The sequence below is a fragment of the Nomascus leucogenys genome, chromosome 12 (genome assembly GCF_006542625.1).
Source record: "Nomascus leucogenys isolate Asia chromosome 12, Asia_NLE_v1, whole genome shotgun sequence".
Lineage (NCBI taxonomy): Eukaryota > Metazoa > Chordata > Mammalia > Primates > Hylobatidae > Nomascus > Nomascus leucogenys.
The window spans coordinates 98,037,794-98,326,151 of record NC_044392.1 but is presented as its reverse complement, the minus strand read 5'-3'; the positions used below and the strand labels follow the sequence as shown (position 1 = coordinate 98,326,151).

The 288,358-nt window shown below is 38.5% G+C and overlaps 3 protein-coding genes, 3 non-coding genes and 2 pseudogenes across 10 annotated transcripts; 7 read left to right on the top strand and 1 right to left on the bottom strand.

The window, feature by feature from the left end:
* Positions 1-8,074: 8,074 nt before the first annotated feature.
* On the top strand, positions 8,075-10,456 carry LOC115837582 (annotated as a pseudogene).
* A 76,277-nt stretch (positions 10,457-86,733) lies between these two features.
* Positions 86,734-126,287, top strand: ACADM (acyl-CoA dehydrogenase medium chain). 2 transcript variants are annotated; one of them, XM_003260214.3, is made up of 12 exons: positions 86,740-87,203; positions 91,041-91,128; positions 95,297-95,394; positions 95,511-95,580; positions 96,184-96,284; positions 97,425-97,505; positions 102,500-102,630; positions 108,345-108,453; positions 111,941-112,081; positions 112,967-113,062; positions 123,900-124,148; positions 125,475-126,287. In XM_003260214.3, the coding sequence occupies exons 1-12, from the start codon at positions 87,174-87,176 to the stop codon at positions 125,544-125,546; spliced, it is 1,266 nt and encodes a 421-aa protein (XP_003260262.1). In that variant the 5' UTR covers positions 86,740-87,173; the 3' UTR covers positions 125,547-126,287. The 2 variants fall into 2 exon arrangements, with proteins under 2 accessions (XP_012355947.1, XP_003260262.1); XM_012500493.1 differs by lacking the exon at positions 91,041-91,128 and having other exon boundaries at positions 86,734-87,203.
* LOC101178517 lies at positions 104,541-107,615 on the bottom strand (annotated as a pseudogene). The gene has a single exon (XR_001114221.2). The product of XR_001114221.2 is annotated as a dihydrolipoyllysine-residue succinyltransferase component of 2-oxoglutarate dehydrogenase complex, mitochondrial pseudogene (transcript).
* A 13,916-nt stretch (positions 126,288-140,203) lies between the features above and the next one.
* Positions 140,204-149,556, top strand: RABGGTB (Rab geranylgeranyltransferase subunit beta). 3 transcript variants are annotated; one of them, XM_030825175.1, is made up of 9 exons: positions 140,204-140,281; positions 141,511-141,618; positions 143,174-143,371; positions 144,278-144,382; positions 145,751-145,771; positions 145,899-146,009; positions 146,614-146,739; positions 148,557-148,706; positions 148,982-149,556. In XM_030825175.1, the coding sequence occupies exons 1-9, from the start codon at positions 140,279-140,281 to the stop codon at positions 149,120-149,122; spliced, it is 963 nt and encodes a 320-aa protein (XP_030681035.1). In that variant the 5' UTR covers positions 140,204-140,278; the 3' UTR covers positions 149,123-149,556. The 3 variants fall into 3 exon arrangements, with proteins under 3 accessions (XP_030681035.1, XP_012355951.1, XP_030681036.1); XM_012500497.2 differs by having other exon boundaries at positions 144,278-144,383; positions 145,719-145,771; XM_030825176.1 differs by lacking the exon at positions 143,174-143,371 and having other exon boundaries at positions 144,278-144,383; positions 145,719-145,771.
* LOC115837775 lies at positions 141,080-141,158 on the top strand. The gene has a single exon (XR_004032827.1). It is a non-coding gene; the product is annotated as a small nucleolar RNA SNORD45 (small nucleolar RNA).
* On the top strand, positions 141,907-141,990 carry LOC115837774. The gene has a single exon (XR_004032826.1). It is a non-coding gene; the product is annotated as a small nucleolar RNA SNORD45 (small nucleolar RNA).
* Positions 143,492-143,563, top strand: LOC115837776. The gene has a single exon (XR_004032828.1). It is a non-coding gene; the product is annotated as a small nucleolar RNA SNORD45 (small nucleolar RNA).
* A 1,916-nt stretch (positions 149,557-151,472) lies between the features above and the next one.
* Positions 151,473-284,529, top strand: MSH4 (mutS homolog 4). Its single transcript, XM_030823466.1, has 20 exons — positions 151,473-151,820; positions 158,308-158,490; positions 165,300-165,460; positions 168,969-169,079; positions 173,203-173,318; positions 174,539-174,712; positions 180,492-180,664; positions 206,030-206,097; positions 231,780-231,854; positions 241,417-241,481; positions 242,629-242,798; positions 243,476-243,612; positions 244,535-244,638; positions 245,725-245,849; positions 248,107-248,307; positions 254,548-254,666; positions 255,993-256,121; positions 269,387-269,561; positions 271,106-271,194; positions 283,987-284,529. Exons 1-20 carry the CDS (start codon positions 151,577-151,579, stop codon positions 284,176-284,178), a joined length of 2,811 nt encoding a protein of 936 aa, XP_030679326.1. The 5' UTR covers positions 151,473-151,576; the 3' UTR covers positions 284,179-284,529.
* The last annotated feature ends 3,829 nt before the right edge of the window (positions 284,530-288,358 follow it).

The following is a 288,358-nucleotide window of genomic DNA, read 5'->3' as shown; positions in this document are numbered from 1 at the left end:
CTCAATGCATCAGCAAATATGGCAAATCTGAAGACTGTCAGCAAAAGTCTCAACTTCTTGTAGTCTCAGCTGAATAACCTTCATGAGGTAGCATTTGGAAAAATATTCTTTTAAAAAGTGAAGAAAGCAAAATGCATCAAAGTCAACACCTTGAATTGCACCTGGAAGCAAATTGTGGAACTAGAGGACAAAAATATAATGTTCCCCCTGTGGCTTATCCTATTGAGAAAGAAGCCTTCACTCGTTCTCTGAGTTGCATTTTCAAAAGCTGTTCCAAGTAGACTGCATTGCAGGAATATAGTTTTAAGAAAGCAATGTGGACAGAAAGTCCACACTGATATTATTTAGTAAATGATCTAAACCGTGCCATTTGGCTTTGGGGTACCTGACTTAAGCAAGAATGACCTAATAGCAAATCATTATCTGTCACTAAATTTGGGATGTTATCTTCTGTGTCACCTAAAATTCATGTAGTTTTAAACAGATACATCTTGATAAAATATTGATAATAATAAATATTTCTGACACTTAACTATAAGCCAGCAGTGCTGATAAAGCAAACTGCCTAATGATATAAAAGCAGAAGCAGGTCTGGCTCTTAGGCCAAACTGTGGAGCAAGTAGCCCTCAGCGACCCACCTCATTTGGAGCTCCACTCCTACCAGCACCCTATGGACCAAGCCCTGCCCTCTACAATATCACCCAGGTACTATTTCTACTTTACCAAATACATCTCTCCTGTATGTGATTCTGTCCTCTCCTTGGTCCAGTCATTAGAAGTATTAAGACCATATTGTAGGAATCTAAGTAATATAAGAAAATTATTTCAACAATAAAAGCCACATAAGGGAGAGGACTGAGTATCCATTTATGGACATTTGTATGCAACATGCTTAAGAACTAACAGGAGTAAAACACAAAAGAGCTGGCCAGGTCAGCTGGGTATGTAAGGGAATAACAGCAGTACACATTCCACTGGGAAAATAAACAAGGACAATGAAGGATGAGAGAAGCCTTAGGGCGACTCTGGAAATTAAGGTCCAGTGAAGAGGGGTACTATCACTCCTATTTTCTAGAGGAAACGTATAGGATATCAAAATGCTTACTAAAGTTGAGTCAAGCAGAAAACCCAAAAATCATTTTCTTTCCCTAAAATGACTTAATTTCTACATGCTCCACATTTTTAATAGATAATCAAGCTTCTTAACTCTGTCACACATACTTTCAATGCAGCCTAATATTAAATTCCCTCAACTGATTATATTGTTTCACCAAATGCTTCCCCCACATGTATCATTATTTGTAAGTATGAAATAAAATGATTTCAGACTTTAACACTTTAGTTTAATCATGGGGTAATACAGTGTACAATGTAGAAAGGAAAAAATTTAGCATTTTATAATGTACTTATTCTGATGGGACCAACCACCAAGTGACAAATGAATCATATTATTGACTATACACTACATTTGTATTGATTTGGTGAATGTATTGCTGAATAGTTAATGGTATGTCAGCCATTCATTTACAAATACATATTTCTAAGGCTGTCATGCCAAGATATAAAATATTTCCTAGGAGCTGGTAGGAAATTTAGCGCAGATCACGAGTAATTCTTTAAAAACTGTTATTTTTTTAACTCCACAATTGTTTGGACAAGTTATTTAGACTAGTCCACACTTACACGATCCTACTTAATACAGAGGGTATATATTTCTATTGTAATAGCTTGTTTTGCTAAGTTATATAGTGCACAATGCAACCCAAAAAATCTGAGCTGACCTTGTGTGGCTAGATTAATTGACAAAAGAATACCTAAACAGTTGCTGTGTGGCGAGTTAACCATAAGCACATTGGACAAAATGGAAATGTAGGATACACTAAGCCTGAACAATATCATTAACTATGGACTTCTAGGAAAGTAGAATGTTGGGTCAACCAACATTCAGAAACTAACCAGGAATGACAAGAACTTTTTGAAAGCTAAAATGTTGGAGAGCTTGTGACTAAGAGGCATAAATACAAACAGCACCAGGAATGCAGTAGCCAAAATGAGAACGGTTGTCAGAAGCTATTAAGAGCTATGTAGTATAGAAAACTGCCACCCTAGCAAGACAGATGTGAAAAACAGCTCTCTAGAGTAAAGGTGGGGGTGGGGAGTGGGGGAGAGAGAGAGAAATAGAGATGAATGGGATGTCTATTATAGTAAAATAAAAATATTTTTATAAAAGAAATAGAGATGAGATAGACAGAGATAGAGATAGAGACAGAGATAGAGATAGATGGAGAAATGAGGATGGAGACGGAGTTGGAGATGGAGATAGAGATAGAGAGAAACCAAAATACTTAAGGTTTTATAAATGTTCACTTTTTTTTTTTCTTTGCTTTTTGAGAGGGAGTCTTGCTCTGTCGCCCAGGCTGGAGTGCAGTGGCGCGATCTCCACTTACTGCAATATCCACCTCCCAGGTTCGCGCCATTCTCCTGCCTCAGCCTCTGAGTAGCTGGGACTACAGGCGCCCGCCACCATGCCCTGCTAATTCTTTTGTATTTTTTTAGTAGAGATGGGGTTTCACCGTGTTAGCCAGGATGGTCTTGATCTCCTGACCTCGTGATCCACCCGCTGTGGCCTCCCAAAGTGCTGGGATTACAGGCGTTGAGCCACCGCACCCAGCCCAAAGGTTCCTTTAAAAAGAGCCATTTTAATCTAAGCTATCACAAGTCCTAGATCTGATAGGTGGTAGAGTTTTCCATATTATAAGTCTATATGAATCAACACGACTATACTCATTTCTGAAATCCTTCGACGCAGATCTCATGGTGCTTAGAAGCAGGGGCTGTGATGTCAGACTGCCTAGGCTTGAATGCTGCCTCTGTTACTTGCTGATGAATAAAGAGAAGTTAACCTTTCTAAACTGTTACTTTGTTTGCACAATCAGGACAATACTGGGAACTACCTCACAGAGGTGTAGTGAAGATTTACCTCTTCTTGGATGTCTAATGGGCATCTCAAATCCAAAATGTCCAAAACTGAATTCTTGATCTTCCTTTCCTGAACCTGTTTCTTCCACTGTCTTCCCAATGCTTTTCCCGTGATTCAGAGCAAAGCCTTGCATCTCATTGACTCTTCTCTTTCAGACGCCATATCTGTTGGCTCTATCTTCAAAATATATCCAGAATTCAAAACTGCTCGCCACACTCCACCCCTACCCTGATCCAAGTACCACAATCCTTGCTTGGGCCATTTCAACAGCACCCTACTTGACCTCCTCTTCTAACTCTTGCCCCCACAGTCTATTCTCAACATAGTAGTTAGAGGAATCCTGTTAAAATGTCTTTTCTCAAACTATTCATTAACTTTGCATATTTCTCAGAATAAAAGCCCAAGTCTACAAAATCAGGCCCTTTATCAACTTTCTGACCTCGTCTCCGGTTGCTCTCCTCCTGGCCATGAGCATCTCTGCTTCTGAAACAAACATGCAAAGCATGCTCCCGCCTCAGAGCCTTCGCACTATTCCCTCTTTCTGCGCCTTTCTTCTTCCAGACATCCAGATGTCTTTACCAGCGATGTGAGGTCTTTGCTCAAATGTCACAGTCTCAGTGAGCCCTTCCCTAAATACCTTCTTAAAATGAAAGACCACCACATTCATACATCATACTCCCCTTCTTCTGTTTATGCCTTTATTTCCCCCCATAAAACTCACCACCATATAACACACTATATGTTTTATTTATTAATTTTAATTATTTTGTGTTTTCTCCCCCTAAAATATAAATTCTCTGAGAGCAGAGCTACTTCTCTGTTTGATTCTTCATTGTATATCCCCAGATCCTATTGTGTACCTACTCTGGGACATTACTGAGTTCAATAAGTTAATAAGTACAAAACACCTAAAAATGTGTGACACATCCCAAGTGTACAATAAATGTTAGCTGTTGTTTACTCAGGATATTCATTTATGTAATTTCTCCTAGTTTTTAAGTCTTTCCAATATATACTGTGATTATAAATTACATTAGCTTCAAAACAGTTTGTTTCTTAATGTTTCACTTTTGTCTTTAATATGAAATTAATCTAACATTAAAAACTCATGACTATAAAGCTCCAAAGACATTCGCTAAAGATGATCTGCTAAAAACTAGTTTTTAATAGCTTTTAAATAAATATTTTACACTCCTTAAACAATCCATAAATACAGTTTCTATATTTTTCCCAAGTAAATTTTGAGTAAGAAGAATTATAAAAATTAGTGATATATAATTTATATATGGTTCTGTATTCATTTTTTATGATCCCTTAAAAGTTTCAAGCTGAGTTTAAATAAATAGTTAGAATAATTTCACTCAAGCTCTGTGATTAATAACTGAAATAGCACAGAAAAACATCTAACACACCAATATTTTTCTCTTGTCATTCTCTTTACCTTCTTAAATTCCAAAGATAGACAAACGGATGATTGATAGAGATAGAGAGATGATTGATAGATAGATAGACACAAAATAGAATACTATTCAGTCTTATAAAAAGAAGGAAATCCTAATAAAACTGAAGTACAGTGTGCTAAGTGAAATAAGCCCAGCATAGAAAAACAAATATTGTGACCTCATTTATATGTGGAATCTAAAACAGTCAAGCTTGCAGAAACGGAGCATAGAATGGTGGTTGCCAGGGGCTGTGGGGGCAGGTGCAGGGATGGGGAGATGTTGGTCAAAGGGTGCAAAGTTTCAGTTAGACAGGATAAACAAGTTCCAGAGCTTTACTGTACAACATAGTAAAACATAGTTAATAATACTGTATTGATACTAGAAAATTGCTGATATAGTAGATCTTAAATACTTTCACCACAAACAATGTGTGAGGTGACAGATATGTTATCAGGCTTGATTTAATCATTTTCAATGGATATATATATAAAATATGCTGTACACTGAAAATACATACAATTTTTATTTGTCACTTACAAAATCATCTGTACTGCTACATTCAGCATTTAAAATATGAAAATATTAGCATACATAATCTACCAAATCTACTAAAATGGAACATATATTATAAACATTCAAATCAATAATAGTAATATGGATTAAAAGCTGGTATCTTTGAGTTCTAAATGCTCATTATTAACCTAATAATTAAAATCCACAGTTTAAATTGCTGAAAGTAGAGGTTTCAGTCAGGAAATGAACTCTGAACTATGACCATTAATTAAACAGGAAAAAGAGTTAGTTATAGTCTAGGAAAATGTGCCATTTGGATGACTACTGAAGGCACTGCAGAATTAAAGGAAATGCCTGTGACTAATCAGCTGAACTTGACCAGAATACATAAATTTCAGTCAGTTACCTGGACATAGAGGCAAACATCTATAGTCCTAGCTACTTGGGAGACTGATGCGGGAGCATCGCTTGAGCTGAGGAATTCAAGGCTGCAGTGAGCTGTGATCACACGACTGCACTCCAGCCTGTGTGACAGAGCAAGACTGTCTCAATAAACAAACAAGTAAATAAATAAATAAAATGTAAGTCAGGAGCTTAGAATAAGTTCTAGGTCCCTAAGCAAAATATTTCAAGAGGACTCTTATTCACTTCCCTACACTAATATATTCCTTTTCAGTATGAATTCTAAATGGATAGCCTTTTTACTTGAGCCCAATGCATTTAAAAGACAACTTTCCTACTGATTACACCTCTTGTAGGAGTCATATAAAATCTATTAAGATCTAGGAATGTTTTTGAATTGATAATAAAAAAGTTTTCTCAATAGATAAGGTTTAGAGAAGACAGAATATATAGAAGAACAAATCTGAAATGATTCTGTAGATTTTCCTTTAACAAAGAGAGAGGATTTGGAGAAACAAAATTCAAGTATCCACACACACAGACACACACACACACACGCACACACACACACACACAAAGTAGTCAGCCTATCTGAACCTGCCAACCAGGAGATTTTTTTAAAAAGTAATTCAGGAAGATAATACAAATGGTCAGCATTTAAGATCTCAGATCAAATTTTTGGATGTTTTTAATAATTCAGCATGTAAGGAGCAAGCATAGTATTTTGCATGCATATTTTTACTAGTTGAAAATTGTTAACTATCCAGTGAGCATGTCTCTGTGGAAGGACTCACACTGCATAAGCATCTATTGATAAAATATTAACAGCAGAGTCTTTTATTTAAGCACTTCTCAAAATAAAAAAAGACTACCTGCAGCATAGAATAAAAATATTATATTTTAGCATCAAAAGATACAAATCTAGTTCCCAGATATAATATTAGTTACAAATAAACAAAAAATAAAAATAAAAAAGCAAGACTTTAAGTTGTAGGATTTATGAACTTAGCCAAGCAGTAAAACACGCAGCATTCTGAAAAATGAATTACCATTGAGTGGGTGTCTCATATGACTAGCTCTAAAATGTGTGGTTTGAGAGTCAGGTGCAAATATTTGTGTTGTCTTATGTTGTCTCAACCACAAGGTCCACAGCTGCTTGTTCATGGTAGGAAGATAAACTAAGTACCATATATAAACAAGTTTGTTAACAGAAAGGACCATAACACTCCAAAGTTGGTTCTTCTGAAGAATTCATAGGAACAAAACAGAATAATAAGTTAGGGCCCAGCGCAGTGGCTCACACCTGTAATCCCAGCACTTTAGGGGCTGAAGAGGGTGGATCACTTGACACCAGGAGTTTGAGACCAGCCTGGCCAACATGGCAAAACCCTGTCTCTGCTAAAAATACAAAAATCAGCTGGACACGGTGGCCACACCTGTAGTCCCAGCTACTCAGAAGACTGACGCAGGAGAATCAGTAGAACCTGGGAGGCAGAGGTTGCAGTGAGCTGAGATCGAGCCACGGCACTCCAGCCTGAGCAACAGAGCAAGACTCTGTCTCAAAAAAAAAAAAAAAAAAAAAAAAAAGAAAGAAAGAAAGAAAAGGAAAGAGGGCCCATATGTTTAGCATAATGCACAGAGAAGATTTTTTTAAAAAATCAAAACCTACAAGATGGAATTAGTGCCTGTGGGGAGGAAAGATACTTTCTTTCTCAGATACCTACTGTCCATAAAGCCTAGCTATAAACACATGTCGGAAAGTTAGAAATATCTTAAGGCAATCAAATTTTTAAAAACAAATTATGTTACTCCATTTTGTCCATTTAAAAGGCAGACAATCCAGACCCCGAAGGCTGATGAAAATAGCCAAATTCAACATATAAAGACATCAATGATTTAATCCTTTCATTACCAAGAGTATCAAAGACCATTCACATTAGTAGACAAAATCTTAAAAAAGAAACTGGAGGTGGACCTAGCATTTATATTATACTACATGATCAAGCTGTTTCCAAAAACCAAAGCTCATTGTCTAAAAATTGAACATGGAGTCTGTTAAAATTGTTCCTTGTGAGTCTTGGTTGAAAGAAATGGTGGAGGTAACTAAATGAACTGGCTTCTACTCAAAAGGCTTAAGCCATTATGGCCCACTGGGTAAAATATATAAAAATGCCAAATAGTTAATGTCACTATCAGGACCAACAATTGTTGGTTAAAGCTGCATTGCCAGCAATGGAGAATGTAATTTTAGAAATATAATGAAAACTCTTCTATGATAATTCGTAAAAGTAATGCATACGGAATGAGATGATGTGGGAAAGGAGTACAGTATTCCAAAATAACACTTGATCCCTGGTAGTACTGTTTGATATTTGTTCCCACAAATCCTCAGTGGTGGAGGTGGGGTCTAATGGGAGGTGTCTGGGTCATGGCTGTAGATCCTTCATGAATGACTTGGTGCTGTCATCACAGAAATGAGTGAATCCTCACTCTTAGTTCCTCTGAGAACTGTTTTTTAAAAGAGCCTAGCACCTGCCACTCCCCTCTCTCCTGCTTCCTAGTGCACCCTGTGATTTCTGAAGGCAGCAGCTCCTCTTTGCTTTCCACTGTGACCGGAGGCAGTCCAAGTCCTCGCCAGAAACAGAGGCTGATGCCATGCTTCTCGTACAGCCTGCTGTGAGCCAGGTAAACCTCCTTCTTTAAAAATTACCCAGCCTCGGGTGTTCCTTTACAGTAATGCAAACAGACCAAGATATCCAGTTATACACAAAAGGATACTGAGCTTTCACTTCCAGGAGCTTCAGGAGCCACGGGTTACAGTGCAGACGTGGCCAAGTCCAAGAACCACACCACACACAACTGGTCCCGAATATGGCACAGAAATTGCCTCAAGAAACCCCAATCACAAAGATACGAATCTCTTAAGGGGTGGACCCCAAGTTCCTGAGGAACATGCGCTTTGCCAAGAAGCACAAGAAGAAGGGCCGAAAGAAGATGCAGGCCAACAGTGCCAAGGCCATGAGTGCACGTGCCGAGGCTATCAAGGCCCTGGTAAAGCCCAAGGAGGTGAAGCCCAAGATCCCAAAGGGAGTCAGCCACAAGCTCCATCGACTTGCCTACATTGCCCACTCCAAGCTTGGGAAGCATGCTCATGCCCACATTGCCAAAGGGCTCGGGCTGTGCGGGCCAAAGGCCAAGACCAAGGATCAAACCAAGGCCCAGGCTGCAGCTCCAGCTTCAGTTCCAGCTCAGGCTCCCAAAGGCGCCCAGGCCACTACAAAGGGTTCAAAGTAGAGATTTCCATCTGCCAACATGAGGACAGAAGGACTGGTGTGACCCACCCTGCACTGCCGTCTGCATAGGGCTGGTGTCCTCCTGTGCTATTTGCACAAATAAACCTGAGGGTAACACTCCTCCCCTACCCCCCCAAAAAAGTATAGATTTTTAAAGTCTGAAGGTATCAAGGAAACGTTCTAATTTAGCCTCTTATTTAAATGAAGCCTTTCACTACAGTGATTTTCTAAGTTTATAATTCAGAAAACAGAATCCTCTCCCATCATTTCCTTTTCTCGACAATTTATCTGCTAAGGAATCTGGGTCCTTCATTATTAATTATTGCATGAGCTGGACTCCGTAGCAATCAGGAAACAGCTTCATTTTTCTCCCATCACTGCATTCAAACATTCTGTCAGGACTCCCCTCCTCTAGCCTCGACAGTGTCTCCTTCAGATTTCTTTTCATGATAACAATTGTGTCATCCAGTATTAAAAAGTTCAGTCTTGTCTAACTCAAAGCATTAATCTAATACTTGATTTGGAGCGTCCCCTCCTGTCAGCTCGGGAATGACTCAGTGTGAGGGGAAGAGAAGCTGTGAGAAGACAAAGGGGAGGACTCTGTTCTGGTTTTTTATACTCCTTTCTTCTCTCCCTATCCCACCCCCAACCTTGCCCTTTCCATTTCTGAATCCTGGGAGATGGCAGGGATCAAAAAAGGAGCTAATTTATACTTCTCATTTGACTATCAGATGCCCTGTGTCATAGCAGCCTTCCAAATATTGGATCTCATTAAGTACATCTGCAGATTCTTGGGAGACTCTCAACAAGTTCTTATGCCCTACATGTTTCCTGCAATAGACAATGAGCTCTTTAGCTGACCGCTCAGAATCACCTGCGTCCCTCAGCTTTGCCCCAGTAGGCAGCCCTCTTAGGGTCCACTTGACTCACAATGAACGTGCAGCTTGACAAACTGCTGACTCCTTCCTCCTTGCCCCGCAGTCAAAGGCAGCTCTACTGTGTTTTCTATCCTTTGTCTTTTCCAGAAGAGAAGCAGAGACCTATTATTATCACACTTTGCTTCAAATTATGGACGGTCACATGTCAGTTTCTCTCAAGAAAAAACTCACTTTCTGCTCAGCTAGATGCAAAGGGAAACCCCACTAGTTTTTGCAATTTGACAAACATCCAGCCAGGGACTGAGATGACATTCTACCATTTTGTAGATGACCATAACCTCTACACGCAGTACTCTTGGGGCTTCCCAACATGTGATTTGGTGGTGAGGGAAGCATCTGCCTCCCTTCCCTGTAAAAGAGGTCTGAATAGGCCAGAGGCAGATAACAGACCAGTTGGTGGTCCAGCCAATTTTCAGTAATTCCTATGGAGCTGGGTCCAGCACCAATGCCTGAAGTATGGAGGAGGTTGTCACTCAATGCCCAAGCTTTGAGGTCTCAAATTCTAAGACAAGAGGACATCTTCCATTCTACATGTTCTTATAGATTCAAAGTGGCTTTTTAATAAAATGTCTTAAATGAAAATTTATCTTTCTGAATTGCCACCCAACTAACTGGGGAGGAGAGATCCAAAATAAAGGGCTTAAGGGCCTCTCCTCAAATGGCTCTGTCCCTTTACAATGAAACTGTCCTTTTGAGCTTCTGTGGTCTAGTCTATGTGGAAAGGGCATAAGGCAAAGGTAATTAAAAGGTTCATGGGAGTAAGAGCAGTGCAGCACTATCCTAACTGCATTCTTCCTGGTGTGAATAAATTAATCTGTTTCAGTCACTGCACTAGCAAACTAGTCCAGGTACCGTATCACACTAGAATATAAAAACCCTTACATAGTAAAAGTGGTAAATGTATTCTGAATTAACAATGAATTAGGACACTGTCAGTATTTCTTTTTTTTTTTTTTTTTTTTTTTTTTTGAGACAGAGTCTCGTTCTGTCACCCAGGCTACAGGCGCCCGCCACCATGCCCAGCTAATTTTTTTGTATTTTTAGTAGAGACGGGGTTTCACCGTGGTCTCGATCTCCTGACCTCGTGATCCGCCCGCCTCGGCCTCCCAAAGTGCTGGGATTACAAGCGTGAGCCACCGCGCCCAGCCCACTGTCAGTATTTCTACTAGCTAATTAGAAAAGCTAGAGTCCTCATATTTGGAAGATGGCTTCACTGACACTTTCTTTAGGATTTAGGAACATAAAATCAAACCATAAATACTGTGTTTGCTTTTGGGGGTTTTGTGGGGGGTTGTTTTGGGATTTTTGTTTGTTTGTTTAGTATTTTTGAGACTGAGTTTCACTCTGTCGCCCAGGCTGGAGTGCAGTGGTGAGATCTCGGCTCACTGCAAATTCAAGCAATTCTCATGCCTCAGCCTCCCAAGTAGCATGCGCCACAATGCCTGGCTAATTTTTGTGTTTTTAGTAGAAAAGGGGTTTCACCACGTTGTCCAAGCTGGTCTTGGATTCCTGGGCTCAAGCGATCCACCTCCCTCAGCCTCCCAAAGTGCTGGGATTACAGGTGTGAGCCACCATGCCCAGCGGGGTTTTTACAATTCCTAAGTAAATTTAATGATCAGGAAGATAATGAATCCTGCAAATAACACATAACTTATCTTTTTTATTCTAATTTTATACATAAATATGTGATTAAGTAGTGGTTCAAAAAAGCTAAACTCCATAGCCAGAAAGTCAGAAAGCCTGATTCCACACTCAACCCTGGGACTTCCTGGTTGTATAATTTTGGACAAATCACTTCATCTCACTCAGCCTTGGTTTCCTAATTTGTAAAACAGCAATGATTTTTAAAAATTTGAAAGGTTGTTATGTTTTGTAAAGGGATGGCAAATCACTTTGTAACTATTAGTTTTCTCTCTCCTTAAAAACACACTTTTTTCTGGTAAATCACGTAAACCGAATTTATCTGAATAATTAGGAGCATAGTCTTTAAAGTCAGACAGACTCATTAATCATCCAATGCCAGTAAGTATTTGCTGAATAAAGAAATTAATGAAATACTTTTTCAGTTTTATACTATATCAAAAACCATAGTCAAATTATGCATCCTCTCGAAGCCTCAATATTCATGTATGTAAAATATACAAAAAGAATACCCACTTCAGTGATTCTCAATCACAGCACATATTAAAAACCAAACAGTTTCTGATTCAGTAGGTCTGAGGCAAGACCTGGACAATTGCATTTAAACTTCATGTGTATTTGGAAACTGACCCACAGCTGAGAACCACTGTGCTCCCTCTGAGGGCTGTTGTGAGGATTAAATGAGATAATGTCTGAAGGCATTTCATGTATTAGCACATGTTTAATACATATAAATAGATAGATTATACCCTTCTTTTATAACCCCATTTTATATATATTTATTCAGTAAATTATACAATACATTTAAGAATTAATAAGTGAATTATTAAAGCAGTGGTTCTCAAACTTCAGCATGATTCTAATGGGGGATTCATAGAATACAAATTGACAGACCTCACCCTCAGAGCTTCTTCTGACTCAGTAGCTCTGAGGGGAAGTTCAAGAATTGCCTTTCCAACAGGTTCCCAAGTGATGCTGCTCCAGGGATGACACTTTGAGAACCACTACCTAACAAAAACTTTAATCATATTTGTGATGGCTCATTTTATGGGTCAACTTGACTGGTCCACAGAGCACCCAGATACTTGGTTAAACATTATTCTGGATGTATCTATGAGGGTGTTTCTGGATGAGATTAACATTCAAATCTGTAGGCAAAGTTAAGTAGATTGTCCTGCCTAATATGATGGGCATCATCCAATCCTTTAGAGGCCTGAACAGAACAAAAAGGAGAAGTAAGGGAGAATCTGCTTTCTCTGCTTGTTTTTGAGCTGGGTTGTCAGTCTTCTGCATTCAGACTGGAATATACCACCAGCCGCTTTTCTGGGTCTCCAGTTTGCACACAGTAGATAGGGGATTTCTCAGTCTCCAAAATCAGAAGAGCCAATGCCTTATAAATCTCTTTCTGTATGTATATATATGTGTGTGTGTGTGTTTGTGTGTATCTGCCTGTGTGTGTCCTACTGATTCTGTTTCTCTGGCGAACCCTAATACAATATCTAAGAAATTATGTACATATTAAATTTAAAATGACAGGCAGAAAATATCAAAATGCTATATTTCAGATGTCTGGAGTTTGATTTTTTTTGTTTGATGACTTGAAATATAGTCTCATATGATTACTCCCTTCTCAACAAGGCCTTAACTGACATCTTTCCTCTAGGGTGAATGGGAAGACTACACCTTTGCAGTTCCACAATACCATATATTGGCTTAAGATATATGATTGCACTAAACAGCCTTGAATTGAAATGGACTAATAAGGCATTACTTCCTATCTTTAATAGAAAGCAAAGTCCTTGAAGGCAGAAATCAGATCATAGTTATCTATGTACCCCAAAGGCCTAGCACAGTGCCTGCAGACAGCCAATAAAATGCTTAGTGAATGCACGAAATAGAGTAAATTACTCTACTCAATTTGGAATAGAGTAAGTTTTGTGATTTTTTTTAAGTCTTATGGTAACTCCATGGGAAACTCTAGACGTAGATAGAGTTATCTCTCAGCTCTTTTATTAAAGCAGCAGTTCTCAAAATGCAGAGCTGGGGCAGGCTGGTGCCCCCCAGAAGACATTTGGCTATGTCAGGAGGCATTTTTGTATGTCACAGCTGAAGAGGGTCCTAAAAACATCTAGTGAATGAAAGTCAGGGATGCTGCTAAACATCCTACAATGCCCAGGACAGCCACCGACAACAAAATGTTCAGCCTAAAATGTCAAAGGTGTCTAGGTTGGGAAACTCAGCATTAGAGGAATGCAGCTGAGCTAATTCAGCAAGGTTCCTAACCCTTCTCCCATCACCCTCCTAAACGAAAGTTTGGCCTTAAGTAAAAGAATATCAATAGCAGCAACTTACATGTGTATAACAATTTGTTTTACAGATAACATTTTGCAACCTGAGGCTCAAGGTCACAAGGGCTCAAGTTAGTGGTAGATTAGGAGTAAAACGTATTCTTACCCTGAGCCAAACGCTCTTAAACACTTTCTCCTTAACTCCTGGCCAGTTCATTCATCATTTAATCTGAACCTCATCAGTAGCTACTTAATCACTGCTTTCTCAAGTTACCTCAATTTCTGAGCCTAGACAAGATCACCTGTGTCAAGAGATCCCTTTCCTCCAGTTGTTGTTTTGGTAATAAATTTTTATGATTTTCTTTAATTCAGTTATGTGGCTTAGCTCTTTTGCACATTAGGCCTCTTTTAAAATATATATTAAGTCTAATACTGGTTTAAAACATTTTTCAATAAAGCCTGATGGCAAGATAATGAAATGGCAACTTTCACAGTCAAGAGCAGGACAAACAACCAGTTGTGACCTTCCCTTTTTCCTTTTCAGTTGAGGAAACAGCTCCTGGAACAGCCTTCTGCAATCAACACAACCTCTTGGAGGTTTTACTGTCTCTGGCACTCGCAGGTTCCCCTGTTCTCACTCTCTCTCTCTGTTTCCTTGCTGTGAAAAACGTGTTGACCATCAGGCATATGGCAGAATAATTGGATTTCAGGCAAGCCAGTGTGGGGAACCAGAAGGCAAATCTGGTCATCTGTGGGTATACACAGGACAAAGAAAAAGGAGTATAGAAAAACAGAGGCTGTCCCGGAGGTAAGCTGAGGCTGAAGGTAGTTTACTCGATAGAGCACCGTTGCTGTAAGACAAAGCAAACTTTGACTATGTTGCAGCATTCTCATATCCAAAAAAGTGGAGTTAGGAGAAGGAAAGAAACAAGGGATGAAGGAAGGAAGGAGGGAGGAAGGGAGGGAAGGAAGGAGGGAAGGAGGGGAGGGAGGGATGGAGGGAAGGGGGAGGAAGAGAGGTGGGGAGGAAGGCGACAGGGAGAAAGAAAGGGATGGAGTAAAGGGGAAGGGGAAATGGAATGAGCATTTATTGAATACCCACTATATATAACTTTGCTATTTGTCATGTCATTTAATCCTCACCATAGTCCTGTAAGGTAGGTAATATTGTCTCCATTTTTTTCAGATAAGGAGAGTGAAGTTGAAAGAGGTTAAGTAATGTGCCCAAAATCACAGAGCTGGGATTGGAACACATATCTGCCCGATCCAAAAGTCCGAAAAAAAAAAAAGAAAATGGTTAGGTTCTGGAAAGATGTGGGGTTTTTTCTCCCCACCCCCAGAGATAGATTTTTTTTTAATTTTTTAAAACATATTAAGAAAAATCATTTGGGGAACATTGTACCCGGCATGATAGAAAACTGAATTGAGATATGGGATTGTTCTTCCTGAAATAAGATACCTGGTTCCTATACTTACTTCATACTGTTTTTTTAAAAAAAAACAGATAATACTTTTTACATTTTTTTCTTCCACAAATAATTGGAAACACCAAGTGAAAGGCAGTGTGCTAGTCACCATTGAAGGTATAACTGTGAACAAGGCATGACATTTACAGTCTAGTAGAGAAGAAAAGTAAACATGCAATTATGATAGAGTTTGATAAATATTGTAACAAGTGAAACCTCAAGGAGGTATGGGAACAAGTTAATATCGAGAAAGAGAAATGCTAGAGTTTCAGGTTGAGGCTTAAGGCATGAGTATGCAAAGTGAAAACCCCTTTCTTCCACAGAAGAAGTTAGAAGTCAACGTTAAGTTTGGAGAAACTCCATTCACGCTCACACTCTCTCTCTCTTTCTCTCTCTCTCTCAAACAATACTCTAATTCCAGACAATAAAAGAGAGACCTCTGCCACTTAATCTGCCATGTCATTCATTAAAACAGAGCTAATTCCATAACATGTGGCAAAAAGCAGCATTGGACTAAAAGCCAGATCTGAATTTTCATCTAGGCTTGCCAGCGTGCTGGCTATGTGACTGTAGGAAAGTAAGTTTAACTTCCCTGAGCCTAAGTTTCCTTATCTGCTAAGGGAGTTAAGTTAAACCATTTTTAAGTCTCTCCCACTTTTAATACTCTCTGTAGTTCTAACTCTAATGACTACTCAACAACATAGCGTAGCTTGCTAATCAGAAATTTGTTTGATAAACTGTCTTAGAACTTTAGACTTTTGAATATTTATGGAGAGAGAGAGCAAGCTGGTATAATGGAAAGCTCTACCCATCATCCTGCCAGCAAGAATATCCAATTAACAACTATCTATGCAGAAAAAAACACCCTCATAAGAACCAAGAACCAAAGTCAGGCGAGCACACATAGTATCTGGTTTTACCTTCATTATCACTGAAAGCAGCACTAAAGAGATAGAAAAAACAGTCCTGAATCACCAATGCCACCCTGCCCCCACCTCTGGCAGCAGCTGTGTGGTGCTGAGAGCATCTCTGTGTGCTAGGGGAGAGAGAACACAGCAACTGGGGGGCATTGAACTCAGTGATGTCCTGGGAGAGCAGAAAGAAAAACCCAGATCAAACTCAGCTGATGCCCCTTGCAGAGAGAGCATTTAAACTAGCCCTAGCCAGAGGGGAATTGTCCATCTCAGCAGTCTGAACTTGAGTGCCTGGAAACCTCACCACCTAGCACCAAATTGCTCTTGGTCTCTAAGTAAATGTGAAAGGCAGTCTAGGCCATAAGGACTGCAACTCCACAACTTGTAGGCAAGACCTAGGGATGAAATAGGCCCAGAGACAGTGGATTAGGGGGGCACACGACGTACTGAGACACCAGCTGGGGTAGCCAAGGGAGTGCTGGCATCACCCTTCCCCTAACCCCTGACTGCTCAGCTCTGGGCTCAAAAAGAGACCCCTTTCTTCTGCTTGAGGACAGAAGAGAGAAGAGTGAGGAGGATTTTGTCTTGCATCTTGGATACCAGCTTAGCCACAGCAGGATAGGTCAGCATCATGAAGCTCTGTTCTAGGCCCTAGCTGACAGATGACAATTCTAGACATACCCTGGGCCAGAAGGGAATCTGCTGCCTTAATGGAAAAAAATCCAGTCTTGCCAGCATTCATCACCTGCTAACTACCTAAATAACCAGCAGCGATATCCAGGTACTACATCAAGGGCCTTGGTAAGCCTCTGAGACTTGCTGGTTTCAAGCACCAACACTGCCACAGAGGCATACAGCACCAGTGGGCTCTTGGGGTCCCCAATTCCAGGACTTGACTCTTGGACAGCATTTCTGAACCTGCCCTGGGGCAGAGAGGAGCCCACTGCCCTGAGGGGAGTCCAGTCTCAGGCTAAGCAGCGTTCACAGAGTCCTTGGGCCTTAAGGGAACATGGCTGATAGTCTGGCAGTACTCCTCATGGCCAGGGGTGGTGGTGGCTATGGGGTGAGGTTCCTCTGCCTTTGGAAAAGGGGAAGGAAGAGTGGGAAGGACTACATCTTGCAGTTTGAGTGCCAGCTCAGCAACGATAAATAGAAAATCAGATAGACTCCTGAGGTTTTTGATTCTAGTGCCTGACTCCCAGATAGCACTTCTGAACCCACCTGGAGCTTAGGGGACGCCACTACCCTGAAGGGAAGGAGACAGGCTTTGCGACCTGCTGGTTTTAGAGCCCCAGGGCCTTGAGTGAAGATAGGCAGTAGCCAGGGAGTAGTTCCAGGAGGACTTTGGAGAGACCCAGCGCTGGGCTTGCATCAGGACTGACTCAAAGCAGTCATACTGGTGGTGGCCACAGGAGCTTTAGATGGCTCAGAACAGAGAGAGACTGTATGTTTGGGAGAAAGTAAGGGAAATAAACAAGAGTCTCTGCCTGGTAATCCAGAGAATTCTCCTGAATCTTATCCAAGACTAACAATGTTGTACCTCTATGAGTCTGCAAGAACCACAGCATTACTGGGCTTCGGGTGCCCCCTAAGGTGGGAGAAAGTGAGAGAAATCACCTTCACTAAAAGGAAGACAAGAAGGAAGAAAAGACCACAAAACAATTGGAAAACAAATAATAAATGGCACGAGTAAGTTCTTGCTTAACAATAACATTAAATGTAAATAGACTAAACTCTCCAATCAAAAAACATAGAGTGGTTAAACCCACTTGATCACGGTGGAGTAACTTTTTGATATGCTGTTGGATTTGATTACCTAGTATTTTATTAATAATTTTTGCATCTATGTTCATCAGGGACATTGTTCTGTAGTTTTCTTTTTATGTTATGTCCTTTTTTGGTTTTGGTATCATGGTGATAACAAAGACAAGTCAAAAATAGAAAACTACAGGCCAATATCTCTGATGAATATTGATGCAAAATACTAGCAAACCAAACTCAACAATACACTAGAAAGATCATTTATAATGACTAACTGGGATTTACCCCTGGGATGCCAGAATGGTTCAACATATGCAAATCGAGCAACATGATACATCATATCAACAGAAGGAAGGATAAAAATCATATGATAATTTCAATTGATGCTGAAAAAAGCATTTTATAAAAGTCAACATCCTTTCATTATAAAAAAACCTCCAAAAACTGGGGATAGAAGGAACACAACTCAACAGAATAAAAGCCACATATGACAGATCCACAGCTAGTGTCTACTGAATGGGGAAAAATCAAAAGCCTTTCCTCTAAGATATGGGACATGACAAGGATGCCCACTGTCAACACTGTTATTCAACATAGTACTGGAAGTCCTAGCTAGAACAATCAGACAAGAGAAAAATATAAAGGGCATCCAAATTGGAAAGGAAGAAGTCAAATTATCCTTGTTTGCAGATGATATGATCTTATATTTGGATAAACCTAAAGACTCTATTAGAAAACTATTAGAGCTGATAAATTCAGTAAAGTTGCAGGATACAAAATTAACATAAAAAATCAGTAACATTTCTATATGCTAACAGTGAACAATGCAAAAAGGAAATTTAAAAAGTAATCCAATTATAATAGCCACACATAAAATTAAATACTTAGGATTTAACCAAGGAAATGTAAGATCTCTAAAATGAAAACTATAAAATACTGATGAAGGAAATTGAAGAGGACACCAAAAAACTGAAAAATATGAATATTGTTAAAATGTCCATACTATGCAAAGCAATCTACAGATTCAATGCAATCCCTATCAAAATAACAATGACATTCTTCACAGAAATAGAAAAAACAATCCTAAAATTTATATGAAACCACAGAAGACCCAGAATAGCCAAAGCTATCCCAAGCAAAAAGAACAAAACTGGAGGAATCACATTACCTGATTTCAAATTATACTACAGAGCTACAGTAAGTAAAACAGCATGGTACTGGCATAAAAGCAGACACATAGAGTAATGGAACAGAATAGAGAACCCAGAAAGAAATCTACACACACACAGTGAACTCATTTTCAACAAAGGTGCCAAGAATATATACTGGGGAAAGAGATTCTCCTCAACAAATGGTGCTGGGAAAACTGGACATCTATATACAGAAGAATGAAATTAGACCCCTATCTCTCATCATATACACAAATCAAATCAAAATGGATTAAAGAAATCTAAGACCTCAAACTATGAAACTACTACAAGAAAACATTGGGAAAACTCTCCAGGACATTGGTCTGGGCAAAAATTTCTTGAGCAATATCCCACAAGCACAAGCAACCAAAGTAAACATGTACAAATGGGATCATATTAAGTTTAAAAGTTTCTACATAGCAAAGGATACAATCAACAAAGTAAAGAGACATCCCACAGAATGGGAGAAAATATTTGCAAGCTACCCCTCTGACAAGGGGTTAATAACCAGAATACACAAGGAACTCAACACTAAAGGAAAATGCCTATTAATCCAATCAAAACATGGTCAAAAGATTTGAACTGACTTTTCTCAAAAGACACATAAATGGCAAACAGGCATATGAAAAGTTACTCAAAACCATTGCTTATCAGAGAAATACAAATCAAAACTAAAATGAGATATCATCTCACCCCAGTTAAAATGACTTATATCCAAAAGACAGGCAATAACAAATGTTGGCATGGATGTGGAGAAAAGGGAACCCTTGTACACTTTTGGTGGGAATGTAAATTAGTACAACCACAAAGAAGAACAGTTTGGAGGTTCCTCAAAAAACTAAAAGTTGAGCTACTATATGATCCAGCAATCCCACTGCTAGATATATACCCAAAAGAAAGGAAATCAGTATATCAAAGAGATATATGCACTCTTATGTTTGTTGCAGCATTGTTTACAATAGCTAAGGTTTGGAAGCAACCTAAGTATCCATCAACACATGAATGGATAAAGAAAATGTGGGACATATACACAATGGAGTACTATTCAGCCATAAAAAAGATGAGATCCTGTCATTTGCAACAACACAGATGGAACTGGGGATTATTATGTTAAGTGAAATAGGCAGGCACAGAAAGACGAGTGTCACATGTTCTCACTTATTCATGGGATCTAAAAATCAAAATAATTGAACTCATGGAGATAGAGTAGAAGGAGTTACCAGAGGCTGAGAAGGGTAGTCGGGGGATGGAGGGAAGTAGTGATAGTTAATGGGTACAAAAAATAGAAAGAATTAATAAGACATACTATTTGACAGCACAACAGGGTGACTATACATTTTAAAATAAGAAAAAATGTAATTGGATTGTTTGCAGCTCAATGGATAAATGCTTGAGAAGATGAATACCCTATTCTTCATGATGTGCTTATTTCACATTGCATGCCTATAATAAGACATCTCACATACCCCATAAATATATACACCTACCGTGTATCCATAGGAATTAAAAATAAATAAAACACTTTAGATCTTTACATTGAGACTATTTCAAGTTGCATCATTTAAAAATTATACTGAGCCCAAGTCACATGAATTTTACAACCAATATTAAACAAGGTAAGAAAAACTGACATCATAAATGGAGATATATCAGCTTTTGAAAAATCCCAAAATGAAGTTCTGAGGGGAAAAAAAAAGAACATGTTTAAATATAGCATGAGAGTGTTCTAAGCCGGATCCAAATGTCATTTGTGTCTCCAAATGAAATTTTAAAAGATAGAATTACCCCATTTTGTATTATATTATCTGACTGCTTATACAGTAGAAAAATAGTAAGACTTAAAAAATTAGAAAAGCTGAATTTTGGTCTTAATATTATTTTATTCATAGGTCAGCATTTTTTAAATTATCAGTATGTCAACTGTAAAATGGCATTCAAAATTATAATGAAATCATCAAGTGATATGTAAATTGATAGTAAGCAACAGAAATTCTATGCTTTCTTATCTTTAGAAATAAGAAAATTAACATTTTCAAATTTACTCTGTCTTTTGAAAATTAATTAGCTAACATTTATGAAGTTTTTATACCTTGGAAGAAAACTAATGATGTAACAGAAAAAGGCAGAGGGAAGATGGTACCTTTTTTTTTATCATGTTAGTAAAAAAGAAAGATTATTAAACTAACAATGTTAACCAGTAACAACCTGAAAATAAAGTCAATACTTATTTTTTCATAAACGATTAGTGAGGGTAGATAAAATCAATATTTCAGTGTATATTTTGCCCCTGATTTCAGTAAAACATATAAGGCTGAAAACAAATTATAAATTCATTTTAAACCCCTTAAAATTATATTTGGTGTTACAACTCTGAAGTTTTTAGTGTGACCATTTTCAATAAATTACTTTTTGTTAACCAAGACTAACCCAAAATAAGAAAATAATTATATTAAAAGAAGAAAGAAAGGGAGGTAGGGAGGGAGAAAGGGAAGAAAATACACCTCTTCAAGTGCTTCAGAAATAATTCTAAAGTAATAAGTTTTAAAGATTCCAAATGTGGAAAAGTCATCTATTAAGTATTAACTAAAGACTAACTCCAGGTTGACAGTGATGTATTCTCTGGAAAAGACTTTGCCTAAGGGCAGCTTTTCACACTTTATTCACACACACATCCCATCCCATTGTCTATATTTTGAAATCAGAAATTTTCCTGCCCAAAGCATACCAGATTTCAATATTTCAAAAACATCTCAAAGGCCCTGACCCATAAATTATTTATTCCCTGTGGATCATGGAAACTTTTTCACTACAATTAAAAAAAAAACTTTTGATGAGTTAGATAGTTCCCTATTTGAAACCTGAAAGAAATGAAAACCATAATAGTTAATTGATTATCCAGAAATAGATTCATGGTATTGATTATTCAGGCATGATCTGAAAATTCTTACTACTACAGAAACAAGCAATATCTACTCTGAACTATGTCTGTAAATTTCAGCTCACTGGCTGGCACCAGTACTCTTCCATTCGCTTGCATAACTTTTAAAAAACTGCATCTTAAAACTTATTCATATGTTCATTTAACAAATAATTATTAAACACTTTCTAAGTGCTAGGCACCAGTAGAAAGATTTAATAGTCTCTACTTTCAAGAAGTTTATGGCTTAATTTTATATTCATGTATAAATGTACCATCAATAAAGGAAGAATAGGACAGAAAGAAAAATGAATGATATTTGAAATATAAGCCTTAAAAGTTCCTGTTAAAAAGAGACAATTTAGCATCACATTCATTTGTACCTTTTCCCTTAGAACTCAAGCTAGTATTACATATCTGACCTATTGACTAGCTTTCTGAGAATTTCTAACATCATTCAAAAAGAACACTATTAAGATTTACAGCTAATATCAAATCTTCTAATAACCAATTGGTACAAGTCCCTGAATATATTAATAGCAAATTCACTTTTTCTTTTTCTTTCATGGGCCCACACTTAAACTTTAGGCTCAGATGATACTGAGTTTCTTCAAACTAAAGTGATAGTTCAACACAGTAGACACACACGCACGCGCGCGCGCACACACACACACACACAATGTAATGTTCACAAGAGAAAATTGAATCCCTGAGCAGACCAATAATGAGCTCTGAAATAGAGGCAGTAATAAATAGCCTACCAAACAAAAAAAAGTTGAAGTTGCACCAGACAGATTCACAGTTGAATTCTACCAGATGTACAAAGAAGAGCTGATACCATTCCCACTGAAACTATTCCACAAAATTGAGGGAGGGAGAGTGACTCCTCTCTAACTCATTTTATGAGGCTAACATCATCCTAATACCAAAACCCGGCAGAAATAAACCAGAAAAAGAAAACTTCAGGCCAATATCCTTGATGAACATCCATGCAAAAATCCTCAGCAAAATACGGTCAAACTAGATCCAGCAGCACATCAAAAAGCTTATCCACCATGATCAAGTAGGTTTTATCCCTGGGATGCAAGGTTGCTTCAACATATGCAAATCAATAGTGATTCATCACATAAACAGAACTAAAAACAAAAACCACATGATTATCTCAATAGATGCAGAAAGGGCTTTTGCTAAAATTCAACATCCATTCATGTTAAAAATTCTCAATAAACTAGGTAGTGACGGACCCTACCTCAAAATAATAAGAGCCATATACAACAAACCCACAGTCAGCATTATACTGAATGGACAAAAGCTGGAAGCATTCTCTTTGAAAACCAGCACAGGACAAGGATGCCCTCTCTCACCACTCCTATTTAACATAGTATTAGAAGTCCTGGCCAGGGAAATCAGGCAAGAGAAAGAAACAAAGGCATTCAAGACCAGCCTGGACAACATGGCAAAACCCTGTCTCTACAAAAAAAAATACAAAAATTAGCTGGACATGGTGGTGCTTGCCTGTAGTCCCAGCTACTTGGGAGGCTGAAGTGGGAGGATGGCTTGAGCCTGGGAGGTGGAAGTTGCACTGAGCCAAGATCATGCCACTGCACTCCAGCCTGGGCAATAGAGCCAGACTTTGTCTCAAAAAAAAAAAAAAAAGCCACAAAAAGAACAAAATACCAAGGAATAAATCTAACGGGGGGTGAAAGAGCTCTACAAGTAGAACTACAAAACACTGCTCAAAGAAATCACAGATAACACAAAAAAATGGAAAAATATTCCATGCCCATGGACAGAAAGAATCAATATTGTTAAAATGGCCATGCTGCCCAAAGCAACTTATAAATTCAATGCTAATCCTATTAAACTAGCATTGATATTCTTCACTGAACTAGAAAAAATATATTTCAAAATTCATACAGAACCAAAAAAGAGCCCAAATAGCCAAGGCAATCCTCCACAAAAAGAGTAAAGCTGGAGGCATCATGCTACCCAACTTCAAACTATACTATAGGGCTACAGTAACTAAAACACCATGGTACTGTTACAAAAACAGACACATAGACCAATGGAACAGAATAGAGAACCTAGAAATAAGACTTCACATCTACAACTATCTGATCTTCAGCAAACCTGACAAAAAGAAGCAATGGGGAAAGTATTCCCTAAATGGTGCTGGGATAACTGGCTAGCCATATGCAGAAGACGGAAACTGGACCTCTTTCTTACACCATATACAAAAACTAACTCAAGATGGATAAAAGACTTAAATATAAAACCTAAAAGTATAAAGTCCAGAAAAACAATGTAGGCATTACCATTCATAACATAGGCATGGGCAAAGATTTCATGATGAAGTTGCCAAATGCAATTATAACAAAAGAAAAACTTGAAAAATGGGATCTAATTAAACTAAAGAGCTTCTGCACAGCAAAAGAAACTATCAACAGAGTAAAAAGAAAACCTAGAGAATGGGAGAATATTTTTGCAACTATGCATCCAACAAAGGTCTAATATCCAGCATCTATAAGGAACTTAAATTTACAAGGAAAAAAACCATAAAAAAGTAGGCAAATGATATAAACAGACACTTTTCAAAAGAAGACCTACATGCACCCAACAATCATATGAAAAAAAGCTCAATATCACTGATCATTAGAGAAATGCAAATCAAAACTACAATCTCACACCAGTCAGAATGGCTATTATTAAGAAGCCAAAAAATAACAGATGCTGGCAAGGTTGTGAAGAAAAAGGAACACTTGTACACCATTGGAGGGAGTGTCAATTAGTTCAACCATTGTGGAAGACAGTGTGGCAATGCCTCAAAGAGCTAAACAGAGAAATAACATTTGACCCAGCAATCCCATTACTGGGTATATACCCAAAGGAATATAAATTGTTCTATTATAAAGACACATGTACACGTATGTTCACTGCAGCACTATTCACAATAGCATAGACATAGAATCGACCTAAATTCCCATCAATGATAAACTGAATAAAGAAAATGTGGTACATAGACACCATGGACTACTATGCAGCTATGAAAATGAAAAAGATCATGTCCTTTGCAGGGACATGAATAGAGCTGGAGGCCATCATCCTTAGCAAACTAACACAGGAAAAGAAAACCAAATACTGAGTGTTCTCACTTACAAGTGGGAGCTAAATGATGAAAACACATGGACACATAGAGGGAAACAACACATACTGGGGCCTATTGAAGAGTGGAAGGTGGGAGGACGGAGAGGATCAGGAAAAGTAACTAATGGGTACTAGACTTAACACCTGGGTGATGAAATAACCTGTACAACAAACCCCCATGACACAAGTTCACCCATGTAACAAATCTGCACATGTACCCCAAGCTTAAAATAAAAGTTAAAAAAGACTATTCACAAACAAATATATATATAATGTTCTTTAGACTATTATATTTCCATAGAAAACTCAGTTAATTATGCCAGTTATGCTAAATCAATGCAATTGAATATTACCAAACCATTTAAAATAAAATTATGAAAATATATTAAAATATAGAGAAATATATGTTTGATTCATTCAGTAAATGTTCATTTAGTATCTGTGATATGTCCAAAATTACACTGGACATTTTGGATTAAAGGATAAATTATGCACAATCAAAATGCTCGCATTGCTCGCAGCCTAGTAATGGGTACCTAGGAAGGGACAGAAAGACTGGGAGCAACCCTAGGGAAGAGATGACAGTTTCTAGACAACTGGCTTGGAAATAGAGCACTGTTTTTTCAAGCATCAATGTACAGGCTGGCTGGCCTAAAACTAACTGATAGCGCATCAACAGAACAACTGGGGACAGAAGTGGACCAGAGCGACACTCTAACCTGGGATGTTAAGCCACTGACTGATTTGCGGTCAGGTTTTTGGTTGCTTTTGCTTCAGTGCAGAAGTAGGGCTGAAGACCCACATGAAGACTGAGAAAGGAGATGGATGTGTGAACTCTACATTGAAATTGATATAAGAGCACTAACAGAGGTATATGAAAGACGTTATGGGAGCAATGAGAAGGAAATGCTTAATTTGAAGGTGGTAGTCAGAGAAGATGTGAAATTTTACAGAGAAGTTGACATTTGTGCTTAATCTTGGAAAAAAATAGAAATTTTCAGAATTATACATATGCACACACACACACATACAAACCATCCAAAACAATAGCATCATCAAGGCAGAGAAGCATAAAGAATGTGTGTGGCCCCCAGTATTTAGTGTAGTCGGATCATTAAGATTAGGGTGAATGTGGGAAGTGGTCGAAATGAACCTGGAAGGGTAATCATAGGTCAGATTCTAGACTTGGATGCTTTGCTACAGAATTTTGATTTTGTCTTGTGTAGCCAATGAAAAGCCATTATTGGATTTTTAGGGATATGAAATGACCAGATTTGTCTTTCAGGATTGTCATAAGTGCAGGAGTTTCTTAATTGCAGTAGAGTAAAAAATAAATTGGAGGAAATCTAGGTCGAAAGCAAGGAGACCCCTTAGTGCATAGGTGGTCTAATCCATACTAGAAATGATGAACACTGACTCAGATCTGTGGCAGCAGAGATAGAGAAAAGTAGATACTTAGGATCAGGAGTAGTGACTGACTTTATCAGTTTGAGCAGAGCCTGAAAAGAGGATGTGAGAGGGAATATGGAGTCAAGGATTCTTAGCTTGTGCAAGCAGACAGATAAAGATGTCATTATATAAAAGTACAACCATGAAAATTATACATGAACCAAGACTAGATGGTAAACTACAAAAATAAAGGAAAAAAAAGTTGAGTTAGAACAGTAGGACCACTTGTTTTCCAAAATTTTTTCAATGTCATATTGTATGTCTGAAATTGTTTGGGGTTACATCTAGTTTTAAATATTAACTCTGTAAATTATTAGTTTTATAATTTTGAGCAGGTTGTTTAACCTCTGTGAATTGTCTCACCCAAATATTTATTTATTTATTTATTAATCTTGTTTCAAAAAATATTTTAAGTAGTTTATAAAAATAAATAAAATTCAGCAAAACAAAGTACAGTCATGTGCCACATAATGACATTTTAGTCAATGACAGACCACATATAGAATAGTGGTCCCATAAGATGATGATATTGTATTTTTACGATACTATTTTTATGTTAAGATATACAAATATTTACCATTGTGTTACGATTGTCAAGAGTATTTAATAAAATAGTGTTCTGTGCAGATATATAGCCTAGGAGTGGAGCAATAGGCTATACCACATAGCCTATTTATGTATATAACTAGATATGGCTATGCCATCTAGGTTTCTATAAGTACATTCTATGATGTTTGCATGACAAAATTACCTAATGACACATTTATTAGAATGTAGCCCCATACTTAAGCAATGCATTACTGTGTCTAAAGAGAGACAATGAGAAGAAAGAGTAAAAATATGAGAAACAAAATGAATCAAGTGCATGACTTATGATGACATAACCTTGAGCAAGAAGTGAGCTCAACATTAGTTCTGAGACTTCCTGTCTACCCATAGTGGAAAACACGATGAGTTCCATGAGTCACATTGTTCATTTTGGCTAGCGACATTTCAGAGAAATTTATCCATGAGATCCTCATAATACAGATTCTAAAAACAGTGATCAGCACAAGAAATAACATCCCTTGAATTCATGTCATTTGCAGGGACATGGATGACTCTGGAAACCATCATTCTCAGCAAACTAACACAAGAACAAACAAAAAAAAAAACACCGCATGTTCTCACTCATAAGTGGGAGTTGATCAATGAGAACACATGGACACAGGGAGGGGAACATCACACACTGGGGCTTGTTGGGGGCTGGGGGGCTAGGGGAGGGATAGCATTAGGAGAAATACCTAATGTAGATGATGGGTTGATGGGTGCAGTAAACCACCATGGCATGTGTATACCTATGCAACAAGCCTGCACATTCTGCACACGTACCCCAGAACTTAAAGTATAATAAAAAAGAGAGAGAAATAACATCCTTGAACTTAATACAATGTCAAGTTTCTCAATGCCAGCCAATATTATAACAGGTAAGCACAAATCAGCAAAAGCACTTCTACAGGGACCAAAATAACACAAGCTGGGTAAAGAGCTATCTCAAGGTCTGACTGATTCCAGGAAAAAGTTTTAGCATTTCTAAAGCAATGAAAAGCTTGCATCTTTATTTAGAAAATCTCTCACAAATTTCCCTTCCATAAAGATCACTCGACTCATTAAATAGGGCCAACTGAAGGAATTCTGAACTTGTGAAAATTCTGAATATTCAGAAGTTATTCCAGTCCTTTAATACAAGCAATTGGCTAAAGAAACTACTCATTAGACTTCCTCAAAGATTTGCTTTAGTAAATGATTTTCTAATTAGTATACTTTTCTACCATTTACTGCTGTTAAAAATTTGAAAATGGGTTGTTTTCCCAAATTGGTTAAATAGGTTAAATGCCTCTCTTGACCTCTGTCAACTTATTTATAATCTATTATTTGCCTACGCTTCATTATACCTAAGGTATTTATTCAGGCAGTGAGAGTTTACAGAAGTTAAAACATAGGGAGCCTTGGTCTTAGAATTAGTCAAGTGAAGGCTATGTCCTTCTTTTGTCTTAGTAATGTTTCCATAGATTATGAAATACAAGTTGGTGTGTGGGAAGTGTGATAATTATTCAATGCAGTTTTCATAAAGTTCAAAAAATAATACGTATTAACGTAAGACTTTCCGAATGGTTAAGGATTGTGGAGGGGTGTATTCCAAAGCTGTTCTTTATAATTTCAAGCCTATCATACCTCATACAGTTAAGATATCCCTGGACACATCTATTTATGATTAAACATTTTTTAAAGAGCACAATGGTCCTCCTTTAGTCACCAATACTCTTTCACTAAAGCAAAGGTGTTAAATCAGCAGAATCAATTTCATTGCCATGGGTAAAGAATGTGATGACATTCTTTTGCAGCCAAACAAAAGTGTGAATAAGAGGCTGAGATAAATAAGAAAAATGTGTTTCTCACTTTGAAAAGAAGTATTTCAAAGTGAAAGGTGCTGTTAATACTAGTTTGTGAAGCATAAATGCCCAGTAAGTAGCATTTACCTTTTTTGTTAAATTTTATGACTTTTGATATTTTTAAACTTGTATGTACAAATGTATATAATCATAGGCTAAACTTAAAATAAGTTTTGACTTTCCTGTAAGGCAAATCTAGAGTAGTAATACATTTTTAATAAAATGTAAATTTATTTATGTATATTTAATTTGGGTTTGAGAGTTTTTCAACATTTATTTTAGATTCAGGGGGTACATATACATATATTGTGTAATGATAAGGTTTGGAGTACAGTTGATCCTGTCACCTAGGTACTGAGCATAGTACCCCATAGTTCATTTTCCAATCCTTCCCCCCCACTTCCCTCCCCACTCTAGCAGTCCCAGTATCAATTGTTGCCATCTTTATGTCTATAAGTACCTATTGTTTAGCTGCCACTTATTAGTGGGAGCATGTGGTATCTGATTTTCTGATACTGCATTAATTCCTTTAGGATAATGGCTTCTAACTGCATCCATGTTGCTGCAAAGGAAATGATTTTATTCTTTTTTTGGCTATATAGTATTTCATAGTGTATTTGTACCTTTTTTTTTTATCCAGTTCACTGTTGATGGGCACCTAGGTTGATTCCATGTCTTTGCTATTGTGAATAGTGCTGCAATTAACGTGCGGGTGCATGTGTCTTTCTGGTAGAATTATTTGTTTTTTGGGGATATATGCCCAGTAGTGGGATTGCTGGGTCAAGTGGTAGTTCTGGTTTTAAGCTCTCTGAGAGACCTCCAAACTGCTTTCCATGGTGGCTGAACTAATTTACATTCCCAACAGTGTATAAGCATTCCCATTTCTCTGCAGCCTCACCCAAATATTTTTAAATTTTAATAATAGCTATTCTGACTTATATGAGATGGTATCTCATTGTGATTTTTGATTTGCCTTTCTCTGGTAATTAGTGATGTGGAGCAATTTTTCATGTTTTTTTTGCTGCTTGTATGTCTTCTTTGTTTTTAATCATGTGTCTTCTTTTGAGAAATGTCCATTCATGTCTTTCTTTTGCCTATTTTTAATGGGGTTATTGGTGTTTTACTTGTTCAATTGTTTAAGTTCCTTATAGATTCTAGATATTAGACCTCTGTCAGATGCATAGTTTGTGAATATTTTCTCCCACTCTGTAGGTTGTCTGTTTACTCTGTTGATAGTTTCTTTTGTTGTGCAAAAGCTACTCAGTTTAATTAGTTCTCACTTGCAATTTTTGTTTTTGTTGCCATTGCTTTTGAGGACTTAGCCATAAATTTTTCCCAAAGTCAATGTCCAGAATGGTGTTTCCTATGTTTTCTTCTAAGATTCTTATAGTTTGAAGTCTTACATTTAATTCTTTAATCCATCTTGAGTTAATTTTTCCATCTCATACAAGGTAGGGGTCCAGTTGCATTCTTCTTCATATGGATAGCCAGTTATCCCAGCACCATTTACTGGGTAGAGAGTCCTTTCCCCATTGCTGATTTTGGTTTACTCTGTGGAAGGTCAGCTGGCTATAGGAGTGCAGCTTTATTTCTGGGTTCTTTCTTCTGTTCCATTGGTCTATGTGTCTGTTTTTGTACAAGTACCATGCTGTTTTGCTTATTGTAGCCTTACAATATAGTTTGAAGTCAGGTAATGTGATGCCTCTGGCTTTGTTCTTTTTTCTTGGGATTACTTTGCCTATTTGGGCTCTTTATTACTTTATTACTTCCATATGAATTTTAGAATAGTTTTTTCCAATTCTGTGAAAAATGCCATTGGTAGCTTCATAGAAATAGCATTGAATCTGTAGATTGCTTTGGGGAGTTTGGCCATTTTACTATTCTTCCAATCCATGATCATGGAATGTTTTTCCATTTGTTTCTGTCATCTATGATTTATTTCAGCAGCGTTTTGTAGTTTTCTTTGTAGAGACCTTTCACTTCCTTGGTTAGAGGTGAAACCAAGAGGTGTGGGTGCGTGTGTGTGTGTACTGTAAATTAGGCTGTGTTCTTCATTTGGCTCTTAGCTTGAAAATTATTGGTGTAAAGAAATGGTACTGATTTTTGTACATTGATTTTGTATCCTGACACTTTACTGAAGTCATTTTTCAGTTCCAAAAGTCTTTGGCAGTCTTTAGGGATTTCTAGGAGTGATAGTTTGACTTCTTCTTTTCCTATTTGGATGCCTTTTCTTTCTTTCTCTGGCCTGATTGCTCTGGCTTGCACTTCCAGTACTGTGTTCAACAGGAGTGGGAATAGTGGGCATCCTTGTCTTGTTCCAGTTCTCAAGGGGAATGCTTCCTAAAATGTCAATTTGAAAGCCTGATTTTTGTCTTTGACTTTGAACACTGAAAGACAATCCAAAGAACTAGAAAATTTACATTAAAAAACCTGCCTTTTAAGTTTTTAAAAAGCATGAATTTAAAATTGCTTCTTTTAAAACTGGATTTTAAATTTTTGATTCTACAAGAAAATTTTCACTCAAGAAGCACTTAGGACGAGTTCTGAGTTTCTTCAGAGCCTTTCTTAAAAGATAAAGCACATCTTGAAGGTAGAGTTATTAAGAATGAGAAGGTGGAGAAAAAATAAAATAAAATAAATACAAAGAATGCAGCTCTCATCCAAAATTCTAATGGCCCAAAAAAGCTACAAAAAAAAGATGCCTGAGAGGCCACCCCTCCTTTCACATTAAAAAGCTATAGTGATTTGTAGAGTCAGAGCTTAACAAATCACCCTATTCTTCATCCTTTCCTTCACTAAGTTGTCAGACAGATGCGGAATAGAAATCAGCAATGTGAAATTGTGGTTCCTCAACTGAATGAGGAATTTTTCACCATGACTTTAATGTTCCTCTGTCATGGGCCCTAATGGGAAACTACCAAAAGTTATAAAATTCAATTATACTATGGGAATCCACAGAAGGAGGTAAAGAGAAAGCAAAGGCAAAATAGAAATGTCTTTATTTTGAACCCTAATCATTTATTTAAAAGCTGTGTCTCATCTAAACACAGAACAATGGGATAGGGAAAGCTGCTGCTTCTGGATCCCTTTTTCAGAAGCAGCTTCCTAGCTTCTCTCTGGAAGAAAGGAAAGATGATAGGGCTAGCCCATAGCTTCCCAGCCTTGGCAACACTGACAATTTGCACTAGGCAATCTTTTGTTGTGAGGGGGTACATTATAGAATGTTAGTAGCATCCCTGGTCTCTGCCCACTGGATGCCACTAGCACCACTCCAGTCATGACAATCAAAATTTCTCCAGACATTGTAAAATTGCCCCTGATTGAGAAGCATTAGGCTAGTCCCTGCACAAAATTTTTTTTTAATTTTTCTTTAGTTCTTTAAGATCCTTTCAGGTGAGGGAATGGGCTGCCACAGTCAGCAACAAGATGACTGGCAAACTCTTGTCTCCTGGAAACTTTTTCCTACTATGACATATTTCATTATTTTGTCAGAAAATCCATTTCTATACCTCTCTTAATACTCCATTTAATATTTCTTAAAGATAATACATTTAAAGACATAAAAGAAGATAAAAGAGAAACATCCTTAGAACTAGGCAACATAAGACCATTCTACATTAATTCATCTTACCTCCATAGGAAACTGTCATAAAAAGCACCCAAAATTTAAAATAGTAAGAGAGGTTAAAACCCACCTCAATACACAGATAGTAACAAACAACAAGGAATAAAACCCACTATTATTCTTCCATCTTAAAAAAGCAAATCTTTTTTCAACTCCACAACTCCCATCCCCAGCCATATCATCATTTCTTTGCTCCCTTTAAAGCAAAACACTTCCAAACAGTTGACTGTGCTGTCTTTAATTTTCCTCCTCTTCATTCTCTCTTAACCCACTTCATTCAAAGCATCATTGCCACCACTTCACCTGGACTGTCTTTGTCAAGGTCCTCAATGACTTTCATATTAATAGATACAATGGCCATTTCTCAACCCTGATCTTACCTGACCTATGGGCAGCGTTTGACACTGTTGATTATTATTCTCCTCCTTGATACACTTTCTTCCTTGGTTCCAGGATCCCACACCCACTTCTTAGTCACCAGCTGCTCTTTCTCAATCTCCTTTACTGACTCCTCCCCTTCTCACTTATCTCTTAATAATGGAGCAGCCCTGGGCTCAGATCATTTCTCTCAATCTACACTCAATTCCCAGTGAGTCACCCAGTCTATGATCTTAAATACCACCGATGTTCTGATTACTTCCAAATTCATATGATCAGCCCAAGCCTCTCTCCAAGACTCCAGACTCATATATCCAGCTTCCTACTTGTCATCTTCACTTGTATATCAAATAAATATTTCAAACCCAAATGTGTGCAAAACTAAACTTCTGATCCTTCCCCATAAACTTGCCCCTTCTACGATCTTCCAATATTAGTTGATGCCAATTCCACCTTCTCTTAGCTGTTTAGGTCAAAAACTGTGCATTAATCCATCACTCCTTTCTTTCTCTCACATGAAACATCCTGTTCGTTTGTAAAATTATATAAGTTCTACCTTAAAAATATATTCAGTATCCTTCCATTTCTCATGTTCACCACTGCTTCTACCCTGATAGATGCCACTATCATCCCTCAACTGAATTATTTTTTATAAGCAACTTTTTATTTTAAAATATTAATTAACAAATAAAGACTATATGTATTCAAAGTGTACAACATGATGATTTGGTATAGTACACGTTGTATAATAAATAATTATTACAACCAAATTAAATAACACATCTGACATAGTTTGGGCTGTGTCCCCACCCAAATCTCATCTTGGATTGTAACTCCCATAATTCCCACATGTCATGGGAGGGACCCAGTGAGAGATAATTGAATCGTGGGGGTGGGTCTTTCCCATGCTGTTCTCATGATAGTGAGTAAGTCTCATGAGATCTGATGGGTTTATAAAGGGGAGTTCCCCTGTACATGCTATCTTGCATGCTGCCATGTAAGATGTGACTTTGTTCCTCATTCACCTTCTGCCATGATGGTGAGGCCTCACCAGCCATGTGGAACTATGAGTCAATTAAACCTCTTTCCTTTCTAAGTTACCCAATCTTGGGTATGTCTTCATTAGCAGCATGAAAACAAACTAATACAATATCCATCACTATCTATGCTGTATATTAAGTCCCCAGAACTTGTCTTATAACTGTAAGTTTGTACCGTTTGACTAGTATCTCCTCACTTCTCCCACTCCCCCAGTCTTTGGCAACCACCATTCTACTCACTGCTTCTATGAGTTCAATATTTTTAGATTCCACATATAAGTGAGATCATACAGTATTTTTCTTTTTGTGCTTGGTTGATTTCACTTAGTATAAAGTCCTCCAGGTTTATCCATGTTGTTGTTAAGTCAATAGCAAAAATAAAAATAAAAAAATAATAACCCAACTTAAAAATAGGCAAACGAACTGAAAAGATATTTTTCCAGAGAAAAAGATATGGAATCAACCTAAGTGTCTGTCCACAGATGAATGGATAAACAAAATGTGAGGGGTATGTGTGTGTGTGTGTGTGTGTGTGTGTGTGTTGTGTTGTGTGTGTACACAATGGAATATTATTCAGCCACCAAAAGAAGAAAATTTTTACTGAGTTATTGCAAAAGATTCCTTACTAGTCTTCTAGCTTCTCATTACCCCTACATATTGGCTCGATATTCTCAACACAGTCACCATAGCAATTCTTTTAAAATGTAAGTCAGATCATATTTTTCCTCTGTTCAAAATCTGAACTGGTGCCACATTTCCCCAGAGTAAAATCCAAAGTCCTTAAAATTTTCTAAAAAGTTTAATATAATTTAGTCTTCTCTCATCTTTCTGACTTCCTTTTCTATTTCTATCCTCCTTACTAATTCCACTTGGTTTTCTTTCTGTTAGTCAAACATACCAGGTATATTTTCACTGTAGGGTCTTTGCCCTGGCTTTTCCTTCCTTCTGGAAGTCTCCTCCCCTTCCACTGCTTCACCTCCTTCAATATTACCTCCTCAATTTGTCCTACCCTAACCGCCCTATTAATACTTGCAGCTGGCCCACCATCATCCCATGATTAGCAATCCAAATCCCCCTTACTATGCTCATTTTTTTTTCTTTCTGTCATGGCACTTTTCAATTTTTAATATCAACAATGTATTTATGCTTATTATTCATTGTTTGTCTTCCCTATGTATAGTGTAAACCTCATGAAGAATTCATTTTGTTCCCTGATTTATCCCAAGCATGCTTAGAATAGTGCCCAGTACATAGTAAGCGACTGATTAACACTTATTGAATGAATAGAGAACTACATGAATGAATAAAATAGATTAATATCCTACTCTCAAGTAGAAGAGAGAGCAACCTTCCTTTTTTAAATCCTCTTTCTCAGTCTCCTATTTATACATCAAAGGACTAACTGGGCTGGGAGGAGGAAGAGATTCTTTGGTAAGAAGGAATAGATAAATACAGCTGGAAAGGTTTTTATTTGAATATTTTAGGGTTTCATTTCTTTGGGTTTTTTCTTTTTTAATTGACAAGTAAAAATTTATATATTTATGGTGTGAAACCTGATGTTTTGATATATATACACACTGTGGAATGGCTAAATCAAGCTATTTAACATATTCATTACCTCACAGTCTTATTTTTGATGGTGAGAATAAAAGATTGCAGATTTTAAGAAACTTTCTGTCTTCTTAGTTTGGAGGACTGTGAAATCTTGTGCTGCTGGGAGATTTCAGGGCTTTTGTATTCTCTTTATCACTCTGATTTTTGGTTCGGTAGTGCTTCAATTTGGAAAGTATCTTCTAAACTAAATGAACTAGAGGAGCCAGGAATGAGTACTCAAAAAAGCAGAGGAGAAAGCAAGCTGCTACAAGAAACTCAAGGGAAACAAGAAAAGAGAACTTCAGGGTTTCAGCCCAATTCACTAAATTAGGAAAGAGGGCTAAGATTCAAGATCAGTGTTGGAACTAGTAACAAATATTACATTTCATGATAGAGATGCAAAAATAATGAACCACAGGTATATTCATTATCTAATGTTATGTAACCTATTACCCCCAAATTTTAGTGGTTTAAGACAAGAGTAAGCATTTATTATCTCTTATGGTTTCTGTGATTCAGGAATCCAGAAGCAGGTTGATTGGATACTTCTGGGTCAGGGCTAATCACGAAATTCAGTCAGATGTTGGCTGAAGCTACAGTCATCTGAAGGCTTAACTTGGTTGCAGGGTCTGTTCCCAAGATAGATCACTCACATAACTAGCAAGTTGTTGCTGTTAGCAGGAGGCCTCAGTTCTTCCCACACAGAGCTAAGATTCAAGACTTCTATGCAAGTCAAGAAATACACACACACACACACATACATACACACATAGTGAAGTCTGAATATAAATTAGGAACTGAGCTCTTCTTCTGTCTCCATATGTATATACATATATGTACATATATGTACATATACCTATATACACATAGACATCCTGGAGAATTATTTAGAGAGAGTAATATTTCTACATCGGCTCCCTAGGCCAAGTAAGTTGACCCAATGGACTTCACTTTTCTAAAAAGTCCAGTTATACTTATGTATCTTTTCTTACTATTCATCAAAATACCAACAATATTTTGGGCTGAAATGTTAATAATATCTGTATGAATCTCTCTGCTTCAAAAAACAATCCAAGGGATTCTTGAGTATTTTTACAACACAGCATCTGGTTTCCCCAAAATGAGCAACATAAGAAAGGAAAGAATATAAAAGAACAAGGCAGAAGCCATAGTGTATGTCTTTATGATACAGTTTTCTGCTGTACAGTACTGATCACACGGTCAGCTGTGATTCATTTTGGAAGCGGATTATGAATAGGTGTGAATACCAGTAGGTAAGGATTCCTAGAGATGTTGTCAACATCTCAGCCCAAAATATTGTTGATATTTTGGTGAATAGTAAGAGAAGATACATAAGTGTAACTGGTCTTTTTAGAAAAGTGAAGTCCATTGGGTCACCTTACTTGGCCTAGGGAGCTGATGTAGAAATACTACTCTCTTCAAATAATTCCCCAGGATATCTATGAGTATATGTGTGTGTGTGTGTGTGTGTGTGTGTGTGTGTGTGTATACACACACACGGAGAGAGAGGAAGAGCTCAGTTCCTAATTTATATTCAGACTTCACTATATATATGTGTGTGTGTGTGTGTGTATTTCTTGAGTTGTATAGAATATGTACTTACAAATAATAAACTTGACAAATTTTCCTATAGACATAGACTTCTTGCATTTGGCAGTATCACTCACCTCTTACTCTAGCATTTCTTCAATAACTCCACCAACACTGAACCTTCTAACTGCAACATGCTGTGATTCACTACTGTGAAAGAAAAGCTGATGTCATAAACACATTGTGTTCCAGTATCACTAAGGGCCATACCCCATTCTTAGGTAATCCCTGAGGTCCTACCAGCCTTGCTAGCCTCAAAGGAGTCACTTGGAGTATAAAGAGGGGAAGGAGACTGAACAAAGTCCTGGAGCTATAGTATATATATATATTTTTTATTTTTTTATTTTTATTTTTTTTTGAGGTGGAGTCTCGCTCTGTCGCCCAGGCTGGAGTGCAGTGGCGCAATCTCGGCTCACTGCAAGCTCCACCTCCTGGGTTCACGCCATTCTCCTGCCTCAGCCCCTCCGAGTAGCTGGGACTACAGGCGCCCGCCACCACGCCCAGCTAATTTTGTTGTATTTTTAGTAGAGACGGGGTTTCACCGCGGTCTCGATCTCCTGACCTCGTGATCCGCCCGCCTCGGCCTCCCAAAGTGCTGGGATTACAAGCGTGAGTCACGGCGCCCGGCCTATTTTTTCATTGTTAATCCTTGGCAAAGAAGTAGAAAGTTTGGAGGTGGAAGTAGGCCATGGTTACCTTTAAAATAATCTATTATTATTTGTGTCTTTCCTGAATATCATAGCACCTTCTTGTCACAAATGCTTAGGGGAAAGAAAATCATCCAATATACCCCATATCCCTCTTACCAACATCTCTACAGTAAAATGAGACCCAAGAGCATAATTTCCTTAACTAGCTATCAAGCAACTACCTCCAGCAAACAGCAGTTATCATTAATATGTTCACGCTATTTTGATTTCTGAGGTCTGTAATCCATCAGAACAACCTGATAATGATTAAGTAAAATCAAAGAGACTTTGTAAACATCTGTATGCTTTTATTGTTACAAATGCTTCATTATAAAAAGATCAGTCAAAAGCATAAAGGTACCCTGGTTTAAACTTTTTCTGTGTTTGAATGAGAATGTTTCTCTTGGAACATGCTCATATCAGGCTTCCACTCGGCAAAATCATGAATTGGCTGATGTTGTTTTAGAGGCTTTCTCAAGTCCCCTTCCAAATATCACTCTTCTCCTTCTGTGGACCCCTTTCTGTTACCTAGGAGCCCCTCATGCTGCCTTCCACATTCTGCCTACTGCACAGTCATGTTCTGGACCCCTCAGAATCCCCCTCTATCATTACAATATGTTTTTCCTAAGACTTACTTGCATTGAAAGGCTTGCCAGGGAAGTGACTAATCTTATCATCTTGTACTAAATGTTAAATTAATCCTCATTCTCTCTACAATTGTTTTCTAAGCAGGGATTCCCAGAGATGCTATCAATATCTCAGCCTGAAATTGCATAGGTATTCCAGTGAATAGCAAGAGAAAATAACGTGAGTATAACTGGACCTTTTAGAAAAGTGAAGTCTATTAGGTCACCTTAGTTGGCCTAGGGAGTTGATGTAGGAACGCTCCTCTCCCTGAAATAATCTTCCAGGAGAGGAATGTATCCCCAAATAGCAAGTGAATATCCAATGGCTTCTTATTGCACTTAAAATCTATACTCCCTTTTACGACCAAAAAGGCCTGGCTTCTCCCTACCTGTCTCTTCCTTACACATTACACCTCTTCCTTTTGTATGTGAATGTGCCAAGCTACCACCTCATTTCTACCTTAAGGCCTGAAGTGTTATGTTCCAGTTCTTGGCATGCAAATTACTCTTCATCACTTGTTTCCCGACACAAATGCCACCTTTCCAGACAATCTAAAGTAACCTCAAAATCATTTGCTCGCACATCACTTTTTATTTCTCCTGGTATTAATCACTGCGTGAAATTTTCTGGTTCATGTATTTGTCACCTGCCTCTTCCAGGCCTCCTCTTACTTCATTGTCTGTCATGTTCATTACTGCATCCCTAGTGTTTTGCACAGAATCTGGTACATATTCAGTGCTCAATAAATATGTGCTAAATGAATAAATGAATAGATTAACCTAAACATAAGCTTTACACTTAAGTAATTGAGTAAGAAGTCTTTGTTGTACTAATATTGGAAAAGGCAGAGGCGAGGGTGGTAATATGATTATAACCAATGTAACCAGCTTGCATTTATAAGACTTTTATTGATTATGAACTACAGCACTTTTTCATTAAAAACATTATCAATATTGGATTGTAAAAGATTCCATTTGCCTTTCTGAAAGACTGTCCTTTTGATGAGATGTCACAAATGAATGCTAATGTCCCTTGAGAAATCCTGCCAACAGATCTTATTCTTCTATCAATGTTAAGAAACTGCATTTCTCTTTGGCCAATTTCTAGGCTTATGGATAGTCTCTCTTGCTAGGACTTCAGAAGCCAACGAGCAACTTGCCTGTCACAAGATCCGAAGAATGATCTCTCCCTGCATGCAGTGTAGCTAAGCAGAGAAGCAGCTCTTATAAGAGAATAACCAACACAGCATGGAATATTGCTAAACCTACAGTGTTTTATCCAGCAAAGTTCACCCCAGTAGCCTGCCCCTGCCAATAAAGCCTAGAAATTTTTCCTACCAGGCAGTCCCAGTTTAGTTGGTTGTAGCTTAGAAGCAGACATCTGAGAGCAGTTCAGCAAGCCTGCAGTTAGATGCTTTTGTAGAGCTCTCCTCTTAAAAGGCAAAATTGAGGCAAGTCAATAGATTACAACTTTCTGGGTTTGCTTCTGTCATCTATCAAATATCACAATTCATCCTGCTTTGCTAAAGTCAAACTCCAAGGATTTGTTTTTAAAGGTGTCCTTCTTTCTGTGAAATACTAAATGAACTTGTTTTAAAAAACAAGAACAACTCAACACAAGTCAATAGGAGCTAAATAACATAACTTTTCCTTTAAGAAAAACATGTAGCATGAGAAAACCTTATTTTTAAAGTACTACATAAAATTTATTGAGACCACATGTCCTAGGAAAGCTTGATTATTAATCCTTCCAGAGAAACAGTTAACACTTAACATTAACTGCTATTCTTCAATTATTTCACTATCAAATTAAACTTATTCAAGAAAATACAAACAATTCCATACTGACCTACAAAACAAAAACTTTTTGGTGTTTTGAGGGGAAGGAAGAATAAAGGGGAGGTGTCTTTTTCATCAAATCTCTTATATGAGCTCATTTCATCAATCTAATCTCCTCCGTATCTTTTTGTGCTTCTGACAAGATTATTAATTTCGAGGGTAAGATTTTCTCTGGCTACCATGTACTGTAAAACTGTAAAATTTTTTCCACTTTTCATGGACCATTTACAATCTGCAAGGTTTGGGGTGGGAATGAAATGTATTTCTGCCAATGGACAGCCACATCAGCAGTGCTGAAAACCAATCCTTCTGTTTCACTCATCGTGCCATATGGCTCCATAAAAAAGGAGCGAACCAAAGGTGTAGCTCATACGCCTTGTCAATAGGGGCTTAGACTAATTCTTTGATATTACGAGAAAGACAGGAAACTGTTTGTAGGTGAATATATTCTCTCTTCTTTCTTTACTCGTGTATCTCTAAACCCATGCGCTAATTTATTGCGGGGGGGAGGGGATCAGAGGTTTAAAGCCCCTCTAATTTTACAGGAGCTATAATATTTTAAGAAAAGGCATTGCCATAAAATTGTCATACATAGGTTATAATTTTTAACAACAAAAAATCCCAGCTGTTTTCATAGTAATGTCTTAAGAATTAAAGATCATCATTTTAAATGCTTTCCAATAAGTGCTTTGAGTACTCCCGAGCAATTAAAAAGCAAGCTGACGCGCCAAGATAAAGTTGTGTCCCCCTAGTGACCTCTAGAGCGGAGCTCAGCTCCCACAAGACAGACTTGGGAAGAAAAGCAAAAAGCACGCCAAAGCCTAGAGCGCTGCTGTAGTCCAAGCCAATGTATTCAGTAATACCCTTCACCCCTCAGTTCTCATCTGAGTTCCTGTCCTTTTTTATATAACCCCAAAGGCTCGGTAAGTGGCTGCCTCCCAGGTCATTGGGCCCATTGTGTTGAAATCCAACTTCGAACGACGCCCCCTCCTCGCCACCATCCTCAGGTCCAGTTCCCCCACGCACAGCCTTCCTCACCATGCATGGTGTCGAGCCCACTTCCACCTCTCTGCAGTGCTGCAGACAACCTCTCGGGCTCTGCGAGTCCCCCAGCGAGAGCTAGGGAGCCGGCAAGCTGCGACCTCTGCGAGTCCGCGCTGCGGGTGCGGGCGGCTTGCACCTGCTCCCCGCGCGCCGGCTCTGCGACCCCTGGGCAAAACGCAGCCCAGGAGGCTCCCTCCCGAGTCGCGCCCCGGACCATGCCGCAATGCCTCAAGTCACCCCAGCAACAAGCTCTTCCTTGTCCTCCCCGCCATCGCTTCTCCCCGCGAACTTTCCAACTTTGGAAGCCCGGGTTCCAAAGGAGTAACAGGGAGACTGCTTAGCCGGAGCCACTGCCCGCCTCGACAGGTTGGGGAGCAGGAAATAGCCTGCAGGGACTCGGCCGGTAGCAAGTCCCCTTGACCGCGGGGAAAAGGAGAGGCAGCCAGCTCCCATCTCCTCCTGAGGATGGAGGTTGGGGAAATGGATGTAGAACTTGTCACCCTAGGGACGAAGGGGCGGAGGGAGGGGGGATTGGAAGAAGAGAATAGAAGAGACCATGAAAAACTCTCTCTCTCACACACACACACACACATACACACACACACACACACACACACACACACACACACACGAGAGAGAGAGAGAGAGAGAGAGAGAGAGAGAGAGAGAAAGAGAGAGAGAGATATTCCGGAAAGGACAAGACGCTAGGAGCCCAGTCGCTTCTCTCCCCACTGCCCAGAGGCGAGTAGGTGCAACAGATAGATACCCAAGCTCGCAGAGTAGCAAAGGGGTGGGGTGAGAGAGGAGTCTCCAGGTTTCCCCAGGTTGCAAAAGGGGCACAAACTCCTGTCAGAGTGTCCCCGGAGGCCAGGGGAGGTGCAGCGGCGCCGCGGTTCCCCCCACCCCCTCCCCCGGACACGGCAAACTCTTCCCCGGCAGGAGCCTTCCACTTGGCCGCGCCTGGATGTAAACAGGCCGGCCCGAGGGGCAGCGGGCGGGTGAGAGAGGGGAGGCGGCGAGGGGAGGAGGGAGGGGGACTCACCCTTGATGCTGGGGGGCTTTCTCTTCTTGGCCATCTTCTGCCACCTTCCCTCCCCCGGACCCCCCACGCGCTTCCTCCGGCTGCCGCGCAGCTCCCAGGCGAGCCCTGGCCGAGGCTCTCAGCTCAGCGAGCTCTTTGTTGCTGTGATGGCATCTGCGAGGCAGCGGCGGCGGCCGGGCTGCGCGCTCGGCTCGGCTCGGCTCGGCTGGGGCGGGCGCCGCCGCCCCTCTGCTCTCGGTCGCGCCGCTGGCCCCCCGCTCGCGCTGCTGTGGACGCGGTGGCTGCTGCGGCGGCGGCGGCCGCTGTGCTGCTCCTGGTGCTGGAGGGTGCAGCGCTGGGTCCCCTGAGCGCCCGCCCAGCGCTGACCTCCCCCTTCCCCGCACCCTCCCTCCCCCACGCCCCCACCCCCGGTGTCCCGTCTGAGCCGCCAGCCCCCATCCAACCGGCTACGGCGCCGTCATCCAGCAGCCTCTATTGGAAAGACGACGGTGGCGGCGGCGGGGAGCTGCTGGGGGGCGCGGAGAGACCGCGGCCATCTGGGGCCAGGAAGGAGAAAGCCAGGCAGAGTCTGATGGAGTCTGCGTCCGGCCTGCCTTCCTCTGGGCCTTCGAAGCCCCCTCTCCAAAGGCCAGGACGCGCTGGGCCCGCGAAAGACACCCGTCTTCACAGGCCAACCAGAACTCCGGCCACCTGCGGGAGGACGGCACTGTCCCTCGCGACCCGGCCGCGGAGCCGTCCTCCTCCACAGCCTCCTCGAGGATAGTGAGCCCGAATTCCACGCGGGCGATGAGCCCCGAAGCGCGCGGTTGCCTCTGCCCCTCCCGAACCGAGAAGGAAAGAGGGAGAGGGAAACAGGAGGCTGATGGAGGGGAGAGAGATGGAATTCCAGAGGCAGCCCACGGGCAGACACCTGCAAGAATGGCTTTGTTCGGGCCCTGAAGCTCTTAATAGTGAGGGCCCAGGATAGTTCCCTTGGGGCTGTGGGAAAAGAGGAAAGAAAGTTCACGCTCTCAGGTGTTGGAGGAATTGGAAGCCGGAGGTGTGATTTCTTGGCCTCCAGCAGAAACTTGTTTCCAGTAGCCACGTTCTTTCTCGCTCTGATTGGGGGTTTGCTTTGGAAAGTTCTCATTTTCCTGGAGGAGCTGTCCTCCCCTCGCATGCTGATACGGGATGAAAAGAAGTCCTGCCGGCGTCCCAGAACTGCAAGGGCAGGCGAAAGGTTAAGAATGAAAAGGAGTAGCGGTCCTTAAAAAGAAAGGCTTAAAGGGTAGGGCAGGGAGAGGTTACCAGGGTGTGCCACTGTGGGAAGAGGCTACAATATCGAACTTTCTTTATATGCTGCAGCTGAGATTGCCACCAAAACGCACTTCCTAATTCGCAGTGACCTTCTTAACACTTCTCCTTTCCTCCTCCTAGGTTAGTACAGTTCCCAGCCCAATCTGATTGTCTAAACATTCAGTGAGTTAATTCATTATCTCCATCCAGAAGTTGCCCCAGTACGAGTGTGGCGCGGCAGAAAGAACAGTGAAGTCAAAAACCCCAACTGTGAATTCTGGCCCTGTAACTTCGTAGCTCTGAGAATTTGGACAAGTCACTCAATCTCTCTGCTCTTCTGTTTTCTGATTTGTACAGTCAAAAATTTCTTCCAGCTCCTGAGATATTAGTGACAAAATCATCACAAGTTATTTTTTCAGCCTTTCTAAATATAGCTTCATATAATGTAATATATTGAAGTAAATAATCTAGAAACATGTGAAATGACCAATTCCTCTCGCAATGAAGATGTGCATCAGAAAAAAAAAAACAAAGAACATGTTTATTTTAATAAGCAAAATAGACCCATTCTCAGACTTATGATCAGAAATAAGACTGACTCAAAGTTTTTCTCTTCCAAACAGCTGCCTCTTATTTAACTGAAAACTACACTTCTAGGTCTTCAAATGTTTACTGTGTATAAATATTAGACTTTGTAAATATTTCAGTCCATTTTATGTGCTCATATTTTATCACCAACTACTAATTATTGCCTATATTAGAATAATGTTTTTCTGTTTATTCATTACTTTCACATACTTTATTTCATTTAATCATGACCGCACCCATGAGTTGAAAAGCAGGTCCTGTCTTCTAGGTTTTACAGATGGTGAAATGGGATTCGTGGAGGTATGATAACTTGCCCACAGCTTCGGTGTAACTCTTTTAACTCAATACCCAGCTGTCTCCACGACACTAGCTGCCTATGTGAAATGGAATATTTCTGCTTCAGACCAGGAATGGCTTCCTTTTTCCAATTTATTCCTTCCACTATATCAGTACTATTCTCAACAGAGGAGACTCAAATTTCGTTGACTAGTTAGGACTATTTTTGGTATACGGATATGATTAATATGCTTTTACACTGTTAGCACTTCAAAGTATCCTTACATGCATTATCTCAATTAAGGTCATGACAATCACATAAGATCATCAAAAGAGGTTTATTCAGCCCTGCTGAACAGATGAGGAAACTGAGACCAAAAGACATTAAGGCCACAACTACCCAGGCCCTGGATTTCCCCTATAGCCCACACTGTGTGTTTTTGTTCAAGGTTTGCAATTAGAATGACTGCAGGGAACAGTAAGACAGAATACATGACACCATGAGTATAAATATACAGTCATGCATTGCATAACAACAGACATACGTTCTGAGAAATGTGTCTTTAGGTGATTTCATCCTTGTGCAAACACCATAAACTATACTTAAACATACATGGTATAGCCTACTACACACTTAGGCTATGTGGTATAATCCATTGCTCCTCGGCTACAAACCTGTACAAGATGTTACTATACTGAATATTATAGGCAATTGTAAAACAATGCTAAGTATTTGTGTATCCAAACACATCCAAACATAGAAAAGGTGCCATAAAAGGCCTGGCATGGTGGCTCAGCCTGTAATCCCAGCACTTTGGGAGGCTGAGATGGGTGGATCACCTGTGGTCAGGAGTTCACGACCAGCCTGGCCAACATGGTGAAACCCCGTCTCTACAAAAAATACAAAAATTAGCTGGGTGTGGTGGCAGGTACCTGTAATCCCAGTTACTTGGGAGGCTGAGACAGGAGAATCGCTTGAACCCGGGATGTGGAGGTTGCAGTGAGCCGAGACTGCACCATTGCACTCCAGTCTGGACAACAAGAGCAAAACTCTGTCTCAAAAAAAAAAAAAGAAAGGAAAGAAGGAAGGGATGAAGGGAGGAAGGGAGAGAGGAAGGAAGGAAGGAAGGAAGGGAGGGAGGGAGGGAGGGAGGAAGGGAGAGAAGGGAAGGAAGGGAAGGAAAGGAGGGGAGGGAGGAAGGGAGAGAGGGAGGGAGGGAGAGAGGAAGGAAGGAAGGAAGGAAGGGAGGAAGGAGGGGAGGGAGGAAGAAAGGAAGGAAAGAGGGGAGGGAGGAAGGGAGAGCATAAGGGAGGGAGGGAGGCAGGGAGGAAGGAAAGAAAGAAGGAAGGAAGGAAGGAAGGAAGGAAGGAAGGAAGGAAGGAAGGGAGAGCGGGAGGGAGGGAGGGAGCCAGGAAGGAAGGAAGGAAGGAGGGAAGGAAGGAAGGAAGAAAGAAAAGGTGCTGTAAAAATGCAGTATTATGAATTTATGAGACCACTGTCATATATTCAGTCCATCATTGACTGAAATATCATTATGCAGTGCATTGCTGTATCGTTGTACTTGAGCAAGGGAAGGGCACTGTAGAGAACTGAGAGGGCGTGTACCACTAGTCAGCTGCAGGATGCCTTGTGGGAATGAAAACCTCGGGGCTGTAAGAATTCTGATTTTTCAGGAGTCAGAAATCCAAATTTTCTGGTGAAATATTCTTTGTGATGTTGATTAATACATTAAAAAAACAAAAACACAAACACAAAAAAGGGTAGGCCTAACAGAACACATCTGCCAATAATATGTAGACTATGAGCTATGTGTCCGTGTGTCTGTTTTTAAATTTCATCAATTGCTTTTTACCCCCAAACAGCAAGGGCTGAACCAAATCCTTGAGTATGGTTCTAATTCTGATGGCATCTAATGTCCCTAGAATTAGAGATTACCAAGGCCTTGGGTGCAATTAATTATGATTTATAAAAATGATTTGTGGGATAGGTGTTTCTAAATTTCTGGCTATTCTTTTTTATTATTATTATACTTTAAGTTCTGGGATACATGTGCAGAATGTGCAGGTTACATATGTATTCACGTGCCATGGTTTGCTGCGTCCATCAACCCATCATCTACATTAGGTATTTATCGTAATCCTATCCCTCCCCTAGTCCCCCACCCATTGACAGGCCTCAGTGTGTGATGTTCCCCTCCCTGTGTCCATGTGTTCTTATTGTTCAACTCCCACTTATGATTGATGACATGTGTTGTTTGATTTTCTGTTCCTGTGTTAGTTTGCTGTGAATGATGGTTTCCAGCTTCATCCATGTCCCTCCAAAGGACATGAACTCACCCTTTTTTATGGCTGCACAGTATTTCATGGTGTATATGTGCCACATTTTCCTTATCCAGTCTACCATTGTTGGGCCTTTGGGTTGGTTCCAAGTCTTTGCTGTCGTGAACAGTGCTGCAATAAACATACGTGTGCATGTGTCTTTATAGTAGAATGATTTGTAATCCTTTGGGTATATACCCAGTAATAGGATTGCTGGGTCAAATTGGTATTTCTAGTTCTAGATCCTTGAGGAATCACCATACTGTCTTCCACAATGGTTGAACTAATTTACACTCCCACCAACAGTGTAAAAGTGTTCCTATTTCTCCACATCCTCTCCAGCATCTGTTGTTTCCTTTTTAATCATCGCCATTCTAACTGGCATGAGATCGTATCTAGTTGTGGTTTTGATCTGCATTGCTCTAATGACCAGTGATGATGAGCATTTTTTCATATGTTTGCTGGCCACACAAATGTCTTCTTTTGAGAAGTGTCTGTTCACATCCTTTGCCCACTTTTTGATAGGGTTGTTTGTTTTTTTCTTGTAGATTTGTTTAAATTCTTTGTAGATTCTGGATATTAGCCCTTTGTCAGATGAGTAGGTTGCAAAAATTTTCTCCCATTCTGTAGGTTGCCTTTTCACTCTGATGATAGTTTCTTTTGCTGCACAGAAGCTCTTAAGTTTACTTAGATCCCATTTGTCAATTTTGGCTTTTGTTGCCACCATTGCTTTTGATGTTTTAGTCATGAAGTCTTTGCCCATGCCTATGTCCTGAATGGTATTGCCTACGTTTTCTTCTAGGGTTTTTATGGTTTTGGGTCTTACATTTAAGTCTGTAATCCATCTTGAGTTAATTTTTGTATAAGGTGTAAGGAAGGGGTCCAGTTTCAGTTTTCTGTATATGGATAGAATTTCTGGCTATTCTTGAAGCCATCAATGAGGATGATCACAGTAAATGAAATAATTTTTAAGTCACATGTGGTTCTTCTGGGCACAGAGACACACATTTTTCCTGATAGCGATGACAAGATTCTGACAATGAAGATGATGACAAGGACAAAAATGGCCTCCTCTCTATTTCCCTTAAAGGATAGTTCTGAATGAACCCTTTTGAAAAATAGACACAGAGCTGAAATGGTAACATTAGTTACATGTAGTATAATCATTATTCTTAGATTTTTCTAGCCATGCCAAGACTACACATAAAGTAAGAAATAGTCAGAATGAGGAAAGGAATACATGTTCCTATGTGGAAGTATTAAGTAAGCTCAACAGGAATAATGAACTTATACAAATTATACTAAAGACCAAAATGAAAATATAATTCATAGTACACAAAGCATGATTGCCATGAATGTATGTTAGTGCAATCGCAGTGAAAAGGTTGAAAAATATGACCCACAGAAGAGTATTTTTGACTGAAATATTTTACATTGAATACCTGTGCATAAATTAACTACTGTAGTTTAGAGAAAAATAAAAAGAAATAACAAATGTCCCACTGATTTTAATAATGTTGTAACATCAAAGGATGTCAAATGATCCAAACTTGCTCCACTGTTGAAAAACCACATTGTATTTTAAATTTTTACACACAAAAAAATCATAATATTCACCTCAGCTGAGGTTTTTAGGGACTGTACAATTCTGTGACTAGAAAGGTTAAAATAGAAATAATAGTTGAAAGAGAATGAGATCAGCCAGTTAGTCCATTTTTTAAAAAATTTGTTCCTGGCACTTACAGACTCAATCAACATATGAAGGGTCGGAGAAACTGACGTTGGCTTCCTACCCCATGCCACACACCACTATGTACACATGAGACTTAAATAACACTTCTTCCCTTTCTTGTGACTGACACAGATACTCACTATAATAAAATTTCATCTGAATTAAACAGAAGGTCTTAGGGTGAGACCTTGTAGAATTTTTAATCTCTTTACTCCATTCTGATTATCACATTGATGATCCTTAACTCAGAAAACATGCAATTTCATTTATGTGTGTTTGAATTGGGCAGAAAGATATGAAATTCAGAAACATCATTGAAGGGCTTAAATGCAAATTCTGGGTTTCTTAGATGAAACCTTCACAAAGAGAGTCCTCCTCACCCCGCCCCAACACTTTACTGTTTTCAAAGTACCTTTAACACTACTATTACTACTAGCAATTGAAAATATTGTGCTGAATCTGTGCAGAGGAAAATTTTGTTTAATTTTGCCAAGTTCAATTTGCCAACTGTCATCCAACCTCTAGAACTGCATTCCTCTAGAAGGAGTTAATTAATAGGGCACTTTTTTGTACTCACAATGAAGTGTCTGCTTATTGCAGTTCAACTCCACAGAAACCCCCCCAAAAAAAATAAAGAAAAAAAGAAAGCATTTGGGATGGCCAAGAAATCTTAAAGCTAGTTATCTAATCATATAACCCAGAAACTTCACTGAGAGAAATGGCACAGATCTGGCTTGAGTGAGACAGAGTATGAATGGAAGGACACTGTCAGACATTACATAGAGATAGTTGTGTATAATCCACCGTTAAAACTCTCAAGGTTTTCTGAAAAATACATAAACAACTAGAATTGGTTTTTTTAATACTCAAGTTGGCCTGCTCAAGGACAGAATTTTCTATATTACTCCTGCCAGCTTCCAATTAATCAATTTACCTCCGCAGTGTTCTCAAGTTGTCCCATTATAATTTGTTTATAACTTTGGTCCTTGGCTCAGTTTACCAACTCATTCCCTCATATATGAGTGAATCATTTGCATAAAAAATGAATGGCATACCAATTAACTAAATGCTTCTGAGATATTTTTGACAATGAACCAAATTGTATTTTTCCTTGTCTTCTCTTTTCTACTTCTCTTTATGCAGTAACTATCCAACATTTATTCAACAAATATGCCAGTCGTCCTTTTAAGTGATTGGTTATATAATGGAGAAATAAAACAGCATAGTTCATACATTCATAGTATTTACAGTTTTACAAGGGAGATAGAATTAACCAAATAAATAGATAGTTACAAATTGTTACAAGTTCTATGAGAGGAAAAACAAAAAACATAGTGCTATAGGAGAGGGCAACATATAGCATAATTTAGATTGAGAATGTCAAGGAAGATTCCTCTAAGAATGTGATGTTTAAAAAGAGAAATCAATGACAGAAATGAGCTAGGCAAAAAGTAGGGAAAAGACTGCTCCAGGCAGGGAAAACAGCATGCTGAAAGGCCCAGGTAGGAAATTCAAGATCAGAGCAGTAGTTTCTAAATTCCAAACTGTCCAAGCATCCCACCAATTTTTTAAAAATTTCTCACACTTCTTCAACTACATTTATTTGGTTACTTTTATATTGTGTATACTATTGTACTAATATATTATATATATTATAAAACATACACAAAACTTTGAAAGCCTCAAAGGATAAGGTTTTTTTTAAAATGGACCATCTCGGACACTTTCAACTTCAGAACCTCCTGAATGAGAGGAACTGAAGGATCAATGTGGCTGAAGCTTAGGACATAATAATATTAAGCAGAGAAATGATATGATATAATTTACATTTAAAAGTACCAGCCTGGTTCTTGTATAGGTAATTGGAATAAAGGCTATAAACTAATGATATAGTTATAGAATTGGTTGAGAGTTAAATTTGCACACCACACCTCAGTTGTGCTCTGGAGCCCCTCATTGAGTTGGGGACTGATACTGAAACATTCCATTTAAAAGTAATTCAAGAACCTACAAGCAATGTACTCCATAGCCATGAGCACAGATGACACCCACATCTTGGTTTCTAAATACCATCATTCACTAAAAGAAACAGGGATCCTTGGAAAAATGACTCCAGGTCTGCAGCAGGGAAAGTACCAGGTAAACCTGGAACATACTGATGTGTCAGAAAACACAAAAGAGCTCAGACTAATTAGACCATGTTAAAAGGACAAAGGAGCCAGCTTGAAGTGGTTGTCCACTGATCAAACATACGAAGAGCTGAGCCCCAAAAAGATTAACTATGATAATGTATTCTAATACATTGAATAAAATAAAATGTATGAGTCCATAGTGATAGTCAAGAGAAAATATTAACTAAATATTAACTATTTTTAGAAGAATATGAGCTAATAAATGTAGAAGAAATGATAGAATTACAAAGTCATCATTTTGCAATGCCCGATGTAATAACTATGAAATCAATGGATGCCAAAATCACTGGATAAAAGGTTGTTGGGAACATGATATGCATATGGTCTCAAAATATTACCTCATATGTTAGTCATTAATTTTTTTTCCAGAGTGCTAAGGCTTTATTACAAATGGAGTTTACACTAGAGGGGCCCTTCTCCAATGTTTCTTCTGTACCCTCTTCTCTCCCAGAGATATCTCTCTAGGGGAGGTCAGTTGGCCATTAGAGAAGAGGAAATCTGGAGAATGAAAAGGAGCACTGCTTTTGCCAAAGTCCTCTGAAACAACCACTGAGTCCTTCTGGCTCCAGTTGAGAATCTGGACCTTGAAAATGAGAGCTAAACTTCTTCCACTAGAAGAGGATGATCACTGATGCTGCGGATCCTCTGAGACTTAGCAGTATCTTCTCTCTGAACCTCAACTTTGAGTTGCCCACTCACAGCCATCACTGTGATGTTCCTTTGAACACAGACCTCTACTGAAACCAGCTCTGCTATGACTTACGGCAAGTATATGAATGCTTATTTCTACATTTCCCTTTATATCTCCTCAGTGTCACTAAGGAACCCTAGATCTCTTCCATAACATGCACCAGTCACTGTTCGGCCACCATTTTTATTCTACTGTGGTTGCCTCACATTGACACAGGGCTTCTCTCAGAGACTTCCAACCTCTCAGCTACTGATGTTCCAAAGTTCCTGCAAAAACTATGAACCCACTGAGTTGCACTGTGAGTAAAGGGCACTGCATCAGCTCTCACTTACTTGTCTCCCACACACACCCCTTAACTCCTCCCCTAGCACTTTCTACTTTTCATATGGTGGGACTTCCCTTGTATCATCTCCTCCATGCCTTCTACATTATGGCTTGTTGTAATATTCTATTTCCAAAGAGCTAAATTTTCCTTTTGGTTTATAAAGGGCTATTTTTGGAACTTAGAAACCAGAAACTTTTTCCCCCTTTCAAAAATCCTGGATTTCATGACAATTGTCTCACAAAGGGCTCAAGAAAATTGGCCTTGCGATTCAAAAACTGAAGAAAGATCCCTTTTCTCTAGGTGGATTATGCCTTTCCAGAAGTAACAAATGCCACTAATTCAAGGTGTAATTAGCCACAGGGCAAAGGGTTTATTAGGAATTAAATATTCACTGGTTTCACAGGCCAAAAATACGATCTTCACTAGGGTTACCAAAGCATATTGAATCAGAAAATCTGAATTCTCATTGCAACTTGTCAAATGATACACTTTGTGACTTTTGACAACTCCCATAATAAAAAATAATAGGATCAGCAATTTTTGAGCCCCTATTTGGGCCAGTGAAGCTGGACTATCAGTGATGCTGGATCTCTTATTTATTTATTTTCTGGTACTCCTATCTATTTATTTCTGGTACTCTAGTCCCCCAGTTACCATCCTAAATCTTCACCATTCCCCTGTAGTTTCTGACTCCAACCTTCCAATATGAGAAAACGTAAGCTTCTGTAGTTTAAATTGCTGTTGTGTTTACTGATATTTGCAGTCACTTTCCTAACCGGTGCACCAGGTGGGTCTGGGTGCAGTTTGTAGATATGGTAGCAAGAAGTTAAGAAAGTTTCTGTGGGCTTCTAGTTTCTCTTTGAAGTAGGGCATATAGTTATCTGCTGAGTTTGAGGAAGAAGGTTGTGGGGAAGAACATCTGAGAAAACCAGAAATTATTTTAGATGCCTACTGTGGAGAACAGGGGAAAGGAATAATTAAGAAAACATTGAAAGAATCCTAGTCACTGTTAGGGTCAAGATGCTGTTAAAGGCAATGGATTTATTTAGAGTAGAATCAAGCCTGAAATCATTTTATTTTGCTCCATCAATGTAAAGGACCAGAGAAGGTCGATGATCAGATTCATCTAGATGTGTGTCTTGTAACAAGGATTTGAGAGAAGGAGAACAGGGCACAGAGTTTAAGAGATTGACAAGAAACAAGAAGTAGTGTGTTATGGAATCCAGCCAGAATTAACAAAGATGTGAGGAAGGGAAGAAGCTGACCATCTCTCTCTCTCTCTCCTGCTAATATACCTGCAATGGTGTTCCATTGCTCATAGAAAAACAGTTCAAACACTCAAGATGCCTACACAGGAATGATCTGACTCATGACTCTTTCCAGCCTACTCTTGTGTTGCTCTTCCCATTGTTCTCTATACTCAAGCTGTGCACACAGGGGGCTGCAAGAAAATAAGCCAAATATATAATTTTTGATGAATTCTATTTGCTTTCTTTTCCATGTACATCCTCTCAGCCTGCCTTTTCTAGCCAAATCTTTTTTGCTTCCCTGGGCTTATTTTTCATTAGCCCAGTCCCTTCTCTCTGTTCTAGCAACGCCACTTTTAACTTTAATTGTTTTAATTTCTTCTCCTTGAAACTTAATTGATCTCCCTGACTCCATTCGTTCACCTCTCTAATCCATCTTCACATTGATGCCTTGGTTATATCTTCATATTACTCTGAGCAAAGCATATTATGCTTCTGTTCTCAAAGCTTTTATAGTACAGCACGAGCTTCCTATGTCATGTAAAGTTCTCTACTACCTGGCACCAGTTCACCTTCCCAGCCTCCTCTCTTCTGCTCTCTGCCCTCAACATTCTATGTTCTAGGCACACTGGATTCTTTATAATTCCTTAAATATGCCAGATATGTTCATATGGGCTTGCTTTCATTCGCATTGTTTTTTCACTTCCCATCTCCATCTTTTAAAGTCCTAGTCATCCCTTGAGTCATAAATGGTACTCATTTTCTGAGAAGTAATGTTTCCTTTTGTGTATTACCGTAACATGTTGGTTATACCTTTATCATTATGATTTATTTCATTTACATTATATCTCGATTATCTGTGTGGATGTCTGTCTCTGTATCAAACTAGAAGGTCTGTTTGGGTTGAGGTTTTGTCTTAGTCATTATAATAGGAACTTAGTTCCTAGTTCAGTGGTAAGTAATCCTTGACAAGAGCAGTAGGGGATAGGGTTGCAATAGTATTTTGGGATCAGATTAGGGAGCCCCTGAATGTCAAGTTATAATGAAGAAAGGGACTAAGAGTGGTGGCTCACGCCTGTAATTCCAGCACTTTAGGAGGCCAAGGTGGGAGGATCATTTAAGGCCAGGAGTTCGAGACCCAGCCTAGGCAACATAGCGAGACCTTGTCTGTACAAAAAAAAAAAAAAATGTTTTTTAAATACCCAGGCATGGTGGCACACACCTGTAGTCCCAGCTACTTAGAAGGCTGTGGCAGGAGGATTGCTTGAAACCAGGAGTACGAGGCTAGAGTGAATTATGATCACGCCACCCACTCCAGCCTGGCCAACAGAGGAAGACCACATCTCTACTAAAAAAAATTAAAGAAGGGAAATTCGTGTATAATAGATATTTAATAAATACTTTTTAATTGAAGAGCTGTTAATAACTCAAATCTCTTTTTTTCTTCATTTGACAGATTCTAAGTTTTCCCATTTGCACAGGAAAGGAAATTCTTCCTTTATTCTTTGGAATATTATTCATTGATTCATTCATTCCGCTTTTCTTGAGCATCTAGTATGAGTTGAAAGAGAACTTACAGTCCATCTAATTCAGTTTTCTCAGTTTAAACCTAAGGAAACTGAGGCCCAGCAAGTTGAAATGATTTAACATAGGTCTTACAGCTAGTACGTGGCTAAAGAAAATGACTAGAAGCTAATCTGTGCCTTGCCTTCTAACCCACAGCTTCCTAATTTTACAAAATTCTTACAAGTTTGAGTAGGAGATAGGCAGATTGATGGCACCCTAGACACCTATCCAGAAAAAGATTCTAATTACCAAATTCAAAACTTTAGGATATGAAAGAAGTCTCCCTCTGCCTCAGGCTCTCATTGCTTTATATCTGATTTTATAAAACTTTCCAAATTTGTTTCACTGCTTTCATAGTTCCCTCTCTGCAAATTCATTTCACTTATCTGTATCAGACCACATGCTAGTTCCCAAACCTAAAATGAATGTTTCATTTCATCAGTCACCTATTTAAAAATCCTGGCTACTCTTCATTGATTACAAAATAGAATATTGATTACAGGATAAAAAGACAGGTCTAGATTCAAACCATGCCTCTACCTTGCCTCTTTCTTCCATAAGCTGTGTTTCAAGCAAATCACTTAAACATTATGACCTTTAATTTCTACAACTGACAAATGTCAATAAGAGAGTTTAAGGTTTCGATATTGGATTTCAGCCAAATATTTAAAAATATCCTTCCCACATAACTTAATTATATGAATAGCAAATGGGAAAAACTAAAGCAGCGAGAAAAAGTAAATAGCATTCAAACAAGAGAGGGTCATGTCATAACATTCAAAAATTGCAGCCATCAAAGAAAGACACAAAGAAGTTTTCAAGAATTTACAGAATAAAGCTTAGAACAGTTTGGCAAACCTCTTAATGTCATCCTCCAAACAAGCACTTTGTAGGGAAGGTGAGCAAACAAAACTCTGAAAAGTATAACCACCCACTCCTACACTATAACATGGGAAAGGTAGCTTTAGATGAAATATGAGTAACCCTTAGAGGAGACAAAGAATCTTGCAAGGGAGGAAAAGTCCCATCTCAACTAGTTGCAAGTTCTACCAGAAAAGGGAACTATTGGAAATCTCCCTTTTGGCATCTTCCAGCTGGGCGAAGAAGGAGAGGATAGCAGAACAATCATAAACACCCATAGTTAATTATCTCCAACAATAAATAGTGATATAGCAGAAAGGAAGAAAAAAATAGAAAATAATTAGGACAAGAGTCTCTGAGGGAGGGAAAGTGGAGAAGAAGCATGTGTAGTGCCTGAAGGGAATTAACCTACATGTACTTCCTATGTTGTTTATTTTTTTTCCCAGAAGATGAGAGAGAGGAGCTTGGGAGGAAGAGAAATTGCTACTGGGGAGAAATGGGCAAATATGGAAAGGGAAACATAAAACAAGCTAATGACATTGAAATAGAGAACTCAACAAACAAAACCAAATCCCAGATTACTTTCTTTAAAGCAAACAAAGAATCCAGGCTCCATGTTGATTAGAAGAAATAATCCAAAGCCCAAGAATACTTCTCAGTGTAATGAATATAAACTCCAATAGATTAAGATTTTAGCACATAAAACATTTACTAAAATTCCAGAAGAGAGTAGAATGTGGATCCTCCTCCAACTGTACACAGCCACAGTTGAGCTCTTTCTTCCTTCTTGAATCTCAGGTAATAGAAAAGCAAGTGGAATTCACTCACATTATAGCACAGCAAAGAGAAGGCCTAAACAAAACTGCTGTATTTTAAAAGATAAAAAGAAGGGACACAATAACTTTGCAGACACATTATCAGGAAAAATTAATACATATGAGAAAGAAGAATACAAATACAGATGAAAAACCATGCTGGAAGTAAGCAGAACTTCACAAAGAAATGATTTCCAGCAAGTGCTTCACGATATAAAAGTTAATGAGAACATAAAATCAATTTTTAAAGAAATAAGGTGTAAAGCAGTATTGAAGATGAAAGGGAAGAATTCAAAGCTGAGAAAACAAACTGAGAAACACACAACACCATTAAAAGCAAGTTAGAAAGCACAAGATACATCTCTATTGAATACAATTTCAAACTCCAAACTCAAATTTAAATTTCTTCTATCCCCAGCCTATGTAAGTAGGATGTAAAATTAGCTTTTCTTTTTCTAGCTCCATCCCCCCAATTTGCTAGACATTGTTTCTGATATCTGTGGGTAGGAGGGTAAGAGTTGGGGAAATGCAGCACAGCTTTTGTGACAGCTACAGCTGTAATCTACCTGCAGGGCCCTCTGGGTGGCAGAAATACAATTGCTGACTCTGTGGGGTGCCTTTGTGGGTTGCTCATCAATCCCAGGCAATGGGCTTGTCTGCCTGCTGGATTTCTGGGGTCCACCCCTGTGTTCCTGTCCTTCAGGCAAGTACTCTTGGTTAGAATCATTTCCATAGGGTCCTTATCAAGTCTCAGAAACATTCACCATTAGCCTGCCACATGAGGAAGTACAGCCCAGTCACAAAGCAGCCACCAGTGTGTTTAGCCACCAGACCGGGCAGTTCCAGCCACAGCATCTCGGCTTTAGAATATTCACTGGTAAGACGTTCAAGTTCCTGGAGACATGCAAAAGTTCTCCAAGTGGTCCTCTAGAAAAGCTTCTCCTTAACTTGAGGAGAGAGGATTGCATCTACCATATTCTGCCTTTTTTCACTATTATTATTATTATTATTACTATTACTGTTACTATTACCTGTTTACTTCCAAAGAGTAAATGAACCGTCATTGATAAAAATAAAATAAGAAGAGATCAGTGGATGCAACTCCCCATGCTTTACGTGTATTTCACAGAAGCTCACCTGAGGTTCACAGGAATTGGCAACTGCCCAATTTTCCAGGTCAGAGAAAGACATGGACTCACTGTCTTTCAGGTCCCCAACTATGTCAATACTCAGAAACAACTTAGAACACCAACAGAAGGCATTAAGTCGCCTATGCAGGGAGCCATATTCTTCAGGGTCTGAAATTCTTGAGGTGCCAGCACTGAGGCAATTTCCACTTCTCCGAGCATGCTCTGCAGTGTCTATTTAGGGGATTTGTACCATCAAAAAATACATCCTCTTCTCCATCAGAGGCTGGTACTTAAGGTGGGTGAAATGTAAAACACTGTCAATTTCTCACCAAATAAATCTCTTTCTCTTCAACCTCAACTTCTTATGTAGACTAGAGAGGAGTGAATCACTGCAGCTGGCAGAACTAGTTTAGAACCTTGACCTTTGAAAGTTAAACATGAATGGTCTGGTTCCTCTCTTTAGAATGGGAAACATATTGTTTTGTTGTTAACTTTTCCAACAGTGCATCTTGTTGTCTACCATATCCTTTCCTGTATTATTACTGCTAGGGTGTCTGTGACTTCCTTAAGGCAGAGACAATATCACTCTTTTTTTTTTTTTTTTTTTTTTTTTTGAGACAGGGTCTGGCTCTGTCACTTAGACCAGAGTGCAGCAGCCTAATCTCATCTCACTGCAACCTCCACCTCCTGGGCTCAAGCCATCCTCTCACTTCTGTCTCCCAAGTAGCTGGGACTATAGGCATGCACCACCATGCCTGGCTAATTTTTTTTTTTTTTTTTTTTTTTTTTTTGAGACAGAGTTTTGCTCTGTCACCCAGGCTGGAGTGCAATGGCGCAATCTCAGCTCACTGCAAACTCTGCCTCCTAATTCTCCTGCCTCAGCCTCCCGAGTAGCTGGGATTACAGGCACACTCCACCGCGCCCAGCTAATTTTTGTATTTTTAGTAGAGACGGGGTTTCACCATGTTGGCCAGGCTGTTCTTGAACTCCTGACCTCAGGTGATCCACCCGCCTCGGCCTCCCAAAGCGCCAGGATTACAGACAAGAGCCACTATGCCCAGCCAATTTTTGTATTTTTTGTAGAGATAAGTTTTTGCCATGTTGCCCAGGCTGGCCTCAAGCTCCTGAGCTCAAACAATCTGCCCACCTTGGCCTCCCAAAGTGCTGGATTACACGGATGAGCCACCCTGCCTGGACAGTATCACTTATCCTTATTTTCTCTACAGTGCCTGGACTCACTGAGGACAAATCATAAGCACTTGGGAAATTTAATTTTAAGGAGAAGCCAACTTTTCCCTTCCTGTGCACATATTACCCACCCTTCAGTCCTGGATAAAGCTACCTTTTCCATGAAGAATTCCCTTCTATTTCAGCCCCATTATTTTCTCCGTGTCTCTGAACTCTGAAACTTTGTTCATATCATGTTTATGTCATCACGTAAATTTTTCTTTACCTCGCCTCTTCAGTATAGACTTGAGCTCTTTACGGATCATCTTATACTTACTTCTTTAGAGACATTCTTATAAAATATTCAATAAATATTGAAATAAATGTGCTAACTCAGATTAAAAAATCATCTCAGCTATATGTATTTCAGAAGCAGCTACTTCTTTTTTTTTTTTTTTTTTTGCTTGTGTTGTGTAACACTGAACTAAAAATAATTCAAACAAGGATCATCCTGAAATGTTAGAGCAAGAGAGGACTTTAGAGATGATCAGTTCCACACAGTTTACTCCATTAGAATGAAGCGGCATCTTACAAATGCTGCCTCCCTTCACCCTCTGCTGACCATTCTAGAAACTGCGCCTTTTAAAATCTCATTGCAGAATGACTATCATTCCTGTTTTCTCCATGCTCCTGAAATTGTTTTTTAAGAGTCAGTTTTAAATGTGTTCTATATAATGGCACTTGTTCACACTCCAGAAAAACTAAGACTCTATTACCCATAGGGAATATTTGAGCACTTGAATTCTAGAGCCAAATTGCTTATGTTCATAAGTTAGTTCTTCCACTTCTGGCTTGGACAAGTTACCTAACATCTCTGCTGATCAGTTTCTGAACTAAAAAATAAAAACAACAATAATAATGGTGATCTTTAAAAGTTGCTGTGAGGCTAAATGAATTAGTGTCTACAAACACTTAAAACAGTTCCCGAAAACAGCAAGCCCTGATTATTCTTATTTGGTGGTGGTGGTGGTAGTAGTTGTGATTAATAACTTTTTACCAATGACAAATATTTCTTGTTTGTTCATTTTAGTAGGCTAAACTAGAAAAGCTATACACACACTCTGGTCTATTCATCTTTAAATCCCTAGTATTCGGCATGGTGTCTGGGACATAGTAATTACTCAACAAATGTTTGCTGAATAAAGTTTATAAATAATACGATTACTTAAAATGCAAACTCTGATTTACACTCGGTCCAAATCTTGACTCTGCCATTTAATAGGTATGAAACTTAACTTTGGGGAGGCATTATTTATGTATTTATTTTTAACTTGTTTAAATTTATGGAGTACAAGTGCAAATTTGTTACATTCATAGACGGTGTAATTAATTGTAAAGTCAAGGCTTTAGGGTATCCATCACCAGAATAACATACGTTTTACCCATTAAGTAATTCCTCATCATCCACCCCCTGCCACACCCACCCCTTCACCCTTCTGAGTCTCCTTTGCCTATCATTTCGCTCTCTACATCCATGCGCACACATTTTAGCTTCCACTTATGAGTGAGAACATGCGATGTTAGGCTTTCTGTGTCTGGCTTGTGAAACAACTTTTCTGAACTGTTATCACATACATAAAATGATGGTGATTACAGCTCACACTTCCTAAGACTGTTATAAGAATTAAGTTATTATATACATGAAAAGCACTTACAATAAGATCTGGCACAGAGTAAACATAAATAAATGTTAGATAATATTATTTATAAAGATTTCTGAAAGTAATATTTATAAAGTATAAGCAGACTTGTAAGAGCATCTGACATACCTGAGTTTGAATTCCGACTCTACCATTTACTAGATATAGGGATTTAAACATGATACTTAGCCTGTAAACCCCAAATCCTGATTTAGAATTCAGATACTACTACTTCCTTTCTAAGTCTGTTTTAAGGATTAAATAAAATGGAGTGTATAAAACAACACTGTGCCTGAGGAACTGCGATCATTTAATAAATGACTAGTTTTGTTTTGCTGATGTAGTTCTTGTTTTTATTATTAGCTTTGCCAATAAGGAATTTTAATCCAAATAAGAAACAAAGAAATAAATAACTACAGTATAATGCAAGTAAATGTCAAGGAAATAATAAAGTTAACAAACGCTTTGACAGTTTATGAGTAGGAATGATCAGTGTGAGCTGCAGTAATAAAGAATACTTTCTGAAACAGATAACATTTCTATAAAAGAAAATAGAGAATAGGTAGATATCCCAGGAAAAAGGAAGTATGACCTCAGGAAAGGTAAACCAAAGCACAAAAGCAGGAAGAACAAGGTTTATTTGAGCAGTAGAGAAAATGGGCGCAATTAGTAGATTTATTATAAAGTCATTCATCAAATTATTAATCCAGACCTGCACTGACCAATATGGTAGTCATTAGCTGTATGTGACTAAAGAGTTCTCGAAATATGGCTAGTATAACTAAGGGATTTAATTTTTAATTTAACATAATTTTAACTAATTTAGATTTAGAAACTGAAATAGTTCGTATGAGCCAGCAACTCCACTCTTAGGTATATATTCAAAATAATTAAAAACAAAAACTCACACCAATACTTGCACAAAAATGTTCATTGCAGCATTATTCACAGTAGCCAAAAGGTGGAAACAACCCAAGCATCCATCAATATATGAGTGAATAAACAAAATGTGGTCTATACATGCTGTGGGATATAATTCAGCCATAAAAAGAGATGATTCTGATACATGCCATAACATTGATGAATCTCAAAACATTATACTAAGTGAAATAAGCCAAACCCAAAAGGACAAAAATTGCACTTATATTAAGTATCTAGAATAGTCAAAGTCATAGGGACAAGAAGTAGAGTAGAGGTTACCAGGGGCTGGTGGAAATGAGGAATGGAGAGTTATTGCTTAATGGGTACAGAGTTTCTGTCTGGGGGATGAAGAGTTTTTGGAAATAATGGTATGATTGTACAACACTGTGAATTTAGTTAATGACACTGAATTGCAACTGAAAAATGTTTAAAATGACAATATTTTTGGTTATATATATTTTATTACATTAAGAAATTAAGCAGAGTAAAATATTTTTCTGATAAACATATCTTCATCATATTTAAAGTTTATCAATACCGGGTCAAACTGGGGGAGTGGAGAAGACAGATTAAAAAATATTTTATTGGGAAAATTTATAAGAATTGAAACATGGGAATACACACTACACATAGACATGCCTTTAAAAGGACTAGCCATGAGATCCTCCTGAATTAGACTTTCCCCAAAAGATATTAAAATAGTGCTCAGAATTTTTATTCAAAAGGATAGTGAATTTCTTTCCCCCTATTACCTAGTACCTCACTGATATCAATCCGCCTATGCAGTTGACACAGTTTTGCCAAATTATTGTATATTCTCTTGACCTTCCTTCTTAAAATATTTATTATAATCGTGTAATAATAGCTAACACTTATATAGCAATTATTGTATTAACTCTTTTAATCCTCACAACATCCCTATGCAGTAAATATGATACAAAATAAAAAACTTAAATAATACGACATCTTTTATTGCCTTATTATAATATTAGAAGCTAATAGTATGATTAAAGCAAGCTTCATGTTTCAAGTATAGTGACTCTGATGGCCATCACTGCTCCAAAATCACACAAGTGAAACATAGAAGCATTTCTATGATTTAACGTAGTAAGTAGAATCTAGTTTTAATAGCTATTTTATAACCTGAAATGTATTTATTCTTATAATGACAAACACAGTTGTTAATATGTATTAAAGTTGTAGGATCTTAATATCAAAACAAAATGAAATAAAACCTGCAAGGAATCAGGAAAACTTCAACACTGTCCCATGAGGATTTATAGTGAGGAAAGTGGTGCAGTCTAGGTTTAACTAAGGTAGGAAGGCCAAGGAAAGAGCCCAGGCTCTGTTACACAGAGACAGCAATCGAATATACTCCACAGCTGAAATCATAAAGTTTCTCAAGCAATCCATTAATAATTAAATTTGCTTTCTCTGATAAATCTTGTCAGCCTCCTCCAAGGAAAACTGTCCTTCTTTCTTGGTAGTTTTCAGCTAATCAACTTGCCCATGGACAAAAAACAAAATTCATTACTTTTGTGACTATACATAGCTTTCCACTATGTATATCTACCACATTTTCTTTATCCATTCATTCGTTTTCGACACTTAGATTCATTCCAATATCTTGGCTGTTGTGAATAGTGCTGCAAAAAACATCAGACTGTAGATATCTTCTGCCAATTGCAACAATATGAATGAACCTGGAGGACACTGTGTTAAGTGAAATAAGCCAGGCACAGGAGCACAATTATCACATAATCTCACACGTATGTGGAATCTAAACAAGTCGATTCATATAACTGGAGAGTAGATAAGTGATTTCCACAGGCTGAGGTGGATGGAGGGAAGAGAGTTGGAAAGATGTTGGTCAAAGGATACGCAATTTCAGTTAGATGAGAGGAATAACTTCAAGAGATCTATCATACAACATGGTTATAGTTAATAACAATATACTGTATTCTTGAAAAATGCTAAGATAGTGGATGTTACGTGTTCTCACCACAAAATGATAACTATGTGAGGTAATGCATACGTTAATCAGCTAGATTAGGTGAATCCACAATGTATGTATACATCAAAACATCATACTGTATGTGATAAACACATATAATTTTATCTGTCAATTTAAAACAAAGCAAAACAAAACAAAATTATTGTTCTACCAGTCTATAGTTCTTGTTTTAATAAAGCCTTCTTTACTTTTGTTCCATGATAATCAACCTATGCTTGATACAGGGAAAATACTACCTCTCTCAAATCTAAGTAAACTCAGCTCAGTTTCTAGTCAAACTAAATACCTCTAAATTATTCTTTGACTGTTATTCCAATAAGCCTCTGAGCCCTTAGAAGCATGCAGCCTAAGAAAGCTTTTCATCCAGACCCACCATGTTCTGTCTTGCCTTTGCTCACTTCCCCAGTGCATGCCATTATACAGGGATCAAACTCATGGGCTCTTACCTGCTGAACCTGGCTCTTAGCCATGTGTGTTTTTGTTCACAGTTGCAGTTGAAGTAATGTTGGGAAATTGTTTTCTATGGTCTCTGACAAGTTACAGGTAGCTGGGAATCTTCTTGGCCCTTTATCTTTGTTTAGTTGTTTGTCTGACTGTCATAGAAATTCTGATATCTCCTGATATCTCTTAACCAGATGATGAGATAAGGGTGTAGTCAGATTTGGCTGGCCTCAGCCTTGGGGTTGAGGAATTGCCCTTGTCACATCTGCTTGATTTGTTAACTTTTCCAACCATTGAAAGAAACTTCATGTTGTTTGTCTTATGATCTATAATTGCTTTGGTCAGTTATTTTTAGGTCGTTGTACTGAAAGGGGGAAAAGGCCTTTTACTTTCCTTAGAAAATAAAGATATGTAAGTTATTTGTTACTGTGTGGCAAACCACTCCAAAACACAGTGCCTTGAAACAACAGTTTTGCCAAATTTTTGTTGTTTCTTCTGCTGATCTTGCCAAGCCTAACTCATGTGTTTGTAGTTATCCGTGTATTCAGCTGGGGCTGGATGATATCATATAACTTCTCTTACATGTCTACAGTCTCAGCTTGGATGGTTGGACCAGCTAAGCCAGCTGGGTCTCTCTCTATGAGGTCTTTCATCCTGGCTGCTTCACATGGTGGCAGAAGTGCTCCAAGAAGGCAAGCCCCAATGCACACATGCTTATCAAGCCTTTGCTTGCTGTATATCTGCTGATATCTTCCTGGCTGGAGCAAGTCAATGGTCAAGCCCAGAGTAAATGTGACAGGGACTACACAAGCATACGGAGACAGAAAAGTGTGATTCATTGGGAAACCATCACAGAAGGAAGCTTGTCTTTATAATAGTCTGTTTATAATGGTAGCTCTTTCTGTACCTGTGAGTGATTCTACCTCTCATTCTCTCTCTCTCTGGGGGAACTTTTGAATATTAATTGATCATAACAATCTATCATTTGTGCATGCTATAGAAATATCCAGTTCAAACAGACCTTCATAGGAAGAAAATACATGCAGATATTGAAACCAGTTTTTCATGGATCATGAAGTAGAGTTGTGTCTTCTGAAAGAGCTTTGCTTGGTTTCTATTACAATTGTATGCAGGCTCGAATGTCCTTAAAATGGGAATAACTGCTTCTGGCTTGTCTAGGACTTCATGGCCTTCTGAGGAAACTAAAGGATTCAGAGTACATGAGTTTTTTATTCTTTCCTCTTGGAAAATATTAATAAATAAAAAAGTCCCACGGAAATCGTCACAAATGAGCCAAGTGAAGACGTGAGGAAGAACTTCATGTGAACTACGACAAAATATTATAAAATCCTACAGTAGAACCCGTAAGTTGATCATGTCTGAACAAGTCTTCCCCAAAAAGGACATAATAAAATACAAAGAAAGGCAACTTTAGACTCTCCCAGAGTTCTTTCCTTGCCCAGAGATATGACAAGATACTTCTGCTGAGTATGAAACATTTTCTAAACAAATGGCATATTTGTGTCTATTTCTTTTTTATTTTTAAATATTTTATTATATTTGAATAAAATTTGTCTCCATCATAATCTTACATGTTTTAAGCATTTAAGAACACTACTCTTAAAAAAGAGTCCATAGGCTTCAGACTGCCAAAGATGTTGATGGTACAAAACATGAGGAATCTCTTAACATTAGTACCGTCTCCGGGCATAAACTCTTCATGTGTATATGAGCCTGTTTTTTGTACATTGCTTTGTGGAGAATAAACACTACTTCTACTGCCAACCTTTCTAAAGAGTCTTTGACTTCCGCTGCCAGCAGAAGTCGGGTAATAAATGTAAACATTGTGATCTTCTGCACTGACTGGCTTTTCTACAAATGGCTTTTGAAAAATTTCCCCATTTACTTCTACATGATCTTCCCCTTCAATCAGATTACATTCTTTGGGATTATTTGGGTCACGGTTCAAAATTGCATAATGAGGAAGTAAAATAGCTTCAGCTTGAAGAATACTATATACCTCTCTCCAATCTTGTATGAAATACTGCATATTCAAGTCATTGATTACAAATGGATTCCTGAGTTTTGCATAGGCAACCACTTTGTCCAGTGGAAATCCTTTAGAATGGAAAGAAAAAAGATAGTCACATAAAGGCCAGTTTTCCACTGGTTCCCTCAAAATAACCTCCTCTTCAAATACCACTACTGTGATATATTTAAATAAGGAGATCCATTCAAGAATTTCCTTCATTGGTTTGGATTTGGATTTCTTTGCCATGGAACATATTCCAACCACAATCTGCCTTTCTGGTGGAGAATCATCTTCCTCCTCATCGTCTTCATCTGCATGGTGGAAGAAATGTCGATAATTTCCAGGATTTATTTCTGTGTCTTCTGGTCCAATGAAGAATCTGGGGGCTTCACTCATTTTTATTTTATTTGACGTAGATATAATTGAAATGATTTATATCAAAACTGCCTCTAAATAAGTAGCATCAGAAGAAAGCATTCTCCATATGTCAGCTGACACACAGGTCTGTGACAGCATGTTTCTGCTTATACAATCACTTGATTTGATGATGACTTTTGGCAAATGCTCTTTTGTTCTTAGATATCATTGCTTCATTGTTGATATCAAAGTTGTTGTTGCAATTCAAAATACAAAGACAGTGAGGCTATTGCTTTCTTGAGTTGATACAGCAATCTTTTACCTGCCACGAATGCGGTCATCACGTGAGCAGTTGTGAGATGGTCAAGCCCATTCAGGTCTAGGTTCCCCCTTTCACTCTGGAGGCAGGGGTGAAGTGTTCATCAAGATTTGTGTCTATGTCTGAAAAAAAAAGTTTAATTTAATTATAAAGTCTCTTATGGTTAAAGGAACTCCTATTCTGATTGACTTATAGAGACGAATAAGAAACTCAATAATCTTCAGGAAGAAGAGAGAAAAATTTATATCCTAATGTTTTAAGTGTGCTGACCATTTATGAAAGCTTGAGAGGATTGCTGAAGCCATAACTCAATAAAAGAAGAAGGAGAAGTATGAAGAAAAGGAGGAGCTTACTATAAATTAAATTAATGGCCTTGGTTGCAAAGTCTCAAGATAAGAGGCAGAATAATATAAGTAGTTACCAGTTTGGAAAACAGTGGGGGTAGGGGAGAATTCTAAGAGAACAGCACTTTTAAACAAAAATTGGAAAGTTTTAATATTTGGTAAATACAGAAAAAATTGTAAACAAATAAGTTTAGGTTATATTTCTATCAAGGTGAATCACTGGACAAATTAAATTGGTTTGGTAATTTGGCTTTAAAAATAGCTATATGTCTTCCCCTGATTTTATCACAGTGTGAAAAATGTTAGCATATTATTTTCTCATGAGAAACCTAATTAATTCTGACTTGCTAGATTTCCTATACTGATTTTTACTTCCATTAACTGTTAAAAATTAAAAAATTATCGTTCAATCATCTTTTGAAAGATGTGCTCTTGTGAGCTTCAGATAATACCATAAATCATCTAGACCTAGTAACTTTACTTATACTACCTATATCAAATTTTAAATATCATATTTGTCTGATGAACTGTTTTAAGATCAATAAGGATTGTGTTTCTCTTTAATGTCAACCTCAAACAATTTCCAAAATCTCTGGCTGACTTCAAGACCCTAGACTATTGTTAAACTAATTAATTTCATTAAAATAGTCTTTGGTTATCTGGATATTTTCTAAATAGAACTAAATTCATAAATATAGGATATAAAAACAAGCAAATATCATTTAATTATGTATATATATGTATATATCTTATTCATTTACATTCTAGATTGTCTATTAGTTAACATGATAGAAAAAAGATGTGTAAATACCTTTAGGTCATTGGTTTGGCTGTGTCCCCACTGAAATCTCATCTTGAATTATAGCTCCCATAATCACCATGTGTCATAGGAAGGGCCCAGTGAGAGGTAATTGAATCATGGGGACAGGTTTTTCCCATGCTGTTCTCAGGATAGTAAATAAGTCTCACAAGATCCGATAGTTTTACAAAAAGGCAGTTCCCCTGCACGTGCTCCCTGGCCTGTGGCCATGTAAGACATGGTTTTGCTTTTCCTTTGCCTTCCACCATGATTGTGAGGCCTCCCCAGCCATGTGGAACTGTGAGTCCATTAAACCTCTTTTCTTTATAAATCACCCAGTCTTAGATATGTCCTTATTAGCAGCATAAGAACAGACTAAAACAGTCATGTTAGTATACATGGTCATTTTTTCTACTTTATAAAATATAGAAAAGATATAGAAGCATGTTCACAGAACATTAGCAACCTTCACTGGAGTTCATTTGGGGCTAAAACACTTGTCTATGATAGACAGTTCTCAGTTATCTACATCCTAATTGTTCTGTGACTGTGCGAATTCACTAGTTAGTTGCTTTTGTTAAGAGATGTAAATAAAATAATGATATATTCATTACAAAGCAAGAAATATGCAAGATAATGGGCATGTTTTATCCATTTGTCTATCAAGGGAACTGGTAAAATTTTACTAAGATAGTAAAATAAATTTAGTATATGCATTGTTTTATGTACTAATAAGGCAAGTGTATTTTGAAGCTACAGTCAAGAGTTTTAAATTTGTCATTTAACCATATATGCATTTATATATATTTAAAAATATACATACAGAGGTGTAATAAATTAGTAAACAAAAGATATAAATCATAAACAAGGGATCATTCAGAGAAACAATTGGCCTATAAATATAGTTTCAGTGCCTTTGTCATACTATTGAATGACTTGTTTAACAAAAGTTCACCTCTGAAAAAGCTAATGTTTCTAACAATTATTCTAATTTGCTTTTAATATTTTTAGTATTATAGTGGAGAAAAGATTTATTTCTTCACCCATCACAGGGTTCATGGCTGATACACCTGGAACAAAATACAAATTAACAACAAACAAAAGCCTAACAGATTTATTCAATGTAAGTCTTTGTATATATATACATATATGTATATTTTTATTATACTTTAAGTTCTAGAGTACACGTTCACAACATGCAGGTTTGTTACATATGCATACATGTGCCATGTTGGTGTGCTACACCCATTAACTTGTCATTTACATTAGGTATATCTCCTAATGCTATCCCTTCCCCCCTCCCCCCACCCCACAACAGGCCCCGGTGTGTGATGTTCCCCTTCCTGTGTCCAAGTGTTATTGTTCAATTCCTACCTATGAGTGAGAACATGTGGTGTTTGGTTTTTTGTCCTTGCGATAGTTTGCTGAGAATGATGATTTCCAGCTTCATCCATGTCCCTACAAAGGACATGAACTCATCCTTTTTTATGGCTGCATAGTATTCCATGGTGTATATATGCCACATTTTCTTAATCCAGTCTATCAGTCTTGGACATTGGGGTTGGTTCCAAGTCTTTGCTATTGTGAATATTGCTGCAATAAACATATGTGCACATGTCTCTTTATAGCAGCATGATTTATAATCCTTTGGGTATATACCCAGTAATAGGGTGGCTGGGTCAAATGGTATTTCTAGTTCTAGATCCCTGAGGAATCGCCACACTGACTTCCACAATGGTTGAACTAGTTTACAGTCCCACCAACAGTGTAAAAGTGTTCCTGTTTCTCCACATCCTCTCCAGCACCTATTGTTTCCTGACTTTTTAATGATGGCCATTCTAACTGGCATGAGATGGTATCTCATTGTGGTTTTGATTTGCATTTCTCTGATGGCCAGTGATGATGAGCATTTTTTCATGTGTCTGTTGGCTGCAGAAATGTCTTCTTCTGAGAAGTGTCTATACATACACTTTGCCCAATTTTTGATGGGATTTTTTTTTCTTGTAAATTTGTTGGAGCTCATTGTAGATTCTGGATATTAGCCCTTTGTCAGATGGGTAGATTGCAAAAATTGTCTCCCATTCTGTAGGTTGCCTGTTCACTCTGATGGTAGTTTCTTTTGCTGTGCAGAAGCTCTTTAGTTTAATTAGATCCCATTTGTCAATTTTGGCTTTTGTTGCCATTGCTTTTGGTGTTTTCGACATGAAGTCCTTGCCCATGCCTATGTCCTGAATGGCATTGCCTAGGTTTTCTTCTAGGGTTTTTATGGTTTCAGGTCTAACATGTAAGTCTTTCATCCATCTTGAATTAATTTTTGTATAAGGTGTAAGGAAGGGATCCACTTTCAGCTTTTTACATATGGCTAGCCAGTTTTCCAGGCACCATTTATTAAATAGGGAATCCTTTCCCCATTGCTTGTTTTTGTCAGGTTTGTCAAAGATCAGATAGTTGTAGATATGTGGCATTATTTCTGAGGGCTCTGTTCTGTTCCATTGGTCTATATCTCTGTTTTGGTACCAGTACCATGCTGTTTTGGTTACTGTAGCCTTGTAGTATAGTTTGAAGTCAGGTAGCATGATGCCTCCAGCTTTGTTCTTTTGGCTTAGGATTGACTTGGCAATGTGGGCTCTTTTTTGGCTCTATATGAACTTTAAAGTAGTTTTTTCCAATTCTGTGAAGAAAGTCATTGGTAGCTTGATGGAGATGGCATTGAATCTATAAATTACCTTGCGCAGTATGACCATTTTCACGATAATGATTCTTCCTACCCACGAGCATGGAATGTTCTTCCATTTGTTTGTATCCTCTTTTATTTCATTGAGCAGTGGTTTGTAGTTCTCCTTGAAGAGGTCCTTCACATCCCTTGTAAGTTGGATTCCTAGGTATTTTATTCTCTTTGAAGCAATTGTGAATGGGAGTTCACTCATGTTTTGGCTCTCCATTTATCTGTTATTGGTGTATAAGAATGCTTGTGATTTTTGCACATTGATTTTGTATCCTGAGACTTTGCTGAAGTTGCTTATCAGCTTAAGGAGATTTGGGGCTGAGACAATGGGGTTTTCTAGATATACAATCATGTCATCTGCAAACAGGGACAATTTGACTTCCTCTTTTCCTAGCGAATGCCCTTTATTTCCTTCTCCTGCCTGATTGCCCTGGCCAGAACTTCCAACACTATGTTGACTAGGAGTGGTGAGAGAGGGCATCCCTGTCTTGTGCCAGTTTTCAAAGGGAATGCTTCCAGTCTTTGCCCGTTCAGTATGATATTGGCTGTGGGTTTGTCATAGATAGCTCTTATTATTTTGAGATATGTCCCATCAATACCTAATTTATTGAGAGTTTTTAGCATGAAGCATTGTTGAATTTTGTCAAAGGCCTTTTCTGCATCTATTGAGATAATCATATAGTTTTTGTCTTTGGTTCTGTTTATATGCTGGATTACGTTTATTGATTTTCGTATGTTGAACCAGCCTTGCATCCCAGGGATGAAGCCCGCTTGATCATGGTGGATAAGCTTTTTGATGTGTTGCTGGATTCAGTTTGCCAGTATTTTATTGAGGACTTTTGCATCAATGTTCATCAAGGATATTGGTCTAAAACTCTCTTTTTTTGTTGTGTCTCTGCCAGGCTTTGGTATCAGGATGATGCTGGCCTCATACAATGAGTTAGGGAGGATTCCCTCTTTTTCTATTGATTGGAATAGTTTCAGAAGGAATGGTACCAGCTCCTCCTTATACCTCTGGTAGAATTTGGCTGTGAATCCATCTGTTCCTGGACTGTTTTTGGTTGGTAAGCTATTAGTTATTGCCTCAATTTCAGAGCCTGTTATTGGTCTATTCAGAGATTCAACTTCTTCCTGGTTTAGTCTTGGGAGAGTGTATGTGTCGAGGAATTTACCCATTTCTTCTAGATTTTCTAGTTTATTTGCGTAGAGGTGTTTATAGTATTCTCTGATGGTAGTTTGTATTTCTGTGGGATGGGTAGTGATAACCCCTTTATCATTTTTTATTGCGCCTATTTGATTCTTCTCTCTTTTCTTCTTTGTCTTGCTAGCGGTCTATCAATTTTATTGATCTTTTCAAAAAACCAGCTCCTGGATTCATTGATTTTTTGAAGGGTTTTTTGTGTCTCTATTTCCTTCAGTTCTGCTCTGATCTTAGTTATTTCTAGCCTTCTGCTAGCCTTTGAATGTGTTTGCTCTTGCTTCTCTAGTTCTTTTAATTGTGATGTTAGGGTGTCAATTTTAGATATTTACTGCTTTCTCCTGTGGGCATTTAGTGCTATAAATTTCCCACTACACACTGCTTTGAATGTGTCCCAGAGATTCTGGTACGTTGTGTCTTTGTTCTTGTTGGTTTCAAAGAACATCTTTATTTCTGCCTAGAAGACAATTTTGTGATGAGTGATATTTATCTGATTTCTGTCATATTATCCCGTGTGTCCTGTTTACCAATTCATTTTTCTTTTTTCCTTTTGGATTGATACATTTTCCTGTTTCTTTTGCTTCCCAACTGCTACTGTAGTGTCCACAGCAGCTAACACATGTGAAATATTTCTCATGATTGGTAATTGCATAAGCCTGTCACTCTCTCTCAATTGCAGCTTTACTGAAGGATGACTGATTGTATCTTTAAGATACCTTCTAAGACCCGTTAAAGAAACTTCATGCTTGCCACCTAGTTTGTATGTTGAGGAAGACCATTCCAGATATACTTTCAAATTTTGATGAGAATCTGTTTAGTCTTTTACACACGATATGGTACCAGGAAATTGACCATATTTTAATATGTATATGTAAAGAATAATATGTATATAATAATGGAACTATTTAAAATCTAGTTAACAACAAATTAATAAATGACAGGTCTGTCCCACAGACCCTGGCTGACAGATGAAATAAGTACTCAGACACAGGTATGCGATTTAAGAGCAGCTAGGTGACCTCCTGGCTCTAGTGGCCACAGAGCAGCCTCAAGAAGCTGGAGCTGCTTGCTTTTATTCAGTGCAGGCACAATGACAAAAACCTGGAGTCAACCTGTAGTTAATTAACATTTATTTTTCCCCTTTCTGAGAACTTCATGTGCAGATGATCAAAGGTCAGTTCCTGGTCAACATAAGTACACAAGCCTGTTTAAGATAAATTCCCCCACACTCCCTTGTACCTACTCCTTGCCCTCTGCCTCAGGGTTATAGAACAGCTGCCTTCAGCTATTCTCCCTCAGAGCTCTGCAGAACCTTCTGACCTTTCAGAAGGTTTGTGTCCTTTCCCTATAGTTTTTCCCACTACTCCGACGGATCCCCCACAAAAAAAAGGTATTCTGCTTTACTCGATAATCTTATTTTCTATAATTTCTATGAAAACCCTATCCTCTTGACATTGTTTTGAAACCTCAAAAGTATTCCTTGTAAAGGGTTTCCAAATATATGACCTGGAGAACAAAACAGAAAAATCAAAAGAAAGATAGTACTCCAGGGGAAAAATATCAAATTTGGATAAATTGATTAATACAGTAAAAGTCCAACATGACTATTAATTAAAACATGCAAATTAAAATAAGTTACAAATTTTCATCTATTAATTTGTCAAAGATGAAAAAAATTAGGAAAGTTGGGAAGAAATTGCTACTGATTAAATTAGGTAACTTGTATGGTATTTGACGTGTAGTTGGCACATAGTAATTATTTAACAAATATTACTAAATGTATTATTGCTCTCAATATTATAATTTTATTTGACAAGGCTAGTGGGAATGTTAACTGGTAAAATATTTCTAGAGATTATATCAAAATCCTTAAAACTGTTTATTCTCGGCTGGGTGCGGTGGCTCACACCTGTAATCCCAGCACTTTGGGAGGCCGAGGTGGTCAGATACCTGAGGCCAGGAGTTTGAGACCAGCCTGGCCAACATGGGGAAACCCCATCTCTACTGAAAATACAAAAAAAGAAAATAGCCGGGCATGGTGGCATGCACCTGTTATCCCAGCTAATCAGGAGGCTGAGACAGGAGAATCGCTTGAACCCATGAGGCGGAGGTTGCAGTGAGCCGAGATGGCGTGACTGCACTCCAGCCTGTGTGACAGAGCATGACTCAGTCTCAAAAAAAAAAAAAAAAAAACAGTTTATTCTCTTTGACCCAGGAAGTATGTGAATTTCAGGATTATGTGCCAAAGAAATAACTGGATAAGTACACAGTGATACAAGTTGAATGACGGTTATTTCACCACTGCTTAAAAAAGTAAAAATATTAGTCTATATATTAAACAATAGGAAACTGGAAAACTAAATTCTGATATTTAGTATGTAGTTTGTGAAAACATTAAAAACGATGGCAATTATATCTTTATGGGGGAAATGTTCATGATTACTATATTTTCAAAAGGCAAATATAAAATTTTACATACAATAAAACTCAACATTTCCTCCAGAAAAAAACCTCGACTTTGTAAAAATAAGATTATAAATATATGCCTTTATTCTATGCAATAAATTATACAAGCTATATACCAAATATTAACATCATTTATTTTTGTATTTATCTTAATTTGTGGTGTTTTAAAATAATTAGCCCATACTTATAATCTTACGAATCAATCCTATTTTAAAAATAAGTCAGTTTAAACCTGTGGGGGCAATTTTGCCATTGTTCCTGTCCCACTCTCCTCCTTGTTCTTAGCTATTTTGGCTGTGTTAAACTTGCCTTTGTTAATCCAGATACTGATGAGTTGTTGCTGTGCTATGATTTTGACCTCCCAATAACTCAACCACTTATGATCTTAATCTCAGAGTTTTAACGTGATTCTCCTGGTTGAAACTTTCCTGGTTCCAGTCCATGACTCTTTAACCTATAACCAAATATACACGGCTCCGTTTAGCCTATAACCAAATGTATGCAAGTCCCTCAGTATAAACTGATTCTTCTAGTTCAACATCAGATTAAGAATAAATGCTGAGATTTCAAATATTTAGAAATCTATTTTAATTTTATATATGTAGAAAAACACAACAACTAAACCTATAGGAAGGAGGTATTATTACGTACTGATACTTATTATTACGAAATATTAAATCATTATTATGAAATCTTATTACAGACTGATCCTGGTTCAAAATACTCACATCACCAAGAATTTTTAATTATCTGAAGCTCAAGTCTTTGAAGTATGATATTGGGGAGAATGAGTAATGGCTTATTCGGGTTTTTTCTTTCTTCTTGTTGTAATTATGGTAATTTCTACAGTTATGGAAAAGTATGTTTTGTTTGTTTCTAAATTTATTAACAAAACTTTTCATAGCACTCTTGTGATTTTTAAAAATCTCTCCTAAATCTGTAGCTATTCCTCCTATAAATTCTAAAACTGTTTAAACATTATATCTTTTCTTTATCAGTCTTGCTAGAGGCACACCTATTTTTAGTTTTTTTTTCCAAAAATCAGTTTTTAATTTTGTTGATTCCATTGTTTGTTTTCTACTACACTAATTCCTGTTCTTGTACACAAATGTTTATAGCAGCTTTATTTGTAATACTCATAAACTAGAAACAGCCTAAATATCCATCAATAAATTCTGGTATATCCAACAAAATGCTACTCAGCAGAAAAGGAACAATTAGTGATACTCTAAACATGAATGAATCTTAAAATTATGGTAAATAAGTAAGCCAAAAACAATTAGTGATACTCTAAACATGAATGAATCTTAAAATTATGGTAAATAAGTAAGCCAAAAATCATACATCATACTGTATGATTCCATTTATATAAAATTCTAGAAAATGCAAATTCATCTACAGTGACAGAAGCAGATCAGTGGATGCTTGGGAACAGGAATGAAGGAAGGATAACAAAGGGGCATGAGGAAATTCTGGGGTGATGGAAATACTTGTCATCTTGATTGTGGTGATGGTTTCACAGGTGTATACATATATCAAAACTCATTCAAGTTGTACAATTTAAATATGTAGAGTTAATTGTACATCAATTATACCTTAAGAGAGCTTTTGGCCAGGTATGGTAGCTCATGCCTGTAATCCCAGCACTTTGAGAGTCTGAGGCAGGAGGACTGCTTGAACCCAGGAGTTTGAGATGAGCCTGGGCAACATGGTGAGACTTCATCTCTACAAAAACTTTAAAAATTAAAAAATTAGCCAGAAGTGGTGGCATGCGCCCATAGTCCCAGCTACTTGGGAGGCTGAGGTGAGAGAATCACTTGAGCCCAGGAGGTCAAGGTTGCAGTGAGCTGTGATCCCACCTCTGCACTCCAACCTGGGTAACAAGAGAGAAACCCTACCTAAAAAAAAAAAAAAAAGGAAAAAATAAGCAGTTAAATAAAAGCTAAAAAGCATAGAGACAGATGAGTACACAAAGCACAGAATCTTTGTAACTAGGCACGATTTAGCTTGATTAGCATAGCTCCCTAGAAAAAGGGAAATGGTTCCTTGGTTCTTAGGGTTGCAAGGAACAAAGATCTGCTCAGGCTATTTTAAGAGGTTTTACTATGAAGATACAGCTAGACTCATGCTGCTCCAAGAACAAAGTGCCAAAGTATAATACAGTCTAGTGACAACTGAAACCAGAAGACAGGTCTTAGAAACAACTAATATAATCATCTCTATTTGAAGATGTGAAGTTTTTATTTTCCTGTCTCTCCTGGTAATTTTATTTTTCTTTACTCATTTTCTCTCTACCCATTGGCTTCCAGTGCTCATAGTTTCTGTTTCTCTATAACTTTATGACAATCATGAGCTCTCTACTGGTGAATTTTCAGTTGCCCACAACCAACACCTCTGCTTCTATGACTTAAATTCCCAAGACAGCCAATCTGATTGGCTAAATTCATCATTTGTGCCAGGCTATTGGTAAAATCCTAACTGGGTCATGAATTGACTTCTGTTAGGTCAGACTGCCTATCCCTTGGCCCAGACAGCCATAAGCCAGAGGCAGCAAGGTCACTCATAGTTCAGAACACAGCTGCTTGGGGAGCACAAGAGCTACGCAGGGCAAATTCCCATAGAAGCAGATATAAAGACAACAGCCACTGCTTGACATCTCTGGTAGATTCACTTTATGCTAAAATTATGTCATCAACCAAGTGACCTACACATAGCCTGTGGGCCTCTTGTTGGTCATATCAACTGAAGAAAAAAATAAATCAAACTTTTAAAAAATAGTTTTATTTAGAAGTCTTACTGAGGACTGTAGACCATAGACCACAGCATGGGAGCTGTTCTGTCAGACTGCTTCAGCACAATATTTCAGCTCACGGCTAATAAACAGGTAGCAGAAGTTTACTACGGGAAAAATCATACCAGAGTTTGGGAACAGTAGTACATCTGATTTTAGATTACAGAAGCATAATCATTCATTCCATCAGATGTTATCTTATGTGCAGGAAAAGTCAAGGACAAGGGTCATTTATCTTTCAAGGAATAGAGTGACTCTGGCAAGAGATGTGAGGGTACGGTGATGTGCTCTATCTTGTTTGTTCTCAAAGCATCCCTCTGTCTCAGAATCAGAGACTTTGTGAAATCATGTTCGCAAGCAGAAATGAGCAAGTATGACTTCTTATCTTTGCTACTTTGTCTCTCAAGCATCTCCTTATATGACCATGTTACTCTGACTCTGGCCAACACAAGAGTTCTATTAAAATTGCTGTTTGGTCTCAGATATTTCCAGTTTCTTTTTAAATCCCTCCAGGTATAGTCCCCTCACTCTAGTTCTGGATTATGCTCTATTCTTTGGCTCTCAAAGGATTTTGTCATGTGAAGGTGGCATTTACTTAGCACAGTGTGTCTGATCTGACCATATAAGCATTCTCTTTGTCCTTCTATTGGTTCCCAAGACCCAGGAAATCCTACTCTTGCCCCTAACTTGTTTCTCTCTGTTTTCTGGCTGGAAGAATGTCTACATGCCGGGCGCGGTGGCTCATGCTTGTAATCCCAGCACTTTGGGAGGCCGAGGCGGGCAGATCACGAGGTTAGGAGATCGAGACCACGGTGAAACCCCGTCTCTACTAAAAATACAAAAAATTAGCCAGGCGTGGTGGCGGGCGCCTGTAGTCCCAGCTACTCGGAGAGGCTGAGCCAGGAGAATGGCGTGAACCCGGGAGGCGGAGATTGCAGTGAGCCGAGATTGCGCCACTGCACTCCAGCCCGGGCGACAGAGCGAGACTCCGTCTCAAAAAAAAAAAAAAAAAAAGAATGTATACTACATGGTAAAGACCGGTTTTACCCTTTGGTAAATCTCAGCTTCTTCACCTATTATGGTCCAAATTAGAATCTCAGTTTACTATCTGATCTTATTTTGGGGAAACTGATAATTTCATATTTCTGAGTCTGCAAAGTTAAAACGGTCTATCTGTGGTTCCAAGGTGACATACCTCCTAAGGGCCACCTAAAAATGAATATACAGATTAATCTTTCAAATGTAAAAGAAAGAAGTCTTTAAGAGAGAAAACCTCACTAAGGATTAGTTCCTGGGATCTAAGCCAAATAGTTACATCTAGTGCCTGAAGTAGAAGCAACAATTTTTAAGCATGACTTTTGCTCTATAAACAGAAGTGTCAATGAATGTGCAACTGGCTTTTCACTGGCAAGGCTGACAAAGCCTTAAGTAACACCAGAGGCTTGGCAGTGGTATAATCATAAATTACTTTCCTATGAAATAACTTTTTATAAAACCATAATGTAATGTGCCCAGTTCTATTACTATTGCTACAGAAGACAGAACAAGCATTTGAGAAAAAAAAAAAAAAAAAAAAACATGGAAAAGAAAAAAAAAATCAGGTACCAAAAAATGCTGTTCTTTAAAAAAAAATTAGCTTTATAATTACAATTCAATAATCTTTTTTTTTTCTATTTATCTGAGGGAGAAAAAATATGAATGCTACCAAGAGTTTTGCACTTGGCTCAAAGTCACCTTCTCTCAAACTACTGTCATAATTCTTAATAATTTCAATATTCAGCCGGGCGCGGTGGCTCACGCTTGTAAACCCAGCACTTTGGGAGGCCGAGGCGGGCGGATCACGAGGTCAAGAGATCGAGACCACGGTGAAACCCCGTCTCTACTAAAAATACAAAAAAATTAGCCGGGCGTGGTGGCGGGCGCCTGTAGTCCCAGCTTCTCGGAGAGGCTGAGGCAGGAGAATGGCGTGAACCTGGGAGGCGGAGCTTGCAATGAGCCAAGATTGTGCCACTGCACTCCAGCCTGGGCGACAGAGCGAGACTCCGTCTCAAAAAAAAAAAAAAAAAAAAAAAAAAAAAAAAGCTCATGCTCATGCTCATCATCAGTAATCAATAGAGAAATGCAAATCAAAACCACAATGAGATACCATCTCACACCAGTCAGAATCTCTACCATTAAAAAGCCGAAAAATAACAGATGCTGGCGAGGTTGTGGAGAAAAGGGAACACTGGCCTGGCACATTGGTTCACGCTTGTAGTCCCACTGCTTTGAGAGGCCAAGGTGGAGGATTGCTTGAGCCCCGGAGTTAGAGACCAGCCTGGGCAACATAAAGAGATCCCACTTCTACAAAAAATTAGCCAGGCACGGTGGCCTGTGCCTGTGGTCCCAGCCACTTGGGAGGCTGAGGAAGGAAGATGGTTTGGGCTGGGGAGGTCGAGGCTGAAGTGAGCCATGATCAAGCCGCTGCACTCCAGCCTGAGTGACAGAGTGACACTCTATCTCAAAAAAAGGAAAAACAAAAAGAAAAGGGAATGCTTATACACTGCTGATGGCAACGTAAATTAGTTCAGCCACTGTGGAAAGCAACGTGGTGATTTCTCAAAGAACTCAATACAGAATTACCAGAAATCCCATTACTGGGTATGTACCCAAAGGAATATACATCATTCTACCATAAAGACACATGCACATGTATGTTCATCACAGCATTATTCACAACAGAAAAGACATGGAATCAACCTAAATGCCCATCAATGGTAGACTGGATAAAGAAAATATGGTGGCCGGGCATGCTGGCTCATGCCTGTAATCCCAGCACTTTGGGAGGCCGAGGTGGGCAGATTGCCTGAGCTCAAGAGTTCAAGACCAGCCTGGGCAATGTGGTGAAACCCCATCTCTACTAAAACACACAAAAAATTAGCTGGGTGTAGCGGCATGTGCCTGTAGTCCCAGCTACTTGGTAGGCTGAGGCAGGAGAATCGCTTGAACCCGGGAGGCAGAAGTTGCAGCGAGCCAAGATCGTGCCATTGCACTCCAGCCTGGGCAACAGAGTGGGACTCCATCTCGAAAGAAAAATAAAATATGGTACATATATACCATGGAATACTCTACAGCCATGAAAAGAAATAAGATCATATCATTTGCAGCAACACAGATGGCACTCGAGGTCATTATTCTAAGCACATTTACACAGGAACAGAAAACGAAATATTGGCCCAGTGCTGTGGCTCATGCCTATAATCCCAGCTACTCTGTAGGCTGAGGCACGAGAATCACTTGAATTTGGGAGACGGAGGTTGCAGTGAGCCAAGATCGGGCCACTGCACTCCAGTCTGGGAGAGACAGTGAGACCCTGTCTACCTATTGGGTACTACGCTTATTATCTGGGCGACAAAATAATCTGTGCACCAAACCCGTGACATGCAGTTTACCTAGATAATAAACCTGCACACGTACCTCTGAACCTAAAATAATTTTTTTAAAAAAATAAGGTGAATTTAAAAATATATATATTGATGGGGGTGAAACTTAGAGAAAAATTAAAGTCATGGGACTCATCCCAGCAAGGTGGGAATCTTCAAATGGTTATTAAGAAATGGAATGAATAAAATGGAAATTGATGGGGTTAAAACAAAGGTCTTAATACAACACTACCAAAAGTTGGGTGGACCAAAGGGAGCCCCTGCTGGTCCCTCAACATTAAAGGGCCAATTTTCTGTATTTGCCCGATTGGAGAAATAGTAAAAGAGAAAGCTGACCAACAATTGCCTGAGGTAATGTTGAGGTGGTTAATGAAGATATACAAAGTTCCTTGGCTCAGTTCCCTACTGGGAACCCAACGTGTTTTTCACCAGAGGCTTTTTCACAAAATGATCTTGGGTGGAGAAGAAAAGTTTCTGGGGCTAGAACACAAAAATGTAAAGATTGATAGGATTATGAAAGTTGACAAGTTTATAAATAAACTTTACATACAGTTGTGACACCTTTACTTAAATGTTTCATGAAAACGGACATTGTATCTGACCGGAGCATGTTTCTCCTACTTACTACTGCAAACTAGAAGGCACGTAAATCTGCCCTTTAAGCAATATTAACTGGACATGCTAAATGGGAGCCAGTAAATTGCTCAAGCCTTCAGAGGCTAGAGTAGAAATGGACTGCTGGTAGGGATGAACCCTCCACTTTGTGGAGTGTTTACTAGGGGTCATGGCAAAGGCCTGTGAGCACCTCCCAACAACCACTACTGGGACTGTAGACTACAGAATTTCTACTTGAAGGGCGTTTACTGCCTTGGAATGGGACATTAACAGAAGCTGCCCCTATGACTGGAGGACGTAAAATGATCTTGACACCTAAAATACACATGCTGTCTGGAGTGATGTCAGAGAAACACTCTAATGGGGATAGCAGTGCCCAGAAGAGCTACGCAATACAATGGGAACGGATCTTGCTACCTGAGGAGTGCAAAGAGGATACACTCATGAGCAGCGAGCTCTTTCTCCCCTAGGACTGATCCTGGAGTGGCTGGATACCATAGTACCTGACAAACAGCTCTAACCTAAGAGTTGCTTGGCTTGTGGACGGCAGTTCCAAGGTCACCAGGCAACATCCTGTTTGGAAGGCACTACTCTGAAGAAGAGTCCAGAAAACTTTTTTCTTTTGAGCTCTTTATAACTTATAATGATTATGTGTATTTTTGTAAGCAAAATTTGTCCTTCTCTCTCTATGAGTTCTCCCAAATTTGAAAACTATTTGTGTTATTTTATGGCAGTATAGTTATGTACATATGTTCAATATGAATGTTTTCTTTTGTAATAGGACACAATTGGAGACAAATTATTTTACCAAGGCTTTGACTGGAATGGCCTATTTTCAGACATCATCAATCTGCTTGGGGAATTGAAGTTGACTGTAGAGAGCCAATCAAAAGCCCATGGAAAGACTGGTTCCCCAGAAAGTTTCCTGACCTGTGGTAAGTAATGAATGTCACTTTCTAACAGGATTAGAAATCTCAAGATATTTTGAGACCTCAAGAAGAGAGAAATTTCTACAGGTATTATAAATGCAGTCTAATGGTGAATCCTTGGCTTGGCTTCTGGTGTTGAGGCTTTAAAACACTGGAATAAAAAATTCTGATAGTTCTAGCAAAGCCAACTTAAAAGAAGCCTGTATGGCTGATCACTATTCCTGCTACGATTTATTCAAATAACCAGGCCAATATAATGAGACAAATTTATTTTGCAAATAAATTGGTCCTAGTATAATTTATCCTTGGTAGAAATAAGAAAACTGGAGAAAAAAGATCTTAAGATTCTAGCCCTGACGATTGTTTTTGAGTTTTTATAATTTGCCTACAATTTGGACTAAATCCTGAATTATTTCCTGGCTACAAGAAGTCTCTAAAAAGGAACTCGGTTTTAATTTTCTTCATGATGCTTTTAGTTGGCTCCTTACTCAAATGGGCTCCTTTCATTTTTGTTCTGGCATACAAATTCTCTTCTGATTGTAATCCTTGTGTGGATTGTATTTCTACTATTCAAATTATTGATGCTATGTATCTTTCGTTGTTTTACTTCTTCCGAGAAAACCAAAGTCATAGTATTCTGAAGACTAGAGAAATTCAACGAAGCCTGTGAATCTCCCTTGTTTGAAATCCCAAGGAGCATGTTGGCAGTGAGAAACCAATAAGGCACAGTGGGATTTCAAAGGCTCTGGGACCACTGCAAAAGGGAAGGGGGTGTGAGATTCTACACATGAATTAGTGGAATGTGGAGGACAAAGCAACTCCATCTAGGATGCTAATCCACCACCACGTGGACTTCCCCTGTCCTGCGAAGGCTTCTAAGATTTCCCCTCTCTCTATTGTTTCTTGTGTAAGAGCATGTACTTACTGTAAATCCTGCCCATAGGTCAAGACAACTTTGATGTTATTGTATTTCAATTGTCCTACATGTCCCTTCTGAGTCACTCTTTCCCTATGGTATATAAGCCCTGGGTCTGAGGGGTAATGGCACCGGGATCCACCATCTTGTCTCATTGCCACCTGAGATGCAGACAGGGCTTCTGTTTTTAAGTCTCCATTACATGTTTCTTTTTGAGAAACATTAATGTGTCAGCCTCTTTCTTCAGCCTCTCAGCTTCCTTAGACTTTAGAGCGTAGGTCTGTATGGTCCTGCTTACCTTGAAATAGATGGGTTAGGGAGAAGGAACATCAGGAAGATGTTTGAATTATTTCACCTAAAAATGTAGAAAAGTTTTGTGAAAGAGTGCCTAATTAATAAAAAGGTATTTATTGAGAGGTGGCTCCATTCCTACTACTGGCAAAAATGTAGATGAAAGATTGTTTGGCATGATGCCAAATATTACCCTATAAATTACTTCCTAATTGCAAAGGGAAAACTAACTTTACCATAGAAAGAACTGCCTGTCAATAATCGAATGATCAAATAGCATTGTCAATGAAGAGTCAAACTTTGTAAAATATTTGAAGAGATTTATTCCGAGCCAAATATGAGTGATCATGGCCCACGCCGCAGTCCTTGGGAGATCCTGAGGACATGTGCTCAGGGTGGTCGGGTGCAGGTTGGTTTTATATATTTTAGGGAAATATGAGACTTCAATCAAATACATTTAAGAAATACATTGGTTCAGTTCAGAAAGACAGGACAACTTGAAGCAGGGGCGGAGCCGGGGGGGGGGGGCGGTAGGCGGGGGGAGGTTCCAGGTTATAGGCAGATTTAAAAATTTTCTGGTTGACACTTGGTTGAGCTTTAATCTAAAGACCTGGAACCAATAGAAAGGAAATGTCTGGGTTAAGATAAAGGACTGTGGAGACTAAAGTTCTTATTGTGCAGAGGAAGCCTTCAGGGGAGAACAGAAAAGCATTCTGTTCTGTCTCCTTCAGAGAGAACAAAATGTAAATGTTTCTTATCAGACTTAAGGTCTGTGTTAATGTTAACATTACAGAGGTATAAAGAGGCATGTCCAACCCCCACTTCCCATCATGGCCTGAAGTAGTCTTTCAGGTTAAATTTAAATTTTAGAGTGCCCTAGCCTACGAGAAAGTCCATTCAGATAGTTGGGGGGAATTTAGAATTTTATTTTTGGTTTACAGCAAGCTTGTCCAACCTGCTGCCCGCAGCCCACAGGCCACATGCAGCTCAGGACAGCTTTGCATGCAGCCCAACACAAATTTCTAAGCTTTCTTAAAACATTATGAAATTGTCTTGCGTTTTTGTTTTGTTTTGTAGCTTATCAGTTACCAATAGTGTTAGTGTATTTTATGTATAGCCAAAGACAATTCTTTGTCTTCCAGTGTGGCCCAGGGAAGCCAAAAGATTGGACACTGCTGGCTTACAGCATCACCAATAGTGGGACAAATCTGATATTAAATGCCTCCTAATGTGATACAATATTAACTACACAGTATGACCTTTGAAGTATCCTTACCCAATGTTTAATCTGAACTCAAGCCTCTGGTAACTTGCATCTGATAGGAAATACAAAATCTAGAGGTACAAAATAAAATCAGACAATCCAGCATTAGGGCATTCTTCATGACAACTGCTTGGTATCTTAAATTTGTTTAAAAAGACAGTTATTATTGGGAAAAATGAATTAGATTAAAAGCTTTAGATTAAAAAGAAGCCAAAGAAAGTTAAAGCCTAACTGCAATGGGCAATCATTCATAGGATACTGGTTCAAAAACAAACTATTTACAAAAGGTATTTTGGAGACAACTGGACAACTGGAGAATTGTAAATATTGTCTGGACATTAAATAATAGTAGCGAATAATTGTTAATTTTCATTCATGTGATAAAGGTTTTATAGGAAATGGTTATATAGGAAAATGTCCTTGTAGGAGACATATAGCTAAAGTATTCAGAACTGAAGTGTCTCGTCTACAACCTACAGATCTGAGAAAAATAAAACCAACAACCAAAACACACACACACACATAGGTACACATATAAATATATAAATAAATATGAAAAAATATTTGAATCTAGGTGATAATGATATTAAGAAGAAATTACTTAGGCAGATAGTACGAGTATGGGAGTCCTCAGTGTAAAAAGTGAAGTAGACGTTCCTCTTCAAAGGGACTTTCCTCTCCGTCTAATTAGGAATAAACAGTAACTTCTCTTAGAAGCAAAATTGATTCAAAGACCTGTGCTAACATGTTGGAGGCCGAAAGAATGAGGGTCGTGATCAACTCAGTATATCACTGGAGGCTATATGAGTAAGCAGCAAACTATTTCCTCAAATGCAGAATGTTGGCGAACTGACGAACTGCGTATGCCACCCAAAAGGACCGCTGAGGGCAGTTACGATCCAGGCACAAATGTTTCTTACGATTTGGCATAATTGAAGCCTGTCAGTAACAATATGAACCTGTGATCAATTAAGCAGCTGACCAATCGTTACCACCTCCTCGCTGCTCCTGTTACCCAAAAAACAGGAAGGGCTGTGGAAGCTCAGGGGCTGCCTTTGCTCACTAGAAGCAGGGAGCTCTCTTCTTCTTCCCCTGGCCCTTTCCTTAAAACAGTTCCTTTTGTCTTAAATTATCATTTCTACATTCGTCCCTTCATTCGGTCTCATAATGATGGTCTCAAGCAGTAACAGTAGTAACTGCTGTAATGATGGTCTCAAGTAGTAACCGTGACAGTAGGCCACACTAACATTCTTTGATATCTGTTAGCCGTAATAAAGAAATCAACGTACTTTGTGTTCTTACCTGCCACATTTTAGCCTAGATATTTGCCCTGGCATGCTTATACTGGTCCAAGCAAGCATTAGGCCATAGCCTGTTCTCTTCTTTATTTGGAGGTGTTTTTACCTTTCTCAGCATTCCACAAGTTGCTTCCTCCTTCCTTTGTTCTCCTCTGTCTTTGCCTCTTCCGGAAAGTTCTAAGTTGCTAGCCAATTGGGACAAGTACAGAACATGAGGTCCCGTTCCAGCCAATGGAAACCGGACACGGTAGTAGGGTGCACATGTCAGGTTATAAATGACCCCGTCTCCTTTATGCGTGTGTGCTCTCCTGGCAAGACTACTAGTGAGCAGCAACCTTTCGGCAGAAAGTAAACTAGCCTTCCTAAGAAATCCTTTGTCTCAGTGTTGATTTTTGCAACACTGAGCACCTGTTCCCAACATCAATAAAGCTTTTCTTTTTAATGAAAAGCAGCCCCAAATAATTTTCTAACTAAGAGCAGCCTGTAAAGTCGAGCTGCAGGCATAGACAAGCAAGCTGGGAGCTTGCACGAGTGAATGGTGGCAGGAACTACGGACTAGACATGTTCAAGATGAGGGCTCCATCTTCCCTTCTCTGCCAGCCACGTGTAGAGTAAGAAGCAGGTGAACCTATTGGGCGGTTACAATAGACATACGGGTGATTTTGTGCTTTTCGTTCATCTTTTCTGCGTTTAAAATGTTCAGAATAAGAAATTGGAACAAAGACGACATGAGTAGACAATTCCTAATCATCTTTAAGAGTCCACTTTGTCTTTTACTTACCACTTTGAAGGCTTTCTTGCCTATACCAGGACAAACTCAGCTCTTTATCCCTTTTCCGAATTTTCCTGGTACTTTTACTTTAAATATAGCGCTTAGTTAACATTCTGCCTTGTACCTAGGACTAATACACTAAAATTCCCAGAAGACAGAGGAATACAGTAACAGGATACAGAATTTTAACAGCCAAATTAGAATAAATTTATGGGTGACCTTTATTTGGCAAAAGAAAATGTTAATATTAGATTTAGTATAAGCTACCATCTCAAAACTCAGGGTCTCACTGGAAGAGAAAGTGACTCCAGGTAGAATTCCTCAGGGAGACATTCACTTCCATCATTCGCTGAACCAGGAGCTTTGGACAGCCTCGGATTGCACCCGCATATCCAAGGACACCACATCCGCATCAGCGGACAAGTCATACATAGCCTTGGGAATACGTGGAAAGGTCAAATTTACCTAAACAATTAATTTCTCTTTTAAATTTTAAGGAAACACAAATATGCTTTCGCTTTAGGTAGGGCATTTGAGAGCAAAATGTATTAACACTTTGAATTCGCCAAGCAGACACGACCTGGGTTTGACCGTTCTCTCCGGGTAAAGGCGAAGGCTGACCACCGGGGCCGCTCTCCCCCCAGACCCCAGCCACGCCCTCTCACCCAGTTTCCCGTCCTGCACCGCGCCGCAAGTGCCCCACCGTTCAGCGCCAGCCGGCCCTCCCAACCCCGCCGCCGTCCCCCTGCCCCGCCCTGGCTCTCTTTCCGCGCCGCTGCCAGCCTCGGCGTCCCACAGAGAAGGCCAGAGGTGGGAACGCGGAAAACCAGACCAGGCTTGTTAGAGATTGCCAGGAGAGGGGATGCGACCCCTCCCCAGGTCGCAGCGACTGCGCACGCAAGGGTCACGGAGCATGCGTTGGATACCCGGCGCCGGCGACCGCTCCCACCCCGCCTAGCGCAGCGCCCCCTCCTTCCGCAGCCCAACCGCCTCTTCCCGCCCCGCCCCATCCCGCCCACGGGCCCCAGTGGGCGGGACCAGAGGAGTCCCGCGTTCAGGGAGTATGTCAAGGCCGTGACCCGTGTGTTATTGTCCGAGTGGCCGGAACGGGAGCCAACATGGCAGCGGGGTTCGGGCGATGCTGCCGGGTGAGAGGGAGCCCAGCGGTGCGGTGGGGCTGGGACATGGGTATTGTGGTGTCGGAGCAGGGGGCCGTGGGCCAAAAATAGGTGCGGCCGGGAGGGGTGGGAAGTCGGGCTGAGGAAGGAGCCAGCCTGGGGGCCCCCACCCTGCTTTCACGCCTCCTACCACTGGACGGAACGTAGCCTAGCGTTTCATTTTTCGTATCCTCCCGTCAGCCGACCTCGTTATAGCCGGCATCCTCTCTTTAGAATATCGTTTTTCTTTTTCTGGTAAACCCTCCAAATATTTACTCCGGGAATCCCACCTTTTTCCGAAGTGACCCCGTCTCTGTGTCAGAACCACGGGAAAAAGGAAAATGGAGCAGCTACTCCTTGAAATACTTAATGTTTAATAAGCTTTTCGTTGTAACGTTTCCACGTTGCTTACGGGAAAAAAAAAAAAAAAACCTACTGCAGAATGTTATGTGAACTTGTTTGTATATTCTAGTATTGGGTCTTAATAGATTCTAAACAAGTTTGTCACTAGATGAATTTTGGTATCTTAAATATTCTTGATATGTTCACACGACTGCCATTTAGATGTCACTTAAAATTAAGTTAAAGTTATGTCTTGGACCAAAAAAGCTGCTGTTTTAGAATAATCCTAAAGAATTGCTGCCCATGTTTTGCTGGTGTTATACAAGTTAATGTGCAGTGAAGGCAGAAATTGGGAGATTTCAGCTATTTTTAACTCCAACACCAGAAAAGCAGATTTCTCAGCCTCCAAGGGAGGATCTAAAAAACTTACACCCTTTTTCTCTTCTTTAACCCATAAAATGAACACTCTTATATTCCCAAGAAATGCACAAAAGTGTTCAATTCTAGTAGTGCTGTTTCGATATTTGGAATTTCATTGTTCTAGACAGAGAGCCCGAAGTAATAAAACCAATATTTATATAGCATTAGGCTTTCAAAACATTATCTTACTTTAATTGTCCGAAAATACGCAGTGAGATTAGTCTCATTTTTTGGTTTTGAACGGAAGCTATAAGCAGTTTGTAACCTGTCTACGGCCACAAATATAGTTGTGGAACCTAGATTCAAATTCAGCAATTGTAACTCCAGATCCCGTGCTATTTCTGTTTTCTGTTTGCAAACCACCTCTCTAACTGGCTAACTTTGTTATGTAATTAACAGGTTGATGGGCATTGTATTCTGGTAATAGCAACCTTTGCACTTTGTTCTGTGTAACATATTTTCCTGAACAGTCACATGTGAAGTGACTTTTTCCCTATTCAAAGTCCCTTGGCCAGGCGCGGCGGCTCACGCCTGTAATCCTAGCACCTTGGGAGGCCTAGGTGGGTTGATCACTTAAGGCCAGGAGTTCGAAACCAGCCTGGCCAAAGCAGGGAAACCCTGTCTTTACTAAAAGTAGAAAAAATTAGCTGGGCATGGTAGCATGTGCCTGTAATCCCAGGAGGCTGAGTTTGCAGTGAGCGGAGATCTCCCCTCTGTACTCCAGCCTGGGTGACAGAGGGAGACTCTGTCAAAAAAAAAAAAAGAAGTCAGTAGACCATTTAATCTGGTTTGAGTTCTGACTTTTGTGCATGGTATTTAAAAACGCATTTATAATAGAGTCAGGTTTTTTTTTTTTTATTTTTGTGGAATGTTTTCCTTTGTTATGGAACCTAGTGACCAATTAGGATACTAACAGAAAGATCAGTATAGCAAGGTGGTTAATAGCATCCGCTCTTGATAGTAAATGTTAGAATCCTGGTTGCACTAATAGTAGAGTGACTTTGCCTAATTTAGTTGACTTTCTGAACCTTCGTTTCCTCACATGCGAACGTGGAATACAAGTAATGGCTTAATCCTAGATTTGACCTGGGATCCAGTGAATTAACCTGTGTAACGTGACTGTAAATCAGAGTAGATTTGGTCTGTGACTGCTGGACAATAAGCACCAGAGAAACTGTTTCACTTTTTTGGGGGGGATGGAGTCTTGCTCTGTCACCCAGGCTGGAATGCAGTGGTGCAGTCTAGGCTCACTGCAACCTCCGCCTCCCGGGTTCAAGCGATTTGCCTGCCTCAGCGTCCCGAGTAGCTGGGACTACAGGTGCGTGCCACCTCACCTGGCTAATTTTTGTATTTTTATTAGAAATGGGGTTTCACCATGTTGGTCAGGCTGGTCTTAAACCCCTGACCTCGTGATCCGCCCACCTCAGCCTCCCAAAGTGCTGGGATTACACGCGTGAGCCACCCCACCTGGCACTGTTTCACTTTCAAAATAAAATTAATGAAGTTGCAAAGAAAATGCGAGTGTTCATACTCTATATGTTTTTATTATTGTAGTATGAGGTATGTTATTTGGAAAGCACTGTTTCAATTACAAATATTTGACACTCTTAATTATATTGTCAACTTACATGTAGGAATTCCTCTTTTATAAGTTGAAATTGTCATCTACAAAGACAGTTTCTTTTTACAGATTTTGAAAAACATAAGAATTTAAATGCAGAAACTTTAGTATATTCTTCAGCTTCTCTTTTCTCTTATCTAAGCTTGTTAAAATTGCCGGATAGTTCAATTAAAATCTTTTACAGTGAAAATTGTGTAATTTTGACTGTCCTGAAACCTTTACTCAAGAACACCATTGTGGTTCCCAGTTTGGCAGCTTTAATAAATGCAAATTTTGCTGGGCGTGGTGGCTCACGCCTGTAATCCCAGCACTTTGGGAGGCCGAGGCGGGTGGATCACGAGGTCAGGAGATCGAGACTATCCTGGCTAACACAGTGAAACCCCGTCTCTACAAAAAATACAAAAAATTGGCCAGGCGAGGTGGCGGGTGCCTGTAGTCCCAGCTACTCAGGAGGCTGAGGCAGGAGAATGGCGTGAACCCTGGGGGCGGAGCCTGCAGTGAGCCGAGATCGCGCCACTGCACTCCAGCCTGGGCGACAATGAGACTTCGTCTCAAAAAAAAAAAAAAAATGCAAATTTTTACTTTTGTATCCATTAAGCTGTCATGAATATAAAAATGGGTTGCAAAGCAATAATATATATATATTTGATTGTTTCTTTATATGTTCCTTTGAAGAAATATGAGTATATTTCAGATCCTAAGACAAATAGTGTATTAGTAGTTTAGAAGAGGGATGGCAAACGTGTTTGTAAAGGAACGGATAGTACGTATTTTTGGGTTTGTGAACCAGATGGTCTCTGTGGTAACTACTTAGATCTGCTGTGAAAGCAGCAATAGACAGCATGATGTGGCTGCCCTAGTTTGGTGACTCCTTGCTCAGAACATCGTAAGAATCCCTGTAGACAGCAGAAAATACAGAACATGGTTTATGCTAATTTGTTTTGTTGGAGTGGGGTATCCTAAAAAATGAGATCCTCTGAGGGGAAGGTTCCCAGAGGCATGCATGGGAGGCTCACAGGGACAGGGTATCAAAGCTGATGGACTAGGCAACTCTTGAACACAGTATGTTCACTTCCAGCCTATCGTTCTCCCCACCCCAACTCTCCAACCATCAATGTCCTAGGAGCTTGTAAGATATCCAGAATAGTGGTCCTACGTTTACTACTACCCTTGACTGTTGTTTGTCCTAAACCCTCCACTTCAGTAGTATAAATACCACTGACTTTATTTTCATTACTTTTTAAAAACATCTCCTGTGTAATAGGAATTTATATAACTGATAATTGGCTTATTTAAATTATGATTGAAGGCATTTAAATAGTGATGACTTTAAAAACTATGAGTATGGTCAAACCAGTTGCTGTACTCACTTATAATTATCAGTAGTCTCTTATCTGATTTATTTTAACTTATCAAATTTATTTTAATAAAAGTGTTCTTTACAGGTCCTGAGAAGTATTTCTCGTTTTCATTGGAGATCACAGCATACAAAAGCCAATCGACAACGTGAACCAGGATTAGGATTTAGTTTTGGTATATATTCTGTTCTATCTTTTGACTTTAAACTTAAACATATGAAGCTCTTTGTGTTTGTTTGGAATATGTTTGTAAATAAACTTAATAATGTCTTTCAATGAGTAGAACCAGTCCACCATCCACAGATGGTTCACAATAACTCACACCCCATTCTTCCTGATCTCATTTTCTTCCTCAGTATACTACACTATACATTAGATCTGTGTTAGCAGCATACATACACTTATATTCCTTCTTTTCTGAGTGTTTACCCTAAAATAAATGAGATTTACTGATATATATGAATAGTCTTCAACTTACATATCTGAATGCCACAAATAACATTTTAAAAACACTTGTTAGATTACAATTCTAGGTGCCTGGTAATAAGCTAAAGCTTGTTTTTGCTATAATATATCCAGATTGCACTTTTGGTACTATTAGATGAAGTTCTCACTCCTGGGACCAGGGAGCCATGTGGTTGTTGTAGGGAAAAGGAATATGATTTTTTTTCCTCTGCCCTCTATAAAATGAAAACTACACGCAAAAAATTTGAAATAATATCTGTCTTTGGCATTCTTGACCTTCTAAAGTGCTTCTTCAAAATTTTTATTTTTTCTCTAGTTAAAAACCATTTACTCAATTTATTTGGTCTCAGAAAATAGTTAAAGGCAGCTGCAGTAACTCACAGCTAGGTACAAATGACAATCTCAAAGCTCTCCAGTTATTTTTTTTTTTATTTGTTGTGTTGTTTAAAGATTTTTCCCTTTTCTTTATAAAGGTTTTTTTTTTTTTTTTACCAGAATTTAATGAAATTTTTCTCTTCTTTTTCTTTCTTTCTTTTTTTTTTTTTTAAAGATGAAGTTTCATTGTCTCATTATGTTGCCCAGGCCGATCTTGAACTCCTGGGATCAAGCAGTCCTCTTATTTCAGCCTCTCAAAGTGCTGGGATTATAGGCATGAGCCACTGCACCCAGACCAAATGAAAATTTTCTGTGTTTTTTTTTTTTTTTTTCTGTGACCTCTAGCCAAAGACTGAATGAAAATTTTCTTTTCTTTTTTTTTTCTTTTTTTTGAGACAGAGTCAAAAGAGTCACCCAGGCTGGTGTGCAGTGGCTCACTGCAACCTCTACCTCCCAGGTTCAAGCGATTCTCCTGCCTCAGCCTCCTGAGTAGCTGGGACTACAGCTGTGGTCATCATGCCTGGCTAATTTCTATATTTTTAGTAGGTATGGGGTTTTGCCATGTTGGCCAGGCTGGTCTCGAACTCCTGATGACAAGTGATCCATCCGCCTCTGCCTCCCAAAGTGCTGGGATTACAGGCATGAACCACTGTGCCCAGCCTAAATGAAAATTTTCTTTTTTTCTTTTCTCTTTCTTTTTTGTCTTTCTGTAGCCAAAGACTAAATGAAAGTTTTCAAGCAGTGTGAGGATAGCCATTTGGGATGGTGGATTTTTTTTTTTTTTTTTTTTTTGAGACTGAGTCTTGCTCTCTCTCTGAGGCTGGATTGCAGTGGCTCCATCTGGGCTCATTGCAACCTCTGCCTCCTGGGTTCAAGCGATTCTCCTGCCTCAGCCACCTAAGTAGCTGAGATTACAGGTGTGGGCCACCATGCCTGGCTAATTTTTATATTATTAGTAAAGATGAGGTTTCGCCATGTTGGCAACACTGGTCTCGAACTCCTGGCCTCAAGTGATCCACCCGTCTTGGCCTCCCAAAGTGGGATTATGGGCATTAGCCACCATGTCCAGTCAGGGCAGTGGATCATACTGAGATAATTAGCATTAATTTGGTATGATTGCTTGTCACTTAAAATTTCACTCTCAGTGGTAAGAGACTTGCAGGAGAAATCGATGGTGGTTCACTGAGTGACAGAGGATGAGATAGATATAATTGTTTGGGAGGGAGATTGTGAAGTTCAATACAGGTCTATTCCTTGAACCAGTTGCATCTGGTTCTTTATCTGTAAAATGGAAATATCTATAACACAGAATTTCTATGAAGATTAAATTATATGCTGTATTTAAAGCCCCTAGCACATAGTGACTGGATCAAAGTAGTTTCTCAATAATACATATTACATCTTTGTCATTTCTTTTTTTTTTTTTTTAGACAGGGTTTCACTCTGTCACCCAAGCTGGATGCAACCTTGACCTCTGGGGCTCCATGGATTCTCTGGCCTCAACTTCCTGAGCAGTTAGGACAATAGGTCCATGTCAACCACACACAGCTGATTTTCGAAATTTTTAAATGTTTTGTTGAGACCGGATCTTGCTATATTGCCCAGGCTGGCCCCAAACTCCTGGCCTCAAATGGTTTTCCTGCCTCAGCCTCTCAAAACTCTAGTATTATAGGTATGAGCTACCGTGCCCAGACTTTCTCTACCCTCTATCTACCTGGAAGATTGAGATCAACTGGCACCAATCTTAGAAGTAAAGCTGTGATAGAACACTGGACTGAAACTCTTAAGTATACTTCTGCGAATTCATTGTGAGACCGTGCTACTAGAATTTCCTTACTCCGAGTTAGTTTATCTATAAAAAGAGATTTGGCTGGGCGCAGTGGCTTACGCCTGTAATCCCAGCACTTTGGGAGGCCGAGGCGGGCGGATCATGAGGTCAGAAGATCGAGATCCCGGTGAAACCCCGTCTCTACTAGAAATACAAAAAAAAAAAAAATTAGTCAGGCGTGGTGGGGGACACCTGTAGTCCGTCCCAGCTGCTTGGGAGGCTGAGGCAGGAGAATGGCGTGAACCCGGGAGGCGAAGCTTGCAGTGAGCCTAGATCGCGCCAGTGCACTCCAGCCTGGGTGACAGAGTGAGAGTCCGTCTCAAAAAAAAAAAAAAAGAGAGATTTGATGTTATGCTCTTCAGTTCAGCCCCAGAATTCTACTTTTATGTATTGTTTCTCACATCCCCATACAAATGATTACTATAGTCTTAAACATTCCTCTGTGCATTTGCTCTCATTTTTCTTGCTTGAAATACCATATTATCTCTTTTAAATTTTACCTAATCTTTGACGTTAGATGCAACCACATTAAAACACAAGGATACCATGGATTTGAAAAGATGCAGTTAGCAATTGACTCCTCTCCTCAATCAAGCCACCATACTAATTTCATTAATTTTAAAACAACAATCCCTTATTTTATGTAAACAAATTGCTGGACACCATTTATTAGCATTGCAGCAGGATTTTATGTTACTATCTTTTGAAAAACCTTTCTGCTGCTTTTACCAGTTGCTTTGTGCTAATTTGTAAGCTTGTCTGAGTTTAAAGGAGCAGTAAGCCTAGGCTTGGTGTCTCATGCTTGTAATCCCATCATTTTAGGAGACCATGGCAGGAGGATTGCTTGAGGCCGGGAGTTTAAGACCAGCCTGGCATCATAGTGAGACCCTGTCTCTATGAAAACAGAAAAAAAAAATGAAATAGGGTGAGGTGGCTCCCAGCACTTTGGGAGGCCGAGATGGGAGAATCACTTGAGCCCAGGAGTTCCAGACCTGTTTGGGCAACATGGCAAAAACCTGTCTCTACAAAAATTACAAAAATTAGCCAGATATGGTGGCATGTGCCTGTGGTCCCAGCTAGTTGAGAAGCTGTGGTGGGAAGATCATTTGAGGCCAGGAGGTCGAGGCTACAGTGAGTCGTAATTGCTCCACTGCACTCCAGCCTGAGTGACAAAATGAGACTGTCTCAAAAAAGGCAAAATTATGATATTGATATTCTTATATGACACTTTGAAATAACTTTTATTGCTTTATGTCACTGAGTGTGTTTCATCTATTTCGTTAGATTGATTCTTGTCATCAGGGAGATGTCTTGTATATTAGTTTTACTTCAGTGTTAGCAAACATTTGATAAATTGGCTTAGGAACTAATAAGTTAAACGTTTTTTATATCACCAATTGGAAAAGAAAAACTCACTTGAGCTCTACAGGTTAATATCTATTACTCATTCGTAAAAGATAGAAATCTTACCTATTTTCTTTAGCATTTGTATTGACATAGGTTTATTTATATTGTGTAGTGAACTCTTGATTAGTCAAAAAATGCACTGTAGTCTGACTTTTTGATAATCAAGGATTTAAGTCCCCACAATAAATACACATTTCTACATACTGACTTCATAGGACATTTTTCCTTGTTGTCCAGTTTTAACTTTTTCTAAATAATTTTCCCTTAGAGTTCACCGAACAGCAGAAAGAATTTCAAGCTACTGCTCGTAAATTTGCCAGAGAGGAAATCATCCCAGTGGCTGCAGAATATGATAAAACTGGTGAAGTAGGTATATACATTTTAAAGAGGGAAAAATCTTTTACATTTTTTACAAGATTATGTAATCAAACTATCTGGATTTCAAAATATATTTTAACTCAGTTCTTTTCTTTTTCTTCTAGTATCCGGTCCCCCTAATTAGAAGAGCCTGGGAACTTGGTTTAATGAATGCACACATTCCAGAGAACTGTGGTAAGCTTTCTTTATATTTTTAATACTGGAATGCATATGAGTAAGAAAAATTGTGGAACTCAGTCATTTTTTTCAAATATTTCTTGCCATTAAATGACTTTCTGCCTTTGTCTTCCTGCTCAGACTACAGTGTTTGCCCACTTTTGGAAGCTTGTACTCTATACTTAGATGCATTTTTCCTTCTTCTAACTGGTTCCAACCTTAACTTGCACCTAAACCTTGGTAACTTCTGTTTCTAGAGTTGGTCAATTTGTTGCGTTTTATTCCTATCTTCTATATTACGTTTTATTGAGTCTTTTTTGTGAACCATCATTCTTTTCCTCAGAACTAGTTTTAGAGTTGAATTGAGTTTTAACAAAATCAAGTTAGAACAGGAATATAAGTTCAAATACAAATAGTAAAATAATCTTTTGAAAATTTTAGAGCTTACTTTAAGAAAGTATAATTTCTTATTGTGCCAGCCAGAACACATGTAGATATTAAATTGCAAATTTCCTTTTAAAACAAATTTTGGGCATATTGAAAGCAATTAAAATGGTTTACCTTTACTTCTATTGTGATGTACTACATATTATAATGTGTTGAAACATTTTGATACTGTAGGAGGTCTTGGACTTGGAACTTTTGATGCTTGTTTAATTACTGAAGAATTGGCTTATGGATGTACAGGGGTTCAGACTGCTATTGAAGGAAATTCTTTGGGGGTAAGTGACTTAGAAAATTAACTACCTAACTGAGCTCTTGTTAATGAGATAGTTACTCCTGAAGAAGTTGGATTTTTAGAAGAAAAAAAAAGGAGAGTCAGTTACTACTAGGTAAAGTTAGTGGGTACACAGTTTTCTTTAAAGAAGAACACAAGATTCAGCAGTGAAGCCTGGAGTTCTGATTTCAAGGCTTGATCACTCTGACCTTGTTGTCTCTAGTACTCGGAGTTCTGACTGTCCTTTTGAGAAACTGTATACTTTGGCTGCAGCTTCAGTGGCAATTCTTGGGTAAAGCCAAGGGCTAAATCCAGCATTCAGGAGCAGGATTGGGATGGCTTGCTGCCACTATAGCAGTACTGAAATTTAGCAAGCAATTCTTTTTTTCTCGCTCTGTCGCCCAGGCTGGAGTGCAGTGGTGCGATCTCGGCTCACTGCAACCTGCACCTCCTGGGTTCAAGCAATTCTCCTGCCTCAGCCTCCCGAGAAGCTGGGATTACAAGTGCACGCAACCACGCCCAGCTACGTTTTGTTTTTTTGAGACGGAGTCTCACTCTGTTGTCCAGGCTGGAGTACAGTGGCGCAATCTCAGCTCACTGCAAGCTCTGCCTCCCAGGTTCACGCCATTCTCCTGTCTCAGCCTCCCAAGTAACTGGGACTACAGGCGCCTGCCACCATGCCCGGCTAATTTTTTTTTTTTTGTATTTTTAGTAGAGACGGGGTGTCACCATGTTGGCCAGGATGGTCTCCATCTCTTGACCTCGTAATCCGCCCACCTCGGCCTCCCAAAGTGCTGGGATTACAGGCGTGAGCCACTGCGCCCGGCCTAACAAGTAATTCTTAGGCCTGATCATACACACTGTGTCACATATTCTAAACATAATTTTTTATTAGTGCATTTTACTATAGTAGATTTTCACAGATTATAATGCCACAGGTCCTACATATAACCTAATTTTATGAAAATACTTAGATTAGCAGATTTATTTCCTCATTCTAACTTAGAGGCAAGGTATAGGCCAGTTCTTTGGACTTACCTCTTAGGTGAAAAATAGTTATTTTTTCATTTTGAATTACAGCATCTCTGAATTTACATATCCAATAAAAATGACTTGATTTTTTAATGTCAATTTTCTTCGGTAGCAAATGCCTATTATTATTGCTGGAAATGATCAACAAAAGAAGAAGTATTTGGGGAGAATGACTGAGGAGCCATTGATGTGTGTGAGTATGTGTAGCTGCCGCTTTATTTCACACTTAAGAAGGGAACAAAGGTGCTATTTCTCCTTTTCAGTCTGTATGTATATATTGGGATATTTAGCATCGAAACAAAAGTTAGCAACATATTATTACAATGATGTGTCAAGGATGCCAAGAAAGTATCACAATAGGCTGAGGGCGATGGCTCACACCTGTAATCCCAGCACTTTGGGAGGCCGAGGCAGGCAGATTACTTGAGGCTAGGAGTTCACAGCCTGGCTAACATGGTGAAACCCCATCTCTACTGAAAAATACAAAAATTAACCAGGCGTGATGGTGCCTGCCTATAATCCCAGCTGCTCAGGAGGCTGAGGCATAAGAATCGCTTGAACCCGAAAAGTGGAGGTTGCAGTCAGCAGAGATCACACCACTGCACTGCTACCTGGGCAACAGAGGGAGTGAGACCCTGTCTCAAAAAAAAAAAAAAAAAAGATGTCATCGTAATTTCCTTGCTTATTTCCAGGAGAAGAGAGATCTACTTGTGATGTTTTTGGGATGTCAAAAAGTGTCACAATAATCCTCTTACTTCAGGAGAGAGAGATCTATTTAATGGAGCATTCTACACTTTAAGAACTGAGTCGTTGTGTCAGGAAGTTCAGATTGAATGTAGGGCAATGTGTGTTTGAACTAGTAGTGTTTTGAATTAGTAAAAAATTAATGTTGGCTGGTTGTGGTGGCTTACGCCTGTAATCCCAGCACTTTGAGAGTCTGAGGCAGGTGGATCACCTGAGGTCAGGAGTTCGAGACCAGCCTAGCCAAAATGGAGAAACCCCATCTCTACTAAAAATACAAAAATTAGCTGGATGTGGTGGCGCTTGCCAGCTACTTGGGAGGCTGAGGCATGAGAATCTCTTGAACCTGGGAGGCAGAGGTTGCTGAGTAAAGATGGCGGCACTGCACTCCAGCCTGGGCAACAGAGTGAGACTCTGTCTTAGAAAAAAAAAAGCAATTAATGTGGGCTGGGCATAGTGGCTCACACCTGTAATGTCAGCACTTTGAGAGGCTAAGGCAGGAGAACCGCTTGAGCCCGGGAGTTCAAGACCAGCCTGGGCAACACAGTGAGACCCTGTCTCTAAATAAATAAATATTAATGTGAACCTGTAACTGAAGAAATAGCAACTTATTTGTTGAATGACTGAATGACTTGGGAAGAATAGTTGTAGAGTTTATTTAAACCTCTGAAAGCAACTCAACAAATTTTTAAATTAGATTTTTTTAAAAAGATAAATACACACATAGACATACACACACACACAGACACACAGGCTCTATTTGAAACTGTTGTTTACCTAAGGATTTTTACTTCTTTACTCAAACATATTTCAATCTAAGGTGTGGTTGTTATACTGAAATACAGTAGATTTATTAGTTTTGAGCTAATGATGAGAATTCATCTTAAAGAACAGAAAATAATATTTGAAAATAAATGTTTTTTATTTCAGATACCTAAATTTCAAGCCAACTGTTTAATAAAGGAATTTATACATATTTGCTAGGAAATTTGCAATTTTTTTAACAATTGAGAGGTTAGCTAAACATTGTCACTGTTGTCTTTAAGAACTGTGTGAAACATCTAGATTGTTCTCCTGTAGCATATACAGTCAGCTCTCCATATCCATGAGGAAATAGTTTAGGACCCGTTGCCCTCCATATCAAAATTTTTGGTTGCCAAGTCCGTTATACAAAATGTACAGTTAGCCCTTCATATCTGTGGGTTTTGATCCACAGTTGGTTAAATTCCAAAACTCGTGGATGCCAAAGGCAAACTTTTAAAAAATTAAAATTTCATAACTTTTCTCATTATAAAATACTGAGTATAGAAAATTTAGAAATGTTTAAAGTAGAACAAAAATATCTGTAATCCCTCAGATACGGAGTTAATTAGTATTACTTCCTATTGTAGTGCCTACCAGATTTTTAAATATGTAATTGTGTTTTTAACAGTTAGTTTTATGTACATGTAGTTTTAACATGTAGTTTTATGTACTTCTTTATTTAACAACATGAACATTTCCTTATGCCTTCCTTCTTTTTACATGCTGTAACAGTACTGCATAATTTCCCATCTAATGGATATGCTATAAATTGTTTCACTTTTCTGTACTGTTGAATGTTTAAACTCCTTGGGTTTTTACTTTAGAAAATAATGTTATGGTAAAAAATAATACAGAAAAAAATAAATAAAAATGATCAAATAAGAAGCCAAGGACAGACCAGGCCAGGCATGGTGGCTCGTGCCTGTAATCCTAACACTTTGGGAAGCCAAGGCAGGAGGATCACTTGAGGCCAGGAGTTCAAGACCTGCCTGGACAACGTTGAGAGACTGCCACCACACACACACACAAATATATATATATATATAAAACCAAAAAGAAAAAAGAAGACAAAAACAACTCTGAAGAACCAGTAGTGACAAGCCATTTTTTATAGAAAAAAACAGGCCCATTTACTTCACAAGCTCTAAAAACTTCACTATATTATGAAACAGACAGATGTCTAATAGCATATTTCAGGGAAAAAAATACCTTAAAGGTGGTTAAAACAAAATTTTGGTACTTAAAAGGGGCATCTTTTATGGACAACTCCTTAATTTGTCATGATGCTGAATACATCAAATCTCCAGGTAGCAGAGTAATCTAGTTCAGTTAACTTGAGTGACACCTGAATCCCCTCTACAAAATCCCTGTCAAAAGACCGTCTGGCTGACATGTTTTTATACCGCAGGTGCCTGGGAATCAACACCTTCTGAAGCAGCATCATTTGCGAGCATCTGTTATCATTAGAAAAATATTTTAGATTACATAATGCTTAAGCACAGAACCTTTTTTTATATATAATTTTACTGTATAAAATACTGTAATAGGTGTTCAATAAATGTTAGAGTGATTTCACTGTAGTTTTCTTTGGCTATATTGCCCTTCAGATGTTTGAATATAGTTATTTTTATTTATTTGTTTATTTTTTGAGACGGAGTCTCGCTGTGTTGCCCAGGTCGGAGTGCAGTGGTGTGATCTTGGCTCACTGCAACCTCTGCTTCCCAGGCGATTCTCCTGCCTCAGCCTCCCAAGTAGCTGGGACTACAGGTGCGTGCCACCACACCTGGCTAATTTTTTGTATTTTTAGTAGAGACAAGATTTCACTGTGTTAGCCAGGATGGTCTCTATCTCCTGACCTCATGATCTGCCCACCTTGGCCTCCCAAAGTGCTGGGATTACAGGTGTGAGCCACCATGCCCAGCCAAGTATAGTTATTATTATTATTATTTTTTTGCTGAAGTGGAGTCTCACTCTGTTGCCTAGGCTGGAGTGCAGTGGCGCCATCTCAGCTCACTGCAACCTCCACCTCCCAGGTTCAAGCAATTCTCCTTCCTCAGCCTCCCAAGTAGCTGGGATTACAGGTGCCCACCACCAAGCCTGGCTAAGTTTTTGTATTTTTAGTAGAGCCAGGCTGGTCTTGAACTCCTGCCTCAGCCTCCCAAAGTGCTGGGATTACAAGCCTGAAGCCTGAGCCACCACGCCTGGCCCTAAATAATCATTTCTAGTGCCCCTATATACCCTTACTACTTTGAATTAAAATGTATATAGTTTCTTTCTTTTTTGTTGTATATTTTAAAAAAATAAATTGACATGGGTTCTCGCCATGTTGACCAGGCTGGTCTTGAAGTCCTGGTCTCAAGCGATCCTCCCATCTCAGCCTTACAAAATGCTAGGATTGCAGGCGGGGGCCACCATGCTCGGCCCATTTTCTTTCTTCTTTGGACTGTAAGTACCTTAAGGGCAAGTAACTTGTTTCTTTAGTATCCACAGTACCTGCCACTCTTGAATTAACTTGCACTAACACTTGCCTTCTACCACCCCCTTTTATCCATTACTGCTTGTGTCTTGTCACTCCTCTGTTTAAGAGCTCTAAGAGGCTCCCCTGTTTCTACCAGATAAAATTTTGAATTTGTAATGTGATATAAAAGATTCTCGTCAACCATTTCCTTCCTTTCTTTCCAGACTCATGTCTTACCATTCCCTTACATGCACAGAATTTACATACTCTGGTACTTTCAGCATTAGAAACACTGGGTAACTGTGTTTTTTATCTTAGTATCATAGCATATGCCATTACTTGTACCTGGAATGCATATTCTTCCTCTTTTTCCCTCCTCCGAAAGAAGCCATTTTCCTTTTTGAGACTTAATTTAAACATCCTCTCCCCTAGGAAACTAGTTTCTCAAGCCCCTTGTCTGTGACTTTCACACATAGAGTTGCAGTATAGTTATTTATCTTCACTGTTACATTGTGAAAATCTCTAGGACTGAAAATCTCTTTTACCTCTGGTTTCCCCATATCCTAGTTTATATCGTGGTACATAGTAGATAGTCAATAAATGTTTGCATGAATGAATACATGTGAAATTGAATTTAATGAACTTGTTTGAAGCTATCTAAATTTTCACTTTTTTAAAAAATATATGATTTGTTGATATACCTATGCCTAATTTGAATTATATATTAAATGTTTTTAGGCCAGGCACTGTGGCTTATACCTGTAGTCACAGCACTTTGGGAGGCTGAGGCAGAGGATTGCCTGAGCCCAGGAGGTTGAGACCAGCCTAGGCAACACAGTGAGACTCCATGTCTACAAAAAATTTAAAATTAGCTGGGCATGGTGATGTGTGCTTGCAGTCCCAGCTGTTACACACAGGAGGCTGAGGCGGAGGATTTCCTGAGTCCAGGAAGCCGAGACTGCATTGAGCCTCTGCACTCCAGCCTGGGCAAGAGAGTGAGACCCTGTCTCTTACAAACAAAACAGAAAAGTTTTTACATTTGAGTGGTTTCTTTGATTTTGTGAGAACATTTTAATTTTAGATATTTAAAATACAGCTTAAAAAATAAAACAATCCTGTTTCCAGACAGTCAAAATTTAATCACTAACATTTAATTTCATTTCTCTTGTTTTTATATATTCAAGGCTTATTGTGTAACAGAACCTGGAGCAGGCTCTGATGTAGCTGGTATAAAGACCAAAGCAGAAAAGAAAGGAGATGAGTATATTATTAATGGTCAGAAGATGTGGATAACCAACGGAGGAAAAGCTAATTGGTATGTTGTTCAAAACATCTTTGTATATTTTTTCTTAATTGTTTTATCTTCAAATCTCTCTTTCTTCTTTCTGTATATTTTTAAACCACTACAGTTAAGGTATGTTTGTGGAACTGTAAGGCTTATAGGAGATTATAAACAGTTCAGTGATTTTCAAAAATTATTTTTAAGCCCCTGCACTATTTTTTCAAATCAACTCTCAGAAGTTTAATGTGTAAAATAAAATACAAATGCGTGCTCTGTTTGAATCTGATTAGGAAGGCTAGCACTCTATCTACTTGGCTTATTATCTCCACTCCTCATCTCCTATACCAGCCGCTCCTTGGAATCCCTAAAACTCTAAGGAAAAAGGAAAACCTTTGGTATAGTGCCTGTCTCCAATTGTCAGAAATAAACAGAGTCAGTCTTAAAACAGGTTATCTATTAGAGAAGACAGAATTTGACTTTAATAAAATCTGAAAATTTCCAATATATGGTCAAAAAATATGAAGTTCAACAAAGGATCAAAAATAATTTGTATAAATATAAAATACTAAAGAAAAACACTTGATTATTTGTTGATAAAAGATGAGGAAAGTTCAATAAGTAACCCTTAAGTTCAATAAGAATCAGTAGTATGAGCCTTTAAAAAGCCAATGTAATTTTAAGCCAAAGTAATAGAAGTACAGCATCAAATAGAGAAAAAATGGTGACAGTTCTGGGCAACACATTTTAAAACATGTATTGAAAAACTTGACTAAATGTAGAAGCAGGTAAGTGTCTTACATTAGGAGGAGCGTACAAAACATGTTCTGAAAAGCAAAGGCTTGGTTATTTTGGAAGAATCAAAGAAGAAAAACTTTGGAAGTTTTTCAAATATTATCACACTGAACGATGATCAGGCATATATGTTTACTTCAGGATGCCAGCTTAGAATTAATGAGTGAAAGTTAGAAAAATGTAGAATTTAGCTTAACATAAGGACAAGCTTTCCATCAGCAGTGCTGTTGTCATGGGAAATACTGTATTTACCCATCACTACAAGTATATAGAGAGTTTCTAGAATAACTTTTTATTGATTGGAATAATGTACTAAATGACCTGTCTCTCTTTGTAAAAAATTCAGATTCAATATATTTGTGTGCCATATACTACAGTTTTCTAGCAAATAAAACATCATTTTTTTTCGGAGTGAGCCTACTAAAAAGTTATTTAGATTAAACATATCAGTCAATTCCTTATGAGCATCCTAAATATATTCAGTATTATGGAGTGCTATATCTTTACCTTTAAGCAATTCCTGGTAATATCAGCAATTAATAAACAGTGAAGAAACTATTAAAATTTAACAAGTTGAGAGAAATCTAACAATGCAGTTTGAAGTTTTTGTAATTTTAAAAACGAATTAGCCAGGTGCAGTCACTCACGTCTGCAATCCCAGCACTTTTGGAGGCTGACGCAGGAGGATTGCTTGAGCCCAGGGGTTCAAGACCAGCTTGGGCAACATAACGAGACCCCATCTTTACAAAATTAAAACAAAAAGAAAGAACTGATTACAACTGTTCACTGTTCATATAGTAAGGCAAATTAGGTAATATATGAAACCAGATAACAATTTTTATGATTTTGTTACTATTATTAAATAAAACTATAGAATGAGTGGTAATGTATTGGTTTTAACCAAAGAAAATAAGTTTGTGTTGTTTAGGGAAGAATATACCTTTTTAAAAGAATTTTTCGTGTACCAGGATATATAGAACATGAATTAGACAGATGCTTGGATATTTGCATTTTTTTCTTATGTTGCACTTCAAAATCTTTCTGAGAAATTCTTCTGTAGGAAAAAAATCAGCAAATATTCATGATAACTCAGCTGTAACAAAAACACTGACTTGCTGCATAAAGAAACAGTAGCTGGAACATATGGGTCACCGTTTTACTTATTTATTTTTTTTGAGAACATCTGCCCTTTAATTTGCATTTAAAATCAGTTTCTTTAAATACTTTAGTTACAAGTTCTGAATAGTGAAGACAGAGTAGTAGATGCTGCAGGCACTCAGTATTAGCTCCCACCCCTTCTCCCCTCCCCCACCCCCAGGCCTCACTTCTTGGCTCAAGATACTAAAGGGCACTCTCTACTGGCCCTGGTGTCAAATGTCAGCAGCCTCAGGCCAGGATGCAGTTGGATACAAAGCCATGAATCACAGTAGCTCCAAGGAATTCCAATGATTGTGCCCAGATCTATGGGCAACACACCTTAGAAATGACCTCATCCATTACACTACTATCTACTAACACCCTCAGTGTGGTTTCCTACCCCAGTCCACGTCCTCCAGATCTGTGTCCTGCAGAGGAAGAGACAAGGCAGGAAGGAACAAGAACTGCCTCCTCAGCCCACGTGCTTACAGCAACTTAATTGAAAAGCTCAAGGCAATCTGAGTCAGTCTAGAAGAGACCTCCCTTCCCTAGTCTCTACCAGGCCCTGGCCCTTCTTCGGGACCACGCTCGATCCCACTGCCATGATGTGCTAGAATCTGCTCTAAGTAAGAACAAGGTGCTAGAATGAGGCCCAGTAACCAGGAAAGGGTTGCTACAGCCCCAGCTGTGTGAGATTGTGCCAAGACGAGTCTTCTTGGTGTGAGCCTGTGATGGAGAGCGTGAGGGCAGGCCTGGGCTCTCCTTCTATGATGATTACAACACGTGACCTCAGGGGACCTCTGCTGTCTCCTCCCACTCACACACCCAGATCCCCTGGCCTGTGCTTCCTGGAAGAGGTAGAAGAGGCATCTTGAAGTCAGTGACAATGGAGAATGAAGGTGCCATTGAAGAAGCAAAGCAGCACCTCTTTGCCTGTGTTCAATCCCTCCACACAAGTGGAATCAAGGGAGAATGTGCACAGCCAGGACAGGCTGCTCTGAGCTTGGGAGGCACAGCATCCTCCTAGATGTCTGCAGAACAAACTTTCAAAAGATAGGAACTTAATCACATGGTCCCCGGGGGTTTCTCTATAGTATACCAGCACTAGGGAGAAGCAAAATCATCTTTGCAGACAGCTGATGGAAGAAAGGCAGGAATATGAATGAGCATCCATTAAGGCTGTCTCTCAAGCCTAAGGAATTAAGATATTCGTGGGTATGAGACAGGTGCAGAGAGGGAGAGAGCCTGGCAGGAACACCAAGAAAAGACCTGTGACTGCTGGTTACATAGTGCTCTTCTTCCTTGCTTGAGGCCAACAGCATGTGCCTGCTTGTTGGCAGGCTAACCTGGGACCCATGAGGGGGCAGGGAGAAGACTGGTTTTCAGTTCCTGCATGATCAATTTGTAGGGTGTATAGGTCCTCCTAAAGATCCAGGAGGACGACTCTGGGATCCTCTACCGCTGCCTTGATTTTGCCAAGGAAAGTCACAGCCTCTCTGCCATCAGTCAGCCGGTGATCATAGGTCAGTGCCACATACATCATGGGCCGCACCTCTACCTTGCCTCCTATAGCCACTGGCCTGTCAAAGATGCCATGCATCCCCAGGATGGCAGACTGAGGGGGGTTGATAATGGGTGTTCCAAAGAGCAAGCCAAAAACGCCTCCATTGCTAATGGTGAAGGTACCGCCATCCATATCTTCGATGGCAAGTTCATTCTTTCAGGCCTTTTCCCCCAGTTCAGTGATTGTCTGTTCAATATCTGCATAATTCATAGCTTCCAAATTCCTGATGACTGGAACCACCAGACCCTGTGGGGTGGCCACTGCAACACTGATGTCAATATAATCCCTATATATCACCTCTTTGGTTATATTGTCAATCACTGCATTTACAACAGGCTGTTCCTGCAAGGCAAAGGCTAAGGCCTTCACAAATGCCGACATGAAGCCTAGTTTGAGGTTATGTTTCTTCAAAAAAGCCTCTTTGTGCCGAGCCCTCATCTCCTGGATGTTACTCATGTCAATCTCATTAAAAGTTGTCAGCAATGCACATGTATTCTGGGCCTTCTTCAGACGCTGAGCAATGCACTGCCACATCCTGTTCTTTTTCTCCCGATGTTCTGAATGCAGACCTTTGCCAGCTCCTGGCTCAGCTAGTGGTGGAACAACAGTAGGTTTTACTGCAGACACAGATTTGCTAGAAGGAGGTTGTGAGGGTGAGGGCACTGGTGGCATCTGAGTGGGTATGGGTGCTGCAGGGGGAGGAACTACCGCTGCTATAGGTTCTGCTTTTGGGGCTGCAGCAGCAGGAGTTTCAGCTGGCTTCGCCTTAGCAGGAGCAGCACCAGTTTTCCTGAGTGTGAAAAGCAGAGTGCCTCCTTTGACTTTTCCCCCATCAGGTACCAAAAGAGCTTCAATCACACCATTTGCTGATGATGGAACCTGCACCAATGTCTTGGCAGTTTCAATCTCACAAACCACTTCATCTTCTGCAACTGTGTCTCCAACAGCTTTCTCCCACCCGACATCTTCCTCTGTGACAGATTCTGCAAACGCTGGGGTTTTGACTGTAACCAAGTCATCCTTGCATACAGCTGTAGTTCTGAAGAAGCGAACACTGAAGACACTGTTAATGACAACCTTCCTGCTGTTAGGGTAACCTGGTCCCTGGCATAAAGAGACCCCAGGCAGGGAACATCTTCCTAGAGGGCAGTTCCCCTTCTGGAAGGTGGAGAGTGAGCGTCTGAACGCCCGGGACACACAGCGGGACCGGGACAGCATCACGGCGGCCGGGTCTCCCGTTTTATATTATTCCTTTTCACAGGCAGCTCTATTTGCCCTTGTTTTCAAGATAGTATGCCCCTTAAAGAATAAAATTAGTTTTGGGAAAGAAAAAGTGCCAGTTTCAACAGGCACAGACTGTCTTGTTGTAATAATAATACTATACCAGGAATTTTTACTTACAACTCATATTACTAAAAGAAAGTTAAATGGCATACTATAGTCCCTCCTTATCCTTGCAGGATACATCCCAGGACCCCTAGTGGATGCCTGAAACCTCAGAAGTACCAAACCCTGTATATACTATGTTTTTTTCCTATACATATATACTTATTGTAAAGTTTAATTTATAAAGGAGGCCCAGCAAGAGATTAACAACAACTACTAATAAAATAGAACTATAACAATGTATTGTAATAAGTTATGTAAATGTAGGCCAGGCATGGTGGCTTATACCTGTAATCCCAGCACTTGAGAAGGCCCACGTGGGAAGATCCCTTGAGTCCAGGAGTTTGAGACCAGCCTGGGAAAGGTAGTGAGACTTCATCCCTACAAAAAATAAACAAAAAATTAGCTAGGGATGGTGGCACATGCCCATAGTACCAGTGACTCAGAAGAGGTGGAAGGATCGCTTGAGCTGGGGAAGTCGAGACTGCAGTGAGCCAAGATCATGCCACTGTACTCCAGCCTGGGCAACAGAGTGAGATCTTGTCTAAAAAAAAAAAAAAGTTATGTAAATGTCCTCTTTGTCTTTCAAAATATCTTATATATACTGTACTCCGGGTAACTGAAACCACAGAAAGTGAAACCCCATGGAATGGGGGAGGGCCTACTGTGTTATTAAGACATAGACCTCAAATACTAGCTCTTCCATATGCTAGGTACGTGACTAGGCAAGTTTTTAAACCTGATTATTTCCTCATTTGTAAAATGTAGGTAATAATAATTGGGATTGTTAAGGGAATTAACTGAGAGAGCAATCACCATGTGTTATTTGCTGATGTTATCACCATTATCGGGTATGTGTATCTCTTAGGTATTTTTTATTGGCACGTTCTGATCCAGATCCTAAAGCTCCTGTTAATAAAGCCTTTACTGGATTCATTGTGGAAGCAGATACCCCAGGAGTTCAGATTGGGAGAAAGGTAAAGTATTTATCAATGATTAGGGCCCCAAATATTATTTTAATCATAAATTGCAAAATGACTTAACTTTCCTTTAATGAAAACATTTGTTTGTATTAAGTGGGAGTAAAAATAAAGCTGTGTTTTGATGATATTAGATCAAATAGTCTATATACTACTGAAGATTTTGTGAACAGTCATTTCAAGTCATTTTGAAAGAGTAGTACCAACCTGTGGAGAAGGCTAATAACAGCTGTGAGGAATAACGAAGTAAAATCAAGCTATCATTTATATTACCTGACCAATAATAAGAATTTTGGTTATTTCAAAGGACTTTCCCACTATTTTCCCCATTGGATCCTCACAGCAACCTTTTGGTAGGTAAGTGGCATTATGCCCATTTTACAGATAAAAACAATGTGGCATAATTGAGATTTTACTAGGTCATACAACACTAAGAAAAAAGTCTATGCCTGAAAAGAGTGTAGAAAATAGCAGATAGCCTTGAATGTGGAAAGGCAAGAAAATCTTACTTAAATAAGAAAAGGTAATTTAACATATTTGAAAAGGTTTGTATTCTGAATATGTGGAGATAAATTTGGCATTTAAAGTAGACTAAAGAGTTTAAAATTTTATAAATCAGAATTTAAAATTATAAATTTTATAAAGAAGGAAAGAAATGAAGTCAATAAAGTAATTTTTTTTTTTTTTTTTGAGACAGTGTCTCGCTCTGTTGCCCAGGGTGGAGTGCAGTGGCAGGATCTCAGCTCACTGCAACCTCTGCCTCCTGGGCTCAAACAATCATCCCACCTCAGCCTCCTGAGTGGCTAGGATTATTGGCATGCACCACCACACCTGGCTAATTTTTGTATTTTTTGTAGAGACAGGGTTGTGCTGTGTTGCCCAGGCTGGTCTCAGACTCCTGGGCTCAAGCGATCCTCCCACCTTGGCCCCCTAAAGTGCTGGGATTATAGGCATGAGCCACTACGCCCAACCAAGGTCCCAAAGTTAGAGGCAGAGTTGAAATCAATATGAAGGTATCCTAGGACCTTACCCAGTGTAGTTTCTGATACTGTAGTATTGTGCTATATTTTCAATCAGATATTAAAGGTAGACTGCACTTGACAAAACAGATGATACTGTTGTATATAACAAAATATAAGAACTAAAAATTGTGCTTTTCCCAAGAAATTGTTTTTTATTTGTGTAACAGATCATGTTTCTGTCAGGAATAGTTGCTAGCAAACTTGGCCAAATGTATGGCCCATCTTTAGAAAGTATAAAGGACCTAACAGCTTATACTTTTTTTAGTAGTAAACTCACTCCTGATTTTATCTTGCTATTTCTAGTTTTTTTTCCTTTGCCTAATTTCCTCACTTAAAAAAAATCTCTACTTCAATAAATATTTATGTAGTGCACACTATATACAGTATTCTAGCTATTAGGGATACAGTATGTATCAAAATAGACAAAAATCCCTGGCCTTAGGTAAATTACTTTCTGATGAGGGATATAGATAATTGTGTATATTTAAGCCTCCTTAAATCTTTACTGAAACAAATAGATATTTACAAATTTGTGAAATTTGATGTTTTCAGGCCGGGTTTGGTGGTTCATGACTGTAATCGTAGCACTTTGGGAGGTTGAGGTGGGAGAACTACTTGAACCCAGGAGTTCAGGACCAGCCTGGGCAACATATTGAGACTTTACCTCTACAAAAAAATTTTAAAATTAGCTAGTTGCAGTGACACACACCTGTAGTCCCAGCTACTTGGAAGGCTGAAGTGGGAGGATCACCTAAGCCCAGGAAGTCAAGGCTGCAGTGACCCATGCTTGTGTTGCTGTACTGCGGCCTGGATGACAGAGTGAGACCTAATGTTTTCAAATGTTTTGTGTTTTAGAAACTATATGGTTTGAGGTGAGCCCAGGAAGCGTTTTGGTTTTAAATGTTGTGGGGTTTGGGATGAATCTGGTAAGATGTTTTCTCATTATATCTGCATGGTGGTCCAAGATTCTAGTTTATTAACTTTTAAAGACAAAATAAGGGGATGTTGGCTTCTTTCTAGGTCAAACTATTGTTATCATTTCTTCAAACTCAGAAGCAGACTATTAAAACCAGCAAATTAAAGGATTAGTTTATAGCTCTTTGTTTCCATTGCTCCTGTTTCTCTTTCTGCTTATTAAAAATGAGATCAAGTTTTTTTCCTTATTAAGAGTTGTCTGCAACTTCCTCTCATGATTCAGCGTAACACTAATAGTTATATACAAAGAGAAAGAGAAATAAAAAATAAAGCAAATGTATCAAAATGTTAACAATTGGTGAATCTATTATAGATGAAGGGCATATAAGTACTTATATGCCTATTACAACTCCTCCATTGGTTTGAAAATTTTTAAAACAAAAAGTTGAGGGAATGTAGCTAGTTTAGTAGTTTCTTATAAAGTCAAACATACACTTATCACATAACCAGTGCTCTTAGATAAATACCCAAGAGAAATGAAAATAAAGACCTATATACAAATGTTTATTGCAATTTTATTAATGATTCCTAAAAAGGAGGGGAGTATCTGTCAACTAGTGAAAAGATAATGGATATATGGTACATCCATAGAGTGGGATACTACTTAGCAGTAAAATAAATGAATTATTGATCATGCAGCAACATGGATGAATCTCAGAAGCACTATACTAAGTGAAAAGTCAGACACAGAAAGCGGACTTTATTATTTCACTTAAATGACGTTCTGGAAAAGGAAAAACTACGCAGAGAGAAATCGCACAGTGGTTGCCAGGGGATAGGTGTAGAATAAGGAAATTGACTATAAAGGGAGAACAAAGTAACTTTTTGGGGTTCTAAAATACTCTGTATCTTGAGCATGGTGGTGGTTACACACATATACATTTGTCAGAGCTATTAGAAATGTATACATAAAAATGGTGACTTTTCTACATGTAAATTATACCTCAGTAAACCTAATTTTAACAAAGAGTCAAAGGAAAACAAAATCAATTTTTATTCAGTAGATTATTTTACTAGCTCTATTAAGATTAAAGGTCTCAAATCAGATTGTGTTTACTAACTGTTTTTTCTGACATGGTAAAATAGATAGCTTTCAAACATATAATGAGATTTGTCTGTTGATAAGATGTACTTGTAGACCTTCAGACTAGTGTTGGTTTCAAAATTCGTGAAACATTGTTTTAGATTATGGTTGGCAAATTTTTTTGTCAAGATCCAAATTATAAATATTTCAGGCTTTGCAGGCCATATCTCTGTCACAACTACTCAGTTCTGCCATTGTAGCAAGAAAGTAACTGTAGATGATATATGAACAAATAGGCGTGACTGTATTCCAGTCAGGCTTTCTTTGCAAAACAGGCATTGCAGACTACAGTTTGTTGACCCCTGTTTTAGGTAATTGCAGAAAGTCATGAAACAGTGATTAAAGCAAAAATTGATGCTGGCTCAAAAAATAATTCCTTAAAATATATCAATTTTATTATTAGGAATTAAACATGGGCCAGCGATGTTCAGATACTAGAGGAATTGTCTTCGAAGATGTGAAAGTGCCTAAAGAAAATGTTTTAATTGGTGACGGAGCTGGTTTCAAAATTGCAATGGGAGCTTTTGATAAAACCAGACCTGTAGTAAGTAATATGGGTTGATAATCTTTATAGGATCTTTTATTTATTACATTAAATAAGTAGTTTTACTTTAAAATTGTATGTTTAGTGTGTTTCTCTTTTTAATATCTGCTTATTTTATTAAGGATATAGGAGAAATACTGTTACTTTTCTTTTTTTTTTTTTTTTTGAGACAGAATCTCGCTCTGTCACCAGGCTGGAGTGCAGTGGTGCAATCTCAGCTCATTGCAACCTTCACGTCCTGGGTTCAAGAGATTCTCCTGCCTTAGCCTCATGAGTAGCTGGGACTACAGGCGCACACCACTCTGCCCAGCTAATTTTTGTATTTTTAGTAGAGATGGGGTTTCATCATGTTGGCCAGGATGGTCTCGATCTCTTGACCTCGTGATCTGCCTACGTCGGCCTCCCAAAGTGCTGGGATTACAGGCGTGAGCCACCACGCCTGACCATATTGTTACTTTTCTTAATTTTTTAAATAATTCTTCAACTTTTCTTACTATCCATTATAGAAATTATTTTAGCAACTGCAAAATTACTGTAGTTGGTGCTAGATTTAGAGAGGCAGTCCACCCTCAATATGATCATCCTGTTAATATGTACTCATTTTCTGTCTTTACTCATTAAGGATATTTCCCCTAGTAAGGTTTCTCTGGTTAAACAAAAGCAATGACTTCTTTCTAGAGTATGATATTATGCCTAACAAATGCGTCTTACTACCTTTAATTAACAAATAATATAAACTTACGTGCCTATTCCCCTCTCCCCACCAGTTTCTTGTTGCCGTACATCACCTTCTCTTTGTACACTCCCTAACATAGACACTTAGGCAGATATTGTGTGTTTTAAAGATAACATGAACTTTTGCTTTATAATATGTTAAAATACTAGGTAGCTGCTGGTGCTGTTGGATTAGCACAAAGAGCTTTGGATGAAGCTACCAAGTATGCCCTGGAAAGGAAAACTTTTGGAAAGCTACTTGTAGAGGTAATTTTAATACTGCTTGCTTTGTTCAAATGTAAAGACACTCATTTTCATTTAATGTTTAGAAATGATTTTTAAACCACAAACTAATCAATTTCTACTTTGATAGCAAGAAGATAATGTGGTTTTATCAAGATGAGTTTCAAAGACATTTCTTTTTAGAGTGTGCCACTAACTACTGGTTACTTCTGAACCTGACACCGTGCTATGCGTTTTTTTTTGTTTTGTTTTGTTTTGTTTTTGAGATGGAGTCTCACTCTGTTGCTCAGGCTGGAGTGCAGTGGCACAATCTCAGTTCACCACAGCCTCCGCCTCCCGAGTTCAAGCAAGTCTCCTACCTCAGCCTCCCAAGTAGTGGGAACTATAGGTGCGCACCACTATGCCTGGCTAATTTTTGTATTTTTAGAAGAGATGGGGTTTCACTATGTTGGCCAGGCTGGTCTCGATCCGCCCGCCTCAGCCTCCCAAAGTGCTGGCATTAGAGGCATGAGCCACCGGGCCCGGCCTTGTGCTATGCATTTTAAATACATTTTCTAGCCGGGCGCAGTGGCTCACGCCTGTAGTCCCAGCACTTTGGGAGGCTGAGGCAGGCGGATCACGAGGTCAGGAGATCGAGACCATCCTGGCTAACACGGTGAAACCCCATCTCTACTAAAAATACAAAAATTAGCCGGGCATGGTGGTGGGCGCCTGTAGTCCCAGCTACTTGGGAGGCTGAGACAGGAGAATGGCGTGAACCCAGGAGGCAGAGCTTGCAGTGAGCCGAGATCACGCCACTGCACTCCAGCCTGGGCGACAGAGTGAGACTCCGTCTCAAAACAGAAATATATATATATATATATATTTTTTTTCCTAATTCTCTCAGTAAAACCTTTTTTGGGTAGTGTTACCTCTTTTAAGGATCAAGAAACTGAAGCTCAGAGGTATTAAATGATTTGTCCAAGGCCACACAATTTATAAGCCACAGATCCAGGATCCTATTTTATGCTTTTTTTTTTTTTTTGGGTGGGAGACAAAGTCTTGCTCTGTCGTCCAGGTTGAAGTACAGTGGCATGATCTGGGCTCACTGAAACCCCCACCTCCTGTGTTCAAGTGATTCTCCTGCCTCAGCCTCCCGAGTTACTGGGACTACAGGCACACACCACCACACCCAGCAAATTTTGGTATTTTTAGTAGAGATGGGATTCCTTTATGTTGGCTGGGCTGGTGTTGAACTCCTGGCCTCAAGTGATCTGCCTGCCTTGTCCTCCCAAAGTGCTAGGATTACAGGCCTGAACCACTGCGCCTGGCCTATGTTATACTCTGAATTCTTGTTACTTCCCATGTCCTCTCAAGATATTTTAGTACTATAAAGAGTCGTGTCTTACATGAATTTCCAGGGTAATTCTTAACTCTTACCCCTTCAAATATTGATACTCCCCCATTATCTGTATTCTCTCCTGCAACTCACTATGAGTTGTATAGTGAACCTCCTATTTCTTTCTCTTTTTTTTTTTTGAGACAGGGTCTTGGTTGCCCAAATGTGAGTGCAGTGGTACAGTCAGGGCTCATTGCAGCCTCTCGGGATCAAGCAATCCTCCCACCCCAGCCTCCTAAATAACTGGAACTATAGGGGCACACCATACCTGCCTAATTTTTTTATTTTTGTAGCGATAGGGTCTCACTATGTTGCCCAGGCTGGTCTCAAACACCTGAGCTCAAGCAATCTTTCCACCTCAGCCCCCCAGGAGCCTCCTATTCCTATCTCCATTTGTCAGTGGTTCTCAAACTATCTGTGGTGAAAGACCAGTTTGTTTTAATTTCCAGTTAATGTGGACCATTATTTTTCTAAAATATAAGAATGTCACAACAATGTTAAATTGCTGTAAAAGTCTCTAAATGCTTATTCTCATCTTCTGTACTATCAACCAGTAACAGTTTGTGAATCGGCACTGTGGACAAACTTGGATTAGCACTGCCCTGTGTCCCTTAACCTTAGTTTCATAATTTATCTTTCTGCACTGTATTCTAGATAATTTTTTCAGATCTGCTTTCTAGTTCTCTTATCTTGTGCCTAATCTTTTTTTTTTTGAGACGGAGTCTCGCTCTGTCGCCCAGGCTGGAGTGCAGTGGTGCGGATCTCGGCTCACTGCAAGCTCCGCCTCCTGGGTTCACGCCATTCTCCTGCCTCAGCCTCTCCGAGTAGCTGGGACTACCACACCCGGCTAATTTTTTTGTATTTTTAGTAGAGACGGGGTTTCACCGTGGTCTCGATCTCCTGACCTCGTGATCCGCCCGCCTTGGCCTCCCAAAGTGCTGGGATTACAAGCGTGAGCCACCGCGCCTGGCTGTGCCTAATCTATTTTATCTATCTGTTGATTTATTAATGACTACTTTTCATTTCCAGAAGTTATATTTGGTTTTTTCCATTGTACCTTCTCTTCAACATCATACCGCCTTTTCCTTTTTCGTCATTAATCGTGTAAACATTCTTCATTTATAATCAATTTCAGATTTTTTTGTTATCTTCAATTCTTAGGGTGCTAATCTTTCAAGGTGTATTGTGTCTCCTAACTCTTTTATGGTCAATTATTTTGCTTTTATTTTTTATTTGTAAACAACTTACCTGCAGGAGGTACTATATTTTTCAGAGCATTATGGAAGCATTTTAGAAATTGGCTTTTGTACTTTTTTGGCACTTTTATTAGGTACTCCAGAGATTTCGCCATTCTAAGAGCTGTTATTTTACATTAATTTCTTGACTTGGGGAATCCTGTATCACAGGGCTCGTACATTGATCTCACACATTAAGAAACTCCCTACATTCCAGTCTGGGCAACAGTGTGAGACCCTGTCTCAAAACAACAACAATAACAAAAGTCCTTTTTTTTCTTGTTCTTTTTTTAACCCTCCTGGGCAAGAGATCAGCTTCCTTGTGGCCCTCCTATCCTGATGAGCCCAGACTTTTAATTGCCCCTTTGGAAAGCAAAGCTTTTACATGCTGGGAGTCTCAGTTTTAGCCCCTTAGATTGTTCATGCTCACATAGAAATCTCCTGTTCTTATGTGTTTCTTAAAACTCTGGTTCCTATCCTGCTGAGCCCAAATCTGAGTCCGATTTTTTTTTTTCCTCCATGTTATCTCTTCTCCTCAGGATTTAAATTCCTTTTTTGAGGCACTTAGAGATTTCTGTTTCTTTCCTATGAGCTTTTTTTTTTCTTAGCCAAGTATTTCTTTGTTAACTCCTTCATGTTGCCAGAGCTACATATGTACATTTTACTAAATGTTAGTTTATCTTATTCATAAATAAATTTCAACCTAATGCTTTTCAATGAAGATCTGTCATCGTCTTCCAGGTCCTCCTTACCCAAGTATCTGATGGTAACTGTATTTTTGGCTTTCAACTCAATATAGAAACTTCTCCTTTTATGTTCTCTTTCTTATAAATTCTAAAGATTTTTTTTCTTATTAAATATTGAAAAATCTTAGTTTTTCCTTACTGCTTAACTCAAAATACAGTCTTTTATCATTTGATTTCTACTGAAGATTTGCTTCTCTTTTAAGCACTCTGCAAAATGCTGATAGCTTCTTTTTTTTTGAGACAGGGTCTCACTCTACTGCCCAGGCTGGAGTGCAGTGGTGTGATCTCAGCTCGCTGCAACCTCTGCCTCCTGGCTTAAGTGATCCTCCTACCTTAGCCTCCTGAGTAGCTGGGACTATAGGCGTGAGCCACCATGCTCAGCTGTTTTTTTTTTGTTCGTTTTTGTTTTTTTTTTTGTAGAAATGGGGTTTTGCCATGTTACCTAGGCTGGTCTTGAACTCCTGAGCTTGAGTAATCCACCCATCTTGGTCTCCCAAAGTGCTGGGATTACAGGCATGAGTGACTGCGCCTGGCCTAGTTTTGCATTTTTAATTAATAGGTACAGTGATATGATACCATAATTCCTTGTCACTCCTTTGTTTTTTTGTTTTTTTTTTTTTTGAGACAGAGTCTTACTCTGTTGCCCAGGCTGGAGTGCAGTGGTGCAATCTCTGCTCCCTGCAACCTCTGCCCCCGGGGTTCAAGTGATTCTCCTGCCTCAGCCTCCCGAGTAGTGGGGGTTACAGGCGCCCGCCACCATACCTGGCTAATTTTCTTTTGTACTTTTAGTAGAGATGGGGTTTCACCATCTTGGCCAGGCTGGTCTTAAACTCCTGACCTTGTGATCCACCCACCTCGGCCTCCCAGTATTGGGATTACAGGCGTGAGCCACCATGTCCAGCCACTTCAGTCTTTCAGTCTGTGTACTCTATGTATAGCATTATGAATAAAAAGGGTCAGGTTATTCTTGGAATCCACAATTAAATAATTGTTTAGCCATTTCATGTGTGGTATTAGAAAATATACAGTGATCTGCCTGAGGGTTCCAAAATGGCTGAATAGAAACAACTCCAGTCTACAGGTCCCAGCGTGAGTGACGCAGAAGACAGGTGATTTCTGCATTTCCAGCTGAGGTACCGGGTTCATCTCACTGGGGTTTGTCATATAGTGGGTGCAGCCCACAGAGCATGAGCCAAAGCAGGGCGGGTCATCACCTCATCCAGGAAGCGCAAGGGGTTGGGGAATTCCCTTTCCTAGCTAAGGGAAACTGTGACAGATGGTACCTGGAAAACTGGGACACTCCCACCCTAATACTGCGCTTTTCCAACAGTCCTAGCAAACAACACACCAGGAGATTATATCCCGCACCTGGCTTGGAGGGTCCCACACCCACGGAACCTTGCTGACTGCTAGCACAGCAGTCTGAGATCAAACTACAAGGTCGCAGCAAGGCTGAGGGAGGGGTATCCGCCATTGCCGATGCTTGAGTAGGTAAACAAAGTGGCCGGGAAGCTCGAACTGGGTGGAGCCCACTGCAGCTCAAGGAGGCCTGCCTGTTGCTGTAGACTCCCCTCTGGGGGCAGGGCATAGCTGAACAAAAGGCAGCAGAAACTTCTGCAGACTTAAACCTCCCTGTCTGACAGCTTTGAAGAGAGTAGTGGTCCTCCGAGCATGGAGATTGAGATCTGAGAACAGACAGACTGCCTCCTCAAGTGGGTCCCTGACCCCCAAGTAGCCTAACTGGGAGAGACCTCCCAGTAGGGGCCGATTGACACCTCATATGGCTGGGTGCCCCTCTGAGACGAAGCTTCCAGAGGAATGATCAGGCAGCAACGTTTGCCGTTCTGCAATATTTGCAGTTCTGCAGCCTCCGCTGGTGATACCCAGGCAAACAGGGTCTGGAGTGGACCTCCAGCAAACTCCAGCAGACCTGCAGCTGAGAGTCCTGATAGAAGGAAAACTAACAAACAGAAAGGACATCCACACCAAAACCCCAACAACGTCACCATCATCAAAGACCAAAGGTAGATAAAACCCACAAAGATGGGGAGAAACCAGAGCAGAAAAGCTGAAAATTCTAAAAATCAGAGCACCTCTTCTCCTCCAAAGGAATGCAGCTCCTCACCAGCAATGGAAGAAAGCTGGATGGAGAATGACTTTGATGACTTGAGAGAAGAAGGCTTCAGACGATCGGTAATGACAAACTTCTCCGAGCTAAAGGAGGATACTGGCAAACTGAATGCAGCAGCACATCAGAAAGCTTATCCACCACGATCAAGTCGGCTTTCTCCCTGGGATGTAAGGCTGGTTCAACATACCTTGAATCAATAAATGTAATCCATCACATACAGAACCAACGACAAAAACTCATAATTATCTCAATAGATGCAGAAAAGGCCTTCAGCAAAATTCAACAGCTCTTCATGCTAAAAACTCAATAAACCAGGTATTGATGGAATGTATCTCAAAATAATAGCTATTTATGACAAACCCACAGCCAATATCATACAGAATGGGCAAAAACTGGAAGCATTCCCTTTGAAACCTGCCACAAGACAGGGATACCTTCTCTCACCACTCCTATTCAACATAGTGTTGGCAGTTCTGGCCAGGGCAATCAGGCAAAAGAAAGAAAGAAAGGGTATTCAGTTAGGAAAAGAGGAAGTCAAATTGTCCCTGTTTGCAGATGTCATGATTGTTTACTTAGAAAACCCCATCATCTCAGCCCAAAATCTCCTTAAGCTGATAAGCAACTTCAGCAAAGTCTCTGGATACAAAATCAATGTGCAAAAATCACAAGCATTCCTATACACCAACAACAGACATACAGAGAGCCAAATCATGAGTGAACTCCCATTCACAATTGCTTCAAAGAGAATAAAATACCTAGGAATCCAACTTACAAGGGATGTGAAGGACTTCTTCAAGGAGTACCACAAACCACTGCTCAACGAAATAAAAGAGGAAGAACATTCCATGCTCATGGGTAGGAAGAATCGATATTGTGAAAACTGCCATACTGCCCAGGGTAATTTATAGATTCAATGACTTTCTTCACAGAATTGGAAAAAACTACTTTAAAGTTCATATGGAACCAAAAAAGAGCCCGCATTGCCCAGACAATCCTAAGCCAAAAGAACAAAGCTGGAGGCATCATTCTACCTGACTTCAAACTATACTACGAGGCTACAGTAACCAAAACAGCATGGTACTGGTACCAAAACAGATATATAGACCAATGGAACAGAATAGAGCCCTCGGAAATAATACCACACGTCTACAACCATCTGATCTTTGACAAACCTGACAAACACAAGAAATGGGGAAAGGATTCCCTATTTAATGGTGCTGGGAAAACTGGCTAGCCATATGTAGAAAGCTGAAACTGGAACCCTTTCTTACGTTATACAAAAATTAATTCAAGATGGATTAAAGACTTAAATGTTAGACCTAAAACCCTAAGAACCCTAGAAGAAAACCTAGGCAGTACCATTCAGGCCATAGGCATGGGCAAGGACTTCATGATTAAAACACCAAAAGCAATGGCAACAAAAGCCAAAATAGACAATTGGGATCTAGTTAAACTAAAGAGCTTCTGCACAGCAAAAGAAACTACCATCAGAGTGAACAGGCAACCTACAGAATGGGAGAAACTTTTTACAATCTACCCATCTGACAAAGGGCTAATATCCAGAATCTACAAAGAACTCAAAGAAATGTACAAGAAAAAATCAACCCTATCAAAAAGTGGGCAAAGGATATGAACAGACACTTCTCAAAAGAAGATATTTATGCATCCAACAGACACATGAAAAAATGCTCATCATCACTGGCCATCAGAGAAATGCAAATCAAAACCACAATGAGATACCATCTCATATCATTTAGAATGAAATTCATTAAAAAGTCAGGAAACAACAGGTGCTGGAGAGGATGTGGAGAAATAGGAATACTTTTACACTGTTGATGGGACTGTAAACTAGTTCAACCATTGTGGAAGACAGTGTGGCGATTCCTCAGGGATCTAGAACTAGAAATACCATTTGACCCAGCCATCCCATTACTGGGTATATACCCAAAGGATTATAAATCATGCTGCTATAAAGACTTCTAAGACCAAAGATGTAGGAGGATTTCCCACACACACCAAGCAACAGACACTAACTGGGTATCCTCCAACTTAGTTCTGACACTACCTACCCAGAGATAGCATCAGTTACCACAGGCTTAGTCTCACAAGACTGCCCCTTCTTTTCCCCTAGTTGCAAGTCCTGGCCTCCAGAACTTCTGGCTGACTGGCTTCAAGTTGGGGTTCCCATGACCTCATCTGTGAATTCCAGTAATTTGCTAAAGCAGCTCACAGAACTCAGGGAAACACATTTACCAGTTTATTAGGAAGGATATCTAATTTTTTTACTTTTTTTTAATTATTATTTTTTTCATACAGAATCTCACTCTTGTTGCCCAGGCTGGAGTGCAATGGCATAATCTCGGCTCACTGCAACCTCTGCCTCCTGGGTTCAATTGATTCTCCTGCCTCAGCCCCCCAAGTAGCTGGGATTATAGGCACCTGCCACCATGCCTGGCCTTTTTTTTTTTTTTTTTTTTTTTTTTTTTTTTTTAGTAGAGACAGGGTTTCACCATTTTGGCCAGGCTGGTCTCAAACTCCTGACCTCAGGTGATCTGCCCACCTTGGCCTCCCAAAGTGCTGGGATTACAGGTATGAGCCACCACGCCCAGCCAGGAAGGATATTTTAAAGGATACAGATGAAGAGATGTGCAGGGTAAAGTATGAGGAAGATGCATATGGCTTCCATGCCTTCCTTGGGAATCTCACCCTGTAGGAACCTCTGGAAGCTCTCCAAACCCTGTCCTCTTGAGAGGTGAAGCCAGCTGGACTTCCTGGGTCGAGTGGGGACTTGGAGGACTTGTCTTTCTAGCTAGATGATTGTAAACACACCAATCAGCACTCTCTGTCTAGCTAAAGGATTGTAAACACACCAATCAGCGCTCTGTAAAAACGCACCAATCAGCGCTCTGTGTCTAGCTAAAGGATTGTAAACACACCAGTCAGCACTCTGTAAAAATGCACCAATCAGCGCTCTGTGTCTAGCTAAAGGATTGTAAATGCACCAATCAGCACTCTGTAAAATGGACCAATCAGCACTCTGTAAAATGGACCAATCAGCAGGATGTGGGTGGGGACAAATAAGGGAATAAAAGCTGGCCACCCCAGCCTGCAGTGGCAACCCGATTTGGTCCCTTTCCATGCTGTGGAAGCTTTGTTCCTTTGCTTTTCACAATAAATCTTGCTGCTGCTTACTCTTTGGGCCCGCACCACCTTTAAGAGCTGTAACATTTGCCACAAAGGTCCGCGGCTTCATTCTTGAAGTCAGCAAGACCACGAACCCACTGGAAGGAAGAAACTCCAGACACACCATCTTTAAGAGCTGTAACACTGCGAAGGTCTGCGGCTTCATTCTTGAAGTCAGCAAGACCAAGAACCCACTGGAAGGAACCAACTCTGGACACACTCTTGGGTGTTCATGGAGGTTTCATTACGTAGGCATGATCAATTAAACCATTGGTCATTGATGACTTGACTTTTAGCCCCTCTCCCCTCCCTGGAGGTTGTAGGGGTGGGGCTGAAAGTCCCAACCCTCTAATCCTGCCATCGTCTTTCCAGTGACCAGCACCACGCTGAAGCTATCAGACAAAAGACAGCACTTTGGAGATCCCAAGGAATGCCAGGAAACAGGAACATATTTCCATCCTATAAAATATCTTGGCCATATAGCTAACTCATAGAGCACTTATATCCCTTATTGAAAGTGTTTTATGTTTTCTATTTAATTCTGAGCCTCTAGAGTCTAAGAAGCATCTTTTAGTTGTCCTTTCCTCTGTCTTGGTATCTGATACAGTGCCACATTATTTTTCTCTATCTGTAGCAACGAACTTTTTTTTTTTTTTTGAGACAGAGTTTTGCTTTTGTTGCCCAGGCTGGAGTGCAGTGGTGTGATCCTGGCTCACCACAACCTCCACCTCCCAGGTTTAAGCGATTCTTCTGCCTCAGCCTCCTGAGTAGCTGGTATTACAAGCATGCACCACCATGCCTGGCTAATTTTGTATTTTTAGTAGAGACAGGGTTTCTCTGTATTGGTCAGGCTGGTCTCAAACTCCCAACCTCAGGCGATCCGTCCGCCTCGGCCTCTCAAAGTGCTGGGATTACAGGTGTAAGCCACTGCGCCCAGCCAGCAAATTTATTTTAGAAAGTCCTAGCAGAGGCTGGGCGTGGTGAATCACACCTGTAATGCTAGCATTTTGGGAGGCCAAGGCAGGTGGATCCCTTGAGCCCAGGAGTTTGAGAACAGCCTGGGAACATAGGGAGGGACCTCATCTCTATTTAAAAAGAAAAAAAAAAAGGAAAAAAAAGAGGCTGGGTGCGGTGGCTCACGCCTGTAATCCTAGCACTTTGGGAGGCTGAGGCAGGTGGATTACCTGCGATCAGGAGTTTGAGACCAGCCTGGCCAAGATGGTGAAACCCTGTCTCTACTAAAAATACAAAAAAAACACAAAAAACCTGGCGTGGTGGCACATGCCCTGCTACTCGGGAGGCTGAGGCAGGAAAATCACTTGAACCTGGGGAGTGGAGGTTGCAGTGAGCCAATATCGCACCACTTCACTCCAGCCTGGGCAAAAGAGTGAAACTCCGTCTCAGAAAAAAAAAAAGAAAAGTCCCAGCTACTTTGGGGGCTGAGGCAGGAGGGTCATTGAGGCTGCAGTGATCTGAGATCATGCCATTGCATTCCAGCCTGGAAAACAAAGTGAGACCCTGTCTCGAAAAAAAAAAATTAGGCAAACTGAAATTGAAGGACATTTTACATAAAATAACTAATCAACATTCTTCAGAAGTGCAAAGACATGAAAGATAAGGAAGGATTGAGGAATTGTAATAGCCTGGGAAAGAATAAGAAGAAATAACTAAATTCAATGTATAATGGTGGAAAAAGAACATTAGTAGAAAACTTGACCAGATTTGAGTAAGGCTTATAGTTTAGTTAATACTATACCAGTATTTAAGAAGAAATAACTAAATTCAATGTGTAATGGTGAAACCGAAAAAGAACATTAGAAAACTTGACCAGATTTGAGTAAGGCTTATAGTTTAGTTGTTAATACTATACCAGTGTTAATGTCCTGTTCTCGATCGTGGCACTATGGTTTGGTAATATGTTAACATTAGAGGAAGCTGGATGTGACTTCTGTAAACCTAAAATTAGTTAATGAAAAGTTTAAAGAATAAAAAGGTCAGGCACAGTGGCTCACGCCTGTAATCTCAGCACTTTGAGAGGCCTAAGTAGGAGGATTGCTTGAGGCCAGGAGTTGCAGACCAGCCTGGGCAACACAGCAAGACCCCATCACTATAAAAATAAAAAAGCCCCAGGAAAAACTTTTACGTTTTCTCAATAAATATCCTTTAACTTTTTTCTTTTTAATTCTAGCACCAAGCAATATCATTTATGCTGGCTGAAATGGCAATGAAAGTTGAACTAGCTAGAATGAGTTACCAGAGAGCAGCTTGGGAGATTGATTCTGGTCGTCGAAATACCTATTATGCTTCTATTGCAAAGGCATTTGCTGGAGATATTGCAAATCAGTTAGCTACTGATGCTGTGCAGATACTTGGAGGCAATGGATTTAATACAGAATATCCTGTAGAAAAACTAATGAGGGATGCCAAGATCTATCAGGTAAGGTTAAAGATGATTTTTTTGGTTTGCAAGGAGAGAGAATATTCATAAACGACAATGTGGATTTCCGATTATTTAGAAATTTTATGTCCCTAGTAGCAATAAATGACTGTCATATATGGCTGTGAGCCAGTTTTTGGAATTAATTAATAGAAAGAAGAATGTTATTTGTGATTAAGTCTGAAGAGAGAGTAGGCTAAAAAAAATGGTACAGACGTGTATTATGTTTGGATTAGATTTCTTTGAGTTTTAACAGATTAGCTAATTGTAACCCAAACTTTTCTCTCCAAAAAGTATGCATGTCATTTAAAATTAATTATTTTGATTTGAATCTTGCCTGACAACTATTTAATTTATTGTAACTATACTTGGAGTCAGAAACCAACATCAGGAGACAGTGATGTAGATTAATTCCAAATTAAATTGGTAGTCAAAAAAACTTAGGAGGAATTCAGTAAAAGGAAATATAAATGTGCATCTTCTCTACATGTGGCTTAAGTAATTACTTAATAATTACCACATTCTTGCTCCTCAGTATCTCTTCCCTTGCTCCTCCTACACCTAGCAAATTATTTGACTCATCCAGTCATTGGAAATATTGAATTCGAATCAAAATCAAAATTGAATTCGAATCAGAGTGAGAAGGAATGTTAGACATAGTGCGGCCTCTCCATGTAGACATGAAAAAACTGAGGTCCAGAATTTGTGCCTTATCCAAAGTCACAGGTTTATGTGGTGATACTCTTCCTCTCCTAGAGCCTTTATAATTATTGCGATTACTATCATCAACCGTTTAGCTTTTCGCTGCCATCTGAGAAGATGAACTAACTAATGGCTATAGTTAGAAGTTTAGAATGGAAGTAAGGTCTGACTTTTGAAATCCTTCCAGCATCTTTTTCTTTAGCAACTCTGTTCCATAGGCAGTGGGAGGAAAAAAAAAAACTAAGGGTGAGAATAAAAGACTGAAGGAGACAGCTAGCTAAGAACAGTTCAGAAAGGTTGGACACATATTTTGGCTACATTAAACTTTAGTTTTCCCAAACTTTTTGAAATGTAAATATATTTTCTGTTTTTATGTTTTGAAGACTCTTCTCCAAAATTTTGATAAATGGCTTTTTATAATAACTTAAACCAATCTTTAGAGAACTCCATATTTTCAGACTTTCACAAAATCAGGTTTTGGAGTCTGTAGAGGCTAGAGACCCTATATATGGTTTGATTTGGTTTTATATTACAACACAGCTTATACTACTGTCTAAAATGTTGAATAAATCGAAGTATTTATGTACTAAAGATATTTAACCTACACTTATATTTTTCTTGCAGATTTATGAAGGTACTTCACAAATTCAAAGACTTATTATAGCCCGTGAACACATTGGCAAGTATAAAAATTAAAAAAATTATTGTAGAAACATTGAATAACTAGAACACAAGCCACTGTTTCAGCTCCAGAAAAGAGAAAGGGCTTTAACGTTTTTTCCAGTGAAAATAAAAATAAATCCTCTTATATTAAATCTAAGCAACTGCTTATTATAGTAGTTTATACTTTTGCTTAACTCTGTTATGTCTCTTAAGCAGGTTTGGTTTTTATTAAAATGATGTGTTTTCTTTAGTACCACTTTACTTGAATTACATTAACCTAGAAAAGTACATATGTTATTTTGATCTCTTAAGATTAATGTAGCAGAAATTTCTTGGAATTTTATTTTTGTAATAACAGAAAAGTGGGCTTAGAAAGTATTCAAGATGTTACAAAATTTACATTTAGAAAATATTGTAGTATTTGAATACTATCAACTTGACAGTGACTTTGTAGACTTAATGGTATTATTAAAGTTCTTTTTACTGCAGTTTGGAAAGCATTTGTGAAACTTTCTGTTTGGCACAGAAACAGTCAAAATTTTGACATTCATATTCTCCTATTTTACAGCTACAAGAACTTTCTTGAAAATCTTGTTTAATTATGAGCCCATATTTCACTTACCTTATTTAAAATAAATCAATAAAGCTTGCCTTAAATTTTTTTATATGACTGTTGGTCTCTAGGTAGCCTTTGGTCTATTGTACACAATCTCATTTCATATGTTTGCATTTTGGCAAAGAACTTAATAAAATTGTTCAGTGCTTATTATCATATCTTTCTGTATTTTTTCCAGGAAATTTCATTACTTCGTGTAATAGTGTATATTTCTTGTATTTACTATGATGAAAAAAAAGTCGTTTTAATTTTGAATTGAATTAAGTTACCTGTTCATTTTTTATTAGATTTTTAAAGACCTCAGAAAATATAAATATGAAATAATATAAGAACCCAAATCTCTGAATTTAACATTTCTTTGTAATTCTAAATATCAAATACTGCTAAACTGTGTTATACTAAATGGAGTGCTTTCTGACATCACATCTCATTCTCCAGTTCTCTGACATCATCTGTGTCCTACCTTTTAATTCTGTTCTGACACTATGCAGCAGAGTTAGGCTCAATCCCATAAGGCTGCCCTCACTTCAGAGGCCAGTCACAAGTCCTGACTCCCTAAGCTACCCGTACTCTGTCCAACATGGCTGCAAATTCAGGTATTCCCATGACCCTGCCCTCAAGGTCGATAATTTGCCAGAATAGCTCACAGAACTCAGGAAAATACTTAACTTACATTTACCTGTTTATATCATAAAGGGTACAACTAGGAACAATTAATGAACAGGTGCATAGGGAAAGGTATGGAGGGAGAAGGGAGGTGCAGAGCTTCCATGCCTTCTTCCAGCATATTACCTTCCCTGCATGTCTCTGTATTCCTCAACTTGGAAGCTCCCCAACTCAAATTCAATAGTTTCCATAGATCTCAATCTCCAGTCCTCCACTCCTCCCCAGAGGACCAAGGTGAAAGCTGGAAGCTTCCAACTGTATTAGTCTCCTAGGGCTGTCATAAAAAATACACTGGAGACTTGGTGGCTTAAATAAATTTATTTTCTCACAGTTCTGGAAGCTAGAATTTCAAGATCAAGGTGCCATTTGGGTTGTTTCTAGTGAGTCCTCTCTTGCTGCCTTATAGACTGCCACCTTCTGTGTCCTTACATGTCCTCTTCTCTGTGCATCATGAAGGGTTGGGGTAGGGGGAGCTCCTGTGTCTTTTTCTCCTCTTCTAAGGACACTAGCCCTGTGAGATTAGAGCCCTGTCCTCATGACCTTAATTAACTCCCTAAAAGATCCTATCTTCAAGTACAGTCACATTGGGAGTTAAGGCTTCAACATAGGAATTTTGGAGAGACACAATTCAGTCCATAACATCACCCTCTAATTACTTAGTCCTTCTGGTGACCAGATTCCTCCTGAGATTATCTAGGGGCCCCACCCTAAGTGATCTCATATGCCAAATTCAGGTATGATTGAAAAGGTTTATAAGGAATAACAGAAGATAACTCCAAGAACTCAAGAAATTCCAAGGGTTTTAGGAGCTCTGTGCCAGGAACTGGGAACAAAGACCAAATAAATTTCTTATACCACATTAAATTACCAAAATAAAAATCGAATCTTTTGCAAATATAAAATATTTAAATGACATTTCCTTCATGCTCAATGATGAAATTTTATTTAAATGATACAACTTGAGATTGGTAAGGAGATTTGGAGAATTCTTAATTGGGTATTATGTAGAAAGGAGAAGTTAAATAGAATGTATATATTTCAAATGCAAATTTGAATTTGCAATACAGAGGCCCAACCATTTCTAAACATAAAGCTTCTAGACATGGGCTGGGCGTGGTGGCTCGTGCCTATAATCCCAACACTTTGGAAGGCTGAGGTGGGAGGATCACCGAGGGCAGGAATTTGAGGCTTCAGTGAACTGTGTTGGCACCGTTTATACTCCATCCTGTGTGACAGAGTGAGACCCTAAAAAGAAAAAAAGGGCCGGGCAAGGTGGCTCATGCCTGTAATCCCAGCACTTTGGGAGGCCAAGGCGGGCGGATCACAAGGTCAGGAGTTTGAGACCAGCCTGGCCAACATAGTGAAACCTGGTCTCTACTAAAAATACAGAAAATTAGCCGGGCGTGGTGGTGGGCACCTGTAATTCGAGCTACTTAGGAGGTGAGGCAGGAGAAACGCTTGAACCCGGGAGGCCGAGGTTGCAGTAAGCTGAGATGCCATTGCACTCCAGCCTGGGCAACAAGAGTGAAACAACATCAAAAAAAAAGAAGGAAGGAGAGAAGGGAGGAAGGAAGAGGGAGGGAGAAGAAAAGGTTTCTATACAAGATATAAATGTACTCCAAAAGAAGGGAGGGACGGAGGGAGGCAGGAAGGAAGGAAGGAGAAAAGGTTTCTATACAAGATATAAATGTACTCCAAAGCCTTATGATGAGAATATTACAGTATCCTTGCTAATAAATATTAAGCACTTACATAATTTTGCATCAGTTAAGCCTTTTTAGTCACAAGTAACAAATGAATTTAAGCTACTTTAAGCAAATATGTATTTTAAGTATGTGGAAGTGACTCAGATCTGAAAGGCAGGAATGAAGTCAGTCTCAGGAAGGGGCTAAAACCAGAATAGTCAGTCCTCAGGAATCCGTGAAATATATATATAGTCTTCTGCTAACTCTCTACTTCTGTCATATTTTATTCATTGTTGCTCTATAGTCTAACTTTCTCTGCTTCTTTGATCCCACGATAGAATCAGACTTCACGGTAGCATATTTATATTTTGGATTGACCACCACATTTATAAGCTTGCTGACTAGGGCCATTACAAGAAGGAGGGTAGGTACAGTCATGGACTACAAACATGACTGTTAGTTGCCTCCATCAGTGAATTGATGGTTCCTAGAGAAAGCATAGTTTTACATGTGATCTGGTAGGTTTACCAGAATTTTAATGAATGTTTAAGGAATCTACCAGAGTCATCAATTTGCATAGAGGGAGAAGAATTATTCAGTGACTCCTCTGGATTAAAAAAAAAAAAGGGTTGTTGATAATGGCTTCTAGAATTACAGCCATTAATTTGAATACATTATCAAATAGTACAAAGGGTCTTTGGGGATTAAAGATTAAATTCCACAGGCAACAGTGTTTTTTCTTTTCTTAATATGTGAAAGACTGTATTTAACTCATTGGATGAGGGAACTAGTACAGAGTTAAAACTGGTATAAGGGAGAATTTGAAGAGCAGATATAGGCAGTAATAAATGCTTAAAAGAATTTGCTAGGCTGGGCGTGGTGGCTCACGCCTGTAATTCCAGCACTTTGGGAGGCCGAGGCGGGCAGATCACCTGAGATGGGGAGTTCGAAACCAGCCTGACCAACATGGAGAAACCCTGTCTCTACTAAAAATACAAAATTAGCTGGGCATGGTGGCGCATGCCTGCAATCCCAGCTACTCGGGAGGCTGAGGCAGGAGAATCGCTTGAACTTCGGAGGTGGAGGTTGCAGTGAGCTGAGATCGCGCCATTGCACTCCAGCCTGGGCAACAAGAGTGAAACTCCATCTAAAAAAAAAAAAAAAGAATTTGCTAGTAGATTAACCATATCCTATAGGGCAGGGGTCCCCAACCCCCAGGCCACAAACCAGTAGCAGTCTCTGGGCCATTAGGAACTGTGCTGCACAGCAGGAGGTGAGTGTTGGGCGAGCAAGCATTATTGCCTGAGCTCCACCTCCTGTCAAATCAGTGGCAACATTAGATTCTCATAGGAGCATGAACCCTATTGTGAACTGCACACGTGAGGGATCTAAGTTTCGTGCTCCTATGAGAATCTAATGCCTAATGATCTGAGAACATTTTTATCCCCAAAACATCTCCCCTTGCATCCCCCACTGTGTCTGTGGAAAAATTATCTTCCACAAAACTGGTCCCTGGTGCCAAAAAGGTTGGGGACCACTGGTATAGGGCAATGAAACCTAATGGGACCATCTTTTCTACAGAGCAGAAATTAGTTGTAGTTAAGGTTGAGTTGCATTACTTTCCTTTTTTTTTAAAAAAAATTTAACATCTACATTTACAATTGTATAACGGTCTATCCAATAAAAAGACAATGGTACATATCCCATCAGATAATATGCAGAGGATCAATTAGATAATACCCAGCATTACCACTAAAGGGACACCCAATAATTTATTGTATCCTTTTTCAAGGCTTTGACAGTGTTTCTTAACAGTCTCTTACTTTTCATCAATAGGAATCTGCCACAAGTATTCCTGATCAGTGAAAAGCAAATTTCATTAGGTTTATGTGGATTATTTGCCTAGGTACAGCAAGAGTGTCCATTAGTCATGTAGATCTCCTCAAATTTACTTTGCAAATCCAGAACCATACAGTACTGAACAAATTACTAAGGCCACAGGATTAACTTCTGTCTGAAATTTTTCATCAGATACCTCAAATTGGACTTTTAAAAGCCTCTATAGCTTGACATCCCAAGGCTGGGGAACCAAATCCAAGAAACTCTCCACTAGATTTCTCCTGTAGTACCTAAGAACTTGGGTGAATCTCTCTCCTTAACATCTTCAGAATTTGCTAGGGTTCCTGGCTTGCCGAGCATTGCTCTTCCTTACCACTTACGAACATTTAAGCCAGGCACTTTTCCAGTGTTATTGAGACAGGTTTGTAGGTATTGACTCTACATATAAAGTCAACTTGTTTTTAATAACGGACTTCTCATAACTGATTAAATTAGAATTATTTTCAAAAAGGACACTCTAGGTATGGCCCTCATGAACTAATCAATTATCTTGGTAAAAAGGAGGTCAGATTCCTTTTGAATATTGCTATGAAATAAAAGGAGATTCAGTACATTCCTGAATTCTGAGGGCTTAGAATCACAGGCCATTTAAAAATGTCAGGGCTGGGTGCAGTGGTTTATGCCTGTAACCCCAGCACTTTGGGAGGCTGAGGTGGGAGGATTGCTTAAGCCCAGGAGTTCAAGACTAGCCTGGGCAAGATGGTGAGACCTCATCTCTACAAAAAATTAGAAAATTAGCTAGATGTGGAGATGCATACCTGTGGTCCCAGCTACACAGGGGACTGAGTCAGGAAGATCTCTTGGGCCTAGGAGGCTGAGGCTGCAATGATCCATGTTCAAACCACTACACTCCAGCCTGGGTGACAGAGCAAGACCCTGTTGCAAAAAAAAAAAAAAAAAAGGAAAAAGAAAATTTCAGTTTACAAAAGTGGAGTATACTAAATTGGAGTCAATAGCTTATGAAGAATTTTAAAGGACTTCCTCATATACCATAAAAATAGAACACTACATCAACAATATTCCAATAAATAACCATGATTAAGTTTCTCTCGTCAGTTCCTTCAGTCCTGGGTAATTGTTCTGCTGGAAATTGGGTTGGCGTTCTGCTTTCATGAATCAGTCTGTTTCCAGAAGAGAGTCCTAGAAATGAAGACTCAGTTCACTGCTGTGGCTTGAAAGTTGTCTAAGCTATGTCTGCTCAGAAGCCTGTACCCATGACTCTATTTTTGGAAGAATTTATCAGTAGTCCAAAGCACCTGGTTCTTTCCATGAGGCTCTAAGACTGCCCTTTCTTGAAAACACAAATTTGGCTTCTAGTTTATAGCAGAGCCCTTGAGCAAGCATCAGAATAGCACAGAAACTGTACATGGCCAAAGCTAAATGGTGTTGATAAGGTTTGGCTCTGTGTCCCCGCCCAAATCTCATCTTGAATTGTAACCCTGGGGGCCATTTCCCCCATGATAGTCTCATGATAGTGAGTTCTCGTAAGATCTGACAGTTTTATAAGGGTCTCTTCCCCCTACGCTTTCTCCTCTTTCCTGCCACCATGTTAAGAAGGTCTTGTTTCCCCTTCACCTTACAGCATCATTGAAAGTCTCCTGAGGCCTCCCCAGCCATGGAACTGTGAGTCAATTAAGCCTCTTTCCTTTATAAATTACCCAGTCTCAGGTATTTCTTTATAGCTGTGTGAAAATGGACTAATACAGTGTTAATTACTTTATTCAATATCAGAAAGAAAGAATACAATTCTTTGTTATAGCATAGCTACTACATTTCTTTGGAGGGGGATCATTTTTATTTGAATAAATGTAATAGAAAAGTAATCCTTTCTTAAAGGATTGAGTGGTAGACAGAATTTAAGAAAGGATTGCTTTTCACTGAATATTTTCCTGTTAGGCAGCTGTTTTTTTGTAATTCTATGCATTCACAGATACATATTTTTTCCTTTGTTTCCCACATAAGTAGCATACTATATGGTTTGTTGCTTTCTTTTTATGTCTGTTTTCACTTGGTATATTTTTAAAACCTTTCCATATGTGTAGAGCTTCTTCATTCTCTTTAATAGCTGTATAATGAATATACCATAGTTTAACCTTTTGATGGTCAATTAGCTTTGTTTGCTTGTTTGATTTTTGAGATGCAGTCTTGCTCTGTCACCCAGGCTGAAGTGCAGTGGTGTGATCTCGGATCTCGGCTCACTGCAACCTCTGCCTCCTGAGTTCATGCTATTCTCCTGTCTCAGCCTCTTGAGTAGCCAGGATTACAGTCGTGTACCACCATGCCCAGCTAATTTTTGTATTTTTTTTTAGTAGATACGGGGTTTCGCCATGTTGGTCAGACTGGTCTCAAACTCCTGACCTCAGGTGATCTGCCTGCCTCAGCCTCCCAAAGTGCTGGGATTACAGGCGTGAGCCACTGGGCCCGACCAATTAAAATTTTTTTAACCTTTTGCTATTACAAAGACTGCTCCGGTGGTTATTCTTGCACATAAATCACTTCACTACCTAGGGGGTATATTCATAGGATAAATACCTAGGAATAGAATTTTCAAATGTAGTTCAAGAATTGGGCTGGGGGTGGTGGCTCACATTTGTAATTCCAGCACTTTGGGAGGCTGATGCGGGAGGATGGAGGATTGCTTGGGCCCAGGAGTTTAAGACCAGCCTAGGCAACACAGGGAGACCCTGCTTCTTAAAAAAAAAAAATAGCTGGGCATGTTGATGCACACCTTTGGTCCCAGCTACTCCAGAGACTGAGGTGGGAGGATGATCTCTTGAGCCCAGGAGGATGAGTCTGCAGTGTGTCCTGATCCCACTACTGCACTCCAGCCTGGAGAACAGAGTGAGACCCTGTCTCAAAAATAATAATAATAAAAATTAAAAATGAATTGTTAGAATATATGCTTCCTACATATATTTCTATTTTGCTTACCACTGTACCCCCAGACCTTAGAATAATATTGGCATATTCTAGGCATTCAATACATATTAGTTGAATGAATTTATACAGCAGGAAGTTAGGTTTGTTTTTCATTCCTTCAGCAGTTATTAGCAATCTGAATAATGTTACTTTTTGGGTCTGATGCTTATATGATTCTTATTTCAAGCATTGCCTTTCCCAGGATATCTGATCAATCCCTGTCTCCCTCTGTTGTCCCCTCTACCACAACTCTCTCCCATCTGATTTGGAAAAGGCACCTTTTCCATAGGATACTAAGCTTGCCTTTGTCAGAGAGTTTGTCACAGATTACTTACCAACTATCTTTCCCACTAGGCTCCTTCAGGGTAGAAGCATTTCTTAGAGGGCCGGCTACATAGCACATGCTTAATACTTAATGCTTATGTTTATGTAATGTAAATTTAGACGATTATCACTCTCTGGCTCTTGTCAGAGCAAATGCAAATGTTCTCCAGAGAAAAACACCTTCCAATTAGGCCCTAATTAATGAGCTGACAACCAAAAATCTTCAAAATAAATAACCCCAATTAGCATGAAAAAAAGTCAATTGAAAATTAAAAATAACACATTTGAGACCTTGATATGGTTTGGATCTGTGTCCCTACCCAAATCTCATGTTCAACTGTAATCCCAATGTTGGAGGTGGGGCCTGGTGGGAGGTGATTGGATCACGGGAATGGTTTCTAATGGTTTAACACCATCCCCTTGAACACTGTCCTTGTGATAATGAGTGAGTTTTCGCATGAGATCTGGTTGTTTAAAATTGTGTGGTGCCTCCACCCTGCACCTTTTCCTCCTGCTCTGGCCATGTAAGACTTGCCTGCTTCCCCTTCACCTTCTGCCATGATTGTAAGTTTTCTGAGGCCTCTCCAGCTGTGCTTCCTATATAGCTTGCCGAACCATGAGCCAATTAAACCTATTTTCTTTATCAATTATCCAGTCTAAGGTATTTCTTTATATCAATGAGAGAACAGACTAACACAGACCTCAAGACTCCAGATATTAGAATGATCAAATAAACAGTACAGTTGGCTATACTCTGTTTCTGTGGGTTCAGCATCTGTAGATTCAACCAACCTCAGATAAGAAATACTCAGGGGAACAAAATTTCCACAAAGTTCCAAAAAGCAAAACTTGAATTTGCCACATGCAAGTAGTACCCTGAATCCACACAAATAGAGTGATATGTAGGCATCTTATTAGATATTATAAGTAATCTAGAAATGATTTAAAGTATATGGGAGGATGTGCATAGGTTATATGCAAATACTATGCTGTTTTATACAAAGGACTTGAGCATCCTTGGAGTTTGGTATCTGCAGGGGTTCCTGGAACCAGTACCCCTGCAGATACCAAGAGAAAACTGTGTAAAATAACTCAATGTGAAAGATGTAAAGAAATTCAAAAAAATCACACAATGGAAAACAATAGGAATCTATAAAAACAAAAAGGTAGATCTGAAAAATAATCAAATGGAATCTGAAATAGTATTTCTCAAGTTTTAACATGCATAGGAATCCTTGGGGAGCTTACCAAAATGCAGAATGCGATTTGGTAGGTCTAGGATGTGACTCAGACTCTGCTTTATAATAGCTCTCAGAGTGATTTTGATGCTGCTAGCCCATGGACTTTAAGTAGGAAAAGAATACTAGCTTATAGATAGGAATAAATTACCCAGGATGCATCACAGAAAGACAAAAAGGCGAAAAATACAAGAGGTGAAGAAATGAGAAGGATGCAACAAGAAAGTGTAACATGTCAGTCAGGTTCAGTGGCTCACTCCTATAATCCCATCACTTTGGGAGGCTGAGGCAGGCAGATGACTTGAGGTCAGGAGTTCGACACCAGCCTGGCCAACATGGTGAAACCCTGTCTCTACTGAAAATACCAAAAAATTAGCCAGGCCTGGTGTTGCACACCTGTAATCCCAGCTATTCAGGAGGCTGAGGCAGGAGAATCACTTGAACACATGAGGTGGAGGTTGCAGTGAGCCAACATCGCACCACTGCACTCCAGCCTGGGTGACAGAGAGACTCCATCTCAAAAAAAAAAAAAAAAAAAAAAAGGAAGTCTAACATGTCAACTAAAGTTCCAGAAAGGGAGAATGTTAAAAGAGAGAAGGCCAACTCTACATTTGCAGGGCCTGGAGCAAACTTGCAAGTGCACACCCACATACCATATAAGATATATTTAACAGTTAAAAGTTAATACCCAAGCTAATCCACAGTTAAATAAAATATGCTCAGGCGGGGCATGGTGACTCACATCTGTAATGATTGTACATCTAGGAAACCCCATTGTCTCAGCCCAAAATCTCCTTAAGCTGATAAGCAACTTCAGCAAAATCTCAGGATACAAAATCAATGTGCAAAAATCACAAGCATTCTTATACACCAATAACAGACAGAGCGCCAAATCATGAGTGAACTCCCATTCACAATTGCTTCAAAGAGAATAAAATACCTAGAAATCCAACTTACAAGGGATGTGAAGGACCTCTTCAAGGAGAACTACAAACCACTGCTCAACGAAATAAAAGAGGATACAAACAAATGGAAGAACATTCCATGCTCACGGGTAGGAAGAATCAATATCATGAAAATGGCCATAGTGCCCAAGGTAATTTATAGATTCACTGCCATCCCCATCAAGCTGCCAATGACTTTCTTCACAGAATTGGAAAAAACTAAAGTTCATATGGAACCAAAAAAGAGCCCACGTTGCCAAGACAATCCTGAGGCATCATGCTACCTGACTTCAAACTATACTACAAGGCTACAGTAACCAAAACAGCATGGTACTGGTACCAAAACAGCATGGTACTGGTACCAAAACAGATATATAGACCAATGGAACAGAACAGAGCCCTCAGAAATAATGCTGCATATCTACAACTATCTGATCTTTGACAAACCTGACAAAAACAAGAAATGGGGAAAGGATTCCCTATTTAACAAATGGTGCTGGGAAAACTGACTAGCCATATGTAGAAAGCTGAAAGTGGATCCCTTCCTTACACCTTATACAAAAATTAATTCAAGATGAATTAAAGACTTACATGTTAGACCTAAAACCATAAAAACCCTAGAAGAAAACCTAGGCAATACCATTCAGGACATAGGCATGGGCAAGGACTTCATGTCTAAAACACCAAAAGCAATGGCAACAAAAGCCAAAATTGACAAATGGGATCTAATTAAACTCAAGAGCTTCTGCACAGCAAAAGAAACCACCATCAGAATGAACAGGCAACCTACAGAATGGGAGAAAATTTTTGCAACCTACTCATCTGACAAAGGGCTAATATCTAGAATCTACAATGAACTCAAACAAATTTACAAGAAAAAAACAACCCCATCAAAAAGTGGGCAAAGGATATGAACAGACACTTCTCAAAAGAAGACATTTATGCAGCCAAAAAACACATGAAAAAATGCTCATCATCACTGGCCATCAGAGAAATGCAAATCAAAACCACGACAAGATACTATCTCACACCAGTTAGAATGGCGATCATTAAAAAGTCAGGAAACAACAGGTGCTGGAGAGGATGTGGAGAAATAGGAACACTTTTACACTGTTGGTGGGACTGTAAACTAGTTCAACCATTGTGGAAGTTGGTGTGGCAATTCCTCAGGGATCTAGAACTAGAAATACCATTTGACCCAGCCATCCCTGGGTATATACCCAAAGGACTATAAAGACACATGCACACTTATGTTTATTGCGGCAGTATTCACAATAGCAAAGACTTGGAACCAACCCAAATGTCCAACAACGATAGACTGGATTAAGAAAATGTGGCACATATACACCATGGAATACTATGCAGCCATAAAAAATGATGAGTTCATGTCCTTTGTAGGGACATGGATGAAGCTGGAGACCATCATTCTCAGCAAACTATCACAAGAACAAAAAACCAAACACCACATGTTCTCACTCATAGGTGGGAATTGAACAATGAGAACACATGGACACAAGAAGGGGAACATCACACTCCCGGGCCTGTTGTTGGGTGGGGGGAGGGGGAAGGGATAGCATTAGGAGATATACCTAATGTAAATGAAGAGTTAATGGGTGCAGCACACCAACATGGCACATGTATACATATGTAACAAACCTGCACATTGTGCACATGTACCCTAAAACTTACAGTATAATAATAATAAAAAAATAAAAATAAAATAATAGTTGAAGAAAAAGAAGAAAAATAAAGTCAGGAAACAACAGATGCTGGACAGGATGTGGAGAAATAGGAACACTTTTACATTGTTGGTGGGAGTGTAAAGTAGTTCAACCACTGTGGAAGACAGTGTGGTGATTCCTCAAGGATCTAGAACTAGAAATAGCATTTGACCCAGTGATCCCATTACAGGGTATATACCCAAAGATTATAAAGACCCATGCACACGTAAGTTTATTGAGGCACTATTCACAATAGCAAAGACTTGGATCCAACTCAAATGTCCATCAATGATAGAGTGGATTAAGAAAATGTGGCACATATACACCATGTAATACTATGCAGCCATAAAAAAGGATGAGTTCATGTCCTTTGTAGGGTCATGGATGAAGCTGGAAACCATCCTTCTGAGCAAAGTATCACAAGGACAGAAAACCAAACACCACATATTCTCACTCATAGGTGGTAATTGAAGAATGAGAACACCTGGACACAGGGCAGGGAACATCACACACCGGGGCCTGTCATGGTGTGGGGGGAGGGGGGAAGGATAGCATTAGGATAAATACCTAATATAAATGATGAGTTAATGGGTGCAGCAATCCAACCTGGCACATATATACCCATGTAACAAACCTGCACATTGTACACGTGTACTCTAGAACTCACAGTATAATTTAAAAAAAAAAAGTAACTTCCAATATTTTTACTATTAGCACTCTCTGAAGAAGTGTTGGTGGTGGTGGTGGTGGTGGTGGTGGTGGTGGTGGGGAGGGTGGCCTGTGTGTGTGTGGCAAGGAGGTGGGGCGGGTACAGGGCTGGACCTTGAGATAGACAAGGCAAACAGGAAGGAAATGTGAACATTTCATTAATATGCATTTAAAAATATTCATTGAACACTTACTACGTGTAAGCAGGCACTCTACTAATTAACAGCCATTTCAGATTTTCAGAGTGCAAAGGGCCTCAAGAACAAATGATTTTTTTGAGACATGGTCTCGTTCTGTCTCACACCCTGCAGTGCAGTGGCATTATCACTGCTCACTGTAGCCTCCACTCCCTGCCCCACAGCTCAAGTAATTCTCTCACCTCAGCCTCCCCAGTAGCTGAAACCACAGGCTTTGGCAATCACGTCTGGCTCATATTTTTATTATTTGTAGAGACGGGGGTCTTGCAACATTGCCCAGGCTGGTCTGGATCTCCTGGAACCGCCTTTGCAAAATTTTAACTGAGGAAATTATGGCAGTGAAAGAAATCAGACCTAACCGACTCCATCTTGCTTCTAACTTGTTTTTGAGACTAGTCTCGCTCTGTCCCCCAGGCTGGAGTGCAGTGGCGTGATCTCTGCTCACTGCAAGCTCTGCCTCCCGGGTTCACGCCATTTTCCTGCCTCAACCTGGGGAGTAGATGGGACTACAGGCGCCCGCCACCACGCCCGGCTAACTTTTTGTATTTGTAGTAGAGACGGGTTTTAGCTGGGATGGTCTCGATCCCGTGACCTCGTGATCCGCCCGCCTTGGCGTCCCAAAGTGCTGGGATTACAGCGTGAGCCACCGGCCGCTTCTAACTTTTTTTTTTTTTTTTCGTGGGGGGACGGAGTCTCGCTGTCGCCCAGGCTGGAGTGCAGTGGCGCGATTTCGGCTCACTGCAGGCTCCGCCCCGCGGGGTTCACGCCATTCTCCTGCCTCAGCCTCCCGAGTAGCTGGGACTATAGGCACCCGCCACCTCGCCCGGCTAAGCTGTCCTTGTTCATTCCTGAGCCTAGGCTGAACCAACTTAGGAAGGAATTCGGTTTATGGTTTGACTCTAAAACAAAATTGATAATATCCCTTTCCCAAAAAGACCGCTTTCTTGCCTGGGGACCAGTCTGCCTTTGCAGAACTAACAGATTAGGACAAGATTAGAAATTACAGTTTGGAGGTCATGCAGCCTCTGGCTCCAAGTGTCTGAACCTCCCCAAATTGCTCCTGGGGATAACATCACTATTGTAAAATCTAAGATAAGTTCTTGAGATATTTTGCAGACCCTGCTCTCCATGGATCAGCTGAAACCACCCAGATTGGTAATTTGGCTCAACCAGTTCTGCCATCCTACTCAGGAACAGAAAACTGCAAGAAAAACTCAACGTCTATCCACTATGAGTCCATCTCCAACCTGACCCATCAGCACTCCCTACTTCCCAAGCCCCTAATCGCCAAATTATCTTTAAAACCTCTGAATACTGCTTGGGGAGACTATTCGAGTAAGAATAAAACTCTGGTCTCCCGCACAGCCGGCTTTGCATGAATTACTCTTTCTCCATTGCAAGTCCGCTGTCTTGATAAATGGGCTCTCGGTCAGCAGCAGGCAAAGTGAACCCCAATATTGGGTGGTTACACTCCTAGGCTCAAGCCATCCTGCTGTCCGGCTTCCCAAAGTGTGCTGGTATTACAGGCGTGAGCCACCGCGTCCAGCTAGAACAAATGATTTCTTAAAAGCAACTCAGATATTTAAATATTATTTAAAACTGTTTCTAGACAAATCGGAGTGACTATGGCACAAGATTACGGTCCCAGGACTTTGGACTCAGGCAGTGAGGACACCTATGAGCGATCAGTGGGGTCCTAAGGCAGCCGTGGAACTGCTCTGCCTTGCAGGCAAAAGTGTGGTCAGCTATATCGGAGGGCGATGGGGGCCTGAGAGGCGCATCTGCGCAGGCGCCCGGCTCCTAAGTCTACCCAGTAGCTGACCCTGCTCTCTCTTTTCCCCGTTAGACATGGTAAGTGTGAGTTTAGCGCTGCTGTGCGGATGGGTTGGTAGCAGACATGGTAGGGTAGGGTTAAGCACACTGGTCACCTTAGGATTGGTTTCCTGGTGCTGGAGAATGGTTAAGACACAGGCCTTGGAAGGTTTTTTGAGTGTGAAATATTACTCAGCGTTTTCTGCAGACCTCGCGGGCAATGCCGCTTCTAATTTTATCCAGGCCTTCTTCTGTAGGGAGGGCCTGTTAGAGTTGAGCAGCCCGATTTCTTAACCCCTCTAAAAAGCTGTGGCTGATTGGTGGCTTTTTTTTTTTTTTTGGAGGGGGGGTGTCAAGGATTTCTTTAAAATCGTTAGTGATGTGGTCTCGCTCTAAGATTTTTAATGGGATCAGGGGAAAATTCGGTACTTAATCACTTCCGGTAATCTTCATGACCTGTTATGGTGACTGCCGTGTACTCTCAATGAGGAAGATATAGATACGAAAAGAACTAGAGCCGCATCACATGGGGACTTCTGCAAATACAGAGACTCGGATTAAAGGTGGAGAAGATGGAGCTAAAGGAACTGCTTATTTAATACATTTGAACAACTTTTGGGGTACTTAGAAGGTGCTTTGAAACTTGCATTTAATTAAGCAAGAATTCGCTTGCAAGTTAAGGGTTAGATTTTTTTATTTTTAAAAAATATGCTTTCTGCCACATGTAAACCGTAAGTTGTCCTGAAATGATAAGCTTTGATATTGTATGGTGTTTATTTTTTACTTATCTTTTTGAATGAAAAGTGAACAACAAGAAATGCTGGTGGTAATTTTTTGGGTCAATGATGAGTTGGCATGTATTCTGAATTTAAAGTTGATTATTACTACTTTAGCTCTAGAATTACTCTGAGACCTGAAAATTACCTGAATCGTAACTAAGACGGAGCCTGAATGATTTAAGTTCTTTTTTGTTGGATACAATTTGTTGTTGTTGTTGTTTTTTTTTTGGTTTTGTTTTTGAGTCGGTCTCCCGTCGCCCAGGATGGAGTGCAGTGACAGAACCTCAGTTCACTGCAGCCTTAATTTCCCTGGGTCAAGCGATCTTCTACCTCAGCCTCCCTAGTTAGTTACAATTTTTTAGTGGAACGTTTTCCTATTACAAAATGAAATCAAGTGAAAATTGAGATGTATGTTGAATCTATGCTGTGGGGCAGAAGAACATTGTAAAGGTAAACATTGATGAGATTACCGCTTTTTTATTTTGAAAGGGCACTCCACAGAAGGATGTTATTATCAAGTCAGATGCACCAGACACTCTGTTATTGGAGAAACATGCAGATTATATTGCATCCTATGGCTCAAAGAAAGATGATTATGTATGTATAATTTTTTTTATGTTGGAAAGTTTATTTTAAAGAAGTGTGACAGTCATAAGCAGTGAGACAGTATATTTTATGTCTTAAAATGGCATCCAACTCCATGCAGAGAACTGAGGATGTGCTGTGCCTTTGAACTTCAGTTAAGTGTACTTTGGACGTCTGAGGTTGTGGGCTTACTAGAATCGCAGTTTTTACCTATACTGAGAGGGCTTGCCAGACAAAGTAGATGAGGGTTTGAGGTACAAAACGGGTTTCCCTTTTTGTAGTTAGGGGTAATACTTTCAAGGTCAATGATGTGTTGGCATGTATTATCTGAATCTATTGCTGATGTGTAATAACACTTTAGCTCTAGAATTACTCTGAGACCTTGAAAAAGTTTTACCTTAAATTTTTAAATTTCGAGGAAAACTCTGGGACAATCTTAGCAAAAAGTAGTAAACAACTTAGTTAAGAGTAAATGTTTTTCCCTGTAGTATCCAAACTCAGTTGTCTTAATCTACCGATTTGTGGGATATATGGTATGTATTAATTTTTTACTTAAGTGTTAGGTTCCCCTAACCTTGAAAATACTCTAGTAGCAGTCATGGAGTTAAGGCCATATGGATGGGGCTGGACTCGTTTCTGCCTTTAGCTGCTATCTATCTTTATGCCCTGAATTTGGGTTAGTAGCAAACTAAGATGCACCACCTGTTAAAAAACTTCTTTTTTTCCTTTTGGGAGATATAACCTCACTTTGTTGCCCAGACTGGAGGACAGCGGTGCGAGCTGGGCTCACTGCAGCCTCCACCTCCTGGGTTTAAGTGAGCCACCTGAATAGCTGGGATTACAGGCGCATTCCACCACGCCCAGCTAGTTTTTGTATTTTTGGTAGAGACGGATTTTTGCTATGTTGGCCAGAGTGGTCTCAGACTCCTGACCTCAAGTGATCTGCCTGCCCCAGCTTCCCAAAGTGCTGGGATTACAGGCAGGAGCCACCACCTAGCCACAAAACTTCTTAAAATATAATGCATTGTTGAGTGTGGGAAAAATTTGTTTCTGGAATCCTAATACTAATTTTCATGTATCATTGATGAGCCACTTTTATCTGGGCTTAAACATCTTTGGCATGTTTGGGGCATTTTGATTTTTCATGTAGTTATATAATTTACTAATAGATAATAGGTTTTGTACAGAGTCCACATTAAAATAGATGTCTGATAAATATGGTATAGGTACTTGGAAAGAAATACTCTCCCTGAACTTCACTGATGAAAAAGGTAGATGTTTTTCTGTCTCTGGCTCATGGGAGAAACTAAAGCCCTGTTTGTATTGTCAGCCATAGATGAACCAATCCTGTGCTTCTCAGATAATTATTTTTTTCTGATAATAGTTGTGGCTGAAGATGGCTTCTAACATTGAACAGCACGGATTTTAAACTCACTACTGATTAGTGCTATTAAGGTCAGGAGAGGTAAAAATAGCAGCATGGCTAATGAGTTACCTTTGTGTTTAATCTCTTTATAACTTGTCACCAGTTCAAATGACACATTTAAGAAATTGTGTATTATTTTAGGAATACTGTATGTCTGAGTATTTGAGAATGAGTGGCATCTATTGGGGTCTGACAGTAATGGATCTCATGGGACAACTTCATCGTATGAATAGAGAAGAGATTCTGGCATTTATTAAGTCTTGCCAACATGAATGCGGTGGAATAAGTGCTAGTATTGGACATGATCCTCATCTTTTATACACTCTTAGTGCTGTCCAGGTAAATACTAATTAAAATTGCAACGATCTTGATAGTATGTTCTCTGACTTCAGAGTTGGAAATTGGAACTGTATCAGGATTTGGTCAAAAAGTTTTGTTACAAGTGAAGCTGTCCTACAAGGTCAATGATGTAATGGCATGTATTAGCTGAATCCAAAGTTGATGTGAGTTCTTAAATTACACTGAGACCTTGGAGGATAAAATTTTTATCTTCAGTATGCGTAAATACTGTAAAATAGCTAAATGCAGCTATTTGATTTTGATATTAGTGAACATCTACCTGGTGGTTTAAAGTCTTTCCGGTACTGGGTGCTGAGATGGGAGGATCAGGACTTTGTGTGTATGTGAGTTAGTATACTTGAGTATCTTGGAATGCCAAGTTAAAATTTATTTATTTATTTATTTATTTTTTTCTTGAGACGGAGTCTCGCTCTGTCGCCCAGGCTGGAGTGCAGTGGCGCAGTCTCGGCTCACTGCAAGCTCCGCCTCCCGGGTTCACGCCATTCTCCTGCCTCAGCCTCTCCGAGTAGCTGGGACTACAGGCGCCGCCACCACGCCCGGATAATTTTTTGTATTTTTTTTTTAGTAGAGACGAGGTTTCACCCTGGTCTCGATCTCCTGACCTCGTGATCCGCCCGCCTCGGCCGCCCAAAGTGCTGGGATTACAAGCATGAGCCACCGCGTCCGGCCCCAAGTTAAAATTTATATGTAGAAAAATTATACTTTAAAGATTTGGGTTTTCTTGATAATATCTGATTTTATTCAATAACAGGAGAGTCTGCATATTTGAGAAAAGGTTATACACAGAGACAAAAGGATGTGCTTGACAACTCAAAAAGAGTTGAGCATAAGATCATTAGAATAAACCTGAAAGGGGCATTTACCTAATACTTGTCTTTATTGCAGATTCTTACGCTGTATGACAGTATTAATGTTATCGACGTAAATAAAGTTGTGGAATATGTTAAAGGTCTACAGAAAGAAGATGGTTCTTTTGCTGGAGATATTTGGGGTAATGTCAGATTTAGTCCATTCTACCCAATACCAATATTAAAATGTACTGGTTTTGCTAGTAACCAGTTTATAAGTTTTTCATCTTTTCAGGTCCCACTAAGCAGCTGGTCTAACTGGAGTTAATGGTCTGCTGGAACTTCCAGCATGCACTGTGGTAGTTATATCAGCATACAGGAGCACTGGAACAGAGGGGGCCAGTCTAAAAGATAAGGTAGGTGGAATTTTTTTCCCCAATATTTGGTGGCTTTGTAAAGTTTTTTAAAAACTACTTGCTGGAAAGGGAAAAATACTAAAAAAAAAAAACTTTACAAACTTGCTGAATATTTGAGTGGAGGGAGGGAATAGAATTTTATTTGATAAACGTAGATAATCTCTGCTTTAGGGATGAACACAGTGCAGGCCAGAGAGACCAGCTGCTTCATGGGATGTGAAAAATCTACTTTTATAAAGTAGGGTAAGTTTATTTGCATTATTAGAAATTGACTAATACTTTTGGTTCTATTAGTTTTCTTCTCTTTCTGGGCATTCTTTAAGCAGCTTAAGATAATTTGCTGTTACTCTTTTGTGGCAGGGTCTTGGCTCTGTCCAGGCTGGAGTGCAGTGGTGCAATCACTGCCCACTGCAACCTTGACAGTCCATGCTCATGATCCTCAGGCCTCAGCCTCCTGAGTAGCTGGGACTATATAGGCTCATACCATCACAGGCAGCTATTTATTTGTTTATTTATTTATTCTGGGGGACAGTTGCTGGGGCTGGAGAGCTCTGTTCCTCAGGCTGGAGTGCAGTGGTGCAATCTTGGCTCACTGCAACCTCCACCTCCCAAGCTCAAGCAATTTTCCTGCCTCAGCTTCCAGAGTAGCTGAGACGTGCACCACAACACCTGGCTGGTGTTTGTATTTTTAGTAGAGCTGGGGTCCCCTGGCCTCATGTGATCCTCCTGCCTCGGCCACCAAAAGTGCTGGGATTTCAGGCCTGAGCCACAGTGCCCAGCCCCACCTAATTTTTTAAAAAAGTTTTTTGTAGAGATGGGGTCCCACTATGTTGCCTAGGCTAGTCTCAAACTCTTAGGCTCAAGTGATTCTCCCACCTCAGCCTCCCAAAGTGTTGGAATTATAGGCAAGAGCTACTGTGCCTGGTCAATTTGCTGTTATTTTTGACAAAGGAATTTTCTTGGGAAGTAAAGGCACTTCAGATTTAGGTTTCCTCCTGACTACCCTAAAGTAAAAGTTAAGCTTGAACTCAATTTAAAGTGGTAGTTGTGCAGTGTTTGTTTTTAGATGACTCATGTATGATTTGGTAACACCTGCCTTGATTTGATCTCTTTTTATTATAGGAGAAATTGACACAAGATTCTCTTTTTGTGCCGTGGCAACTTTGGCTTTGTTGGTAAGCTTTGAATATTTGATTGAAATGATTAAAGTTCATGAATACTGTGGAATTTTTTTTTTTGAGTCTGATCTGCTGAATACTCTGGAATTTAACAGGCATTTTTTTTTTTTTTTTCTGTTTGTAGGGGAAGCTTGATGCTATTAATGTGGAAAAGGCAATCGAATTTGTTTTATCCTGTATGAACTTTGACGGTGGATTTGGTTGCAGACCAGGTTCTGAATCCCATGCCGGGCAGGTAATTTATGAACACAGATGAAAATGTGTTGTCATTTTGGAAGCAAGTGTAGTAAAATAGGAAAATGGGTTATTTCAGTGTTTGTCAAATACATATAAAGTTAATTTGACTGTAATAGGGCATCTTACATAAGAATTGCTTAATTGCTATCATTACTTTGCTTTATATACTATATACCTTTCTCTGTCAGTGGATTCCTCTGACCTAAGCAAACATAAGTGGGTTCATAAGCACTAAAACACATTTGTTTTCCATTAATTTCTCACTAACCATACAGATAAAAACAAAACACATTTTTCTTTCCTAAGATAAATGATGAGCCTCTTTTCTTTTGCCAGAGAACACTGAATATGTGAATGGATGGCTGTGAAATACTAACCATGAAGAAATTTTGACAATAATATTTCAGTGCAGAATTGCATACTAGTAATAGTATGCTTGGATTTTTTCAGATATGTGGTATTAATACATGTTTGGAATTTTAAGTGTCAGATCAAGAAGAAAAACTTTAGATATAAAGTGGTGTTTTAATAATTTGAGTAGTTTTATCACTTTTACTGTCAAGAAATTATTATACACATATACTTTATGTCTGTAATTTTAGATCTATTGTTGCACAGGATTTCTGGCTATTACAAGTCAGTTGCATCAAGTAAATTCTGATTTACTTGGCTGGTGGCTTTGTGAGCGACAGTTACCCTCAGGCGGGCTCAATGGAAGGCCGGAGAAGGTATTGTTTGATAAGCCATATTCTGCTAGCTTTAGAACCTTGAGTGAATGCTGCTGGTTTGTCTTGCCTGTTTCTATATTGTAAATTGGCCATGAGCTTATTTATTACCTTTCCCTGTTGCAAATTTTCAGTAATACGTCCTACTAAAAGACTCCCCTTGACAAAAGTAGACCCCCATGAGTTGAAATACTCATTGATCCTGATGTCCATTTCCAGAGAGTCTTACACAGAAATCTCCATGTTTAAGGACAGTTGATTTTGGCAAATTGGATTTTTAAAAAATTAGACCTCAGAATTTTTGTTTGCAATCTTCTTATTTAAGGAATACCCAGATAATTTGGTTTGGAGAGAGGATTATTATTAAATTTTCCTCCACGTGATAGGTCTCTCTTTATCAGGTCTGTAAGGGACAAATAGTGAATACTCATTTGCAACTATGTAATTGTCCTGTAGAGCAAGTGCAGCCATAAGTGGTAAGAAATGAATGGGTATGGCTGTGTTCCAATTACAATTATTATGGATGGATATACTCGTATTTCATATGTCAGAACTATTTTTTTTTTTTTTTTTTGTGATGGAATCTTGCTCTGTTGCCCAGGCTGGAGTGCAGTGACACCATCTTGATTCACTGCAACCTCCGCCTCCCAGGTTCAAGCAGTTCTCCTGCCTCAGCCTCCCAAGTAGCTGGGACGACAGGCGCACGGCTAATTTCTGTATTTTTATTAGAGACAGGATTTCACCATATTGGCCAGGCTGGTCTCAAACTCCTGACCTCGTGATGTCTGCATCAATCTCCCAAAGTGCTGGGATTATAGGCGTGAGCCACCGCGCCTGACCCAGGACTATTTTCAAATGATTTATAAATGTAAAAACTATTCCTACACAATAGTCTAGGTTGGACTCAAGGATTGTAGCTTGCTGTGCCCCTGCCCTCTGAATGGGACGTGGTGGTACAGTAGCTGGGATTACAGACATACACCACCACGGCCGTCTAATTTTGTATTTTTAGTAGAGATGGGGTATCACCATGTTGGTCAGGCTGGTCTCAAACTCCTGACCTCAGGTGATCTACCCGCCTCAACCTCCCAAAGTGCTGGGATTACAGGCGTGAGCCACCGTGCTCGGCCTGTATTTTTCTTTTTAAACCTTAGTATTTCTGAATAACAATGGGTGGAGAAACACCCGCAGTAGCTGTCTACAATAGAGTGAAATAAAAAGCCTGAGGAACTGTCAAGGGAAAAATGGGTGGCCGTGGGGAGCACCGGGGCCTGCACTTGCACACAATCTAGGGCAGCTTCTAATGAGTCTATGAGTTATTCAGGGATCTCATTAAAATGAGATCAGCATTGGGTGGGATTTTCTTCTTTATAGACTTCTGTCACCATATTTTGAAGAGCAAGGGTTTAGTTGATTTTAAGCAGGTGTGTACCCACCTGGACAGTGCTTGTAGAAAAACAGAACTATACCCATGGATTTCATGATGATACTACTAGCTTTTTGGTTAAGGGGCTGAGTTAGGCATTCATTGCAGATGGAAACAAGGTAGATGCATGCTTATCAGTGAGTACTGAGATATTTAGCATGGTTACCTATGAATTGGAGTTTGGTTTCTTCTTACCCATTAATTGATTATCTTTCATTCTAAGCAAGTATTTAATACCCTGCATGTCAGTATATCCCTGGATTTCGTCCCTCCACATGGTTTGACACTTTGAACATCAGATTACCTAAGAGTGAGACTTAACCCACTTTTAAATTGTTCTCAAAATTAGGGAAATAAAAGAGAATGAAATTGTGGCAACTTTTTTCCCTCCTAGTTACCAGATGTATGCTATTCATGGTGGGTCCTGGCTTCCCTAAAGATAATTGGAAGACTTCACTGGATTGATAGAGAGAAACTGCGTAATTTCATCTTAGCATGTCAAGATGAAGAAACGGGGGGATTTGCAGACAGGCCAGGAGATATGGCAAGTAATATTTCTGACATATTTCTATAAATTATTTCAGTGTTGCATTACTTCATGGCTCCATGGATTTCCAGGGTGGCATTCCGAGTGTTGCTTTGAAAGCAGTTTTTTTTTCTATTTATTGTAGAATGCATGAAGGATATAGAACAATCTTACAGAAATTTCTTGTCACTTGTTGCTAACAAAATTAGTATATGGTAAAGGTCAGGTATTCATAATTTGAAGTTAAAGAAGTTTTCATTTTGTAATCTGTATATAAATTCTTTTTTAAATAGGTGGATCCTTTTCATACCTTATTTGGAATTGCTGGATTGTCACTTTTGGGAGAAGAACAGATTAAACCTGTTAATCCTGTCTTTTGCATGCCTGAAGAAGTGCTTCAGAGAGTGAACGTTCAGCCTGAGCTAGTGAGCTAGATTCACTGAAGTGAAAGTTGCATAGTATAGTTTTGCCATTTTAACATTTCTGTATTTGAAGTGCTTATCGAATCTAAAAATGACTACTGTTAATATTTTGTATATTGTGTTAAATTAATTTTAATAAATTATATAATTATACATATTGTAAAATAAAGACCGGTATTTTATTTTCTGCTTTTTATTCTGAAGTCCTGTTATTCTGACTACAGTTCTTTGTGTATATTTCTGTGTCTGTTATGTTCAATAACTGAGCTAACGTAAAAGAACTCTAGGTTTCTACTTGATTTTTTCCCCCATGTATATCTTTCATGTGTTCTATAGCAAGTTGATGTAAAATGGTTTGTCAACAAGAATGTTAACTGATGGAAGTGGATAGAACTCATACATGAATTAAATGATGCACAAAATAAATGGCTGTTGAAATTTGGAAATGGTGATAGGTTTGAATATGGTTATTCTGAATTGGTCACAGACTTAGGTTAAATGGCAATCTACCATCTTAAAATGGGGTTGTGATTCGGACTGTACTTTTTTTTTTTTTTTTTTTTTTTTTAGCATTTTATGTATCAGAATTACCCAAAGAAGGGGTTGTCTTCAAATAAGGAAACACTAACGGGTAAGTTGATGGTCGCCACAGTATTTTTTTGCACCTATCTTTTTCTTAAAAAGCTAAAATGGGTACAATCACTCTTTTTTATTTTTTTGTGATGGAGTCTCTGTTGCCCAGGCTGGAGTGCAGCAGCACAATCTCAGCTTACTGCAACCTCCGCCTGCCGGGTTCAAGCAATTCTGCCCCAGCCTCCCGAGTAGCTGGGACTACAGCCACACACCACCATGCCCGGCTAATTTTTTTGTTACTTTAGTAGAGACGGGGTTTCACCATGCTGGTCAGGCTGGTCTCCAGCTCCTGACCTCGTGATCCACCCACCTCGGCCTCCCAAAGTGCTGGAATTACAAGGCGTGAGCCACCACGCCTGGCCTAAAATGAGTACAATCACTCTAGGGGTTTACAGTTTTGGTGAAAGTGAGGTATTCTCTATTTTTAAATTTTATTTTTTAGAGACAGGGTCTTCCTTTCTTCCCCAGGCTGGGGCGTAGTAGTGCAATCACAGCTCACTGCAACCTTAAACTCTTGGGCTCAAGCAGTCCTTCCACCTCAGCCTCCTGGGTACCAGGGACTACAGGTACCGGCCACCATGCCCACCATGCCCAGCTGATTTTTTAATTTTGGAGACAGGCATCGTCTTCCCCAGGCTGGTCTCCTGAGGTGAAGTAATCCTCTGGCCTCAGTCTCCCAAAGTACTGGGATTACAGGCAGGAGCCATCGTGCCCGATCTGAAAATAAGGTTTTTTGATGGAAATTGAGATTTTTCTCAAGTATGTTTGGAATGCCCTGTGCAATAATCAATCCAAGAACAGAGATGTTCTTAAGGACTGTTGTCACTGCATGTGGGTAAACCGCTGTGCATAACTGGTTTATTGAGATACTCGACAGTGGCAGGATTTCAGTAGTGGTGTAAATTAATGTCTTCTAATAGCTTCTATATAGCAGTATCCAGATAACTTCATCACGTTTAATCCTGGGATCTCTGGTAAGTTGGTACTATTGGCCTTATTTAAGGAATTTTCTGAAGATCACCATTGCAAAGCTGGAGTTTGAACTTCTAGTGTGCCATTAACTGATTTATATGTTAGAAACCACAGTACTAGAAATTGGTAGATGGGGAATTGTTAACTGAGAGATTTTACCCACAGTCTTTCCCTGTTCCCTACTCTGCTATGCACACAGCCATGTGCATACTATCTTGTGATAATATAACTGGATCTTTACTATATTTGGTCACAAGATCAACCTTAGGTGGGTTATACTGTATGAGCATTACACGTTCTCATTGTGTCAAAGGCACTGGGTGTACTGTGTTGGATGGTTTCTACACTTAAAGATAAGCTAGTGTGCTTGGACGTGTGGGAAATGCATGTAACATTTGCAATAAGGGAGATTGGGTGCTGTGAGAATAATGGGGCTAACAAATCAGGTGGTAATTGATGGACCTTGCAGAGTTCTGGTCAGTCTGATACCTGCAGGCTGAGGAGGTTCCAGTGAGGTACATGTGGAAAGTGATGGGTTTGGGAATGGCTGGAAGCAGGGTCATAGACCTGCAGCACGTGAATCCATGTGGAAAGCTGAGGCTGCGTGCGCCTGCGCAGTGCAGCTTAGTGCGTGCGCGCAGTTCTCCCGCCCTTTTCAGCGGTGCGTCGGCACGCAGTTCTGCCGCCCTTTTCAGCGGTGCGTCGGCGGCTTAGTGCGTGCGCGCAGTTCTCCCGCCCTTTTCAGCGGTGCGTCGGCGCGCAGTTCTTCCGCCCATTTCAGCGGCGCAGCTTCTGTAGTTGGGCTACTGGAGGGGTCGCTCAGAAACCCCATACTTCTGGGGTCAGAGAAGGCTTGGGAGGATGCTGAGGCCTGAGATCTCATCAACCTCACCTTCTGCCCCGGCGGTTTCCCTGTCGTCGGGAGAAACCCGTTCACCTCAGGGTCCCCGCTACAATTTCGGACTTAAGGAGACTCCACAGAGCCGCCCTTCAGTCCAGGCGGTCTCTGCAGCCACCCCTCCCGGCACGTCAGGAGCCGCGGGTGACCGGAGCAGCAGCAGCAGCAGCCTTCCCTGCCCCGCGCCAAACTCCCGGCCAGCTCAAGGCAAGGAGTGGTTGGGTGGAGGAGTCTCCTTGAGGCTAGAGGCCGGCAGTTCATGGAGGCTCAAGGGCACGTGGGTTGTGGTTACCACAGTGAAGTTCAGTTGTGGTTTGGTTGGGGCGTGAGATCTGAGTGCCCTGGGAATTTGGTGAGTCTGGGTGATTAAAAGCCTTGACTTTTCAAATTGGTTCTATTGCAAGACCTTGATTGTGGATGGCTCAGTTCTGAGGAAGGCTGAAGTATCCCATATAACGTCCCTCACAGTGTCTGACAAATGACAGTTTGTGCGTGAGTTTTCTGATAGAAGTGGTGAGCTGATCTTTGGCTGCTGAATTTAATTCTCCAAATCCTGCTAAGGTGGGGTAAAATAGATTAAATTGAACATTTCATCTAATTCAGGAAAATAATATGCTTAGTATTAAAAGATGTGGGCTGGGCAGTGGCTGACCCCTGTAATCCCAGCACTTTGGGAAGCCAAGGTGGGTGGATCACTTGAGGCCGGGAGTTCCACACCAGCCTGGCCAACATGGTGAACCTCCCACCCCCATCCCCTATCGCTACTAAAAATACAAAAATTATCTGGGTGTGGTGGCGCGTGACTGTGGTCCCAGCTACTCAGGAGGCTGAGGTGGGAGGATGGTGAGTCCGGGAGGTCGAGGCTGCCGTGAGCCGAGATTGCGCCACTTCATTTCAGCCTGGGTGGCACAGTGAGACCCTGACTCAAAACAAACAAACAAAAAAGATGCATGTCCTTCAAATCATTTATTATTTTGTTAGTCTCTATTCATGACAAAGCATTGCCATTTTTCACACACGATTGCAACACAATGGTAAAGTAACAAATACCAAATCCAGTGGTCATTTTTCAGTTCATCTCATGTGACCTTTCTGCTGTATTTAATGTTCTTAATTTCTTTATTTTTAGAAACAGTCTCACTATGTTGCCCAGGCTGGTCTCAAACTCCTGGTCTCAAGTGCTCCTCCTGCCTTGGTCTGCCCAAGCATTGGGATTACAGGCATGAGCCACCGCTGCCTGGCCTATGTTTAGTGTTCTTGACTGGTCTTCTCTTAAACTCTTTTAATTTGGCTTCCTTGATTCCACTTGCCCCTGTTTTTCTGCTACCTCCCAGAGAATTGCTATGCTCACCTTTGTTCCCAAATTATGGGCATGTCATTAAAGCTTTTTTTCCTAGGCCACTTCTACCTAGATGTGAATATCTCCACAGCTCAGATCTCATCTACACTCCAGTTTTATTTCAGACTGTCTTCTGAAGTTTTTATTGATGGACTAATGGATACCTCAGACTCACTATATGATTAATTAAATTCCTCTCTGCACTTTTTTTTTCTTTTTTTTTTGAGGCAGAGTCTTGCTCTGTTGCCCAGGCTGGAGTGCAGTGGCATGATCATGACTCATTGCAGCCTCAAATTCCTGGGCTGAAGTGATCCTCCCACCTCAGCCTCCCGAGTAGTTGGGACCAAGGCATGTGCCCCTACAGATGGCTAATTTTTAAATTTTTTTTGTAGAGACAGTGTCTTCCTACGTTGCCCAGGCTGGTCTCAAACTTCGAGGCTCAAGCGATCCTCCTGCCTCAGCCTCCCAAAATTTGGGGATTACAGGCCTGAGCCACTGCACCTAGCCCTCAAACTCTTAAGTGTTCTTCCGTCCTTCTAGCTTACTTACTGTACCACCAGAGTTATGTGGAAAACGATCTTATCATGTCCCTTGCCACTTAAATCAGTAGATCTGTATCTGCAGGTAAAAGATCAAACTCCCTAGAGAGTGCTCTGGAGAGCAATTGGGATCGGTTTCTAATCTTTACAGATTTATCCCCCATCATTTAATATTTACCCTGCTTTCTAACAAAACTGAGCTACTTGCAATTCCTCTAAAGCAACATGAATGTTCACATTGTCAGTCTAATCCCTCTCTTCATCAGATGCTTTGTCACCCACTTATTTTATCAGTAATGATAACATTCACTAATTTATATGCACCTACTTTGTTCTGGCTTCTTACTAGGCAGGTGGTATCTTTGATCCTCACAATAATTCTGCAGAGTAGATTTTTTTTTTGTTCCTGTTTTACAGATAGAACCAAGGCCCAAATAGGTGAACAAAGGTCCAAATTATGTTAGCAGCTGGGAATAATAATCTGTGCTCTCAAGGAACTTAAGGTTCAGTAGAGAAGACAGACTTAAAAATCAACAAATACACATTTAAGAGATAACTGTATTTGAGGTATTTATAATTTTTGAGGTATTTATAATTAAAGTATGGGGACAAAAGTGGGAAAAGACACTTCACAGAGTAAGTGCACCTTGAACTGGTCTTGAAGAATAAGTAGGCAGAAGAATGCCAGCCAAAGGGAAAGAGGAGAGAAGCTGGAGCGCATTCTTGAGAAAAACACATGCAAAGGCACAGAAGAATCATGTAACACTGCAAATAATTTTGCATGGCTAGAGCAGGAGAGTGATCTAGGTAGATAAACTTGGATGTAGATATGGTTGTGAGAATTAGATCTGGGAGACAAATTTTGCCCAGAGACCCCCCGTGTTCAACACCAGGTCTCTGGTTTTGGTGACTGGATAGATGGTAATAGTATTTTCTGATTCTGGGAATTTTGTAGGCAAAGCAACTTTTAGAGGGAAGATGATGAGCTGTTATGGACACGCTGAGTGTGAAAAGCCTGTGGGATATCCATATATTTATATTAAGATAATTGAATATAGGAAACTAGGGCTAAGAAGAGAGAAACTTGAGGGAAATATGGATTTGAAAGTTACCAGTATGTTGGGACCAGAGCAGAGAATATGAAGATTATATAGCAAAATAGAGGTCAAGGAAGTAGGAAGAGAATTAAGACAAGTGAATGAGTTTCAAGAAAGGGTATATAGTCTAAAAGTAGTCTGAGAACAAGAAACAGCCCTCTCCATCTCCAGTTTCCCCATTTCCAGTTTCTGGCAACCACTGTCTTCCTTAGCTCCCTAAAGCCTAGGAATGCTAATGGAGCACATTTTATGCTGGTTCTACACACTTTATGATAACACCCCTACACCCTGTCCACACCTTTGTAAATATTCTCTTTATCAAATTATCCAAGTTTGAGTATATCATTGATTCCTGCTGGAACCCATATAATGAAGTTATATTTTACTCTATGGTGAGTATGAGGAGGCACATGGGAATTGTAAGAAAGAGAGATACTGATCAGATTTGCTTTTCAGAAAGATTATTGGTGATGATTCAAAGAATAGATTAGAGAGGTGTAATACTGGAAGCAAAGAGAAGAAGTAGGAGACTTGCACAAGGACCAAAGAAGATGCAGGCTTAAAATGGGCTGGGAGGAGTAGAGAGGGATTTAAATTTTAGTGATGTTAAAAAAAAAGAATTCTAGCACTCAGTCACTGACTGTTAGGGTTGATGTAGGAGGAATTGAGAATGTCTCCTAAGCTTATGACGTGAGTGGCAAGGGACAAGCTGGTACAATTGACCATACTGGTAATAAAGAATTAACTTTGAGAGAAAGATAGAGTTCACTTTCGGACATTTAGAATGCTGGGAAGATATCTAAAGGTTTATGCCCAAGAGATAGATATAGTGACCTAGAGCTACATTGTCGGATAGAATATTCTGTGATAATAGAAACGTTTCATACTTATGCTGTCCAATATGGTAACTAGTAGCCATATGTGGCTTTTGAGCATTTGAAAATGTTGCTAGTGTGACTGAGGAACAGAAATTAAATTGTATTTAATTTTGATTTAGTTAAATACTGACATATGCTGCTTTATTGAACAATGCAGGTATAGAGCTGAGAATGGTTTTTGCACTTTTGAAGGATTAAAGAATCAAAAGAATATTTGTGATATTAAAATTATATGAAATTTAGAATTCAGTATGTGGAAATAAAGCTATTTTTAATTGAAACATAGCCATTCTCATTTATTTATGTATTATCTATGACTGCTTTTCTATGATAGTGTCAGAGCTGAGTAATTGTGACAGTGATTATATGGCCCACAAAAGCCTAAAATATTTGCCATCTGGTCCTTTATATAAAAGTTTATGGGCTGGGCATGGTGGCTCATGCCTATAATCCCAGCACTTTGGGAGGCCGAGGTGGGCAGATCACCTGAGGCCAGGAGTTCGAGACCAGCCTGGCCAACATGACAAAACCCTGTTTCTATTAAAAATACAAAAAAAAATAGCCAGGTGTGGTGGGCACACCTATAATGCCAGCTGCTTGGGAGGCTGAGGCAGGAGAATTGCTTGAACCTGGGAGGCAGAGGCTGCAGTGAGCTGAGATTGCAACCATTGCACTCTAGCCTGGGCAACAAGAGTGAAACTCCATCTCAAAAAAAAAAAAAAAGTTTATGCTGAGGCATGGTGGCTCATGCTTGTAATCTCAGTGCTTTGGGAGGCTGAAGTGGGAGGATTGCTTGAGGCCAGGAGTTTGAGATCAGCCTGGGCAATGTAGCAAGACCCTGTCTCTATAAAACAAAATTAGCTGTGTGTGGTGAGGTGCACCTATAGTCCATAGTTACTCAAGAGACAGGAGGTTACTTGAGCCCATGAGCTTGAGGCTGCAGTGATCTGTGATCACACTACTGCACTCCAGTCTGGGCGACAAAAAGAGACCTTGTCTTTATAAGACAGTAAAATAGACTGGGCACGGTGGCTCCCGATTATAATCCCAGCATTTTGCGAGGCTGAGATGGGAAGATCACTTGAGCGCAGGAGTTTGAGACCAGCCTGGGTAACATGGCAAAACCCCATCTCTACAAAAATACAAAAAGTTAGCCTGTCATGGTGGCATGAGCCTATAGTCCCAGCTACTCGGGAGGGTGAGGTAGGAGGATTGCTTGAGCCCAGGAGTTCAAGGCTGCATTTAGCCAAGATCGCACCACTGAATTCCAGCCTAAGCTACAGAACGAGAGTCTCACATACAGACAAAAAGGAAAAATTAAAAGTTTAGCAACCCCTGGTTTACAGTTTAAGAGAGTAGTTACAGCTATATACGAAGGCTTGAGAGTTGTCAGAAAACAGATGTTAATAGAAACAAAGGGGAGAGATGAGATGCCTGGAGATGTATAATGTTGATTTGGGAGGGAAAGCTTAAAAGTATGAAGCCCTGGAGGCCAACAGTTAAGAGGCAGAGGAAAAAGGAGATGGCAAAGGAAACTAGAAGTGGTTTAAAGAGAATTCAAGATAGCGAGTTGTGGAAATCAAAGAGAATAGGAGAACAGAGCCCAAACATTTTTAATTTTTTTTAGAACTTCTATGTGCCAAGAGGCTATGCTAGGTTGTTTATGTACATTATTTAAAAATTTTATGACAATCCTGTAAAATAGGTAATATCTTACATCAGTAGGTAAGTACCTAAATAAGGAACTGAAGCCAATTGAGTCTAAAATGCCATTTACATAGGGGAGAGAATTTCAATGAAGAAATTAACAGAAGAATGTTAAAAGAGGTCTAATAATTATTATACAAATGAAACATGTCTTAGTCTGTTTTCTGTTGTTTTTAACAGAATACTTGAAACTGGGTGATTTATAAAGAAAGAAAACATACTTCTTGGAAGTCTGGAGGCTGGGAAGTCCAAGGTCAAAGGAGCCACATTTAGTGAGGGTCTTTGTGCTGGTGGAGTGTCTGTAGAGTCCTGTAGTGGTACAGGGCATCACATGGAGAGGGAGCTGAGCATGGTAGCTCAGGTGTCTCCTCTTCTTATAAAGCCACCAGTCCTACTCTTGTGATAACCCATTAATCTATTAAATCATAAATGGATTAATTCATTCATGAAGGCAGAACCCTCATGCCCCATCACCTCTTAAATGCCCCACCTCTCTCCTGCCACACTGGGGATTAAATTTCAATGTAAGTTTCGGAGGGGACAGATATTCATACCTTAGCAACACATCTGGTATATTTGAAGATTAAAGGGTAATTTATGATTTCAGCCAGAGTAGTTGCAGTGAACTTGTAGAGGCAAAAGCTATATTAGCATATTTTTGTATATTTATCAATAATGTCATTAATTTTGTTATAATCCGTTTATTTTTAAAAATCATTTTCACATGAAGTTTTATAGAAAGTGAACATAGTGGTTGGGTGCGGTGGCTCAGGCCTCTAATCCCAGCACTTTGGGAGGCCGAGGCGGGTGGATCATGAGGTCAGGAATTCGAGACCAGCCCAGCCAACATGGTGAAACCCCGTCTCTACTAAAAATACAAAAATTCGATGGGCGTGGTGGCAGGTGCCTGTAATCCCAGCTACTCGGGAGGCTGAGGCAGGAGGATCGCTTGAACTCGGGAGGTGGAGGTTGCAGTGAGCCGAGATCATGCCACTACACTCCAGCCTGGGTGACAAGAGCAAGACTCTGTCTCAAAAAAAAAAAAAAAAGTGAACATGGTATAAATTTTAATGACTAATACATCATTGCATAATTCAAATCTTTAAGAATTGACTGTTAATTTTTCAAATTTAGGTTCATACTTTGGAAATAAAAGAGCTTATGCAGAAAACACAGTTGCATCAAATTTTACTTTTGGTGCAAGCTCATCTTCTGCACGAGATACTTATTATCCTCAAACACTTAAAACTCCGTTGTCTACTGGAAATCCTCAGAGATCAGGTTATAAGAGCTGGACACCACAAATGGGATATTCAGGTAAAATAAGTGGAAGATTAACCTAGATGATCTTTTGAAACTTAAAAGTTTTGTAAATTATAAATTAGGGTTATTAAGTTCATTTGAATTTATCTATAACTGATATGAATGAAAAATAAATACATTAGTTTACCTCTATCCATAATTTGAGTCTAGATTAATAAGGCAGTATAGTTTCTGGAATTGTTTGTTAATAACTGCAAGTCTACATTATTTTAACCATTGTGACAAAAAACACACAAGAAAATGAAACCTCTCCCTTGTATACATGATGTCATTTAAATCTAAAAGTTGACCCTGATATTACTAGTGAGTGGTTTTTTATACTTAAATTTTAATATTTATCTAGATCTGTGAGATTTTCTTGAAGAGTAGATAGATAAAGTAGGTTTTCATGTATAACAGTTTTCTAAGGTATATACAACAGAATTTCTTGGTTACAGGGTATGTTATGTAAATGCATATATTTACAAGATAATGACAAATTATTTTTTAAAGTAGTTCTACCAATGTATAAATGGTAGTTAAGTTTATATTAGATCTACAGAAGTCAGTTTTAGCTCTGTGGTAGAATATGACCTTCCTATTTTTTTTTAATTTAATTTTTTGAGACAGAATCTCACTGTGTCACCCAGGCTGGAGTGCAGTGGCGTGATCTCAGCTCACTGCAATGTCTGCCTCCCGGGTTGAAGTGATTCTTCTGCCTCAGCCTCCTGAGTAGCTGGGACTATAGGTACTTGCCACCACACCCGGCTAATTTTTTAATTTTTAGTAGAGAAGGGGTTTCACCATACTGGCTAGGCTGGTCTCGAACTCCTGACCTCATGATCTGCCCACCTTGGCCTCCCAAAGTGCTGGGATTACAGGCATGAGCCACTGCGCCTGGCTGACCTTTTTATTTACTTTTATTTTTATTTTTATTTGTTTGAGACGGAGCCTTGCTCTGTCCCCCAGGCTGGAATGCAGTGGCGCAGCTTGGCTCACTGCAACCTCTGTCTCCTGGATTTAAGCAATTTTCCTGCCTCAGCCTTCTGAGTAGCTGAGATTACAGGCATGCGCCACCATGCCTGGCTAATTTTGTATTTTTAGTAGAGACAGGGTTTTACCATATTGGCCAGGCTGGTCTTGGACTCCTAACCTCGTGATCTGCCCACCTTGGCCTCCTAAAGTGCTGGGATTACAGGTGTGAGCCACCGTGCCCGGCCCTGACCTTTTTATTTTTAAGTAGAAAATAAATACCAAGTTCCAGTGGAAATTCAATAGACATATAAAAGACATCTCTAAGGTTCCAAGAATACATTTATGCTGTTATCTCTCTGTTGTAAATAACATAATAATGAACATCCTAATGCATAAAGCTTTTTTCTGAGTCTCTTATTATTCCCTTAAAACGTACCCTTAGAAGTCAAATTACTGAAACAGGGAAATTAGGGAAATTACCTTTTTTATTTTTTTAATTACCATTTTTTGTTTTTTTTTTGTTTTTGAGATGAAGCCTCGTTCTGTTGCTCAGGCCGGAATGCAGTGGCTGCATCTCGGCTCACTGCAACATCCACTTCCTGGGTTCAAGTGATTCTCCTGCCTCGGCCTCCCAAGTATCTGGGATTACAGGCATGCGTCACCAGGCTCGGCTAATTTTTGTTTTTTTAGTAGAGATGGGGGTTTTGCCATGTTGGCCAGGCTGATCTCGAACTCTTAGCCACAAGTGATCCTCCCACCTCGGCCTCCCAAAGTGCTAGGATTACAGTTGTGAGCCACCGTGCCTGGCCAAAATTACCATTTTTTAAGGATCTCAGATATATTGCCAAATTTCTTTTGAGAACTGGACTAATATTTTTGTTTGTTTGTTTTGTTTTGTTTTTAAGACAGAGTCTTGCTCTGTCGCCCAGGCTGGAGTACAGTGGCTTGATCTCAGCTCACTGCAAGCTCAGCCACCCGGGTTCACACCATTCTCCTGCCTCAGCCTCCCAAGTAGCTGGGACTACAGGCGGCCACCACCACGCCCGGCTAATTTTTTGTATTTTTACTAGAGACAGGGTTTCACCGTGTTAGCCAGGATGGTCTCGATCTCCTGACCTCGTGATCCGCCCGCCTTGGCCTCCCAAAGTGCTGGGATTACAGGTGTGAGCCACTGCGCCCGGTCAGAGAACTGGACTAATTTTTAATTCCGTCAATAGCGTATGAGGAAAGCCAATCTTACTCTATCCTTATCATTACTAACTTTTAAAATGTATTATGATTATTGGCTAATTTAATAATAATCACCATCATAATCATAAGATTATTATTAAATTAGCCAATAATCATAATCATAATAAATTTTATTGGTTAATTTATTGGTTATTATGGTATGCTCTTATTAACAATGTGTAATAGTCCACTTCAACATTTAATATTGTTGGACTCAATATTTTTCAACCTAACAGTTGTAAAATACTACCTATAATCTGAGTTTGCATTTTCCTGATTACTAGTGAGATTATCTTTTTCTGTACTTTTGGATTATATATCTTTAATAATATTCTGTGAAATTAATGTTCATGTCTTTTACTCATTTTTCTTTAAGCTTATTTTTCTGGATTTGTAGCAATGCTTTATATATTCTGAATACTAAATATTTTGATGACTTTTCTGTTTGTTTCTTTTTTTCTTTTTTTTTTTTTTTTTTTTGAGGAGTCTCACTCTGTTGCCCAGGCTGGAGTGCAGTGGTGCGATCTCGGCTCACTGCAAGCTCTGCCTCTTGGGTTCACGCCATTCTCCTGCCTCAGCCTCCCGAGTAGCTGGCACTACAGGCACCCGCCACCACACCTGGCTAATTTTTTGTATTTTTAGTAGACATGGGGTTTCACCGTGTTAGCCAAGATGGTCTCGATCTCCTGGCCTTGTGATCTGCCCACCTCGGCCTCCCAAAGTGCTGGGATTACAGGCATGAGCCACCGGTCCTGGCCTTTTCTGTTAGTTTCTATGTTTCCAGTTCTTTTTTAGCACTGATGGGTCATTATGTCTAGGTGTGTGCCAATATCACACCATCTTTAGCTTTATAATAAGTCTTGATATTCTGTAGGATAGCCCTACCACCCGTACCCTCCACAAGCCACCTTATTCTTCTTTAGAGGAGTCTTGGTTCTTCTTGGCCCTTTGCTCTTCCATATAAATTTTGGGCCAATTTTTCAAGCTTCACCAAAAAACATATTGAGGTTTTGATTGAAAGTATAGTTGTACTGAACGAATAGATCCTTTAGGGAGAATTGAAATAAGAGGCTAACTGATATGTATAGATTGCATTATTTTGTCCTCTTGATTAAGAATTTCCTCTACAATGGATGTCCTTTGGTGGACATTCACATGGAGTGCAAATATTTTAAATTTTATGTCCAATCTTAGAGATCCATTCATATCCTCAAATGTTCTTGTCACCAATCTTTCAATCATGTTTCTTCCAAGTCCCAGCCATCTAGGTAAACCATTAGCAACTGCTTATAAATGAATCTAAATCTGTATTTCTGGCCATCTCTCATTCCAGACATGGTAAACAACCAAATGTACTGCTGAAAATTCCGCCCAGATGAGAGATCAAAATGAACAGGCCGGACTTGGTGGCTCCTGCCTGTAATCCCGACACTGGGAAGCTAAGACGGGAGGACTGCTTGAAGGCAGTCCAGCGTGGGCAACAAAATGAGACCTCGTCTCTACAAAAAAAATAAATTTTTTTTTTTGTTTCGAAAAAAAAAACACAAAAAAACCAAAACCAAAACAAAAACAAAACAAAAAAATAAAAAACAAAAACAAAACAAAAATAAAAAATTGTGGTGGCGTTACTGTGGTCCCAGCTACTCAGAAGGCTAAGGTGGGAAGATCACTTGACCTCAGGAGTTTGAGGCTGCAGTGTGCCATGATTGCATGCCATTGCACTCCAGCCTGGGTGACAGACCCAGACCCTCTTTCAAAAAAAAAAAAAAAAAAAAAAACCCTCAAAAAAATTATAAGGAAATAGTAATGAATATAGAATATCTCAAGGAAGGAGGAGTTTCTTAGCAGAAAAGCAATGAAAGAAATTATACAGAGAAAGATTGTCTACGCAAAAATAGAAATTTTTGAGATAGCAAAAGTATCAAGATTGATAGCAACTATAAATTACTATCATTGATTTACACAATCCTCATAAAAAGATACTGAAAAACATTAAGACCTAGTAAACATTGTATAAAATGATGCAAACATTTCTAAAAAGGAAACTATAGATAACAATGGATACATTAAATTATGTTCAATTTCAGTAGTACTTTGAAAAATACAGATTTAAGTGGCAGTCCATTAAATTAGCCAATAATCATAGTCATAGTAAATTCTAGAAGTTAGTACTGATGAGGATACAGTAAGATTGGCTTTCCTCATACACTATTGATGGAATTAAAAATTAGTCCAGTTCTCAAAAGAAATTTGGCAATATATCTGAGATCCTTAAAAAAATGGTTTGTTTCAGTAATTTGAGTTCTAAGGGTGCATTTTAAGGTAATAGTAAGAAAACCAGAAAAAAGCTTTATGCATTAGGATGCTCATTATTATATTATTTACAACGGAGACATAACAGCATAAATGTACTTTTAAAACCTTCTAGGAAATGTCTTCTATGTGTACTGAATTTCCACTGGAACTTGGTATTTATTTTCTAATTAAAAATAGGAAGGTCATATTCTATTACAGAGCTTAAACTGTCTTCTGTAGATTTAATATAAACATAACCACCATTTATAACATAACATTCATGGGGAAAAGGTTTCTGAGACCTGAACACATAGATTTTTAAGTGAATCCTTAAGTTTACTGCTGACTCAGATAGCATAAATACTCTTTTTGTGGGCATTGTAATAGAAGAATGGAAGAAGAAATGAATCCAGGTCAGGGAGGGAAAAGAGGGAGGAAAAGGAGTTAATTAAAAGGATGACAAGGGAACAAAAGACTAGTTTGCTTCTTTGAAAATAAAATTTTAGAAATTTTTAGTCCGGAATAAAAAACAAAGAAAAAAGAAATTTTTAGTCTGACTTTTTTCATATGCCCTATATTTGAGTAATTTTATATACTTTATAAAACACTTCTATATTATTGCATTAATTCTTATAATAATCTTGTGGAAAAGTCTGGTATTTCTAGTTTATAGATAAAGAAATGGTAGCTTTAAAAGTTTAAAAAATTTACCTGAGCATTCATAGTTTGTAAGGCACAGATCTCAAAATCAGTAATGTATGTAATGGTTCATAGCACCAGCTGTGGAGCTAGACTGCCTGGGTGCAAATGCTGTCTCTACCAGTTACATTCATGCCTCAGTCTCCTTATAACTAAGTGGAGAAAATAATGGTGTCTATTTGATAGGATTGTTGTAATAATTATGTGATTTAAACTAATTAAAGAACTTAGAGCATTCTTGACACTTAGTAAGCACTTATAAATGTTGGATATTTTATTATAATTTTAATTTCCACATTACAGAGGTATCTCATAATTGGAATTCATAGTTATATAATGCTTAATCTTTTTTTTTTTTTTTTTTGAGAAGTTCTTGCTCTGTCACCCAGGCTGGAGTGCAGTGGCGTGAACACAGCTCACTGCAGTCTCAACCTTCTGGGCTCAAGCAAGCCTCCCACCTCAGCTTCCTTAGTAGCTGGGACAGTGGAGGTACACGCCACCACACCCAGCTATTTGTCAGTTTTTTTTTTGTAGAGCTGACGTCTTGTTATGTTGTCCAGGCTGGTCTCAAACTCCTGGGCTCAAGTAATCCTCCCACCTTGGCCCTCCCAAGTACCAGGATTGCAGGTGAGCCGCCATGCCTAGCCCCAAATAGCTGTTATTTTTTTTTTTTTTTTTGAGACGGAGTCTCACTCTGTCACCCAGGCTGGAGTACAGTGGCACAATCTTGGCTCACTGCAACCTCCACTTCCCAGTTTCAAGCAATTCTCCTGCCTCAGCCTCCACAGTAGCTGGGATTACAGGCGCACGCCACCACACCTAGCTAATTTTTGTATTTTTAGTAGAGATGGGGTTTTGCCATGTTGGACAGGCTGGTCTCAAACTCCTGACCTCAGGTGATCCACCCACCTCCGCCTCCCAAAGTACTGGGATTACAGGGTTGAGCCACCACGCCCAACCTCCAAATAGCTTTTAAATGACAGAATAAGGTAAATAATCTGTTTTCTGATCCCAAGTCCTTTTATGACTCCATTCCAATAACATAGAAAATAAGACAATTTAAAATTTGTCATTTCTAATTGTGAAGTCAAGTTTTGGCAAAATACTCTGAGAATTAACATTTTTATTTGGTCTAGTAATGAAAAGTTATTTTTTGATGAGAAAAAAATGGTTATTTCCTTGTCTGTTAATACAGTAGCCATGTCCTAGACTAGATATGCTTTAAGATCTTATGTGAAAGAATTAGAAATGATTATTATCAGGCTGGGTATGGTGGCTCATGCCTGTAATCCCAGCACTTTGGGAAGCTGAGGCGGGTGGATTACCTGAGGTCAGAAGTTCGAGACCAGCCTGACTAACATGGCAAAACCCTGTCTCTACTAAAAATACAAAAATTAGCTGGGCATGGTGGCCCATGCCTGTAATCCCAGCCACTTGGGAGGCTGAGGCAGGAGAATCACTTGAATCTCAACTAGAAGGCGTAAGTTGTGGTGAGCTGAGATCACGCCATTGCATGCCAGCCTAGGCAACAAGAGCAAAACTCCATCTCAAAACAAAAAAAAATTTAAAAAATAGAAATGATTATTATCAATGTTTATGTCTTTTCTTTATTTAAAAATTTATAGCTTCATCCTCATCTGCGATTTCTGCACACTCCCCATCAATTATTGTAGCTGTTGTAGAAGGGAGAGGACTTGCCAGAGGTGAAATAGGAATGGCAAGTATTGATTTAAAAAACCCCCAAATTATACTATCCCAGTTTGCAGACAACACAACATATGCAAAGGTAAGTATTAATGATCCAGAAAATGGTTGCTCTGTTAGGCAGTATCTAGATTTTAAAGTCAGTGCCTTCCCAATTTGTTTACTTTTTGGTAGAATAAAGGTTATTCATTATTATGTCAATGTAAATACTCTGCATTAAAATTGTCTTATATCTGATTTTTATTTTTTAAATATATTTTGTCCAAAAAGAATGTGTTTTACTGTTACTTGAATAAGCTATTGTTAGTATTAGTTTCTAAAATTAACATCTTCAAATTAATAATTTCTGGATTTATTCCAAAGGTAATATATGTGATAATGTGGTACTGATCATAATCCTTAAAGACACAATCCCAAATGCCATAATCCCGATGTTCAAATCTTGAAAGATCAAAATCCCTAATGTTGAAATCCTGAAAGCTTAATTCTAGGGAAGGGATTAATGCGTTTTTGGTTGTACACAAGATAGTTGCATCATGTTAGACACATCATATTAGGCAGAACTACTACCTTGTTATTTTATTCGGAAATTAGGTATGGTTTAAGGAGATGCATAGGGGTGCCAAAATGGCAAGGGATGGACTTGTGGATTTAAGTATAGGTGACAACTTGACTGTATTAAAAAAATACCTAGTAAAGCATTATTTGGGCTGTGTCTGTGAGGTTGTTTCTAGAGGAGATTAGTGTGTGAGTCTGAGTGGACTAGGTGGTGAAAATGCGCCCTCAGTGTTGGTGGGCACCTTGCAATTGGCCAGGGCCCAGAGAGAGCAAATACAGAAGTTGAATTGGTCTCTCTCTGAGAGCTGGGACAGACTTTCTGCTGCTGCCTTGGACATCAGAAATTTGACTCCACAGAAGTTCATTATCACAACATTGACTGTGTGTAAGCATTGTGCATATACGTAAAAATGTTGAAATTTTTTTGATAAATGAAGACATGACCTTTTTGTACATCATTTATTTATGGAAGATAAAATTTATTTCTTGAAATCTCAGCTCTTCAGGCAACTGTGTATGTGGTGACCCATAGAAGTTTTTGATCTATCTCATCAAAAGACTTAGGTTGTCCCTGGTGGTATTTCAGATGACCATATTTATGAAGCTTGGTGCAGACAATTACGAACCATAGTGATATGCATTTATACATTTTGCTTTTTGACTAATTTCTATTTTTTGACTAATTTTTTTGTGAATATAGTTTGTCTGCTCATAACTGTTATTATACCTGTGTGACTGTCATTAGTACACTTAAGTGTTTATACTTGCAAAAATATGTTATTATTGCCTTCCGTAAAGTGGTCTATAAAGTGTACTGTTATGTTTTTATATGTTTCTCAAATAAATCCCCTTTTAAAAATGCAAATCAATATCTTTAAAATTGTTTTTGAAGTTATTTCTTCCAGAACTGTGTTTTTGGGATTTTGGTCTTTTGGTATTGGGATTTTGGGGATTTTTAGACTTTAAGGATTTTGCTCTTTTGGGATTTCGACATTCAGGATTACGGCATTTGAGATTGTGTCTTTCAGGATTATGGCCCAAACCCATGATAATGCTAATTCCAGAGGATTATTTCCACTGAACTGTATTTGAATTTTATTTTTTCAGAGGTAAAGAAAACTAGTATCTTAGATCAGTCAGAATTTAGCCTCTTAACTTCTTGCCTTCACTTCTTATTTTGCCTTCATTTTATATCACTCATTCATTTGGGCCACTCACCTGTTGTCATGGGAATTTGCATGATCTATCAGGTAGAGATAGTTTACTCCTAATTTCTATGTTATTTAACTCAATTATTATTTTATTTTATTTTTAAAAAGTCTTGCTTTTTTGCCTAGGCTGAAGTGCAGTAGCATGATCATGATTCACTGCAGCCTCCCACCTCAGCCTCTTGAGTAGCAGGGACCACAGGCAAGCACCATCACATACAGCTGATTTTTAAATATTTTTTGTATAGATGAGGTCTTGTTCTGCTACCCAAGCTAGTCTCAAACTCCTAGACTTAAGTGATCCTGCCCCCTCAGAAGTTGAATTGCCCCTCGGGTTCCCAAAGTACTAGAATTATAGGCATGAGTCATCGAGCCTAGTCAATTATTATTTTGAAGATGTGATCTAGTGTTTTATTTCTAGTGTTTCATTATTTTTTAATTCTCTTCCTTTAGTTCCTCTTTATAGTCCTCCAGTATATAGACTTCCCTTTCCTAATAATTAATTTTTTATTATACCTAACAACCTTAATGATACTACTATTGCATACTAACTTCATCTGTCGGTATTTTATACTTTTATACAATTTCAAAAGAGTAGGAAAAAAGTTTTTAAAAAACAGGAATGTTAGACAAATTGAGAATTTCTGTGTTTAGAATAGTTTTAAGAAATACACCTTCTTTTATGAAAAGCTAAGGCATGAGGCAGATGTTTCTCATCTGTGTTTATGTACTTTTCAACACTTAATCTGTGTACCAGTGTGGCCATACTGATTGTATTGCCATAGTTACCCTTTTTTTTTTTTTTTGAGACAATGTGTCACTCCAGGTTGGAGTGCAGTGGCGCAATCTTGACTCACTGCGACCTCTGCCTCCCGTGTTCAAGCAATTCTCCTGCCTCAGCCTCCCAAGTAGCTGGGATTACAGGTGCGCACCACCAAGCCTGGCTAATTTTTGTATTTTTAGTAGAGACAGGGTTTCACCATGTTGGCCAAGCTGGTTGTGAACTCCTGACCTCAAGTGATCCACTCGCCTTGGCCTCCCAAAGTGCTGAGAGTACAGGCGTGAACCACCTCGCCTGGCCCATAGTTACCCTTATTGGATGTATTTATATTTTTCATGGAGATGGATAAAATACTAAGTGTAAGAATTTATTTAAAAACAATTTTGGGAATATATATTTGATAAGTTCAAATTAATTTTTGAACTTAAGGCTGTTAGAAACTATTGTGAGTAAAATATAGGCTATTTTATGACAGTATTTTATATTAGTAGTTATATAGGAGATATATGTTTAATATACTACCATTAGAAATATATATACATATATATTTTGTTGGCAGTGGTGGTGGTGGTGTTTGTTTGTCTGTTTGTTTTTGAGACAGATTTTCCCTCTGCTGCCTAGACTGGAGTGCAAAGGTGCCTGGTGCGATCTCAGCTTACTGCAACCTTTGCCTCCTGGGCTCAAACAATTCTCATGCCTCAGCCTCCTGAGTAGCTGGGATTACAGGCATGCACCACCATGCTCGGGTAATTTTTGTATTTTTTTTTTTTTTTTTTTTTAGTAGAGACAGGGTTTCACCATGTTGGCCAGGTGGGTCTCGAACTCCTGGCCTCAAGTGATCTGCCCCCCTCAGCCTCCCAAAGTGCTGGGATTACAGGTGTGAACCCACCTGGCTAGAAACGTATTTTAATTGAAATATATCATTAGGACAATTATAATTTTGTGTATCTATGAATTAATTTTAAGTACTTATCTCAGAAAAATATGAAACTTTTTTATTTCCTAAGCTTTATTTAAGAAATTATTTATTCAAATGATTTCAGGTGATCACTAAACTTAAAATTTTATCACCTTTGGAAATAATAATGTCAAATACTGCTTGTGCTATGGGGAATTCCACCAAGTTGTTCACTCTGATCACAGAAAATTTCAAGGTAAGTGATGTTTACTGTTTGTAACATTCAAGATCTAATCACTTATTTATTTATTTATTATTTATTATTTATTTATTTTTTTGAGACAGAGTTTCACTCTGTCACCCAGGCTGGAGTGCAATGGAATGATCTCATCTTACTGCAACTTCCAGCTCCCGAGTTCGAGCGATTCTCCTGCCTCAGCCCCCCGAGTAGCTGGCACTACAGGCGTGTGTTACCACACCCAGCTAATTTTTGTATTTTTAGTAGAGATGGGGTTTCACCATGTTGGCCAGGCTATTTTCAAGCTCCTGACCTCAAGTGATCTGCCCGCCTCGGCCTCCCAAAGTGCTGGGATTACAGGCATGAGTGAGTCACTGTGCCCGGCCCTAATCACTTTATTTAAAATTTACTTAATAATATCATTATAAAGAACAATAATTTTAGTAACTTTATATTTAGAGTCCTAAAGTAATCACTAAATACAAATCCTAATCTAAGGGACTGTTAATACAGATAATAAAAATGATAGGGAATTTACTTATTTGATTTGGCACCCCGATCTACTTTAAACAAAAGAAAAAATGTTTTAGGTAATAAGGACGTTTCTCAGAGCATACAAGGGGCAGACCCATAGAGAAAGCATAGGTTTCCCTTACATGTGTTTCCTGGAAACTACTTATTCTGCTGTCAGACTAGTTGGAATTGAAGTTCTTAGGGGATAGCACCTATCAGCAAGTACCTTTTTCTATAGGGAATCTAATTTGTATTACAGAATTGTTTCAGCTTCCCCTGATAACATGTACTGCCTTACAATTAGCCTGCTACTCTAGTGTCCATCTGTAGGACTGTGGTGGGTAAGCACTGTGGAACCTTATCCAACAAGAATGGGGGCTGTGGCTCCAAACCAAGTAGACAGCATTGCAGTTGGAATAATTCCTTAGGAGTGCAAATTATTTTCAGAATATACTATATTTTGTTATGTTTGTAGACTTATCTTTTACTTTAACACATTTGGAACCAAGCTGAGGTTTGGAGTCCAGTGAGTTCCTTTCCTGTTCCTAGTATATTCAGCATCTGCAGTCATATAAGATTTGTCGTGGTACTCTTAGAGATCCTGTATAGATGAGCTGCCTTTGACTCATTGCCAGAGGTAGTCCCTATTCTAAATCTGTTGTCTGTTAGACGAATCACTTTATCTGTTCTTTTTCATTTATAACTTTATACTTCTTTTCATTACGCCTATTTATCCATACCTTTCCAACTTTCATGTTTTGTTGTTGTTCTGATTAGGCCTTATAGTTCTTTTGGTTATAAATAAGAGAAATCTAATGTAAACTACCTTATGCAAAAAAGGAAATGTATTGGCTTATGTAACTGGGAAGTCAATGGTTGAACAGATCCTGTTCCCACTGTCAAAGGTAAATAAAGCCAAACACTAGCTAAATATTTTAATCAGTAATATGCTGTTGCAACAGAGAAAAGAGTCCAGGGTGGACTGAATTGAACTTCAGTTTATACTGGGCATTTTAATGGGAGAATAAGGGAATAAGGAGGAGTAAGCACAAGCTCAGTAGAGTCAGGGAAGTGAAAAATTACTATAACAAAAAGTAAGACCGTGTGCGGTGGCTCATGCCCGTAATCCCAGCACTTTCGGAGGCTGAGGCGGGTGTATGACAAGGTCAGGAGATCAAGACCATCCTGGCTAACACGGTGAAACCCCATCTCTACTAAAAATACAAAAAAATTAGCCAGGCCTGGTGGCATGCGCCTGTAGTCCCAGCTGCTGGGGAAGGTGAGGCAGGAGAACCACTTGAACCTGGGAGAAGGAGGTTGCAGCGAGCCGAGATTGTGCCACTGCACTCCAGCCTGGGCGACAGAGCAAGACTCCATCTCAAAAGAACAACAACAACAAAAAATCTGGGTTTGCTAACTGGCACTTACCGAAGTTAGGCTCCTACTCTCCCACAGAGGATAGGAGACAGGGACCCTATCTTTAGGTGTTAAGTGGAATAAACAGTAAATTTTTTTTGGCAGCCTGAGTTTTCTTAGGCTGGCACTTTATGAGAGGCTAAGGTCATCCTAGCGATGTGGCTTTGAGCAGTTAGAAACAATGTTAGTGTTTCGTTCAAGTCTTTATAGGCCGGATGGAGGCTTAGTTGAGAAGAAGGCTCATAGTAGCCCAGGTAGAGTTTGGTCAAAGAGAGAATCTTTATCGCTACTCTCATTCCCCATATCATCCTTTTTCTACTGCAGATAGTTTACTTCTGTGAGATTTAAGAAGATGATTGCTAATGGCTCAAGGCTGATGTCATCTCAGCTTAGCTAACCCAGAGGGAAAACAATTTCTTTATTCTGTTGTCCATGTATGAATTCCAGGGAAGGATGCTGACTGATCCCGCTTTGTTCAGTTTCTCACATGTTAAAGTAATCACTATTTCTGGGGGTAGATACACTATGATTGACTAATCCTTTCGCTGTGGGACACAGAATACTATGATAGCTAGGCCTTCCAGAATCACATGGAATGGGGGATAAGTCCTCCAAAGGCAAAAACAACATAATTTCAGTACATTTGAATAGTAAGGCAGTATAGCATAGTGCTTAAGAATAGAAAAGTCAGATAGTCCCGGTTTCAAATCTTGACTCTAAGTGATCTAGTGCAAGACACTTAACTTCTTGGAGCTTCAGTTTTTTCATCAGTAAATTAGGGACAATAGGAGATACCAGCCTCCTAGAAAATTGATATTTTATGTAGGGTAATCAGAGATGGCCTCACTGATAAGGTTACATTTGGGCAAAGTTCTGAATGGAGTGAGGGAGCAAGCCATGGAGGTATTTGAGGTAAAAGTATTCTAAGCAGAGGGGAAATTCAATATTATTATTATCATTATTACTATTATGACTACACTTACCATAAGAAGACCTTCATTAGCCAGGTGTAGTGACATGTGCCTGTAGTCCCAGGTACATGGGAGGCCAGGGTGGGAGGATCACTTGAGTCCAGTAGTTCAAATCTAGCCTGGGCAACATAGTGAGACCCCTCTCTTAAGAAAAAAAAAAAAAGACCTGCATTAAATCAAAAGCCATATGAAGTATAAGGAAAATGGACTTCAAAGAAATCTAAATTTAAGTCTCAGCTTTGGCACAGATCAACTGTATAATATCAGAAAAGTTACTTGACTTTTCAGAATTTTATTTATATGAAAACCGGAATTAATAAGATATGTCCCTACTTGGTCATGGTATTTTTTCATTATTAACAGCTCTTACATAGTCCATTGATATCATATTACCTTTTCTTAACCATTAGTTTTATTCAAAGGAGGTAAACCTTTCACTTAACAACTTGATGCTTTTTAAAAGTTCCATTATCAACCGGGTGCTGATGTCTCACTGGTAATTCCAGAATTCCAGCATTTTGGGAGGCCAATGTGGGAGAATCACTTGAGCCCAGGAGTTTGACACCAGCCTAGGCAACATAGTGAGAGCTTGTCTCTGCTTAAAAAAAAAAAAGAAAATTAACCAGCTAGATGTAATGGTGTGTGCCTGTAGTCCCAGCTACTCAGGAGGATGAAGCAAGCAGATTGCTTGTACCCTGGAGTTCAAATTTGTAGTGAGCTATGATCATGCCACTGTACTCCAGCCTGGGCAACAGAGTGAGACCCTGTCTCAAAAAGATTATAATTTTCTCTTTGTTCTAAATAAAGTCAATTCACTTTATGTAAATAGTATATCATAGGTAGAATTGGTGTTTTAATCTTTTCACCTGGGGCATTATAAGAATCTACCCTTTCTCAATTATGATAGACTATGGAAAGATGAATATAAAACTATGAAATGTTATTTCTATACAAAAAATTACTAAAAGGCATAGACTGTCATGTTTATTTTTTATTATTGTATCTAACATATTCCATTAAATCTCATAAGAGTAAGGTCTAATAAGAGATAACAAACTACTATAATTCACTTAGCAAGGATAATCATTCTTTCTATATAAATAACTAAGAAAAGTTCTTATTTAAATGTTGAAATTTTTATACAATATTTAAGCCACTTACCTAGCATGTGTTTAAGAAAGCAGTTTTGGGCAAGCGCATGGCACTTCAAACTTCATTTTGAAATTAAAACTTCTTTTCAGAATGTTAATTTCACTACTATCCAAAGGAAATACTTCAATGAAACAAAAGGATTAGAGTACATTGAACAGTTATGCATAGCAGAATTCAGCACTGTCCTAATGGAGGTTCAGTCCAAGTAAGTTATGTATTTATTTATTTTTTTACTAGCCCACAGCTACCAATATCATATCAAGTAAGTTATAACTTAAGGAAAGTAAATAAATCTCCAGTGTGAGTTCCACAAGGGCAGGGACGTTTGTCTGTTTTGTTCTCTGCTGCATTCCTACCACCTGGAAAATTACCTGGTTCATAATACATAGTAATTATTGAAATAGTGAAATAGTTAATTAAAATTTATACACAGGCATATATTGCTAACTGAATTTATATAGAATTTCTCCAAATTAGTCATAAGCTATTGACCTAATGGTTCCTGCTCACTTTACTTTGGAGTGAAAGGCTCAAGTAGCAACAGTAAACTGGAAATGTGAGGGTGTAGAAGTGAAACACAGGTAAAGCTGTGTTCCTGTTTCTTTCTGTCTTTACTCCTAAAAGATTCAGCATGAGACAGAGAATGATATTTTTGGAACACATATTTCCTAGAACATATGAAATAGATACTTTCTTTGAGCCAGGTTGGATTACCTTTTTACTCAGTTAATAACAATCATTATTCTCACTGAGATCGTAATATACTTCTCTGTACATTGAGACCTGATTCTACCATTAAATTACCAGATTTTTCCAGGCTAGGCACAGTGACTCGCGCCTGAAATCCCAGCACTTCGGGAGGCCAAGGAGTTTGAGACCAGCCTCAGCAACATGGCAAAACCTCATCTTTACCAAAGATACAAAAATTACCTGGGTGTGGTGGTGCATGACTGTCATCCTAGCTACTTGGGAGGCTGAGGCAGGAATATTGCTTGAGCCTGGGAGGTGGAGGTTGCAGTGAGCCGAGATCACACCACTGTACCCTAGCCTGGATGACAGAGCTAGACCCTGTCTCAAAATAAATAAATAAATAATCAGACATTCCCAACATTATTTGAATACTTAGAATGGTACATCAAAAATTGATGCAAATTACCTTTGATTGAATGTTATCTCCTAACACAGGATTTATCGGAATTTGAAGTCCCTCAAGTGTCAGACTTGAACAAATTATTTATTTTCATTCATTTTTATGATTTAGAGGTTATTTACCTAGTTTTCAAAAATATGAAATACCTGGTGTACCTTTTCCTTTTGAGTTTAAGCAATGCTATGCAAATATTTATAATTTTTCTTAAATTAAGGGGAAATAGATAATTTTTTATATTAAAGACTTATAGTGATGTATTATTGGTCATCTTTTAGGTATTACTGCCTTGCAGCTGTTGCAGCTTTGTTAAAATATGTTGAATTTATTCAAAATTCAGTTTATGCACCAAAATCGCTGAAGATTTGTTTCCAGGGTAGTGAACAGACAGCCATGATAGATTCATCATCAGCCCAAAACCTTGAATTGTTAATTAATAATCAAGACTGTAGGTAAGATCATTCATTTTATTCTTATAAAATATATCGTTATATTTTATTTTGTTTCTGTTAATAGTTACTTTAAAGTTCTTTTTTTTTTTTTTTTTTAATTTTGAGATGGAGTTTTGCTCTTGTTGCCCAGGCTGGAGTGCAGTGCTGTGATCTCGGCTCACTGCAACCTCTGCCTCCTAGGTTCAAGCAATTCTTCTGTCTCAGCCTCCCAAGTAGCTGGGACCACAGGCATGTGCCACCATGCCTAGCTAATTTTTGTATTTTTAGTAGAGACAGGGTTTCACCATATTGGCCAGACTGGTCTCAAATTCTTGATCTCAAATTATCCACCTGCCTCGGCCTCCCAAAGTGCTGGGATTACAGCCGTGAGCTACTGCTCTCAGCCTAATTCAAACTTCTTTGAATTATTTGATGAAGAATTTTATTTAAGAGGTAGGGTCTTGCTATTTTGTGCAGGCTGATCTCAAACTCCTGGGCTCAAATGATTCTCCTGCCTCATCCTCCCAAGTAGCTGAAACTATGGGCACAAACTGCCATGCCCAGCTAATGGTAGAGAAATATTAAATAAGCAAGTTTTAAATCATTGTACTGTTATTGCTGAACTGGTCAGATGTTTCACCAAAATCAAGTTTTAAAAAGATATTTGTACTAAATAACAAAAAACAACCCAGTTCAGAACTGGGTAAAGGAACTTAATAGACATTTTCACAAGGAAGGTAAATAAATGGCCAGTAAGTACCTGAAAAGATGCTCAACTTTACTAGTCATTAGGGAACTACAAATCAAAACCACAGTTAGATACCACTTCACATCCATTAGGTTATAGGTTAAAAATACTCTGTCTTTGACTTTCTATGATATCCTATGTTATCATAGCATAGAAAGTCAATGACCAAGCCTGGTAGTTATTACAAAGTGTTTTATATTCAGTTTTACCTTGTCATGTTTCATACCTTATCATTATTTGTCATTATCATTGTCAAACATTGTTTGACTTCCTGCTATATATTAGGGATACAGATATTTAAGTGATAGATCTCCAGGAGTTAGTATTATAGTTGAAAGGAACAACTGAAAAGTCTTTTCACAGACTTAAATGAAAGAATCCTCAGGTTAAAAGATGGATATTCTATGTACTGAACTATCTGAATAGCTCCAGTGCTTTCATAGGCTTGCTGCCTGTTCAGTGCAGTATTACATCTATTGATTTCTATAACAAATGGGAGGTTTATATGTGCCCCTTACCTCCTTTGTTCCTGCAGAAATAAGTTCTCAAAAAAAAAAATTGTACATGTGATGGGAGACCCCCCCGCCAAGCCAGTTGATATGAGTAGTTCCCTACAAATTCGTTTAAATTGGTATGACAAAAATCTGGTAGAATGATGACTAAATCTTAAAAGTCATTCATGTTTCCTCTCCTTTCGCACCTCAGATTTGATTCATCGGAAAATCCTCTTGATCTAGCCTTCAGGGTATATACCGGTTCTGGATCACTTCTCACCATTTGCAAGGCTACTACCCTAACCCAAACCTCTATCATCTTTAGCATAGACTACTATAATAGCCTCCTAGCTTTTCTTTCTGCCCTCTTCTTACCCTCCTATAGTTTATTCTCAACATATTAATAGTAGTCACACTGTGATATCCTTTTAATCCAGAAATCAGATCTTGCAACTTTTCTGCTGAAAACCTTCCAGTGGCTCTCCTTACATTTACAATAGAATCCAGACTCTTTGGCCTACAAGGACTTCTATGTCCTGGCCTCTATCAACTTCTTCATGAATCTCCCTCTATTCTTACCCCCACTTGCAAAGCTCCACTAACCTTGATCTTCTTTTTTTTCTGGAGCCAGACTTCCTGGGCTTAAATTGCTGCTATGCTACTTACTTGGAAATCTGGGACAAGTTACCTAATTTCCTTGTACTTAAGTTACTTCTGTTGTAAAATGATGTGGCCAATAATAGGGTCTATCTCATAAAATAGTTATTAGAATTAAACAAGTTAATACATTTAAAATGCTTGGAACAATTCTGGGTACATTACTAAGTATCATTTTATGTTAGCTGTCCTCATTATTGTTGTCATGATTACCATCCCATCATCATCTTTGCATTGCTGCCTTCTTTTTAATCATTCAGTTCTCAACTCTACTGTCAAATTCATAGGGAAGTCTTTCTTAATCAACCTAACTAAAGCAACCACTCTGGTCCTTCTCTGTATATTCCTGGTTTTTTTTTTTGTTTTTGTTTGTTTGTTTGTTTGTTTGAGATGGAGTCTCGCTCTGTCGCCCAGGCTGGAGTGCAGTGGTGCAATCTCAGCTCACTGCAAGCTCTGCCTCCCAGGTTCACACCATTCTCCTGCCTCAGCCTCCCAAGTAGCTGGGACTACAGGCACCCGGCTCCATGCCCAGCTAATTTTTTTTTGTATTTTTGGTAGGGACAGGGTTTCACCGTGTTAGCCAAGATGGTCTCAATCTCCTGACCTCGTGATCTGCCCGCCTCGGCATCCCAAAGTGCTGGGATTACAGGCGTAAGCCACCGTGCCCAGCCTGTTTTTTGTTTTGTTTTGTTTTTTTTTTTTTTAGCTGTTTCTGTACCTAAAATTATTTTCTTGATATGATTATGCGTTTATTGTTTTTATTGTTTATTTCCCCTTGCTCTTTGTCTTGTCTTCAGTCATGGCCAGTAAACTGACAAAAGTTATTGGCAATGGCTGGGTGCAGTGGCTTATGCCTATAATCCCAGCACCCTGGGCAGGCCAACATGGGTGGATCACCTGAGGCCAAGAGTTTGAGACCAGCCTGGTCGCCATGGTGAAACCCTGTCTTTACCACAAATACAAAATTTAGCCAGCATAGTGGCACACCTGTAATCCCAGCTACTCAGGAGGCTGAGCCATGAGAATCACTTGAACCCTGGAGGCAGAGGTAGCAGTGAGCCTAGATAGTACTACTGTACCCCAGCCTGTGCAACAGAGCAAGACTCTGTCTTAAAAAAAAAAAAAAAAAGTTATTGGCAATCGCCATTAGGCTGTAAGATCCATGGAGATAGGAATCATGTCCATCTTGTATGCCCAGTGTTTAGCATAGAGTTTTGAGTAGACCACGGTGAAACCCCGTCTCTACTAAAAATACAAAAAATTAGCTGGGCTTGGTGGCGGGCGCCTGTAGTCCCAGCTACTCGGAGAGGCTGAGGCAGGAGAATGGCGTGAACCCGGGAGGCAGAGCTTGCAGTGAGCCGAGATTGTGCCACTGCACTCCAGCCTGGGTGACAGAGCGAGACTCCATCTCAAAAAAAAAAAAAAAATTTGTTGAATATTAAAATGAATCAGATTTTTTACATGTATTATATGAAGTTGTCTAATAAATAGTCCAACTAAATGCATTTTTTTGTTTCTTTGTTTTTGTTTATTTGTTTTAGACAGAGTCTCACTTTGTAGCCCAGGCTGGAGTGCAGTGGCACAGTCTCGGCTCACTGCAACCTCCAACTCTGGAGTTCAAGTGATTCTCGTGGCTCAGCCTCCTGAGAAGCTGGGATTACAGATGCCTGCCACTATACCCTGGCTAATTTTTGTGTTGTTTTTTTTTTTCAGTAGAGATGGGGTTTCACCGTGTTGGCCAGGCTGGTCTTGAACTAACCCCAAGTGATCCACCTGCCTCTGCCTCCCAGAGTGCTGGGAATACAGGCATGCGCCACCATGCCTGGCCAGCATTCTTTAGAATAGCTCATTTCTTTATAAATCACCTAGGAATTATGACATTGTCTTGTACTTGTCATCAGAACAAGATGATTATAGTAAATACTTATTTTAACAATATAAAAGTCCCTCCTCCCTTAAGGATATATTATTAATATCTTGCTATTATAGATGGAATAAATAGACTAGAAAACTTTATATTAGTCTGAATATTGTAACTGATCTATAAAAGAAGTCATAAAGTGCAAGGAGATTCTATTCATCCTTGTTAAAGTGTAGTTCATTGACCAATAGCATATTTGGGAGCTTGTTCAAAATATATCCTCATAAAATGAGTTAGGGAGGATTCCCTCTTTTTCTATTGATTGGAATGTTTCAGAAGGAATGGTACCAGCTCCTCCTTGTATCTCTGGTAGAATTTGGCTGTGAATCCATCTGGTCTTGGACTTTTCTTGGTTGGTAAGCTATTAATTATTGCCTCAATTTCAGAGCCTGTTATTGGTCTATTCACAGATTCAACTTCTTCCTGGTTTAGTCTTGGGAGGGTGTATGTGTCGAGGAATTTATCCATTTCTTCTAGATTTTCTAGTTTATTTGCATAGAGGTGTTTATAGTATTCTCTGATGATAGTTTGTATTTCTGTGGGATCGGTAGTGATATCCCCTTTATTATTTTTTATTGCATCTATTTCATTCTTCTCTCTTTTCTTCTTTATTAGTCTTGCTAGTGATCTATCAGTTTTGTTGATCTTTTTAAAAACCAGCTCCTGGATTCACAACAAAGATCAAAAGAGACAAAGAAGGTCATTACATAATGGTAAAGGGATCAATTCAACAAGAAGAGTTAACTATCCTAAATATATATGCACCCAATATAGGAGCACCCAGATTCATAAAGCAAGTCCTTAGATATCTACAAAGAGACTTAGACTCCCACAAAATAATAATGGGAGACTTTAACACCCAACTGTCAACATTAGACAGATCAATGAGACAGAAAGTTAACAAGGATATCCAGGAACTGAACTGAGCTCTGCACCAAGCGGACCTAATAGACATCTATAGAACTCTCCACCCCAAATCAACAGAATATACATTCGTTTCAGCACCACACGTATTCCAAAATCGACCATATAGTTGGAAGTAAAGCACTGTTCCGCAAATGTAAAAGAACAGAAATTATACCAAACTGTCTCTCAGACCACAGTGCAATCAAACTAGAACTCAGGATTAAGAAACTCACTCAAAACCGCTCAACTACATGGAAACTGAACAACCCGCTCCTGAATGACTGCTGGGTACATAACGAAATGAAGGCAGAAATAAAGATGTTCTTTGAAGCCAACGAGAACAAAGACACAACATACCAGAATCTCTGGGACACATTTAAAGCAGTGTGTAGAGGGATGTTTATAGCACTAAATGCCCACAAGAGAAAGCAGGAAAGATATAAAATTGATACCCTAACATCACAATTAAAAGAACTAAAGAAGCAAGAGCAAACACATTCAAAAGCTAGCAGAAGGCAATAAATAACTAAGATCAGAGCAGAACTGAAGGAAATAGAGACACAAAAAAACCCTTCAAAAAATCAGAATATATCTAAAAACATTTTTTTTTTTGAGACAAGATCTCACTCTGTCTCCACACTGGAATACAGTGGTGCAAGTATGGTTCACTGCAGCCTTGACCTCCTGGGCTCGAGCAATCCTCCCATCTCAGCCTCCTCAGTAACTGGGACTAAAGGCCTGTGCCACCATGTCCAGTTAATTTTTAGTTTTTTGTAGACACAGGGTCTCACTATGTTGTCCACGCTGGTCTTGAACTCCTGGGTTCAAGCATTCCTCCTGCCTTGGCCTCCCAGAGTGTTGTTGAGATTATAGGTGTAAGCCACTGTGCCTGGCCCAAAATGTAGATCCTCATGCTTTTTCTTAGACCTACTGAATTAGAAACTCATGTGATTGTATGCACAGTAAAGTTTAAGAATCATTGCTGTAGATTATAGGATTATTTAATTACAAAGTGAAATGAAATTTCTTGCATTTTTCTTTGTATTCTTACTGACATTTCTTGTGTTTTCAAAGGAATAATCACACTCTCTTTGGTGTTCTAAATTATACTAAGACCCCTGGAGGGAGTAGACGACTTCGTTCTAATATATTAGAGCCTCTAGTTGATATTGAAACCATTAACATGAGATTAGATTGTGTTCAAGAACTACTTCAAGATGAGGAACTATTTTTTGGACTTCAATCAGGTAAATCAATATTATTTAATAGTTATAAATACAAATTATTGAAAAATACAATTGGCTTAGTTATTTTTCCATGTTTCTGAAAGACAAGTAGTGAAGGTGTAAATTCTTGTATTCTTTTATGAAAAATATTTTCCTGAAATTTTCTACTGAGTCCTGTAGTAAATAATTTCAGAGGTACATTATGTAATATATTTTGATTTCCTGTATGCTTTTCTTTTCCATTTTTTTCTGTTTTTTTGTTGTCGTTGTTGTTGTTGTTGTTCATAGATACCTTACATTCTTTTTCTCCGTGGTAATCCTCAAAGACGGGAAGATTTGTCCAGACTAGGTAATTATCAACTGATAGGATGTATTAATTTCCTAGGCTGCTCTTAAAACTGATACATACTCCATGGTTTAAAACAACAGAAAGTTTTTGTCTTATAGTTCTGGAAGCTAGAAACTCAAAATAAGGTGTCAGAAAAGCCATGCTCCCTCTGAAACCTATAGGGGAGAATCCTTTGCCCCTTTCTAGCTTTTGGTGGTCACTGTCAGTCCATGATGGGCCTTGGCTCACAAGTTTGTCATTGCAATCTCTGCTTCTGTTGTCCCATGGTTTTCTCCCTGTGTGTCTTCACATTGTCTTCTTATAAAGACACTAGTCGTATTGTATTAAGACCTACCTTAATAACCTCACATTAACTTGATAACATTTGCAAAGATAAAATTTCCAAATAAGGTCACACTAACAGATACCCAGAGTTAAGACTTCACAGTATCATTTGGGGTCACAATTCAACCCATAACATGGGATAAGAAAATTGCCCTTGCCTCAGGGTCTGTTTCTGGAGAACTCAACCTAACACAGTCACCAACAGGCATATTGCTAATTTTTTTTTCTTTAAGTTCTGAAATACATGTGCTGAAATGTGCTGAATATGCAGGTTTCTTACGTAGGTATACATGTGCCATGGTAGTTTGCTGCAACTATCAACCCATCATCTAGGTTTTAAGCCTTGCATGCATTAGGGATTTGTCCTAATGCTCTCCCTCCCCTTTCCCTCCACTCACTGACAGGCCCCAGTGTGTGATGTTCCCCTCCCTGTGCCCATGTGTTCTCATTGTTCAACTCCCACTTATGAGTGAAAACATGCAGTGTTTGGTTTTCTGTTCCTGCATTAGTTTGCTGAGGATGATGGTGGTTTCCAGCTTCATCCATGTCCCTGCAAAGGTCATGAACTCATTCTTTTTTATGGCTGCATAGTATTCCATGGTGTATATGTGCCACATTTTCTTTATCCAATCTATCATTGATGGGCATTTGGGTTGGTTCCAAGCCTTTGCTATTGTAAATAGTGCTACAGTAAACATACATCTGCATGTGTCTTTATAGTAGAAAGATTTATAATTTTTTTGGTATATACTCAGTAATGGGATTGCTGGGTCAAATGCTATTTCTGGTTCTAGATCCTTGAGGAATCACCACACTGTCTTCCACAATGGTTGAACTAACTTACACTCCCACCAACAGTGTAAAAGTGTTCCTATTTCTCCACATCCTCTCCAGCATCTGTTGTTTCCTTACTTTTTAATGATTGACATTCTAACTGGCGTGAGCTGGTATCTCATTGTGGTTTTGATTTGCATTTCTCTAATGACCAGTGGTGATGAGCTTTTTTTCATGTTTGTTGGCCGCACAAATGTCTTCTTTTGAGAAGTATCTGTTCATATCCTCTGCCCACTTTTTGATGGGGTTGTTTTTTTCTTGTAAATTTCTTTAAGTTCCTTGTGGATTCTGGATTTTAGAGCTGTCAGATGGGTAGATTGCAAAAATTTTCTCCCATTCTGTAGGTTGCCTGTTCACTCTGATGATAGTTTCTTTTGCTGAGCAGAAGCGCTTTAGTTTAATTAGATCGCACTTGTCAATTTTGGCTTTTGTTGCCATTGCTTTTGGTGTTTTAGTCATGAAGTCTTTGCCCGCCTAGGTTTTCTTCTAGGGTTTGTATGGTTTTAGGTCTTACATTTAAGTCTTTAATCCATCTTGAGTTAATTTTTGTATAAGGTGTAAGGAAGGGATCCAGTTTCAGCTTTCTGCATATGTCTAGCCAGTTTTCCCAGCACCATTTATTAAATAGGGAATCCTTTCCCCATTGCTTGTTTTTGTTAGGTTTGTCGAACATCAGATGGTTCGAGATATGTGGTGTTATTTCTGAGGTCTCTGTTCTGTTCCATTGGTCTATATATCTGTTTTGGTACCAGTACCATACTGTTTTAGTTACTGTAGCCTTGTAGTAGTTTGAAGTCAGGTAGCATAATACCTTCAGCTTTGTTTTTTTTTTTTTTGCTTAGGATTGTTTTGACTGTATGATCTCTTTTTTCATTCCATATGAAATTTAAAGTAGTTTTTTTCTACTTCTGTGAAGAAAGTCAATGGTAGCTAGATGGGAATAACATTGAATCTATAAATTACTTTGGGCAGTATGGCCATTTTCACAATATTGATTCTTCCTATCCATGAGCATGGAATGTTTTTCCATTTGTTTGTGTCCTCTCTTATTTCCTTGAGTTCTTTTCGTAGTTCTCATTGAAGAGGTCCTTCACTTCCCTTTAAGTTGTATTCCTAGGTATTTTATTTTCTTCATAGCAGTTGTGAATGGGAGTTCACTCATGATTTGGCTCTCTGCTTGTCTATTATTAGTGTATAGGAATGCTTGTGATTTTTGCACATTAATTTTGTGTCCTGAGACTTTGCTGAAGTTGCTTGTCAGCTTAAGGAGTTTTTGGGTTGAGACAATGGGGTTTTCTAAATATATAATCATGTCATCTGCAGACAGAGACAATTTGACTTTCTCTCTTTCTATTTGAATACCCTTTATTTCTTTCTCTTGCCTGATTGCCCTGGCCAGAACTTCCAACACTATGTTGAATAGCAGTGGTGAGAAAGGACATCCTTATCTTGTGCCAGTTTTCAAAGGGAATGCTTCCAGTTTTTGCCCATTCAGTATGATATTGGCTGTAGGTTTGTCATAAATAGCTCTCATTATTATTATTATTTTTTTTGAGACAGATTCTTGCTGTCGCCCAGGCTGGAGTGCAGTGGCGCGATCTCGGCTCACTGCAGGCTCCGCCCCCCCGGGGTTCACGCCATTCTCCTGCCTCAGCCTCCCAAGTAGCTGGGACTACAGGCGCCCGCCACCTCGCCCGGCTAATTTTTTGTATTTTTAATAGAGACGGGTTTTCACCATGTTAGCCAGGATGGTCTCAATCTCCTGACTTCGTGATCTGCCCGCCTCGGCCTCCCAAAGTGCTGGGATTACAGGCGTGAGCCACCGTGCCCAGCATAGCTCTTATTATTTTGAGATATGTTCCATCAATACCTAGTTTATTGACAGTTTTTTAGCATGAAGGGTGTTGAATTTTATCGAAGGCCTTTTCTGCACGTATTGAGATAATCGTGTGATTTTTGTCATTGGTTCTGTTTATGTGACAGATTACATTTATTGATTTGCATATGTTGAACTAGCCTTCCATCCCAGGGATAAAGCCGACTTGATTGTGGTGGATAAGCTTTTTGATGTGCTGCTGGATTCGGTTTGCCAGTATTTTACTGAGGATTTTCGCATCGATGTTCATTAGGGATATTGGCCTGAAATTTTCTTTTTTTATTGTGTCTCTGCCAGGTTTTGGAATCAGGATGATACTGCCCTCATAAAATGAGTTAGGGAGGAATCCCTCTTATTCTATTGTTTGGAATAGTTTCAGAAGGAATGGTACCAGCTCTTCTTTGTACCTCTGGTAGAATTTGGCTGTGAATCCGTCTGGTCCTGAGCATTTTTTTGTTGGTGGGCTATTAATTACTCCCTCAATTTCAGAACTTGTTAGTGGTCTATTCACAGATTCAACTTCTTTCTGGTTTAGTCTTGGGAGGGTGTATGTGTCCAGGAATTTATCCATTTCTTCTAGATTTTCTAGTTTATTTGCATAGAGGTGTTTCTAGTATTCTCTGATGGTAGTTTGTATTTCTGTGGGATCAGTGGTGAGATCCCCTTTATCATTTTTTATTGTGTCTATTTGATTCTTCTCCCTTTTCTTCTTTATTAGTCTGCATAGTGGTCTATCTATTTTGTTAATCTTTTCAAAAAACCAGCTCCAGGGTTCATGGAGTTTTCGAAGGGTTTTTCATGTCTCTGTCTCCTTCAGTTCTGCTCTGATCTTAGTTATTTCTTGTCTTCTGCTAGCTTTTGAACTTGTTTGCTCTTGCTTCTCCAATTCTTTTAATTGTGATGTCAGGGTGTCGATTTTAGATCTTTTCCACTCTCTGATGTGGGCATTTAGTGCTATAAATTTCCCTCTTAACCCTGGTTTAGCTGTGTCCCAGAGATTCTGGTACCTTGTCTCTTTGTTTTCATTTGTTTCAAAGTACTTCTTTATTTCTGCCTTAATTTTGTTATTTACCCAGTAGTCATTCAGGAGGAGGTTGTTTACTTTCCATGCAGTTGTGCAGTTTTGAGTGAGTTTCTTAATCCTGAGTTCTAATTTGATTGCACTGTGGTCTGAGAGACTGTTATGATTTCCATTCTGTTCCATTTGCTGAAGAGTGTTTTACTTCCAATTATGTGGTCGATTTTAGAATAAGTGCTATGTGGTGCTGAGAAGAATGTATATTCTCTTGATTTGGGGTAGAGAGTTCTGTAGATGTCTATTAGGTCCACTTGGTTCAGAGCTGAGTTCATGTCCTGAATATCCTTGTTAATTTTCTGTCTCATTGTTGTCAGATTGACCAAGGTTGGAATGAAAGAAAAAAATGTTAAGGGCAGCCAGAGAGAAAGGTCAGGTTATTTACAAAGGGAAGCCCATGAGACTAATAGCAGATCTCTCTGCAGAAACCCTACAAGCAAGAAGAGAGTGGGGGCCAATATTGAGTCAAAACCCATCAGTGTGCTGTATTCAGGAGACCTATCTCATATGCAAAGACACACGGAGGCTCAAAATAAAAGGATGGAGGAATATTTACCAAGAAAATGGAAAGCAAGAAAAAAAAAAGAAAAAAAGAAAAAAGGAGGGATTGCAATCCTAGTCCCTGATAAAAGGGACTTTAAACCAACAAAGATCAAAAGAGACAAAGAAGGGCATTACATAATGGTAAAGGGATCAATACAACAAGAAGAGCTAACTATCCTCAATATACATGCACCCAATACAGGAGCACCCAGATTCATAAAAGAAGTTCTTAGAGACCTACAAAGAGACTTAGACTCCCACACAATAATAGTGGGAGACTTTAACACCCACTGTCCATATTGTTAAATTTAATGGGCATATTCATTCCCTTATTTGAATAAGAAAATTGCCCTGATGTTTCTCAAAAGAAAGACATACAAGTGACCAATAAACATATGAAAAAATGCTCAATGTCACTAATCCTCAGAAAAGTACAAATCAAAACCACAATGAGATACCATCTCACGCCAGTTGGAATAGCTATTATTAAAAAGTCAAAAAATAACAGATGTTGGCAAGTCTGCAGAGAGAAGGAAATGCTCATACATTGTTCTTAGGATTGTAAATTAGTTCAGCCTCTGTGAAAAGCAGTTTGGAGATTTCTCAGAGAACTAAAAATAGAATTACCATTCAACCCAGCAATACCATTACTGGATATATACCCACACGTAAATAAATTGTTCTCCCAAAAAGACACCTGCACCTGCATGTTTATTGCAACATTATTCACGGTATCAAAGACATGGAATAAACCCAGGTGCCCATCGACAATGGACTGGGTGAAGAAAATTTGGTACATATACTATGCTGTCATAAAAAGAATGAAATCATGTTCTTTTTGGCAGCATGGATGTAGCTGGAGGCCATTATTCTAAGCGAATGAATGCAGAAACAGAAAACCAAATATTGCATGTTCTCACTTATGTGTGGGACCTAAACTTTGGGTACATATGGGGATATAAATATGGGAACAATAGCTATTGGGGACTCCAAAAGGGGAGAGGAGTGGGGCAAGGGTTCAAAACTATTAGGTACTATGTTTACTATCTGAGTGCTGGATTCAGTCAAAGCCCAAACTTCAGCATCACACAATGTATCTATGCAACAAACCTGCACATGTACCCCATAAATCCAAAATGATTTTTTTAAAAAAAGGAAAAGAGAGGAGGTTCCAAGATGGCCGAATAGGAACAGCTCCAGTCTGCAGCTCCCAGCTTGAGTGACACAGAAGGTGGGTGATTTCTGCATTTCCAACTGAGGTGCCGGGTTCATCTCACTGGGGCTTCTCAGGCAGTGGGTGCAGCCCACGGAGCAGGGCGGGGCATCGCCTCACCTGGGAAGCGCAAGGGGTCGGGGAATTCCCTTTCCCAGCAAAGGGAAGCCATGACAGACGGTACCTGGAAAATTGGGACACTCCCACCCTAATACTGTGCTTTTCCAACTGCCTTAGCAAATGGCACACCAGGAGATTATTTCCTGCTCCTGGCTTGGAGGGTCCCACATCCATGGAGCCTCGCTCACTGCTAGCACAGCAGTCTGAGACTGAACTGCAAGGCAGCAGCGAGGTTGGGGGAGGGGCATCCGCCATTGCTGAGGCTTGAGTAGGTAAACAAAGTGGCCAGGAAGCTCAAACTGGGTAGAGCCCACTGCAGCTCAAGGAGGCCTGCCTTGCCTCTGTAGACTCCACCTCTAGGGGCATGGCATAGCTGAACAAAAGGCAGCAGAAACTTCTGCAGACTTAAACATCTCTGTCTGACAGCTTTAAGACAGTGGTGGTTCTCCTAGCATGGAGATTGAGATCTGAGAATGGACAGACTGCCTCCTCAAGTGGGGCCCTGACCTGTGAGTAGCCTAACTGGGAGGCACCTCCCAGTAGGGGCCGACTGACACTTCATACGGCCAGATGCCCCTCTGAGACAAAGCTTCCAGAGGAAGGATCAGGCAGCAACATCTGCCATTCTGCAATATTTGCTGTTCCGCAGCCTCCGCTGGTGATACCCAGGCAAACAAGGTCTGGAGTGGACTTCCGGCAAATGCCAACAGACCTGCAGCTGAGGGTCCTGACTGATAGAAGGAAAACTAACAAACAGAAAAGACATCCACACCAAAACCCCATCTGTACACCACCATCATCAAAGACCAAAGGTAGATAAAACCACAAAGATGGGGAGAAACCAGAGCAGAATAGCTGAAAATTCTAAAAATCAGAGCACCTTTTCTTCTCCAAAGGAACACAACTCCTTGCCAGCAACGGAACAAAGCTGGAAGGAGAATGACATTGATGAGTTGAGAGAAGAAGGCTTCAGACGATTGGTAATAACAGACTTCTCCGAGCTAAAGGAGGATGTTTGAACCCATCACAAAGAAGCTAAAAACATTGAAAAAAGATGAGACATATGGCTAACTAGAACAAACAGTGTAGAGAAGTCCTTAAATGACCTGATGGAGCTGAAAACCATGGCATGAGAGCTTCGTGACACGTGCACAAGCTTCAGTAGCCGATTTGATCAAGTGGAAGAAAGGCTATCAGTGATTGAAGATCAAATGAATGAAATGAAGCAAGAAGACAAGTTTAGAGAAAAAAGAGTAAAAAAAAAAGCGAACAAAGCCTCCAAGAAATATGGGACTATGTGAAAAGACCAAATCTATGTCTGATTGGTGTACCTGAAAGTGACAGGGAGAATGGAACCAAGTTGGAAAACACTCTTCAGGATATTATCTAGGAGAACTTCTCCAAACTACTGAGGCAGGCCAACATTCAAATTCAGGAAATAAAGAGAACACCACAAAGATACTCCTCCAGAAGAGCAACTCCAAGACACATAATTGTCAGATTCACCAAAGTTGAAATGAAGGAAAAAATGTTAAGGGGAGCCAGAGAGAAAGGTCAGGTGACCCACAAAGGGAAGCCCATCAGACTAACAGTGGATCTCTTGGCAGAAACTCTACAAGCTAGAAGAGAGTAGGGGCCAATATTCAGCATTCTTAAAGAAAAGAATTTTCAACCCAGAATTTCATATCCAGCCAAACTAAGCTTCATAAGTGAAGGAGAAATAAAATCCTTTATGGACAAACAAATGCTGAGAGATTTTGTCACCACCAGGCCTGCCTTACAAGAGCTCATGAAGGAAGCACTAAACATGGAAAGAAACAACTGGTACCAGCCACTGCAAAAACATGCCAAATTGTAAAGACCATCGATGCTAGGAAGAAACTTCATCAACTGACGAGCAAAATAACCAGCTAACATCATAATGACAGGATCAAATTCACACATAACAATATTAACCTTCAATGTAAATGGGCTAAATGCTCCAATTAAAAGACACAGACTGACAAGTTGGATAAAGAGTCAAGACCCATCAGTGTGCTGTATTCAGGAGTCCCGTCTCACTTGCAGAGACACACATAGGCTCACAGTAAAAGGATGGAGGAAGATCTGCCAAGCAAATGGAAAACAAAAAAAAGCAGGGGTTGCAATCCTAGTCTCTGATAAAAAAGACTTGCAACAAACAAAGATCAAAAGAGACAAAGAAGGCCATTACATAATGGTAAAGGAATCAATTCAACAAGGAGAGCTAACTCTCCTAAATATGTATGCACCCAATACAGGAGCACCCAGATTCATAAAGCAAGACTTTAGAGACCTACAAAGAGACTTAGACTCCCACACAATAATAATGGGAGACTTTAACACCCCACTGTCAACATTAGACAGATCGAGACACAAAGTTAACAAGGATATCCAGGAATTGAACTCAGCTCTGCACCAAGCAGACCTAATAGATATCTACAGAACTCTCCACCCCAAATCAACAGAATATACATTCTTCTCAGCACCACATCGCACTTATTCCAAAATTGACCACATAGTTGGAAGTAAAGCACTCCTCAGCAAATGTAAAAGAACAGAAATTATAACAAACTGTCTCTCAGACCACAGTGCAATCAAACTAGAACTCAGGATTAAGAAACACACTCAAAACCGTTAAACTACATGGAAACTGAACAACCTGCCCCTGAATGACTACTGGGTACATAAAGAAATTAAGGCAGAAATAGAGATGTTCTTTAAAACCAATGAGAACAAAGACAAGACATACCAGAATCTCTGGCACACATTTAAAGCAGTGTGTAGAGGGAAGTTTATAGCACTAAATGCCCACAAGAGAAAGCAGGAAAGATATAAAATTGATACCCTAACATCACAATTAAAAGAACTAGAGAAGCAAGAGCAAACACATTCAAAAGCTAGCAGAAGGCAATAAATAACTAAGATCAGAGCAGAACTGAAGGAGATAGAGACACAAAAAACCCTTCAAAAAATCAATGAATCTAGGAGCTGTTGTTGTTGTTTTTTTTTTCTGGTCACCCCTCAGTGATTGAGCAACCCAGATTTCTTCCATCTTTATTTTTAAAAACTTTTATTTTGCTTTTAATTGTCACATAATTGCACATATTTGTGAGGCAAAGTGTGATGTTTCAATACATGCATATATTCAGTAATGATAGAATCAGGGTATTCAGCATATTCATTATCTAAAACATTGATCATTAGTTTGTGGTAAGTACTTTTAAAATCCTCTCCTCTAATTATTTTGAAATATGCAATATTAACTATAGTCACCCTGCAGCCAATAGAACAAATAAGTACTTGGGTGATGAAATAATTTGTGCAACAAACTCCCATGACACAAGTTTACCTATGTAACAAACCTGCACATGTACCCCTGAACTTAAAATAAAAGTTATTAAAAAAAAGAAATGCTACTGATATTTTTGGTTGATGCTGCATCCTGCAACTTTACTGAATTTATTTATCACTTCTTAGAGCTTTTTGGTTGAACCTTTATACAAAATCTATGTATAAAATCATGTCAACTGCAAATAGAAACAATTTGACTTCCTTCTTTCCAATTTAGATCCCTTTTATTTATTTCTTTTGCCTAATTTCTGTGGCTAGGACTTTAGTACTATGTTGAATAAAAGTGGTGAAAATTGGCATCTGTGTCTTGTTTCAGATCTTAGAGGAAAAGCTTTCAACTTTTCTCCAGTTAGCTGTAGTTTGTCATTTTTGGCCTTTATTTATTTATTTTTTAGTTTTTATTTATTTTTTATTATTATACTTTAGGTTTTAGGGTACATGTGCACAATGTGCAGGTTTGTTACATATGTATCCATGTGCCATGTTGGTTTGCTGTACCCATTAACTCATCATTTAGCGTTAGGTATATCTCCTAATGCTGTCCCTCCCCCCTCCCCCCACCCCACAACAGTCGCCGGAGTGTGATGTTCCCCTTCCTGTGTCCATGAGTTCTCATTGTTCAATTCCCACCTATGAGTGAGAACATGCGGTGTTTGGTTTTTTGTCCTTGCGATAGTTTACTGAGAATGATGGTTTCCAGTTTCATCTATGTCCCTACAAAGGACATGAACTCACCATTTTTTATGGCTGCCTAGTAGTCCATGGTGTATATGTGCCACATTTTCTTAATCCAGTCTATCGTTGTTGGACATTTGGGTTGGTTCCAAGTCTTTGCTATTGTGAATAGTACTGCAATAAACATACGTGTGCATGTGTCTTTATAGCAGCATGATTTGTAGTCCTTTGGGTATATACCCAGTAATGGGATGGCTGGGTCAAATGGTATTTCTAGTTCTAGATCCCTGAGGAATCGCCACACTGACTTCCACAATGGTTGAACTAGTTTACAGTGCCACCAACAGTGTAAAAGTGTTCCTATTTCTCCACATCCTCTCCAGCACCTGTTGTTTCCTGACTTTTTAATGATGGCCATTCTAACTGGTGTGAGGTGGTATCTCATTGTGGTTTTGATTTGCATTTCTCTGATGGCCAGTGATGATGAGCATTTTTGCATATGTGTTTTGGCTGCATAAATGTCTTCTTTTGAGAAGTGTCTGTTCATATCCTTCACCCACTTTTTGATGGGGTTGTTTGTTTTTTTCTTGTAAATTTGTTTGAGTTCATTGTAGATTCTGGATATTAGCCCTTTGTCAGATGAGTAGGTTGCAAAAATTTTCTCCCATCTTGTAGGTTGCCTGTTCACTCTGATGGTAGTTTCTTTTGCTGTGCAGAAGCTCTTTAGTTTAATTAGATCCCATTTGTCAATTTTGGCTTTTGTTGCCATTGCTTTAAGTGTTTTAGAGATGAAGTCCTTGCCCATGCCTATGTCCTGAATGGTATTGCCTAGGTTTTCTTCTAGAGTTTTTATAGTTTTAGGTCTAACATGTAAGTCTTTAATCCATCTTGAATTAAAAGATCAACAAAATTGATAGAACACTAGCAAGATTAATAAAGAAGAAAAGAGAGAAGAATCAAATAGATGCAATAAAAAATGATAAAGTGGATATTACCACCAATCCCACAGGAATGCAAACTATCAGCAGAGAATACTATAAACACCGCTATGCAAATAAACTAGAAAATCTAGAAGAAATGGATAAATTCCTGGAGACATACAGCCTCCCAAGACTAAACCAGGAAGAAGTTGAATCCCTGAATAGACCAATAACAGGCTCTGAAATTAAGGCAATAAGTAATAGCCTACCAACCAAAAAAGTCCAGGACCATATGGATTCACAGCCGAATTCTACCAGAGGTACAAAGAGGAGCTGGTACCATTGCTTCTGAAACTATTCCAATCAATAGAAAAAGAGGGAATACTCCCTAACTCATTTTATGAGGCCAGCGTCATCCTGATACCAAAGCCTGGCAGAGACACAATAAAAAAAGAGAATTTTAGACCAATATCCCTGATGAACATTGATGCAAAAATCCTCAATAAAATACTGGCAAACCGAATCCAGCAGCACATCAAAAATCTTATCCACCACAATCAAGTCGGCTTTCTCCCTGGGATGCAAGGCTGGTTCAACATACCTTGAATCAATATACGTAATCCATCACATAAACAGAACCAAAGACAAAAACTCATGATTATCTCAATAGATGCAGAAAAGGCCTTCAGCAAAATTCAACAGCCCTTCATGCTAAAAACTCTCAATAAACTATGTATTGATGGAACATATCTCAAAATAATAAGAGCTATTGATTACAAACCCACAGCCAATATCATACTGAATGGGCAAAAACCGGAAGCATTCCCTTTGAAACCTGCCACAAGACAGGGATGCCCTCTCTCACCACTCCTATTCAACATAGTGTTGGAAGTTCTGCCCATGGCAAGCAGGCAAAAGAAAGAAATAAATGGTATTCAATTAGGAAAAGAGGAAATCAAATTGTCCCTGTTTGCAGATGTCGTGATTGTTTACTTAGAAAACCCCATCATCTCAGCCCAAAATCTCCTTCAGCTGATAAGCAACTTCAGCAAAGTCTCTGGATACAAAATCAATGTGCAAAAATCACAAGCATTCCTAAACACCAATAACAGACAAACAGAGAGCCAAATCATGAGTGAACTCCCATTCACAATTGTTTCAAAGAGAATAAAATACCTAGGAATACAACTTACAAGGGATGTGAAGGACCTCCTCCAGGAGAACTACAAACCACTGCTCAACAAAATAAAAGAGGACACAAACAAATGGAAGAACATTCCATGCTCATGGATAGGAAGAATCAATACTGTGAAAATTGCCATACTGCCCAAGGTATTTTATAGATTCAGTGCCATCCCCTTCAAGCTACCAATGACTTTCTTCACAGAATTGGAAAAAACTACTTTAAAGTTCATACGGAACCAAAAAAGAGCCCGCATTGCCCAGACAATCCTAAGAGAAAAGAACAAAGCTGGAGACATCATGCTACCTGACTTCAAACTATACTACAAGACTACAGTAACCAAAACAGCATGATACTCGTGCCAAAACAGAGATATAGACCAATGGAACAGAAGAGAGCCCTCGGAAATAATACCACACATCTACAACCATCTAATCTTTGACAAACCTGACAAAAACAAGAAATGGGAGAAGGATTCTCTATTTAATAAATGGTGCTGGGAAAACTGGCTAGCCATATGTAGAAAGCTGAAACCGGATCCCTTCCTTACACCTTATACAAAAATTAATTCAAGATGGATTAAAGACTTAAATGTCAGACCTAAAACCATAAAAACCCTAGAAGAAAACCTAGGCAATACCATTCAGGACATAGGCATGGGCAAGGACTTCATGTCTAAAACACTAAAAGCAATGGCAACAAAAGCCAAAATTGACAAATGGGATCTAATTAAACTCAAGAGCTTCTGCACAGCAAAAGAAACTACCATCAGACTGAACAGGCAACCTACAGAATGGGAGAAAATTTTACAATATACCCATCTGATAAAGGGCTAATATCCAAAATGTACAAAGAACTTAAACAAATTTACAGGAAAAAATCAAACAACCCCATCAAAAAGTGGGCAATTAATATGAACAGACACTTCGCAAAAGAAGACATTTCTGCAGCCGACAGACACATGAAAAAATGCTCATCATCACTGGTCATCAGAGAAATGCAAATCAAAACCACAATGAGATACCATCTCACATCAGTTAGAATGGAAATCTTTAAAAAGTCAGGAAACAACAGGTGCTGGAGAGGATGTGGAGAAATAAGAATGCTTTTACACTGTTGGTGGGACTGTAAACGACTTCAACCATTGTGGAAGACAGTGTGGTGATTCCTCAAAGATCTAGAACTAGAAATACCATTTGACCCAGCCATCCCATTACTGGGTATATACCCAAAGGATTGTAAATCATGCTGCTGTAAAGACACATGCACATGTATGTTTATTGCAGTACTATTCACAATAACAAAGACTTGGAACCAACCCAGATGTCCAACAATGATAGACTGGATTAAGAAAATGTAGCACATATACACCATGGACTACTATGCAGCCACGAAAAAGGATGAGTTCATGTCCTTTGTAGGGACATGGATGAAGCTAGAAACCATCATTCTGAGCAAACTATCGCAAGGACAGAAAACCAAACACCACATGTTCTCACTCATAGGTGGGAATTGAACAATGAGAACACTTGGACACAGGGTGGGGAACATCACACACTGATGTCTGTCATGGGGTGCGGGGCTGGGAGAGGGATAGCATTAGGAGATATACCTAATGTAAATGAGGAGTTAACGGGTGCAGCACACCAACATGGCACATGTATACATATATAACTAACCTGCACATTGTGCACATGTACCCTAGAACTTAAAGTATAATAATAAAAGAAAATGAAAAATAAAAAGGAAAAGAAGTTTGCCTTTGTAACCTGGCTGTTTGTCCGCTGGCATGGTGGTGGAGTTTTCTTCTTAAATCTGTAGGTGGAAGGATAGTTTATATGTACTACTCTTTGTCCAGTTTTTGGTTGCTTTCAGCTTGGTCTGTCTTCCATACCTCCACTTGCCTGACTACCCTAGCTTGTGTTCTGGTAGTCTAAATGAAATTGGTGCATTCAAATCTAGAAGGCATTTACTACCTGAGTAGGTTTTCTTCAGTCCAATTCCAAATACCTTTAATTAGTGTAATCCTTCAAAATTCTGGTATTATATTGACTGTGACTCTGCCTGTCCAATGTTGTCCAGTGTATTCTTTTTTAAATATATATATTTCTGTGTATTTAGTATTGGGAAAGGCAGAAAGAGGCCATTTTTAACTATCCTTTTCTTGTTAACAGCAACATCTTGTTGGTCTACCTATACCTGCCATTTAGTGTAATACGTAAGTGCCAAGAATATGAAGTCATTTAATCATGTTACGTTGGTCAAGCTCCAACCATTGATATCTTTTTAAACTTTCTGCTACCAGATATGCGTTTATACTCATCTACTTTTCACTCTCTTTGTTTAAGCCAGAAGTGGTATTCTCTAGCTAATTCCTCCATCTGTTCCCTGGATCCCGTCCTTGCACTTATGTCCTGTATCTTCATTATTTTTCTCTCTATGGCCTTCTTCTAAGAGGATTTAAACTTCCTCATGTCTCTCCCATATTTGTAAAACCTCTCCCTGGACTTCATCTTCTCCAGCTACCACTATATCACTTCTCTATTCATAGCCAAACCTGTTGAAAAACAAATTTCCTACGCTCACTATCTTCTCTTCATCACTACATCTCAATGTGCTGCAGTCTTATTTCTGTGCCCAGTACTGTGCTGAGACTGCTCTTGTCAAGGTCACTGGAGCAGATCTTGTTGGTTCTCTGTACAGATCGTCTTGGATCCCTTTTACCTTTCGGTGTGCACCTTTTGCTGGTCTGTGTGCCTAATGGCCCACACCTGGACTCTTTTTCTATGCCTACCTTCAGGCTGTTAGAGCCCTTTGTTCTTAAACACAGAGTACCCAAAATGCCTGGCAGCCCTTAAATGACTGTATGGTGTGAAGGTATGAAAGCCTAGCTCTTTCACATTGATTTGGCAAAAGCCTGAATATAACTTCAACTCTAGAATTCCTTTGCAAGATTAGTTGAAGTTACCTTCCACACAACTTCACCTGAAATCACACTGTTGGTTGGCTTGGTTTCACTTCTCTGTCCTTTTCTCACTGCTCTCCTGGTTTCTTCTGGAAGCAGATTCTTTTTCTCTTTTTCTTTTTTTGTTTTTTGAGACAAGGTCTCACTCTGTTGCCTAGGCTGGAGTGTGGTGGTGTGATTTCGGCTCACTGCAACCTCTACCTCCTGGGCTCAAGCAATCCTCTTACCTCAGCCTCCCAAGTAGCTGATACTACAGGCCTCTGCCACCACACTTAGCTAATTTTTATGTTTTTGGTAGACACGGGGTTTCACTATGTTGCCCAGGCTTGGAAGCACATTCTTAATAAATTACTGGCATATAAGTCCTTGCCTCAATGTCTGTTTCTGGAGAACCCAACCTAACACAGTCAACAACAGGCATATTGTTAAATGTAATGGACACATTAATTCTCTTATTTGAATAAGAGAAATATCCACAATTTATTTGATACTGCTGAATATCTGTCATTATTGAATTACTGCCTTTCTTTGCTTCTGTGATTACACAATCTCCTGATTTTCTTCCTACGTCTTTGTGGTTTCCTTCTGAGTCTTTTAAATATATTTCTCTTCCTTTGCTTATTTCCTAAGTGCTATGGCTCTTCAAAGATATGTTCTGGGTTGTCCTTTTATCCTGAATTTCCTTATTATATGACTTACCCAGTTTCATGGTTTTATGATTATTATTCACATATTCATGACTTCCAAATTTACATCTCATGCCTAAATATCTCTTCAGACCTTTGGACTCAAATATCTTATCGCCTTTTGAGCATTTGCTGTGATCTACATGTTGTGCTTCTCCAAAATTCATATGTTGAAGTCCTCACCTTCGAGGTGATAGTATTAGGACATGGGGCCTTTGGGGGGTGGTTACACCAGGGCAGCAGAGACCTCATGAATGGGATCAGTGCCTTTATAAGAGAAGCTCAGGAGAGACTCCTTGCCCCTTCTACCATGTGAAGATACAGCAAGAAGGTGCCATCTATGAGTCAGAAAGTGGGCTCTTACCAGACATTGAATCTGCCCAGCAGAAAATAAATTTCTCTTGTTTATAAGCCACTCAGCTTGTGGTAATTTTTTATAGCAGTTTGAATGGAATAAGAGCATTTGTTAGGTGTTCCTCAATCACCTGAAACTTAATGTGCCCAAATTGTGCCTTTTTTTTTTTTTTTGAGACGGAGTCTTGCTGTCACCTACACTGGAGTGCAATGGTGCAATCTCAGCTCCCTATAACCTCTGCCTCCCAGGTTCAAGTGATTCTCTTGCCTCAGCCTCCCGAGTAGCTGAGAATACAGGCACCCACCACCACACCCGACTAATTTTTGTATTTTTAGTAGAGATGGGATTCTCTCCATGTTGGCCAGGCTGGTCTCGAACTACTGACCTCAGGTCAGGAGTGATCCACCCGCCTCGGCCTCCCAAAGTGCTGGGATTACAGGCGTGAATCACTGTGCCTGGCCGCCATCTTCTTTTCTAAATCAGTTCTTCCTGGTTTCAGTGAATAGCTCCACATCCACCCTCTTTATGCAAGCTAGATACATGAAAGTCATTCTTAACTCTTACCTTCTTTCCAATCAGTCATCAAATCGGCCATGTCTCCTTGCTATATACCTCTTGGATGTATCTGCTTCTTCTATCCCCATGGCTGCCACTCCAGCCCAGGACACCTTAATTATCTAATCTCATTTCTTATAAGAGCCTCCTATTTGGTCACCCTTCTCCAACCTTGCTGTTTCTAGCCTCTTCTCTACATTGTTGCCTGAGTGATCTTTTGAAAACATAAATCTGAGAATATCACTCTGTATTCATTTCTTAATGTTGATATAAAACATCACCACAGATTTAGGGGCTTAAAACAACATGAATGTATTATCTCACAGTTCTGGAGGTCTGAAATCAGTTTCACTGGGCTAAAATCAGTGTGTCATCAGGTCTACATTTTTCCGAAGACTCTGGAGGGGGGAGTCCATTTCCTTGCTCTTTCCACTTTCTAGACGTTGCCTACATTTCTTGGCTCTTAGCCCTTCACCCTTCCTCTATCTTTAAAGCCAGAAGTAGAACATTTTCTCTTCCTCTGACTTCTGCTTTTGTACTTATATCTTCTCTCTCTGACACTGATCCTCCTGCCACCCTCTTGTAAGGACTCTTAAGATTACACTGGGGCCAAGAGACAATCCAGGATAATCTCTCCGTCTCAAGACCCTTAATTTAATCCTAACTAGAAACTTCCTTTTATCAGTTAACATATTCACAAATTCCAGGGATTAGGAAGCAGATCTTTGTGGGGGGCTGGGGGAGGGTGGTGGTTACTATACTCATCTGCATAAAATCCTTCAATCTTTTCTCTTTAGATTCTCTTCTCACAACTTTTAGATTAAAATGCAAACTCTTCTGTATAGCTGTTTTCCTGTAATCTCCCACAGCATCTCTTGCTACTACTCACTCTCCATTCTGTCTTCTAGTCTAAATGAACTTCTTTAAGTTACTTGAACATATCTGCTGTTATTTTCTGGCTTTGGAACACTGTAATTTTTGCCTAGAATACCTCCTACTCCTTCCCTGCAACCCGTTCTCCCAGGCTTCTCTAGCTAACTGCATTTCATCTTTTACTATTCCAGTTTAGATGTGACTTTTGCTGCAGGCCTTTCTGATTCCGCAAGTCAGTGTTAGGCATCTTTAATACATGTTTCCTGTAGTATCTTGTTATGACACTTACTTTTCTCTATTGTAAATGCACGTTTTGTTGGATAAGTCTCATATAAGGCTAGGACATAAAAGTTTAACATATTTGTTAAACTATTGATTTGTTGTTGAATCTGTTGAAATTGTATTCTGTTATTCCCAAGATAATACTGTTTGTATGATAAAATTTTGATGATAAACTTGTATTTTTTTAAACTTTAATTTTGATATATTTTAAGTTTTTAAATTCCTTATGACTGAAAATTTCAAACTGATATCTATAAATAAACATTTCTCTGTTTTCTATATCTTTTTCTTTTCTTTTTTTTTGAGACAGAGTTTCACTCTGTCGCCTAGGCTGGAGTGCAGTGGCACAATCTCGGCTCACTGCAACCTCTGCCTCCTGGGTTCAAGCGATTCTCCAGCCTCAGCCTCTCAAGTAGCTGGGATTACAGGCGCCCAACACCACGCCTGGCTAATTTTTGTATTTTTAATAGAGATGGCGTTTCACCATGTTGGCCAGGCTGGTCTCAAACTCCTGACCTCAAGTGATCCACCTGCCTTGACCTCCCAAAGTGTTGGGATTACAAGTGTGAGCCATATTTTCTATGTCTTAGTGGTTTGTAATTTATCTTAACACACAATAAAGTAGGAGAGCAGGGCATAGGGCAGAGTGGGAGGGTAACTTTTACAGTTTTTTAAAATATGAGAATCTAAACCTTTTTTAAAAAACCCAGTAGCTCCTTTATTATAGGCATTCTATAGGTGTTAGGGATAAAAAGATGAGGAACATGAAGCTATATCTGTCCTCAAAGACTTCACATCCATGTTAGGGCAGCAGAACTCTAATTAAATAATTTTGATACAGTGTGATACATGCAATAACAATTGACTAGTTCATGGGAACACAGAGAAGGGAGTTGGGGTAAAGACAGAATCCAGATGGGATTTGCAGGAATAATATTTCAGCTTTGTCTTAAAAGAAGGAGTAGGATTTTAGCAACAGGAGAATCCTAGCAGTGATATTCGAGTTGAAGGGAACATGCCTGTGCAAGGTATGTTGATGTCCATAGGAGTAATGCAGATGTTTTTTGGATATAGTGATTAGGATAAGGATCTGGTATGCATGCCATTGGCTATGATCTTGACCAGGCACTTCCTTCCCTCCCTCCCTCCCTCCCTTCCTTCCTTCCTCCCTCCCCCTCTCTCTTCTTTTATTTTGTTCTCTCTTTCTTTCACAGGGTCTCGCTCTGTCACCCAGACTATAGTGCAGTGGCACTATCATATCTTACTGTAACAAACCTCTGGGTTCAAGTGATCCTTTTCTTGCAGCCTCTTGAGAAGCTATGTCTACAGGCCTGCACCACCATGCCTGGCTAATTTTTACATTTTTTGTAGAGCCAGGGTCTTGCTGTTGCCCAGGCTGAACTTGAACTCCTGACTTCAAGCAATCCTCTCATCTCAACCTCCCAAAGTGCTGGGATTGCAGGCACAAGTCACTGTGCCTGGCTGTACTTAGGTTGATATAAAAGAGCTTGCTGTATTTAAGGATTGGCCAGTAGTTATTTATGACTTAAAGCCTTGGGGAATGGCAGGAAATGAGGATTGAGATTAGATTATGAAGGGCCTTTTTATAATGCTAAGGAGTTTAATTTTTTTCCTTCAGGCAATATGGAGCTGACCATTCTGAACCTAGAGAGTACTGATCAAATCCTATTTTAGAAACATTCTGGTTGTAACGATAGATTGGGGAAAGGAAGAAGGAGGAGTCTGGAAAGAGAAAGAGCAATATAAATGAGGGCTTAAGGGAATCTGACTAATAGAATCACATGTAAAATGTCATAATAGTATTGTGCCATGTTGAACATAATGAAGAATATAACCGCAACATATTCAGCCTATTCTAATTTTTTGAACTATTGGCGAAAAGAGCCAAACTCTGTAAAATATTTGAAGAGATTTATTTTGAGCCAAGTATGAGTGACCATGGCCCATGAACACAGCCCTCAGGAGGTCCTGAGAACATGTACCCAAGATAGTCGGAGTACAGCTTGGTTTTGTATATTTTAGGGAGGCATGAGACATCAATCAAATACATTTAAGAAGTACAATGGTTTGGTTCAGAAAGGCAGGACAACTCAAAGCAGGCGATGGGACTTCCAGACTGTAGGTAAATTTAAACATTTTCTAGTTGACAATTGACTGAGTTTATCGGAAGACCTGGGATTAATGGAAAGGAATGTTCAGGTTAAGATAAAGGATTATGGGGACCAAGTTTTATTGTGCAAAGGAATCTCTCAGATAGCAGACTTCAGAGAGATAGCAGGTTGTAAAATGTTTCTTATTGGACCTGAAAGGATGCCTGGCTCTTAGTTGATTATCTTCTGGATCTGGAAAGAAAGGGAGGAAAACAAAGGGGTAAGGGGATTCTCTATAGAATGTGATTTTTTCCCACAAGAGACTTTGCAGGGCAATTTCAAGGTATGGCAAGGAAATATATTTTGGGGTTAAATATTGTATTCCTTGTTTCATAATGTAATGCCAGAGTCAGATTGAAAAGCAAGTCACAATATACAGGGTCAAATAAAACCCATCTCATGAGAATCTATGGTTTGTAGGGCATAACTCCCCAGACCCCTTAGGTAGGAATTTGGGCCAGATAGAAAATCAGAGCTTAGGCCTCAAAACACAGTTTTAACATGATGAATTACCATAGAAACAGAAAATTAGAAAGGGGACAGTTCTAGAGGTAGGCAAACTGAAAACTATCAAAAGACACCTGACAGTTTGAACAGGTAGCAGGTAAAATAAACATTTTCTTATTTTGTGGGTTTCTTTTTATTTTGAGATGGAGTTTCACCCTTGCTGCCCAGGCTGGAATGCAATGGCGTGATCTTGGCTCACTGCAACCTCTGCCTCCTGGGTTCAAGCGATTCTCCTGCCTCAGCCTCCCGAGTAGCTGGGATTACAGGCATGCATCACCATGCCTGGCTAATTTTGTATTTTTAGTAGAGATGGGGTTTCTCCATGTTGGTCCGGCTGGTCTTGAACTCCTGATCTCAGGTGATCCACCTGCCTTGGCCTCTCAAAGTGCTGGGATTACGGGCGTAAGCCACTACTCCCGGCTCTTATTTTGTGTTTTAAGGGATGACAGCATGACACCACTTTGAGAGTGTTAATAAGTCTACATGAAAACTTTTAAGGTTATATATTACTATGATAATAACCATGAGTCATTAAATAGTTATCATTGTTTATTGTATTTCAAGTATGGGGAAATAAGTACATTTTAAAACAATCTCTATGTTAAATGGTTAAAGTTTATTACTTATTTATATTTATTTTTATTAATCTTTTTGAGACAGAGTCTGGCTCTGTTGCCCAGGCTGGAGTGCAGTGGCACAATCTTGGCTCACTGCAACTTCTATCTCCCTGGCTCAAGCCATCCTCCCACCTCAGCCTCCTGAGTAGCTGGGACTACAGGTGGGCACCATCACACATGGCTAATTTTCGTATTTTTTGTAGAGACAGGGTCTCACTGTGTTGCCAAGGCTGGTCTCAAACTCCTGAGCTCAAGTGATCTCCTGCCTTGGCCTCCCAAAGTGCTGGGATTATAGGCGTGAGCCACCACACCTGGGCTGAAATGGTTAAAAGTTTTTTAAAAAAATACCTGGGGATATTTAAAAGGGATAGATTACAATTTTCTATAAATTTATTTTTGTAGAACACTGTAAGCTGGAAAATAAATTGAGAAGAATAAAATAAGTTTTTGAGTGGTGGTAGATGCAAGACACTTTACACATTGTCATAGTCTATTTGTGTTGCAGTAATAAAATACCTGAGACTGGGTAATTTATAAAGAACAGTGATTTATTTCTTAGTTCTGAAGGCTAGGATCTGCAAGGTTAAGAGACCTGTATCGGGTGAGGGCCTTCTTGATGCATCATCCCACACCAAAAGGCAGCAGGACAAGAGAGCACACATACGAGAGAGAGGAAGGAAAGCAAACTCATCCTTTTGTCCAGAATTTACTTCCAGAACAAGTAACCCACTTCTGTGATAATGGCATTAATCCATTCATGAGGGATTAATGGATTAATCACCCTTTAAAGGTCCCACCACTCAACAAGGTTGCACTGAGATTAAGTTTCTAATGCATGAACTTTGGGGATGCATTCAAACCATAGCATTCTGCTCCCGGCTCCCCCAAATTCATGTCCTTCTCACATGCAAAATACATTCATTTTATCCCAATAGGCCTAAAGTCTTAACTTGTTTCAACACCAACTCAAAAGTCCAGAATCTCATCTGAATCAGATATGTGAGACTCAAGGGCATGATTCATCCTGAGGCAAATTCCCCACTAGCTATGGGCCTATGAAATTAAACAAGTTATCTACATCTAAAATGTTGGGACAGGCATAGGATAAACATTCCCATTACAAAAGGGAGAAATAGGCAATAAGAAAGGAGTAACCAGCCCAAGGAAATCAGTTCAAACCTCACAAGGAAAACAACAGTAAGTCTTAAGAAGAATAATCTTCTTTGACTCCATATCCCACATCAGGGGCACAGTGGGGAAGAAGTTGGGCTCTCAAGGCCTCAGGCAGCCTCAGGGCTTAGTCCACTCAGCAGCTCTCATGGTTTGCAGTCTCTTGCCCATGGCTTTTTCAGACTGGAGTTACATGCTGGTGCCCCTTCTAGTTCTGTGGTCTCAGGGTGGGGAGGTGAGGGGTGATTACCTCACTCCCATGGCTTTACTAGGCATTGCCCTAGTGGGGACTCTGTGAATGATGGCTTCTATCCTATGGCTCCACTAGGCATAGTGGGGGCTCTCTGTGTTAGGCTCTCTGTGGTGGCTCTGCCCCATGATAAATCTCTGCCTGGGCCCCAGGCTGTCCTCAACATCCTTTGAAATTTAGGCAGAAGCCACCATGACTTCATACCTGTTGCATTCTGTGTGCCTGCAGAATTACCACCATGTGGACACTGCCAAGATATACAGCTTATACCTTCTGGAGCAGTGGGTTGAGCTGCAGCTGGGCTCACCTGAGCTACATTTGTGGTGGCTGAGAGGCGTTATGCCAGAATTGAGGGAGCAGAGTTCCAAGGTGCTGCAGGGCAGCAAATGCTGAGGTCTCACAAGCACCTCACTGGAAACCTTGCCCTCAAGGTCCTAGCTTCCCTAGATCTCTGAAATGTTTTTGGGGTCATTCTCATTGTTTTCATGAATAGAACCTGGCTTCTTTCTATACTAATATTTTTAGCAATCACTTGACCACACCCTTACTATTCTCCCCCAAACATACATTTTATGTGGCCAGGCTAAGAGTTTTCCTAATTTGTTTATTCTGCTTCTTTTTAAATTATAAATGTCATCTTTAAAATATTTCTCTCTTCTCTCATTTTACTGTAAGTGACTGAAAGAAGCTATGCAACATCTTGAATGCTTTACTGCCTAGGTAGCTCTTCTGCCACATATCCTAGTTCATTCCTCTTAAGTTCTGCCGTCCAGAATATCCTAGGATATGGATACAGTTCTGCCAAGCTCTTTGCAACTGTAACAAGGATGGCCTTTACTCCAGTTTCCAAGATTTTGTTTTTCATTTCCACCTGAGTCCTCATCAGAATGGCCTTTACTTTCTATATTTATACCAATGTTCTGATCATGATCACTTAAGTAGTCTTTACAACATTCCAGACTTTCCTTACATTTCTTTCCTTTTTCTGAGCCTTCACTAGAATTGCCCTTAATGTTCTGTTCATGGCAATCTGGGCTTTTTCTAACCTGCTCCTCCAAATTCTTCCAACCTCTACTCATTCCCATTACCCAATTCCTAAGCTGCTTCCACATTTTCAGGTATTTGTTATAGCAGCAACCCCAGTCTTGGTACCAATTTTCTATCTTAGTTTGTTTTGTGCTGCTATAACAGAATATCTGAGACTGAGTAATTTATAAAGGACAGAGATTTATTTCTTACAGTTCTGGAGGTGGGGAAGATCAAAGTCAAGTGGCTCACATCTGGTGAGGGCCTTCCTGCTGTGTCATAACATGGTGGAAGGGCAAGAGAGCATGCATGCATATGAGAGGAAGGGAGATGAACTCATCCTTCTATCAAGAACCCACTCTCATGATAATAGCACTAATTCACTCACAGAGGCAGAGCCCTCATGACCTAACCATCTCTTAAAGATCCTACCTCTCAAGACGGTTGCATTGGGGGTCAAGTTTCCAACACATGAACATTGGGGGTCATATTCAAACCATAGCACAAGTATTACCTCACTTAATTCTCACAACACACCTGAGAGGTAGATGTTATCAGCATTTAAAAGATGAGAACAGCTATTGTTTAGAGAAGTTAGGTAACTCTTGGGAAGGTTATGTGGTTAGTGGTTGAACTATACCTTTAAACTAAGCATCTTTTAAGTATCATGGAGAAAAGTAGAGATCAAAAAGATGAGAAGAAAATTGTGATAGACAATATCAAAACTAGAGAAGTAGAGTTTCAAAAAGGAGGGTAAGTCGTATTGCTATAATGGAATACCTGAGGCTGGGTAATTTACAAAGAAACGAGTTTATTTGGGTCAAAATTCCAGTGACTGGAAAGTCCAAGAGTATGGCATTGGCATCTACTCAGCCTCTGATCAGGGCTTTCATGATGCATCATAACATGGAGGATGGTCAAGGAGGAAATAGACATAAGCAAAGAGCAAAATGAGGGGCATCCTCACTTTCTACAACCTGTTCTTGTGTGGGAACTAGTCCCTTTCTGTGTAAACTAATCCAGTTTTATTAAGGGGTTAACTCACTCATCACGGTAGGAATGGCACTAAGCTGCCCATGAGAGTGAAGCCTCTGTGACCCAAATGTTTTCCACTAGACCCCACCTATTAAATGTTTTATCTCCCAACATTGCCACACTAGGAATTAAGGTTTCAACATGAGTTTTGGTGGGGACAGGCAAATCATAGCAGAAGGGATGGTTAGCAGCATTAAATTTTGAGGTGAGACTGAGTAATCAAAATTAACAAAAGAGCATTAGAATTTAGTTATATTCATTTTACATGTAAGATAGTTAAAGAAGACAAAACAGGTAATATTTGCAGGTAGAACTGTTCTATTATATTCTTTGAGGATAATATTTTACATAGTCAATATTTTCAACTGCACCATAAAGTTTAAATACTCATATTTGTTTGTTTGTTTCAGTTATATCAAGATTTCTTGATACAGAGCAGCTTCTTTCTGTTTTAGTCCAAATTCCAAAGCAAGACACGGTATGTTTTTGTATACATTTTGTATTATATTATTATACATAATGTGATGGAACTTGTCTTAATGTAATGTAACAATTGGAAAATATCAAAGATGTTTTGAGAAAGTGCATTATTGATATCTGGAGTATTTTATGCCATTGTAGAGGAAACTGTTTTCCTAATGTGTTATCCTGTATGTTATAGTGAAATTTAAAATTTCAGCCAGGCATGGTGACTCATGCCTATAATCCCAACACTTTGGGAGGTCAAGGCAGTTCAAGACAAGCCTGGGCAAGAAAGTGAGACCCCATCTCTACAAAAAATCAAAAAGTTGGCCGGGCGCGGTGGCTCACGCTTGTAATCCCAGCACTTTGGGAGGCCGAGGCGGGCGGATCACGAGGTCAGGAGATCGAGACCACGGTGAAACCCCGTCTCTACTAAAAAATACAAAAATTAGCCGGGCGTAGTGGCGGGCGCCTGTAGTCCCAGCTACTCGGAGAGGCTGAGGCAGGAGAATGGCGTGAACCCGGGAGGCGGAGCTTGCAGTGAGCCGAGGTTGCGCCACTGCACTCCAGCCTGGGTGACAGCGAGACTCCGTCTCAAAAAAAAAAAAAAAAAAAAAGTTAGCTGGGCATGGTGTTGCATGCTTGTAGTCCCAGCTCCTGGGGAGGCTGAGGTGGGAGGATAACTTGAGCCTTGGGAGGTCAAGGCTGCAGTGAGCTGTGTTCGCATCACTGCACTCCAGCCTGGGTAACATAGTGAGACCTTGTCTCAGAAAAAAATGTTTTTTAGATAGTTGAGGAATTGGGCTATTTTCACTGATCAAATATTAAGGAGTTATATATAATTTTCAAAAGACTTAGACTATGATAATATTTGCCTAATAAATAAATATATTAGAGCTAAAGATTCTCTTAAAAGTGATCATTATGTGAAGTTTGATTAGTCTTCAAATATTATTATTTATTTTTTGAGATGGAGTCTCACTCTGTCACCAAGGCTGGAGTGCAGTGGCACGATTTTGGCTCACTGCAACCTCTGTCTCTCAGGTTCAAGCGATTCTCTTGCCTCAGCCTCCCAGGTAGCTGAGATTACAGGCACACACCACCATGCCTGACTAATTTTTGTATTTTTAGTAGAGATGGGGTTTCACCATGTTGGCCAGGCTGATCTCAAACTCCTGACCTCAAGTGATCTGCCCACCTCGGCCTCCCAAAATACTGGGATTACAGGTGTGAGCCATCACGCTTGGCCAAGTCTTTAAATATTCTTAACGTTTAAGAATGAAACAACACCTTTTCTGGATATTTTTCAAATTTAAATAGTGCTTATGGGTACATTGTGTAAAGAAAGTGATAATAACTTTCATTCTTCTGTTTAAGATGAACTGAAGAATATTCACTATAATGAAATACAGGTATATTTTTGTCCATATGCATAAAAAGAAAAGTCTTGCACATCAATAAAATTTAATTTACAATTTGATGACATTTTTAAATCCATTGAAAGCTAATCTATATTTGGGAAGCCTTTTTGTATTATAAAGAAAATACTCTTAAGGTTCATTTATAATAAAATCATCGCTAGATTGAAAAGCTTTAGCTGTTGGGTAGGCACAGAACTGAGTTTCCTTAAATAATTGAAGCTGCTTATACTTCAGTATATACAAATGGGAAGTAACCTAAAACAACTGATGTTTGGAATTAAATTAGCAGCCCTCATAAAATAAGTTTGGAAGTATCCCTTCCTCTTTAATTTTCTGGTAGAGTTTACATAGAACTGGTATTATTTCTTCCTTACATATTTGGTAGAATTCACAAATGAAGCCATTAAAGCCTGGAATTTTTTTGGTAGGAAGGTTTTTAGCTATAAATTCTACTTATTAAATAGGCATAGTGCTCTTCAGGTTATCTGTTTCTTCTTGAATGAGCTTTGGTAGCTTGTGTCTTTTAAAGAATTTTTCATTTCACCCGACTTTTCAATGTATCAGCATAAACTATCTCATAATATCCTTATATCTGTAAAATTGGCAGTGATATACTCTCTCATTCCTGATATTGATAACTTTAATATGTTCTCTGTTTTTCTTAATCAGCCTCGCTAGACGTTATCAATTTTATTGGTATTCTCAAGGAACCAACTTTGTATTTCATTGGTTTCTCTTTTTTTTCTCCTGTTCTCTATTTCACTGATTTCTGGTTTTATCACTCTGTCTTCTGCTTACTCTGTGCCTACTGTTCTTTTTTGAGGTTGTAAAAGAGGAAGCTGAGGTCACAGATTTGAGACCTTTTTTCCTTCTAATATAAGCATTTTAGTACTATAAATTTCTCTCTGAGTAATGCTTTAGCTGTATTCCACAATTTTAGATATGTTGTGATTTCTTTTTCTTTCAAAAAGGTCAAAACACTTTTTAATTTCTTTTTAAAAATTATTTGATGTATGGGTTTTTAGAGGTATGTTATTTTATTTCCAGTATTTGGGGACTTTCCAAATATCTTTTTGTTACTGGTTTCTAATTTAATTCCCCAATGGTCAGAGACCATGTATTACATAATATAGATCCTTTTAGCTTTATTGACTTTTTTTATGGCCCAAAATAGAGTTAATCTTGGTAAATGTTCCATGTGAACTTGAAAACAGTGTGTATTTTGCTGCTGTTGGTTGGAGCATTCCATAAATGTCACTTTGTTCAAGTTGTGTGGTAGTGTTCTTCAAATCTCCTATATCCTCATGGTGTTTAACGTTTTTGTTGTTGTTGTTGTTGTTTTATTTGTTCTATCAGTTATTAAGAAAGGAGTGTCAAAATCTCCAAATGTAATTGTGGATTTGTCTATTTTTCCTTGCAGTTTTATCAGTTTTTATCTAATGTATTTGGAATCTTTGTTATTAGGTTCATAAACATTTAAGATTGCTATATCCTCTATAAATTGAGCCTGTTGTCATTATGAAATGACCCTTTTTATCCCTAGTAGTATTTTTTGCTATGAAATCTACTGTGTCTATATTAATATAGCCGCTCCAGCTTTCTTTTGGTTAGTGTTGCCATGGCATATCTTTACCATCTTTTTGCTTTTAACTTATTTTTGTCTTTATATTTAAAGAAGGTTTTTTGTAGGTGACATATAGTTAGGTCTTAATTTTTTGCATACAATCGGAGAATACCTTACTTTTAATTGAGGTATTTATTACATTTACACTTAAGAAGATTATTGATATGTTTTTATTTAAATCTGCCATCTTGGTTTTTTTTTTTTTTTCATTTTTCTCATCTGTTTGCTCCCTTTTTTCTTTTTTTCTGCCTTTTATATTATTTTTTATGATTCCATCTCATTTCCTTTGTTGGCTTATTAGATATAACTCATTGCCTTCATTAGCTTAATTATTGACTTAGTGTTTGTAGAGTACATCTTTAGCTGAATTCAGTCCATTTTTGTTTATTTTTTATTTTATTTTTTGAGACAGAGTCTTGCTCTGTCGCCCAGGCTGGAGTGCAGTGGCGCCATCTCGGCTCACTGCCATCTCTGTCTCCCAGCTTCAAGTGATTCTTGTGCCTCAGCCTCCCTAGTAGCTGGGATTACAGGCATGCCACCATGCCATGCTAACTTTCATATTTTTAGTAGAGATGGGGTTTCACGATGTTGGCCAGGCTGGTCTCAAACTCCTGACCTCAAGCGATCCACCTGCCTAGGCCTTCCAAAATGTTGAGATTATAGGTGTGAACCATCGGACACAGCCTCAGTCCACTTTTAAATAATATTATAATACTTTCCATATGATATAAGAGCCTTGCACTAGTATACCATCATTTCCCTCTTCCCTACCATTATGCTGTTATTGTAATATGTTTAACTTCTACATGTATTTCACAATTCATTTTTAAAAATAAGACAACTTTATTGAGATGTAATTACATAGATTACAATTCACACATTCAAAGCCTACAATTTAATTGTTTTTAATGCATTCACAGAGTTGTACAACCATCACCACAGTCAATTTTAGAACATTTTAATCATCCCCAGAAGCAATCCTGCACCCACTAGCAATAACTTCCCATTCCTTCTAACCCCCTTTCCCCAGCCTTAGACAACCACTAATCTATTGTCTGTCTCTACAGATTTACCTATCCTGGACATTTTATATAAATGGAACATTTTAATATGTACAGGTAGTCTTTTGTGACTGGATTTTTAACTTAGCATAACGTTTTCAAGTTTCAAGTTGTAGCATTTATCAATACTTTATTCTTTTTATTGACAAATAATATTCCATTGTATGGATATAACACATTTGGTTTATCAGTTTATCAGTTGATAGCTAATTAGGTTGTTTTCACTTTTGACTATTATGAATAATGCTATAAATATTTATGTGCAAGTTTTTCTAGGGACATACATTTTTCATTTGTCTTGATATATACCTAGGAATGGAATTGCTGGGTCATGTGATAACTCTATGTTTAATAATTTGAGGAACTGCTGGATTGTTTTGCAAAGTGACTTTATCATTTTAGGTATCCACCAGCAGTGTTCGAGGATTCTGATTTCTCCACATCCTTGCCAAGACTTGTTATTATCTTAATTTTTGATTCTGGTGAGCCTGTTGGGTGCCTCCTAGTTTTGGTATACATTTCCATGATGACTGACAATGTCGAGCATCTTTTTATATGCTTATTAGCCATTTGTATCTTCCTTGGAGAAATATTTATTCATATTATTTGCCCATTTTAAATTGGGTTGTTTGTGTTCTTATTACTGAGTTGTAAGAGTTCTTTATATATTTTGGATACCAATCCCTTATTGGATATATGATTTGTAGATATTTTCTCCCATTCTGTGGGTTGTCTTTTCACTTTCTTGATTATATTCATGTTAATCCCCTACCAGAAAAATGAATACTTAACTCTATTTTCTTCCTTATCTCCCATAAACATGGATACTTACATCCCTACTTTTCATCACCCAGTATGATTATAACAGTTTTAGTTAGATCAAAATTATTATGAAAATTATTATGTTATACAGAGCTGGGCCTGCATGACTTTTTATGGGCTTTTCCCCAGAAATTAGTAAGTATTTTTCTTTTTTTGTTTGTTTTTTTTTTTTGTTTTTTTTTGAGACAGAGTTTCACTCTGTCACTCAGGCTGGAATGCGGTGGCATAATCTCGGCTCACTGCAACCTCCGCCTCCCAGGTTCAAGTGATTCTCCTACCTCAGCCTCCCAAGTAGCTGGGATTACAGGCACCCCCCACCATGCCCGGCTAATTTTTATATTTTTGGTAGAGACGGGGTTTCACCATGTTGGTCAGGATGGTCTCAAACTCCTGACCTCAAGTGATCTGCCTGCCTCGGCCTCCCAAAGTGCTGGGGTTACGGGCATGAGCCACCACACCCAGCCTGATTTTTTTTATTGTTAGATTCAGGTTACATAACATTGGCAGAAATATCACAGAAGTGATGACGCATTCTTCTCATTGCATCTTCTTATATGGCACACAATTTTGATTTGTCTCATTATGATGGTAAGTTTGTATACTTGGTTGAGATGGTGTAAAATTGCTGTACAATTACGATTTCCCCCATTTAATTAATAAGTATTTTGTGGGGAAGTAGCTTGAAACCATGTAAATATTTTGCTCTTCTTTCAATTTATCTAACTTTAAATTTATGTATGTATGTATTTAATCCATATGGACTGATGATTTTATATTCAATTGGTTATAGTCTATTACTGTCAATATTTATTTTGATTCTCACATTGTCTCAGATTTGACCTGTGCAAGCTTCTTCTAATTTGCTTCTATGCTCTTTGGAAATGCATCCACAATTCTTTGAGAACTTTATCATTTTCTGCCTCAAGAAAATGAGCCAGGCTTATCTCGTACTTTCCTTGGTAGCCTTTGAATCAACTATTTCTCCCAGGAGTCCTGGTTCATTTTAGTAAGGAATGGTATTAGAAATCAAGATTTGAGCACCAGATATACTTATTGCTATTGGGGTATCACCATTCTAGAACCCTCTCATGGCTAGGGAATAAGTGTGTATATATATACATATATATATATATATATATGCATAAATATAGATATTGACCTCTATATTTATTTCTGTGTTTATCTATACAATAGAAAATCATGTGTTCATGATTTTCTATTGTATAGATAAACACAGAAATACTTCTGTGTTTATCTATACAATAACACAGAAACCAATACTTCCAATTTCAATTTACAGTCACAGGGTTCATACTAGTTTTCTCTCTTTCCATATTAGTAACTCTCTTCTCTGTCAGTGTAAAACCTGATGAGAAATCCTATTATCCAATGAGAAGTCCTCATTATTCTTAATGTATTAATATATTTGATATATTCAGGAGGAATACCAGTCTCCTACTACTGCCACTCCCTCCCCTATGCAGATACCATCTTCACCCTGCCTATGCTCTAGTACTCCCTGCTAAACTGTCTTCCTATGCAGAAATCCTTCTCACCTCTGTCAGGCTCAAGCTGCCCTTCTATGCAGAGGAGGCTTTCTTCAGCCTACTTGGGACCCAAAACTTGTGTCAGGGTTTCCCTCTTCCCTTGCATGAATAACCTCCTGTTGTTAATATTCAGGCTCATATACCCTTGCTAGGTAGACCTTCAGTTTAGATGCCTTCCTTGTCCTCCTGTGCTATACCACCCCTCCGTCCTCTCCCTGCTCTGGCTTTGCCTCCCCCACACCAATGATGCTCTCTTCTTCCTATTTGGGCCCTGACAGCTAATACTACATCACATTGTTCATATTAAAATAAAATGATTTTTCAATATATATGGAGGGTTCTTCACTTTATTTTTGAGTATGTTGCTAGCCTAATCCTTTTTTTCTTTGCATTTGTTTAACAGTGTTGTTGGAATCAGTAAATGTTTTAGGATTTTCAGAGACTTAAACATGAATAATCAATATAAATATCAACAAAGTACCACAGTTAACATTTATGATATTTTGCCAGATGTCACTGCTTTGGATGATATTTTTGAATGAAAAATATCTTAAATACTTAAAGAACAGTTTTTACTTATGAATAGCATATTTTACATAGAAAAATGCAATGCAGTTTAATAGAACAGAAAATGGCCATTTTATATAGATAATTAGTATTTGTATTAGTTTTTTTTCTTTCTTTCTTTTTTGAGATAGAGTCTCACTCTGTTATCCAAGATGGAGTGCAGTGGTGTGATCATAGTTTATTTTAGACTTGCCCTCTCTGGCCTATGCGATCTTCCTACCTCAGCCTCCTAAGTAGCCAAGACCACAGGCATGCGCTACCACACCCAGCTAATTTTTAAGTTTTTTGTAGAGATGGGGTATTGCCTTTTTGCCCAGGCTTGTCTTGAACTCCTGGGCTCAAGCAGTCCTCCCATCTTGGCCTCCCGAAGTGCTGAGTTTATGGGTGTGAGTCACTGTGCCTGGCCTGTATTAGTTTTCTAAGGCTGTGTAACAAAACACTATGAACTGCACATCCTAAAATAATAGAAATTTATTGTCTTACAGATTTAGAAGCTAATAATCTGAAGTCAAGGTGTTTTAGGGCCATGCTCTCTCTGCGAAACCTGTAGGGGAATCCTTTCTTGTCTCTTCCTAGCTTTTGGTGATTTGTTTACAATTATTGCCATTTCTTGGCTCGAATATTCATAACTCCAATCTATGTTTCCTCATGAAAGGGTGGTATCCCTGTGTTTCCACGTGTCACATGGCTGTCTTTGTATGACATCAATATTATTGGATTAGGGGCCTACCCCACTCCAGTGTTATATCATTGTAACAATTACTAACCTCTGAATGACCCTATTTCCAAATAAGATCACATTTTGAGTTACTGAGGGTTAGAACTTCAACAGAATTCTTTTAGAGGGAACACAATTCAACCTTTAACAGTGTATAAGCGAAGGGTATGTTAGGAAAGAATTAATCATCAGATTATACCTGACAGCAATCTCTTTATTGTCAATTTATGTAACATATAGTATTATGCAGTCACACAGTTTCATACAGTGGCACTAGTTATAGGAATTAGTAATATACATCTTTTTGCACTAGACAATTTCTGGTTAAATTAGGAAAAAAAATCACTTTGACCAACTAGTTTTCTGAGAAATATCTGTGAATAGCTTGCCTGCTTCTATACTCAATTTGACTATCAGATTTTTAAAAAGTCTTCTGGTCTAGGTTTAAGGTAATTCAGCAAGCTAAGAATCTGGAACCTTTTTTTCTGTTCAGAAAAAAAAATTATAATTAGCCCCATAGGTTTTTAAGGGTCAATGTTACTTCCCATCCTTTTTTCTTTCTTTCCTTTTTTTTTTTTTTATATATATTTTAGGTTCTGGGTTACATGCACAGAACATGCAGTTCTGTTACATAGGTAAACATGTGCCAGGGTGGTTTGCTGCACCTATCAACCTGTCAACTACATTAGGTATTTTTCCTAATGTTATCCCTCCCCTAGCCCTCCACCCCTCGTAGACCCCAGTGTGTGAAGTTCCCCTCCCTGTGTCCATGTGTTCTCGTTGTTCAACTCGCACTTATGAGTGAGAACATGCGGTGTTTGGTTTTCTAATCTTGTGATAGTTTGTTGAGAATAATGGTTTCCAGCTTCAACCATGTCCCTGCAAAGCACATGAACTCATCCTTTTTTATGGCTGCATAGTATTCCATGGTGTATATGTGCCACATTTTCTTAATCCAGTCTATCATTGATGGACATTTGGGTTGGTTCCAAGTGTTTGCTATTGTGAATAGTGCTGCAATAAACATACATGTACATGTGTCTTTATCGTAGAATGATTTATAATCTTTTGGGTATATGCCCAGTAATGGGATTGCTGGGTCAAATGGTATTTCTAGTTCTAGATCCTTGAGGAATCACCACACTGTCTTCCACAATGGTTGAACTAATTTACACCCCCACCAACAGTGTAAAAGGGATTCTATTTCTCCACATCCTCTCCACCATCTCTTGTTTCCTTACTTTTTAATGATTGCCATTCTAACTGGCGTGAGATGGTATCTAGTTGTGGTTTTGATTTGCATTTCTGTAATGACCAGTGATGATAAGCATATTTTCATATGTCTGTTGGCTGCATAAATGTCTTCTTTTGAGAAGTGTCTGTTCATATCTTTTGCCCATTTTTTGATGGAGTTGTTTGCTTTTTTCTTGTAAATTTGTTTAAGTTATTTCTAGATTCTGGATATTAGCCCTTTGTCAGATGGATAGATTGCAAAAATTTTCTCCCATTCTGTATGTTGCCTATTCACTCTGATGATAGTTTCTTTTGCTGTGCAGAAGCTCTTTAGTCTAATTAGATCCCATTCGTCAATTTTGGCTTTTGTTGCCATTGCTTTTGGTGTTTTAGATGTGAAGTCTTTGCCCATGCCTATGTCCTGAATGGTATTGCCTAGGTTTTCTTCTAGGGTTTGTATGGTTTTAGGTCTAACATTTAAGTCTTTGATCCATCTTGAGTTTATTTTTGTATAAGGTGTAAGGAAGGGGTCTAGTTTCAGTTTTCTGCATATGGCTAGCCAGTTTTCCCAAAACCATTGATTAAATAGGGAATCTTTTCCCCATTGCTTGTATGTGTCAGGTTTGTCGAAGATCAGATGGTCGTACATGTGTGGTGTTATTTCTGAGGCCTCCGTTATGTTCCATTGGTCTATATATATGTTTTGGTATCAGTACCATGCTGTTTTGGTTACTGTAGCCTTGTAGTAAAGTGTGAAGTCCGGTACTGTGATGCTTTGTTTTTCTTGCCCAAGATTGTCTTGGCTATGCGGGCCCTTTTTTGGTTCCATATGAACTTTAAAATAATTTTTTCCAATTCTGTGAAGAAAGTCAGTGGTAGCTTGATGGGGATAGCCTTGAATCTATAAATTACTTTGGGCATTATGATTATTTTCACGATATTGATTCTTCATATCCGTGAGCATGGAATGTTTTTCCATTTGTTTGTATCCTCTCTTATTTCCTTGAGCAGTGGTTTGTAGTTCTCCTTGAAGAGGTCCCTCACATCCCTTGTAAGTTGGATTCCTAGGTATTTTTTTCTCTTAGTAGCAATAGTGAATGGGAGTTCACTCATGATTTGGCTCTCTGTTTATCTATTATTGGTGTATAGGAATTCTTGTGATTTTGCACATTGATTTTGTATCCAGAGACTTTGCTGAAGTTGCTTATCACCTTAAGAAAATTTTGAGCTGAGATGATGGGGTTTTCTAAATATACAATCATGTCATCTGCAAACAGAGACAGTTTGACTTCCTCTGTTCCTATTTGAATACCCTTTATTGCTTTCTCTTGCCTGACTGCCCTGGCCAGAACTTCCAATACTATGTTCAATAGGAGTGGTGAGAGAGGGCATCCTTGTCTTGTGGCAGATTTCAAAGGGAATGCTTCCGGTTTTTGCCCATTCAGTATGATATTGGCTGTGGGTTTGTAATCAATAGCTCTTATTATTTTGAGATATGTTCCATCAATACATAGTTTATTGAGAGTTTTTAGCATGAAGGGCTGTTGAATTTTGCTGAAGGCCTTTTCTGCATCTATTGAGATAATCATGAGTTTTTGTCTTTGGTTCTGTTTATGTGATGGATTACGTATATTGATTCAAGGTATGTTGAACCAGCCTTGCATCCCAGGGAGAAAGCCGACTTGATTGTGGTGGATAAGATTTTTGATGTGCTGCTGGATTCGGTTTGCCAGTATTTTATTGAGGATTTTTGCATCAATGTTCATCAGGGATATTGGTCTAAAATTCTCTTTTTTTATTGTCTCTGCCAGGCTTTGATATCAGGATGATGCTGGCTTCATAAAATGAGTTAAGGAGGATTCCCTCTTTTTCTGTTGATCGTAATAGTTTCAGAAGGAATGGTCCCAGCTCCTCTTTGTACCTCTGGTAGAATTCGGCTATGAATCCGTCTGCTCCTGGACTTTTTTTGGTTGGTAGGCTATTAATTATTGCCTCAACTTCAGAACCTGTTGTTGGTCTATTCACAGATTTACCTTCTTCCTGGTTTAGTCTTAGGAGAGTGTATGTGTCCAGGAATTTATCCATTTCTTCTAGATTTTCTAGTTTATTTGCACAGAGGTGTTTATAGTATTCTCTGATGGTAGGTTGTATTTCTGTGGGATCGATGGTGATATCCACTTTATCATTTTTTATTCCGTCTATTTGATTCTTCTCTCTTTTATTCTTTATTAGTCTTGCTATTGGGCTATCTCTTTTGTTGATCTTTTAAAAAAATCAGCTCCTGGACTCATTGATTTTTCGAAGGGTTTTTTGTGTCTGTATTTCCTTTAGTTCTGCTCTGATTTTAGTTATTTCTTATCTTCTGCTACTTTTGAATTTGTTTGGTCTTGCTTCTCTAGTTCTTTTAATTGTTATGTTAGGGTGTCGATTTTAGATCTTTCCTGCTTTCTCTTGTGGGCATTTAGTGGTATAAATTTCCCCCTACACACTGCTTTAAATGTGTCCCAGAGATTCTGGTACGTTGTGTCTCTGTTCTCATTGGTTTTGAAGAACATCTTTATTTCTCCCTTCATTTCGTTATTTACTCAGTAGTCATTCAGGAGCAGGTTGCTCAGTTTCCATGAAGTTGTGCGGTTTTGAGTGAGTCTCTTAATCCTGACTTCTAATTTATTGCACTGTGGTCTGAGAGGCAGTTTGTTGTGATTTCTATTCTTATACATTTGCCGAGGAGTGTTCTACTTCCAATTATGTGGTCGATTTTAGAATTAGTGGGATATGGTGCTGAGAAGAATGTATATTCTGTTTATTTGGGGTGGAGAGTTCTGTAGATTTTTTTTTATTATACTTTAAGTTTTAGGGTACATGTACACAATGTGCAGGTTAGTTACATATGTATACATGTGCCATGTTGGTGTGCTACACCCATCAACTCGTCATTTAACATTAGGTATATCTCCTAATGCTATCTCTCCCCCCTCCCCCACCCCACAACAGGCCCCAGTGTGTGATGTTCCCCTTCCTGTGTCCAAGTGTTCTCATTGTTCAATGCCCACCTATGAATGAGAACATACGGTGTCTGGTTTTTTGTCCTTGAGACAGTTTGCTGAGAATGATGGTTTCCAGCTTCATCCATGTCCCTACAAAGGGTAGGAACTCATCCTTTTTTATGGCTGCGTAGTATTCCATGGTGTATATGTGCCATATTATCTTAATCCAGTCTATCAGTCTTGGACATTTGGCTTCGTTCCAAGTCTTTGCTATTGTGAATAGTGCCGCAATAAACATACGTGTGCATGTGTCTTTATAGCAGCATGATTTATAATCCTTTGGGTGTATACCCAGTAATGGGATTGCTGGGTCAAATGATATTTCTAGTTCTAGATCCCTGAGGAATCGCCACACTGACTTCCACAATGGTTGAACTAGTTTACAGTCCCACCAACAGTGTAAAAGTGTTCCTATTTCTCCACATCCTCTCCAGCACCTGTTGTTTCCTGACTTTTTAATGATGGCCATTCTAACTGGTGTGAGATGGTATCTCATTGTGGTTTTGATTTGCATTTCTCTGATGACCAGTGATGATGAGCATGTTTTCATGTGTCTGTTGGAGGCAGAAATGTCTTCTTTTGAGAAGTGTCTGTTCATATCAATTGCCCACTTTTTGATGGGGTTGTTTTTTTCTTGTAGATTTGTTTGAGTTCATTGTAGATTCTGGATATTAGCCCTTTGTCAGATGAGTAGATTGCAAAAATTTTCTCCCCTTCTGTAGGTTGCCTGTTCACTCTGATGGTAGTTTCTTGTGCTGTGCAGAAGCTCTTGAGTTTAATTAGATCCCATTTGTCAATTTTGGCTTTTGTTGCCATTGCTTCTGGTGTTTTAGACATGAAGTCCTTGCCCATACCTATGTCCTGAATGGTATTGCCTAGGTTTTCTTCTAGGGTTTTTATGGTTTTAGGTCTAACATGTAAGTCTTTAATCCATCTTGAATTAATTTTTGTATAAGGTGTAAGGAAGGGATCCACTTTCAGCTTTCTACATATAGGTAGCCAGTTTTCCCAGCACCATTTATTAAATAGGGAGTTGTTTGCCCATTTCTTGTTTTTTGTCAGGTTTGTCAGATGACTGTAGATATGCGGCATTATTTCTGAGGGCTCTGTTCTGTTCCATTGGTCTATATCTCTCTTTTGGTACCAGTACTGTGCTGTTTTGGTTACTGTAGCCTTGTAGTATGGTTTGAAGTCAGGTAGCGTGATGCCTCCAGCTTTGTTCTTTTGACTTAGGATTGTCTGGGCAATGCAGGCTCTTTTTTGGTTCCATATGAACTTTAAAGTAGTTTTTTCCAATTCTGTGAAGAAAATGATTGATAGCTTGATGGGGATGGCATTGAATCTATAAATTACCTTGGGTAGTATGGCCATTTTCACGATGTTGATTCTTCCTATCCATGAGCATGGAATATTCTTCCATTTGTTTGTATTCTCTTTTATTTCATTGAGCAGTGGTTTGTAGTTCTCCTTGAAGAGGTTCTTCATGTCCCTTGTAAGTTAGATTCCTAGGTATTTTATTCTCTTTGAAGCAATTGTGAATGGGAGTTCGCTCATGATTTGGCTCTCTGTTTGTCTATTATTGGTGTATAAGAATGCTTGTGATTTTTGCACATTGATTTTGTATCCTGAGACTTTGCTGAAGTTGCCTATCAGCTTAAGGAGATTTTGGGCTGAGATGATGGGGTTTTCTAGATATACAATCATGTCATCTGCAAACAGGGACAATTTGACTTCCTCTTTTCCTAATTGAATACCCTTTGTTTCCTTCTCCTGCCTGATTGCCCTGGCCAGAACTTCCAACACTAAGTTGACTAGGAGTGTTGAGAGAGGTCATCCCTGTCTTCTGCCAGTTTTTGAAGGGAATGCTTCCAGTTTTTGCCATTCAGTATGATATTGGCTGTGGGTTTGTCACAGATAGCTCTTATTATTTTGAGATATGCCCCATCAATACCTAATTTATTCAGAGTTTTCAGCATGAAGGGTTGTTGAATTTTGTCAAAGGCCTTTTCTGCATCTATTGAGATGATCATATGGTTTTTGTCGTTGGTTCTGTTTATATGCTGGATTACGTTTATTGATTTTCATATGTTGAACCAGCCTTGCATCCCAGGGATGAAGCCCACTTGATGATGGTGGATAAGCTTTTTGATGTGCTGCTGGATTCGGTTTGCCAGTATTTTATTGAGGATTTTTGCATCGATGTTCATCAGGGATATTGGTCTAAAATTCTCTTTTCTTGTTGTGTCTCTGCCAGGCTTTGGTATCAGGATGATGCTGGCCTCATAAAATGAGTTAGGGAGGATTCCCTCTTTTTCTGTTCATCTGAATAGTTACAGAAGGAATGGTACCAGCTCCTCCTTGTACCTCTGGTAGAATTCGGCTGTGAATCCATCTGGTCCTGGCCTTTTTTTGGTTGGTAAGCTATTGATTATTGCCTCAATTTCAGAGCCTGTTATTGGTCTATTCAGAGATTCAACTTCTTCCTGGTTTAGTCTTGGGAGGGTGTATGTGTTGAGGAATTTATCCATTTCTTCTAGATTTTCTAGTTTATTTGCGTAGAGGTGTTTCTAGTATTCTCTGATGGTAGTTTGTATTTCTGTGGGATCCGTGGTGATATCCCCTTTATCATTTTTTATTGCGTCTATTTGATTCTTCTCTCATTTCTTCTTTATTAGTCTTGCTAGTGGTCTATCAATTTTGTTGATCTTTTCGGAAAACCAGCTCCTGGATTTATTGATTTTTTGAAGGGTTTTTTTGTGTCTCTATTTCCTTCAGTTCTGCTCTGATCTTAGTTATTTCTTGCTTTCTGCTAGCTTTTGAATGTGTTTGCTGTTGCTTCTCTAGTTCTTTTAATTGTGATGTTAGGGTGTCAATTTTAGATCTTTCCTGCTTTCTCTTGTGGGCATTTATTGCTATAAATTTCCCTCTACACACGGCTTTGAATGTGTCCCAGAGATTCTGGTATGTTGTGTCTTTGTTCTTATTGGTTTCAAAGAACATCTTTATTTCTGCCTTCATTTTGTTATTTACTCAGTAGCCATTCAGGAGCAGGTTGTTCAGTTTCCAAGTAGTTGAGCATTTTTGAGTGAGTTTCTTAATCCTGAGTTCTAGTTCTAGTCTCTAGTTGTGGTCTGAGAGACAGTTTGTTATAATTTCTGTTCTTTTACATTTGCTGAGGAGTTCTTTACATCCAACTAAATGGTCAGTTTTGGAATAGGTGTGGTGTGGTGCTGAGAAGAATGTATATTCTGTTGTTTTGTGGTGGAGAGTTCTGTAGATGTCTATTAGGTCTGCTTGGTGCAGAGCTGAGTTCAATTCCTGGATATCTTTGTCAACTTTCTGTCTCATTGATCTGTCTAATGTTGACAGTGGGGTGTTAAAATCTCCCATTATTATTGTGTGGGAGTCTTCAGTCTCTTTGTAGGTCTCTAAGGGCTTGCTTTATGAATCTGGGTGCTCCTGTATTGGGTGCATATATATTTAGGATAGTTAGCTCTTCTTGTTGAATTGATCCCTTTACCATTATGTAATGGCCTTCTTTGTCTCTTTTGATGTTTGCTGGTTTCAAGTCTGTTTTATCAGAGACTAGGATTGCAACCCCTGCATTTTTTTTGTTTCCCACTTGCTTGGTAGATATTCCTCCATCCCTTTATTTTGAGCCTATGTGTGTCTCTGCACGTGAGATGGGTTTCCTGAATACAGCACACTGATGGGTCTTGACTCTTTATCCAATTTGCCAGTCTTTGTCTTTTAATTGGAGCATTTAGACCATTTACATTTAAGGTTAACATTGTTATGTGTGAATTTGATCCTGTCATTATGATGTTAGCTGGTTATTTTCTCATTAGTTGATGCAGTTTCTTCCTAGCCTCAATGGTCTTTACAATTTGGCATGTATTTGCAGTGGCTGGTACCGGTTGTTCCTTTCCATGTTTAGTGCTTCCTTCAGGAGCTCTTGTAGGGCCAGCCTGGTGGTGTCAAAATCTCTCAGCATTTGCTTCTCTGTAAAGGATTTTATTTCTCCTTCACTTATGAAGCTTAGTTTGGCTGGATATGAAATTCTGGGTTGAAAATTCTTTTCTTTAAGAATGTTGAATATTGGCCCCCACTCTCTTCTGGCTTGTAGAGTTTCTGCCGAGAGATCAGCTGTTAGTCTGATGGGCTTCCCTTTGTGGGTAACCTGACCTTTCTCTCTGGCTCCCCTTAACATTTTTTCCTTCATTTCAACTTTGGTGAATCTGACAATTATGTGTCTTGGAGTTGCTCTTCTGGAGGAGTATCTTTGTGGCGTTCTCTGTATTTCCTGAATTTGAATGTTGACCTGCCTCGCTAGATTTGGGAAGTTCTCCTGGATAATATCCTGCAGAGTGTTTTCCAACTTGGTTCGGTTTTCCCCATCACTTTCAGGTACACCAATGAGACGTAGATTTGGTCTTTTCACATAGTCCCATATTTCTTGGAGGCTTTGTTCGTTTCTTTTTATTCTTTTTTCTCTAAACTTCTTGCTTCATTTCATTCGTTTCATCTTCCATCACTGATACCCTTTCTTCAGTTGATGGAATCAGCTGTGGAGGCTTGTGCATTCATCACGTAGTTCTCGTGTCTTGGTTTTCAGCTCCATCAGGTCCTTTAAGGTCTTCTCTGCATTAGTGATTCCAGTTAGCCATTCGTCTAATTTTTTTTCAAGGTTTTTAACTTGTTTGCGATGCGTTTGAACTTCCTCCTTTAGCTCAGAGTAGTTTGATCGTCTGAAGCCCTCTTCTCTCAACTTGTCAAAGTCATTCTCCTTCCAGCTTTGTTCTGTTGCTGGTGAGGAGTTTTGTTCCTTTGGAGGAGGAAAGGCGCTCTGATTTTTAGAGTTTCCAGTTTTTCTGCTCTGTTTTTTCCCCATCTTTGTGGTTTTATCTACCTTTGGTCTTTGATGATGGTGATGTACAGATGGGTTTTTGGTGTGGATGTCCTTTCTGTTTGTTAGTTTTCCTTCTAACAGTCAGGACCCTCAGCTGCAGGTCTGTTGGAGTTTGCTGAAGGTCCCCTCCAGACCCTGTTTGCCTGAGTATCAGCATCAGAGGTTGCAGAACAGCAGATATTGGTTAACAGCAGATGTTGCTGCCTGATCATTCCTCTGGAAGTTTTGTCTCACAGGAGTACCCGGCCGTGTGAGGTGTCAGTATGCCCCTACTGAGGGGTGCCTCCCAGTTAGGCTACTCGGGGGTCAGGGACCTACTTGAGGAGGCAGTCTGTCCATTCTCAGATCTCCACCTGTGTGCTGGGAGAACAACTACTCTCTTCAAGGCTGTCAGACAGGGACATTTAAGTCTGCAGAGGATTCTGCTGCCTTTTGTTTGGCTGTGCCCTGCCCCCAGAGGTAGAGTCTACAGAGGCAGGCAGGCCTCCTTAAGCTGTGGTGGGCTCCACCCAGTTTGACCTTCCCAGCTGCTTTGTTTACCTACTCAAGCCTCTGCAATGGCGGGCGCCCCTCCCCCAGTCTTGCTGCCACCTTGCAGTTTGATCTCAGACTGCTGTGCTAGCAATGAGCGAGGCTCCGTGGGTGTAGGACCCTCCGAGTCAGGCACGGGATATAATCTCCTGGTGTGCTGTTTGCTAAGACCGTTGGAGAAGCTCAGTGTTAGGGTGGGAGTGACCCGATTTTCCAGGTGCCCTCTGTCACCCCTTTCTTTGACTAGGAAAGGGAATTCCCTGACCCCTTGCACTTCCTGGGTGAGGCGATGCCTGCCCTGCTTCGGCTCATGCTCGGTTCGCTGCACCCACTGTCCTGCACCCACTTTCTGACACTCCCCAGTGAGATGAACTCGTTACCTCAGTTGGAAATGCAGAAATCACTCGTCTTCTGTGTCGCTCACGCTGGGAGCTGTAGACTGGAGCTGTTCCTATTTGGCCATCTTGGCTCCACTCCGAGTTCTGTAGATTGCTATTAGGTGCACTTGGTTCAGAGCTGAGTTCAAGTCCTGGATATCCTTGTTAATTTTCTGTCTCGTTGATCTGTCTGATATTGACAGTGGGGTGTTAAAGTCTCCCATTATTGTGCAGGAGTCTAAGTCTCTTTGTAGGTCTCTAAGAACTTGCTTTATGAATCTGGGTGCTCCTGTATTGGGTGTGTATATATTTAGGACAGTTAGCTCTTCTTGTTGAATTGATCCCTTTACCAATATGTAATGGCCCTCTTTGTCTCTTTTGATCTTTGTTGGTTTCAAGTCTGTTTTATCAGAGACTAGGATTGCAACCCCTGCTTTTTTTTGCTTTCCATTTGCTTAGTAGATCTTCCTCCATCTCTTTATTTTGAGCCTCTGTGTGTCTTTGCACGTGAGATGGGTCTCCTGAATACAGCACACCGATGGGTCTTGACTGTTTATCCAACTTGTCAGTCTGTGTCTTTTAATTGGGGCATTTAGCCCATTTACATTTAAGGTTAATAGTGTTATATCTGAACTTGATCCTGTCATTGTGATGCTAGCTGGTTATTTCTCCCATTAATTTATGCAGTTTTTCCATAGCATTGACGGTCTTTACAATTTGGCGTGTTTTTGCAGTGGTTGGTACCGGTTATTCCTATCCATGTTTAGTGCTTCCTGCAGGAGCTCTTGTAAGGCAGGCCTGGTGATGACAAAAATCTCTCAGCATCTGCTTCTCTCTAAAGGATTTTATTTCTGCTTCACTTATGAAGCTTAGTTTGGCTGGATATGAAATTCTGGGTTGAAAATTCTTTTCTTTAAGAATGTTGAATATTGGTCCCCATTCTCTTCTGGCTTGTAGAGTTTCTGCCGAGAGATCCACTGTTAGACTGATGGGCTTCCATTTATGGGTAACCTGACCTTTCTCTCTGGCTGCCCTTAACGTTTTTTCCTTCATTTCAACCTTAGTGAATCTGCCAATTATATGTCTTGGGGTTGCTCTTCTTGAGGATTATCTTTGTGGTGTTCCCTGTATTTCTTGAATTTGAATGTTGGCCTGTCTTGCTAGGTTAGGTAAGTTCTCTTGGATAATATCCTGAGTGTTTTCCAACTTGGTTCCATTCTCCCCGTCACTTTCAGGTACACCAGTCAGATGTAGATTTGGTCTTTTCACATAGTCCCGTATTTCTTGGAGGCTTTGTTTGTTTGTTTTTCACTCTTTTTTCTCTAAACTTTCTTCTTGCTTCATTTCATTCATTTGATCTTCAATCACTGATAGCCTTTCTTCCACTTGATCAAATCGGCTACTGAAGCTGGTGCACATGTCACGAAGTTCTCATGCCATGGTTTTCAGCTCCATCAGGTCATTTAAGCTCTTCTCTACATGGTTATTCTAGTTAGCCATTCGTCCAATATTTTTTCAAGGTTTTTAGCTTCCTTTTGATGGGTTAGAACATGCTCCTTTTTTTGGAGAAGTTTGTTATTACCGACCTTCTGAAGCCTACTTCTGTCAAGTCGTCAAACTCATTTTCCATCCAGTTTTGTTCCCTTGCTGGTTAGGAGTTGTGTTCCTTTGGAGGAGAAGAGGCATTGTGGTTTTTGGAATTTTCAGCCTTTCTGCTCTGGCTTCTCCCCATCTTCGTGGTTTTATCTACCTTTGTCCTTTGATATTGGTAATGTATGGATGGGGTTTTGTGTGGATGTCTTTTTTGTTGATTTTGATGCCTCTCCTTTCTGCTTGTTAGTTTTCTTTCTGGCAGACAGGCCACTCAGCTGCAGGTCTGTTGGAGTTTGCTGGAAATCCACTCCAGACCCTGTTTGCCTGGATATCACCAGTGGAGGCTGCAGAACAGCAAATATGGCTGCCTGATCCTTCCTCTGGAAGGTTCGTCACAGAGGGGCACCCGCCTGTATGTGGTGTCTGTTGGCCCCTACTGGGAGGTGTCTCCCAGTCAGGCTACACAGGGATCAGGGACCCACTTGAGGAGGCAGTCTGTCTGTTACTGGAGCTTAAACGCCATGCTGGGAGAACCACTGCTCTCTTCAGAGCTGTCAGGCAGGGATGTTTAAGTCTGGAGACGCTGCCTGCTGCCTTTTTTTCGGATATGCCCTGCCCCCAGAGGTGGAATCTAGAGAGGCAGTAGGCCTTGCTGAGCTGCAGTGGGCTCCACCTAACTCGAGCTTCCCTGCCACTTTGTTTACACTGTGTGTATAGAACTGCCTACTCAAGCCTCAGCAATGGCGGACGCCCCTCCCCCTGCCAAGCTCCTGAGTCCTAGGTTGATCTCAGACTGCTGAGCCACCAGGGAGGAAGTCTCCATGGGCGTGGAACCTGCTGAGCCAGGCACGGAAGGGGATCTCCTGGTCTGCCAGTTGTGAAGACCGTGGGAAAAGTGCAGTATTTGGGCAGGAGTGCTCCTCCAGGTACAGTCACTCACATCTTCCCATGACTAGGAAAGAGAAATCCCCCCACCCCTTCCCGGGTAAGGCGATGCCCCGCCCTGTTTTGGCTCACCCTCCGTGGGCTGCACCCACTGTCCAAGCAGTCCCAGTGTGATGAACCAGGTACCTCAGTTGGAAATGCAGAAATCACCCATCTTCTGCATTGATCTCGCTGGAAGCTGTAGACTGGAGCTGTTCCTATTTGGCCGTCTTGGAAGTGTGGTCCACTTCTCATCCTTTAAACTAAGGAAAACTTTAGTTTTGGGAGAATCAGTCAGAATTGTAAATCTTTTTCTCACCATTGTATTTCTGTCCTTTGTGGAGGCTTTTTGTTAGACTTTACAGATCAGATTTAGTAACCTTTAGGGAAACTTAAGCAATATATTTAACTTTATGCATGATTCATGGCTTTCATTATTTCTTATAATGTTTCTCAGTTATCATTTTTTTAACCATCTGAAAATTTGTTTTAAAAGGCTCTTTTCTCATTTAATATAAGCATAAATCTCTTAATTGAATACAGTATTTACTAAGTTCAGACTTGTGCTGGTTAAACTGAATGATTTGCTAAAACATGTGAATGAACTAAATGCTCTCAGAAAATTTTCAGTAAGAAATTGTTTGCCTAAGATGAGTTCTTATTCTTTCTTTTTAAGAATATTGATTTCTAGAAAATGCATGTTTCTGATCATAATGTTCACTAAAAATAAAGCTTAAATTTCTTAACACAATTTTCTCTCTATACAGTATCTATAACCATAGCACTTAATGTATTGCGTTAAGAATATTTGTGTTTTCCACTATAAATGCTTAAAATACTTTCCCCAACATTTGAAAAATTTATATTAAACATATTTTTCTAATTTTTATCATGAGTTTTTTGCATCATTTTGAATAACTTTTTTTTAAATGATTTCAAACTGCCATATAGAGTATCTGAAGTATATGACTCCTTTGATTTATTCTTTGATTCATTTTAGTAAGTATTGTGGTAAGTGCTAAAATATAGTAAGATTTACAGCTCTGATCCAGAATAATTTATACTCCAATGTTATATTTGGGTAAAAATAAAATAAGCAATTACAGCATAGTATTATCTAGAACTGCAAGGGATCTGAGATTCTACCCTACTTGCAAACTAACTAGTTAGCCTGCCATAGTTTCATAGATGCTGACAGAAGGCACAAGATGCTTAGGTCAAAGAGAAATACAAACATGCTATTGTTACTTCATTAAAAAAATATAAAACGGCTTTTTTTGCTTGTTTTTACTTCCCTCTCTACTTTTCTTGTTTCTCTGTAAAGCAATATTTTTTGGAAGTATTATCTGTAACTGATGTATCTAATTATGCTTCTTTTCTCTCCAAACCCATTCCAAATAAATCTTCGCCTCACCATTCCACTGGGAGGATTATCTGTAATTGGTGTATCTAATTATGCTCCTTTTCTCAAAGCCACCAATGATTTTCATATTGCTATATCCAGTGGTTAATGGCAGTGCTCATCATGCTTGACCTAGCAGCAAAGTTTGACTCAGATGAACACACTCATTTCCCATTTTCTTCTTTTGCCTTCCACAAGAGTACTCTTTTCTTTCTACCTTCCTGTTTATTATTATTTTTAGCCTTTTCTTAAAGTTATGAGAAATAATATACAATACAGAAAACTGTACAAAATAACAATGTAGTGCTACATTGATTTATCACAAAGTGAACATTCATGTAACAACCACTCACGTAAAGAAATAGTTATCACCAATACCTCAACAATTCCCCGTCTTCTCCTTCCCATCCATTATTTTCTACCTGTCTCCAAAAAGAAACCACTTTTAGTAATCATTTCCTTTTCTTTGTAATTTAGTTTGACTTGAGCTATTAAAAACTTTACATATAAAGGAATATTCAATGCATACTTTTTATGCCTGACTTCTTCGAGTCAACATTATATTTGTGAGATTTAACCATGTTGTTTCATGTAGCTTTAGCTCATTTATTTTCACTGCTATATGATATTCCACTGTATATTAATATGCCATTATTTATCCATTTCATTACTGCTGAACTTTTGGGTTGCTGACAGGTTTTGCAATCAGAAATAATACTGCTAAACAATCTCGTACCCATCTCTTAATGTAATTGTACATATGTTTTTATTTGGTATAGTTAGGAGTGGAATTTCTGGGTCATGGGGTATGCATATATTCAACTTTGGTAGATAATGCCAAAATGTTTTTCAAAATGATTTATCAATTTATCCTCCCATCAGTGTATGAGAACTCCAATTTTTCTTCCCCAAACCTGATACTACTGGTTTTAAAATTTTAGCCATAGCATTTTGATAAACAGTGGTTTTAATTTGCGTTTTCCTATTAATGAGGTTGAACATCCTTTCATATGTATATTGACCACTTGAATATCTTCTTTTGTGAAAGTTTTGCTTGGGAGTCTTACTCATTTTTCTGTTGGGTTTATCTGCTTTTGTGATTTGTAGAGCTTCTTTTCACATATTAGATATAGGCACTTTTTTGGTTATGTGTGTTGCAAATATTTCTTCCCATTTTGTAGTTTAATTTGCACTGAGTATTGTGGGATAGATGCTGTTGATATGCTACCCACATTGCCTTGGTATTCACTTTTGTGCAGGAAGACTTCTTGCTTGAAGCAGCTGAGATTCTGCTTTCTGAAGACTTTCTCTGGCCATAACAGAGGCTGGAGGGTGTTAGGGAATTGATGCCCTGGCAGCAGCTCTTAACCAACACTGAATAGGAGTTGATGAATAAATACCCCATTTTCCTTACCTTTTGAGATAGCTTCTGAAACTTACTCTATGCCATCTCTCAGATGTCTCTATCTGAGAGATGGAGACAAATTGGTAACTTGATCATTAATGTCTCCTGTACAGGTATCCTTTCCTTCTCTGTCTTACTTCCCCACTCTCTTGCCTGTTTTTGCTGGAATTACTTTTTAAAATAAATTATTTGCTCTCAAATTCTAGTTTCTCAGAGTTGGCTTTTGGAGAACATATCTTGAGTTAGTAATATCTTTTGATAAATAGAAATTCATAATTTAAATGGATCTAGTTTATCAGTTTTTTTCCCCTTCATAGTTAGTGTTTGCTGTGTCCTGCGTAAGAAGTCTTTACCTACTCTAATATCTTGATTGTACCCATGGAATTTTAATTTATGAAGGTGACTGAATGATAACATGGAGACACCAATGCTATTGTTTATTACTTATAGTTCCCAAGAGGAGATGGCATGTCAGGCAGGACCACCTGGGGAAGTACTAGGGTTGGTCGAGAGGCAGAAGGAGCAAGGAGAAACATGGGCAAAAATGCCAGGAAGTTGCTAGGTAGGGAAGTCACCTATTGGGCAGGAAGTAAAACACAGATGTTGAAGTTTGTGATTGGAGGGTTCGTAATATGATTTTCACATGCCCGCAAAAGCCAGACTGCAAGGGAGATGTAAACAACTTTAGCTATTAGTTTCACCATGTGATTAATGGATGCCAAATCATCAATTACAAAATCTATAAAAGTTAATTAGAACACACAAGGCCTTGAAGATATTCTTCTTTATTAATTCCAGATATTTTATTGTTTTACCTTTTATACTTAGATCTACAATCCATCTGGAATTAATTTTTGTGTGTAGGTTGAGGGAAGGGCCATGTTTCTTTTTTTCCCATATGGATTCATAATTCTACTGGTACTGTTTATGGAAAAGACTCTCCTTTCCCCACTGTTCTGCAGTCAACCTTTGTCATAAATCGAGTGCCCATATATATATTTAGGTCTATTTCTAGACTGTTTATTCTGTTCCATTGGACTCTCTGTTTTTATGTCAATACCATCATTTCTTAATTACTGTAATTTTATTAGAAGTTGACATTCATTCATTAGTTAGTCTTTCCATCTTGTTCTTCTTCACTGGTGTGTTAGCTGTTTTTGGAATTATCCCCCCGCCCTTTTTTGAAACAGGGTTTCACTTTGTCACCCAGGCTGGAGTGCAGTGGTGTGATCACTGCTTACTGCAGGCTCAACCTCCTGGGCTCAAGTGATCCTCCCACCTCAGCCTCTATGTAGCTGGACCACAGGCATGTGTCACCACACCCAGCGAATTTCTTAACTTTTTTTTGTAGAGGCAGAGTTTTGCCATGTTGCCCAGGCTAGTCTCAAACTCTTGAGCTCAAGTGATCCTCCTACCTCAGACTCCCAAAATGCTGGGATTACAGACATAAGCCATTGCACCTAGCATGAGTTATTCTCCTTTAGTGATATTGATGATAGTTGTTTTCTGTTTAGTGAATTTTATTTATTTTTAATCTTCCAGTTAGTTTCAGAGATCCATTGTAAGAGAACATGACATAACCCATTTGGTGCTAACAACATTTATTATGGCATTTTTTCTAAATTGATGCATATGGTCACAGAACAGTCCAGGTATTGTGCAGTGGGGCTATAGACCAGAGTACCTCAAAAAGAAACATCTGGCTAGGCATGGTGGCTCATGCCTGTAATCCCAGAACTTTGGGAGGCCGAGATGGCTGGATCAGCTGAGGTCAGGAGTTCGAGACCAGCCTAGCCAACATGGTGAAACCCCATCTCTATTAAAAAAAAAAAGAAACATCTTCATATCAAGTACATTATGTCATAATTGTAGTATCCTAAAACTCTACTTCATCTGTCAGTATTGGTAAAGTAGTCCAGGCACAGGATCATTCCTCATTCCTCCAGGTTTGGTAACACTGCCCAATTCTAGAGAGCAGTTTAATTTATATAAAATTTATTAATAAAATTTGGAATGTTGATGTTGCTTTATTTTGGCAAACTATAATTGCTAGTGGAATTATGAAAAGTTTTACTTGAACAAACAGGAACCAATGAGGGAAATCCATGTTGTTCTGTAACTATCTGGGAGGTTTGGATTCAGCCTTTTAAAATATTATCTATCTACAAATACTCTTTGTGCCTTTTTCAGTTAATCTTAGTCTCTTGGTGCTGCTCAGGATTGGACTGCATCTCCTTTTGCTATTCAGTTTAAATTGAACCCAAGAGATTGAAATAGAAATGAAAATTGGATACAATGAGATAAACTCTTCTCATTTCCAGACTTTTGGGAAACCAGTATGCTAGGTTAATTATGGCGGGTCAATTATTTTGTGTCATTCTTTAGGCTTGCATTGTGGCTAGGCTCATATATGAAAATATATGGGATATGGAAAGAGTAAGAATGTTCAAGAGGAAAACCCATTGTTCTATTAGATATTTATGGTGTCCATCCAAATTTGGGTTTTTATCTTAACAGGTCAATGCTGCTGAATCAAAGATAACAAATTTAATATACTTAAAACATACCTTGGAACTTGTGGATCCTTTAAAGGTAATTTGTATGTGTGTGTATCATACAAAACATGTCCAGATTATTTTTTAACTTTTTGTTCGGAAAAAATTTCAAACTCAGGGAAAATTGCAAGAATAACATAGCCAATTCCCCATTTTTTTTTTTTTGTACATACTTCACATACACATACACATTATTAGCCTTATTACGCTTACTGAACCATTTGAGAATAAATTGCAGCACCTAAGTACTTAGGGACTAAAGTCTCCCAACAAAAAGATGTTCTCTTATATAATCATATTATTATCAAATTCAGAATAATTAATACTGATGCAATACTATTTTATAATATGTATCCCATACTCAAATTTTTAAAATTGTTCTAATAATGTTCTTTATAGCATTTTTTTTCCGGATATAGGGTCCAATCCAGGATCATATCTTATATTTAATGTCATGTTTTTTAAAACTCTTTTGAAGTGGAAAAGTTTCTCAGTTTCTTTGTTCATGATACTGACATTTTGAAGCATAAGGGTCAATTTTTTAAATAGAATTTCCTCAATTTCTGTGATTGCTTTCTCCTAATTAAATTCATCTATGCATATTTGGCATTAATACTCTATGATGCATCCTTTTTAGTACATCACATCAAGAGGCACGTAATGCCATTTCCTCATTCTTGGTGATATTAACTGATGAATTTCTTCACCATAAATTCAGATTTTCTTTTGTAATTAATAAGTTATTAATCTATGGAGAGTTATTTTGAGAATGTGTAAATAACCCAATCCTCATCAAACTTCCACCCATTGGTTGTAGAATTAATTGATAGCTCTTACCTGAAGTAATTATTACTCTGATGGTTACAAGATGATTGTTTTCTCATTAACTTTTAAATACTACACTGTGTAAAACTTGTTTTTATTGAAGTGATAAAGGGAACTGCTTTTGAAAAAGAAACAATGAAAAATATGGAATAATTTTGTTATAGAGGTTATTCTAATAAATATTAACATGGTTTGGCTGTGTCTCCATCCAAATCTCACCTTAAATTGTAAGAATCCCCCATTTCAAGGGCGGGGTCTGGTGGAGATTATTGAATCATGGGGGTGGTTTCTCCCATACTGTTCTTTTGGTAGTGAATAAGTCTCACAAGGTCTGATGGTTTTATAAAGCAGAGTTCCCCTGCACATGTTCTTCTTGCCTACTGGCATGTAAGATGTAACTTTGCTCCTAATTTACCTTCTGCCATGATTGTGAGGCCTCCCCAGCCATGTGGAACTGTGAGTCAATTAAACCTTTTTCCTTTATACATTTCCCAGTCTTGGGTATGTCTTTATTAGCAGCTGAGAACAGACTGATACAGTAAATTTTACCAGTAGAGTGGGGTGCTTCTGTAAAGGTACCTGAAAATATGGAAGTAACTTTGGAACTGGGTAACAGGCAGAGGCTGGAACAGTTTGGAGCACTCAGAAGGCAGGAAGTTGTAGGAAAGTCTGAAACTTCCTAGAGACTTGTTGAATGGCTTTGACCAAAATGCTGATAGTTATAGGGACAGTAGGGTCCTGGCTGCGGTGGTCTCAGATGGAGATAAGGAATTTTTGGGAACTGGAATAAAGGTCACTCTTGCTATGCAAAGAGACTGGCAGCATCTTCCCCTGCCCTGGAGATCTGTGGAACTTTGAACTTGAGAGAGAAGGTATCCAGGGGGAAGAAATTCCTAAGCAGTGAAGCATTCAAGAGGAAGCAGAGTGTAAAAGTTTGGAAAATTTGCAGCCTGAGGATACAATAGAAAAGAAAATCCCATTTTCTGGGGAGAAATTCAAACCAGCTGAAGAAATTCGCATAAGTAACAAGGAGGCAAAAGTTAATAATCACCAAGACAATGGGGAAAATGTCTCCAGGTCATGTCAGAGACCTTTATGGCAGCCCCTTCCATTACAGGCCCAGAGGCCTAGGAGGAAAAAATGGCTTTCTGGCCCCCCTTGCTCTGTGCAGCCTAGGGACTTGGTGCTCTGTGTCCCAGTTGCTCCAGCTATGGCTAAAAGTGGCCAACATACAGCTCAGGCCATGGCTTCAGAGGGTGCAAGCCTCAAGCCTTGGCAGCCTCCATGTGGTGTTGAGCCTGCAGGTGCACAGAAGTCAAGAATGGTTTGGGAACCTCCACCTAGATTTCAGAGGATGTATGGAAACACCTGGATGTCCAGGCAGAAGTTTGCTTCAGGGACGGAACCCTCATTGAGAGCCTCTGTTAGGACAGTGCAGAAGGAAAATGGGCAAAAGCCCCCACACAGAGTCCCCACTTGGGCATTGCCTAGTGGATCTGTGAGAAGAGGGCCACTGTCCTCCAGACTCCAGAATGGTATATCCACCAACAGATTGCACCATGCACCTGGAAAAGCCACAGACACTTAACACCAGCCTTAAAAGCAGCTGCAGGGTTCAGGGGGCTGTACCCTGCAAAGGCACAAGGGTGGAGCTGCTCAAGGGTGTGGGAGCTCACTTCTTGCATCAGTGTGACCCGTATGTGAGACATGGAGTCGAAGGAGATCATTTTGGAGCTTAAAGATTTGACTGTCCCACTGGATTTTGGACTTGCATGGGGCCTGTAGTCCCTTCATTTCGGCCATTTTCTCCCATTTGGAACGGGTGTATTTACCCAATGCCTGTACCCCAGTTGTATCTAGGAAGTAACTAACTTGCTTTTCAGTTTCACAGGCTCATAGGCAGAAGGGACTTGCCTTGTCTCAGATGAGATTTGGACTGTGGACTTTTGAGTTAATGCTGAAATGAGTTAAGACTTTGGGATACTCTTTGGAAGGAATGATTGGTTTTGAAATGTGAAGACATGAGATTTGGCAGGGGCTAGGGGCAGAATTATATGGTTTGGCTGTGTCCCCACCCAAATCTCACCTTGAGTTGTAATAATCCCCGCATGTCAAGGGCAGGGCCAGGTGGAGATAACTGAAGCATAGGGCAGTTTCCCCCATGTTCTCCTGGTAGTGAATAAGTCTCACAAGATCTGATGGTTGTTTAAAGGGGAGTTCCCCTACACACGTTCTTCTTGCCTGCTGCCATGTAAAACATGACTTTGCTCCTCATTCACCTTCTGCCATGATTGTGAGGCCTCCCCAGCCATGTGGAATTGTGAGTCAATTAAACCTTTTTCCTTTATAAATTACCCAGTCTCAGGTATGTCTTTCTTAGCAGCATGAGAGCGGACTAATACAAATATATATAGTTAAAATAATGTGGCAAAAGACTTCAAAAATATTTTCACCTTTCTTGTAATGAAATAAATGGAGTAAATCACCAGAAAAATATTGAGAGATTTCATGAAACACAAATTTTAAACTTTGGTATGTCAAAAGCAAAGTAAAAGGTAAAGATAGGAAAAATTTATAACAAATGACAGTTTATTAGTCTGTTTTCATACTGCTATAAAGAACTATCCAAGACTGGGAAATTCATAAAGGAAACAGATTTAATTGACTCACAGTTCAGTATGGCTAGGTAGGCCTCAGGAAATGTACAATCATGGCAGAAGGAGAAGGGGAAAGGGGAAACAAGGCACCTTTGTTGCAAGGCAGCAGGAAAGAGAAGAAATGCAGGAGAAACTACCACACACTTATAAAATGATCAGATCTGATGAGAACTCACTCACCATCATGAGAACAGCATGAGGGAAACTTCCCACATTATTCAATTACCTCCACCTGGTCTCTCCCTGGAAAAGTGGGTATTATGGGAATTCTAGGGATTATAATTTATGATGAGATTTGGGTGGGGAGACAAAGCCTAACCATATCAGACAGACAAAATACTAATTTCTGTCATCATAAAACTCATGTAATTTCATAGGAAAATATTGAAATGCCAATGGAAATATGGAAAATGACCCAAAGAAGGAAATCAAGGTGATTAATAAATGGTACCAAAAATGTTAACCTCATTATTAATCAAAGCAATACCAATTAAAACCATTGTTCTTATCTGTCAAAGAAGCAGACATTTTCATTTATCTTAAAGGATGTAACTCATTTCTAATTAGAGATCTATGAGGCAGACAACTTATTAAACTGCTGGCAAAAATACAAATTTCACATACTTTACTGGGAATTGTGCTGGAAATGTTTGCAACATATATCTTTTGATCCTGTAACACTACTTCTAGAGATTTGTCTGAAAGAACTTTTCAGAAATGTTGGCCAATATTTATGTCCACAATGGTCATTACAGTATTACTTATTTATATCAGTGAGAAATTATAAGTAGAGTAGAACTGCAGTAATTACAGGAAGAGACTATTTGCTTTCTATAGACTGGAATATTATGAATTATTAAACATTTTTGCCTTGAAAAGTTTTTTATATGTATGGTATAGTATAAGTTGAGCATCCCTAACCCGAAAGTTAAAAATTTTAGATGCTCTAGATTCTGAAACGTTTTGAGTACCAATGTGATGTCACAAGTGGAAAATTTTACATCTTGACCTTATGTAATGGGTCGCAGTCAAAATGCAGGTACTCAACACAGTTTATTCAGCATCCTAAAGGGAAAAAAGACCCTCCCAGCTCTCTTCATCTGTAATATATCTTTCCTGTGCACTCCCAGATTCTTCTATGCAAACATTCCCACAAAGGGTAATACAATGACACAGCTACAGGTCAGATGTGCCAATGGCAAGTTTCCGTGATGCCCCACATAGGGCCAAGACTGATGTGCATTACTGTTTTTTGCTTATTGCCTGCTTTGTCTAGTGGTTAAGATAACAAAAACAAAAAACAAAACAAAGAAAATGTCAGAAAGGCCTGCAGTAACAGTGATAAGAAAAAGAGGAATCACTTACGTTTCTGTGTAACACAAAGTCAAGCTATTGGAGAAACTGGATAATGGTGTAAGTGTGAAAGGTCTTAAAGAAGCGTATGCTATTAGAATGACTGCCAGATATGACCTAAAGAAACAAACGGATAAACTGTTGCAGTTCTATGCTGAAAGTGATGAATAGAAGCTAATGAAAAATAGAAAAACACTGCATAACATTTTTTAAAAAAGAAAGAACGAATGGATCCATCTGCCTCACAGTGAACACATGCCACTTAATGGTATACTGATCATGAAACAAGTGAAGATGTATCACAATGAAATGAAAATTGAAGGGAACTGTCAATATTCAACAGTCTGGTTGCAGAAATTTAAGAAGAAAATGACATTAAATTTTTAAAGATTTATAGTGATTGAGCATCTGCTGATCATGAAGCATTGGAGAAATTCATTGATGAGTTTGCCAAGGTCATTGCTCATGAAAATCTGATGCCAGAACAAATCGATAATGCTGATTAAACATCATTGTTTTGGCATTATTGCCTCAGAAAGACACTGACTACAGCTGATGAAGCAGCCCCTGTGGGAATTAAGGATGCTAAGGACAGAAAACAACTATGCTGGGCTCTGCTAGTGCAGCAGACACACGTAAGTGTAAATGTGCTGTGATAGGTAAAACCTTGTGTCTTTGCTGTTTTCAAGGAGTTAATTTCTTACCAGTTTATTATTATGCCAACAAAGAGGTCTGAATCACCAGGGACATTTTTTTTCCAATTGGTCTCACAAACATTTTACACACACCAGCAGCTCATGCGCACTGCAGGGAATCTGGATTGGATGATGATTGAATTATGTTGTTATTCCTTGACAACTCTTCTGTTAATCCTCCAGCTGCAATTTTCATCAAAAATAATGTTTATGCCATATATTTTCACCTAAATGTGACTTCATTAATTCAGCCATGTGACTGTGACGAGAGTATCCTTAGATCAATGAAAAGTAAATAAAAAAACAGTGTTTTAAAATTTTTTAATTTTTATTTAGTTTTGGGGATACATGTGCATGTTTGTTATGTGGGTAAACTTGTGTCTTGGAGGTTTGTTGTACAGATTATTTCACCACCAAGGTACTAAGCCTACTACCCAATAGTTATTTTTTCTGCTCCTCTTCCTCCTCCCAACCTCCACCCTCAAGCAAACGCCAGGATCTGTTGTTCCTATTTTTGTGCCCATGAGTTCTCATCATTTAACTCCCACTTTTAAGTGAAAACATGGAGTATTTGATTTTCCGTTCCTGTGTTAATTTTCTAAGGCTAATGGCCTCCAGCTCCATCCATGTCCCTGCAAAAGACATGATCTTGTATATATATAACTGCATAGTATTCCATGATGTATATAAACCACATTTTCTTTATCCAGTCTGTCACTCACGGGTATTTGGTTGATTCCATGTCTTTGCTATATTGTGAACAGTGCTGCAGTGAACATTCGTGTGCATTTGTCTTTATGGTAAAATGATTCATATTCCTCTGCATATATACCCAGTAATGGGATTGTTGGGTCGAATGGTATCTCTGTTTTCAGCTCTTTGAGGAATTGCCACACTGCATTCCACAATGGTTGAGCTAATTTACATTCATACACCAACAGTGTATAAATGTTCTTCTTTGTCTACAAGCTCACCAGCATCTGTTGTTTTTTGACTTTTTAATAATCGCCATTCTGACTGGTGTGAGATGGTATCTCATTGTGGCTTTGATTCACATTTCTCTAATGATCAGTGATATTGAGCTTTTTTTTCATATGTTTGTTGTCCACATGTATGTCTTTAGAAAAGTGTCTGTTCATGAGAACTCATGGACACAGGAAGGGGAACATCACACTCCGGGGACTGTTGTGGGGTTGGGGGAGGGGGGAGGGACAGCATTAGGAGATATACCTAATCCTAAATGACGAGTTAATGGGTGCAGGAAATCAACGTGGCACATGGATACATATGTAACAAACCTGCACATTGTGCACATGTACCCTAAAACCTAAAGTATAATAAAAAAAAAAAAGAAAAGTGTCTGTTCATGTCCTTTGCTTACTTTTTAATGAAGTTGTTTTATTCTTGTAAATTTAAAGAACACTTTCTTGAACAGCGTGCTAGCAGCAGTGAACAGAGGCACAGATGTGGAAGTTTTTTTAGAGTTGCAGTCTTGCTCTGTGCCCAGGCTGCAGTACAGTGGCACAATCATGGCACACTGCACCCTTGAACTTCTAGGCTCAAGTAATCCTCCCACCTTTCCTGAGTAGCTGGGAGTACAGGCATATGTCACTATGCCCAGCTAATTTTTAAAAATTTTTTTTATAGACGGGGGTCTCGCTATGTTGCCCAAGCTGGTCTTGAACTCCTGGGCTCAAGCAATTCACCTGCCTCATCCTCCTGAGTCACTGGGATTACAGGTGTGAGTCACCGCACCTGACAATGGAAGGTTTTTGAAAGGAGTTTAGTATGAAGAATGCCATATATGCTGTTGCCAGTGCTTGGAACATAGTTACTAAAGACATGGTTGTGCATGCCTGGCACAACCGCTGGCCTGTGATGCTGTTCAATGATGATGATAAAACAAGGTGGTGACTTTGTAGGATTCCATATGTCAAGTGAGAAAAAATTATGTCTGACCTCCTAAAATATGCAAAATGTATACTTTCAGAGTCTGCCAGTAAGCTGGAAGAACTGGGTGTTAAAGTTTGTATTTATTTATTTATTATTTGAGATGGGGTCTCACTCTGTCACCCAGGCTGTAGTGCAGTGGTGCAATCTCAGCTCACTGCAACATTTGCCTCCTGGGCTCAAGCCATCCTCCCACCTCAGCCTCCTGAGTAGCTGGGACCATAGGCATGCACCACCATGCCCAGCTAATAGTTTGTATTTTTGATAGAGATGGGGTTTCGCCATGTTGGCCACTCTGGTATTGAACTCCTGAGCTCAAGCAATTTGTCCACCTTGGCCCCTCAAAGTGGCGGGATTACAGGTGTGAGCCACAGCACCAGGCCAATTGACATTAACATCAATAATGAGGCCCCAGCTGCTCATTAATCAACAGATGATGAAATAGACAAAATGGTTCTGATTCAAGGTGATCATGACAGTAATGACGATGAAGATGATGTTGTAACACTGCAGAAAAAATGCCTATAGATATGGTAAAAATGTATGATGGGCTTATTGAAGATCTACAGTTTTTGTTAAGCAAAATAAAATTCCTATTTTTACCGTATAAGAATGGAGCAGCACACATTCATAACAGAACAAGAAATCATGTCAGTTATAAAATCAAAGGGAAATTTCTATGACAAAAACCATTATTAATGAAGCAGATGACTCTAGAGGAAACATTTTTAAAAGCGGGCCAGCAAAATGCCTCCGTATCCTTAGAATACCCACTTCCTGGTCCCTTAACTGTTTCTGATGTTTCATCTCACTTAGAAAAATAAAACACAGCTTACAGTAACCTCTTAATCAAAATATAGCATTATAGGTGGATACTGAAAATTATTAGTTGTTGCTGTCATTTAAGAGCTGATGCAGGTACTCTGGGGGTGCTACTGTGCTGTTACCCTGAACACATTTTTTCACTATATTAATGGTATGTCATTTTTTTTTTACTGTTAAGTACTTATGGGTAAAGAAATGTTAAAAAATGATTGCTTATTGGTAGCATATAAATTCAGAGTTGGGAATGATAGTGATGCCAAACAATCACAAATTGTCCACGTAAGTGACTGAAATAGTGACACCTTTTCTTTCTGGTGGTTCCATGTACACAGACTTTTATGCACAAAATTATTTAAAGTGTTGTATAAAATTACCTCAGGCTACGTGTATAAGGTGTATGTGAAACATAAATGAATTTCATGTTTAGACTCAGGTTTAATCTCCAGGATATCTCATTATGTACATAAGCAAATATTCCAAAAATCCAGAATCTGAAACTTCTGATCCCAAGCATTTTGGATAAGAAATACGCAACCTGGATTAAGTCAGGGGTTGCGGAAGGAGCATACAATGATATAAAATTATTTATTTTAGATGCTGACAGGAAATATACTATAATATTTAGAATGTTTATCTTTGGACGATAGTGGATTTAATTTTTTTCTTTCAGTTTTGGTGAATTTTTTAGTTTTTATCTGTCTGTGCATATTGTTTTCTGTTCATAAGGAAAAAAAGTTATTACCATTGCTTCATATCAAACGAAAAAAGGAGGTAGTGATCTAAAAAGCTAAATATGCTTTCTCTTCTTCTTTTCTTTTTATTTAGTTAGTGACCCCCTCATAGTTTTCATTAAGCAAAATAAAATTCTTATTTTTACTATATAAGAATTGAGAAATTGCTCTATTTACGAATATACAAAGCACTTTTTTGGTTTAATGTGTATCTAACCTAAATTTTGGAATTATATGTAGAGTACTCTAAATGTACAACAGTAGTTGTTTAAGTACCTATATAGATAAGTAGTTGGGTGTTAATAATTAGTAGAGAGGCAAGAAAAATAAAATTTATAATAAGCAGTGGATGGCACTAATTAGCCATGTACTCTTTATTTGGAAAAAGGGAAAGATACAGTCTATCCTCAGCTATATAGCTAAAAATATATTTTATGAGTATATAAATGCGGAAATGAAGAAAGCACTTGGTAAACTATAAAGTATTAAACAAATGTAAAATGATATGTTTGAATGATCTTGTAATTGATTATCCTTAACTTTTTTATTTTATTCTTTAATAGATTGCTATGAAGAACTGTAACACACCTTTATTAAGAGCTTACTATGGTTCCTTGGAAGACAAGAGGTCTTTGTCACTCAACCATTAATAAAAAATAAGATTATTCTCTTCTTCCTGATCATAACTGATTTTAAAGACTCTAATTGTATTCTATGGAACAATTACTTGAGTTTTGGTTTACAGAATCTTTAACCTATTCATCAAAATTCTAATTGTACATTTCACGTTATAGGTAGAATAAATAGGGTAACAACACATTGATTATTTGTGTTAAAGGACAATTAGAATAGCGTGAAAACTTGAAATCCAAGCACAATTTTAATATTTCTTTTTAAAGCCATGCTCCATGGAAAGACTTGCAAATAATAAAAATATATTTCTTTATTTTGTTAAATCATGAAGGGTCTAATGTAACAAAAAATAGTAGATATAAATATTGAATACAATCTAAATGCCGTTTAATTTTAACAATATTAAATTATTAGCAGTAGTTGTGGACTGAAGAACTACTGGTTCAATCCAGACCTTGGTTCTGAACTGAAAAGATTTGTGATACTTAAGAACTATTATTCTGTTAATTGAAGATTTATCCCCTGTGTGAGGCCACACATTGAAGTTAATAATAAAACTGGCTTAATTACAAATAAAATATAGAATGGAATGAAGGAAAAGTTGAGGAAAATATGTGTTACCAGATTTCTGGTTTGCATAATCACTGAACTTTACCATTGATAATTGTGAGGTTCCTGTTACGCTGTCTACGTATGTGTTTAGTGTCCCTTGCCTCTACTGAAGGCAGGGATCATATGTTATTCTTCTCTGAATCTCTTCGCCTAGCACAGTGCTTGATACATGGTGTACATTAATGTTTATTGAGTGAATGAGCATGAGGCCAGAATTTTTATAACAGTTCTTTAGAGATATATTTGGTACCCACAGGCACATCAGTATATGTAATTTGTGAGTTCTATTAGCAGATGTAGAATTGTTTTTGAGGTCCTGATGCTGTTTTAGACTAGTTCTGACTGATAAAACAGTATAAATATGAAATAGTCACAGCTCTAACTTAAGTAAATTTAAATATTTGTTGCTTAATTAGTTATTTCAAAATAACTTTCAACAAAAATTTGCTATCAATTGTGATTCAAATTATCAATTAAAATAACTCTTTGACTTATTGCCTATAATGTTCTTCTTTTGGCCTTAATATTAGGTTTGGAATCATACTTGAAAAGATTAAAACAGTAATTAATGATGATGCAAGATACATGAAAGGATGCCTAAACATGAGGACTCAGAAGTGCTATGCAGTGAGGTCTAACATAAATGAATTTCTTGACATAGCAAGAAGAACATACACAGAGATTGTAGATGACATAGCAGGTAATTTATTTATTTGATAATGTTTTTCTGTTTTGTAGGGATGAAACAGCCTTTTCAGGACATGCTGTCCTTTTTTTGCTGCTCATGACTAGCCATACATATTTTAAATTTATTTTTTGTTACCAAAACATAAGGTTAGCATGTAGTGCCATTTAAGGAAACAGCATATGTGGCAGCCGTCATACTAAACTCCATTTGAAAACCTTCCGTTGCCAAATGCAGTAGCTCATGCCTGTAATCCCAGCACTTTGGGAGGCCAAGGAGGGCCGATAGCTTGAGTCCAGGAGTTTGAGGCTAGCCTTGGCAACATAGCTAGTCTTTTGTAGAGACAAGATGTTGTCTCTACAAAAACTGAGAAAATTTGCCAGGCATGGTGATGTATGCCTGTAGTCCCAGCGACTCCGGAGGCTGAGGTAGGAGGATCACTTGGATCACTTGAGCCCAGGAGGTCGAGACTGCAGTAAGTTATGATTGTGCCACTGTGCTCAGCCTGGGCGACAGAGTGAGATCTGTCTCAAAAAAAAAATTATTAGAGTTTGAAAGTGCAACAAGACCTCCTATTTATGTATAAAATAATAAGAATTTAAAAACCGTGTGACTTTTTAAAACAGAGTGATTTTTCTCATTAAAATTTATTCATTTTGTTTTGTTTTTGTTTTTCTTGTTTCTGTCACCAGGAATGATATCACAACTTGGAGAAAAATATAGTCTTCCTTTAAGGACAAGTTTTAGCTCTGCTCGAGGATTTTTCATCCAGATGACTACAGATTGTATAGCCCTACCTAGTGATCAACTTCCTTCAGAATTTATTAAGGTTCATTTTAGAGTGGTTAGGAAATTAGTGTTTCTGATTTTATAGAATCACATCTACATATTTTTGGGACTTCTTGAGTTTTGCAAGCCAAATTTCTGAATGTTCTATATCTTCTCCTATTCCTACCCACCCACCTAACTAATATACTAATCTAAGAGTGATTTAGAAGCTTTTGCAGAAATACCAAACTCAGTGTTTTCCACAGTTCTGGGAGCTTGTGTAAGAAAAAAAGGAAAATGAAGAAAGAACATCCAAAAGCTGTTTATGATAAAAGAAATTAGGAAAATACCACACCATTTGCCTGTTAAAGGTTTAAAAAGTCCTAAAGTAAATAAATCTACTTAACTTTAAAAAATCGAATATTTCCAAACCTTTGTACCACAGGAATAATTTTTCCTATATAGCTCCTTTACAATATACCAGTTTGGGAAAGTCTAACCCACTCTAATCTTTGTTCCATCTGCTTAGGGGGTACATTTTGATAAGAACAAACCATTTAGCTTTCAGGCTTTTCGAGCTTGAGTAAGATTAGAGATTGAGTTGAGGTTCAGATATAGGACAAGGGCTGCGACAGGGGTCAGAGATGGAGTGAGGATCACTGGATGTCCATCATGCATGTTACTTGATAATAAGATGTAGTGTTTTTAACATTTTAAGACCTATCAGAGTAGTCATCCCAGATGAACTAGGTCAAAATATCCTGCTTTTTAAAAATGAATGTATGGGTTAAAAAAATTTGGCTTTATCCTTTGAAGTGATCTTCCTCTTATGTTTCACAAATATTATTTAGAACTTTCTTTGTGATACCATATCTCAAAGATTAAAATGATTAACCTAAATACCCATATTTCTGTTGTTTAAAATCTTATATTTCATAGTAGTGTGCATTTATCTTGACATTTGTTTTTTAATCTCCCAGCAGATTTCTAAAGTGAAAAATTCTTACAGCTTTACATCAGCAGATTTAATTAAAATGAATGAAAGATGCCAAGAATCTTTGAGAGAAATCTATCACATGACTTATATGTAAGAGCATTTGAAGTATTTGAATATTGAATTAAATTGGTTTAATTTGAGAAACTGTTACAATTGTGTTAGTTTAATTTTTATCTAATTACAGACAATTGTAGAGTTATGCATGTTAGTAAAGAAAGTCTGTCTTTGTGATTAGAATCAGTGAGGCTCACAGAAGCTTCAGGGAAGATCTAATTGCAAACAAATACTGTTATAATTAATATTTCTATAATGTGCATTCTACCATGATGTAGAACTTGGCATATCAGGGGCTTACCTGGGCTTCATTCAGTTTATTATTTTCCTATGGTCTGTAAGTCCTCAGCTTCTTACACCTTGATATTAATAATTCAATAGCAATATCACAATAGTGTCGGTTCTTTTGCTGGTCATGAAATAGTAGCAATACAGCCAGAAAAAAGAAGTAGAAGATTTAGAACACTTATTAGGCTGAAGTAATAAAGAGAAAGGTTGGGCTTTCAAGACAATTTCAAGACATGTACCACAAACATTTTAATATATAGTAAGTTTTGGGTACATATTTATCTTTGCAAGAGAAAAACTTTTGCACTATATCACAGTATAACTCTGCCTTATAAAAACTTAAATAATTATATTATTCAGATATTGTGTCTGTGTGCACATGTGTGAGTGAGAGAACAAGAACAAGAGAGAAAGAAAAAACAGATGAGAGAGAAAATGCATATAGTTTTTGTGTTGAACTTAACATTTGGAAATTCACAAAGTGATTAGCAAATGGGATCTTTCCAAGTATAATGAGGGCTTGATTTGACCTATATCAAATATTTTTAATAATAAAAACTTATTAATATCATATAAAAGCAGTTATTTCAAAAATATTATGTTAATACACCAGAAGATAGATTCTTTGCCACTAAGTAGCTGTGATCTTGAGCAAAAACTTCAATTTCCTCATCTCTAAAATGAGACAGTTGAACAATAGGCTTTATCTATAGTGTATAACTCAGATGTGAATATTATTTTACTTCAGGCAATGAATATAATATTATTTTACAATTACAATGTATGTCCCTTTTGAAAAAACATTATTACATGTCTTACCAAACCTGTTTTCAGGATAGTGTGCAAACTGCTTAGTGAGATTTATGAACATATTCATTGCTTATATAAACTATCTGACACTGTGTCAATGCTGGATATGCTACTGTCATTTGCTCATGCCTGCACTCTTTCTGACTATGGTAAGTTGCTTTCTTTGGAATAAACATATTGCATACTTAAATTTGTATTCAATTCAAACAATTTGATATAATAATTATGACATTTAAAATCTTTAACTTGAAATAGAGTCTCTTGCCTCTGGTCCTAGACTAAGACACAGAATAAAGAAAGTGAGATTACCCTTAACATTTTTTTTGAAGTAAAAAATTATTCTCTCAGAAATTGGCAAACCAAAAAGAAAAAATTGCAAGAAACTAAAGATTCCCCAAATAAGAAAGTCTGCAAGAGCTGTCTCCTTGGTAAAAATGACAGTGATCTAAATTTATAAAGTCCAAATCTGAATACTTATTAGAAGCAGTGCGATAAATATTAATAGAGAGAAATGCATCTCCAGAGTGAGCATTTTAATCCACTAGCTCTTTAGATGTGAACATACCAAAATTAGGAATTATGTAATTTATTTTTATATCCCAAGTCTATAGAAAGGCCATGAATATAAATGTTAAGTAATTTTCTCGTGTTAAATGAATACTTCGAGTTAGTACTTTGACATTTCTTATCTAACTTACCAGTAATAACCATACTCCAGTATGCAAATTTACTGGACTAGTATGTGATAATTATGGTTGAATAATTGTAGACTTCATTACATTAAAAACATTGAAATTTCTAATGTAAATCAGCAGTAAAATTTCTAAAATGTTATGTTAATTTACTTTTATGGGAAGTATCTTAAGATTTGTTCATATTTCTTATGGAAATATTAACTTTTTCTATTGGTATTTTATAGGCCAAAACTTTTCAAATTTTTATATCTCCTTTGCTTCAAAACTCTACTTTAGGGGTCAGATATTCCAATGGTAGTTTTTTTTTTTTAACTATTAAGAGATTTAGTCTTGCTTCATTTTAGTTTGAGAAGGATCATTCTGAAACTCCGTATCTATAAATAATGAATTTTTGAAAATACTTAAAATTTTTTTTCTAACCTCACTTTTATGATGAATGTTTTCAAGTTTATCTGTGCATTTTAGATAAAGGTATGGAACATTTTGGTTTTCACATATACTTTCACCCTCTTCCTCCTCCCCCCCACCTCAGGTGGTATCCATAGAGACCTGATCCTTATTCGTTTCTATAAATTAACAAATTATTTGTGTTGATCTTCTCTATTCTCATTCTCTGAAATTTCATTTTATACAAAATTTCTCCATGGGCTTAGAAAGAATTATTTTTATATTTGATTTTATTCTGTAATCATACCTCAACTTATAAGCTAGGTGTTTGAAACCAGCCTGGGCAGCATAGCTAGACCTCATCTCTAAAAAAAAAAACAAAACAAAAACTGGTGAGAAGTGGTGGCAGGTGCCTGTACTCCCAGCTTCTTGAGAGGCTGAGGCAGGAGGATGGCTTGAGCCCAGGGGTTTGAGGCTGCAATAAGCTATGATTTTGCCACTGTATTCCAGCCTGGGTGACAGATCAAGACCCTGTCTCTAATAAATACATAAATAAATGCTAAGCGTGCCAAATTTGAAATAATATTAAAGTAGGGAAGTAGTGTTTAAGGTAGAGTAAGTAAATGTGCAACTCTGTAGTAACAGTAACCAATTATGATTTTTAAAGTACAATCATTGAGTACTTGGTTCTTTTTTATTTTTATTTTTATTTTTTTTGAGACAGAGACTCACTTTGTCAGTCAGGCTGAAGTGCAGTGGCACAATCTCAGCTCACTGCAGTCTTCACCTCCCAGGCTCAAGAGATGCTCCTATCTCAGCCCAACAAGTAGCTGGGACTACAGGCGTGAGCCATTATGCCTGGCTAATTTTTTTTTTTTTTTTTTTTTTTTTTTTTTTGTAGATATAGGGTTTGACCATATTGCCTAGGCTGGTCTTGAACTCCTGAGCTCAAGCAATCTGCCCTCCTAGGCCTCCCAAAGTGCTGGGATTACCAGCATGAGCCACCACGCCTGGTCTACTTGGTTCTTTTTAAATCTACACAAAGTTGAAAATTTTATAAACTATTTTGGAGCTCAGGACAGTGGTAAAGAACTAAATTCTAGAGTTCTCTAGAAGTAAATAAAAGTTGTGATAGTGATTAGAGTGTGTCCATTATAATTTAGAAGAATTTGGGTGGGGATTTGGGATAGTATAATACCTTAATGTTATTATTCCAAATTGGCCAGTGTGAAAATCACTAAGATGTAGACAATACATACACACTACAAAATCTTTAGACGCAAATATATTAATCTTTAAAAACCATTCTATTTTTTTTCTTAAGTTCGACCAGAATTTACTGATACTTTAGCAATCAAACAGGGATGGCATCCTATTCTTGAAAAAATATCGGCGGAAAAACCTATTGCCAACAATACCTATGTTACAGAAGGGAGTAATTTTTTGATCATAACTGGACCAAACATGAGTGGAAAATCCACATATTTAAAACAGATTGCTCTTTGTCAGATTATGGCCCAGATTGGTAAGTTATGGCTTTATTTATAATGACCAGTTTGACACTCTTTTCAGAATGCTTTGCGCCTAATTTTTTTAGGGCCATGTGCCTAATTAACCCGAGAACAGTTTGGAGCAGATTCTGTTACCTAAAAGTATAACAGTGTGTCTATTGTGTAAACTATAACTTTACTATTTGATATTTATTAAGCTCCATCCAATTTCAGTTGCATTGCACTAAAATTTTTTTGGGATACTACAGAATTGGGAACATTCTTACTATAACTCTTAAAGTTGCATCAGTTATTACTAAATTGAATCATGCAATTATTTCTGGTTCAGAAAGTTTGTTGTGAGAAAAAGTGAAATGAGTAGGTTAAGCTGTTGCCTTTAATAATCCATGTGAGTTTTTCCCAAAATTATTAAATATAATATTGAGCAGAGAAACATTTCCCTTAACTTGAGGGGTACCAATAACTTGGCCATAGCAGTTGATATATTATACATACACATGTGCATACGTGCATCTAAATGGCTGTCACTGACTCAACACTGTCACCTATTTCTTAATATGGAGGCACAGCTTAACTCCTAATTCTGAAAACTGGGTTTCCTTGAGAACTATATGAATCAGAGATGAGGTACTTGGCCAAAATGAAGTGGTTCTCAAGCAGGGATGGTTTTGATCCCTTACCTCCCAACTCCCAGAATTTGGCAATATCTGGAAACATTTTTGGTTGTCACAACTGAGGGGAGTGTAGAGTCCAGGAATGCTGTTAAACATCCTACAATGCACAGAACAGCTCTCCCTCTCCACGCTCCCCTGCTTTCCTCACCCCACCATACACACACACACATAAGAAAGATTTATTGATCCCAAGATACTAGTAGTGTCATGGGTGAGAAACCTTGATCTAATGTAACGAATTGTAAGGAGAACAAAGCAATAATAATATTGGTGATACAGTATAAATTCACCGTTAGTACTGGGACAATCAGAGACGAATGAGTTAATGAAGAGTAAATATTTTATTGATTTTGTAGGTTTATTGGAATTAAAAGGACATTTTAGCTAATTTCCTTCGCCTTATAAGAATACTGTGTGATTCATGTAAGACATAATACTTCTATTTGAATAGCTGTGAGGAGCTCTGTTCTATAAAAAAAACAAGCTGTCCAATTGCTGGACAGCCCTAAGAGAGTATTCATTACACTGAACTGAAACCTGATTTCTATAATTTCAACTCGTTCGTCCTTATTCTTCTATGTACTACAGAATAATCTAGTATTTATTCCCAATATTAGCTCTTCAAATACTTGAAGATAATTATACCTCTCTTGTCACTGACCATCTTAAACCTCTGAAACACCTGAAACATATATAATATTTCATATAGTCTGACCATAAGACACCAGTGGGACTTGAAAGGCATGAAAGTTAGGACCATAGACTTGGAAGGTAGATCTAGCTTGTCCAGTTACTAGCTGTGTAATCTTAGGCAAATTACTTCACCTCATTAAGCCTTGGTTTTCCTATCTGCAAATGAAAACTATGGTAACACCCACTTCTAATAATTTTTGTAAGGACTGAGGTAATAAAAATAAAATGCTATGGATTTAAGGGGAAAGTATGAAAAAGAAGGAGACTTCCCAGGTAGAGGTAAGAGTGTATTCTAAAACATAGAAGCAAAAAAAATATTAATACTATGTTGTGCCCAAGGAACTACAAAAAAGTAGTCGAGAGGCTTTGTACTTCCTTTGCTTTGTAGAGCAAAGAGTAACTGTGAGGAGTAGCAGGGTATAAAGCTGGAGAGATGGGCAGTAGTTAGGTCATGGAGGGCTTTAGGTATTTACCTGAGAAGATTGAGCTTTATCTAGTAATCTGTAGGGAGCTACTGAAGAAATTTAGTAAGAGAATGGTAGGATCAGATTTAACTTTTAGATAGATGATTCTAGCTGGTGCATAGATGAGAGCTAGACTAGAAGCAAAAATACTAGCCAGGAGGCTTCTGTAATAATCTAGATAAGAAAGGTTGAGAAACTTTTTGATGGAGGTTAAGAGAGCAGAGAAAATACAAACATATACCACTTAATAATATATGCTATGTGTATATATGTAGGGTATAGATATACCTTCTATATATAATATAAATATATATATTATATACATTATATATAATATATATATAATACCATATATATACTACCTAGTATATATATACTCACACTGGGTGTGTGTGTGTGTGTGTGTGTGTGTATATATATAAAGGTATGTAACATTTTGGTTTTCACATATACTTTCACCCTCTTCCTCCTCCCCCCACCTCCTCCCCCCACACTCAGGTGGTATCCTGAGTGTGTGTGTATATACACACACACACACACACACACACACACTGGGTACATATATATGTATGTATAACCTTCACATTTATTTCACATTTATATAATGAAGGTAATATATATGTATATATAAGGTATTATATGTATATGTATTATATATATTATATATGTATTATATTATATATGTATATTATAGGTATTATATATGTATTATATGTATATATTATATATAATACCTTGTATATACATATATATTACCTTCATTATATAAATGTGAAATAAATGTGAAGGTTGTACATATATACATATATATCTATATATACACACACACACAACCAGTGTGAGTATATATATACTGGGTAGTATATAGAAGGTATTATATATATATTATATATATAATATAAGGTATTATATACGTTACATAAAATATATATACAATTATATATAAGGTACTATATACATTACATAAAATATGATATTTATAAAATAAATAAAATACCTTATATATACTAAATACCTTATATATAATTATATATTCCTAATACCTTATATATATAAGGTATATATATAAGGTATTATATATTAATATTAAGGTATATATAAGGTATACATAATAATATATAGAATTATTAAGGTATTATATATAAGGTATTATATGTATTTTATATATTATATATTATATATTATATATAATACCTTATATATAAAATACCTTATGTATACTACCAGTATATATATATATTATATTTATTTAGTAGCAATATATTAGGCACTTAAGGTATATTTTTAAATGGTCCTAGCACTCAAAAAGCTTAGTCTCATACAAAGGTAAAATGTCCATCAAAGTTACTATTGTGTTATAATATAATAAAGGTAAAATTCTATTTTTGAGAAAGAGGTATTATATATAAGGTATTTTATGTAATATATAATATATATATTATGTATAAAATATATATAATACCTTATATATAAAATACCTTATGTGTACTACCCAGTATATATATACTCACACTGGGTGTGTGTGTGTGTGTATACACACACACACACACACACACACACACACACTGGGTACATATACATATATTACCTTCACATTTATTTCACAGTTATATAATGTGAAGGTAATATATATATGGTATTTTGTATATATAAGGTATTATAGTGTATTATATATTATATATACTACATATACTATATATAATGTATTATATACATTATATATAGTATATATAAGGTATTATATACAAGGTTTATATATTATATATAAAATGTTTAATATATAATGTATAATATAAATATATAATTATGCATAAATATATAAATATATACATTATATACATTATACATTATATACATTATAATGTATAATATATAAATATATACATTATATATACATATATGTTATATACATTATATATAAAAATATATAATACCTTATATATACTACCCAGTGTATATATATATTCACACTGGTACATATATATATATATAAAACCTTCACATTTATTTTCCTAGAAACTCCATAAGAAAGTTGTATTTAAAAACTAAGTTCTGCTCTCTGAGGGCAGGGCCCATGTCTGTTTATTTACCCTAACACATAGAAGGGCTTCAATAAATATGTATTGAATTTCTATAAAATGAGGAAAGTCAGGCTCAAAGACTTGCCCAAGATCACCCAGTATAAATCCTTTACCTTAGTCTTCCCCACTTGCCCCATTATGCCATTTGACTCTGTGTCTCCACCCAAATCTCACTTTGAATTGTAATCCCATGTGTCAAGGGAGGGACCTGGTCGGAGGTGATTGGATCATGGGGGCGGTTTCCCCAATGTTGTTCTTGTAATAGTGAATTCTCACAAGATCTGATGGGTTAAAAGTGTTTGGCAGTTCCCACCTTGCTCCCTCCCTCTCCTGCTCCCATATGAAGAAGGTCCTTGCTTCCTATTTGCCTTCCGCCATGATTGTAAGTTTCCTGAGGCCTCCCCAGCCATGCAGAATTGTGAGTTAATTAAACCTTTTTTGTTTATAAATTACTCAGTCTCAGGGAGTTTATAGCAGGGTGAAGCCGCAGACTAATACACCCCAGTAGCTAATATTGAGTGTTCACTATGCCCATCACTGCTCTATATACCTTGCATGATAATGCGCATTTCACATTTATCTTCCTGGAAACTGGAAGTGTTATCTGGTTAACACTCATAAAAATATGATAAAAATTATTAACTCCATGTTATAGATGAGTAAGTCAAAGTACTGAGAAAGAATTTGTCCAAGATTATACAGCTTGTAAGAGGCAGCACAAGGATTCAAACCCATGCGGCCTGACAAATAATCTTTGCCCTAAATTAGCAAATTGTCCCCACCCTTCTCCAGAATCTTAAGAAGGTAGCAGGTCATTCCTGTTTTCTTGGAAATGGACAGTTTGTTTATGTTTCTGTTTTTGTTTTTAGCCAGAAAGTTCTGATTCAAATTCTGGCTCTATCACTTCATTATTTATTTTCAGCAAACGTTTATCATGAGATTATGTGTCAGAAGCCACTCTAGGTTCATAATTCATCCTTTTAGGAAAACAAGCAAAAAAATAGAGTAGAATGGAGGAGATAGATCTTTCTAGTTTTGTGATCCTGAGCCTCCACTTTTTCATTTGTAAAATGAGAAAAACAATTCCCAATTTATTGGGTTATTTTGAAAATTAGGAAGAGTGGATATAAGATACCTAGTATGTTGAATGGTATAGGTGCAGTTATTATAATTACTACTGTTATGATTATTACTTTCATTTTCATTAGTGTTAGTCTGACTTTTGTTTTCTTTTCTTGCTACTCCTTATTCCTCAGAGTTAAGCCCTATTCTTTATCCTTGTTTTTGTTTTTAATCTTGGAGTAATCTGGCTCTGGTTTTTTTGCCGCTATTATTTCACCATTTTATCTATACAGAATTCTGTATATGTGGTACATTTCCCATTCAACTATTTGTATATTTTATCTTCTTATAATGTTAGAATGCCTTTTAGATTTTATTCTATATTGACACTGGTGCATTAATCAGATTGATTTGTTTTCAAAAAATGAATATTTTAGATGAGTTAGCACAATAACTTCTTGGGCAGAAACAGTCTTGTGGGTGAAAATTCACTTTTTTTTTCTTTTTATTAAATGTTTTGCTTTTTTTTGCTTCTGAATGTTTCTGCATGTTTGTAATCACAGATATTTCTTTATATCTTTTTATAATGATTTTATTAACTTCAGCTTTGTAGGCATTTTCTTCAGATTTTCATATTTTTTTAAAATTTATTTTATTTTTGACATAATTGCACGCATTTAAGAGATACATAGTGATGTTTGAATACATACCATGTATAATGATTAGATCAGTGTAATTGGCATATTATATTCATAAGCTTTATAAGCATTCCCTTCACATTTTAATATTTTGAATGTTCTTTATCATTCAAGTAAGGTATTTAAAATTTTTATTGAGTTTATAACCATCTGTTTGTTATGTACTTGAACACTTACTGCCTTATTTGAACTTCTAGATAACTTTGTACAGTAGGTAGGGCAAGTATTTTTTTTTTTTTTTTTTGCGACAGAGTCTCATTCTGTCGCCCAGGCTGGAATGCAGTGGCGTGATCTCGGCTCACTGCAGGCTCCACCTCCCGGGTTCACACCATTCTCTTGCCTCAGCCTCCCGAGTAGCTGGGACCACAGTTTCCCCCCACCACGCCCAGCTAGGACTGGGAAAGTTTAAGTACTGTCTAAGCTTGTATAATAAGGGATAGAGCTGGGGTCATGTCTTCTAATGCCATATCTAGTGTTCTTTCTACCATATAATCCTTGTAAATAATCTGAGAAGTACAAAATGTTATTAGTAATTATATTTTCTAAACACATTTCTATTTATCTTGACCTTATATTTTACAGGATCATATGTTCCAGCAGAATATTCTTCCTTTAGAATTGCTAAACAGATTTTTACAAGAATCAGTACGGATGATGATATTGAAACAAATTCATCAACATTTATGAAAGAAATGAAAGAGGTACCCAAACAAAACTTTTCTTATGGTAAACATTAAATTCTCTCACTAATGGCCAGTTATCACATAAAATATTTTTATACTAAAATATGCAGATGTGCTTATACCCTTTTCTAAGAGCCAGAGGGCAGTCAAAGACAGCCTCCTAATTTCTGTTTTATGTGGAAATGGAAGACAATGTTTTATTGAAAATATAATTTTAAGAGAAAGAGCTAGCATTATTAAGTAATAAAGTGTGCCTAAATGTTTTTATAGGAAATACGTAAAAGACTTCAGAAAACGGTAACTGGTTCAGTATCATTTTGCATAGTATTTATTGTTCTTCATAGGCTTGATTTTAAAACAAAAGATTACTGTGTTAGAAGGCTTTCAAAAATCATCCTCTTCTTTGTCCTCATAGAATTTTCACTCCCTGTACCAAAGTATCACCTATTTCTGATTGAGCAAACATCAAGTAGGCTTTAGAACTGAAGGAATTAAGTGTAACTCTTGGGATATCTGTATTACGAATTTAGGATCACTGTTTAGTTGGATAATTTTCTTCAAGTAGATAGGTGGTGACTAAAGTTATCATTTGTCCCACAATTTATATAATTATTTATTGTGTATTGAATATCTATAATAGATCATAGCAATATATTAGGCACTTAAGGTATATTTTTAAATGGTCCTAGCACTCAAAAATCTTAGTCTCATACAAAGGTAAAATGTCCACCAAAGTTACTATTGTGTCATAATATAATAAAGGTAAAATTCTGTTTTTGAGAAAGAGGTTAATAATCTTCAGTGGAAAAGAGCACTTCTGTCAATTTAAGTCTTAGTCTCCATTGGTCATGGATTTAAATTTATTTGTTAAACCAAGAATCAAGACTTAGGTATTTTTTCTTAAATTTTTCTTTACTTCATCTTTACAGGATATAGAGTAATACTTAAATAAATTTGAGAGATGGTTTTGGATATTTTATAGCAGTAATTGATTAGTCATTTGTGGAGAAGAAAATGACCATCTTTGTGCTTAGTTTAAACATTTCATTTATTGCATTTTTTCACTGTATCTAAAGCATCAATATTTTAGATAATGGTTATTTACTCTGTTGTCTCATATACATATGCATATGTCTATTTATGTACACATCAGCTATTCTACTGGAATTATTAGTCATAAGATTTTTAGAAAAGAAAACAATGTATTATTTTCTGCTCAGCAGGATGTTTCTAAGAATACATTTCAGATGAACTTATAAACAGACTGGGTTTCTCCTCATTTTTTGTTGTGGTATTGACAGCTGTTTGGTTACAATGAATAAATATTTAAATTATATATTTCAGATAGCATATATTCTACATAATGCTAATGACAAATCGCTCATATTAATTGATGAACTTGGCAGAGGTACTAATACGGAAGAAGGTATTGGCATTTGTTATGCTGTTTGTGAATATCTACTGAGCTTAAAGGTATTCTTTTATTTTAAGTATATTAATTTTGAGTCCTTCTTTATGTATCCTTTTATTATTATTGAATTTTATGGACACCCACAAATAGCTTTTAAAACAATTTAGATAGTAAACACATATCATAGCATTTATATTTTTGTTCCTTCATTTCCAATGAAAGTGGGAATCATTAGTTTGATAGCCATGATATAGATAAGGAAAAGATGAAATCAAGAAGTTCAAATAATGCAAAATTAGTCAGTTGGCTTTAATTTCATCAAATTAAGTAGCAAAATATGAAGGTCTTTCAGTAATTGCCTCCATGTGCAATAATGTTGACTATGATGTTACAACAGGAAGGAAAGCACTAGGCAACTCAGGTAACTTTACAGAAAATCTATTTTACCTACCTAACTAAAATTTTATTCCTTTAAAGAAAGTAGTTTTTCGCAAATCAACTATGTAAAACATTGATTTTTGCTCTATTAAATTAATTTATAAAATATCTTTCTAAATGATCACTCACAATATATACAGATATGAACAAAACTTAAATAAAAATACTTTTTCTTATTTAAGATACCTTAAAATGTCCCTAAGATGAAGTTATTTACCTTAAATGAAAGTCCATAATGATTTATTTATTTTTATTTTATTTATTTATTTTTTGAGACAGGGTCTCACTCTGTGGCCCATGCTGGAGTGCAGTGGCGCAATCTTGGCTCACTGCAACTTCCACCTTCAGGCTCAAGCGATCCTCCTGCCTCAGCCTCCTGAGTAGCTGGGACTTCAGGCATGCACCACCATGCTTAGCTAATTTTTGTATTTTTAGCAGTGACGAGGTTTCACCATGTTACCCAGGCTGGCCTTGAACTCCTGGGCTTAAGTGATCCACTCACTTCAGCCTCCCAAAGTGCTGTGATTGCAGACTGAGCTGTCATGCCCAGCTCGTAATGATTTATTATATAGAATGAGAAAAATCTATTTTATGCTTAAAGGTATGTGATAAATCAAAAGTAGTGGTAATAAATGATAGTAGTCTTTGTAATTTTGAATGTGTCAGTTACAATTTCTCATACAAATAAAGTACATATCTTAAGATTAAAAGCTAATTAGTGCCTCTGATGGTTAATTTTACATGTCAGTTTGGGCACAGAGTGCGCAGACATTTGGTTAAACATTGTTCTGGATATGTCTGTGAGGGTGTTTCTGGATGAGATTAGAATTGGTAGACTGAGTAAAGCAGATTGCCCTCCCTAATGTGGGTGGGTCCCACTCAATAAATGCAAGCCTGAATAGAACAAAAAGCCTTCCAACAAGTAAAAGGAAACTCCTCCTTCCTGGCTGCCTTCAATATGGAAGATCTGTTCTTTACTACCTTCAGACTCAAACTGAAACATTGGCATTTTCTGGGTCTGGAACCTGCCAGCTTTGGACTGGAGTTGTACCATTGGCTCTCCTGGACCTATAGCTAGTCCATTTTAGACCTTAGTACTTGTTAGCCTTCATAAATCACATGAGCCAGTTTCTTATGATGAATCTCTTCACACGCACGCACACACACACACACACACAAACACACACTCTCTCTCTCTCTCTTTTTCTCTCTCTCACTCCTGCCCCACGCCCCTCTCTATTGGTCCTCTTTCTCTGGAGAACCCTAATACAAATCTTGGTTCTGGTATGATCTGACAATAGTGATAAGTAAAATATCACTATCATATACTCTTAATCAACTGCTTGTAAGCAGCAGAGATCCAGATGATTTTATATATGATACTTCCAAACATTTTTGGCAAACTAATGAATATCATGAAATTGGCCGGTTGCTCCTAGTGTCACTAGACAAAGTTGGGAAAGCAAAGGATGAACTCAAGGATTCAAATTGCCAGCTCAGGCCCCCACCTAAGGGACTTCCAGGCACTGCCCATCACATACTTGGTGAGGGCCTGCCTGTCACTACCAGGAAGAACCGGGCATCACATGTGTCCCTAGATCACAGCAGGGGGGCTGTAAGAGGGGCAGGGTTTCTTAACCTGGGATCCATGGATCCCCGAGCGGAATGAATCTGAAAACTTGAGTTCAGGAGCCTCAACTTAGATGGGAAAAAAGCCTCTTTATGGTCACTAAACTCTACTCGAAATTGAGCCTTTTCTTCCAGCTGAATGCAGGCAAGCAAGCACACCAGGGTTAACAGGAACTGTGCTTTCCCTAGCTAGAAACCACAGGTGTTTTCCAATTCTGTGACAGTGGCTGTAGACACCAGGAAATGTGCATCACCTCCTCACTGCTTCCAAAAGCAGGACTTAATTAGCCTTGCTGCTATTTAATGCATTATTTAATGTGTTAACTTAGAAGCATGTGTGTTACTTACCTTTTTAACTAAAAAAAAATTTTTTTTAATTGTACTTTAAGTTTTAGGGTACATGTGCACAATGTGCAGGTTTGTTACATATGTATCCATGTGCCATGTCGGTGTGCTGCACCCATTAACTCCTCATTAAGCATTAGGTATATCTCCTAATGCTGTCCATGCCCCCTCCCCCCACCCCACAACAGTCCCTGGAGTGTGATGTTCCCCTTCCTGTGTCCATGTGTTCTCATTGTTCAATTCCCACCTATGAGTGAGAACATGCGGTGTTTGGTTTTTTGTCCCTGCGATAGTTTACTGAGAATGATGATTTCCAGTTTCATCCATGTCCCTACAAAGGACATGAACTCATCATTTTTTATGGCTGCATAGTATTCCATGGTGTATATGTGCCACATTTTCTTAATCCAGTCTATTGTTGTTGGACATTTGGGTTGGTTCCAACTCTTTGCTATTGTGAATAGTGCCGCAATAAACATACGTGTGCATGTGTCTTTCTAGCAGCATGATTTATAATCCTTTGGGTATATACCCAGTAATGGGATGGCTGGGTCAAATGGTATTTCTAGTTCTAGATCCCTGAGGAATCACCACACTGTCTTCCACCATGGTTGAACTAGTTTACAGTCCCACCAACAGTGTAAAACTGTTCCTATTTCTCCACATCTTCTCCAGCACCTGTTGTTTCCTGACTTTTTAATGATGGCCATTCTAACTGGTGTGAGATGGTATCTCATTGTGGTTTTGATTTGCATTTCTCTGATGGCCAGTGATGATGAGCATTTTTTCATGTGTCTGTTGGCTGCAGAAATGTCTTCTTTTGAGAAGTGTCTGTTCATATCCTTTGCCCACTTTTTGATGTGGTTGTTTGATTTTTTCCTGTAAATTTGTTTAAATTCTTTGTAGATTTTGGATATTAGCCCTTTAACAGATGGGTACATTGTAAAATTGTCTCCCATTCTATAGGTTGCCTGTTCACTCTGATGGTAGTTTCTTTTGCTGTGCAGAAGCTCTTTAGTTTAATTAGATCCCATTTGTCAATTTTGGCTTTTGTTGCCATTGCTTCTGGTGTTTTAGACATGAAGTCCTTGCCCATGCCTATGTCCTGAATGGTATTGCCTAGATTTTCTTCTAGGGTTTTTATGGTTTTCGGTCTAACATGTAAGTCTTTAATCCATCTTGAATTAATTTTTGTATAAGGTGTAAGGAAGGGATCCAGTTTCAGCTTTCTACATATGGCTAGCCAGTTTTCCCAGCACCATTTATTAAATAGGGAATCCTTTCCCCATTGCTTGTTTTTGTAAGGTTTGTCAAAGATCAGATATTTGTAGATATGCAGCATTAATTCTGAGAGTTCTGTTCTGTTCCATTGATCTATGTCTCTGTTTTGGTACCAGTACCATGCTGTTTTGGTTACTGTAGCCTTGTGTATAGTTTGAAGTCAGGTAGCATGATGCCTCCAGCTTTGTTCTTTTGGCTTAGGATTGACTTGGTGATGCAGGCTCTTGTTTGGTTCCATATGAACTTTAAAGTAGTTTTTTCCAATTCTGTGAAGAAAGTCATTGGTAGCTTGATGGGGATGGCATTGAATCTATAAATTACCTTGGGCAGTATGACCATTTTCACGATATTGATTCTTCCAACCCATGAGCATGGAATGTTCTTCCATTTGTTTGTATCCTCTTTTATTTCATTGAGCAGTGGTTTGTAGGTCTCCTAGAAGAGGTCCTTCATGTCCCTTGTAAGTTGGATTCCTAGGTATTTTATTCTCTTTGAAGCAATTGTGAATGGTAGTTCACTCATGATTTGGCTCTCTGTTTGTCTGTTATTGGTGTATAAGAATGCTTGTGATTTTTGTACATTGATTGTGTATCCTGAGACTTTGCTGAAGTTGCTTATCAGCTTAAGGAGATTTTGGGCTGAGACGATGGGGTTTTCTAGATATACAATCATGTCATCTGCAAACAGGGACAATTTGACTTCCTCTTTTCCTAATTGAATACCCTTTATTTCCTTCTCCTGCCTAATTGCCCGGGCGAGAACTTCCAACACTATGTTGAATAGGAGTGGTGAGAGAGGTCATCCCTGTCTTGTGCCGGTTTTCAAGGGAATGCTTCCAGTTTTTGCCCATTCAGTATGATATTGGCTGTGGGTTTGTCATAGATAGCTCTTGTTATTTTGAGATATGTCCCATCAATACCTAATTTATTGAGAGTTTTTAGCATGAAGGGTTGTTGAATTTTGTCAAAGGCCTTTTCTGCATCTATTGAGATAATCATGTGGTTTTTGTCTTTGGTTCAGTTTATATGCTGGATTACATTTATTGATTTGTGTATGTTGAACCAGCCTTGCATCCCAGGGATGAAGCCCACTTGATTATGGTGGAAAAGCTTTTTGATGTGCTGCTGGATTCGGTTTGCCAGTATTTTATTGAGGATTTTTGCATCAATGTTCATCAAGGATATTGGTCTAAAATTCTCTTTTTTGATTGTGTCTCTGCCCAGCTTTGGTATCAGCATGATGCTGACCTCCTAAAATGAGTTAGGTAGGGAGGAATCCGTCTTTTTCTATTGATTGGAATAGTTTCAGAAGGAATGGTACCAGTTGTTCCTTGTACCTCTGGTAGAATTCGGCTATGAATCCATCAGGTCCTGGACTCTTTTTGGTTGGTAAGCTATTGATTATTGCCACAATTTCAGAGCCTGTTATTGGTCTATTCAGAGATTCAGCTTCTTCCTGGTTTAGTCTTGGGAGGGTGTATGTGTCGAGGAATTTATCCATTTCTTCTAGATTTTCTAGTTTATTTGCGTAGAAGTGTTTCTAGTATTCTCTGATGGTAGTTTGTATTTATGTGGGATCAGTGATGATATCCCCTTTATCATTTTTTATTGCATGTATTTGATTCTTCTCTCTGTTCTTATTAGTCTTGCTAGCACTCTATCAATTTTGTTGATCTTTTCAAAAAACAGCTCCTGGATTCATTAATTTTTTGAAGGGTTTTTTGTGCCTCTATTTCCTTCAGTTCTGCTCTGATTTTAGTTATTTCTTGCCTTCTGCTAGCTTTTGTATGTGTTTGCTCTTGCTTTTCTAGTTCTTTTAATTGTGATGTTAGGGTGTCAATTTTGGATCTTTCCTGCTTTCTCTTGTGGGCATTTAGTGCTATAAATTTCCCTCTACACTCTGCTTTGAATGTGTCCCAGAGATTCTGGTATGTTGTGTCTTTGTTCTCATTGGTTTCAAAGAACATCTTTATTTCCGCTTTCATTTCGTTATGTACCCAGTAGTCATTCAGGAGCAGGTTGTTCAGTTTCCATGTAGTTGAACATTTTTGAGTGAGTTTCTTAATCCTGAGTTCTACTTTGATTGCACTGTGGTCTGAGAGACAGTTTGTTATAATTTCTGTTCTTTTACATTTGCTGAGGAGTGCTTTACTTCCAACTATGTGGTCAGTTTTGGAATAGGTGTGGTGTGATGCCAAAAAAAATGTATATTCTGTTGATTTGAGGTAGAGAGTTCTGTAGATGTCTATTAGGTCTGCTTAGTGCAGAGCTGAGTTCAATTCCTGGGTATCCTTGTTAACTTTCTGTCTCGTTGATCTGTCTAATGTTGACAGTGGGGTGTTAAAATCTCCCATTATTATTGTGTGGGAATCTAAGTCTCTTCGTAGGTCACTCAAGACTTGCTTTATGAATTTGGTTGCTCCTGTATTGGGTGCATATATATTTAGGATAGTTAGCTCTTCTTGTTGAACTGATCCCTTTACCATTATGTAATGGCCTTCTTTGTCTCTTTTGATCTTTGTTGGTTTAAAGTCTGTTTTATCAGAGACTAGGATTGCAATCCCTGCCTTTTTTTGCTTTCCATTTGCTTGGTAGATCTTCCTCCATCCTTTTATTTTGAGCATATGTGTGTCTCTGCATGTGAGATGAGTTTCCTGAATACAGCACACTGATGGGTCTTGACTCTTTATCTAATTTGCCAGTCTGTGTCTTTTAATTGGAGCATTTAGTCCATTTACATTTAAAGTTAATATTATGTGTGAATTTGATCCTGTCATTATGATTTTAGCTGGTTACTTTGCTCGTTAGTTGATGCAGTTTCTTCCTACCCTCGATGGTCTTTACAATTTGGCATGATTTTGCAGTGGCTGGTACCGGTTGTTCCTTTCCATGTTTAGTGCTTCCTTCAGGAGCTCTCTTAGGGCAGGCCTGGTGGTGACAAAATCTCTCAGCATTTGCTTATCTGTAAAGGATTTTATTTCTCCTTCACTTATGAAGCTTAATTTGGCTGGATATGAAATTCTGGGTTGAAAATTCTTTTCTTTAAGAATGTTGAATATTGGCCTCCATTCTCTTCTGGCTTGTAGAGTTTCTGCCGAGAGATCCACTGTTAGTCTGATGGGCTTCCGTTTGTGGGTAACCCGACCTTTCTCTCTGGCTGCTCTTAACATTTTTTCCTTCATTTCAACTTTGGTGAATCTGACAATTATGTGTCTTGGAGTTGCTCTTCTGGAGGAGTATCTTTGTGGCGTTCTCTGTATTTCCTGAATCTGAGTGTTGGCCTGCCTTGCTAGATTGGGGAAGTTCTCCTGGATAATATCCTGCAGAGTGTTTTCCAACTTGGTTCCATTCTCCCCGTCACTTTCAGGTACACCAATGAGACATAGATTTGGTCTTTTCACATAGTCCCAAATTTCTTGGAGGCTTTGTTCATTTCTTTTTATTCTTTTTTCTCTAGACTTCCCTTCTCGCTTCATTTCATTCACTTCATCTTCCATCACTGATACCCTTTCTTCCAGTTGATCACATCGGCTCCTGAGGCTTCTGCATTCTTCACATAGTTCTTGAGCCTTGGCTTTCAGCTCCATCAGCTCCTTTAAGCACTTCTCTGTATTGGTTATTCTAGTTATACATTCGTCTAATTCTTTTTCAAAGTTTTTAACTTCTTTGCCTTTGGCTTGAATTTTCTCCTGTAGCTCAGAGTAGTTTGATCGTCTGAAGCCTTCTTCTCTCAACTCGTCAAAGTCATCCTCCGTCCAGCTTTGTTCTGTTGCTGATGAGGAACTGCGTTCCTTTGGAGGAGGAGAGGTGCTCTGCTTTTTAGAGTTTTCAGTTTTTCTGCTCTGTTTTTTCCCCATCTTTGTGGTTTTATCTACTTTCGGTCTTTGATGATGGTGACGTACAGATGGGTTTTTGGTGTGGATGTCCTTTCTGTTTGTTAGTTTTCCTTCTAACAGTCAGGACCCTCAGCTGCAGGTCTGTTGGAGTTTGCTAGAGGTCCACCCCAAACCCTGTTTGCCTGGTTATCAGCAGCAGTGGCTGTAGAACAGAGGTGGCTGTAGAACAGCAGTGGCTGTAGAACAGTGGATTTTCGTGAACCTCGAATGCTGCTGCCTGATCGGTCCTCTGGAAGTTTTGTCTCAGAGGAGTACCCGGCCGTGTGAGGTGTAAGTCTGCCCCTACTGGGGGTGCCTCCCAGTTAGGCTGCTCGGGGGTCAGGGACTCACTTGAGGAGGCAGTCTGCCTGTTCTCAGATCTCCAGCTGCATGCTGGAAGAACCACTACTCTCTTCAAAGCTGTCAGACAGGGACATTTAAGTCTACAGAGCTTACTGCTATCTTTTTGTTTGTCTGTGCCCTGCCGCCAGAGGTGGAGCCTACAGAGGCAAGCAGGCCTCCTTGAGCTGTGGTGGGCTCCACCCAGTTCAAGCTTCCCTGCTGCTTTGTTTACCTAATCAAGCCTGGGCAATGGCGGGTGCCCCTCCCCCACCCTCGCTGCTGCCTTGTGGTTTAATCTCAGACTGCTGTGCTAGCAATCAGTGAGACTCCGTGGGCTTAGGACCCTCCAAGCCAGATGCGGGATACAATCTCCTGGTGTGCCGTTTTTTAAGCCTGTCAGAAAAGTGCAGTATTAGGGTGGGAGTGACCCAATTTTCCAGGTGCCGTCTGTCACCCCTTTCTTTGACTAGGAAAGGGAACTCCCTGACCCCTTGTGCTTCCCGAGTGAGGCAATGCCTTGCCCTGCTTTGGCTCGCGCATGGTGCGCTGCACCCACTGCCCTGCGCCCACTGTCTGGCACTCCCTAGTGAGATGAACCCAGTACCTCAGATGGAAATGCAGAAATCACCTGTCTTCTGCATTGCTCATGCTGGGTGCTGTAGACCAGAGCTGTTCCTATTCGGCCGTCTTCCTAAAAAATTTAAAATAACAAAAAAAAGCACCAAATTGCCAGCTCATTGCTGCATAAATGACTTGAAAGCACCTAAATGTGCCCTGAAGGAAATCCTTATCTCCTGTAGTCACCGGGTTGAGATTGCTGAAAATCAAACCCAGAATCTCATCCTATCCCAGAATTACAAGACAAGTTGAACTCCCAGGTTTATAGGGTATCTACTGTTAAAGTGAGGGCATTAGTTGGGAAGGAATGGGAGACTACCAGTTGGAATAGGAATGTGTAGGGAGACACTGATGAACCTGGGGACATTTAGGCCCTAAATTCTGATAAGTTGTCTTTGCCAGTAGAAGAGACCACTTCACCCCATCTGAGGGGATTAACCTAGCATTACCTGAGGAAACTGTAATGGCATCCCAGGCAATGCTGAGTCTCCTCAAGACCCACTTCTACCACATTTCTTTGGTTCTAGACCTATAACTAGATCTCTAAAGGTGAGGTACAAAATGTAACTATAAGGAGGTACTTTACACTCTGAAAGAACTACTTGAATTTTCTACTTTATACAGACAGAAATCCAGGGAACATGCATGGGAATGTATTCTAAGGGTGTGGGATAAGGCTGGAAGGAACATAAAGTTGGATTAGGCCGAAGTTATTGATATGGGCTTACTAAGCCAGGTGTGCATTTAATGTTGCAAATCAAAGAGTTGGAAAGGGTTCTAACAGTTTGATTGATTGGCTGAAAAACAGACCAAAAGGTGGCCCACCATGAATGAGTTGCCTTGGTTTAATGCAGAGGAAGGGATTCAAAGCTTAGGGAGGTTGGAATGTTAGAGTGGGTTTGTCATTTCAGATCACTTACCCATCCTGGAAGAGTCCAGATAACATACCTTTTACCATGACTATGAGAAATAAATTTGTGAGAGGAGCCCTGGTAGCCTTGAAGAGCTCTGTTATCACTCTGCTATGTAGGACAGGCCTTACGGCCCACCATAAGGCCTTCACTGCAGGCACTGAATTGGAAAACCCAAATGCAGTAGGAATAATTGGATCCCAGGGTGGCAGGGGCCAAGTTGTGGCACTCAGCCACCAAAGACAAGGTGGATAAGTTACTGTAATGGGAAGCAGAGTTAAAGCAGCACTCAGAATAATCTGACTTACACAGACCTATGGCTTTGGATAGGAGGGCTACTAAATTCTGACTTGATCTGAATAAGCATAAAAGTTCTAGGTTGAGGTTTTATGCATGAGATCAGCAACAGGAGCCTTCAGTCACCAAGACTGACCTGGCTATAGCCATTACTGCATGCCCAGTCTGTCGGCAGCAGAGACCAACATTGAGTCCCCATTATGGTACCATTCCCTGGTAGCAGATTGATTACATTGTACCACCTCCATTATATTCATACCGGAACAGCCACTTATTCTGGACATCAGTTTGCCTTCTGTATGTGTAACGTTTCTGTCAAAACTAACATCCATGGACTTAAAGAATATCTTATCTGCCATTATGGTATTCCACACAGCATTTCTTCTGATCAAAGAACTCACTTCACAGCAAATGCAGTGCTGCAAAGGGCCTGTGCTCATGGAATTCACTGTTTTGACTGTGTTCACCAACCATCCTGAAGTGGTTGGCTTGATAGACTGGTGGACTAGTCTTTTAAGGACTCAGTTACAACACTGGCTAAGTGGCAATACCTTTCAGGACTAGGGAAAGGTTTTCCAGAAGGCCATATATGCTTTGAATCAGCTTCCAGTATATGATGCTGTTTCTCCCATTGCCAAGATTCATGGGTCCAGGAATCAAGTAGTGGAAATGGAAATGGCATCACTCACCATTACCCCTAGTAACTCAAGGGCAAAATATCTGCTTCCAGTTTCTATAACCTTGTTCTGCTGACATAGAGGTCTTAATTCCAAAAGGAGTATGCTTCCACCAAGAGACATAGCAATAACTTTTTGACCTGGAAGTTGAGACTCCTGTCCAGCCACTTTGGCTGTCTTATGCCTCTGAATCAACAGGCAAAGAAGGGAGTTATTGTGCTGGCTGACGTGATTGATCCTGATTAGGAAAGGGAAATTGGACTACTACTCCACAATGCAATAAAGAAAGAATATGTCTGGAATACAGAAGATTCCTTAGGATATCTCAGTTCTGTCATACTCTGTGTTAAAGGTCTGTGGAAAACTACAACCCAATCCAGGCAGGACTATGAATGGCCCAGACCTTTCAGGAATGAAGATTTGGTTCACCCCACTAGTTAAAGAGCTCTGACTAGCTAGGGCTTGCTGAAGGCAAAGGAAATACAGAATAGGTAGTTAAAGAAAAAGGTAGTTGTAATTACCAACTACAACTCTCTTACCAGTTACAGAAATAAGGACTGTCTGTAATTGTCATGATTATTTCCACTTCATTTTGTATGATTTTTTGGTGTGTATGTATACATATATTAAACAAATATTTTATTTCTTCTTATTCTCTTATAATGTAACATAAGATGTGTTGACTTCACATATTATTGAAGTATTGCCAGTTTCACATTATAGTATTTAAGTTATGAGATATCAAGAAGAATGAACATCACTCAATGACGTTACCTCCTTTTCTGGAAAAGGGGTTAGTGCTTTCTCAGTTGTGCTGAAGACAGTTGTATCATATTAGAGGGAAGTATGACCTAATTATTGTCTTCATTTGTAGATTAAGTGTGGTATAAGGAGATGCCTATGGATGCCAAGTTTACAAGGGGTGGATTTGTGTTGGATAGTTTTATGTGTCAACTTGGCAAGGTCATAGGGTGCCCAGACATTTGGTCAAACATTCTGGGTTTATCTGTAAGGGTGTTTCTGGATGAGATTGGTAGACTGAATGAAGCATATTGCCTTCCCTAGGGTGGATGGGTCCCATCCAATAAATTGAAAGCCTGAATAGAAGACAAAGGCTGATCCTTCTAAGAATAAGAGAGAACTTACTGCCTTCAATCTGAAATACTGGTTCTTTCCTGCCTTCAGACTCAAACTGAAACATTGGCTCTTTCTGAGTCTACAGCTTGCAGGCATTTGGACTGGAGTTATACCATCAACTCTCTTGGGTCTCCAGCTTGCTGACTGTAGATTTTTGATCTTGCCAGCTTCCATAATTGCATGAGCCAATTCTGTATAATAAATCTCTTTACACACATACAACACACACACACACACACATACACACACACACACACACACATATCCTATTGGTCTCTTTCTCTGGAGAACCCCATCTAATGCAGTATCTGTTTTCTTTTTTTTTTTTTTTTTTTTGAGATGGAGTTTTACTCTTGTTGCCCAGGCTGGAGTGCAGTGGCATGATCTCAGCTCACTGCAGCTTCCACCTCACAGGTTCAAGCATACAGTATCTGTTTCCAAAGTATTCCACAATAGTTTAAAATAGTGTTTTTAGTATTACTTTACAATATTATTTTCTAGTATAAATAATTTAATAAAAATGTAATATTGCTACTTATTTTAAATTTAATTATTATTTTCTAACACAGTATCCTTAGTGCCTAGCACAATCCGTGTAATAGATAGGGTCTGAATAATTATTTGCTAAATTGAATTAACCTGAAATAGTTTACAAAGTTACTCTAATAGATTGGTTTGGCATATAACTTTTAAGGACATTATTGTTATTGAATACAGTCTCTACCTTTTAAATAGCTTACTGTGTTCTAAATATTTTCCTGTAGCTTTATAAATTTGGTTTTGTTTTATACTCCTTTTGATTTGTTGAGTAGGTATTTAAGAATTTTCATTTTTCTGTCTTATACAAAATTATTCCTTCCCTTGCTTTTCACCTTCCATAGTTGATAGCCATTTTGCCAATCAATTATTTTTACTGTCTTAATATTTAAATTTCCACTGACCACCTACCTAATTTGTCACTGATAATGTCTTAAAACATAACTGGTTATTCAGATCTCTATCTGCCTTAGTAAATTCTGGGCTGGAAATCTTGTGCTGGCTGTAAGTCACTTGAACCACTTTCATCAAAATCACCTAAAGTACTTACAGAAAATGCCATTTCCTGGGGCCCCACATTAGAACTAAATAGTTAACAATTTTTCAGGGGGTATATACCAAGAATTTGCATCTTTAACAGGCTCTCTAAGGGATTACTAATGTTTGAGAGCCATTATCTTAATCAGTGTTCTCAATCTTTCTTTTTCCTCTACCAGTACCTAACCCAAACACAATGAAATCTAAAAACTAAAAACTTTTGGAATTTGACATACCTAAGACAATCTCTTGATTCCACTGCCAAAACCTACTTACAACTAGGGAGGCTACTTTTATAGTTAAATTTTCTAAAAATTGAGGAAAATGTTATTTTTTTTGCATGTGAGTTAACTTCCTAATAAATGATTGCCTCAATTCATAGCTTTGTTTCTGGTAAACTTCATCTTTTCAATATCTTCAGATATATTTTTTAGGATTTTATTTTCAGTTTTGTTCTCTTTCCCATAATGTGGCATACATGTCTGTGTACAAACATAAAAAACATATCTTCTTCATTTAATATAAAATCTCAAAACATTTAAAAATGGATTGATAATGTTAGCCTCCAAATTATTAGTTTTATTCCTACGTCTCTGCCAAGCTACTTAGAAAATTAAACTAAAATTTTATGTTCACATAGTTAAAATAGAATTTTCTAGTTAATTTTTAAAGTACTAATATTCATTGTCTGTTATATATTCCAGGCATTTACACTGTTTGCTACACATTTCCTGGAACTATGCCATATTGATGCCCTGTATCCTAATGTAGAAAACATGCATTTTGAAGTTCAACATGTAAAGAATACCTCAAGAAATAAAGAAGCAATTTTGTATACCTACAAACTTTCTAAGGGACTCACAGAAGAGAAAAATTATGGTACTGCATATAGAAATTATACCTATACATTCAAATACTATACTCCTAAGACAAACTTTCATCTCTTCTGTACTTGGCTGTCAATCTAAGGAAATTTTCTCATTCTTTTGAGTGCTTATATTCTCTTAGATTGTATTTTCTGTGTCAAACTCATTATATCTAGATATAGATATAGATATATAAATCTTTTTAAATTTTTATAAGCCAGTAACTATGTAAAGTAGTTATGTATGTAAAAATACAGTGACAACTGAAAACCCTAGAAGTATTAGTTTCCTTAGAAAATGTAATTTATCTTATATTGGCAAGTTACATAATGAATTGAAAATTATATATTTTCTACACAATCTTTCAGTAGCAGGGTCCTTCCTCTGTTTTCTTCAGGTTCTGGGTCTTGAAAATTAAATCTTAAATCTTAAAAGAGAATGTATTACTAAACCATATGTTTTTTTTTTTTTTTTTTGAGACAAAGTCTCACTCTGTCGCCCAGGCTGGAATGCAGTGGCACTATCTCTGCTCACTGCAACCTCCACCTCCCAAGCCCAAGTGATTCTTCTGCCTCAGCCTCCCGAGTAGCTGGGACTACAGGCGTGCACCACCATGCCCAGCTAGATATTCTTAAACTTGATTAGATACTTTCTACTTAAATCATTAAGTCTCACAGATTCAGAGAATTTTCAATTGGTCTATACATACAAGTTTCAAAAATTATTTTAGCTATGGATATGACCCTTTGAGGGAAAAAAACCATCTTTGTTTTGCTATTTGAAATGGGAAATCACCTGGATTACTTATTTATATCAGATGTTTAAAATTTATAAGCCTCAATTTCATGATCTATGACATGGGAATAATTTTTCGTGTATGTAGAGTTGCAAAGATTCAATGAATTATCAAATGTGAGCTGTGTGGCACAGTGCTTAGCAATTACTAACGTCTCAATAAATTTTGATGTTGCTTCTATTTCTAAAGCAATAAATACAGTAAGCTATTGGTGTACAGTATAAAGCCTGTATGGCATTTATACAATAAAATTAAGCTCTAAAAACATGAGAATTATAATTGATACTTTGAATTTGCATATAGATTACTCACCAACTGTTATATCTTCTGAGAAATTCCTGTCTCATTGATTTAGGTGGGTGAATGTTTAGCTGTAGTGTTATCTCTGTGACTAGCTATTATCCTCCCCTGCAAAACTCATATGCCTTTTGACCTTCTGTTAACCAACTATATTTGCAAATGGAATTTCAATATTATTATTTTCTAACTACCTCTTTTGTTCCTGATATCTCAGAGCTATATTGAGAGGTAACTGATATTCTAATTTGCCCTATATGTCTTGGATAAGTAATTAAATCTAATAATTGGCAAGTTGTCATCCAGAATTTTAGAAAGCCTAATTCTGAGAATTATTGAGTAGTTCAGAAATGCCTCTAGAAGGGAAGTTTAAATCTGTGACTAAAAGATTAATACTAGTTAAAACAAGCATAAAAATGCCAGCAGTAACAATATTGAAGCCAATTTAAAACAAATAATTCTAGGATTAAAAGCTGCAGAGGTGTCATCACTTCCACCATCAATTGTCTTGGATGCCAAGGAAATCACAACTCAAATTACAAGACAAATTTTGGTAAGAAACTTTGTTCTTATTTGTTCTTCAAATTTAAAAAAATACTTTTAGTGTAGATTTTTATTATGACCTTTCATATAAATATATAATAATATAATAATTAAAATATTTAAAATTAAAACCTAATTTCTAAACAAAGAAAATTAATTTTACTTGTTAAAACTCTTTTGGTTTGGTCTATTATAATCCTCACAGCAAATCACCTAACAAGCTAGGAGATAAAAGTTAAACAGTTTAGTTTCTAAAATAATTATTGCTATACTAACTTTATGATGAGAAAATAAATCTATTTTAAGTGGACATTAAAAATGAAAATCACTATGCACAATATTTGTATAATTATATATTTTTTATAGTTTTCAAAGCTTCTCTACTCATCATATGTAAGCCTCATAACACTTCATGAAGTAATTAGGTCTTTATAGTAAAAGATTAAAAAAGGATTACTTCTACTCTTAATTTTACAGGTTCTCAGAGGTTAAGTGATTTGTTAGGAAGCAGTAGGTTCAACACTAAACACATCTGTTGACTCAAAATTTGGAAAATTTTAGTTGGTTGCTTTATATAAGTGTTTTTTGTTTTTTGGGTTTTGTTTGTTTTTTTGAGGTGGAGTTTTGCTCTTGTCACCCAGGCTAGAGTGCAATGGCATGATCTTGGCTCATGACAACCTCTGCCTCCTGGGTTTAAGTGATTCTCCTGTCTCAGTCTCCTGAGTAGCTGGGATTACAAGCGCCCACCACCACACCCAGCTAATTTTTTTGTGTGTTTTTCATAGAGGTGGGGGTTTTGCCATGTTGGCCAGGTTGGTCTCGAACTCCTGACCTCAGGTGATCCACCAACCTCGGGCCCCAAAGTGCTGGGATTACAGGTGTGAGCAACCGCGCCTAGCTGCTTTATAGTGTTTTAAAAATGCAGTGCGTTCAGTAAACTGACCTAGGTGCAGTGTGATATTTTCTTCAATAACAATTTTCTATGTCCATCACTCTTTCTTAACCTGTCTTCCATTTTTAATTCCTCTCTCCTTTAAGTTCCTCTACTCTCTCTGTGACTTCACTTGCCTAGTTATCTATGTGAATCTCCTCATCAGAAATTTTAACTGTTCTGTACTCTGAAGAAGCTCTTATTACCTAACTCTTTAGAGTTCATCTTACCACATGTCAATTATGGATCACCTCTCCACTAGCCTTCTAGTAGGCTTTGATTCTCCTAATGAAGTTTGAAAAATATTCAAAACAAGCTATTTTTATCCACTGCAAATTCATATATTCTGATTTTAGTTGAATATTTTACTGGATAATTGTGATTTTTTTCTTTTTTAATTGATAATAGTTGTACATATTTTGGGGGTACATGTGATATTTTGATACTTGCATGCAATGTGTAATGATCAAATCAGGGTAGTTGGGATAGCCATCACCCCAAACATTCATCTTTACTTCATGTTGAAAACATTGCAATTCTTATCTTCTGGCCATTTTGAACTATATGACACATATTAACTATAGTCACCCTACTGAACTGTCGTACACTAGACTATTTCTTCAGTCTAACTGTATTTTTGTACACATTAACCAACCTCTATTCATCTCCTTCCTCCTCCAAACCCTTCCTAACCTCTAGTAACCATCAATGAGCTCTTCACCTCCATGAGATCAACTCTTTTAGCTCAGGCATATGAGTGAGAATATGTGGTATTTGTCTTTCTGTGCCTGGTTTATTTCATTTAGCATAGTGATTCTTTATCCACGTTGCTACAAATGCAAGGATTTCATTTCTTTCTTTTTGGGCTGAATAATATTCCATTGTGTATATTTACCACATTTTCTTTATCCATTCATCTGTTGATGGACACTTAGGTTGATCCATATCTTGGCTATTATGAATAGTGCTGCAATAAATGTGGGAATATAGACATCTCTTTGATATATTTATTTTCTTTCTTTTGGATAGATGCTCAGCATTAGGACTGCTGGATCATATGATAGTGCTATTTTTAGTCTTTTGAGAACCCTCCATACTATTTTTCATAGTGGCAATACTAATTTACATTCCCATCAACAGTGTATGTGCATTCCCCTTTCTCTATCCTCACCAGCATTTGTTAATTATCTGCCTTTTGGATAAAAGCTATTTTAACTAGGTGAGATGATATTTCATTGTGGTTTTGATATGTATTTCCTTAATGACTGGTGATGTTGAACATTTTTTCATATACCTGTTGGCTATATGTTTGTTTGTTTTGCTTTTTAATCTTTTATTTCACTTATGTTGTTCCCTCTGCTAAGAATTTAATTCCTCTTCCTCTATCTACCTCATCCATATAATTTTTATTTAACATTTTTACCTAGCTCAGATGTGAACTGCCCCAAGAAACTTCCCTGAATTTTTTTCCAGTGGAGCAATGAACTCATTTCTTGTTCTTAAGGGCACCTTTTAACAACAACTATGATGTAGTTGCAATAATATACCCACATTGCCTATTTTTTGTTTATTTTTATTTTACTTTATTTTAGATTGAGGGGGTACATGTGCTTGCTTGTTACATAGGTATATTGCATACTGCTGGGAGTTGGGCTCCTAGTGTACCCAATAGCCAGATAGTGAACATTGTACCCAACAGGTAATTTTTAACCCTTGCCATCTCTTACCTTTCCCCCTTTTGTCCCCAGTGACAGTTATTTCCATCTTTATGTCCATGTGTACCCATTGTTTAGCTCTCACTTATAAGTGAGAACATGCAGTATTTGATTTTCTGTTTCTGAGTTAGTTCATTTAGGATAATGGCCTCCAACTCCATCTATGTTGTGTAAAGGACATGATTTCATTCTTGTTTATGGCTATATAGTATTCTATAGTTTTCTTTATGCAGTCAACTATTGATGGGTGTTTAGGTTGGTTCTATGACTTTGCTATTGTGAATAGTGCTGTGATGAACTAGGTACAGGTGTTATATATGTATGTTCTATATATATATATATATATAGAGTTCTTTTAGTTCTTTATCTCCATAAGGTTGAACTAATTTACGTTCCCACCACCTGTTGGCTATCTGTATGTCTTCTTTTGAGAAACATCTATTCAGATGTTTTGCCAATTTTTTAATTGGGTTTATTTGGTGGGATTTTTTTGCTATTGAGTTCCTTAGTTGTTTTGGTTATTATTTGTTTGTTATTATTTTGCTTAATTTGGTTGTCAGAAGGAGAGCTTGAAAATATTTCCTCCCCTTCTGTAGGCTGTCTCTTTACTTTGTTAATTTTTTTTTTTTTGCTGTGCAGAAGCTTTTTAACATAATGTAATTTTATAAGTCTATTTTTGCTTTTATTGCCTGCACATTTGAGGTTTTACCCAAAAAGTCTTTGCCCACATTAATATCCTAAAGCATTTCCCAATGTTTTCTTCAAGTCGTTTCATAGTTTCAGGTGTTACATATAAGTCTTTAATTCATTTTGATTAGATTTTTATATATGGTAAGAAATATGAGTCTGGCTTCATTCTTCTGTATATAGTTATCTGTTTTTCCCAGCACTATTTATTGAAGAGACTGTCTTCTTGGTGTCTTGTTGAAAATGAGTTGGCTGTAAATGCTTGGACTTATTTCTGGGTTCTCTATTCTGTTCAATTTTTTGTTGTGTCTGTGTTTATGCCAGGACTCTGCTGTTTTGGTTACTATGGCTTTGTAGTATATTTTAAAGTCAGATAGCGTGATGTTTCCAGGTCTGTTCTTTTTGTTCAGGGTTGTTTTGACTCTTTGAAGTATTTTGTGTTCCATATAAATTTTAGGATTTTTTTCCACTTCTGTGAAGAATGTCTGTGTTATTTTGATAGGGATTGTATTGAATCTATAGATTACTTTGAATAGTGTTGACATTTTAGCAGTATTTATTCTTCCAATCCTGAACACATTTATTTATTTATTTATAGCAATATTTATTCTTCCAATCCATAAATGGGATTTCTTCTTGTATTTTTTTCAGTTTGTTCACTATTGACATATACAAATGTCACTGATTTTTATATTTTTGGTGGAGTCTTTAGGGTTTTCTAAGTATAATATGTCATCTGCAAAAAGGATATTTTGACTTCTTCCTTTCCAGTTTGGATGCCCTTTGTTTCTTTCTCTTGCTTAATTGCTTTGGCTAGGACATCCAGTACTATGTTGAATAAAATTGGTGAAAGTGGGTGTCCTTGTTTTGTTCCAGAAGTCAGAAAAAAGACTTGCAATTTTTACTCCCATAGTATTATTTAGTTGTGGGTTTGTAATGTATGTCCCTTATTGTTTTGAGGTGTGTTCCTTCTACACCCAGTTTGTTGGGAGTTTTTGTCATAAAGGAATGTTGAATTTTGTCAAATGCTTTTTCGGCATCTATTGAAATGATCACATGGTTTTTGTCCTTGATTCTGTTAATATGACATATCATATTTATTGATTTGCATATGTTATATCATTCTGGCATCCCTGGGATGAATTCTGTGTAATCATGGTGAATGATCTTTTCAGTGTGTTGTTGTATTTGGTTTGCTAATATTTTGTTGAGTTCTTAATTTATGTTTAGAAGGAATATTGGCCTGTAGTTTTCTTTATTTTTTGTTTCATAGTCTGGTTTTGATATCAGGGTAATACTAGCCTCATAGAATGAGTTTGGAAGTATTCCCTCCTCTGTAATTAATTGAAATAATTTGAGTAGACTTGCTGTTCATTCTTTAAAAATATCTGGTATAATTCAGCAGTGAAGTCATCAGGTACTGGCTTTTCTTCTCTTTTTCTTTTTCTTTCTTTTCTTTTTTTTTTTTTTTTTTTTTTTTTTGTGACAGGATCTTGCTCTGTTGCCTAGACTGGAGTGTGGTGGCACAATCCCAGCCCACTGCTTACTTGACCTCCTGGCTCAAGCAATCCTCTTACCTCAGCTTCCCAAATAGCTGAGACCACAGGTACACACCACCACATCTGGCTAATTTTTATTTATTTTTTTTTTTGCAGAGATACAGGTCTCCCTATATTGTGGAGTTTTCTTTGATGGGAGATTTTTCATTATTACTTCAATCTTATTATTCATTATAGGTCTATTCTTGTTTTCTATTTCTTCATGCTTCAATCTTGGTAAGTTGTATGTCTCCAGGAATTTCTTTCTTTCTTTTAGGTTTTCCAATTTGTTGGCATATAGTTGTTTACAATAGTCTCTCGTGATGCTTTGTATTTCTGTGGTATCAGTTGTTATGTCTCCTTTTTCATTTCTGATTTTATTTGGATCTTCTCTCTTTTTAGTTGGTCTAAAGATTTGTTTGTCTTTTGTATTTATTTTAGTTTCAACTTCATTTGTTTCTGCTTTGATCTCTATTATTTCTTTTCTTCTACCAATTTTAGGTTTGGCTTGTTTTTGCTTTCCTAGCTTTGAGAAGTACCACGTTAGGTTTTTTTTTTTTTTAAGGTTTCTACTTTTTTGTTGTAGGTGTTTATTGCTGTAAACGTTTCTCTTAGCAATATGTTGCTGTAGGTCATAGATTTTAGTATGTTGTGTATTTTTTTCAAGAATTTTTAAATTTTTCTTTTTAATATCTTTATTGAACCATTGATTGTTCAGGGGCATGTTGTTTATTTTCCATGTGTTTATATATATATAGTTTCCAAAAGTTCATTCTGTTATTGATTTCTAGTTTTATTCCATTGTGGAATAAAATATACTTCATAGGATTTCGACATTTTTGAATTTATTGACACTTGTTTTGTGGCCTAATGTATTGTTTATCCTGGAGAATGTTTCATGTGATGATGAGAAGAATTTGTTTTCTGCAGCAGTTGGATGAAATGTTCTGCAAATGTCAGTGAGGTCCAAGCAGTCTAGAGTGAAGTTTAATTTCAGTGTTTAATTGTCGATTTTCTGTTTGGATGATCTGGCCATTACTGAGAATGGAATGTTGAAGACCCCTCTACTAGTATTGTATTGCAGTCTATATCTCTCTTTATATCTATGAATTTTTGCTCTATATATTTGGATGGTCCAGTGTTGGGTGAATATATATTTATAATTGTTATGTCCTCTTGCTGAATTGACCCTTTTATTATTATAGAATAACATTCTTTGTCTCTTTTTACAGTCTTTGACTTGAAGTCTGTCTTATCTGATATAAACATAGCTACTCCTGCTCTTTTTTGGTTTTTATTTATCTGGAATATCTTCTTCCATCCCTTTACTTTTAGTCTAGTATGACTTTGTAGGTGAAGTGAGTTTCTAGTTAACATGATATAGTTAGGTCTTATTTTATTATTTTTATTTTTTTGAGGCAGAGTTTTGCTCTGTCACCCAGGCTGGAGTACAGTGGCTTGATCTCAGTTCACTGCAACCTCCACCTCCCAGGTTCAAGTGATTCTTCTGCCTCAGCCTCCCAAGTAGCTGGGATTACAGGCACCCACCTGCACACCCAGCTAATTTTTGTATTTCTAGTAGAGACGGAGTTTCACCATGTTGTCCACGCTGGTCTTGAACTCCTGTTTTTTTAGGTCTTGTTTTTTTTAATCCATTTAGGCACTCTTATGTCTTTTAATTGGAGAATTTAGGACATTTACATTCAATACTATTACTGATAAAGACTTACCGCTACCATTTTGTTACTTGTTATCTGGTTGTTTTGTAAATGCTCTCTTTCTTTCTTCCTTTTTGATTAAGTAATTTTTTCTGGCAGTATGTTTTAATTCATTGCTTTATATTTTTAATATATATATTATAGGTTTTTAATTTATGATTATCATGAGGCTTATAAAATATTTTATAGCTATAACACATTTTAAACAGATAACTACTTAGTTTTGACCATAGAAAGAAGAAAAGTAACAAATAATGGAAAAACTGAAACACTCTGTACTTTAACTTCATTCCCCTGACATTTTGATTTTTTCTTGTCTCAATTTACACCTTCTTATATTGTCTATTTCTTTACAGGTTTCTGTAGTTACTATTTTTATAAATGTGTCTTTTCTTTTTTTTTTTTTTTTTGAGATTGAGTCTCACTCTGTCTCCCAGGCTGGAGTGCAGTGGCGCAATCTCGGCTCACTGCAAGCTCCGCCTCCCGGGTTCACACCATTCTCCTGCCTCAGCCTCCTGAGTAGCTGGGACTACAGGTGCCCGCCACCATGCCCAGCTAATAAATGTGTCTTATAGTCTTTATGTTAGAGATATGAGTAGATTACACATCACATTTTTAGTATTAGAGTATTCTGAATTTATGTACTTACACTTAAACTTCAAGTTTGTTTGTTTGTCTTTTGCATGTTAGCATTCTTTCCTTTCAGATTTAAGAGCTCCCGTTAACGTTTCTTATAATATGGGTCTAGTAATTATGCATTTCCTCAGCTTTTGTTTGTCTGGAAAAGACTTTTTCTCTCCTTCATGTTTGAAGGAAAGTTTTTCTAGGTATAGTATTCTCAGTTTGCAGTTTTTTTTCCCTTCAGCACTTTGAATCTGTTATTCCACTCCCTCCTGATCTATATGGTTTTTGTTGAGAAGTCTGTTGCCAGATGAATTGGAGCTGCTTTATATGTTATTTGCTTCTTTTCTGTTGCTGCTTTTAGGATTCTCTTTGTACTTGACCTTTGAGAGTTTGATTATTATATCATTTGGCTTGTCTTATTTGGGATGAATATATTTGGTGTTCTGTGACCTCTTGTACCTAGATATTAACATATTTCTCTAGGTTTAGTAGGTTTTCCATTATTATTTCTTTAAATAGGCATTCTACTCTTTGCTCTTTCTCAATTCTCTCTTGAACACCAGTGAATCTTACATTTGTTCCTTCAAGGTGTATATATATATATATATATATATCTTTCAGCCTCTCTTTATTCCTTTCATTCTGTTTTTTTTCCCTCTGACTATATCTTGGCTTCCTGCAACCTCCTCTTCTTGGATTCAAGTATTTCTCATGCCTCAGCTACCCAAGTAGCTGGAATTACAGGCATGTGCCACCGTGCCTGGCTAATTTTTTTAGTGAGACGGGGTTTCACCATGTTGGCCAGGCTGGTCTCTAACTCCTAGGCTTAAGTGATCTGCCTGCCTCAGTCTCCCAAAGTGCTGGTATTATAGGCATGAGCCACATTGCCTGGCTAATCTCACTGATTCTTTCTTCTGCTTGATCTGTTTCTTTTTTGGAGAGCCTCTGTACTTTTTTTAAGTTCAACAAATGTATTTCTCAGTTCCAGGGTTTCAAATCCGTTTGCCATTTGATTTTTTAAAACTTTCATCTGTTTTTTTTTTTTTTTTTTTTTTTTTTGAGACACAGTCTGGCTCTGTCACCCAGGCTGGAGTGCAGTGTTGCGATCTCAGCTCACTGCAACCTCCGCCTCCTGGGTTCAAGCAATTCTGCTGCCTCAGCATCCTGTGTAGCTGGGATTACAGGCGTGCACCACCATGCCTGGATAACTTTTGTATTTTTAGTGAGATGGGGTTTCACTGTGTTGGCCAGGCTGGTCTCAAACTCCTGACCTCAAATGATCTGCCCACCTTGGCCTTCCAAAGTATTGGGATTACAGGCGTGAGCCAATGTGCCTGGCCAAACTTTAATCTCTTTGTTAAATTTCTCTGATAAATTTATCAGTTGCTTTTTCTGTGCTGTTTTGGAGTTCATGAATTTTCTTAAAACTGCTATTTTGAGTTCTTGATCTGAGAGCTGACGTATCACCATCTCACCACGATGTTGATCACCAGCTCCTTGCTTTGTTCGTTTGGAGAAGTCGTAGTTTCCTGTTTGCTGTTGTTCCTTGTGGACATATATCTATGTTTTTGCAATGAAGGATCAGTTTATCTTCACTGTCTCGCTTGTTGGACTTTCTAGGTTGTATGTTTGCTTAGAAGTACTTTGCAATTGTCTGTGATTCCCCTTAATCCTAGATTGCTGCCTCATTTTCAGCACTAGATGGCACCTTAAGCCCAGAATTTCCTCAGCTCTGGCAAATGTTTGCAGTACTGCCCATCTCAGATGGTAGGGTTCTTAGAGGGGATACCTCAGCCGTGTGGAAAGGCTGGCTAGGGGTTTATACCCAGATGACCTGTGGCATCTGCTTCCTCTAGCATGGTGCTGTTGAACAGCCACACTGATTTGGTGTCTTCTTTGACTGAAATGAAGAGTAGTTTTACAGGCTGGAGTTTCTAATTCCACTCCCCTCTTTGTCTCTAGCTGCCCTCAGGCAGTTTTCTCCCTCCAGGCACTAGTGGTGCTTCCTGTGGGTTTAGGCAGGAATGATTTTTCTGCAAGGGAACCCAGGATGGTGGGGAAGCTGGCTATCCACCTCAATCTCACTTTTTCCAGAGTAGAACAAATGAGACTGGGAGGAATTTTCTGTGCATGACGCCTGGCAGATTGGGGCAGGGGCATTGCAGATAGAGAACTTTCTTTTTATTGTCTGCTCAGCTTTTCACTGCTCTGCCTCCCAACTATCATTTCAGCCTCAGATTTGGCTTCTAAGATGTTGCTGGTGTTAATCTGTGCTCCAGATATTTGCTTTTGGTTCTCTGTCGGGAGAGCAAAGGCAGATTGCTTCTACTCTGCCATTTTGTTGATATCCAGAATTGTTTTTTTTTTATTTTATTTTTGTTTTTAGTATATACTGTAAGTGCTGGGATACACGTGCAGAATGTGCAGGTTTGTTACATAGGTATACATGTGCCATGGTGGTTTGCTGCACCCATCAACCCGTCATCTAGGTTTTAAGTCCCGCATGCATTAGATATTTGTCCTAATGCTATCCCTCCCTTTGCCCCCCACCCCCTCCCCCCGCCGACAGGCCATGGTATGTGATGAGAATTGTATTTTTTTCTTTTTATTTATTACCTAGCTTCTTTTACGATAACTCTTTTGAAACAGTTTCACTCTTCCTGAACTCTCAATCACTTCACTTTCTACAGATAATCTGCCTACTACTTTTTAACAAATGTGAGGTCATCTTGATGAGTTCTTGAACCTTCCCTCCTTCAAAATTTTGTTTTGAATATTTCTGTTTTTCTTCCATGTCTCTTGCATCTTATCTCAGAGGAAGAGACTGACTTTCAGACAGAAGGTTAACTTTTCTACCATTTAAAAAAAAACTCCACTAAGGTATTATTACTTCTCAGTTCCCTTTATTCTCTTTTGCATCTTTAATATTTTCATCACAGGCTTTTCCTTTTTCTATGAGTATGCTTAGATTTCTCCCCTAAAATTCTGCCTGTTTAATTTTCAAACTATTATTTCATTTTCTTTTTACTGCAAACTTATCAAAAGTAACGTATGCTTGCTTCTTTCATTTCTCATGTTTAAACTGAGTCTTATTGTCATCATTCTCCCCAAAGTTTTCTCTCAAATACCAACTGATTATAAAACAATTTGTCCTTCTTTTCACTTCTGATCTTCCATGATCTCTCTATGGCACTTGACACTACCCTTGTTTTCTCTTTTCTTAATTCTGCCCTTTCTTGGCTATGTGGAATTATTCTCTCCTGGATGTTTTCATTCTCCTACCTGTTTGATTGCTTCTTCAGTCCCTTCTTCACTAGTACTTTTTCTTTTCTTTTCTTTTCTTTCTTTTATTTTTTGAAACAAGGTCTCACTATGTTGCCCAGGCTGGTTTTTAACAAACTCCTGGGCTCAAGCATTCCACCCGCCTCTTCCTCCCAAAGTGCTGGGATTATAGGCATGAACCACCGCACCCAGCCATCATCATTACTTTTTCTTTTTCCACTTACTAAATATAAAAGTTTCTAAGATTTTTGCCCTTGTTTCTTTTCTTTTTAAAATCTGCACTTGGTGATCTCATCTTTTCTCACAGCATCCATCATCATTTCTGTTCAACTCTGAATCTATATATTTTTCTCCATATTTCTCCTACATATCTTAATCTATGTTTAAAAGCCAAAGTTAAATTTATCATCTTCTAAAAAAAATCTCATCTCTTCACCTTTAAGTCTCCCAGTGACCCGCCAAAGTCATATATGGATCCTTCCTCTTAATCACCTGTCATTAGGACTATGCAGTAAATTCTCTCTCTTTTTCAATCTATTTATATACACTTCTACCAGATTGTCTGCTAATGCATCGTTTGTATTATGTAGTTTGCCTACTCAGAAACTTTTAATGATTTATTACAAAGTAAAGCTGAACTCCTTTGTCTAGTGTAAAAAGTCCTCTGTAATTCTCAAAATATATTTTAGAATTACCTGCATTAGAATTGCCTGAGATATAGGGTACCATACTAGATTGTCAAGGATCTCCTGTGGCTGAGGGATTTGCTTTCTTAACCAGTCTTTACGTGACTGTAAAGCTTGTTGGCTTCTGCTTTATGATTTTCCTTTGTTTTCTACACCAACCTTACATAATATCACTTAGTTTCACATAATCTACATTTCTGCAATTTCAATCTTATAAATTAAATTACTGTCATTACTACATTAAATTACTTGCCATTTCATCATATTGACCTGATTGTGTACCATGCTTTCAAATGTACCTGCTCTAACTGTTTCCTCTGTGGAATACCCTCTCTTCTAGGCTCTTTTATCTATCAGGATTAATTTCAATACTCCATCCTGTTCAAGCTTTTCTTGGCCTGAGCTGGAAGTGAGTTGCCCTTCCTCTGAGTATTTTATGGCTGTTTTATGGGACTTTTCATGATTATCGTAATCAGTTGCTTATAAACAAGCCTTTTTTTTTTTAACCATTAAGACTGTAAGCTCCTTGAGTTCTGTTATCATGTGAGGTTTACATTTTTATATCCCCCATAGATATACAAACGTAAGCTTAGAGGCCTGGAACATAGATGATAGTAGATATTCAATAACTTTTTAAAAATAATAGACTAATTGATAATTGATCTGTGTACCAAATAGATAGATGGGTGAATATATGATAATCTTATTCTATCTCATAAAATCTTACTCATTTTTCCTATAGTGAAAAGTAAAAAAAAGCTGGAGTTGTTTGCTATTATGAGTTGAAGGGATTATATTTCAGGGAAACTCACTAAGACTTTCCATAAAAAGTTAAGATTAAAAATGCTGATTCCTCTATCTAGTTCAGGCAAAGAGGTGAAATAAGAATTTTCTAGGTATATTTGTAGTCCTGAAGTTCTATTCAAGACCAAGCATCTAAAGGACTTCTACATTCCTGTTTTAATATTATTTCTTGGGTATCCCGAAGTTTAGTTTATTAAAAATTAAGGCATAATTTTAAATAGCTATTCATATTATTTATTTTTAAAATGTAATTTACCCCTCAGGCAGTATTTTCTCTTAGACTCCAGCAGTTTCTATATATGTACTCTCTTTAGGGGCAAGCAATTTTCTGATGGCCCATTCTGTGTACCAGTTTATCTGTTGGGGAATTAAAGTAGGAGATAGCAGAGTAGTACTCTTTGGCATCATTTAAAAGTATATTACCACATAGCAATGAACAATGCTGTTTTCCCATACCTTTTTAATGAGAAAGTGTTTGTAGAACCTATCTCTGGTGGATTTTCTATTACTTTTTGGTATTATGTTGAGAAATCTGACCTATTTAGCATAATTTTTTTCATTGAAAAGTGATTTTCAAGAACATAAGATCTGTGATAAAGTAGCAAATACTCAGAAGAAATTATGTTCTTTCAAATACAATATTTCTTTTATTTCTTCTTGTATATTCTTTCCTTGTTGGAGGAAACTGATTTATTCAAAGGAATTAGTTAACCTTTGAGTTCCATATGTCTATGGAAGGAGATAGAATATTGCCAACGTGTGGTTTAAATAAAAATTATAGTATTCGTATATATAGATTTTTTTTTTTCAATGACAGCAAAACCAAAGGAGTTCCCCTGAGATGGAAAGACAGAGAGCTGTGTACTATCTAGCCACTAGGCTTGTTCAAACTGCTCGAAACTCTCAATTGGATCCAGACAGTTTACGAATATATTTAAGTAACCTCAAGAAAAAGTACAAAGAAGATTTTCCCAGGACTGAACAAGTTCCAGGAAAGACTGAAGAATAATAACAATTCTAATGTAATAATATATCTTAATTCAAGGAACCTAGAATTTATTTTTCTCCTTAGAGATAAGGAAAATAATATTTGCCAAATTTCATATTTTAATTGAAAATTATATTATATTAACATCACAATTGTCATCTATATATTCTATGTGAAAAATATTTATTATAACTTAACAAATGAGAACTACTTAAAGGAATGGTTTTTATGTTAGGAAAAAATACAATACACCACTTTTTTCTCACAAAAATTCACATTATTAAGACCTAAGTTCATTTATACTTACAAGTTATAGTTTAAAATATTATTGTAAATACTCTAGTTTAATGAACACCTTTCTTTTTAGGTCTGGAAACTTTTTTGAGCCTTTCTTTTACATTCTATTCTGAAGTAATAATGCCCTATAACTCAACAATTTATTAATCAGTACCCCCACATTCCAACACTGCAGGGTTCTGAAGTTCATCAGAGTAATTTTGGAATCACGCTGCTAAGTGAGTAATCTCAGCATAAAGGCCTAACATAGACAAGTTATTCTTTTCTTGGACAACTAAGTGTCTGGAATTCAAGGTATACATTTGAAACATTTATTTAGTAAGCTACAGTATTCATAATAATTTGACTCCCCAATATTATTCACAGACCACTTAGGGCCATATTTTATTCTATAACATTTAATATTAATGTTTGCTGATTTTATTAAACTCTCAGCATTCTAAGTAAATATTAGTAGCCAAGTATATTGAAAAAGTTATAATTTAAATGATACACGTATTATTTTGGAAAAGTAAATGTAAATTATTTTTTGTTTTACATTCAATTCAATATATATTAAATGTCTTGTTAGATTACTTATATTCCCTATCGTCATGTTTTAGAAAAAATATCACAATATTTATATTTGACTATTAGCCATGTTTTAATTCACAGCCTCTGAAATGAATTCCATTTTGTGTGGTCATTTCTTTTTCTTTATATTTTTTCTTTTTGAGACAGAGTCTCGCTCTTGTCCCCCAGACTGGAGTGCAATGGCGCGATATCGACTCCCTGCAACCTCTGCTTCCCAGCTTCAAGTGATTCTACTGCCTTAGCCTCCTGAGTCGCTGGGACTACAAGCGCCCACCACCACACCTGGCTAATTTTTGTATTTTTGGTAGAGACGGGGTTTCATAATGTTGGCCAGGCTAGTCTCGAACTCCTGACCTCAGGTGATCCACCTGCCTCGGCCTCCCAAAGTGCTGGGATTACAGATGTGAGCCACTGCACCTGGCCTTATGTGGTCATTTCTAAAGGCAGTTAGGTAATTTAGGCTTGTGGCAAATTTCAAGAAGACACTGAGGAGGAAAAGGGCATGGCAGATTGTTTGGGGTGGCAGGAAAAAAAGGGAGGAAAGCAATAAAAGGTAGAAAGGGAATAGGCAGTGGGGAAAAAAACAGGCAAGCAGAGATGAGTGCAACATGTCAAATATGCTGAATATCATTGCCTCAAATACATTAACTTCTTTTTAGATTTAACCTCAATGTTATATTCCACCCAACTTTTAAGAAATTTTTCATCAATTAAAGCTTTTGATGCAAAAACCGCAGCCAAATGATTAATGCCTTTTATTTTAGAATTGAGATACTGAAATAAAAACAGGTTTATATCTTCTTAAAATTAAATTACTTTTTCTTAAACCATCTTATGTGTAGCAGAAACATATGAAAAACCAAATCAAATAAAGATATAATTATTATGTCATGGTGCTATAGAATGAAGGTGAATACTAGGGAGACAATCCATTTCTTAATTTTAAGATCTATTTGCTCTACTCTTGTGTTCCTCTTTGCCTTTGCCTTTTTCTAATATTATAGATCATTATCTCATAATCCAGTCTTTCAAGGTAAATGCCCATAATGTGTTAGCAAACTCCTTTAATTTCCACCACAAAGCCATTATTTTAGCCTGTTCCACCTTTCTCCTCATAGAATAAAATCCTACATAAGATAGTCTTTTTCAAGTTTAGGGGTAAAATATGGGGGCTGGGGGTGGAGAAGAAACAGCTTATTCTCATGCCTAGGAAGTAATGCATGTATTTTTACATTTACATTTGATAAAATTAATTTTTTTGGTGTACAGTCCTATGAATTTTAGTACATTTATGGATTCACATAACCACCAGCAAAATCAGGATACAGAACAGTCCCATCATTCCAAAAGACTTTCTTAGTGCTGTTCCTTTGTAGTCCAATCTTTCCCTGACCCTTAAACCCAGCAATCACAGGCCTGTTTTCTTTCCCTATAGTTTTGTTTTTTCCCAGAATGTCCAACAAAGGGAATCCATATAGCGTGTAACCTTTTGAGACTGGCTTTTTTTGCATAATGCGTTTGAAATTTATACATGTTGCTGTGCCTTTTTATTGCTGACAAGTATTTCATTGTTTATATGTGCCACAGTTTGTTGTCCTTTCATTCATTGAGGGACATTTGGGTTTTTAGTTCTTAGAGATTATGAATAAAGCTACCATAAACCTTCCTATACAGGGTTTTTGGGGAGTGTAAGTTTTCATTTATCTAAATTAAATAGGAGCAAAATAGCTGTGTCATATGTTAAGTGTATGTTTTATTTCATAAGAAGCTGCCAGACTTTTCCAGAGTGACTATACCACTTTTCATTCTCATCAGCTATGTGTGAGTTCCAGTTGCTCCTCATGTTCACTAGTACTTGGTATTGTCAGCTTTCTTTTCTTTTTTCAGTTGAGCCACTTTAATAGGTGTGCAGTGAGTAATGCTTTTTAAACAAATTTTAAAGCTATTCTGATAGTTTTTTAGCCAGAAGTGGTTTTATTTCTCTTTTTTCTATTTTTAACTGCTTTTAGCCTCTCTGATAGCACATTTTAAAATCTGTTCCTTCAAGCAAAAGTTTTAGAGTAAGTATTACTTTTAGAAAGCATCTAATTCAATAAATATTTTCTATGGACCAGGCAACATATTAGCTGTTAGAGGTACAAGAGATTGGGCATTTGACTTGAGAACCTTGGGTGTAATAAAGAGAAAAAAACACATATATTAGGATTGGAGCACCATGTGATAAGTGCCATAATAGAGGAATGTTTAAGGCAATGGAACCAAGAGTATGTAACCTTTGTCGGTCAAAGGGAATTTAGAGGATAAAATATATTGGGTTTTTAGGAAGGAAAAGGCATTTTGGATAGATGAGCATATGTTAAGTAAAGATATGTGAAACAGTAAGCAGCTTAGTTTAGCTAGAGGATACAGTGCATATGAGAGAGTGAAGCTAGGTGCTTTCTATCAGTTTCTCCTATAAACCACTGTGAGTTTTAAGGCATGTTTGCCCTTGGGGGATTGGCAAGGGATGGTGGTAGTAGTGATGGTGGTATAACGTAATTAGATTTGCATGTTAATAAGATCATCTGGGTGTTAGCATGAATGATTTTGAAATGGGCAGTTGAAACCAGAGTCAAGGAGTCCAAATAGTTTAAGAGACTATTTTAGTAGAGTTGATGAGGGTTAAAAGTAGAAGTGATGGGAACAGGACAGATGCGTGTGGGAGGAAAGAAGAGTTGAGTGGGCAGAGTGGCTGATGAGGGAGAGAAGACATTGATTTGAAAGATATCATGTCTTTTGAGGGAATATGGTTGGAGCTAGAGGTCATTATCCTCAGCAAATTAATGCAGGAACAGAAAACCAAACACCGCATGTTCTCACTTATAGTGGGAGCTAAATGATGAGAACACATGGACACATGGAGGGGAACAACACACACCAGGGCCTAGCAGAGGGTGGAGATGGAAGAGGGAGAGCATCAGCAAGAACAGCTAATGGATGCTGGTCTTAATACCTAGCTGATGGGATGACCTGTGCAGCAAACCACCATGGCACACATTTACCTGTGTAACAATCCTGCACATCTTGCACATGTACCCCTGAACTTAAATGACAAAAAATGTTTTAAATGTGAAAACAACAAAAAAGATATGTTTGAGTGCTAACCCTCAGTACCTCAGAATGTGATGTTGTTTGGAAATAAGATTACTGAAAATGTAATCAGATAAGATATGACAGCTGTCTTTATAAGACCACATGAAGACAGAGGGGAACACCATATGAAGACAAAGGATTGAAGTAGTGCAGCTACAAGCCAAGGAAAGGAAACCACCAGAAGCTAGAATGAGGTAAG

What these genes read in the sequence shown, in the direction of transcription:
- RABGGTB (XM_012500497.2), top strand. An exon ending in CTGAATCCCATGCCGGGCAG is followed by an intron (nt 146,010 to 146,613) that starts GTAATTTATGAA and finishes CTGTAATTTTAG; the next exon opens with ATCTATTGTTGCACAGGATT. An exon ending in CAGACAGGCCAGGAGATATG is followed by an intron (nt 148,707 to 148,981) that starts GCAAGTAATATT and finishes TTTTTTAAATAG; the next exon opens with GTGGATCCTTTTCATACCTT.
- MSH4 (XM_030823466.1), top strand. Translation starts at nt 151,577, where the DNA reads ATGCTGAGGCCTGAGATCTCATCAACCTCACCTTCTGCCCCGGCGGTT. An exon ending in AAACTCCCGGCCAGCTCAAG is followed by an intron (nt 151,821 to 158,307) that starts GCAAGGAGTGGT and finishes TTTCAAATTTAG; the next exon opens with GTTCATACTTTGGAAATAAA. An exon ending in ATTTTTTGGACTTCAATCAG is followed by an intron (nt 180,665 to 206,029) that starts GTAAATCAATAT and finishes TGTTTGTTTCAG; the next exon opens with TTATATCAAGATTTCTTGAT.
- ACADM (XM_003260214.3), top strand. Translation starts at nt 87,174, where the DNA reads ATGGCAGCGGGGTTCGGGCGATGCTGCCGG. An exon ending in AGGATTAGGATTTAGTTTTG is followed by an intron (nt 91,129 to 95,296) that starts GTATATATTCTG and finishes ATTTTCCCTTAG; the next exon opens with AGTTCACCGAACAGCAGAAA. An exon ending in TTGGAAAGCTACTTGTAGAG is followed by an intron (nt 113,063 to 123,899) that starts GTAATTTTAATA and finishes TTTTAATTCTAG; the next exon opens with CACCAAGCAATATCATTTAT.